The 288,358-nt window shown below is 42.3% G+C and overlaps 3 protein-coding genes and 1 long non-coding RNA gene across 12 annotated transcripts; 2 read left to right on the top strand and 2 right to left on the bottom strand.

Moving 5' to 3' along the window:
* Positions 1 to 17,845: 17,845 nt before the first annotated feature.
* On the bottom strand, positions 17,846 to 21,553 carry LOC110520955 (E3 ubiquitin-protein ligase RNF138-like). The gene is made up of 5 exons (XM_021598407.3): positions 21,304 to 21,553; positions 20,222 to 20,434; positions 18,696 to 18,804; positions 18,365 to 18,472; positions 17,846 to 18,275 (listed from the first exon to the last, which is right to left on the bottom strand). The coding sequence occupies exons 1-5, from the start codon at positions 21,405 to 21,407 to the stop codon at positions 18,195 to 18,197; spliced, it is 615 nt and encodes a 204-aa protein (XP_021454082.2). The 5' UTR covers positions 21,408 to 21,553; the 3' UTR covers positions 17,846 to 18,194.
* Positions 21,554 to 46,738: 25,185 nt separating this feature from the next.
* On the top strand, positions 46,739 to 132,455 carry LOC110521746 (trafficking protein particle complex subunit 8). 2 transcript variants are annotated; one of them, XM_036969359.2, is made up of 30 exons: positions 46,762 to 47,272; positions 61,147 to 61,359; positions 81,702 to 81,785; positions 86,326 to 86,415; positions 86,655 to 86,829; positions 87,007 to 87,160; positions 87,409 to 87,511; positions 87,837 to 88,102; positions 88,619 to 88,734; positions 89,242 to 89,392; positions 90,441 to 90,541; positions 90,757 to 90,862; positions 91,507 to 91,638; positions 92,061 to 92,285; positions 96,286 to 96,391; positions 98,207 to 98,401; positions 101,302 to 101,477; positions 101,728 to 101,802; positions 101,964 to 102,090; positions 102,471 to 102,628; positions 103,143 to 103,630; positions 111,177 to 111,327; positions 111,614 to 111,710; positions 116,500 to 116,568; positions 116,681 to 116,739; positions 116,870 to 117,073; positions 120,244 to 120,345; positions 130,553 to 130,695; positions 130,966 to 131,055; positions 131,250 to 132,455. In XM_036969359.2, the coding sequence occupies exons 1-30, from the start codon at positions 47,116 to 47,118 to the stop codon at positions 131,485 to 131,487; spliced, it is 4,551 nt and encodes a 1,516-aa protein (XP_036825254.2). In that variant the 5' UTR covers positions 46,762 to 47,115; the 3' UTR covers positions 131,488 to 132,455. The 2 variants fall into 2 exon arrangements, with proteins under 2 accessions (XP_036825255.2, XP_036825254.2); XM_036969360.2 differs by lacking the exon at positions 81,702 to 81,785 and having other exon boundaries at positions 46,739 to 47,272.
* Positions 132,456 to 147,351: 14,896 nt separating this feature from the next.
* On the top strand, positions 147,352 to 200,608 carry LOC110521745 (beta-1,4-galactosyltransferase 6). Of its 8 annotated transcripts, XM_090231919.1 has the most exons (11): positions 147,956 to 148,251; positions 155,850 to 155,992; positions 168,597 to 168,713; positions 170,873 to 171,061; positions 179,361 to 179,474; positions 182,616 to 182,740; positions 182,970 to 183,086; positions 188,036 to 188,223; positions 188,952 to 189,074; positions 189,178 to 189,279; positions 194,993 to 200,608. In XM_090231919.1, exons 5-11 carry the CDS (start codon positions 179,393 to 179,395, stop codon positions 195,138 to 195,140), a joined length of 885 nt encoding a protein of 294 aa, XP_090088045.1. In that variant the 5' UTR covers positions 147,956 to 148,251; positions 155,850 to 155,992; positions 168,597 to 168,713; positions 170,873 to 171,061; positions 179,361 to 179,392; the 3' UTR covers positions 195,141 to 200,608. The 8 variants fall into 8 exon arrangements, 7 of the variants coding, with proteins under 7 accessions (XP_021455251.1, XP_090088042.1, XP_090088044.1 ...); XM_090231916.1 differs by lacking the exon at positions 170,873 to 171,061 and having other exon boundaries at positions 147,363 to 148,251; XM_090231918.1 differs by lacking the exon at positions 155,850 to 155,992 and having other exon boundaries at positions 147,469 to 148,251.
* A 42,917-nt stretch (positions 200,609 to 243,525) lies between these two features.
* On the bottom strand, positions 243,526 to 251,602 carry LOC149984002 (uncharacterized). The gene is made up of 2 exons (XR_016495235.1): positions 251,527 to 251,602; positions 243,526 to 244,319 (listed from the first exon to the last, which is right to left on the bottom strand). It is a non-coding gene; the product is annotated as an uncharacterized LOC149984002 (long non-coding RNA).
* Positions 251,603 to 288,358: the final 36,756 nt, after the last annotated feature.

Genomic DNA, 288,358 nt, shown 5'->3' with positions numbered 1-288,358 from the left:
CTGCACGGGCAGGGTGTAGTGGTGTATATTGATGACAATTTGATATACTCCGCTACATGCGCCAAGCATGTGTCCCTGGTGCGCAAAGTGCTTGGTCGCCTGTTGGAGCATGACCTGTACGTCAAGGCTGAGAAATGCCTGTTCTTCCAACAGTCCGTCTCCTTCCTAGGGTATCGCATTTCCACATCAGGGGTGGAGATGGAGAGTGACCGCATTGCAGCCGTGCTTAATTGGCCGACTAACACCACGGTTAAGGAGGTGCAGCGATTCTTAGGGTTTGCCAACTACTACCGGAGGTTTATCCGGGGTTTTGGTCAGGTAGCGGCTCCCATTACTTCACTGCTGAAGGGGGGCTTGCAGTGGACAGCTGAGATGGACAGGGCTTTCAGTCACCTGAGGGCTTTGTTTACCTCGACTCCTGTGCTGGCCCATCCGGATCCCTCTTTGGCGTTCATAGTGGAGCTGGACGCGTCCGAGGCTGGGATAGGAGCTGTGCTCTCTCAGCGCTCGGGTACGCCACCGAAGCTCTGCCCTTGTGCCTTCTTCTCGAAGAAGGTCAGCCCGGCGGAGCGAAACTATGACGTGGGTGACCGGGAGTTGTTGGCTGTCGTCAAGGCCCGGAAGGCGTGGAGACATTGGCTTGAGGGGGCTAGAACCCCTTTTCTCATCTGGACTGACCACCGCAATCTGGAGTACATCTGGGCGGCGAGGAGACTGAACCCTCGCCAGGCAAAGGTGGGCCATGTTTTTCACCCGTTTTGTGTTAACCCTTTCTTACAGACCAGACTCACAGAACGTTAAGGCAGACGCATTGTCTCGTCTGTATGACACAGAGGAGCGGCCCATGGATCCCACTCCCATACTTCCTGCCTCTTGTTTGGTGGCGCCGGTAGTGTGGGAGCTGGACGCTGACATTGAGCGGGCAACACATAGCCTGCTCCCCCTCAGTGTCCAGCTGGGCGTCTGTACGTTCCTTCTGCTGTCCCCAACCGGCTGATCTATTGGGCCCTCATGTCACCCTCCTCTGGTCATCCTGGGATCGGTCGGACGGTGTGCTGTCTTAGTGGGAAGTACTGGTGGCCCACTTTAGCTAAGGACGTGAGGGTTTTTATGTTTCCTCCTGCTCGGTGTGCGCTCAGTGCAAGGCTCCTAGACACCTGCCCAGAGGTAAGCTACAACCCTTACCTGTTCCACAACGGCCATGGTCGCACCTGTCGGTGGATTTCCTAACCGATCTTAGCCCTTCACAGGGTAACACCATGATCCTGGTCGTTGTGGATTGTCGTCTCCTCCCTTTTCCCGGTCTCCCTACGGCTCTACAAACTGCGGAGGCCCTGTTTACACACGTCTTCCGGCACTACGGGGTGCCTGAGCATATCGTGTCTGATCGGGGTCCCCAGTTCACGTCAAGGGTCTGGAAGGCGTTCATGGAACTTCTGGGGGTCTCGGTCAGCCTTACCTCAGGTTTTCACCCCTAGGGTAACGGCAGGTGGAGAGAGTTAACCAGGATGTGGGTAGGTTTCTGAGGTCTCATTGCCAGGACCAGCGCCTGACTTCCCTGCCACCAACACGCAACCCTTATATTGAGGCCAATGGTGACTTTAAAACATTTACAGAGTTTAATGGCTGTGATAGGAGAAAACAGAGGATGGATCAATAACATTGTAGTTACTCCACAATACTAACCTAAATGACAGAGTGAAAAGGAGGAAGCCTGTACAGAACAAAAATATTCCGAAACATGCATCCTGTTTGCAACAAGGCACTAAAGTAATATTACAACACATTTCACAAAAGCAATTAACTTTGTCCTGAATACAAAGTGTTATATTTGCGGCAAATACAACACATTACTGAGTACCACTCTACATATTTTCAAGCATAGTGGTGGTTGCTTCATGTTATGGGTATGCTTGTAGGACTGGGGAGTTTCAGGATAAAAGAAAGAGCTAAAAACAGGAAAAATCCTAGAGGAAACCCTGGTTGAGTTTGCTTTCCACCAGACACTAGGAGATGAATTCACTTTTCAGCAGGTCAACAACCTAAAACACAAGGCCAAATCTACACTGGAGTTGCTGACCAAGAAGACAGTGAATGTTCCTGAGTGGGCAAGTTACAGTTCTGACTTAAATCTACATGAAAATCACAAGACCTGAAAATGGTTGTCTAGCAATGATCAACAACAAAATTGACAGAGCTTAAGGAATATTGACAAGAATAAATGGCAAATTTTGCACAATCCAGGTGTGGAATGATCTTAGAGACTAACCCAGAAATACTCACAGCTGTAATCACTGCCAAAGGTGTTTCTACAAAGTATTGACTCAGGGGTGTAAATACTTATGTAAATTAGATTGTAGATTTCTCTATTTTTTTTTCAATACATTTGCAAAAATTTCCAAAAACACGTTTTCACTTTGTCATTATAGGGTATTGTGTGTAGATGGATGAGAAAAATAATCAATTGAATCCATTTCTAATTCAGGCTGTAACAACAAAATGTGAAATAAGTCAAGGGATATGAATTCTCTCTGAAGGCACAGTGCTATGGTTGATTTACTATTGATTTGTTGATTGATTGCTACCTTCTTCGATGTTCAACCGTTGCGAGACGGTCACAGTTACAGCCAATGGACAACCTTCCACACCTGCCGGTTACCTACTGAGGAGAAGGAGAGAGAGAGAAAGAGATAACAAGAATGAGAGAAAGGGAGGGATGGACAATGGTGTGATAAGTGTTGAAGAATAAACAGAAAAAATGTATAATTGTTAGGAAATGTGTTGGCTCCTGACACTGGGATATGTGTGTGTGTGTGTGTGTGTGTGTGTGTGTGTGTGTGTGTGTGTGTGTGATCTCACCTGATGCCATGGTAGGTAGTTGATGCAGGTCTTCAGTCTGGACTGCTCTAAGGCTTTCAGAATCACGCCCTTTACAGTATGTCTACACACACACACAGGGAGACAGATACAGTGCCTTGCGAAAGTATTCGGCCCCCTTGAACTTTGCGACCTTTTGCCACATTTCAGGCTTCAAACATAAAGATATAAAACTGTATTTTTTTGTGAAGAATCAACAACAAGTGGGACACAATCATGAAGTGGAACGACATTTATTGGATATTTCAAACTTTTTTAACAAATCAAAAACTGAAAAATTGGGCGTGCAAAATTATTCAGCCCCTTTACTTTCAGTGCAGCAAACTCTCTCCAAAAGTTCAGTGAGGATCTCTGAATGATCCAATGTTGACCTAAATGACTAATGATGATAAATACAATCCACCTGTGTATAATCAAGTCTTCGTATAAATGCACCTGCACTGTGATAGTCTCAGAGGTCCGTTAAAAGCGCAGAGAGCATCATGAAGAACAAGGAACACACCAGGCAGGTCCGAGATACTGTTGTGAAGAAGTTTAAAGCCGGATTTGGATACAAAAAGATTTCCCAAGCTTTAAACATCCCAAGGAGCACTGTGCAAGCGATAATATTGAAATGGAAGGAGTATCAGACCACTGCAAATCTACCAAGACCTGGCCGTCCCTCTAAACTTTCAGCTCATACAAGGAGAAGACTGATCAGAGATGCAGCCAAGAGGCCCGTGATCACTCTGGATGAACTGCAGAGATCTACAGCTGAGGTGGGAGACTCTGTCCATAGGACAACAATCAGTCGTATATTGCACAAATCTGGCCTTTATGGAAGAGTGGCAAGAAGAAAGCCATTTCTTAAAGATATCCATAAAAAGTGTTGTTTAAAGTTTGCCACAGGCCACCTGGGAGACACACCAAACATGTGGAAGAAGGTGCTCTGGTCAGATGAAACCAAAATTGAACTTTTTGGCAACAATGCAAAACGTTATGTTTGGCGTAAAAGCAACACAGCTGAACACACCATCCCCACTGTCAAACATGGTGGTGGCAGCATCATGGTTTGGGCCTGATTTTCTTCAGCAGGGACAGGGAAGATGGTTAAAATTGATGGGAAGATGGATGGAGCCAAATACAGGACCATTCTGGAAGAAAACCTGATGGAGTCTGCAAAAGACCTGAGACTGGGACAAAGATTTGTCTTCCAACAAGACAATGATCCAAAACTTAAAGCAAAATCTACAATGGAATGGTTCAAAAATAAACATATCCAGGTGTTAGAATGGCCAAGTCAAAGTCCAGACCTGAATCCAATCGAGAATCTGTGGAAAGAACTGAAAACTGCTGTTCACAAATGCTCTCCATCCAACCTCACTGAGCTCGAGCTGTTTTGCAAGGAGGAATGGGAAAAAATGTCAGTCTCTCGATGTGCAAAACTGATAGAGACATACCCCAAGCGACTTACAGCTGTAATCGCAGCAAAAGGTGGCGCTACAAAGTATTAACTTAAGGGGGCTGAATAATTTTGCACGCCCAATTTTTCAGTTTTTGATTTGTTAAAAAAGTTTGAAATATCCAATAAATGTCGTTCCACTTCATGATTGTGTCCCACTTGTTGTTGATTCTTCACAAAAAAATACAGTTTTATATCTTTATGTTTGAAGCCTGAAATGTGGCAAAAGGTCGCAAAGTTCAAGGGGGCCGAATACTTTCGCAAGGCACTGTAAATAGTACATTTTAAAAATGTTTTGTTACAATTATTTAAATTTCTTAAAGCGCACTAATTCTCACCCAGGCTCTCCTCCAGGTAGGAGGGTACTGTCCAAGGCCAGCGATACTGCTATCCTAGAATGGTGTTTCTGCTGTCAGTCTAAACAGAGAGAACCAAACACTTTTAATCGGATAACGGCAGGCAGGCTCAGGGCAGGCAGAATGGTCAAAACCAGGAAAACAGGAACTAGACAAACACCACCACAATGGGAAACTGCTGGTAGCCTTGACAAACACAATGAACTGGCAACAGACAAACAGAGAACACAGGTATAAATACACTGGGGATAATGGGGAAGATGGGTGACACCTGGAGGGGGTGGAGAGAAGCACAAAGACAGGTAAAACAGATCAGGGTGTGACAGACACAACACCCTTCGTTATGACTGGTGACCAGATATTATTAGTGGGGCTATATGCAATCCATATCATTCTTCAAGTAAAAGTAAAGATGACCTGTCAAACTCACCCTCCAACAAGTCCAACCCTGCCTCTGCAATTGAACTCACTGCACTCTTAGAAAAAAAGTTTTCCAAAGAGGTTCTTCAGCTGTTCCCATTGGAGAACCCTTTTTCGTTTCGGATAGAACCCTTTTTTGTTCTGGGTAAAACCCTTTTAGGTTCCATGTAAAACCCTCTGTAGAAAGAGTACAAGATGGAACACAAAAGGGATCTACCTGGAACCAAACAAGTTCTACCTGGAACCATAAAGGATTCTTCAAAGCGTTCTTATATGGAGACAGCCAAAGAACCCTGTGTAGCGTTAGACAATCCGCACACAGAAAAACTGTCCATACACACAATCATGTATAAAGTTTTTACAAACCTTTATTGATGTCAAATATGTCCCTGTTGTGTCCTTCATCTACATCTGTCTCTGCAGGTGAGAAAATATTTCTAAATCACCTGCAGCACATCATTTGCTTGGCATTATTACCACAACAATGAGTCATCGATATGAATAAAAACAATAAGAGGTTTCACTCACCTGTATCCCCTGTGAGCTGGGATGTTGCTGACTACTGCAGGAAATAAACAATCAAGAAAACAGCTGAACAAAAAGAAAACCATTTTATACACTGCTTTCGGACAGTATTCAGACTCCTTGACTTTTTCAACCTTTTCTTATGTTACAGCCTTGTTCAAAAATGGATTAAATAAAAAAAATAGTACTCATCAATCTACACACAATACCACATAATGAAAAAGCGATTTATAGCAAATTTATTAAACGACAGAAATACCTTATTTACATTACTATTCAGACCCTTTGCTATGAGAATCGAAATTGAGGTCAGGTGCATTCTGTTTCCATTGATCATCCTTGAGATGTTTCTACAACTTGATTGGAGTCCAAATTAAGGTCCCACAGTTGACAGTCCATGTCAGAGCAAAAACCAAGCCATGAGGTTGAAGGAATTGTCCGTAACGCTCCGAGACAGGACTGTGTCGAGGCACAGATCTGGGAAAGGGTACCAAAAAATGTCTGCAGCATTGAAGGTCACCAAGAACACAGTGGCCTTCATCGTTCTTAAATGGAAGAAGTTTGGAACCACCAAGACTCTTCCTAGAGCTGGCCACCTGGCCAAAATGGTCAATTGGGGGAGAATAACCTTGTTCATGGAGATGACCAAGGCACAGACCAACCCGATGGTCACGCTGACAGAGCTCCAGAGGTCCTCTGTGGAGATGGGAGAACCTTCTAGAAGGACGGCCATCTCTGCAGCACTCCACCAATCAGGCCTTTATGGTAGAGTGGCCAGACGGAAGCCACTCCTCAGTAAAAGACACATGACAGCCCACTTGGGAGTTTTCCAAAAGGCACCTAATAGACTCTCAGACCATGAGGAACAAGATTCTCTGGTCTGATGAAATCAAGATCGAATGCCTGAATGCCAAGCATCACGTCTGGAGGAAACCTGGCACCATCCCTACGGTGAAGTATGGTGGTTGCAGTATCATGCTGTGGGGATATTTTTCAGCAGCAGGGACTGTGAGACTACTCAGAATGGAGGGAAAGATGAACAGAGCAAAGTACAGAGAGATCCTTGATGAAAACCTGCTCCGGAGTGCTCAGGACCTCAGACTGGGGTGAAGGTTCACTTTCCAACAGAAGAACGACCCTAAGCACACAACCAAGACAACGCAGGAGTGGCTTCGGGGACAAGTCTCTGAATGTCCTTGAGAGCCCGGACTCTGGAGAGACCTGAAAATAGCTGTGCAGTGACGCTCCCCATCCAACCTGACAGCGCTTGAGAGGATCTTCAGAGAAGAATGGGGGAAACTCCTCCAAATACAGGTATGCCAACTTTGTAGCGTTATACCCAAGAAGACTTGAGGCTGTTTTTACTGCCAAAGGTGCTTCAACAAAGTACTGAGTAAAGGGTCTGAATACTTAAGTATATGTAATATTTCCCCAAATGTTTTTTTAAATATATTTGCAAGCCTTTCTAAAAACCTGTTTTTGCTTTGTCATTATGGGGTAGGTTGCTGAGGAAACAATACAATTTAATCAATTTTAGAAAAAGGCTGTAACGTAACAAAATGTGGAAAAAAACCAAGGGGCCTGAATACTTTCCGAATGCACTCAGAGATAGAGAGAGAGAGAGAGAGAGAGAGAGAGAGAGAGAGAGAGAGAGAGAGAGAGAGAGAGAGAGAGAGAGAGAGAGAGAGAGAGAGAGAGAGAGAGAGAGAGAGAGAGAGAGAGAGAGAGAGAGAGAGATTCTCAGTCCCCTGCTGTACTTCCTTGCCAACAAAACGACGATGGTAGGCCTGATCATCGACCACGATGAGACAGCATATAGGGAGGAGGTCAGATACCTAGCAGTGTGGTGCCAGGACAACATCCTGTCCCTCAAAGTTGGCAAGACTAAGGAGCTTATTGTGGTCTACAGAAAACGGAGGGCCGAACACGCCCTCATTCACATCAACGGGGCTGTATTAGAGCGGACCAAGAGTTTCAAGGTCCTCTGTGTCCACGTCACTAAGGACCTTTCACGGTCCAAACACAGCAACACGGTCGTGAAGAGGGTACAACAATGCCTCTTCCCCCTCAGGAGGCTGAAAGGATTTGGCACGGGCCCTCAGATCCTCAAAAAAATCTACAGCTGCATCATTGAGAGCATCTTGACTGGCGGCATCACCGCTTTGTATGGCAACTTCTCTGCATCTGACCACAAGGCGCTACAGAGGGGAATGCATACGGCCCAGTACATCACTGGAGCCGAGCTCCCTGCCATCCAGAACCTACATACCAGGCAGCGTCAGAGGAAGGCACCGAAAATATTCAAAGACTCCAACCACCCAAGTCATAGAGAGTTCTCTCTGCTACCGCACGGCAAGCGGTACCGTAGCACCACGTCTGTGACCAAAAGGCACCTGGACACCTTCTACCCCCAAGCCAGAAGACTGCTGAACAGTTGACCAACTGGCTACCCGGACTAACACTTCTACATTCGTTTTTTCCAACTGCTTACACACGTTTTCAAAACGGTCTCCTTTTTTCAAAACCGGACCCACAATTCCCACATCTCCTTCAAAATGTAACACTGCATTGAAAATGCCATAAACACATGTCAGAATGAAGCGTTTGCATCAGATGGCCAACACTGCTTTCATAATAGTACATTTTTGGATATACCATGTAAACACTGTTCACTGTTCTAAATCTAAAGCTCTTTGGTCTTTCATAGTCTTATATCTACATTTCAATACAATGTTCTACAGTGAAAGTAATCTGCTGAGAGGGGTAACAAGTACACTGTAAACACCAATGCAATGTAGAAACAGAAAATATTTATTACACAATTGTGTGTGTGTGGGGTCCCAGGGGGGCAGTCCAGGAATTGGCAATGCGTCCTCCATTGCCTGGAGAAGCGGCATGCGGGCATAGGGTTGGCGATCATACACTTTCCAGCACCAGGCTGAAAATAATTCCTCTATGGGATTTAGAAAAGGTGAATATGGGGGTAGGTACAAAACTACAAATTGTGGATGGGTGGCAAACCAGTTTTGGACCAGAACAGCCCGGTGAAAACTAACATTGTCCCATAAAACCACAAATCTAGCAGTCTCCTGATCTGGATCAGGGTCAAGCATTGTGTAAATTGCATCCAGAAAAGTGAGCATATTGCCGGTGTTTTACGGACCCAGTGTGGCATTGTGATGGAGGACCCCGTTTTAAGTGATGGCAGCACACATATTACCCCCACGCTGTCCAGGGACATTGGTAATTGCCCTCTGTCCTATTACATTTCTTCCGCGGCGCCTGGTTTTGGTGAGGTTTTGGTGAGGTTGAAGCCAACCTCATCCACATAATAATAAATTAAATTAATGCCGAATTACATGGGCATCCAGCTCTCCAGACAAAAGGATATACAGATGAGTAAATATGGTATGTCTGAAGTACTGGAAGTAGTGTTGCATACATACCTCTACAAAGTCATGTCGCATATTCTTGACTCTGTCAGAGTTTCTCTCAAATGGCACCTTGTAAAGTTGTTTCATCGTCACTCGGTGCCGTTGGGGGATGCGTTGTATGGTCGACAGGCTTACAGCATTGATGTAGTTAAATATGGTGTCATTATTCAAGACATGCTCTCTTATCTCTCAAATCCTAATTGCATTGTTGGCCAAAACCATATTTATAATTGCAGTCTCTTGTAAATCTGTAAACAAGCATCCTCGTCCTCCATGATGTCTTTGCCTTTCCACTCTGTACAGAATTCAAACACAGTATGTGTTCAGCATAGGAACTGTAAACAATGTACAAAAAAATGTAGTACAGCATGATAACCAACCTCATTCATTCAATGCAGTGCAGTAAATGGATGGCTTAGAGTTACAAATGTTTATGCAATACTATGCAGTCATATGTATTTTACAGTACATTACTGTAATGCTAAAATAGTCATTAGATAGTTGCATACCTGTTCTCATTTCTGAAGGTTCTAATTATGGACGCCACTGTAAATCGACTCAAGTTGGGCTGGACTCTCAGTCCAGCCTCTCTCATGGTCAAGCCGTGGTTGATCACATGATCAACAAGTGTTGCCCTAATCTCATCAGAGATGGCTCTCCTTCCTTCTCTTCTTTGCCCTCTTCTTCCTCTTCCTCTTCCTCTCCCTCCTACTCCTCTTGCTCTCTGTCCATTGTTGGCATCCATTGTTCAAAACAGGTAATCTGACCTTTGACCTATTTATAGGCCTATACTACAGTAAATCAGTGATTGGTTAGTGATCAGTTAAGCTATTAGTGTTTTCACATGTGAGGAGTGTGTGTGTGACCAGGTGAATAAGTGTAGCATTTTGATTGGTTGTGTTTGGAAAAGGAAAGCAAGTCACTTCCTGTTAGATTTGTGTGTTTTAACTGAGTCAAAGGCTGAGTCAAAGGCTGAGAAATAGCTCATGGTTTTGAATATTTGGTGTGTCGTTTTGCACTTTGAGTGAGAGGTTTCATAAATTGTGTGACATGAAAAGATTTTGTGTGTAAGCAGTTGGAAAAAACTGTAATGTGGATGCTACAATGATTACAGATAATCCTGAATGAATCGTGAATAAAGATTACAGTGGCAAAATATCATGCCCCACAAAAATGCTAACCTCCCCTGTTATTGTTATGGTGTCTTGAAGGTATGATATTTGTGCGTCTAACTTTCTCACTCATCACTCAACGGTATAATTTCAAAATGTCTCACCCGATATGGATGAAAATTCCCTCAAATTAAAGCTGACAGTCTGTACCTTAACCTCATAGTCATTATACCATTTCAAATCCAAAGTACAGTGCCAAAATAACAAACAACGTGTCACTGTCCAAATACTTTTGGAGGTCACTGTATATTCTCTAATCCACCCTCTTGCTGTCTCTCTCTTTTCTTCTGCTCCCTTCCTCACTATCTCCTTCTTTATCATTCTCTTTGCCTCGCTTTTTCTCTTTCTCTGTACCTCCTCTTTATCCCCCCTCTTATCGCTCTCTCCCTCCCCCTTCTTTCACCCCCTCCACCCTCTCTCCCTCTCTCTTCCTCCTCTCTCTCTCTTTCTCTCTCTCTCTCCCTCTATTTTCTATCTTTCTCTTTCTCCCTCCTATCTCCCACCTCTCACTCTCTCTCCCCCTCTCCCTCCTCTCGCTCCCTCCTCTGTCCAACCTCTGTCTGTTGACTCTCTCTCTCCCCTCCCTCCTCTCTCTCCCCTCCTTCGCCATCTCATTTTCTCTCTCCCCCTCTCTCACTCTCCCCCTTCTCTATCTCTCTCACCACCCTTATTTCTACCTCCATTTGACACAATGGTCTTGCAGAGGGAGAGAGAAAGATGAGAGGAGGGGAGAGAGAATAGAGGTAACAGAGATATGCAGAGAGGGGGAATTAGAGAATAGAAACAGAGCAGGAGAGACAGAGAGAGAGACATGTCTGTCTGTCTGTCTATCTGTGAGTCTCATCTTTTCATATTTTTCCATTAACTGGAATGTATTGACATAACCATCAATTGGTTGACACTCATCTTTTCCCATTGAATGGAAATGTATAGACATAAACATCAACCCTGTGACACATTTTTTCCCATTGAATGCAATGTATTGACATAAGCATCAATTGGTTGACACATCTTTTCCTATTGAATGCAATGTATTGACATAAGCTTCAATAGGTTGACACTCAAATTTTCCCATTGATTGCAAAAGTATTGACTCATCTTTTTCCATTGACAGCAATGTATTGACATAAGTGTCAACACCGTGACACTAATCTTTTCCCATTGAATGCAAATATATTGACATAACCATCAATTGGTTGACCCTCATCTTTTCTCATTGACTGTGATGTATTCAAATCAAATCCAATTTAATTTGTCACATGCTTTGTAAACAACAGGTGTGGACTAACAGTGAAATGCTTACTTACAGGGCCTTCGCAAAAAAATGCAGAGAGAAAGAGAATAGAGAAATAATAGAAAACGTAATAAAAATGTATTAATAAATACACAATGAGTAAGATAACTTGGCTATATACAATGGGTACCAGTACTGAGTCGATGTGCAGGGTAGATATGTACATATAGCCAGGAATAAAGTGACAGATAGTAAACAGTAGCAGCAGCAGAGTCAAAGGTAATGCAAAAGTTATCAATGCAGATAGTCCAGGTAGCTATTTGGTTAACTATTTAACTAACTATTTAGCAGTCTTATGGCTTGGTGGTAGAAGCTGTTCAGAGTCCTGTTGGTTCCATACTTGATGCATCGGTACTGCTTGCCGTGCGTTATCAGAGAGTACAGACTATGACTTGGATGGCTGGAGTCTTTGACAATTTTTAGGGCCTTCCTCTGACATCACCTGCTATAGACAGCCTTGCGGTCGGATGCCAAGTAGTTGCCATTTCAAGCGATGATGCAGTTAGTAAAATACTCGGAATAGTGCAGCTGTATAACTTTTTGAGGATCTGAGAGCCCATGCCAAATATTTTCAGCCTCCTGCGGAAGAAGAGGCGTTGTCGTGGCTTCTTCATGACTGTGTTGGTCTGTTGAGACAATGATAGATCCTTAGTGATGTGGACACCAAGGAACTCTCGAAGCGCTCCACTTCAGCCTCGTCGATGTGAATGGGGGTGTAATCGTCCTTCCGTTTCCTGTCATGAACGATCAGCTCCTTTGTCTTGCTCATGTTGAGGGAGAGGTTGTTGCCTCTTACCTCCTCCCTATAGGCTGTCTCATCATTGTCAGCGATCAGGCCTACCACCGTTGTGTCATTGGCAAACTTAATGATGGTGTTGGAGTCGTACACGTCCACGCAGTTGTGGGTGAACAGGGAGTACATGAGGGGACTAAGCACGCACCCCTGAGGGGCCCTTGTGTTGAGGGTAATTGTGGCGGATGTGTTGGTGCCTACCTTCACCACCTGGGGGCGTCCCATCAGGAAGTCCAGGATCCAGTTGCAGAGTGTTCAGTCCCAGGGTCCTTAGCTTAATGATGAGCTTGGAGGAAACTATGGTGCTGAACGCTAAGCTGTAGTCAATGAACAGCATTCTCACTTGGTGTTCCTTTTGTACAATTGAGAAAGAGCAATGTGGTGTGTAATAGAGATTGCATGATCTGTGGATCTGTTCGGGCAGTATGCAAATTGGAGTGGGTCCAGGGTGTCTGGGATAATGGTGTTGATGTTAGCCATGACTAGCATATCAAAGCATTTCATAGCTACAGATGTGAGTGCTACGGGGCAATAGTCATTTAGACAGGTTACATTGGTGTTCTTGGGCACAAGGACTATGGTGGTCTGCTTGAAACATGTACATATTACAGACTGAGTCAGGGAGAGGTTGAAAATGTCAGTGAAGATACTTACCAGCTGATACATCTGGCCCTGCGGCCTTGTGAATGTTAACCTGTTTAAAGGTCTTACTCACATCAGCTATTGAGAACGTGATCATACAGTCGTCTAGAACAGCTGGTGCTCTCACTCATGGTTCAGTGTTGCTTGCCACAAAGCGAGTATAGAAGGAATTTAGCTAATCTGGTAGGCTTGCGTCACTGGGCAGCTTGCGGCTCGGTTGCCCTGTGCAATCCATGATAGTTGGCAAGCCCTGCCACATCCGACAAGCGTCAGAGCCGGGTGTAGTAGGATTCGGTTTTAGTCCTATACTGAAGCTTTGCCTGTTTGACGGTTCATAAAGTGTCACATAAGTGTCAACCTTGTGATGTTCTTCTTTTCCCATTGAATGCAATGTATTGACAAAAGCGTAAACCCCTGTGACACTCATATTTTCCTATACATTGCATTCAATTGACATACAGTACCAGTCAAAAGTTAGGACACAACTACTCATTCAAGGGTTTTCCTTTTTCCTTTTATTTTCTTTTTACTATTTTCTATTTTAGATTCTTCAAAGTAACCATCCTTTGCCTTGATGACAGCTTTGCACACTCTTGGCATTCTCTCAACCAGCATCAAGCATTTTATGCCACTCACATTAACATCTGATAACCATGTGTATGTGACCAATAAAATTTGATTTGATTTAATTTGATTGATGAGGTAGTCACCTGGAATGCATTTCAATTAACAGGTGCGCCTCGTTAAAAGTGGATTTGTGTCATTTATTTCCTTCTTAATGCGTTTGAGCCAATCAGTTGTGTTGTGAAAAGGTAGGGTAGTAAAAGACCAAGTCCATATTATGGCAAGAACTGCTCAAATAAGCAAAGAGAAATGACAGTCCATCATTACATTAAGACATGAAGGTCAATGCAGAAAACGTCTTAAAGTGCAGTCGCAAAAAATGTCATGCGGTATGATGAAACTGGCTCTCATGAGGACTGCAACAAGAAAGGAAGACCGAGAGTACCTCTGCTGCAGAGGATAAGTTCATTAGAGTTACCAGCCTCAGAAAATGCAGCCCAAATAAATGCTTCACAGGGTTCAAGTAACAGACACATCTCAACATCAACTGTTCAGTTGGGTTGAGGAGGACACTGGGTGAATCAGGCCTTCATGGTCGAACTGCTGCAAAGAAACCACTACTAAAGGACACCAATAATAAGATGAGACTGGCTTGGCCCAAGAAACACAAGCAATGGAAACTAAACCAGTGTAAATCTGTCCTTTGGTCTGATTAGTCCAAATGTGAGATTTCTGGTTCCAACCGCCGTGTCTTTGTGAGACACAGAGTACGTGAACGATTGTGTGGTTCCCACCGTGAAAGATAGAGGAGGAGGTGTGATGGTGTAGGGGTGCTGGTAATTTATTTAGAATTCAAGACACACTTGACCAGCATGGCTACCACAGCATTCTGCAGCGATACACCATCCTATCTGGTTTGCGCTTAGTGGGACTATCATTTGTGTTTCAACAGGACAATGACCCAACACACCTCCAGGCTGTGTAAGGGCTATTTGACCAAGAAGGATAGTAATGGAGTGCTGCATCAGATGACCTGGCCTCCACAATCACCCGACCTCAACCCAATTGAGATGGTTTTGGATGAGTTGGACCGCAGAGTGAAGGAAAAGCAGCCAACTCAGCATATGTGGGAAAGCCTTCAAGACTGTTAGAAAAGCATTCCAGGTGAGGCTGTTGAGAGATTGCCAAGAGTGTGCAAAGCTGTCATGAAGGCAAAGGGGGACTACTTTGAAGAATCTAAAATCTACAATATATTTTGATTTGTTTAACACTTTTCTGGTTACTACATGATTCCATATGTGTAATTTCATAGTTTTGATGTCTTCACTATTATTCTACAATTTAGAAAATAGTAAAAAATCAAGAAAAACCCTGGAATTGAGTAGATGTGTCCAAACTTTTGACTGGTACTGTACGCTTCAATTGGTTTACACATTTTCTGATTAAATGCAATGTATTGACATACAGTGTCAACCTTGTGACATTCATCTTTTACCATTGAATGCAATTTATTGACTTAAGCATCAATTGGCTGACACTCATATTTTCTCATTGACTACAAATGCATTGACATAAGCATCAGCCTTGTGACACTCTTCTTTTCCCATTGAATGAAATGTATTGACATAAGCGTCGACCCCTGTGGCACTCAACTTTTCCAATTGAATGCAATGTATTGACATAAGCTTCAATTGGTTTCAAAAGATTTTCGGATTAAATGCAATATATTGACATACAGTGTCAACCCTGTGACATTCATGTTTTACCATTGGATGCAATGTATTAATATAAGCATCAATTGGTTGACATCATCTTTTCCCACTGACTGTGATGCACTGACAAAAGCGTCAGGAGCCTGGCCAACTAACATAAGCTTCAAGTGGTTGAAACCTAACTTTTGCAAAAATGACGTTTTTCTATGATATCATGTTGGCAGCCATGGCTCAAAGACTACCTGTAATCACAAGCACAATAAATAGAGAGAGAAGGGGGCAAAGACCACTGATATACAGCAGTCCTTAAACCACCCCTACTCTGGGTGCAGTGTGTGTGTTTGCTAGGTTTTATACGGAAGCTGAACAAACTGCAACGCTTGCAGGATTGTGCAGATTACATACAATTTATGGTTCAAAGGTCACAAGCTAGACCAAAAGGAATTGTAAGCACTTTTTATCAAGCTACCGAGCTAGTTTGTCTTGTACATTTTCAGTTGAACCTTTACAGGGTGAGGACAGGGTACTTTTCATTAAATATGTATATTGATTTTCAGACAATGTACACTGTAAACCACATTTGCATTTGTTTTTAAAATACTTCTAGTAAATTGAGCTCGGTCAATGAAAAGTAATTATTGTTTCAAATGTTTATGTGGTACTGACTCAAAACGTAATGAGAAGTCACATCAACTAAGATTTTGTAAAGTTATGATAACAAATGTACTTTTTTCCCCCAGCATGCTCCAGCATGCAGACAAAACAGGCTTTTCGGGAATATTTTCAAATACAATCATGGGATAACACAGGTTGGAAAGTGGATGGCTCCTGAAAAGTGAAGACTAATCTGTTTGCTGTAGGCTACCAAAAGTGTTTGATCAACTTCCAAATATTGTTTAACAAAGTAACAAGGTTTTACAAAGCAGTGAGTGGGCTGCACATCATTGAGGGAGTCAGTGAAACTGGAAAGCATTTTTAGGACTATAATGTCCTCCTCATATTGTAGCCTAAAATACGTGTCTCCACACACCTAGGCCTAGGCTAATGATGGATTCAAGACAATGTCGTTTTTATTGATATCAGATTATCAGTTTGTCAGTGTCAAAGTAGCCTGTCATTTTATCATTTGATATTTTTTCCTCACCCGTTCAAGAACCTCAGAGCTCCTCAGATAACCCCCCTCTCGTGATCACTTTTTGTTCAACACCTCCCGATTTACAAATTAAGCATTTGCTGTCAGTCAAGGTGAGTTCATGAAAGTTAGCTCCCCACCCACTCAGCCTGTCTTTTCTTATTTCCTGGTAGCCAAGAGAGAAAAAGTAATTTTTCTCACATTTTGAGCATTTCAGTCACTCAAAAGGCTATTTTACATGGGAACCGTTAACAATTCAGAGAGGCATAAGGGAAATTCTATCTTCTCCTGTCCTAGAGCCCATCTTCCTATCCAATTCCATTGCAACCCAAAATCCTGACTCTTGTGCATGGAAATTCCTCATTTCTGTAATCCATAGGTTGCATTATCAAAGCACGTCTCTTGCCTATGCATGTGCAAAATGCCTTGCCTATGCAAAATACCTCTATAACATTTTCCCTGCATGCTTCCCATATGAGAGCTTCGATAGAGAATGTGTGATCAACAAACAGTATGAGAGTAGATATGGATATTTTTTATACTGAATTGGTCCCCGTTAAGATAACCTTGATATTGAAAAAAGGTCACTGTTCATCTCCCTGTTATTCATGAGCTGATCTACTATCTGTATAGCAAATTCGGTCATTTTACTTTTGTTAGACTGCCTTTACAAAGTTAGAATGATTGGACAACGCTAAACTCGGAGTGCTTCCTGTGCAATTTCCGTGTTGAGATAGCCTACTGCTGAAATGCGCTGGCAATCAAAGATCGTTACTCTATCATTAGTAAATATCAGTTTCATTTGCTCTGAATTATTATAATTTTTTCTCCCCAATTGCGATCTTGTCTCATCGCTGCAACTCCCCAAACTGGCTACTTAACCCCCACCGTTTGGGGAAACACCATAGAACTGAGGAGCGAGGTCAGCCTGCAGGCGCCTGGCGCGACATAAGGAGACACAATGGTTTTTAACGCTTTAAATGGGCACTTCGATTTTGGCACCAGTTAACTAGCTACCTAGCTATTTAAACCAACCCCCTCTGCAAACATGCCTTCTGCAATGTTGGTTACAAGGCGGCACTTGTTTAAATTAGGTAAGAGAATAAAACGTGATTTCACAAAAAACACTTAATAATCCCACCTCCCTCCTGCCTCCTGATCCAAGTGTTTGACATGGGGGAGGGGACCAGTAACAATATGATTCAACTTTATTAATGTAGCAGAAACAGTCATTTATCATACTTTAGTAGTCCTACTTTGATCTGGTTTCATCTAAATATCATCAAATTTCATGAAAAACATGATATTGACTGTTCGGGACCTTTAAGAAAAAAAGATAATAAATTGCTGTCAACTGTATTATTATTGAATATTTAATAGTCCCCCATTAGCTTATGTAAGAGTAAGGAACAAATCGACAGCAGAACCAGTAATACAAACATAATTGCAAACAAACACACACGAGCACATACAACCGCATACATGTTTTATTCAATTCCTTTATTATAGTCAAGTATATACAAAGACATGAAATGGAAAAGTATAGAAAAGCTAGTGTCAATATTATAGTTGGTTGATTTTATGATAGATTTATCCAAATATTTCTACAGTATGTATCATGTCATGAGTGTTTATTTATTGGCAGTTAGACTAGTTGCAGTAAATTAGATGTCATACACTCAAAAGAAAGAAAAATTTGACAACATTACAATTTTCACAAATGTTTAAGTGAGCAGCTCTGGCATCAAAATATTTAGCATATTACTTAGTACACGAATCATGATGACATTGGTATTGCTAAATTGCTAGTTAATAAATTATATCAGTCAAGATCATCTAGGATTCAGGTTGGCATCTCGGAGAGACTCAATGATGGCATATTGCACGTTCAACGTATCGGTTTGATGGATATTCTGTGGACCAAATAAATATATTTTTAGTGTGTGTGTGTGTGTGTGTGTCTGTGTGTGTGTGTGTGCGCACACGCGTGTCTGTAGCCTACCGTGTAGTCCTCGGCATAATAGCAGTGTCTTAGGTTCAAATGTCTGATGAAGTTCCTGCTGATTTGGTTTGGGTTACCGTGTGGTAGAGAGACACACACCGGACACACCTAGATGGCACCAGAGAGCAACAATCACTCAAAGCAACAAAGTTTCAGCTCAAGTGGCCAACAACCCTCTAGGACTAGAGACTAGGGACGAGGACACCCTGGAGGCAGTGACAATTGTTACTAAGTGGAATATTGTGGTTAAACAACACAAAATAAAACAAAATCATTTTTAAAACCCAGTGATTGAAAGCAACTGACGACTTATAACATATTTATTACTGACCACGGGCCTGTTGTTATAGTGATGGTTGTCATTGCAGTGACCCACCAGATCCTGCTCATTCAGACCACTCTCCTGGCAGATCGGACAGACAAACGTCCTCACTGCAGCACTGAGAGAGAAGTAGGGGAAGACAGATAGACACAGAGAGAGTGAGCGTTAGAGAAAAATATGAATAAATGTAATACTGTAGTTGTATATCTTGAAGACAAGGGTAAATATTCACTCTAAAGTAAACCAGTAGCTTTCTTACTTTGCTAACTGGCCTTGCAGGTTCATGCAAGTCATTAAGAAGTGACACACAATCATGTAAGATTTTTAATGATGAGTAAGCAGCAAAGGCGGCTGGCGGAACAAGCTATAGGAGGATGGGCTCATTGTAATGGCTGGAATGGAATTCATGGAACGGTATCAAACACAAATATATGGAAACCACATGGTTGACTCCGTTCCATTGATTCGATTCCAGCCATTACAATGAGCCCATCCTCCTATAGCTCCTCCCACCAGCCTCCTCTGCACTGCAGTAGTCTACAATGAGAAGCACATGTATAAGAATCATACTTTAATCACTATAAGACAAGCACACTAATGAAAACACACATACCACTGGTGACTTATCCATCATAAGTGAAGGAGAGGGAAGGTGGATTGCAAAAATTCAGCCTTGCAAAAATGACTGTGAATCAGCCAGTACAGGGGTAGCTAGTGTAGAGGGCATAGAGGTGGGTCTTTGAGTTGGGGAGGGTGTGTGCTGAGGAAGGGCCAATGGCTGTGGTCCTGGGGCACAGAAAGTCCTGGGGTGGGGTTAGGTGTGGTGATAGGTGCCGGTGCAGGGGCGGCAGCCACAGGGGTAAGAGAGGGGGCAGATGTTCGAGCCATAGTCATGCATGCACCATTGGTAGGGGCAGGAGGGGTGATGGTAGGTGTGGTGATTGGTGTTTGTGAAGTAGGAACAGCAAGAGGAGTAACAGATGTGTGGGTCATAGACGTATATAAATCTTTGACTGGGGCAGGGGGAGTGATGGAGGAGGAAGGTTTGGGGAAGAATCTTGGGGTGGGAAGGGGAGGGGCTGTAGTGACTCTGTAACTGAGCCTTGATTGACCATGCTCCTTCCTGTTGCATGAGCAGCTATTTTCAGTAGTCTGATTCGGCAAAACAAAACAAAAAAACGGAGGTATGCAATCAGTCAACCTTTAGGTCCTTATTGAAACTGTCAGTGCATTCATTGTAACCCTCGGTATATGACGCTTAGCTCACAGGAGGTTGGTGGCACCTTCATTGGGGAGGACGGGATTGTGGTAATGGCTGGAGCAGAATCAGTAGAATGGTGTCAAATACATCAAACACATGGTTTCCATGCGTTTGATACCATTCCATTGGTTCCGTTCCAGCAATTATTATGAGCCTTCCTCTCCTCAGCAGCCTCCTGTGGTTTAGAAACGTAATGTACTCCCAGGGTCTCTACATGGTTTTGCTGTATTTGGCTCTGTGTGTTTGACTGCGTATAGACCAGTCCCTCACTCACCTCTGGATATCACCTGTCACAGGTCTAGTTGCTGGGGTGTAAATCCTCGTCAAGCCAGAGAGAGGTTGATCCAACCTGATGACTGTGGTCCTCGTCTGGACTGTGACACCAGTGGCACCAGCAGGCATTATGTCATCAGCCTGTGCCTTAGCTCTGCACAAAGGGCAGTGGGGTAACCACTTTAAAGAGCGCGAGAGACATAGTCGGCAGAACCTGCAACACACGCACGCACACACACACAGCACACACACTTCATTCAATTAAATGCGTAAGCAACATGCATAACTGTGGTAATGGTCCACTGATAAAGTGGGCACATTCTTCAGTCATGAAGTATACACTTACAGAATCAAACCTCTAAGAACCTATTTCCCAACACTGCAGCTATGTCATAAATCCAGACAAAATCGATCATAACATTGAAAGAAAAAGGTTAAAGTACTCTCATCCACATTTAGATAGGCTACCTTCTCTCAGAAGAGGAATTACCTTAAATATAAGTATAATATTTGGGAATATCAGGGGATTTTTCTTGTGGTGTGAGGGAAAATTCCCCTCATGTAAAGACACGCTATCAAGTGTTATTGTTATTTACCAGCAGTGGACGGGGTGCAGGAAGTAAAGAACCTTTTTTATTACTTAGAGTCATTGGTAAAATCATATCATATGATCTTTGACAAGACATCCATAAACTAAACTGTAGTCCACTTCACAAACAATTTGATGTCAATCTCATCTCAGTAGTTTATCATATTACTCAAGTGATGTTGAAAGCACTGTGAATGAGAAACATCAATGTACACATATACTGTTGCCTTTGCGCTGTGCTGATGGTCTTCATTGACAGAAATAGAGAATTCATAGAACACTTATTTGAGGGAGTTCAGACACTGAGTAAATTATATTAGAGAGAATTACCTATTTGGGATTAGAGACCGTTATAGCCATCAGCTCCGGGAAGTGAACCTAATTTACATTCACTCAATTTAAATAGAAAGACCAGGCTACACGTTAAGTTACAGATTAGGCTGGAAGCTGTGGAGTAACACTAGATAATATGCCAATAAAAAGAGGTTACTCACACATGAGAGCAGGCAGCAGGGTGATGTGGGTCCATCAGGGGGCTCATACAGATGGGACACTCATCCTCAGATGGGGTCTGTAGGCCTGCTGCAGAGTGGGCCATACTTTGGCTGGGACAGATTCTCTTTCCAGGACAGAGTACACTACAGTCTCCCCTGGGGCCGGTGTGGTGTGTGTGAGGCAGCGACTGTACTGCCTTGCTAAAAAGAATACCTGGCTACCTACCTACCTACCTCAGAGCACAGCCTCTTACCTACAGACCCAGCCCATAGGAGGGAAACTCCAATCACACAGCTGACCGAGTTCTTTAGTCCCAGCCCAGGGACTTTCTGGACTGTCTTTACTGAAAGCAAACTCACTTTCCGGGAGAGGGTGTGTGTGTGTGTGTGTGTGTGTGTGTGTGTGTGTGTGTGTGTGTGTGTGTGTGTGTGTGTGTGTGTGTGCGCGTGTGTGTGACAACCAGGTTCTCAGGATAAGGCATGACAATGAAGACTTGAACTGGGTACTCGGTATCCAGGAAGGCAGACCACACAGTAGTACAAAAAATATAACAGCTTTTATTAAAAAAGGGCAATGTGCAGTTGCTACATCCATTTTGTTGACTTAGAAATGAATGATATGTACCAAAGGATTCTTCAAGAATATAACTGATAATTGCCTCATGAGCTTAATTCAACTGTAGTACCCCATCTGAAACCAAAATATAAGCTTGTTTTAAATGTAAACAGACACTGTGTAGCCTCAAAATGGTTTAAAAAAAATTATTTTCATATCATGGATGGCCAGTCATTGAATCCATAGCACTGTCTATGAATTTGAGAATGGTTACATTTCTCCCTCAGATGTTAATCAATAACAGTGGTGGGGACCACGTTTTGTTATTGTTTCAACTGCTGATTGGCAGTTGAAACAATGAATATTAAATGAATATTAAAATAGAATATTAAAATAATACACAAGCTGACAAAACACAAACAGTGCCTTGCTTGCTGTCTTTAAGGGCTCCTGAGTGTCGCAGCGGTCTAAGGCACTGCATCTCAGTGCTAGAGGCGTCACTACAGACCCTGGTTTGATTCCAGGCTGTATCACAACCGGCCGTGATTGGGACTCCCATAGGGAGGTGCACAATTGGCCCAGCATCGTCCGGGTTTGGCCGGGGTAGGCCATCATTGTAAATAAGAATTTGTTCTTAACTGACTTACCTAGTTAAATAAAGGTTCAATAAAAAATAAAAAATATAAATAAAAAAGTCCAGACAGCCAAACACAAATTGTACTCATAGCAGGATACTTACAGCTAACACATTAACAGAAACGGGTCAGAATAGGAGAATAGTGCTGTAACGGATAGCTCACGTTTTACAGGCTTCTGACCAATTCTGCAGTTTTGTGTGGTTTTTTTTGTACATAATGTTTCCGCCATTGTTTCCTATGACCAAAAAGAGCTTCTGGACATCAGAACAGCGATCACTAACCTCAAATTGGATGGACATTTCTACTTCAACGAGTCGGCGGCGCAGGACATACTGCTCACCCCGGACCAGGACCTAATCTCAGAGACTTGGAAAAGGAAGAGAAGGCGTAAGAGAGGCTGACATGTGGGCACCCAGACGAAATAACATTGGCGAATAAATAATCTGCCTTTACCCTCCATTCTATTGGTGAATATACAATCACTTGAGAACAAACTGGACAGGCGCCAGTCGAGACTAACCTATCAATGGGACCTGAAGAACAGTAATATCCTATGCTTCTCGGAGTCGTGGCTGAACAAGGACATGGCTCGTATACACTGAGTGTACAAAACATTAAAAACAAGCTCTTTCCCTGACATAGACTGACCAGGTGAACACTGATGAAAGCTTTGATCCCTTGTTGATGTCACTTGTTTACATCCACTTCAATCAGTGTAGATGAAGGAGATGAGACAGGTTAAACAAGGGTTTTTAATCCTTGAGACAATTGAGACATGGATTGTGTATGTGTGCCATTCCGAGGGCGAATGTTCAAGACAAAAGATTGAAGTGCCTTTGTAGAGGGTATGGTAGTAGGTTCCAGGCGCACCGGTTTGAGTGTGTTAAGAACTGCAATGCTGCTGGGTTTTTCATGCTCAACTGTTTCCTGTGTGTATCAACAAAGGTCCACCACCCAAAGGACATCCAGTCAACTTGACACAATTGTGGGAAGCATTGGAGTCAACATGGGCCAGCATCCCTGTAGAATGCTTTTGATACCTTGTAGAGTCCACGACTCAATGAACTGAGGCTGTTCTGAGGGGGGGGGGGTTGCAACTCAATATTAAGAAGGTGTTCCTAATGTTTTGTACACTCAGTGTACATCTAGTTTATTTTTTCTATGCATCGGCAGGATTGAACAGCAGACTTGGGTAAGCTCAATGGGGAGATGTTTGTCTCTTTCTTAACAACGACTGGTGCGCAATCTCTAATATTAAGGAAGTCTCAAGGTTCTGCTCGCCTGAGTTAGAATACCTCATGATAAGCCGCAGACCAGTGCTCCTGCTAAGCTGTGCGTAGCCCCGAGACGACCACACAGCTCCACAGGGACAGCAGCACAGAGCGCTGAAGAAATATCAGCCCACGGAGAGAAGAATGAGATTGAACTTGAAGTTTTCCCTGTTAGTAGCACTATCAACGTCTCTCTTTACTGTGGCAATTGTGATCGAGTCAACACAATATTAGCCACTTTCAATGCAACATACCAAAACAAAACAAACTATGCAAGATAGGATTCTATAGTGCACCACTCAGCTCTTACTCTACACCAGGCCTGGGCAATTCTTTTCCATGGAGGGCCACATTAGAATATATTTTTGCCACAGAATCATATTACAAGATTATACATTGTGTGTATGACTGTGTTGACAGATATATCTACTGTAAATCACATCGAGATAGGCTACTTATTTCACTTTTTTAACATGCACAGAAATAAACCACATCCATGTTCTCCTTTTGGTAGCTATTTTCATTATTAAACATCCAATGAACTACACAGAGGGAAAGGTACACTGTGCATTCAGCACCACGGACAGAACTCTTGTTAACGGGTAAGCACAAAAACACAAGAACGATAGGAGAGCTCAACATTACATTTAAACTACTCAATCAGAGTTAGGAGTGAAAGTCTCTGATGGCTATTGACTAGAGTTGTGAAGTCAGGTATAGTCAGTAAGAGACGATCTGTGCCTTGTTATATTTCACCACTGAAAATGTCTCTTCACATCCATAGGTTGACCCAAACAGTACAAACATCTTCTGAGCATGACTCCTAATCTTTGTAAAGTTTTGTTCATCGAGAGATGCATAGAACCTCGTCAATGACATTGTTCTGAATAGTTCTCCAATCACTGCATCAGACTGAAGATCGATCGATAAGCTCAAGTTGCAGGTCAGTTGGAGCGTTGTCCACATTGAATGTGAAAAGGGAGGAAAGCAACAGTATGCCATTTTCCAACACTTTGAAATCCTCAAAACGACGACAAAACTCATCGCTCAAAGCAGCAGCGATGTATACTTCTCCCCCGGTCATCTGATAGGGAACAGACTAGTAGTGTCGGAAGGTCATCTGATAGGGAACAGACTAGTAGTGTCGGAAGGTCATCTGATAGGGAACAGACTAGTAGTGTCGGAAGGTCATCTGATAGGGAACAGACTAGTAGTGTCGGAAGGTCATCTGATAGGGAACAGACTAGTAGTGTCGGAAGGTCATCTGATAGGGAACAGACTAGTAGTGTCGGAAGGTCATCTGATAGGGAACAGACTAGTAGTGTCGGAAGGTCATCTGATAGGGAACAGACTAGTAGTGTCGGAAGGTCATCTGATAGGGAACAGACTAGTAGTGTCGGAAGGTCATCTGATAGGGAACAGACTAATAGTGTCGGAAGGTGGGTGAGATTGTTAGTGAGATTGTTGGCTTCTACAGGAGGACCAATTTTCCCTTGAAGGATTTGACAAGGCTGTACATCTGATGTGCAAAAAGGCCCTTCCCTTGTAGTCTAGAATTCAGGACATTCATGAGGGCCATGATGTCCACGGTGAAAGCAAAATCAGCCAACCATTCTTTATCTTGCAGCTGAGGGTAATCAACATATTTTCCTTTCATTTGCAAAAACTCAGCAATCTCAGACTTCAGGTCCCAAACCCTTCTAAGCACCTTCCCAAAACTCAGCCATCTCACGTTTGTGTGGTAGGGGAGATCTGCATGACCCGACTCTGTCTCTTCCAACAGTGAGAAAAACTGCCTGTGATTTAAAGATTTTGCTCTTATGAAGTTTACCACTTTAGGGACTGTATCCACCACATGGCTCATTTCCAGAACACATTTCCAGAGCACCTCCTAATGAATAAATCAACGCAGGAAAATCATTTTCTGATCTGGGTTCAACTCAGCTACTTGATCTGGTATCCTTTTCAAAAGGCCAACGTTTTTTCCAGTCAAGGTTGGGCACCCATCAGTGGTCACACTGGGTAACTTTTCAAAACTCAGTCCCAGCTTTGCCACACACTAATTAACCTCCTCCAATAAATATTTCCCTGTGGTGGTGCTCTTCATTGACTGCGCTGAAGCAAGCTCCTCTGTCATTTCAAAGTCTGGGGTTATGCCTCGTAAGAATATCAACAAATGCACTGTGTCACGTGCATCACTGCTCTCATCCAGGGCCAAGGAGAAATAGGTGTTGTTCCATATTCTCTCCGATGTCTTCAACACGCCGTGTCACTGTTCATCTTGACAGATGTTGCTGTTTTTGCATCTGAGAAAGCAACTCTTTCGATGCACTTGCCCTCTGCTCAGAAGACATATTCCTATATTTCTCTGCAGGCTTCGTCTGGAAGTGTCGGTGCAAGTTGTAGTCTTTCAAGACAGCGATGCTCCCGTTGCACACTAAGCACACAGCTTTCCCTGATACCTCAATAAATACATCTTTCTATGTCCACTCTTGCTAGAACACCCTACATTCATTGTCTACTTTGCTTTTCTTTGAAATCGTTGAAAATGTCATTGTTGTGCACTCATGTAAAAGTGAAAGTGAGCCAGTAAAATACTAACTGAGTAAAAGTCTTAAAATGATTTGGTTTCAAATATACTTAAGTTTCAAAAGTAACTGGAATTGCTAAGTAAAAGTATAAATAATTTATAATTCCTTATATTAATCAAATAAAATCAAAGTGTATGTCACATGCGCCTAATAAAACAGGTGCAGACCTTACGGTGAAATGCTTACTTACAAACACTTAACCAACAATGCAGTTAAGAAAAATAGAGTTGAGAAAATGTTGACTAAATAAACTAAAGTTTAAAAAAGTAACACAATAAAATAACAATAACGAGGCTCCAGTACATACAGGGGTATAGGTATAGAGTCAATGTGCTGGGGTGCAGGTTAGTTGAGGTGATTTAGGTAATATGTACATGTAGGTAGGGGTAAAGGGGCAAAGGAGATGGTAACATTTTCTTGTTTTTAAAATGTATGGATAGCCAGGGTCACACTCCAACACTCAGACATTATTTACAAAAGATGCATGTGTGTTTAGTGAGTCCGACAGAGGTATTAGGGATGACCACGTGATTTCTTGATAAGTACATAAATTTGACCATTTTCTTGTCCTGCTAAGCATTTAAAATGTAACGAGTACTTTTGGATGTCAGGGATGTATGGAGTAAATAGTAAAATATTTTCTTTAGGAATGTAGTGAAGTAAAAGTAAAAGTTGTCGAAAATATGAATAGTAAATGCTGTAGTGGCCTGATGGAAGTCACTCCTGGAGGAAACCTGGCAGGAAGCATGGTGGTAGCAGCATCATGCAGTGGGGATGTTTTTCAGCGGCAGGGACTGGGAGGCGAGTCAGGATCGAGAGAAAGATGAACGGAGTAAAGGACAGAGAGAGATCCTTGATGAAAACCTTCTCCAGAGTGCTTAGGACCTGAGACTCAGGAAAAGGTTCACCTTCAACAGGACAACGACCCTAAGCACACAGCCTAAACAACACAGGAGTGGCTTTGGGACAAGTCTCTGAATGTCCTTGAGTGGCCCAGCCAGAGCCCGGACTTGAACCCGAACTCGAACTTCTCTGGAGAGACCGGACAATAGCTGTGCAGCTACACTCCCAATCCAGCCTGACAAAGCTTGAGAGGATCTGCAGAGAAGAATGGGAGAAACTCCCCAAATACAGGTGTCTTGAAGACTTGAGGTTGTAATCGCTGCCAAATGTGCTTCAACAAAGTACTGAGTAAAGTGTCTGAATACTTATGTAAATGTGATCGTTTTAAAAAATATATATAAATATGCAACAAATTCTAAAAACCTGTTTTTGCTTTGTCATTATGGGGTATTGTGTGTAAATGTAATCAATTCTAAATTCAGGCTATAACTTAACAAAATGTGTAAAAGTCAAGGGGACTGAATAGATTCCGAATGCGCTATACATATCTAGCCACTCTGCCACCGGGAGAATCTCAATTGCATACTCCTCACATCCTTTCTCCATGCCTCCTGAGAAAGCCAGAGGTCCCTCCCCTCTGACCTTTTCCTCCAATGGGTTTTGAGAAGGAAGGGGCGGCAGATAACCTAACATAGCAGGCATAAAATAAACACCTGAAACTAGATCTCCTACATAATGGTCTCGATGAGAAGAAACAAAACTGTTGGGGGAATTCAACCAATCCAGTAAATGTGGAGGAGGACTTAAGATGTAGTGTCTTAAGGTACAAAAGCGGAAGTTGGGTCACAAGCGCTCTTTCCATTTCCCCTGAAAACCGGAACATCTGGTTGTTGGGGACTCAGCAGAGGTTAGGCAGCAGGTAGCCTAGAGATTAGAGAGGCGAGTCAGCAACTGGAGGGTTGCCAGTTTGAATCCCAGGTCCGAGGCGACAAATCTGTCGGGAAGTGAGCTGGCAACAGGAGTGAGTTCACAAAAATTGTCTGAAAGGGACAAAGTGTGAAAACACCCAAAGAGATTAAGGGGGCTTTCACACCAAATTGGTTTGGTGTGGTTTTTACAAACTTTGTTCAATTTACAAGTTTTTCAAGTTCGTTTGGACTGGTGTGAACTACAGGTCGACCGATTAATCGGAATGGCCGATTAATTAGGGCCAATTTCAAGTTTTCATAACAATCTGAAAAATCGGTATTTTTACAACTTTATTTATCGAGGCAAGTCAGTTCACATTCTTATTTTCAATGACGGCCTAGGAACGGTGGGTTAACTGCCTTGTACAGGGGCAGAACGGCAGATTTTTACATTGTCAGCTCAGGGATTCAATCTTGCAACCTTATAGTTAACTAGTCCAACGCTCTAACCACCTGCCTCACGAGGAGCCTGCCTGTTACGTGAATACAGTAAGAAGCCAAGGTAAGTTGCTAGCTAGCATTAAACTTATCTTATAAAAAACAATCAATCAATTATAATCACTAGTTAACTACACATGGTTGATGATATTACTAGTTTATCTAGCGTGTCCTGCATTGCATATAAATGATGCGGTGTGCATTCACATAAAAGCACTGTCGTTGCTCAAACGTTTACCTAACCATAAACACCAATGCCTTTCTTAAAATCAATACACAGAAGTATATATTTTTAAACCTGCATATTTAGCTAAAAGAAAGGTTAGCAGGCAATATTATCTAGGTAAAATTGTGTCACTTCTCTTGCGTTCATTGCACGCAGAGTCAGAGTATGTGCAACAGTTTGGCTTGCCTGGCTTCTTGCGAACTAATTTGCCAGAATTGTACATAATTATTACATCATATTGAAGGTTGTGCAATGTAACAATAATATTTAGACTTAGGGATGTCATCCGTTAGATAAAATATGTAACAGTTCCGTATTTCAGTGAAATTATAGTTTTCGGATTTGACCATATTAATGACCTAAGGCTCGTGTTTCTGTGTGTTATTATGTTATAATTAAGTCTATGAATTGATAGAGCAGTCTGACTGAGCGATGGTAGGCACCAGCATTCTCGTAAGCATTCATTCAAACAGCACTTTCGTGCATTTTGCCAGCAGCTCTTCGCAATGCTTCAAGCATTGCGCTGTTTATGACTTCAAGCCTATCAACTCCCGAGATTAGGCTGGTGTAACCGATGTGAAATGGCTAGCTAGTTAGCGGGGTGCGTGCTAATAACGTTTCAAACATCACTCGCTCTGAGACTTGGAGTGGTTGTTCCCCTTGCTCTGCATGGGTAACTCTGCTACGAGGGTGGCTGTTGTCGATGTGTTGCTGGTTCGAGCCCAGGTAGGAGCGAGGAGAGGGACGGAAGCTATACACTGGCAATACTAAAGTGCCTATAAGAACATCCAATAGTCAAAGGTATATGAAATTCAAATCGTCTAGAGAGAAATAGTTCTATAATAACTACAACCTAAAACTTCTTACCTGGGAATATTAAAGACTCATGTTAAAAGGAACCACCAGCTTTCATATGTTCTCATGTTCTGAGCAAGGAACTTAAACGTTAGCTTTCTTACATGGCACATATTGCACTTTTACTTTCTTCTCCAACACTTTGTTTTTGCATTATTTAAACCAAATTGAACATGTTTCATTATTTATTTGAGGCTAAATTGATTTTATTGATGTATTATATTAAGTTAAAATAAGTGTTCATTCAGTATTGTTGTAATTGTCATTATTACAAATAAATATAAAAAATCGTCCGATTAATCGGTATCGTCTTTTTTTGGTCCTCCAATAATCGGTATCGGCGTTGAAAAATCATATTCGGTCGACCTCTAGTGTGATCTGCACTCGGGAGCGCACTAAACAACTCACTGTGATTTGCTCAAAAAGGGTGGTCTCGGGCTGATTCCATTTGTACCATGGTGCGGTTTGCTGCAGGTGAGTATGCAGTCCGAACCAAACCATAACTTGATATCTCTGAAACATTATGTGTATAGCAGTACAATTATGAACACATCTGATGTAGATTAGAGGAGACGGGGACTATTCGGGCAGGGATATATCAATGCTGTGTCATTGGGATATACATTGAGTGTACAAAACATTAGGAACACCATCATATTATTGAATTGCACCCCATTTTTCCCTCAGAACAGCCTCAATTTGTTGGGGCATGTACTCAACAAGGATGTCGAAAATGTTCCACAGTGATTCTGGCCCATGTTGACTCCAATGCTTCCCACAGTTGTGTCTTGTTGGCTGGATGTCCTTTGGGTGGTGGATCATTCTTGATACACATAGGAAACTGTTGAGCGTGAAAAAACCAGCAGTGTTGCAGTTCTTGACCTTCTCAAATCGGTACACCTGGCACCTACTACCATACCCCGTTTAAAGGCACTTAAATTGTTTGTCTTGCCCATCCACCCTCTGAATGGCACACATTCACAATCCATGTCTCAATTGTCTGAAGGCTTAAAAATCCTTCTTTAACCTGTCTCCCCCCTTCATCTATACTGATTAACGTGGATTTAACAAGCGACATCAATAAGGGATTATAGCTTTCACCTGAATTCACCTGGTCAGTCTATGTTCCTAACATTTTGTTCACTCAGTGTACACACTACAGAATAGAGAGCAATAGTAATGGCCTCTTTTTGGAGACACCAACTTCGCCATGGTTTGTTGAACAAAGTCTATGGGAAAGTGAATAGAGTTTTTGCAGGGGTTTTGGAAAAACGCTGAAAATAAAGTCTGTGGTAAACACAGGCTTAGTATATCTGATACGTTTTGTTCTCATCTTCATCAGCTTATGCCACTTTTTGTGAATTTTGAAGCATTTCTGTAATGCACATCAACCCACATGTTAACTGACTAACATTATCTCATAGAACAAAACACATAAGATCTCATAAGCCTATTGGGAGTTTATTCCAAAACCCTATTCTTTCCCATTAATTTTGCTCATAGGAATGACTGAAGGAACCAGAGGTAAATCATTTCAGTTTTTTAGGACTACAAGTTGGTGAGCTCCATATACCCTATTCACATTTGTCCATGTACTTTTTGGCCAATTAATATTTCCTATTAGATGACAAGATAAAAAAAAAAACGAGTAAAGAGTCATTCCTCTTTTATTTTCTTTGAATCTGAAATCAAACAACATAAACTGTTTCGCTTTTCGTTTTTACTGTCTAAAGGAAATATGAAATAATGAAAAACTGAGTAATAATTTGATTATTCAAACGTTGCGTTTTTAATGATCGGTTCTGGTTCACATAACATGATAAATGGGTGTTTATGATGTTTTTGATCTTACATATTATGTCATCGAATAAACATTATGTAATCGAATAAACAGCTAAATGTTATTTATTGATTTGTTTGTTTCTCGTTCCATTGATTGATGATTCACAGTTACCGTAGTTAGTCATGTGCCCAGTCCAAATTGGCCTAGGTCAGTGAGTAAGCCACTTTTACAACCTTAAGCACTTTAACCTGTAGTCTATATAATTGTGGATAGGCTCAATAACATGCAACTGATCCCCACAAGCTTCAGTGCCTAGGATCTCAGACAACATAACCACTCGATTTTTAAAGGAAGGCATGATTGTTATTCGATATTACATTATAGAGGAATTTAATCATGTGCTGGTGGAAATCGCGCGTCATGACCAATGATCTTCACAGCAGTCCCATTGAGAACTGTTTCTAGTTTTGCCTGTGTCAGGATCTGGGCACTTCTGATAAGCCTATAAACTACATCAATAATTAGGTATGATATAAAAACGGAGCTCTGTCCACGGATCTATGAGCATGATGTGTACTTTGAAACGCTCCAATGCGCTATCGAGCGTTTAAGACTTGACTCCTTCGGTCTGCTGTACTGCGTCACCTTCAGTGACAGTCCCAGAGAAAAGTGCTTCACAGTTCGACCACCAAGTTGGCTATTAGGCCATTAGCATATGGTTTACAATGTTTGTTAATCAAAATATGTAGGCTAGTACGCCGTTACAATCCGTCTCTGATTGTAAATTAGGAGGTGCATTGCATTTGCGTAGTGGCAGAGGTGGAAAAAGTACCCAATTGTCATACTTGAGTAAAAGTAAAGATACCTTAATAGAAAATGACTCAAGTAAAAGTGAAAGTCACCCAGTAAAATACTCAAGTAAAAGTATTTGGTATCAAATCTACTTAAGTATCAAAAGTAAAAGTACAAATATGTTCTTATTACTTATTTAGGCAAACCAAATGGCACAGTATTCTTTTTAATTTTTTTTTTTAAATGTAAGGATAGTCAAGGGCACCCTCCAACACATAATTTTCAAATGAACAGCAACTGTGCATGGGTAAGATCATTGGGGAAGCCCCCCCCCCCCCCCCCCCCCCCCATATTACAACATACTGTATGTATTGTGATAACTGTGTTGCTTGCTCTATAACCTGAAAATGTATATGCCTTGCGACCATGATATATAGGCCTAAAGGCCAAGACGATAAGAAGACACAGTGGCAGAATAAATTCAACCACAACTTTGTGGCAACCTCTGTCCAGTGAAGTCCACAAAGCATATTGCATGTACAGTAATCGAAAGTTACATGACCAACAGCATGGTCAAGCAAGTTAATGTTTCCGACATTTTCGGACCACTAACCAAATATTGATTTAGAACCACACAGAGTTACCACAAGTCGCAAAGAAAACAGGCGCTGCTTCCACTATTCCAGCAGCATTTCAACTTCAACATTTCAACATCATCAAATCACCTCTGCTTAGTCTAATACAGTGTCAACTAAAAGATACCAACAACAATTTAGTCCAATCAACGTAAGCTAAATATGTGGCTGTCTGTGGTTCTGATTTCTGTGTGTGTGTGTGTGTGTGTGTGTGTGTGTGTGTGTGTGTGCGTGTGCGTTTGTTCAAGTAAAAAAACATGTTGACTCCCCTTACTTGTAGAGAAACGCCAATGCCATCCTACTCTCTCTCATGTTGACGAAACAGTCTATCACTCTGTCATACAGTACACGCTTTTATTTTTTGTTGTCCTAGGCTACCTGGCTAAAATGCTTGTTCGCTAGCCTAACTTCCATTCATGAGCAACGTTAGCTAGTTAACATTAGCTTTCTACATCTAGCTACATATTGAACTTCCATCCTCTCAGGCCACAGCAACAACAATGTATGAATTAATGGTTGGATCAGAATTGCCTTGATAATCATTGGCCAGTAGGAAGAATTAAGTAAAACCACAAGTCCAAATCCCTATCTCCATCCATGGCTAATTTAGGAAAGGGAGAATTTTAGCTAGCTAGCCACCGGAGGTCAACAACACAATGAGATGCAACAATTCAAGTTTTACTGTCAATTGCGTTTGCTCTCAATGGGATTTCTTAGGAGTGATGCAAAATCCAAGTTGTCTTCCCTTATCGCCAGGACCATTCACAGTTGAGCTCGCTCAGTTTAGCTCAATGCTGAATGGCAAAATTGTTATGCTTTTTTGTCTAAGGGAGGCCAGATGCTCGCTGGCTTCCCTCGCCTTCAATGCTACGGGCGGCAACAATGTCATACTCGTTTGAACCAGACAGCATCAGATAGATGGCCTACACACAGAGAGACAGCGGGGAGCTGTTTATCTTGCTTGGATGCTTTCTCTTGTGAGATACATTGAGCCTCTTGCGAATTGAAGGAAAATTATGAAACACAGAGAGACAAAAGATACACTATTTTATGTTTTTTTTATTGGTCAATGTTTTTGGGAAGCCTGGCTTCCCTTGGCATCCATGAATACACACCACTGCAAATAAAGCATTTGTGTTTAGTGAGTCCGCCAGATCAGAGGCCGTAGGGATGACCAGGGATGTTCTCTAGATAAGTGTGTGAACTGGCCCCTTTTCCTGTAATTTTAAGCATGTAACAAGTACTTTTGGGTGTCAGGGAAAATATATGGATAAAAAGTATATTATTTTCTTTGTGAATGTAGTGGAGTAAAAGTAAAAGTTGTCAAAAATAGAAATAGTAAAGTACAGATACCAAAAAAAATTGTACTTTAAAGTATTTTTGACTTAAGTACTTTATACCACTGCGTAGTGGCATAGAGCAGAAGAGTAGAGGCACTTATAGAAGTTACACACATGGGGAACATTTTTAGTAGCCTTGTGTCTGGGTAAAATGCGGCCTTTTATAAAATGCATTTCATGCAGTTCTATGTAATTTTACATGACTGGAGACTGGCAGAATCTATTTTAATACCACACATATGACAGGCTACTTTGACACTGAAAAGATGAGAATTTGGACACTTTTCCCTCAAGAATTTCCCTGTATTTAGCACCAGCCATCTTTCCTTCAATTATGACCAGTTTCCCAGTCCCTGCCGATTAAAAACATCCCCACAGCATGATACTGCCACCACCATCCTTCACTGTGGGGATGATGTTCTCGAGGTGATGAGAGGTGTTGGGTTTGCGCCAGACATAGCGTTTTCCTTGATGGCCAAAAATATAAATTTTAGATTAATCTGACCAGAGTACCTTCTACCATATGTTTGGAGAGCCTCCCACATGCCTTCTGGTGAACACCAAACGGGTTTGCTTATTTTTTTCTTCAAGCAATGTTTTTTTTCTGACCACTCTTCCATAAAGCCCAGCTCTGTGGAGTGTTCTGCTTAAAGTGGTCCTATGAACAGATACTCCAATCTCCGCTGTGGAGCTTTGCAGCTCCTTCAGGGTTATCTTTGGTCTCTTTGTTGCCTCTCTGATTAATGCCCTCCTTGCCTGGTTCGTGAGTTTTGGTGGGCGGCCCTCTATTGGCAGGTTTGTTGTGGTGCCATATTCTTTAATTTTTTTATAATGGATTTAATGGTGCTGCGTGGGATGTTCAAAGTTTCAGATATTTTTTTATTACTTCTCCACAACTTTGTCCCTGACCGGTTTGGAGAGCTCCTTGGTATTCATAGTGCTGCTTGCTTTGTTATGCCCCTTTCTTAGTGGTGTTGCAGACTTTGGGGCCTTTCAGAACAGGTGTATACTGAGATCATGTGACAGATCATGTGACACTTAGATTGCACACAGGTGGACTTTATGTGGTTGCACCAGATCTTATTTAGGGGCTTGATAGCAAAGGGGGTGAATACATATGCATGTATCACTTTTCAGTTTTTTTTTTATATATATTTTTTGAAACAAGTAATTTTTTACATGAAATTCTACTAAAAATCAATTTAAATTGTAGGTTGTAATGCAACAAAATAGAAAAAATGCAAAGGGGGTGAATGCTTTTGCAAGGCACTGTAGGTGTGTGGAGACATGTTGTACTCTACAATATGAGGACATTTTTGTCCTAAAAATGCTTTCCAGTTTCACCGACTCACCCAATAATGCGCAGCTTACTCACTGATGATGGCTGATGCCCTTGTGCCAAAAGCCTTTCTCTCTCTTGTTTTACTTTGTAAAACCTTGTTACTTTGTAAAACCTTGTTATTTTGTAAAACCTTGTTACTTTGTAAAACCTTGTTACTTTGTAAAACCTTGTTACTTTGTAAAACAATATTTGGAATTTGATCAAATATTTTTGGTAGCCTACAGCAGACAGATTAGAGCAGGGGTACTCAAGTACTATTTGAGAAGGTCTGGTCACACAAAGGTCCGGCGTAGTAACAAACCCCCACCTCGCAACCCCAAACTGTTCACACCCCTCTTGTCGGCAGAGAGAAAATGTTACAGTTTTAAAGCTAATTTCCCACAATTCTACACATTCTTGCATGTCTTATGTGGGTTTATATGATACCAGGAGTTGTTTTTTAAAACTTTTTTACATTTTTTTTTTTTAGAGGGTGGATCAGCTTAATATTGCGGAAAGAATGTTGCTTCCAATGTAATTGTTTGCATAATTTCCAATCCCCCATATTTTTTGGGTAAATATATATATATCCATAAACGCATGCATATACATGTATATACACATATATACATACACATACCTATGTAGACATACATACTTTTTTAAAGAATATACCTTTATTATTATTCCCCGCAAACCCTACCGCCGATCCCCCAATTGAAGTAAACTAATAAACACTTCTGCTTCTACCTTCAATCCATACATCTTATACACATTCTACAGACACAGTCTACTTTACAATAGTTCTCTCTTGTTTGTTCTTAGTCCTTCCTCTATTTCTGATGTCTATCCAGTTTGATTTCTATTTGTAACTATGCTATTTCACAAAAGTTCCGAACCTATATACATTTTACAGATCCCGTATGCTTTACATTGTTTATCTTGTTATTAGTCCCACCCTTCAGCTCCACTCAACCCCTCCCATCTGTCTCTCAACATCATCCATTTCGGATTTCTACTTGCCATATATTTTTCAACTGTGCTGTGATGCTTCACAAAATAATTGAACCTTCCTATTCTCATAGCTTCTACAGATTGTAAATAAAAAATAAACATTTTTGCTAAAATAATTATTATATTATTGATTGATTTTTCAAATCACCCAGTATTGCTATCTGTAGTGTTAGTTCTAGGCAAATGTTGCAATTCTTCAGCCATTCCTGGACCTGTGACCAAAAATGAGCTACATATGGACAATACCAAAATAAATGATCTAATGACTCTGCCTCCTCACAGCAGAATCTGCAGAGCTGGGAAGATTGTATTTCCCATATATATAACATTCTATTAGTTGCAAGAATTTTGTATAGTAATTTGCATTGAAAAATTCAAAGTTTTGAATCCGGCGTTGTTTTGCGTATCAATTCATAAACCATGTGCCATGGAATGGGTACATCGAAAATCTCTTCCCAACTATTTTGCAATTTATATGGCACAGCTGCCAGTTTTTCTGTCCTTAAATGAAATTGGTATGTTTTTATTTATCACACTTTTCTTTAACCATTTATGTTCTTTAATACAGGGCCGACGGACAAGTTCCTTACTTTTTTCCCCTTCTACTCGCATCTTCCATTTTTGTGGTAATGCTGCATTTAATTGGTTGTAATATTGTGTAGAGCAGACATTTCCATACGTCTGTGTTAGCTGCATGTGTGACATACCTCCACCAGTCCTATTTATGATATCATTCACTAAAATGATATATTTTTTAAACATTTCTTGGATAAATACAGTTTTTTTAATCAATTAGTATATTTGAATTTAACCACAATATTTGTTGTACGATTTGTTCCGTCCTTTCAGGTGGATTAAACTGAAATTGCAACCAACTTTCTAAGGCTTGTTTAAAAAACAAAGATATTTTGGAGATTATTTCCTTTTCAAACAACCGAAAGTGAGCAGGTGCAATCTGAATAAAGAGGAAAAGGCCCTTCCTGAATATAGGATGAGACATTCGTACCAATTGACTAGAGAACCAGTTTGGATTTAAGTATAACTTTTGTATGACTGATGCCTTTAGTGAGAGGTCTAATGCTTTAATATTTAATCATTTCTGCCCACCGAATTCATATTCGTTATATAAATAGGCCCTTTTAATTTATATGGTTTGCCGTTCCAAATCAAATTTAAAAAGCAGGTCACTAGGTGTAGGCAAAACCATAAGCAAATAGGTAAACTGTGATATAACTAAGGAGTTAATCAGGGTGATTTTTCCACCAATAGACAGGTATTTTCCTTTCCATGGTGGCAAGATCTTATCTATTTTTGCTAACTTTCTATAAGAATTTATTGGAGTGAGATAATTTCTTTTTTGGGATTTGTATACCGAGTATGTCCACATCTCCGTCACACCAGTTAATTGGTAAACTACATGGTAATGTAAAATGTGAATTTTTTTAGTGATCCAATACGTAATATTGTACACTTATTATAATTTGGTTTTAATCCAGAGAGGATAGCAAAATTATCTAGATCCTCTATGAGGCCGTGGAAAGACTAATTGTGGTTTTAAAAGAAAACATGAATCATCAGCGTACAATGACACCTTAGTTTTTAAGCCACGGATTTCTAATCCCTTAATATTGTTTGATCTAATCTTTGCAGCTAACATTTTGATGGCAATAATAAATAGATATGCAGATAGTGGACAACCTTGTTTTACTCCTCTAGATAGTTTAAAACTTTCTGAGATGTAGTCATTATTTACTATTTTACACCTAGGGTTACTATACATAACCTTAACCCATTTTATAAGAGATTCACCAAAATTGAAATATTCTAGGCATTTATATATAAACTCCAGTCGTACTTTATCAAAAGCCTTTTCAAAATCAGCTATGAAAACCAGGCCTGGTGTCCCCGATATTTCATAGTGTTCTATTGTTTCCAGTACTTGTCTTATATTATCTCCAATGTATCGTCCATGTAAAAAACCTGTCTGATTAGGATGAATAATATCTGACAATACTTTTTTAATTCTATGTACCAAACATTTTGCATCACAACACTGAAGTGTAAGAGGTCTCCAATTTTTTAATGGACTGGATCTTTATATATACCACTTGGGTCCTGTTTCAGTAATAATGATATCAGACCTTCTTGTTGCGTGTCTGATAATCTACCATTGATATAGGAGTGGTTAAAACAAGCCAATAATGGTCCTTTGAGTATACCAAAAAAAGTTTTGTATACTTCCACTGGTATGCCATCCAGCCCTGGAGTTTTCCCATCTTTAAAGGCCCCAATTGCCTCAAGCAGTTCCTCCTCTGTAATTTGGCCTTCACATGAGTCTTTCTGTACATATATTAATTTTACATTATTATTAGGAAAAACATCCATACAATTAGTTTCAGTTAGTGGAGATGGAGGAGTCTGAAATGAAAACATATTCTTAAAGTACTTTACTTCCTCTTTCAAAATATCATTTGGTGAATCATGCGTGACTCCATCATTTGTAACAAGTTTTAATCCTTTTTTTTGGTAGCATTTCTATATTGAAGATTGAAAAATAATTTGGTGCATTTTTCCCCATATTCCATCCAGTTCGCTTTATTTTTAAAATATAATATAATATAATATTTATATTACACTAGATCTTTCTTGAATAAGTTCCTCCATTTCCTCTAACTTATTCTGTGCCTCTATAGTACCATTTTTATTGCTATGTAACTGTACTGTTAGTCCTTCAATTGCCTTTGTTAATATGGACTCTTTTGATCTAAATTGCTTTTGTTTTATAGATGAGTACTGAATTGCATTGCCTTTAAAGGCACATTTAAAAGTGTCCCATACAGTAAGGGGATCTGCTGTACCTATGTTATGTCTGATACCGGGAGTTATTTTATTTTTGGGACCTGCGGTCCATATTAACTCTGTTCTGGGTCCGGATCCAGTCTGCGGTCCGCCAGTTGAGTATGGAGGGATTAGAGTCTTCTCTTTTCAGCAGGAGCCATTTGCTCTCCAACCTGTGTTTTCCCACGATTGTATTTGAAATATTAACGAATTAACGGAGGCAACTTGAATGAACTTTGATCGCTTTTATTAAAAAATGTTCCATTACAAAAAGTAACAATTATTTTTCATGCCAAGAGAGGTACCAGATCTGGCTAGATAGGTTCCGGATCCTGTTCCGGTAGGATCCGACTCAAATTAATCACTGGTTATAATGCAGGGGCGCAGAGCAGCTCGCAATATAGCTGCATGAGGTATGTCAGATAATTCACTTCCCAGTGATTTCACAAGTTGGTATTTTTGCAGTAGCCTGGCCTTGATTGTCAGGGAAATGTTTAGTAGAAATATAGGCTACTTTGACTGGACAATTAGCCTAGGATATGAAAAAGCTACTATTGAATAGGCCAAAAGCCTATCTATTTAGTGATATTAATAATTGAGGACAGGGTTTATAGAGTATTCCATGGTGTTCAGCTCTAAACGAGTGGTGTTGGTCAATAGGTAATGCGTCCATCTGGCGTGCTTGAGGCTTGACTCAAATACAACATTGATTTAGGGCCTATGCGCACCATAGATGGGTTACATAGGCCTATAGGCTATGTCATTGTTGGATGGTCTAAATAATGTAAAGCTATTGTGTGACAATGTATTTTTGTGGTACATTTCCCACCTATAGTTACTTTAACAAAATTACATGAAACAAATTCATAGATCCAATGATTTATAGTCTGTAAACTATAGGACATGGTGCCGTTACATCGTTTGATGCGTATTCGCGGGATTCGTGGGCTTCCCCACTGATAAATGGTAATCCCTTAACTCGGAACAGCCTAAGCTCATATATTTAGGCCTATAATAAGCTCCAATATGTCCGCTCATGGTGACATTTAAGATGCTTATATGTGGAGGTGTTGCCTGAACAAAACGTGTGTGCTATACTGTAGGCTTGCTTATAAACAATTTGTTTATCATCTCAGGCACTGGCCTCTAATTGGCACTGAGCTGTTTTACCTGTATTCGGACAGGTTCAGAATCCCGGACAGCGTTGATAAAGGACGCAGGTGCTGATTAGAGACAACGGGCGAGATGAGAGGCAATGGGCGGGACTCATAGCCTCTATTATTGAGACAGGCCTTGCTTGACGCTGGGTGTGCTATTGTTTCTGAGAGCTTGTTCCCTCTGCAGGTCTCGACAAGGAAGTATTGTCAGCAGACCTCCACATGGCGTTTATACATTGGCTGGTTACCTGCATTAAAAGGCGACGTTTCGAAATGGAGGCGCGCAACTCCAGGGAGGAGATAAGCACTACTCCGAGCCCAGGACGAGATGGAAGGCTATAGGATACAAAGCACTCCAGCTCTGCTGTTGAGATATGGTCATTTCCAAACCCTTATATGTTTTTTTAACCTTTATTTAACTTGGCAAGTCAGTTAAGAACAAATTCTTATTTACAATTATTTACAAACCCTAACCCAGACGACACTGGGCCAATTGTGTGCCGCCCTATGGGGACTCCCAATCACGGCTGGTTGTGATACAGCCTGGAATCGAACCAGGGTCTGTAGTGACACCTCTAGCACTGAGATGCAGTGTCTTAGACCGCTCGGGAGCCCACTAACACAGCGTGAGGTATTTAGGCAATGTCATCCTGTTTACATTTATACCCAACTTTTCGCTGTTCCTCCAGCCTCTGCATTGTCGACTAGCCTACTGTTGAGGATGCCTCTTCAACACCCAGACACAGCTCTTTACCTCGAATCTCAGAATGCCACTACTACCCGCGACAGCAGCCTTTCAGATAACACACTCTAGCCCTGCTAAAAGGGACGATTTTCCAATTAGGCCTGCCTCAAACTCTGGCGTGAGTGAACTTAAGTGGCCTTTAAGTCCAGCAGGACAGATGCACAGTGTCAATAGGCCTATGGATGCAATTGGGCCTACAGCTTGACCGACACTACTGGTAGGATATAGAGACGGACACCATGGAATACTGCAGAAATAAATCCTCAATTATAGGCTATATGCTACCATAGGTCTATTAATTTGTAGCTTAATGTAATCGTAGGCTATTGTCCAGATAGAAATATAGGCTATGATACATTTTCCCCACAATACTGCAAAAATACCCTAAGAAGTCATTTATCCAATCGCTGGAGATTTAGGAAGCGTGGAATTCTAGAAAACAGCTGCTGGTTGTCAGCGAAAGAGCAGCACAGAGAGATGTAGAGGAAAGTCTGTTTAAGTTGAAATTATCCACTTGTAGGCGTAGGATACTTTTTTATCTGTTACTCAATACTTTGCTGAAGCACCTTTGGCAGCGATTACAGCCTCGAGTCGTCTTTGGTATGACGCTATAAGCTTGGCACACCTGTATTTGGGGAGTTTCTGCCATTTTTATCTGCAGATCCTCTCAAACTCTGTCAGGTTCGATGGGGAGCATTGCTGCACAACTTTGTTCAGGTCTCTCCAGAGATGTTTGATTGTGTTCGAGTCCGGGCTCTGGCTGGGAAACTCAAGGATATTCAGAGACTTGTCCTGAAACAATTCCTGCATTGTCTTGGCTGTGTGCTTAGGGTCATTGTCCTATTGGAATATGAACCTTCACCCCAGTCTGAGGTCCTGAGCTCTCTGGATCATACTGTATATTCAATAAGGATCGCTCTGTACTTTGCTCCGTTCATCTTTCCCTCGATCCTGACTAGTCTCCCAGTCCCTGCTGCTGAAAAACATCCCCACAGCATGATGCTGCTACCCCCATGCTTCACTGTGGTGATGCTGCCAGGTTTCATATAGATGTGACAATTGGCATTCAGCCCAAAGAGTTCAATCTTGGTTTCACCAGACCAGAGAATCTTGTTTCTCATGGTCAGAGTTTTTAGGTACCTTATGGCAAACTCCAAGCGGGTTGTCATATGCCTTTTACTGAGGAGTGGATTCCGTCTGGCCACTCTACCATAAAGGCCTGATTGGTGGAGTGCTGCAGAGATGGGTTGTACTTTTGGAAGGTTCTCCCATATCCACAGAGGAACTCTGGAGCTCTTTCAGAGTGACCATCGGGTTCTTGGTCACCTCCCTGACCAACGCCCTTCTCCCCCGATTGCTCAGTTTGGCCGGGCAGCCAGCTCTAGGAAGAGTCTTGGGAGTTCTAAACTTTTTCCATTTAAGAATGATGGTTGGCCATTGTGTTCTTGGGGAGCTTCAAAGCTGCTGAAATGTTTTAGTACCCATCCCCAGATCTGTGCCTCGACACAATCCTGTCTTGGAGCTCTATGGACAATTTCTTCAACCTCATGGCTTGGTTTTTGCTCTGACATGCACTGTCAACTGTGGGACCTTATATAGACAGGTGTGTGCCTTTCCAAATAATTTCCAATCAACTGAATTTACCACAGGTGGACTCCAAATCAAGTTGTAGAAACATCTCAAGGATGATCCATGGAAACAAGATGCACCTGAGCTCAATTTCAAGTGTAATAGCAAAGGGTCTGAATACTTATGTAAATAAGGTATCCGTGTTTTATTTTTAATATATTTGCAAAAATGTCTAAAAACCTGTTTTCACTTTGTAATTATGGGGTATTGTGTGTAGATTGATGAGGATTTTCTTTTTTTTTAATCCATTTTAGAGTAAGGCTGCAAGATTACAAAATGTGGAAAATGTCAAGTGGTCTGAATACTTCCTGAATGCACTGTAATTTGAAAAATAAACATTGTAAACCATAGTCTAGCATACCTCATTCGCAATTTGGTTTTTGATGTGTGAGGCACTTTTCCCCGGGACTGTCTGGAGGTAACAGTCCAGGAGAGACTGGCGGATCAGGTCCTAGTTTCCCAGTTGAGATGTACAGTACCAGTCAAAAGTTTGGACACACCTTCTCATTCAAGGGTTTTTCTTTATTTTTACTATTTTCTACATTGTAGAATAATAGTGAAGACAATCAAAACTATGAAATAACACATATGGAATTATGGAGTAACCAAAAAAGTGTTAAACAAATCTAAATATATATTACATTTGAGATTCTTCAAAGTAGCCACCCTTTACCTTGAAGACAGCTTGAAGGCAAAAACCCTTGAATGAGTAGGTGTGTCCAAACTTTTGACTGGTAATGTAATTTAAAGGGGAAATCGGCAGTTACTACATCCATTTTTGGACTGATAAATGAATGAAATGTACTCATTATTTCTTGACGAATATAACTTATAAAGGCATCATGAGCTTAGTTCAACTGTCAAGCCCCATCAGAACCCAAAATGTTTGAGCTTTGAGAATTTCCTTGTAGATAATGCTCTCCAATCAGGGGGCTTTGGCTTTGTAGCAGGCAGGCTCACAATCTTGAGTGGGCGGTGCTGCTTTAGTAGGTCTCTGACCTCATTCATCTTTCTGATTTGGCTGCGTATAGACTACTTACAGTAGGCCCATAAAAGTGTATGGGTCGCTCAGGTGGGTGTCTAGGGTATAGGGTTGTTGACCATTCCATCAGGATAGGACAGTTGATAAATAAACATGAATAATTTCATTTAAAACGTATATCTCTTATCTGCACAAAATTGAAAGCTCTCTCTCACAATCCCTGCTCACAAACACACACGGGCTCTGGGATTTGCAACCCCTATTCTTTTTCACTCACTTAACTCCACACTTTTCCAAATACAAAAACACACACCCCACCTTCCATGACAATACATCCGCACATTCCCACATAGTGTGCCTTCTATGTCTTCTGTGTTTTATCTGTACCATGTTGATTGAGTACTTTTTTTGTTCCTTTTCCTTATATTTGAAGCTGTACTATTTCACTAATTATCCTTTCTTCTGATGCTGTCTTGTCAATTTATGAAATACTATAAATGGAAAGTAAAACTATTTATTTTCCAACATTCCCTATCTAGAATGGTATAGTGTAGTTTATTTCTTTAACAATTGTTGCATTTAATTGTTTTCTATATATTGTTTAATAACAATCCCTACCATGGCTAGTATTGGGTGTAACATTATTCGACTCCTCTATGGGAACTTTGTAATATTTAGAATAGCCATGGAGTAGTCTTTGTGTCTCTGAACATTTGGTTATCAATATACAGTTTATCGACTACGAGAGCTACACGTTTAACTTTGAATCTATTTTCCTTGAAGATTGGGTACCGAACTTTGCTTTGTTCTGCAATTTCCCTTCGGGAACTGAACATTCATGCCCAATTTCGTGCCAGCGAGTCTTTTACCCAGCACATTTGGCAAAGATTAGGCAGTCATATCTCTGTCCTCTGTTGGATTTTGTTTGACAGCTTCGCATGGGATCTGAAGCACTGTAAGGAGGAACTCCCCAACTACACCCTCAGGAACATCTCCTTCATTCTCCTGGAAACCAGTAAGTACCAGATTCTCTCTCATGGATCTAGTCTGTATGTCAAGTAAGGCTTCTCTCCTTTTTGAGTTCATTAACATCGGTTTCAATCTTATTGACTGTCCCTTTTAGGTTGTTTGTTTCTTTCTCCAATGTTGCAGTTTTTTCGACACTCATCTCGAGGCTTGCCTTCAACTCCTTTATATCCTTACTGACTAATTCAAGTATGCCCAGTTTGTCATTTAGCGATTTTAACAGATCGGTTTCCACCGTTACCATTCCCAGTAGTGAAAAGATTAAATTGTTTGTGTCTGTCGAAGAGTCGCGTTTTCTTTTCGGGATCACTCTCCGTCATGTTTGGGTGTTGCTTGTTTTCGTAATATTTGTTGATACATGTCTCTTGTCTTAAGATTTGTTTTGTGTTGTTATCCAGATTGAAGGTTATTACCCACCAGTTTGTGAAGTGCTAATAACTTACCGATATTGAATATTACGTTTTTATCTTGAGGTGATCTACACTGCTGTGTTCAGTCCGCCATCTTACTTGGGACAAGTTCTTAAGTACCTGTAGAGCCATATCTCTTTCCTGCACCACCTTTGAGCTCTCGTCTGTCCACCACGGCACCAACCACAGTCTTCCTCCCTCCGAACACACTGCAACAGTCACATCTGCAGCTGATATAATTACAGACGTTACTGCCTCAGTGCACTCATCCACAGACCCCTCCATTGATAACATTTGTCCCGCCCGCTCACTTCCAGTTAGCTTTCTCAAAGCACAACCGCATGTACTTTGTCCTAATTCACTTCCATTTATCCTCCTGTCTTCAGCTCACTTCGCTTACACTTTCTACCATTCGTCTTTAACAAACCATCTCCCTTTTTTCTGCAATTTTTAACTGACTCAAGCTTGTATGTTCCTTCCGCTCTCTCTTAGACCTCCTCTGCCTTCCTTTCCCCCCCATTCCTCCTCCATATTCCAAGTATACATCTCCTTATCATAATACTGCACTTCTCCTGACATATCTTGTTCTTGCTTTCTCAAGGGATGCCATTTAACTGGCTGTCACAATCTCCATACAATCAGCACAAACCCTTCTGGATGTAGTGCTCAAAAGTGCATCCCACTTATAATGCAGCTGCTTTGTATTGATGTGACACTTTTCAATTTCAAACAAGCGTGCCCCCCAGGGGCTCTCTCCCTTCCCATGCAGTGTCGACCCCTAATCACACTCGCTTTCTTATGTAAAAATATTATTACCAAGGAAGTGAGTTTGTGTTTATACAGGACCTCCCACCCCGACCGACCGTCAACCAATCATGTCAATGCGGAACGATATATGTACCCCTCCGCATTGTTACAACATTTCGGAGGCGCACAGCGAGGCTACGCTAGTGGGTCACTCCCTCCATATGTCTCGGATCTCATTTTCAGATCAAGTTTAAATTGGCTTAGTCGTTAAGGTTGTAAACCTTGTGGAAGTGACATTCTTAAAAACATAATATTTGAATGATCAAATAATTATCTAGTTTATCGTTATTTCCTTTAGAAAATAAAAACAGCCCGTTTATGCGTTGTTTGATTTCAGATTCAAATCAAATAAACGAGGAACGACTCTTTACTCGTTTTGTATCTTGTCATCTAATATGACATATTAATTGGGCAAAAAGTACACGGACCTGTAACAAATAATCAAACTTTATTTTGATTCGAACTTTGGCTCAAACTGTGTGAAAACCGACCAACAGCTGGAGGCGTAGCAAGCCACACTATTGAGCTGCCACTGTCTGGTCTCCCTACATATGCTGCATTTAAAACAACTGGGTACTCGGGAAAAAAATACCATGTCAAATCATGACGTCAGTGATCTTCTGGTCGGAGCTCTAGACAGAGGCCCGAGCTCCCGAGTTTGATGACTGTTCAAATCGATATTTCCCAGTCGGAGCTATTCTTTTCCCCCGAGTTCCCAGTTATTTTGAACGCTCCGAAGTCGGAGATTTCCTAGTTCCCCGTTGTTTTGAACGCGGCATTAACATGACCACCACTGTGCACAGCAAGCAACTGTAGAATTCAACATGGCTGCCTTTCACGGTCAGTAAGGGAGTTATTTTCAAGTCAGAAGCGGATAGTTAGCGTTTCACTATCTAAATCCAGAGAGAAATACATTTTCGTAGCCCGGGCCTCTCAAGCAGACCGCGATGGCTCAGTGCGTACAGTCGGTGCAGGAATTCATCCAGGACTCGTTTGTCCCGATGGTGGCGGTCCTGTGCAGCGAAGATGCGGAGAAAGTGACTCGTAAAAACAACCTGAATTTCTCGGAGCTGCTAAGGCCCTTCTGCCGGTTAACATCCGAAGGTAAGGGCTTTGACACACAACAACTAAACGTTTTTATGCTCAAGACCGACCCATTACACAGAGACATCTTAAACAAAGCTATGTTTGCGGCATTGTGTGTACAATTGTTAACTAGTTAGCTTTAGCATGATGTTGTCCTCCTAGCCACCTAAGCTAACGTTAGCCAATTGCATTTACCGCCGTCACTTAGCTGTGTCAAGTCAAGTGACAGGAAGGACTAACCACCAGTAGCAGACGTGGTGTTGGAACAGGGGCCTTGTCTTGTTTCTTTAATGTGTCACACGATAGGGCCCACTGACACCCAAGATGTCTGCCAGTGTGTGGCTGCAACCGCCTTGAGTGCCTTTGTAACGTTTGTTAGTTCGAATTGCTTTCGTTTCAACGCAGCGGGGAAGAGGCCCACTTCCATTAGGGCCGGGGATGAGAGGGACGACTTGGGAGTTAACTAAGCTTCGCTTGTCATGCTAATTTAGCTAGCTAAATTGCTTAGACACCCTTCCTTGAAGTTGCAGCTATCTGCTTGCTAGCTATATTAGCTGAGCAACGCCCAACAACATTTCACTTAACGTAGCTACTCGCTAACTGGCTAAGCAAGATGGATTCTGAGACAGAAATAGACATTCAGTTGAACTTGGATTAAGCAGCCACTCGCCAGAGTGTCTTTGGCTAGAGTAGATGACGGTTGTATTCGTAATTCGGTTTAATGCTGGTTTACCACTGGCATTTAAAACGCTAGATTACTCATGGTCAGACTGACAATCCAATGGCTTGGTTCCACACTCATTATGTAATCTAGCTAGCTAGCTACCAACCCATATCCATCCCATAGGTACCATTATAATATCTTTGCAAAGGGCAAGGCCTACCAATCACATCTAGTGTTTATTTTTGCTATGGCTCAAGTGAAATTGGAAAACCGCCGTGTTTTAAAAACAAGAAGGCTCTAGGTTTTGATTATCAGGCTGTGATAAACTCATAGCCATAAGTGTCATTGCCCTATCATAACCCTAGTTGTCTAGTAATGAGTCATCTCATAGACACAAGGCCCCAAGAGAAGAAGAGGAGCAGGAAACAAGGAGTGGCAATCTCACAAAACTCCAGAGAATAAGCGCTTGGTGTGTGTTTAACTTCCAGCACATTTAATCCAATTTCTGGAGGAATGTGTCCAGATTGTTGACGGGGCTGACTTGGAGGACATCACTGTGAAGAAGTGCCAGAGTGTTTTCCTTAGAGCCTCAAAGTGGAGGCCGGTATGGATATCCTTGTCTCATCGTGCACTAGCGACTCCTGTGGCGGGCCTGGCGCAGTGCACGCTGACCAGGTCGCTAGGGGCACGGTGTTTCCTCCGACACATTGGTGCGGCTGGCTTCCGGGTTGGATGCGCGCTGTGTTAAGAAGCAGTGCGGCTTGGTTGGGTTGTGTTTTGGAGGATGCATGGCTTTCGACCTTCGTCTCTCCCGAGCCCGTACGGGAGTTGTAGCGATGAGACAAGATAGTTACTACTAACAATTGGATACCACAAAAAAGAGGGCAAAAAATGTATAAAAAATAATATGCAAATTAGCATCAACATAATGCCAAACTACAAATCCCAGCGTGCTGTGTGTCATATCTAGCTGACACCTTGGCTAACGGCTATTTTGTCAAACAGTGGCAGGTGGGGCAGAACCCCACTTGTTTTGAGCCCCACCTTTCTAGCCCCCCAAAAATGTCATATTTTTTGCCATTAAGGGTCACATCAGTTTGCAAACAATGTAAAACATATTTTTTTTTGTGCAAAAATTGAGTTAATAAAGACATATACAAACTTGGTCTCTTTTTCTGCTTAAGGCAGCTCCAAAATGCAGGTGTTTCAGCCTAGCCCAGTGCTTTCTGTAGTGGTGGGGCAGCCAGCGGAAGATACGGAGCCTAGGGGTTGGTACTTTCTCTAGTTGCGCCGTGATTTGCTCAGGCTTCTGTCACTCATGGGGATACTATGTCACTGCCAAATCTAAGAGTAGTGCCCGAATATTCAAGCCCCTTGGGTGCTGCCATGGAGTTACATTAGAAGTGCCTTCAAGAAGGTGCACGGTCATTTGCCACATATAACGTGATTTGACGTAATTTTATATCTGTCATACTTTCAAAATCTTAGCTAGCCAGCTAGCAGTCATCATGAATCAAGTCAACAATCTACTGGCAAATATTTTTAAATCCTTTTCATATGAAGATAAATAATAAATAAAACGTCTGTGCTCATTGGCCATTGGACATAAAAATGACACAAGTTGGAAAATCAAATCAAAGTTGTTTTGTCACGTGCGTCGAATACAACAGGTGTAGTCCTTACAGTGAAATGCTTACTTACAGGTCCTTAACCAACAGTGCAATTTTTAAGTAAAAAATAGGTATTAGGTTAACAATACATAAGTAAAGAAATAAAAACAACAGTGAAAAATAACAGTAGCGAGGCTATATACAGGCACTGGTTAGTCAGGCTAGTTGAGGTAGTATGTACATGTAGGTATAGTTAAAGTGACTGCATATATGATAAATCGAGAGTAGCAGTAGAGTAAAAGAGGGGTTGGTGGGTGGTGGGACACAATGCAGATAGTCCGGGTAGCCAAAGTGTGGGGGCACCGCTTAGTCGGGCTAATTGAGGTAGTATATACATGAATGTATGGTTAAAATGACTATGCATATATGATAAACAGAGAGCAGCAGCTTAAAAGAGGGGTTGGGGGGGGGGGCAGTGCAAATCGTCCGGTAGCCGTTTGATTACTTGTTAAGGAGTCTTACGGCTTGGGGGTAAAAGCAGTTGAGAAGCCTTTTGGTCCTAGACTTGGTGTTCCGGTACCGCTTGCCATGCGGTAGTAGAGAGAACAGGCTATGACTGGGGTGGCTGGGTTCTTTGACCATTTTTAGGGCCTTCCTCTGACACCGCCTGGTGTAGAGGTCCTGGATGGCAGGCAGTTTAGCCCCAGTGATGTCCTGGGCCGTACGCACTACCCTCTGTAGTGCCTTGCAGTCGGAGGCCGAGCAGTTGCCATACCAGGCGGTGATGCAACCAGGACGCTCTCTATGTTGCAGCTGTAGAACCTTTTGAGGATCTGAGGACCCATGCCAAATCTTTTCAGTCTCCTGAGATGGAGTAGTCTTTGTCGTGCCCTCTTCTCGACTGTCTTGGTGTGTTTGGACCATTCTAGTTTGTTGATGTGGACACCAAGGAACTTGGAGCTCTCAACCTGCTCCACTACAGCCCCGTCGATGAGAATGGGGGCATGCTCGGTCCTCCTTTTCCTGTAGTCCACATTCATCTCCAATGTCTTGATTATGTTGAGGGATAGGTTGTTATTCTGGCACCACCCGGCCAGGTCGCTGACCTCCTCCCGATCTCATCGTTGTTGGTGATCATGCCTACCACTGTTGTCGTCTGCAAACTTAAGGATGGTTTTGGAGTTGTGCCTGGCCACACAGTCGTGGATGAACAGGGAGTACAGGAGGGGACTGAGCACGCACCCTTGAGGGGCTTCAGTGTTGAGGATCAGTGTGGTGGAGGGTGTTGAATGCTGAGCTGTAGTCATTGAATAGCATTCTCTCTTAGGTGTTCCTTTTGTCCAGGTGGGAAAGGGCAGCGTGGAGTGCAATAGAGTGGATCATCTGTGGGTCTGTTTGGGCGGTATGCAAATTGTAGTGGGTCTAAAGTTTCTGGGGTCATGTTGTTGATGTGAGCCATGACCATCCTTTCAAAGCACTTCATGGCTACAGCTGTGAGTGCTACGGGGTCTGTAGTCTTTTAGGCCTGCATGAGAGCTGATACTCTCATGCATGCCTCAGTGTTGCCTGCCTCAAAGTGAACATAGAAGTAATTTAGCTCGTCTGGTAGGCTCGTGTCACTGGGCAGCTCGCAGCTGTGTTTCCCTCTTGTTGTCAGTAATAGGTTGCCACATAAGACAAGCGTCGGAGCTGGTGTAGTACAATTCACTCCTAGCCCTGTTTTGGCGCTTTGCCTGTTTGATGTTTTGTATGAGGGCTTAGTAGGATTTCCTATAAACCTCTGGGTTTGAGTCCCGCACCTTGAAAGTGGCAGCTCTACCCTTTAGCTCAGTGTGAATGTTGCCTGTAATCCATTGCTTCTGGTTGGGGTATGTACATAGTCACTGTGGGGAACGACGTTCTTGATGCACTTATTGATAAAGCCAGTGACTGATGTGGTGTACTTCTCAATGCCATCGGAAGTATCCCAGAACATGTTCCAGTCTGTGGTAGCAAAACAGTCATGTAGTTTAGCATCTGCTTCATCTGACCACTATAGACCCAGTCACGGGTGCTTTCTGCTTTAATGTTTGCTTGTAAGCAAGAATCAGGAGGATGGAATTGTGGTCAGATTTACCAAATGCAGTGTGAGTGAGAGCTTTGTATGTGTGTGTGGAGTACAGGTGATCTAGAATTATTTTCCCTCTGGTTGCGCATTTAACATGTTGATAGAAATGAGGTAAAACTGATTTAAGTTTCCCTGCATGAAAATCCCCGGCCACTAGGAGCGCCACGTCTGGGTGTGCGGTTTCCTGTTTGCTTATTTCCTTATACAGCTGACTGAGTGAATTCTTAGTGCTAGCATCTCTGTGGTGGTAAATAAACAGCCACAAAAAGTATGGATAAACTCTCTTGACAAATAGTGTGGTCTACAGTTTATTCTAAGATACTCTTCTTCAGGTGAGCAATATCTAGAGACTTCCTTAGATTTCGTGCAGACCACCCCCCCCCCCCCTCATCTTACTGGAGTTGAGTGTGCTGTTCTATCCTACTGGTGCAGCGAATATCCCGCTATCTGAATATCCATGTCATCGATCAGCCACTATTCAGTGAAACATAAGATGTTACAGTTTCTGATGTCCCGTTGGTAGGATATTTGCGATCGTACCTCGTCTAATTTATTGCCCAGTGATTGCATGTTGGCAAGTAATATTGACGGTAACGGCAGCTTTGCCGCTTGCTGTCTGTGGTTCCTTACGAGGCACCCCGCTCTGTGTTCTCTGTACCTGTTTGTCTTTATCTTGGAAATGACGGGCATGTTGGCCTTGTCGGGTGTTCAAAGTAAATCCTGTGGGTCCTGCTTGTTGGAAAAAATATCTAATAATAATAATCTTAGTCTAATCTGAGGTGAGTGATATCCAGAAGCTCTTTTTTTTTGCCGTAAAATACGGTTTCAGAAACATTATGTATAAAACAAGTTACAAATAACGCAAAAAACCCACATAGTAGCACAATTGGTTAGGTGCCCGTAAAACTGCTGCCATTTCTTCAGGCGCCATTCTACTACTAAAAATGAGTGGTTTGGAAGGAATCAGTGGCTAACTGCAAGCAATTGCAAAGCAAACACTAGCCTTCTATTCATTAGAGTGGATGTGTGGTCCAAGTCTGGATTTAAGGGTCTCTCTCTTCTAAGCTTAAAAGGATTAACATTCAACATTGGCCATGGTGTCAATCAATTCTGCCGCGCTCAAAACAAATGAGAACTGATTTGAAGACAACTGGAAACTTGGGGGGACTAATGTTTTGAACCGTCATCCAACTTGGAATTGCAAGTCGGGAACTCGGGCCTCTATCTAGAGTTCGCTTACTGACGTCATTATGATTTTACTTTTCCGAGTTCCCAGTTGTCTTGAAAGCACCATAAATTCAGAGTATGCCAGAATTTGATGACAACGTTTGCCTCGAAGGACCGTAGTGCCACATTCCACAATGTGAGTCCAAAAATGTCTTGTATGCTTCTGCATAAAATATGTATAATGCGAGGGAGATATGTATACTGTAGCTAAGAAAGTAATACTAAGTGTATGTTGTGTAGTAAGTTGTTAGTAGCCCATTTGCCTCACCCTAATAATTTGGTCCCGATTCCCTTCCTAATTTCACCTACAGTTGTGGCCAAAAGTTTTGAGAATGACACAAATATTAAGTTTCACAGTCTGCTGCCTCAGTTTGTATGATGGCAGTTTGCATATACTCCAGAATGTTATGAAGAGTGGTCAGATGAATTGCAATTATTTCCAAAGTCCCTCTTTGCCATGCAAATTAACTGAATTCCAAAAAAACATTTCCATTGCATTTCAGCCCTGCCACAAAAGGACCAGCTGACATCATGTCAGTCATTCTCTCATTAACACAGCTGTGAGTGTTGACAAGGACAAGCCTGGAGAGGACTCTGACATGCTGATTGAGTTTGAATAACAGACTGGAAGTTTCAAATGGAGGGCGGTGCTTGGAATCATTGTTCTTCCTCTGTCAAACATGGTTACCTGCAAGGAAACACGTGCCATCATCATTGCTTTGCACAAAAAGGGCTTCACAGGCAAGGATATTGCTGCCATTAAGATTGCACCTAAATCAACCATTTATCGGCTCTTCAAGAACTTCAAGGAGAGCGGTTCAATTGTTGTGAAGAAGGCTTCAGGACACCGAAGAAAGTCCAGCAAGGGCCAGGACCGTCTCCTAAAGTTGATTCAGCTGCGGGATCGGGGCACCACCAGTACAGAGCTTGCTCAGGAATGGCAGCAGGCAGGTGTGAGTGCATCTCCACGCACAGTGAGGCGAATACTTTTGGAGGATGGCCTGGTGTCAAGAAGGGCAGCAAAGAAGCTACTTCTCTCCAGGAAAAACATCAGGGACAGACTGTTAAACTGCAAAAGGTACAGGGATTGGACTGCTGAGGACTGGGGCAAAGTCATTTTCTCTGATGAACCTTTCCGATTGTTTGTAGCATCCCGAAAAAAGCTTGTCCGGAGAAGACAAGGTGAGCGCTACCATCAGTCCTGTGTCATGCCAACAATAAAGCATCCTGAGACCATTCATGTGTGGGGATGCTTCTTAGCCAAGACCGTGGGCTCACTCACAATTTTGCCTAAGAACACAGCCATGAATAAAGAATGGTACCAACACATCTTCCGAGAGCAACTTCTCCCAACCATCCAGGAACAGTTTGTTGACGAACAATGCCTTTTCTAGCATGATGGAGCACCTTGCCATAAGGCAAAAGTGATAACTAAGTGGCTCGGGGAACAAAACATCGGTATTTTGGGTCCATGGCCAGGAAACTCCCCAGACTTGAATCCCATTGAGAACTTGTGGTCAATCCTCTAGAGGTGGGTGGACAAACAAAAACCCACAAATTCTGACAAACTCCAAGCATTGATTATGCAACAATGGGCTGCCATCAGTGTGGCCCAGAAGTTAATTGACAGCATGCCAGGGCGGATTGCAGAGGTCTTGAAAAAGAAGGGTCAACACTGCAAATATTGACTCTTTGCATCAACTTCATGTAATTGTCAATAAAAGCCTTTGACACTTATGACATGCTTGTAAGTATACTTCAGTATTCCATAGTAACATCTGACAAAAATATCTGAAGACACTGAGGCAACAAACTTTGTGGAAATTAATATTTGTCATTCTCAACTTTTGGCCGTGACTGTACTGTTCTGACTTGGTGGTGCACATGTAGCCTGTTTTAGAGAAATGTCATCGAATATTGTAAGAGCTTTCGTTGTCTGCTTATATGCCCCCTTTATTTATCCTATGGTTCTGACTTAATGTACAGGGAGGATACTGTAAGAATGGCACATGTTTGTAATTCTGTCACTGTACATTTCAAAAGTGCTGAACAAATAGTTATATTCACTACGTCCATCCTAGCTCGCCCATTAATGTCTTAAGATGAAATTTCGGATTGACTCTTATCCGCTCGTCATCCTCTTCTGCCGTAGTTTATACATCTCAAATGCCAGTAGAAAATAGAGGTCGCCCGATTAATCGGAATGGCGGAGTAATTAGGGACGATTTCAAGTTTTCATAACAATCGGTAACCAGCGTTTTTGGGCGCCAATTATGGCCGACTTATATTGCAATCCACGAGGAGACTGTGGCAGGCTGACCACCTGTTACGCGAGTGCAGGCAGCAAGAAGCCGTGCTAAGTTGCTAGCTAGCATTAAACTTATCTTTAAAAAAACAAACAATTGATCTTAACATAATCACTAGTTAACTACACATGGTTGATGATATTACTAGTTTAACTAGCTTGTCTTGCGTTGCATATAATCAATGCGGTGCCTGAAAAAGAGTCAGGGTATGTGCAGCAGTTTGGGTCGCCTGGCTCGTTGCGAACTGTGTGAAGACCATTTCTTCCTAACAAAGACCGTAATTAATTTGCCAGAATTGTACATAATTATGACATAACATTGAAAGTGTAACAGCAATATTTAGACTTAGGGTTGCCACCTGTTTCATTATTTATTTGAGACTAAATTAGTTGTATGTATTATATTAAGGTAAAATAAGTGTTCATTCAGTATTGTTGTAATTGTCTTTATTACATGTTTTTTTATCGGTATCTGCTTTTTTTTGGTCTTCCAATAATCGTTATTGGCGTTGAAAAATCATAATCTGACCTCTAGTAGAAACCACATTTGTTTAAGCAAGTCAGCAATATCAGCAATGTATTTTTTTTTAAAGCCATTAAATGAGGCTGAATGAACTTTTTCACTTCCAGAAAGGCTCTGCTGATAGCCAGGTGTACCAGTGGTAAGGTGTTGGAACTCTACTGTTGGGACAGCTTTATGTAGGCCCTAACAGTGTGGGTGCTGTTTGTCACCGTTATAGTGCAATTAATGTGTTGGTTCGTGTTGTGGTATGGGTTTACTGGCATGCATCTAAAACATTTTTTATTTAGTTTGCCCCACCAAGATTTACATGATAAAATCACCACTGGTGTCAACTTAAAACACAGCCCTTATTTAAAGTGTTTCTGAAATCCCCTGTGCAGTATAACAATTAGAACCATTTCCGTGTTTGACCCCTAGGTTTTATGGGTATTATGACTCATACTGTGGTACTCTATTTGCGCCGGCTGTCGGTTAAACTCCTTTTCGGCTACATTTTCCACTAAGCTACTTTTCAGTTTAGTTTCAATTCGCTAGTCCCTTGTGCCCTCTCCTGCTAGAATGAATTATATGCATCTTCTAGCAATCTATTGATTGGATAGGTGCCTGTCAGTCACAAAGCGACCGATGACAGGGAAACACAGCAGAGAGGAAGAGTGAGGTTACTCTTCTGCCAACAATCTGTCCAAAAATAAGCCCAATGCGTTTCTATGGGCTTATTTTAGTCTGTGTGTTCACAAATCCACCAATTTGTGTAGGCGTTTGTAGTGATGATAAATGAAAGGCTTTCCTAAAAACCTTCTCAATGAAATGTTAACTACAAAGTAGCCCATGCTTACCTGGCAGAATGCTATGATTATTTTCATCAATCTAGTGGGTATTTGCTTTGCAAACTCTACAATCACATGTGAGCTACAAAAATACTGCTTAACAGCTTCTTGCTAAGTGCACACTTGAATTAAAGGGTAACTACACGTAATAGATCTACATTTACCAGATTTTTCCCCCAGACCTCAAAAGTGGTTTGATGATGTGATTTAAGCATTGTTTTGGACTTAGAACATCCATTTCTTTTTTTTTATTTAATTTTCTATTAAAAAGTGTGATTTTGAGAGGGAAAACCTTTAAAAAAAACGAAACCTTTCATTTATTTTTCAAGACAATGTCTTGAATGTCTAAGTCCAGGCTATTTACTTCCTTTTTCTGTTTTAATAAAAGGCATCATTTGAAACATAAACGTTGTAGCAATTCATATTTTGCAGTAAATAAGACTAACTAATGAAAGAGGGGGGAAAAACAACTGATATTTTGGTGTTCAAGTGTGGGTGGGGTTAAATGTGGAATGCCTGGTCAAGTGCACAGCCAACACTTCATGTCCTTTCAAATAGGTCACCCTTCTAACTCCATTCTATGAATCTATTAATTAATGTATTAATTGCTGCCCAAACCTTGCCACAGTGCCAAAGGTAAGATTTCTCAATTTCTGTATAATATTTAGTGTGTATAGACTAATGAATTAACTCCTTTTACTGTAAATGTTTAGCTCACTGATAAATCTTAGCTAACAATTGTTAATCTTGTTAAATTATGCTATACAGTGAAAACAACCGTATCTATTGCTAGACTAGAGATATGCCCTAGCTATAGTTAGTCATTGGTTGCATATCTAACTAGCTGGAATGAAGCAAGGGTATGAATAGTAGACATACAAGTGTATCCGTTCACTGTTTACAACAGGTTTTCAGCTACCCAGACCTGTCTGAGCAGCCTGATGGGGTGCCGTCGGTTTGTCCAGTTTACACCTGTGCTAATCTGTGCGTGTATAGCAATGGAATTAAACATCCAACCAATGCATCAAGTGTTGTGCTGTAGGTCCACCACACACCCGAAGGGTTGTGGGGTCCTGTCCAGAAACAACCCCTAGACCTAGACACTTGTTGAGATCTGAGACAATTGGACAAGTGTAAACAAAATTCCACCAAGCCTGTCAGAGGGTAAGGTGGCGCTCAGTGTCACCACCCATCAATCCCTCTCAGATCTTACAAGTTTCTCGACACTGGGCAGTAGGGGTTGTTTCTGGACAGGCCAAGGGTATTATGGTAGCTCAGTCAATCTGGCACTGTCAAAAAACATGAATAGTTGTCATACTTGCTTCGTCTGTCCTTGGGAGAATCTCAATTGCAATTCCTTGTTTCATTGCATCCTCTCTCCTCGTCTCCTCCTCAAAACCCTTTGAATGAGAAGTTCCCTCCCCTCTCACCTTCTTATCCAATGGGTTTTGAGAAGGAGAGAGGATGTGAGGAATGAAGGAAATGCAATTGAGATTCTCTCCCCTTGTTTCACCATTCATCACCTCCTTCTCATAGCACATGGGAGAGGGAAGGTTCCTCCCCTTAGGCTCCAATGCACTTTCAAGTAGAGGCAAGTTGTGGAGGGACATGGACAAATAAAGCAAGAATGTGATGTCTAGTTTTCTCACACACATGCGCTGCTTGAAGAGTTTACTGATTATTTGGATTTATTTAACTAGGCAAGTCAGTTAAGATCACATTCTTATTTACAATGATGGCCAAACCCGGACGACACTGGGCCAATTTTGTGCCGCCCTATGGGACTCCCAATCACGGCCGGATGTGATACAGCCTGGATTCGAACCAGGCACTGTAGTGATGCCTCTTGTACTGAGATGCAGTGCCTTAGGCTGCTGCGCCAAATTATAATTTAATTATTGGTTATTGTCAATGATTTTTTTTGGACAGAACCCATTGTATCATATGAACTATAGAAATGCTGTTTTTCTTTTGGATTCTTCTGGGAGGTTTAGCATGGCTGTAAATGATGGAGAAGTTGACTATTTGAAGCACAACTAGACTTGGCAACTAGGCATGACAAAAACAGTGTCCATGGGACATTTTGGAGTTTTGGCCTCATTGTGCCTATCGAGACTCTTATTCCGGTAACTACACATGTAAAGCTGTAAGAAAATCCTATTTAAATGTATGTCATACCTTTTTGAAATGTTTACTGTGATGTTACATGTTTTCCTATTGATGGATAGAAATACCTATTACAGATAGAATAAAGGCATTAGAATGAACCAGAGGCTGCCACAAGTAGAGCTCCTTCTGCAATAAACATCACACCGGTTGCAAGCATCCCTGGACCACGCTGGGCTGGGGGCACTGGCTGGCTACTCTTTCTATTTTCTGGCTGCTCTGTTCTTGTGGAAAACACTACTACCATAAGTTACATGGCCATTTACTACTACAACCTCGCATGAACAAAGCTTTATTTAGCCAAATATCATATATGCGAATGCCAATAAGTGTTTTTTTGGGGTGGGGGCATATGTGAGACTCGGTGCATGCTCAGTTGTCCGGTTGTACTCACCCATGATAATGTTAGCGGTAGTCAAAAGTATTTAGCCATAGGCCCTAGGTCTTGTTTAACACTTAATTTGATCTCTGTCCATAGGTTAGTTTATGTAAGGGACTCTTATGTTTCATATATAGGCCTAAACATCTTCACTGACATTAACCAAACTAACCACATCCCCTTCCTTTTTTTTGTCCAGTGTTTCCAGATGTCTGAAATATATGTAATTACTTACAATATGAGTGAAATTGTTTTCCTTCCAAAAATTGGTAATTATGTTAAAAGGCAGCTTTTGTGTTGGAAAGGGTGTACCCCAACAACCAAATGGTGGGGTGTATACTGGTCATTAACAATATTCATGCATTTAGACCGTTGATTGGCCATGTCGTCCTTCTCAGGAGTATGATGTCATACTTTGAGGAAATGTTTTAGGTGGGGCACTTTAAGTGTTTTTCTTTGGGGGGGGGGGGGGGGGGGGTTCTCCAAATTATGCATTGGCCACATACGACTAGTCAATAACTCAATAACTTAACAGAATATGAACTTTTTTTAAAGTGAGATTTAAACTGGACAGTTACTTTAAAATCTGACTGACTATATACAGTGGCAAGAGGAATTATGTGAACCTCTTGGAATTACAGTGAGGGGAAAAAGTATTTGATCCCCTGCTGATTTTGTATGTTTGCCCACTGACAAAGAAATTCAGTCTATAATTTTAATGGTAGGTATATTTGAACAGTGAGAGACAGAATAACAACAAAAAAGTCCAGAAAAACGCATGTCAAAAATGTTATAAATTAATTTGCATTTTAATGAGGGAAATAACTATTGCCTGATTCCTCGAACAAAAGATATCTCAGAAGACCGAATATAAAGAATTGTTTACTTGCATAAAGATTGGTACGTGTTACAAAATTATCTCAGAAAAGCCTTGATGTTCATCAGTCCACGGTAAGACAAAATTGTCAAAAATTGAGAAAGTGCTCAATGCTCAATGAGGATAAGAAGAATCCTAGAGTGTCAGCTAAAGACACAGAAATCTCTGGAACACGCACACCTCTGTTGACGAGTCTACGATACGTAAAACACTAAACAAGAATGGTGTTCATGGGAGGACACCACGGAAGAAGCCACTGCTCTCCAAAAAAAAAACATTGCTACACGTCTGAAGTTTGCAAAAGTGCACCTGAATGTTTCACAGTGCTACTGGCAAAATATTCTGTGGACCGATGATACTACAGTTGTGTTGATGGGAAGGAACACACAACAATGTGGAGGGAAAAAGGCACAGCACACCAACATCAAAACCTCATCCTAACTCTGAAGCATGGCGGAGGGAGCATCATGGTTTGGGGCTGCTTTACTGCCTCGGGGCCTGGACCGCTTGCTATCAGCAACAGAAAAATGAATTCCCAAGTTTATCAAGACAGCCTTACATTCTCCTGCAAATATCTGTCCGCCAATTGAAGCTCAACAGAAGTTGGGTGATGCAAGAGGACAACGACCCAAAACACAGAAGTTAATCAACAACCGAATGACTCCAAAATAAGAAAATACGCCTTCTGGTGTGGCCCAGTCAGATTCTTGTCCTCAACCCGATTGAGATGCTGTGATCAAGAGAGCAGTTCACACCAGACATACTAAGAATATTGCTGAACTGAAAGTTTTGTAATAGTCCAAAATTCCTCCTGACCATTGTGCAGGTCTGGTCCAAAACTACAGAAAACATTTGGTTGAGGCTATTGCTGCCAAAGGAAGGTCAACCAGTTTTAAGGGTGCACATACTTTTTCCACCCTGCACTGTGAATGTTTACATGGTGTGTTCAATAAAGACATGAAAACTTATAATTGTTTATTAGTTTTTGCAGACTTTGTCTATTGTTTTGACCTAGATGAAGATCGGATCAAATTTATGCAGAAATGTGGGTATTTCCAAAGGGTTCACATGCTTTCTCTTGCCACTGTATGTGTTTCAGCATGTTCGATGGGATCAGTTTTAAACAATACGTTATTTTGAGATGCAAGATCACTGATTCTATACAGTCAATATAGTCTATCTCAAACACACACTTTCTGTCTCTTAGGTCACATGAGGGACCCCAGCAACCAGGTGCAGGTGGTGAAGAACCTTCGCATCAGTGTCAACAACGTGGTGACACGCCCTTCTGTCCCTTCCTCCGGCGTCCCTGGCCATGCCCACCGACGGCTGCTCAGCGAGGTGGTGTTGACATGCCAACCGGCTGAGGGTGGTGTTGCCAATGTCATTACTGCTGGTGACTATGATCTCAATATTAGTGGTGAGTATATCGAGAAGCGGGTACAAGGGTGGGTTTAGAAGCAGGAGAGAGGGCAAGAGATGGACTGAGCAACATGGAATGGCAAAAAAAGAGGTGATGGAGAGAGTGAAAGGGAGAGAAGACATGGGGTACATTTGATTAGTTGCAGTGGTTTCAGAAAGTATTCACAGCCCTTGACTTTTTCCACTTTTTGTTACAAGTTGGGATTTAATTGCCTTTTTTTGGTCAACGATCTGATCTACACAAAATACTCATGTCAAGGTGGAAGAAAAATTATAACATTTGTAAAAAATAAAATCTTCGTTACATAACTATTCAACACCCCTGAGTACATGTTAGAATCTCCTTTGGCAATGATAACAACCAAGTCTTTCTGGGTCTCTAAGAGCTTTTCACACCTGGATTGTGCAACATTTGCCTATTTATTATTTTCTAAATTCATCAAGCTCTGTCAAATTGGTTGTTGATCATTGCTGGACAATAATTTTCACGTTTTGCCATAGATTTTCAAGTAGATTCAAGTCAACTGTAACTCGGAAACTAAGGAACACTCACGGTCTTCTTGGTCAGCAACTCCAGTGTAGATTTGGCCTTGTGTTTTAGGTTATTGTCCTGCTGAAAAGTGAATTCATCTCAGTTTCTGGTTGACAGCAGACTGAACCAGGTTTTCCTCTAGAATATATGCATGTGCTTAGCTTATTCCGTCTTTTTTTTAATCCTGAAAAACGACCTAGTCCTTAACGATTACAAGCATACCTGTAACATGATGCAGCCACCACTATGCTTGAAAATATGGAGAGTGGTACTCTGTATTATGTTGTATTGGATTTGCCCCAAACATAACACTTTGTATTCGGGTACAGGCTTCCTCCGTTTCACTGTTAATTTATTTAGTGTTGTGGCGTAACTACAATGTTATTGATCCATTTCTCCTTTCACATCCATTAAACTCTGTAAATGTTTTAAAGTCACTATTGCCCTCATGGTGAAATCGCTGAGTGGTTGTTTTCCTTCCGCTCCAGCAACTGAGTTAGGAAGGACGCCTGAGTCTTTGTCGTGACTGGGTATATATATATTTTTTAAAATAAATAAATAAATAAATTAGGGGGTGGATCAGCTTTAATGTTGTGGACAGAAGATTGCTTCTGTCAATGTAATTGTTTGCATTACCAATCCCCCATATGAAATGCTTACTTATAAGCCCTTAACCAGCAGTGCAGTTCAAGAAGAGTTAAGAAAATATTTACCAAGTAGACTGAAATATAAAAAGTAACACAATAAGAATAACAATGAGGTTATATCCAGGGGGCACCGGTACCGAGTCAGTGTGCGGGGGGGTACAGGTTAGTTGAGGTAATTTGTACATGTAGGTGGGGGTGAAGTGACTATGCATAGATGATAAACAGAGAGTAGCAGCATTGTACAAAAGAGGTAGGAGTCAATGTAAGTTGTCCGGTGGCGATTTTTATAAATTGTTCAGCAGTTTTATGGCTTGGGGGTAGAAGCTTTTGAGGAGCCTCTTGGTCCTAGACCTAGCGCTCTGGTACCACTTGCCGTGTGGTATCAGAGAAAACAGTGTATAACTTGTGTGTCTGGAGTCTCTGACAATTTTATGGGCTTTCCTCTGACACCCCCTATTATATAGGTCCTGGATGGCAGGAAGCTGGGCCCCAGTAATATACCCGGCCGTTCGCACTACCCTCTAGTGCCTTATGGTCAGATGCCGAGCAGCTGCCATACCAGGCTGTGATGTAACCGGTCACGATGCTGTCGATGGTGCAGCTGTAGAAACTTTTGTGGATCTGAGGACCCATGCCAATTCTTTTCAGTCTCCTGAGGGGGAAAACGTTTTGTCGTGCCCTCTTCATGACTGTCTTGGTATGTTTGGACTAGAGGTCGACTGATTTATGATTTTTCAATACCGATACCGATTTATTGGAGGACCAAAAAAGCAGATACCGATTAATTGGCCAATTTAATAAAATAAAACATGTATTTGTAATAATGACAATTACAACAATACTGAATTAACACTTATTTTAACTTAATATAATACATCAATAAAATCAATTTAGCCTCAAGTAGATAATGAAACATGTTCAATTTGGATTAAATAATGCAAAAACAAAGTGTTGGAGAAGAACGTAAAAGTGCAATATGTGCTATGTAAGAAAGCTAACGTTTCAGTTCCTTGCTCAGAACATGAGAACATATGAAAGCTGGTGGTTCCTTTTAACATGAGTCTTCAATATTCCCAGTTAAGAAGTTTTAGGTTGTAGTTATTATAGGACTAATTCCCTCTATACCATTTGTATTTCATTAACCTTTGACTATTGTATGTTCTTATAGGCACTTTAGTATTGCCAGTGTAACAGTATAGCTTCAGTCCCTCTCCTCGCTCCTCCCTGGGCTCGAACCAGCAACACAACGACAACAGCCACCACATCGAAGCGTTAACCATGCAGAGCAAGGGAAACAACCACCCCACAAGGCTCAGAGAGAGTGAAGTTTGAAATGCTGTTAGCGCATGCTAACTAGCCAGCCATTTCACTTCGGTCACACCAGCCTCATCTCGGGAGTTGATAGGTTTGAAGTCATAAACAGCGCAATGCTTGATGCACAATGAAGAGCTGCTGGCAAAATGCACGAAAGTGCTGTTTGAATTAATGTTTAAGCGCCTGCTTCTGCCTACCACCGCTCAGTCAGATACGTAGATACTTGTATGCTTGTATGCTCAGTCAGATTATATGCAACACAGGAAAAGCTACATAATATCTAGTAATATCATCAACCGTGTGTAGTTAACTAGTGATTATGATTGTTTTTTATAAGATAAGTTTAATGCTAGCTAGCAACTTTCTTTTTTTTTTTTTACCCCTTTTTCTCCCCAATTTCGTGGTATCCAATTGTTGTAGTAGCTACTATCTTGTCTCATCGCTACAACTCCCGTACGGGCTCGGGAGACGAAGGCTGAATGTCATGCGTCCTCCGATACACAACCCAACCAGTACTGCTTCTTAACACAGCGCGCATCCAACCCGGAAGCCAGCCGCACCAATGTGTCGGAGGCTACACCGTGCACCTGGCAACCTTGGCTAGCGCGCACTGCGCCCGGCCCGCCACAGGAGTCGCTGGTGCGCGATGAGACAAGGAGATCCCTACCAACCAATCCCTCCCTAACCCGGACGATGCTAGGCCAATTGTGCCCCACGGACCTTCCGGTCGGGGCCGGTTACGACAGAGCCTGGGCGCGAACCCAGGGACTCTGATGGCACAGCTGGCGCTGCAGTACGGCGCCCTTAACCACTGCGCCACCCGGGAGGCCGCTAGCTAGCAACTTACCTTGGCTTACTGCATTTGCGTAACAGGCAGTCTCCTTGTGGAGTGCAATGAGAGAGAGGCAGGTCGTTATTGCGTTGGACTAGTTAACTGTAAGGTTGCAAGGATGGATCCCCCGAGCTGACAAAATCTGTCTTTCTGCCCCTGAACAAGGCAGTTAACCCCCTAGGCCGTCATTGTTCTTAACTGACTTGCCTAGTTAAATAAAGATTAAATAAAGGTGTAAAAAAATATATATATATATATATATATATTAATCGGTCGACTTCTAGTTTGGACCATGATAGTTTGTTGGTGATGTGGACACCAAGGAACTTGAAACTCTCGACCCGCTCCACTACAGCCCCGTCGATGAGATTAGGGGCCTGTTCGGCCCGACTTTTCCTATAGTCCGCGATCAGCTCCTTCGTCTTGCTCACATTGAGGGAGAGGTTGTTGTCCTGGCACCACACTGCCAGTTCTCTGACCACCTCCATGTAGGCCGTCTAATCGTTGTCGGTGATCCGGCCTACCACAGTTGTCGTCAGCAATCTTAATGATGATGTTGGAGTTGTTTGGCCACTCAGTCATGGGTGAACAGGGAATACACGAGGACACTAAGTACACACCCCTGAGGGGCCCCAGTGTTAAGGATCAGCGTGGCAGACAGGATCCAGTTGCAGAGGGACGTGTTTAGTCCCAGGTTCCTTAGCTTAGTGATGCGCTTTGTGGACACTGGTGTTGAACGCTGAGCTGTAGTCAATGAACAGCATTCTCACATAGGTGTTCCTTTTGTCCAGGTGAGAAAGGGCAGTGTGGAGTGCAATAGAGATTGCATCATCTGTGGATCTGTTGGTGTGGTATGTGAATTGGAGTGGGTCTAGGGTGTCCGGGAGGATGCTGTTGATGTGAGCCATGACCAGCCTTTCAAAGCACTTTATGGCTACCGTTGTGGTAATCATTTAGGGAGGTTACCTTCGCTTCCTTGTGCACAGGAAACTATGGTGGTCTGCTTGAAACATGTTGGTATTACAGACTCGGCCAGGGAGAGGTTGAAAATGTCAGTGAAGACACTTGCCAGTTGGTCCGCGCATGCTTTTGAGTACACGTCCTGGTAATCCGTCTGGCCCAGCGGCTTTGAATGTTGACCTGTTGAAAGGTTTTGTTCACATTGGCTGCCGAGAGGGTTATCACACAGTCATCCAGAACAGCTGGTGCTCTCGTGCATACTTAATTGTTGCTTGCCTCGAAGCAAGCATAAAAGGCATTTAGCTCGTCTGGTAGGCTAACGTCACTGGGCAGCTCGCGTCTGGGTTTGCCTTTGTAGTCCGTAATAGTTTTCAAGCACTGCCACATCCGACGAGCGTCAGAGCATGTGTCTAAATCCTGTATTGACCTTTGCTTGTTTGATGGTTCTTCTGAGTGCATAGCGGGATTTCTTATAAGTGCCTGGATTAGTCTCCCCCTCCTTGAAAGCGGAATCTCTAGCCTTTAGCTCGATGCAGATGTTGCCTGTAATCCATGGCTTTCCGGTTGGGATATGTATGTACAGTCACTGGAGACAATGTCATCGATGCACTTATTGATGAAGCCGATGACTGAGGTGGTGTATTCCTCAATGCCTTTGGATGAATCTCAAACATATTCCAGTCTGTGCTAGCAAAACAGTCCTGTAGTGTAGCAGCTGTGTCATCTGACCACTTCCTTATTGAGTGAGTCATTGGTACTTCCTGCTTTAGTTTTTGCTTGTAAGCAGGAATCAGGAGGATTTTATTGTGGTCAGATTTTCCAAATGGAGGGCAGGGGAGAGCTTTGTATGCATTTCTGTGTGTGGAGTAAAGGTGGTCTAGGATTTTTTTTTCTCTGGTTGCACATGTGACATGCTGGTAAAAATTAGCTAAAACTGATTTAAGTTTGCCTGCATGAAAGTCCCCGGCTGCTAGGAGCGCCACTTCTGGGTGAGCGTTTTCTTCTTTGCTTATGGCCTTATAGAGTTGGTTGAGAGTGTTCTTAGTGCCAGCATCCGTTCTGCGGTGTTAAATAGACTGCTATGAATAATATAGATGAGACCTCTCTTGGTAGATAGTGTGGTCTACAGCTTATCATTAGGTACTCTACCTCAGGCGAGCAATACCTTGAGACTTCTTTAATATTAGACATCGCGCACCAGCTGTTATTGACAAATAGACACACCACCCCTCGTCTTACCAGAGGTAGCGTCTCTGTTCTGCTGGTGCATGGAAAATCCCACTAGCTCTGTATTGTCCATATCGTCGTTCAGCCACGTCTCGGTGAAATATAAGATGTTATCGTTTTTTATTTCCCATTGGTAATGTAATCTTAATCGTAGGTTATACATTTTATCATACAATGATTGCACGTTAGCAAGAAGATCGATCTGCGGCCCCTTTTCCTGCGTCTTTTCTTCACACAATAGGCGGGGATCTGGGCCTGTTCAGGATATCCACCTATGAAGGCTATTCCATGTGAGAAATTGCCAAGAACCTGAAGATCTCGTACAACGCTGTGTACTACTCCCTTCACAGAACAGAGCGTACTGGCTCTAACCAGAATAGAAAGAGTGGGAGGCACCGGTGCACAACTGAGAAAGAGGACAAGTATATTAGAGTGTCTAGTTTGAGAATCAGACACCTCACAAGTCCTCAACTGGCAGCTTCATTAAATAGTACCTGCAAAACACCAGTCTCAACGTTAACAGTGAAGAGGCGACTCCAGGATGCTGGCACTCCTCTTTCTATTCTGGTTGCGCTGTTCTGTGAAGGGAGTAGTACACACCGTTGTACGATATCTTCAGTTTCTTGGCAATTTCTCTCATTGAATAGTTTCAACTGTTCTGCTGACCTGAGCCCTAGGACCATGCCCCAGGAATACCTGACATGACTCCTTGCTGTCCCCAGTCCACCTGACTGTGCTGCTGCTCCAGTTTCAACTGTTCTGCCTTATTATTATTCGACCATGCTGGTCATTTATGAACATTTGAACATCTTGGCCATGTTCTGTTAAAATTTCCACCCGGCACAGCCAGAAGAGGACTGGCCACCCCACATAGCCTGGTTCCTCTCTAGGTTTCTTCCTAGGGTTTGGCCTTTCTAGGGAGTTTTTCCTAGCCACCGTGCTTCTACACCTGCATTGCTTGCTGTTTGGGGTTTTAGGCTGGGTTTCTGTACAGCACTTTGAGATATCAGCTGATGTACGAAGGGCTATATAAATAAATTTGATTTGAATAGCCTTCATTTCTCAAAAGAAGAATAGACTGACCAGTTTCAAAAGAAACATATTTTTTTCTGGCAATTTTGAGCCTGTAATCAAATCCACAAATGCTGATGCTCCAGATACTCAACTAGTCTGAAGAAGGCCAGTTTCATTGCTTCTTTAATCAGAACTACAGTTTTCAGCTGTGCTAACATAATTGCAAAAGGGTTTTCTAATTAGCCTTTTAAAATGATAAACTTGGATTAGCTAACAACGTGCCATTGGAACACAGGAGTGACGGTTGCTGATAATGGGCCTCTGTACGCCTATGTAGATATTCCATCAAAAATCAGCCGACATTAACAATGTCTACACTGTATTTCTGATCAATTTTATGTTATTTTAATGGACAAAAATTGCTTTTCAAAAACAAGGACATTTCAAAGTGACCTCAAACTTTAACGGTGTTTGTATACACAACACTTTTTTCCCCCATTTTTATTTTTCATATACCTTTATTATTCCCTTAAACACTACCACCCCTCCCCAAATTGGAATAAACAAATAAACAATAACACTTAGCTTCTACTTCCAGCTTATACATACTATACACTTACAGACACAATCTATTTTACAATAGTTATATTTTGTTTTTAGTCCTGGCCTTCCTCTATTTCTGATGTCCATGCAGTTTGATTTCTATTTGCCATGTATTTGTAACTGTGCTATTTCACAAAAGTTCTGAACCTATATACATTTTACCTACTCCGTATGTTTTACGTTTTATCTTGTTATTATTAGTCCAACCACACTCCATTCAACCCCTCCAATCTATCTCGTCTCTTAACTTCTCGTAATTTTTCAACTGTGCTGTTATGCGTCACGGATGTACTGAACCTTTTTATTCTCATAGTTTCTACAGATTGCAATTTTCTTTTTTTTTTTGCTGAAACAATTAGTATTTTATTTATCTATGACTTTTTAATCACCCAGTATTGCTATCTGCAGCGTTAGCTCTAGGTACATGTTGCAATTCTTCAGCCATTCCTTGAACTATGACCAAAAATGAGCTACTTATGGACAGTACCATAAATTATGTTATGACTATGCCTCCGCGCAGCAAAATCTGCAGAGCTGGGAAGATTATATCCCATATGTGTGTGTGTCATTTTGCGTGTCAATTCATAAACCATGTGCCATGGAATCGGTACATCAAAAATCTCTTTCCGACTATTTTGCAACTTATATGGCACAGCTGTCAATTTATTTTTGGTCCTTAAATGAAACTGGTATATATTTTTATTTATGATAATTTCTTTAACCAATTTTGGTATTTTTCCCCCTTCCACTTGCCTTTTCCATTTTTGTGGCAATGGTGCAATTAGTTCATCCTCTGAGGCTGTGGAGGAATTCTAATTGTGGATTTAAAATAATTATCCAAAGTGTAATTCATAACTTACCATGCTCAAAGGGATATTAAATGTCTCCTTTTATTTTACCCATATACCAATAGGTGTCCTTCTTTGAGAGGCATTGGAAAACTGCCCTGGTTTTTGGTTGAATTTGTTTTTTTATTTACCTTTTTATTTAACTAGGCAAGTTCGTTTAGAACAAATTCTTATTTTCAATGACTCATTCTGCCCCTGAATACGGCAGTTAACTCACTGTTCCACGGTAGGCCGTCATTGTAAATAAGAATTTGTTCTTAACTGACTTGCCTAGTTAAATAAAGGTGTAAAAAAAAAAACAATAACATTTGAGGTACAGAGATGCGGTAGTCCTTCAAAAATCATGTTGAACACTATTGCAACAAAGCAATTTTTTTTTACTCCTGAACTTATTTAGGCTTGCCATAACAAAGGGGTTGAATACTTATTGATTTGACATTTCAGCTTTTTAATGAATTTGTAAACATTTTGAAAAACACAATTCCACTATGACATTATGGGGTATTTTGTGTAGGCCAGAGACACAAAAATCCAACATTTTAAGCCATTTTAAATTGAGGTTGTAACACAACAAAATGTGAAAAAAAGCCAAGGGGTGTGAATACTTTCTGAAGGCACTGTATGTCTATTTTGTTTTTGTAACCCTGGTTGTCCTGAAATGAAAATGGTTAAATATAAGGGCTGTACATGCAGATAAATGAAAGTCCGATAAATGAAAAGACGATTTTTGGGACTGATAGGGTTAAGTTTTTATAAAATATTTTCCTCAACATTTTGATGGTTGTGTTTTGGCTAGGCTACTTTGAAACAAGGTAAGACGTGCTTCAAAAGCAAAGAGTTTTTAAAGAACTAAGTTTGTTTAAATAAATAGTTTCATTTTGCTTGACTGCCTTCGCTCAGATTCAAGGTGGGTGATGTGCGGTGTGCAACATGCATGGTCCTTCACTCTGGTCTTGTGACCATTCTAAACGAACCATGGCCCGAGTATGTCGACAGAATCAAATTTATAGACGTTAATGTTAATTATCCTTCATTATAAACTGGGTGGTTCGAGCCCTGAATGCTGATTTTTGACAGCCGTGGCATATCAGACCATTTACCACGGGTATGACCAGACATTTTATCTTTTATGCTCTAATTATGTTGGTAACCAATTTAGTAGCAGTAAGGCACCTCGGGGGGGGTTGTGGTATATTGCCAATATATCATGGCTAAGGGCTCTGTCCAGGCTTTCCGCGATGCACCGTGCCTAAGAACAGCCTTCGCCATGCTATATTGGCCATATACATCACCCCCTCGTGCCTTCATTAGATTTTGTCAAGCATGACTGGCATTCAGCTATATTTGAGTGATTTAAGGCTCATTGAAGTTTGGCTACATTTTCTGGCACCTCCGTTATGTCAGCATCTTTTTCGACACGAGGCTGTAGCTAATTTGCATGTCACCTACACTTTGACATGTAGACAATTTTATTTATGTAGGCCTACATGGAAAATTTACTTGAATATTATTCAAATATTGACCTCTGCTCCAATTCTGATTGGAGTATTGGTTTGATATATTTTTATTTTATTTTCCCGGGCAAAAGGAGAGGTGTTAACTTCTTATGGGCAGGTGGGATGGTAGCGTCCCACCTGGCCAACATCCGGTGAAATTGCACAGCGCGAAATTCAAAAATACCAAATTAAAATATTTAACATTCTTGAAAATGTGTTATACATCAAAATAAAGCTCAACTTCTTGTTAATCCAGCCGCTGTGTCAGATTTCAAAAAGGCTTTACGGCGAAAGCAAACCATGCGATTATCTGAGGACAGCGCCCTGCACACAAACACATGAAAATCATATTTCAACCAGGCAGGTGCGCCACAAAAGTCAGAAATAGCGCTATAATTCATGCCTTATCTTTGAAGATCTTCTGTTGGCACTCCAATGTCCCAGAAACATCACAAATGGTCCTTTTGTTCAATAATGTCCTTCTTTATGGCCCAAAAATATTTTTGGGACATTTTTATTTGGCACGTTTGATTCAGAAATACTTTTTAGGCATGTTGGGCGAGTTGAAACCGGTGTATCTAATAAGTTACCTGTAAACTTGGTCCAAACATTTCAAACAACGTTCCTAATCGAACCTCAGGTACCCTAAAGCGTAAATAATGGATAAAATTAAAGACTGAATAAACTGTTTCTAATCCCGGATGAAAACAACGAAGCGCGCTCCAGTTCACGCGAATCAAAACAGTTGTGACACTTACAATGAATAGGACTACTTAATTTCTCAAAAGAAAAACATCAAACAATTTCTTAAGACTGTTGACATCTCGTGGTGGCCATAGGAACTGCATCCAGGTTCCTAATAATAAGGGTATCCCATAGAAAACAATTGGAAAATCCTATGACCTCAATTTTTTTACCCCCCTGGATGGTTTGTCCTCGGGGTTTCGCCTGCCATATTAGTTCTGTAATACTCACAGACATTATTTTAACAGTTTTAGAAACTTTAGAGTTTTCTATTCTGTATGCATATCCTAGCTTCTGGGCCTGAGTAGTAGGCAGTTTACTTTGGGCACACTTTTCATCCGGAGATGAAAATACTCCCCCCTATCCAAGAGAGGTTAATGTTGAGCCCTGAGCTTGTGTGTTCTATGCAAGGCAAGTATTCCTCTCGAGGCGCATTCAAGTTGTGTGCCATAAGGAGTAAAACATGCATTCATGCTCATGCATTCCCTTTTTTGTTTTAGTTTTAGTTTGTACCCCTTTTTCTTCACAATTTCTTGGTATCCAGTTGGTAGTTAGTCTTGTCTTATCGCTGAATTTCCCGTACGGACTCGGGAGAGGCGATGGCCGAGAGTGGTGCGTCCTCCGAAACACAACCCAACCAAGCCGCACTGCTTCTTGACACAATGCTCTCTTAACCCGGAAGCCAGCCACACCAATGTGTCGGATGAAACACTGCACCTGGCGACCGTGTCAGCGATGGGACAGGGACATCCCTGCCGGCCAAACCCTCCCCTAATCCTTCACGACGCTGGGCAAATTGTGCGCCGCCCCATGGGTCTCCCGGTCGCGGCCGGCTGTAACAGAGCCTGGACTCGAACCCAGAATCTCTAGTGTCACAGCTAACACTGCGATGCAGCGGGAAGCCCTTGTAAACATGCATTCTGACAAGCGGTCAATGCACAACAATTCTTGCAATCATGGGGAAAACAGCAGTTTTTATGGCCTTTGTTAAAAAAATATCATTTTTCTGTAAAATGTGTATTTAGACTCCGTATAGGCCTTTAAAATAATTTTGTTTTACATTATTTAAACTCTACTCTACAGAGTTTCCCAAAATATGCACCTGATGCCAGCCATTTCATGTGACGGAGATTAACATTAGAAACTTAGAGGGAACATTTTTATATGTAACAACTAGGATGGGTTGTTAATGTGACTAGGATTGTGCCTTTGGCTTCTGGACAACCAAAGAAAGTTGATATGAAAACCAGTAGGACAGAAATGCTGTAAAACGTTTATTTTTATTAGCTTAGCTGTTCGCTGCTTCGTGCTGCTCCACTCTCTCCCACTGCTTCCTGCAGCCTCCGTCTGTGAGTTGCCTAGCAGCAAGTCTCCACTCTGGCTTGCTCACTCTGAGTAGAGACAGGCATTAGTTGATGTAAGTAAGCTACTTTCTAGCTCTATAAAATCACTGTACTTTATTTTAGGCAAAATAATGATTCTGGTCCATCAAGACACTGTTCCTGTTTTATGACTGACACAATTTCTTAAATTCTGACACCAATTTAATTCCGCAAAACTTTGCAAATGAACATAGACTAAGCATGACCAGTCAAATTTATTTTCAGATGCTAACTGGAGTCGAGCATGGTTTCTGTCTGCCAAATTAGTACGACAGTCAGGCAACCTCCTTAGTGCAGTCAAAGTAAAACTGAGAAGTTGGGCTTGGGCAGCCACAAGCCATAGCTGACTCCATTGAGTTCACAGTACCACCAAAGCTGTTATCTGTGGTACAACCTCAGTCCCTTCTAAATTCCTATTGTGTCAAATCAGCCTCAAGTCCATTATGTGTGAGATGGCACTGTCGAACCTGATTAAACATCATTGAGCAAGCAAACGCTGAGACGAGGACACAGAGGGATGAGAGCCGTGAGCACACAGGCCAGTCAAGAGTGAAGAAATGGTCTCGAGAGAGCAGAGGATGTCCCGCGATCCAACAGGCCAGATGTGAGAGCTTGCAAGTGTAATTTTGGGCAAGCAGAACCTCATTGCTGCAGATCACCTTTGGGTTTCAACAAATTATTATTTTTTAATCGATTGAAATCCAATCTAGTGGGGGTGGGCTTAGAGGCGGGTGCGTGTCTAGAAACCTTCGATTGGTCACTTACACTGGAGTGATGGACAAACAAACATGCTTACCCTTGGCCAGTCCAGTGTTGTGTGATTGCATGACATCAAACAGATACATGTGCTTCAGAGCCGGCTGTTTAGCTTGCTAGCCAGCTTGAACAGTAAGCACAGAACGACTTGGAAACCGCTTCAACTTGAAACATGAGCACAGTTATTGGGAAATAAATACATAGCTATACTATACCTTGAGTTGAGTGGAATCTACTTGCTAAAGTTAGCCAGTTTGTTTGTAAGACAAAGCAGACTGTCTTTTCTAACTAAGTAACACCATAGTCCACCACTAGCTAATGTTTTTTCTTCACCTTTCCAGGAAGTGTCTGGTGTGTGTTTACTTGATATGAGGGCGTTAACCCCAATGTATCAAATCATAGGTGGAGGATGGACATAATGTGGCTGTGCTCTAACAAGTTCACTCATCATACACTAGGTCCTGGCCATAATTAAATATAGCTAAATCTAAAGACTCCATTGTTGGGAATAACATGTAATCCGTTAGTTACCTGTCCAAAATTGTAATCGGTAACATAACTTTAGGATTACCCAAACTCTGTAACAATCTGATTACATTCAGTTACTTTTAAATTACTTTCCCCTTATGAGGCATTGGAAGAAGACAAAAATGAATGTCCCAATTGAACGACATCTATTGCAGGATAAATCAATGTTAAAGTTTACATGGCTGTCCATATGTAGATGTTAATCAAGGCAGAGGGTGGCTACTTTGAAAAATCTCAAATGTATTTTAATTTAACACATTTTTTGGTTACTACATGATTCCATATGTGTTATTTCATAGTTTTGATGTCTTCACTATTATACTACAATGTAGAAAATAGTAATAATAAAGAATAACCCTTCAATGAGTGGGTGTGTCAACTTTTGACTGGTACTTACAGTTGAAGTCGAAGTTTACATACACTTAGGTTGGAGTCTTTAAAGCTTGTTTTTCAGCCACTCCACAAATTTCTTGTTAACAAACTATAGTTTTGGCAAGTCGGTTAGGACATCTACTTTGTGCATGACACAAGTCATTTTTACAACAATTATTTGCACAGATTATTTAACTTAATTCACTGTATCACAATTCCAGTGGTTCAGAAGTTTACATAAACTAAGTTGACTGTGCCTTTAAACAGCTTGGAAAATTCCAGAAAATTATGTCATGGCTTTAGAAGCTTCTGATAGGCTAATTTACATAATTTTTGTCAATTGATGGTGTACCTGTGAATGTATTTCAAGGCCTACCTTCAAACTCAGTGCCTCTTTGCTTGACATCATGGGAAAATCAAAATAAATCTGCCAAGACCTCAGGAACTAAAAATTGTGGACCTCCACAAGTCTGGTTCATCCTTGGGAGAAACTTCCAAATGCCTGAAGGTACCACGTTCATCTATACAAACAATAGCAGCAAGTATAAACACCATGGGACCACGCAGCTGTCATACCTGGGACGGCAGGTAGCTTAGTGGCTAGAGCGCTGGAAGGTTGCAAGATCAAATCCCTGAGCTGACGAGGTAAAAATCTGTCGTTCTGCCCCTGAACACGGCAGTTAACCCACTGTCCCTAGGCCGTCAATGAAAATACGAATTTGTTCTTAACTGACTTGCGTAGTTGGATAAATAAGATACTGCTCAGGAAGGACACGCATTCTGTATCCTAGAGATGAACATGCTTTGGTGCGAAACGTGCAAATCAATCCCAGAACAGCAGCAAAGGACATTGTGAAGATGCTGGAGGAAACAGGTACAAAGTATCTATATCCACAGTAAAACGAGTCCTATACTGACATAACCTGAAAGGCCGCTCAGCAAGGAAGAAGCCACTGCTCCAAAACCACCATAAAAAAAATCTAGACTACGGTTTGCAACTGCACATCTGGACGAAGACAGGACATTTTTCCCAAAAAGTACAATGTTCTGATGAAACAAAAATAGAACTGTTCAGCCATTATGACCATCGCTATGTTTGGAGGAAAAAGGGGGAGGCTTGCACACACCATCCCAACCGTGAAGCACGAGGGTGGCAGCGAGGGTGGCAGCATCATGTTGTGGGGGTTCTTTGCTGCAGGAGGGACTGGTGCACTTCACAAAATAGATGGCTCCATGAGGAAGGAAAATTATGTGGATATATTGAAGCAACATCTCAAGACATCAGTCAGGAAGTTAAAGCTTGGTCGCAAATGGGTCTTCCAAATGGACAATGACCCCAAGCATACTTCCAAAGGTGTGGCAAAATGGCTTAAGGACAGCAAAGTCAAGGTATTGGAGGGGCCATCACAAAGCCCTAACCTCAATCCTATAGAACATTTTTGGGCAGAACTGAAAAGCGTGTGCGAGCAAGGAGGCCTACAAACCGGACTCAGTTACACCAGCTCTGTCAGGAGGAATGGGCCAAAATTCACCCAACTTATTGTGGGAAGCTTGTGGAAGGCTACCCAAAACGTTTGACCCAAGGTAAACAATTTAAAGGCAATGCTACCGAATCTTAATTGAGTGCATGTGAACTTCTGACCCACTGGGAATGTGATGAACGAAATTAAAGCAGAAATAAATAATTCTCAACTGTTATTCTGACATTTCACATTCTTAAAATAAAGTGGTGACCCTACCTGACCTAAGACAGGGAATTTATACTTGGATTAAATGTCAGGAATTGTGAGTTTAAATGTATTTGGCTAAGGTGTATGTAAACTTCCGACTTCAAGTGTGTATATATATATATGTGTGTGTGTGTGTATACGGACGGACGGGAGTACAAGTATTTGATACACTTCCGATTTTGCAGGTTTTCCTACTTACAAAGCATGTAAAAGTGACATTTTTATCATAGGTACACTTCAACTGTGAGAGACGGAATCTAAAACAAAAATCCAGAAAATCACATTGTATGATTTTTTTTTTATTAATTAATTAGCATTTTATTGCATGACACAAGTATTTGATCACCTACCAACCAGTAAGATTTCCTGGCTCTCACAGACCTGTTTGTTTTGCTTTAAGAAGCCCTCCTGTTCTCAACTCATTACCTCTATTAATGCACCTGTATAAAAGACACCTGTCCACACACTCAATCAAACAGACTCCAACCTTTCCACAATGGCCAAGACCAGAGAGCTGTGTGAGGACATCACACAGCTATCTGGGATGGGCTACAGGACAATAGGCAAGCAGCTTGGTGAGAAGGCAACAACTATTGGCGCAATTATTAGAAAATGGAAGAAGTTCAAGATGACGGTCAATCACTCTCGTTCTGGGGCTCCATGCAAGATCTCACCTCGTGGGGCATCAATGATCATGAGGAAGGTGAGGGATCAGCCCAGAACTACACGGCAGCACCACAGTCTCAAAGAAAACCATTTGTAACACACTACGCCGTCATGGATTAAAATCCTGCAGCGCACGCAAGGTCCCCCTGCTCAAGCTAGCGCATGTCCAGGCACGTCTGAAATTTGCCAATGACCATCTGGATGATACAGAGGAGGAATGGGAGATGGTCATGTGGTCTGATGAGACAAAAATAGAGCTTTTTGGTCTAAACTCCACTCGCTGTGTTTGGAGGAAGAAGAAGGATGAGTACAACCCCAAGAACACCATCCCAACCGTGAATCATGGAGGTGGAAACATCATTCTTTGGGGATGCTGTTCTGCAAAGGGGACAGGATGACTGCACTGTATTGAGGGGAGGATGGATGGGGCCATGTATCGCGAGATCTTGGCCAACAACCTTCCCTCAGTAAGAGCATTGAAGATGGGTCGTGGCTGGGTCTACCAGCATGACGACCCGAAACACACAGCCAGGGCAACTAAGGAGTGGCTCCGTAAGAAGCATCTCAAGGTCCTGGAGTGGCCTAGCCAGTCTCCAGACCTGAACCCAATAGAACAGCTTTGGAGAGAGCTGAAAGTCCGTATTGCCCAGCGACAGCACCGAAACCTGAAGGATCTGGAGAAGGTCTGTATGGAGGAGTGGGCCAAAATCCCTGCTGCTGTGTGTGCAAACCTGGTCATGAACTACAGGAAACGTATGAACTCTGTAATTGCAAGTAAAGATTTCTGTACCAAATATTAAGTTCTGCTTTTCTGATGTATGAAATACTTATGTCATGTAATAAAATGCAAATTAATTACTTAAAAATCATACAATGTGATTTTCTTGATTTTTGTTTTAGATTCTGTCTTTCACAGTTGAAGTGTACCTATGATAAAAATTAGACCTCTACATGCTTTGTAAGTAGGAAATACTACTGATTTTGCAGGTTATCAAATACTTGTTCTCCCCACTGTATAAAAACACACAAACAAGTCAAAAAATGTATGTAGTGGAAGTAGCAACTACATTCACTACAGATCGACCCTTTTAAGTATTTCAAAACTGTGCTAGTTTCAGCATGTGTCATTAGACTAATGGATTTAAAAGAAAATGTATCCGCAATAATTTGTTTGAGCAATAAGACCTACTTATTCCCACGGCTGGGGTCCTCACTATGCAGCCGTTATGTGCTCATTTTTCACTGGCTGTCCACAGGTTTAAAAAAATAGGCATCTTAAACTTCTTGAAGTCAACCATTTTTGGGTTCAAATTCACGTTTTAGATTTGTTAACAGCCATCCGCAACAACCACAATCCGTAAGTCGCAAATAGCTAAATGAGAGAGCAGCAGTGTGATTCACATCAATGCGCTATGTAGATATCAATAATGTGATATCTGTATCGCCGTAGACTACACACCACTGTCATCCTTACCGCCAAGTGTTTATTAAAGTTGGATTGTCTTTGGATCTTGACAGCAGTTGCACCATTGGAAGATATACCTTGAACTATAGCCAAAAAATGCCTGTTCCTGCACCTTTCCTGCGATCGATCAGAAACATTTGGTGTCGCCGCAGTGGTCTCTGACTTGTGGTCAGACTCGCTCAGGTGGAACAAATTTAAACTTATGCCTTTTTTCAATTTTGATTTGAATGTCATTGAGAAAACAACAGAAGTGTCAAAGATTTTTTTCTAACAAAAATAATTTCTGAATAATCATCTTAGTATTTCAAAAGTATCTAATCTGATTACTATATTTTTCCTGTTAATGTATTTGTTACTTTTTTTTTTGTAATCCCTTACATGTAAATCTCCCCAACCCTGCATGTGGGTACACAAATAATAATGGAATGATGGTAACATTGAAACATCGATAGAACGGTAGGATTTAATATTTAGGGTATTTATTAAGCCCAAGTGGTGCGCACACAAAGCATATGTTTAAAAAAAATGTTTTATAATTATGGAGACACGAAGGGGAGACCCTTCTACATTAACAGTACATAACCAGTTACAAATAATAGAATGTAAACTGAAATGAATGATTAGCCAGCTAAACTCAGGTTAACGTAATGATTGGCCACACATTCAAAGGAGGACTGAGGACAAGCACCGCCATGCATTCTCCAAACATTTAATTGAGGAAAACCGATTTGTTTTATAGTAATTGTCTGATTTGGGAACTACCATTGTCTCTGAAATTAGTGTAAATTTATTTCAATTTGGCATTTATTTTAGTGGTATTGATTACAGGCAGTAATACAGAAGTTAAATCGAAGGTAGTCTCATCAGCTGTTATCAGCAATCTAGAGCCATCTGTGGAAAGAGCACAAAGTAGATCAAAGATTTACTGAACAAAAATCTAAATGAAACATGCAACACATTTTTCTGAGCTACAGTTCATATAAGGAAATTATCAATTTCCTTATGTCTATTATAGTCTATTTAAATAAATTAGGCCCCAATCTGGATTTCGAATTATTGGGCAGGGGCGCAGACATGGGTGGGCCTGAAGGCATAGGCCCACACACTTGGGAGACTGGCCCACCCACTGGGGAGCAAGACCCAACCAATCGGAATTAGTTTTTTTCCCACAAAGTGCTTTGTTACAGACATAAATACTCCTCAATTTCATCAGCAGTCCGGGTGACTGGTCTCAGACGATCCCGCGGGTGAAGAACCTGGATGTGAAGGTCCTGGGCTGGCCTGGTTACACATGGTCTGCGGTTGTGAGGCTGGTTGGACATACTGCCTAAATCTGTGGTACACAACTGCACCTTTTAGTGGCCTTTTATTGTCCCCAGCACAAGGTGCACCTGTGTAATTATCATGTTGTTTAATCAGCTTCTTGATATACCACACCTGTCAGGTGGATGGATTATCTTGGCCAAGGAGAAATGCTCACTAACAGGGATGTATACAAATTTGTACACAAAATGCGATGAATAGGCTTTTTGTGCATATGGAACATTAATGGTATATTTATTTAAGCTTATGAAACATGTGACCAACACTTTACATGTTGCATTCATATTTTTGTTCAGTGTGTGTGTATATATATTGACATGCAAAACAAAAATCCCTCTCAAAAATCTCTCTCGACCCCGCTGTCTGTGCGCTCGCGAGACCCATCCTCTGCTTGCTGGACCACATTCTGTGCTCTTGACTGGTCTGTGGCACTCATTTTCTGCTCGCAGGAGCCCGCTCTCCACTCAGTGTTTGCTTGCTCAATGATGGACTTTAGAGGCTGATTTGACGCCATAAGTTCCTGGGCGAAGACCGATATGAGAAGAATGAACTCTGGCCACAGGTTTAGTAATAGTAAAACTAAGACAGAACAGAGGCCTGGAATCATGAGCTGTAGGAATGTAGTGTTGGTTGATGAGGAGGAATGAGAAGTCCTGTAGTTCCGCAGACTGTCCTGTAGAGGACAACAAACACTAAGGAGAGAACATGGGGGAGTGGGATGACGAGTTATTTAGTACATTTTTATTTTAGACAATAACAGCAAATGTGTATATATTTTTTTAACCTTTAATTAACTAGGCAAGTCAGTTAAGAACAAATTCTTATTTTCAATGATGGCCTAGGAACAGTAGATTAACTGCCTTGTTCAGGGGCAGAAGGACAGATTTTTGCCTTGTGATTTCGGGGATTCCATTTTGCAACTTTTCGGTTACTAGTCCAATGCTCTAACCACTAGGCTACTTGCCGCCCCAAGTATAGTGCGGCATGGGAGGTGATTTCCATGTTGATTTATTTTGTTCATTTCCTCATTGCTGACCTTCTTCCCTCATTTTATTTTCTCTTTTACTCACCTGGATGACCCTTGGGTAAGAGCCTTCCTACAATCTCTGCCCTCTAACCTATGACTTTACAGGTCACACCTTTTGACAATGGAATATAAATATCCATAAAAGCTTTTATTTACCTGAAATTCAGCTCTGTGAAATGCTCTTTGCAGGACATTCTTTCTCACTGGATCTGATATGAATGTAGCCTACAGAAATAACATATTTTGTGTTAAATCTCAGGAATGTATAAAACAAAAAAAACAGGCTCATGGAGATTCCGGTTCCATTTGTCAAAGAATGAGCTTTGGGCAATGTTGTTGCAACGTTGTTGTGGTGACGTTACCACAGAGCGTGTCCCTCTTTTGGTCCACTTCCTCAAACCTCTCCAATCCCCTCTATTGCTCCCATACTATTAGTGGACCTTGCTTGGGTCAAACAGCCTCCTCTAACCCTAACCTAAAGTTAAGTCAATCCAACCATGGCCCTCCTATGTCTCCCTTTGACCTATGAATGCAGCAAACACATTACATGTTCTGTCGTGAATGTTTTGTTGAATGCTAAACTGAAAGCTAAGCTTGTGATTTGGGCTAACCTTTTCTCCACGCTATCTATAGGGGCCCCTTTGTAAGGTTTAAAGTGTGAGCCATGGTGGTAAGATTGACCCTAGTCTCAGTCTCCTATAATGCTGCTCTTCCCTGGTTTTACCCACATTGGTCATAACTACAATCTACTATGTGAGATAGTGTATGTCTATGATGTTGGTACTGTAGATCTATGAGTGGTGAACATCAGTGGGTTCCTGTACAGGTAATGGGATGTTGCTAACGCTAGTCCCTGACTCTCTCCCCTTGTCAGATCGCTCTCTTAAAGCTAGCGTCCCCTGGTACAGTGACTGGAGGGACACACTAACGGAACTCAGCACCTCCAAGCACTACACAGGTACCTGTACTCTCACCTCACCTCACCTGGCCCACAGGTGTATGGGGGGAGGGCCCTCCCTCTTTTCTCCGTTTACAGCTATCCCTCCCTCCGTTCCTCCCTCCCTCCTAACTGTGTAGCAGACTGTCCTTTTCTCCTCTCTAGTCTCTCCGTAGCAGACCCGTGTAGTGAACTCTACCATCTCTCCTTATTCTCTCTGCTCTCTCAAGGTAGTAGCTTCAGATGTCCATATCAGGGATGTGATTTTTTTTACATTTTCTTCTTCTGATCAATCAGCAATTCCTGCCTTTCTTACATTTTCTTCCATGTATAAGCAAAAATCAAACATTTCCTGATTTTACTACGTTGCCCTGATCACATCCCTGCATATGTTTGTGTACTTTTCCATATAAGGATGTGTACTCTATACTGGTTGTCTCAGAAATGGTCTTGTTATGCGGGTTCAGGAAGTTCGAGCTCATTAGAGCTCATTCAGGAAGTTAGAGCTCATTTTGATATAATCTTGGTAATGGAACCATCTTTCCCTGCATCCTACACCAAAAGGAAGAACATTGGACACATAAAATAGTCTCTTCATATACACTGCTCAAAAAAATAAAGGGAACACTAAAATACACATCCTAGATCTGAATGAATGAAATATTCTTATTAAATACTTTTTTCTTTAAAATAATTGTTGTGATTTTGTTGTCAACACATTCCACTATCAATGGAAATCAAATTTATCAACCCATGGAGGTCTGGATTTGGAGTCACACTCAACATTAAAGTGGAAAACCACACTACAGGCTGATCCAACTTTGATGTAATGTCCTTTAAAACAAGTCAAAATGAGGCTCAGTAGTGTGTGTGGCCTCCACGTGCCTTTATGACCTCCCTACAATGCCTGGGCATGCTCCTGATGAGGTGGCGGATGGTCTCCTGAGGGATCTCCTCCCAGACCTGGACTAAAGAATCCGCCTGGACAGTCTGTGGTGCAACGTGGCGTTGGTGGATGGAGCGAGACATGATGTCCCAGATGTGCTCAATTGGATTCAGGTCTGGGGAACGGGTGGGCCAGTCCATAGCATCAATGCCTTCCTCTTGCAGGAACTGCTGACACACTCCAGCCACATGAGGTCTAGCATTGTCTTGCATTAGGAGGAACCCAGGGCCAACCGCACCAGCATATGCTCTCACAAGGGGTCTGAGGATCTCATCTCGGTACCTAATGGCAGTCAGGCTACCTCTGGCGAGCACATGGAGGGCTGTGCGGACAAAGAAATGCCACCCCACACCATGACTGACCCACCGCCAAACCGGTCATGCTGGAGGATGTTGCAGGCAGCAGAACGTTCTCCACGTCGTCTCCAGACTCTGTCACGTCTGTCACATGTGCTCAGTGTGAACCTGCTTTCATCTGTGAAGAGCACAGGGCGCCAGTGGTGTTCTCTGGCAAATGCCAAACGTCCTGCACGGTGTTGGACTGTAAGCACAACCCCCACCTGTGGACGTCGGGCCCTCATACCACCCTCATGGAGCCCTCACGGGCCCTCACGGGCCCTCATACCACCCTCATGGAGTCTGTTTCTGACTAACCATGTGTATGTGACAAATAAAATTTGATTTGATTTTGACTGTTTGAGCAGACACATGCACATTTGTGGCCTGCTGGAGGTCATTTTGCAGGGCTCTGGCAGTGCTCCTCCTTGCACAAAGGCGGACGTAGCGGTCCTGCTGCTGGGTTGTTGCCCTCCTACGGCCTCCTCCACGTCTCCTGATGTACTGGCCTGTCTCCTGGTAGCGCCTCCATGCTCTGGACACTACGCTGACAGACACAGCAAACCTTCTTGCCACATCTCGCAGTGATGTGCCATCCTGGATGAGCTGCACTACCTGAGCCACTTGTGTGGGTTGTAGACTCCGTCTCATGCTACCACTAGAGTAGCCAGCATTCAAAAGTGACCAAAACATCAGCCAGGAAGCATAGGAACTAAGAAGTGGTCTGTGGTCACCACCTGCAGAACCACTCCTTTATTGGGGGTGTCTTGCTAATTGCCTATAATTTCCACCTGTTGTCTATTCCATTTGCACAACAGCATGTGACATTTATTGTCAATCAGTGTTGCTTCCTAAGTGGACAGTTTGATTTCACAGAAGTGTGATTGACTTGGAGTTGCATTGTGTTGTTTAAGTGTTCCCTTTATTTTTTTGAGCAGTGTATAAAGGATGGGTGTAAAGTGGGATGATTTAGTCAGTGTTCTTCTGTCTCCCATTTATACATAATTGGCCTAGGCCTATATCTAAATCCCAGGATATTAGATAGGGTGTCTTGTAAGATATCTGCATTCCAGAGTCCTGAGACTTGAGGAGCCAGTGGAAATGGAAACTATGCTTTCTATCTTAGGCTGTTTGAAGTCAGGGTGGGGAATTGTTTATGTCCTGAACACTTCCTGTACTCTCACTTCTGTGGTCTCAGTCAATTAAATTTTATTTATACAGGTCCCAAAGTGCCTTACAGTCATACATACGCCCCCTAATTGGCTATGGCCTATTGCTTTCTGAGCCGCATCTCTGGGCACTCGGACTTCCCCCCGGCATTAACTCTTACTCCAAGTTAAAGGGGTTTCTCTCAAACAGTGAATTAAAAGTTGATAACAGGGAATTGGAATTGATTCAAAACAGAAAGCTTTAAACTGAGATGAATCTTGACTGCTGTGTGCTTCTCAGTTACTGAGATCACTCACTGAACTAACTGAAGTGAGCTCTCTGTTGCTCACTCCTGACTCACTCACGCAAGGTTTCCCTTGTAGCCCATGGCTTTATTTAGGAGCAAACAGACCTGTGTTCAAATACTATTTGAAGTCATTTCAAATACTTTGTTGCCTGGAGTGCCAGGTAGGCAGTGTTTGCACTTTTGGGACTTTTCTATTGGTCCTGTTGTGCCAGGCAAGTGCAATCAAGCACAGATCTGTTTGGTTTTCTCTCAATCAGTAGGTTACTAACTGGTGGTCCTCGTGATGGAAGACACATACCATGCCTGTTTGTACACAAGCATAGCACAAGGGTTAAAAAACAGACAATTTGTTTGATGAAATACAATGTTCGTGTATTTGGTCGCTCTGGGTACACTTGTCACCAAATTTGTGGATAGTGACACTAACATTGTTTTGACTTGATGTCATCTTTTGTCTTTACATTTTTCAAAGGCCGAGCACTGGTTGCTTTAGAGATTCTTTTGAATGATTTCCCTGACATAAAATTACCACTGTAAATGTATTACCGCCTAATCATCTGTAAAATGGACCAGAGGGTCGCATGTTGATCCTCATAATGCTGTTGTGCCTGTGTCCAAACACACAGCCTGCTGTCTTTGTGTTGTGATGAATGTGGAAAGAGGGAGTACTAGTCTGATGTGTCATGAAGCTGTTCAGAGAACTCACACCAGATATGGCAGAATTACCCGGGTTGTGTTCATTAGGGCCACCATTTTTAAAGCTCATGAGAGCTTCTTATTGGACAGGTTCAGACAGTACCCGAGTCAGTATGCAGACTACACTTCGCACTCATTCTTTGTTCACACACACACAGGTGTTACTTTACGTAGTTGATGTCTACATTTGGCCATGGTAACATTATATACTCCTGCTGATTTTTGTTATTCGGACAATAATTGGTGAATCTCTTGATGAAAAATGTAGTCTACAACGAGCAGCATGATGCTCTCTGCATCTCAATGGGTTTAGGAGAAAAGAAGAATCCGGTAGTGGTACAAACCCTACTCCCATCTGACTAATCAGTAATTCATCAAATTTTTCTCAGAGTATCATTTGTTGCAGCTCCGCGATCAGACCCTTCAGCTGTGTGTGTGTGAGGGTTGGGCGACGTCGACCTTTGTCCTATCGTGATTATGTACCCATCAAACATTTCTTTACATAGTATTTCCTCCTATTGGCCAGCCGATAGAAGCAGTGTACCGCATTCAGAACTGGATAATTACTATTCTATGAGGCAAGTAAAGAATATTCTAGATCTCATAAAGCTGCGATTGAGAATAGCCTATGCTTTAGGCTATAGATTGTCAGTCTTGTTAAAGCTGCAACTTTAGGACAACGCCTTAAGCTAGAATATTTGGGAAATAAGCTACTGTTCGTAACTAACTTTTAAGATAGGCCTAGTAGGATGATAAGTTATTAGTCATTTTTCAGTCCTGCATGGATCATTTCTTTCTTAAGCTTAAACTTGTGCAAGACTCCGTTTCTTTACTCTGTGGTGCCAGTGAAGGTAAAGTAGGCTAAGCCATCGTCTGTCGCGTCCCCATCGACGATGGCTGTCAATCATTGATAGACTATGCTATCGTAATATCGCTCAACCCTAGTGTGTGTCACCTGTGATGGCCTCCTGGCTGGTTGACCCTGGTGTGTGTAGACCTCTCCCCCCCTCCCCCCGGGTGTCGCCTGCAGGTGCTCTATGCAGCTCCACTCTCAGGGTGGTGTTGTGTGGAGGTGAGACCTGGTTAGAGTAATGTTCTCTCTCTCATCTTGTTGTCCTATCTCTCCAGCCACGACTCCCTGGTTTGAGGCGTACAGAGAGAGCTTCCTCCAGTCCATGCCTGCCTCCGACCATGAGTTCCTCAACCACTACCTCGCCTGTATCCTTCTCACTGCTTCAACGTAGTAGAATGAACACTATGATGATGAGACAAGTTCTCTCTCTTCACTCACTCACTCACTCACTCACTCACTCACTCCTCCTTTTTCTCACGGTATTCTTTACCTCTCTGTTTTCACCATCCTCTCCCTACCCTCCCTCGTTCTCCGTCTGCGTGGTTGCCTCCCCCTTTCCTTCTCGCTCTTTTTGGTTGTGGTTCTTTGACGGCCGTCCCTGCAGGTCTGTTGGTGGTGTCGTCCAGTGAGGCTGTACCAGTGGAGAAGTTCCTCAAGCTGTCTCAGGAGCAGCACAGGATCCAGCACAGCGGCGAGTACACCAACCCCAAGTGGTTCATCCCCAACACACTCAAGTACTATGTCCTACTTCACGACATGAGCCAGGGAGACGAACAGAGGTGAGTAGTAGTGACGCAAACACCGCAGACATGCAAGTGCGCACACGCACACAACATCTTTAATCCATTGACCTCGGCTAACCCTGTGTGCGCGTGCAGTAATCAGGAAGGTGTTGACGCCGCTCCTCATCAGCAGTTATGGATTCCCTTAATTCTCTCTCTCTCCCCCTCTCACAGGGCTGACTCTGTGTATGAGGATATGAAGCAGAGGTATGGTGCTCAGGGTTGTTACCTGTTGAAGGTCAACTCTCGTACGGCGGCAGCGGGAGCAGACGAACAGATCCCAGACCCATGGAGCCAGTACCTTCACAAGAGTAGCCTGCAAAGCCAGGTACAGTTGGGGCCCAGACTAAGTGTTCCAAGTATCTACTTGCTAATGTACAGTAGCATACAACCGACAGTACCATTGTCGAGTTCATTAGGACACATTGTTTTACGACGGAAAAAGAAAATGAACGTTGGTTATTGGACAAGTTCAGCTTAGCGCCTTCCTGTTTTACTCTGTTTCTGAATATTTTCTTCCATTGCGTGCCTATTGAACATGACTCATCTTTTTGTGTTTGCTCATGGCTGTTCCAGGATCAGTATGAGGATCCAGCCCCTGTAGTGGTGAACAACACGGCTGTAGAGAACAACGTAGGAGGAACATCCGAGGTGGATGGACATGACTCGGAAGAGAAAGGTGAGCGTAGCCACTTAGCAGTACTCGGGAGCTGAAGATTTCCATGTCGTCGGCCACTCCTCAATCCGACTGCGTCTACGCGTACTCGTGGCTCAGCTGAAAAGAGCTCGGCGCTCAGCAACTCCAAGGTGGTTGGGAAAAATATATTTCAAACGTGTAAAATACACATTTGTATAGTTGAAGCCTCTTTTACACCGCACATCCATCATGTGCTTAATGTACTTTGTTTTGTTGTTGTTTTGTTGTTGTTTACCCCGACGGAATCACCAACAGTCTGGCCACACGCCTTCACATTGTTGATATGACATTGTGTGTCGTTCATCAGATGGAGTCTTGGTCAACAGTCTGGACAACACCCATCCCCTCCAGCTGGATACACCCAGTGACACGCCCGGTAGCCTCGACGCTCTCAGGGCCGTCGCCGTGGAAACCAAGCCACCGCCCCTCGCCACGGGAGTGGCAGCGGCCACCAGCCATGGGGCGTGCCTCACACTGAACGACCACGACCGCATCAGACTGTTCATCCAGGAGTTTACCTTCAGGGGACTACTGCCTCACATAGAGAAGAACATCAGACAGCTCAATGACCAGGTAGAGAGACGCATGCACAATGACCATGACGGCTCAGTGACCGCGTAAATGTGTGATCCGGTAATATAATATTGCCACTGTGTTGTTCTTATATTGACACGTTTATTGCTAATTGTCCTGTGACTGCTGCCACATCAACTTCCTGTCAGATATTGATTCATCAGTCCTTCCGCTATTGCATTATTTATTTTATTTTGCAAAATTGCCAATTCCCTGCATGTTATGCAAGGAATTTCAAATTTGATCAATAACCGCATAAAACACTTCAATATTACAGCATAAAACTGTCAAGTTACTGCACTACAAAAAAGGAAAAATTGGACAAAACCATCGCAGATTGCTATGCAAAAATGAAGCTATTTTTCCTGCAAATATCACTCCCAAAAAAAGCTGTGAAATCTTGGAGGGAGGGATTGATGGACATGATCAATGATATGACCGTTGGCCTCCTAATGATCTGAACTCATTCCTTTTCTCACCCTCCACCTCTCCCGCTCTTCATCCCTCCCTCTGTAGCTGGTCTCCAGGAAAGGCTTGAGTCGCTCTCTTTTCTCTGCCACTAAGAAGTGGTTTGGAGGAGGGAAAGTTCCAGAGAAGAGTATCGCTGAACTGAAGAACACTTCTGGCCTCCTGTAAGTACATCTCCTTCATCACCATCATATCACCATTAGCAAGGAGATTGTCCAGTTAGCTTTGGTCTTAGCACTTACTATCACACTGCTTACTGAATAGTGTTTGTAAAGGAAGGCAGAGTTCTCTCATTATTAACAGATCACGCCTTAGATCACACTGTCTGGTACATACGGTATGCACACAATCACACATTTACTGTGTTCAACCATCCACGTGTCTGATCAGAGGTGCCGAAGGACAGGATGGAGAGAGTTCGAAGTCATCAGAAATTAGCTCTAGGCTTTCACCCAAAGCAGTGTACAGTTTGCATATTGAATTGTTCTGGATGGGGGTTTGCCATCAGCCTATGGGCCCTGGTCAAAAGTAGCACACTAAATAGAGAACACTAGGCTGCCATTTGGTGAGGCAACTTCAGAATGGTTCTGGATGGCAGTTTGCTAACGCCTCCGCCTCGGTATCTCCTGAGCTGTCTGACCTTTGCTCTCTTTCCTGTGTGATGTCATTAGCTATCCCCCAGAAGCCCCTGAGCTGCAGATCAGGAAGATGGCTGACCTTTGTTTCCTGGTTCAGCTCTATGACCTGGCGTACAGCTGCTACCACACGGCCAAGAAGGATTTCCTCTCTGACCAGGCCATGCTCTATGCCGCTGGGGCACTGGTGAGAACACGCACGTACACTGATGGAAAGAGAACACACACACTCTCAAAGCAAAGGCACATATCGCGTGAACACACGCATGCATACACGTGCTCATACACACACGTCGCATGCGCACACACACAAAATACATGGTCTTGAAGGTTTGTGAACTGTCTCGCGGAAAGGACACAGCAGAAGGTAAGGTTGAGATGCCAGAAGGTTAAGTAAGTGCTTGGCGGCAGCAGCAGCACATCAGCAGTACTGAGACTGAGCACACGCACATCAATCCACCCTACACCTCTGAATGACGTCAGCAAAACATGTTTTTGTTGTACTCTTGGAGACCTGAGCAGTACGTATCTACCACAGCAGACTAGAAAGAATATAAATGTGGAGTTTTTCCTGTAGAATGTTCAGAGGAGTCATGGAACATATAGAACAAAGTCTGTCATTTGCATAATTGAAGGCACAGAGACGGACCTAGAGGTGGCGTCACCGGTGCACATCTGAAGAAAGCATCGTGGCAACATCGTAATCTTACTTTCCCTAGACAGATATACAACACTGAAGGATATTGGAAAATGGCCACACACACACACACCGTATTGATCTCCCTGCCCTCTGCTGCCCATCCTAGCATCCTGCGGTTTTAAGGATGCTGCCACGCCTCATGGCTTTTTGGGTCACCGGAATATTAATGGCAGACAGGTGTGTGTTTGTGTAGCCAGAATATTAATGGCAGGCCGATGGTCTTGAACCGTGACCACCCTTCACGTGTCTGATACCTAGCCTCAACACACCCACCATTTATAACACTCAACACTGATGGTTGTATGGATATATTTGAAATGATTATCTTTCTCTTCTTTTGCTGCCCCTCTCTCACACTCTGCTCTCTTTCTCCTCTCTCTCATTCATCTCTTTCCCTTGATCTCCCCCCTCTCTCACACTCTGCTCTCTTTCACCTCTCTCTCATTCATATCTTTCCCCTGATCTCCCCCCTCTCTCTCTCTCTCTCTCTCTCTCTCTCTCTGCATCCATCCCTCACTCATCTCTCTGTCTGTAGGAGATGGCAGCAGTGTCTGCGTTTCTTCAAGTTGGAGCTCCAAGGCCGTATCCAGCACACTACATGGACACGGCAATACAGACCTACAGAGATGTGTCCAAGTACGACATTAACACACACACACACACACACACACACACACACACACTTTCATGTGTTGTCACAAAATTGCACATTGTCTAACAATGCCCACTAAGCTAAAATAACCAACCTCGTAGCTGGAAAGCCGCCACCAAGCCACAAAACTACAATAGGCTCTCTCACCCCTGTGGTGGTGTGTGTAAGAATGTTTTATGAAAGTCTTTCCCCCATACAGGAACATGGTTCTAGCTGAACGTTGTGCTCTGCTCAGTGCTGAGGTACTGAAGAGTCAGGCCAAGTACTCTGATGCTGCTACCCTCCTCATCAAGATGACCAGTGAGGTGAGAGGAAGACTCCACTAGAGCAAGACCGATATATCAGGTCACCGATATTATCGGCTGATATTGGCCTTCTAACGCTATATCGTTATTCGCCGATAATTCCACCGATAATCAGTAAATGGGATGGGAAAAAGTCTCATGCTTATCTGAACACTTGCGGCCATTCTCCTGTCATTATTGTCACAATGTAAGAATGCAACATTTGAAGCATTTTTCTTAGACAATTGCTCAGTTGGATGGCAATTTATGACAATTCATTGTGGAATAATGATTTAATTTCCTTGCTGTAAAACAGTATCGATAAGTGTTTGTCCCCCCCCCAAAGAATCGGTATTGGACCCAAATAAACATTGATCAGGCTCTAGACGCTACTTCTGATTTATCATTGTATCAGGTTCTTTGTTTTTACACTGTCGATTAACCTCTGGATCTGTGTAATTCTGTAGCAGTCAAATCACGGTTACATGTAGCTTCTATTTATGTGTGAAACTTTTGTAATGTTACTGCTGTCTTGAACAGGTTTCTCTTGCAAACCAGATTTTATCTAAGTTAGACTAACCTGTAATTAAAAGTTAAATTAAAATGTTGTGTGGCATGTCCAAGGTATTTGCTAACTTGTATAACCCGGTCTATCTCCCTCCCAGGACTCTGACCTGCGTTCTGCCCTCCTATTGGAGCAGGCAGCCCACTGTTTCATTAACATGCGGAACCCCATGGTCAGGAAGTTTGCCTTCCACATGATCCTGGCAGGACACCGCTTCAGCAAGGCAGGGCAGGTGAGTGGGACTGAAACAGGCTAAAGTTAGGCTTTGTTCTGTAGACATGCAACTGAAGAGGGTGAAACATGGAGGTACCATGTACTTGGGTATATAAAGAGGAATTGTGGGTGTGTAAACACCAATCAGGCCATTTTAAAAGCAGAATGTGACCAATGAGGCCTTTTAAAAACAGAATGTGGTGAGGTGAGACAGGAGTGATTCTACTGGTGGGTCAGTCCCGTTTGAGCGGGAGGCCTGCCATCTTCAAAGTTCTAGAATTGTTAGAGCATTCCATTTCAGAACTCTTGATGGAGCGTGTTGATTGTTTTCTCTCTCGCTCTGTCATTATCTTCCCCTCCGCTTTCTTCGGTCTTCCTCTTGCCTTCTGCTGTTTCTCTATACCATTGTGTGTCTTCCCCTCTCTCTCTCCCTCCCTGTAGAAGCGCCATGCGTTGCGGTGTTACTGCCAGGCCATGCAGGTGTATAAGGGTAAAGGCTGGTCCCTGGCTGAGGACCATATCAACTTCACTATTGGCCGCCAGTCCTTCACCCTGCGCCAACCAGAGAACGCTGTCACAGCTTTCAGACACATCCTCACCAATGACAGCCAGCAGACCTCCACACAGCAGGGAGCCTTCCTCCGGGAATACCTCTACGTCTACAAGGTAACACACAATGTTAATAAAATCCTTTCACAACCTTAAAACAACCTTTCCACAACGTTAGCACATTATTACAACCCCACAGCAGGGAGTCAAGAAAACAAGATTACAACACAACCTATACATAGCCTCAATATTACCTTAATACAGCCTACCACAGGGAGGCTCAGGAAGCCTTCCTTAGAGTATCTCTATACCCCTGAACAAGGCCATGTGTGATAGACTCTGGAATGACACAGGCTGTCCTAGTGTTGCATCGTGTACAGGTACAATATTCATACACTGTGTACAAAACATTAAGGACACCTATTTCCATGACATAGACTGACCAGGTGAATCCATGATCGATTATTGATGTCACTTCATTCAATGTAGATGAAGGGGAGGAGACAGGTTAAAGAAGGATTTTTAAACCTTGTGACAATTGAGACATGGGTTGTGGGTGTGTGCCATTCAGAGGGTGAATGGGCAAGACACACAACATTTACGTGCCTTTGAATTGGGTATGGTAGTAGGTGCCAAGTGTGCCGGTTTGTGTAAAGAACTGCAATGCTGCTGGGTTTTTCCCATATGTATCAAGCATGGTTCACCACCCAAAGGACATCCAGCCAACTTGACACAACTGTGGGCAGCATTGGAGTCAACATGGGCCAGCATCCCTGTGGAACGCTTTCAACAGCTTGTAGAGTCCATGCCCTGATGAATTCAGGCTGTTCTGAGGGCAAAAGGGGCGGGTGCAACTCAATATTAGGAAGGTGTCCTTAATGTTTTGTACACTCTGTTTATTAAGTATATTTAACATGGGCTCTCACTCAAAAATGTACTAAAGTAAGAAATTCATACAGAAAAATTATCATGTTGATCACACAGGATTTTCAGGTGGCCTATACTCCCAATTCCACCCAGCCCAACTGGTCTGTGTCCAACCACCTGCACCCCATCCATATCTTTACCCCCCCTCGACCCTTTACTCAGTACATTGTTGAAGGACCTTTTGGTAGCGATTATAGCCTCGAGTCTTCTTGCATATGATGATACAAGCTTGGCTGTGTGCTTAGGGTCATCGTTATGTTGGACGGTGAACCTTCACCCCAGTCTGAGGTCCTGAGTGCTCTGGAGAATTTTTATCAAGGATCTCGCTGTACTTTGCTCCGTTCATCTTTCCCTCGATCCTGACTAGTCTCCCAGTCCCTGCCGCTGAAAAACATCCCCACAGCATGATGCTGCCACCACCATGCTTCACCGTAGGGATTGGGCCAGGTTTCTTCCAGACGTGACACTTGGCATTCAGGCCAAAGAGTTCAATCTTGGTTTCATCAGACCAGAGAATCTTGTTTCTCATGGTCTGAGTCCTTTGGAGCCTTTTGGCAAACTCTAAGTGGGCTGTCATGTGCCTTTTACTGAGTGGCTTCCGTCTGACCAGTCTACCATAAAGGCCTGATTTGTGGATTGCTGCAGAGATTGTTGTCCTTCTCTAAGGTTCTCCCATATCCACAGAGGAACTCTGGAGCCCTGTCAAGAGTGACCATCGGGTTCTTGGTCACCTCCCTGACCCAAGCCCTTTTCCTCCGATTGCTCAGTTTGGCTGGGCGGTCAGCTATAGGAAGAGTCTTGGTAGTTCCAAACTTCTTCCATTTAAGAATGACGGAGGGCACTGTGTTTTTGAGGACCTTCAATGCTGCAGAAATGTTTTGGTACCATTCTCCAGATCTGTGCCTTGACACAACCTTGTCTCGGAGCTCTACAGACAATTCCTTCAACCTCGTGGCTTGGTTTTTGCTCAACTGTTGGGACCTAATATAGACAGGTATGTGCCTTTCCAAATCATGTGCAATCAATTGATTTGACTACAGGTGAACTCCAATCAAGTTGTAGAAACATCTCAAGGATGATCAATGGAAACAGGATGCACCTGAGCTCAATTTCGAGTCTCATAGCAAAGGGTCTGAATACTTATGTAAAGGTTTTTCTGGGGTTTTTTTACTACCTGTTTTCACTGTCATAATGTGGTATTGTGTGTAGATAGATGAGGACAAACATTTTTTTTAGAATAAGGCTGTAACGTAATAACATTTGGAGTGCTGTGTGTGTGTGCAGTGTATCTGTTGGACTTCATAGATTGTTTATTTGTTGGTGTTGGCCTTTAGCTGAGATTATTCTTTATAGAGCCAAGTATACCGTAGTTGACTAGCACCATTCATTCTCGCTGTAGATGATTAAAATGTTAGAACTTCTAACAGTAACTGTAACCACTGGCGAGTTGGGAAGCGTGAGTTGATTGCCGTCTAAGAGCCAGCATATTTTTTGCAACAGTGCTGCCTGCCAGCAGTCAGATTCAAGGAGCTCAAATCACATTGTATTAGTCACACGCGCCGAATACAACAGTTATTCCTTACAGTGAAATGCTTACGTACGAGCCCCTAACCAACAATGTAGATCGCAATGCTATCATTAAGCAACATAGCAGACTTAATGTTTACATTCATGCACTTCTAAATTAATTTTGTAACTTTGTCCCAGAAGCATTTAACTGCAGGGCACTCCAACATAATTACCAAGGAATGTGTCTGCCTGATTTTATGGTACACAGGGAACAGTTGGGAGTTGGGGCCAATTTCATTGTTAAACGTTTCCTTGGTGTTTAATGCAGCCTGTGAACAAATATTCAATGTTTACGTTGTTATGCCAAGGTCACATTTTTCCATATTCTGTTCCATTTAAGGGTTGTTCAAATTCACTTAGGTCGAGGCTTGGGTGATACCCCGGTATACGTATATTTTGAAATACCGACTGTATGATATCAATACCGTAAGTACCCCGCGGGGGTGTGCGCTACGCCACTGCTTATAATTATACTGAACAAAAATATAAATGTGACATGTAACAGTTTCATTGATTTGACTGAGTTACAGTTCATATGAGGAAATCATTGAATTAAATTAATTTGTTTGGCCGAATCTTTGGATTTCACATGACTGGGAACGCAGATATGCATCTGGTCACAGATACCTTAACAAAAAATGGGCCTAATCATAGAATTGGATACAGTATAGAATCCCTATTAATTCAATAGGTTCTCTGTGGGCCTAGTCGTAAAGATTTGTCATTTAACTTTTTGAATGCGTTACCTTTTATTGTGGAATTAACACAACCAGTCATGTTTTCATCGCATTGTCAAACAATCACTTCAACGTTTTTCTTTACGAGGCTACCTGCACACGTTCAATTCACTTGCAACATATTTCCAGCCTCCAAACAGTGGTGAATGGAAAGAGACATCTGTTACACAAAACACCAAAAACTGTCACGACAATTGGCAATTGTCATTATTAATGCATCCATTGCTGTCTGCACGTGTTTTGGTTTTGGCAAAATGTCAATGTTCTCATCAAATCATATTTTGGAGAGTAAGCTATACAAACTTTCTTCTACTCCGTTCGCAAATTTTTCATGCATCTGAAATGCAGAAGTGATGAAGTGGTGTAATAGCCTAGATTTTACTTGACATTTTGCTTTAATTATTGTGATGGGCTCATGTTTTACCGGTACGGCATACCCCCAATATTACCGGATTGTACCGCCTTACTTTCACCCCTAATATTAGAGCTGTTTTCCTAAAGAAGTCACATCCACTTCGTATTTTGTTTCCTTGCCGCAATACTGTTGTCGTCCTGGTACTGTGTGTGTGTGTACACTAAGTGTGTTGCATTAGTGAAATTGCACGTTTCTTTTGAGCCTGATAGCCGTGTTAAGTTGTGTCAATACGAAAATGTGAATCCTCTTAATCTGGCATTTCTTGATTTGTATACTAGACTAATATTTAGAAGTAACATTAACTTGAATAATAATAATGAAATGCCACACAATAGTGTAGTTGTGGAGAAAAGCCACGTGTTTCTTTTGTCGTCGTTCCCTCCTACCGTGTACTTTGGCCTGGCCAATTTCTGTAACCTCATTCCAAGACCGTGTTAAGTGTCTCCTTGCTCTCTACCTTTTCCTCCAGAATGTTACGGGGGCATGTGAGGTGGCGCTACCCCAGCTGCCCCTACCCTGCATCAACAGCTCTGCCACCAGGGTCTACTTCGGCCATGAACGCCGCCTGGCAGAGGGTAAGACTGAGACAAACACAAGCACTGCTCTGCTCACCAATCATACATTTCATGCTTCAAAAAAATTGCAGTGAGACCGAGTTCATTGTGTGTGAACTTCAATATGCGTTTTGAGACTGTGAAACGAGACGTGTTTGCGCACTGCTGCTGAGCGACTATCTTCGTCATTAGAGTGAAACTTTGAATGAATATCAGAGGAGTCAAAGATTGAGTCCCAAATGGCTCCCTATATAGTGCACATATTTTGACCAAGTAGGGAATAGGGTGCCATTTCAGACATTGCAAAGTGTGGCTGCCTGGGCTGAAGAAAGTTCCTCCCTGCCGTCCACTGATTACAGCTGCTTTATTTAAACAGGCCCTCCAAACAAAACATAATCATTTAATTTCCTACCATACTTTCTGTCCTTAGATTTTAAATTTAGGATTACTATGGCCTGAAGATATTTCAAATCAAAAACACATTTTCAGTACAAAAGGAGGTATTGTCCTGTGCGATTTGAGACGTGGCATACAGTTACATACGTGTGTGTGTGTGTCATAAGTGGGGAGTGTTGGTGTTGAGGACTGAAGGTCACATAAACATGAAGTTAGATGAGTCATTTATCCCCTGACACTGTCTGTGACAACAGAGCCACCAGAGATGGTGTGACATTTATGGAAGGTTTGTAGGAGTGTGTATGTTTGTATCCCTTTTGCACCAACCAACTCATATAGACATTTTTATTTTATTATTTTGCCCAAAATGTCCTTGTTCAGTTGTATTATTTCACTATGCATTATATGTGCTACTGCACAGTGCTGGTTTGATCCATAATGACCTGATTGAGATCAATTAATTGGTTGTGATCGATTGATCGTAGGGATGTGAGTCTTTCACTTTCAAGACGATTTGATACGCATCTAGATAAATGGGCTCCAATATGATACAGGAACGATATGTTTTAGTTTGAAATGATTTGGTGCGATTCTGAGCTGAGCCATGGGGGAAACTGGGCATCTACCACACTACTATCAGTTAGGGGGGTGGGGCAATGTTTGCTCTTTGTCCCCTCCCCTTCTTTTGATCTGAAATCACAATCAGCCATGATTGAGTCATTTTTGTAGATTTAAAAGTGTAATTTATCAATATTTATATTTTTAAATTAGCTATGACATATCCGAAGTTCTGCTATATATTTATCAAATATATGTACTTTCACCGTCTCATAATCTTAATAGTTTTGACGGACTCTGAGCTCTTCTGCTGTCCATGTTGTGAAATTATTAACTTTATACTGTAAATCTAAAAATAAAAATAAATCTATATATATATTTTTTTTTTTTGCATAAAACAATTGCTGATGGTGAACCTGAACAATCAGAATAAAATTGAATGTGAGCCCGGAGTTTTTTGTTGTTGAATGTGAGCCTACCTATAGCCAGATAAGTTTTCTCTGGCAGTAGCATAGGCTACTTTCATTCCGGTAAAACACAATTTTCAACGGCGCAGTTGATAAATGTAACCTAGTAAATTTACATTGGTTGTCTCTCAACTTATAAAGCAGCTTTGCGGAAGCCAATTTACAAACGTATCAGATCAGTAATAGGCCGACCTCATTGGTCAGCACGCAAATCAGAAATTTGAGCCAAACATTTTTGTGATTTGGCAATTTTGGAACGTTTTAATCTATTTCCTGACCAATGCATGCTACATTTGGATCGGTTTGTGGTCCAACTGACCAATGCACTCATATCTTAAACATTTGAACCAGGGACTGATGCATATCGGCGAATTATTACTTTCCTAATTGATTGTGTAATTGATTTATTAATCAGGTGAGAAGCAGGCAGCCACCCACGTGTCCTTGGACCAGGAGTTTGACCGGGACCTAGCTGCCATGTGGCAGGACCTCGAGGAACAGGTGGTTGCCGCCGCAAAACGTGGGGTCGTTCCAGCAACGTTTCAATCCACCCAGTGCTGCCTGAACAGTCAGACGGACAACCTCCGCTTCCCGCTTGCTGTTGTGGAGGGTAACTACACTAGCACTCCTGTCTCTCATCCCTTCTCTTTAGCACAGCTTTCTTTTCTTATCCCACTCCCTCATCTCTCTTTCTTCTATTTAACTATGTCTGATAGCTTGATAGTTAGCCCACTCACACAACCCTTCACCTACAACCACATGCACGTTATAAATAGTATTGAATTCACTATCCTCACACAGTGTCTTTCGGAAAGTAATCAGACACATTGACTTCTAACACATTTTTTCCCTCATCAATCTACTACACACAATACCCCATAATGACAAAGCAAAAACAGTTTTCTGTAATTTTTTGCAAATGTACACTATCGTTCAAAAGTTTGGTTATCATTTAGAAATGTTCTTGTTTTTTGAAAGAAAAGCACATTTTTGGTCCATTAAATTTATCAGAAATACAGTGTAGACAATGTTGTAAATGACTTGTAGCTGGAAACGGCTGATTTATAATGGAATATCTACAGAGGCCCATTATCAGCAACCATCACTCCTGTGTTCCAATGGCATGTTGTGTTAGCTAATCCAAGTTTATCATTTTAAAAGGCTAATTGATCGTTAGAAAACCCTTTTGCAATTATGTTAGCACAGCTGAAAACTGTTGTTCTGTTTAAAGGAGCAATAGAACTGGCCTTCTTTAGACTAGTTGAGTATCTGGAGCATCAGCATTTGTGGGTTCGATTACAGGCTCAAGATGGCCAGAAACAAAGACCTTTCTTCTGAAACTCGCCAGTCTATTCTTGTTCTGAGAAATGAACGGAGGCCTGGTACACATCTGAGCAAGAAGACAAGTATATTGGATGTCTAGTTTGAGAAACAAATGCCTCAAGTCCTCAACTGGCAGCTTCATTAAATAGTACCCGCAAAACACAAGTCTCAAAGTCAGCTGTGAAGATGCAACTCCAGCACTCCGGTCTCAAACCTCAAAAAATTACAAAAAACCTGAGTTCCCTTTGTCACGATGGGGTATATTGTGTAGTTTGACAATTTTTAGTAATTTAATGCATTTTATAAGTTGTGTTTGTCTCTGTTCTCATCCTGCTCCCTTCCTCTCGTCTCTTCCTTTCGCCGCGACCTCCCTCTCTCTGCCTCTCGTCGCTCGCTCGGCATCACTCGCTCGGCCCGGCGTCGCCCTGTCCCTCGTCGCTCGCCGCCCTGCCCCTTGTCGCTCGCCGCCCTGCCCTTTGTCGCTCGCCGCCCTGCCCCTCGTCGCTCGCCGCCCTGCCCCTCGTCGCTCGCCGCCCTGCCCCTCGTCGCTCGCCGCCCTGCCCCTCGTCGCTCGCCGCCCTGCCCCTCGTCGCTCGCCGCCCTGCCCCTCGTCGCTCGCCGCCCTGCCCCTCGTCGCTCGCCGCCCTGCCCCTCGTCGCTCGCCGCCCTGCCCCTCGTCGCTCGCCGCCCTGCCCCTCGTCGCTCGCCGCCCTGCCCCTCGTCGCTCGCCGCCCTGCCCCTCGTCGCTCGCCGCCCTGCCCCTCGTCGCTCGCCGCCCTGCCCCTCGTCGCTCGCCGCCCTGCCCCTCGTCGCTCGCCGCCCTGCCCCTCGTCGCTCGCCGCCCTGCCCCTCGTCGCTCGCCGCCCTGCCCCTCGTCGCTCGCCGCCCTGCCCCTCGTCGCTCGCCGCCCTGCCCCTCGTCGCTCGCCGCCCTGCCCCTCGTCGCTCGCCGCCCTGCCCCTCGTCGCTCGCCGCCCTGCCCCTCGTCGCTCGCCGCCCTGCCCCTCGTCGCTCGCCGCCCTGCCCCTCGTCGCTCGCCGCCCTGCCCCTCGTCGCTCGCCGCCCTGCCCCTCGTCGCTCGCCGCCCTGCCCCTCGTCGCTCGCCGCCCTGCCCCTCGCCGCTCGCCGCCCTGCCCCTCGCCGCTCGCCGCCCTGCCCCTCGCCGCTCGCCGCCCTGCCCCTCGCCGCTCGCCGCCCTGCCCCTCGCCGCTCGCCGCCCTGCCCCTCGCCGCCCTGCCCCTCGCCGCCCTGCCCCTCGTCGCTCGCCGCCCTGCCCCTCGTCGCTCGCCGCCCTGCCCCTCGTCGCTCGCCGCCCTGCCCCTCGTCGCTCGCCGCCCTGCCCCTCGTCGCTCGCCGCCCTGCCCCTCGTCGCTCGCCGCCCTGCCCCTCGTCGCTCGCCGCCCTGCCCCTCGTCGCTCGCCGCCCTGCCCCTCGTCGCTCGCCGCCCTGCCCCTCGTCGCTCGCCGCCCTGCCCCTCGTCGCTCGCCGCCCTGCCCCTCGTCGCTCGCCGCCCTGCCCCTCGCCGCCCTGCCCCTCGTCGCTCGCCGCCCTGCCCCTCGTCGCTCGCCGCCCTGCCCCTCGCCGCCCTGCCCCTCGCCGCCCTGCCCCTCGCCGCCCTGCCCCTCGCCGCCCTGCCCCTCGCCGCCCTGCCCCTCGCCGCCCTGCCCCTCGCCGCCCTGCCCCTCGTCGCTCGCCGCCCTGCCCCTCGCCGCCCTGCCCCTCGCCGCCCTGCCCCTCGTCGCTCGCCGCATTGCCCCTCGTCGCTCGCCGCCCTGCCCCTCGTCGCTCGCCGCCCTGCCCCTCGTCGCTCGCCGCCCTGCCCCTCGTCGCTCGCCGCCCTGCCCCTCGTCGCTCGCCGCCCTGCCCCTCGTCGCTCGCCGCCCTGCCCCTCGCCGCCCTGCCCCTCGTCGCTCGCCGCCCTGCCCCTCGCCGCCCTGCCCCTCGTTGTTCGCCCGCCCTGCCCGCCGCTCGCCTTACCCGCCCGGCGTCGCTCGCCTTACCCGCCCGGCGTGGCTCGCCTTACTACCCGCCCCTCGTGGCTCGCCCTACACGCCCCTCGTGGCTCGCCCTACCGGTCGCTCGCCCTACCCTCCGCTCGCCCTACCCTCCGCTCGCCCTAACCTCCCCTCGCCGCTCGCTCTACCCACTCCTCGTCGCTCGCTCTCTCTCTCTGTCTCTCTCCCTCTAGAACCCATCATAGTTGAGGTGGTGTTCCGGAACCCTCTAAAGGTTCCACTGGTTCTCTCTGACCTCTCGCTGCTCTGGAAGTTTACACTCAAAGACTTCAATCGACCGCAACCGCAGGAAGACTCGGTCGGAGATGCTGTGCCCATCAGCAACGAGAAGGAGGCCAGCGTTCCGAGGGTAAGAGTGTGTGTTACCTTTGGTCTTTGAGGCTACAGTGCTGTAAGAGCAGAGTCGTATTCATAAGTACACATTGTAGCAAAAACAAAAATACCTTTTTCTTATTGAATAAGTCCATCACAATTTGTTTGTTTTCTTTCGTTTGGTGCCTGTTGAATATGACCCAACTATTCTTCAATCAGCTCGTCATATCTGCAAATGTCATCAGCCGGCTCATTTAACCTACTTTTTACAATCCCTCTTGCTGCAGACTTCACAGAAAGATGATGTCATTGCCACAGAAGTCATCCCAGAGTTCTACCTGAGCCCTGAGGAGACTAAATTGGTAAGCTGCCTTTTTATGATTCTCTAGTTCTCTCTTGTTGCTGTGTTTCCTCTCGCCCTAATTTTCGGACTTTTCTCGATGTCCGACCCACAGTCTCTTCTTTTTCTTCTTAATTCTCTATCAATTTCTTCTGTCTAATTCCTCTCTGTCTCCTCCCTCAGGCTCGTCTGAAGCTGCTGCCCCACCAGACAGGTCAGCTCAACATCCTGGGTCTAGTCTATAATCTGGCCTCCACCTCCTCTACTGGAGACACTACTATCAACAGCACCGCAGCCTCACAGACCGAAGGTAACATACACATGGTCATGCAGTCACACACGCACAGTGAAACCAGTACTATAATTAAGCAATAAGGCCCGAGGGTGTGTGGTATATTGCCAATATACCATGGCTAAGAGCTGTACTTAGCACAGCTTACACGGAGTGACTGGATACAGACCTTAGCTGTGGTATATTGGCCGTATACCAGAAACCCCCGAGGTGCCTTATTGCTATTATAAACTGGTTACAAACATAACTAGACCAGTAAATAGTAATTTTCTGTCATTCGCGAGGAATAGGATCCTATATACCACGGCTTTCAACCAATCAGCATTCAGGGCTTGAACCACCTGGTTTATAATCCTGTTTTGGTCCCTCTCACCTGACGGTTGCGATCCTCTCAACAGGTCCCTCAGCGGCAGAGGGGACATCAGTTCGTGGTCGACAGGACCTAGAGATCCAGGGACCGCGGTTGAACCAGACCAAAGAGGAGAAGACCTCAGTCAGCCACGGTCCTGACCGACGTCTTGACCCCACCATCACCCCTCCCATGCCCCTGCTAGAGGTATTCACTCAATTCCAAATCAACCCTTAGCCCCTTGATCTCTAGGTCCCTACTCACTGGACACTTCTGTAGATCTGAGAGGATTGGATTGGTGGAAGTAATTCTTAGATTCACGGGAATGGCTAGGGGGTAAATGTTTGATTCAGGGCTCGTCCTTTATCCTCTGCCGTCTGCCCTCCTCTTTCTCTGTATGACTGATGGTTTCATACCAGCGATGTGAATTGGTCTGGTAGATTTCATCTACCATTTCTCCCATCTACTTTTTCAATTTCTGTGATGTATTACCATTTAGATTGAACTGGGCAGTATATGAGTAATTATGGGATGGATTCAGACTAGTCTATATTCAAATGACTGGCAGCCAAGTCCCTCCCTATCACTGCTTTATATATCTGCCAATCTCCTGAGAAGGGCTGTTACACTGTAACTGGTCACACACTAACTAACCTCTCTCTGTCCCCATTTCTCTATCACTATCCCACCCCTCTTCCTCGCTCTCCCATTCCCCCCCCAGGTATTCTTCCTCCAGTTCCCTACTGCCCTGCTATGTGGTGAGATCAGAAAGGCTTACGTGGAGTTCTGTAACATGAGTCGCGTTACCCTGTGTGGCCTGCGGGTGGCGTCCACGCACCCAGACTTTTTTACCTTTGGAAGCTCCTCCTTAGCCACACCTCTCACCCCCCTCAGCCCCACCTCTTTTGAAAACTGCTCCGCCTACAAGACCCTGGCCACACCCCCTGGCGCCACGCCCGGGTCTGTTGCTGCGGTGACACTGGTTTCAGAGGGGGACTTTGGGTCTGGGACAGGGTTGAGGGGAGGAGGAGTGTCCGGTGCGGGTACGGGGGGTAAAGGGATAACGGAGATCCCTCTAGGAGAGGGGACACTAAAGCCTGGAGAATCTACCCAGCTGCCCATGTGGCTGAGAGGACCGGACCAGGAAGGAGTCCACGAGATCCACTTCCTGTTCTACTACGAGAGCGCCGAGAAGGGAGGCAAGATCAGGTAGGATATTCACTACACAAGCCAAGATCAGGTATGGGAGAGTTATTCAAGAACAAAGTATGAGCCTCCCGGGTGGCGCAGTGGTTAAGGGCGCTGCAGCGCCAGCTGTGCCACCAGAGACTCTGGGTTCGCGCCCAGGCTCTGTCGTAACGACTGGGGGGTTCGTGGGGCGACGCACCATTGGCCTAGCGTCGCCCGGGTTAGGGAGGGTTTGGCCGGTAGGGAAATCCTTGTCTCATCGCGCACCAGCGACTCCTGTGGCGGGCCGAGCGCAGTGCACGCTAACCAAGGTTGCCAGGTGCACGGTGTTTCCTCCGACAAATTGGTGCGGCTGGCTTCCGGGTTGGATGCGCGCTGTGTTAAGAAGCAGTGCGGCTTTGTTGGGTTGTGTATCGGAGTACGCATGACTTTCAACCTTCGTCTCTCCCGAGCCCGTACGGGAGTTGTAGCGATGAGACAAGAAGCTACTAAACAATTGGATACCTCGAAAATTGGGGAGAAAAAGGGGTAAAATAAATAAAACATTTAAAAAGATGATACGCACTGCGTACTGAAAGCCACATTAGACCAGCCATTGAAGCAGGGGAGTGAATCCAAGAGCGAAAGAGCAACCTTTCATAATCTGATAGGGCAGAGTGATTGCACATCCAGCCATCCAGAAATGGGAGAATCAGGTAGAAGAGAGAGCAGGTAGGACCTTGGGGAAGCTTCCTGATGCAAGACATGAAACTAGAAACTATCTCATTATAAAAAAAAATGTATAAAAGATTGAATGGAGCTGATAGAATCCTCAAAAAAAAGTTGCCTACATTTGAAGTCTTCACACAAGACTACACAAGTTAAGACCAGGTGGAGGAAGAGAAGACTGGTATTCACTCATTAGTCAATACACATCGCACAAGCCAAATAGTGTAACACGAAAGCCCTAAGGGGAGAAAGTAGCTTTTTATATTCAGGTAGGGGAGAGGCATAGGGAGAGTTGAAGATTGTTCACTAATACACAAACCAAGGAGTGGAACATGAAAGAGATTTCTCTTTCTCGTGTCTCTTCTCCAATTGTATTACATTATAAAATATGATTTAAGTTAAAACATTTTTTTTTTTTTTTGTCTATTTCAGTGGTAATTTTGAGTCTCTTTTATTAAGCATGACTACAGCCTAGTGCTTCAAGTTGAATGAAATGTTTTAATTTCACATTTTAGAGCAAATATTCTGTTAGAGTGGTGGGTGTAATTAAGCAGTAGAGTCCTGGCCAAACTTAAACACTGCCTGAAGCATATTAGGTATCATTTCAATACCGGTGTGTATTTCACTGCTTGTTGTCAGACGTCCTTGTCTTGTTGTGACCCATGTATATATCTTTTTTCTTTGTACATATTTTGTATATTTTAAACCTCAATTACAACATTTCAACAACCCGGTTTTTCTATGCTTTAGAACCGGAACCCCCAACAGAAGCTAGCCAGCTAACTAGCTAGTAGTCAGTTAGCCACTGCTAGCGGTCATCAGCTAACCTTAGCCTGCCAGTCTGCACAGCGAGATTCAACCCAGAGCATACCGGACTGCTTTTTCTACACCAAATCTCCATGTCTCTGGATTCCTACCGCAAGCTCTGAACCTTTTCACCTGGATCATCGTAGCTAGCTATCTGAGTGGCTACTCCTGGCTAACGTCTCTGTCCCGATGCAAGCACCAGTTAGCCTGGAACTAGCCTCGTACTAAAACCATCTCCCGGCTAGCTGAAGAGGTCCATCAGCCACTACTTGGGCTACCATACCTATTTTGCTAATTGGCCTGGACCCCCTTTACTGCCGACACAGAGCCCCGCTGATCCATCACGACTGGTCTACCGACGAAATCCGCCCGAGTGGGTTTCAACAGGTTCCTCTGTTGCAACGTCCCCTGAAGGGCCCATCCGCTAGCCTGCTAGCCGCGTCCCACTAGCTGTCTAGAGCATATAGGACTGTTAGCTGAAGAGATCCATCAGCCGATTTCTTGGGCTACAATACCTATTTTGCCAATTGGGCTACAATACCTATTTTGCCAATTGGCCTGGACCCTTTTACTGCCTATCCATCACGACTGGTCTGCCGACGTAACCATCCGCGGGGGCTACAACTGACTCTTCAGTCGCGACGTCCCCCTAAGGCTCTTCTGCTTGCCCCGGCCCGCTAGCTGTCTGAATCGCCGTGTCTCCAGCTCGCCTAGCTACTCACTGGTCCCTATGATAACTCGGCTACGCATGCCTCGCCCTAATGTCAATATGCCTTGTCCATTGCTGTTTTGTTTAGTGATTGACTTATTTCACTGTAGAGCCTCCAGCCCTGGTCAATATGCCTTAGCTAGCCCTTTTGTTCCACCTCCCACACATTCGGTTACCCCTCCTGGTTTAAATGGTGTCTCTAGAGACAACTTCTCTCATCGTCACTCAATACCTACGTTTACCTCCACTGTATTCACATCCTACCATACCATTGTCTGTACATTATGCCTTGAATCTATTCTTCCGCACCCAGAAACCGGCTCCTTTTACTCTCTGTTCCGAACGCGCTAGACGACCAGTTCTTATAGCCTTTAGTCGTACCCTTATCCTACTCCTCCTCTGTTCTTCTGTTGATGTAGAGATTTATCCAGGCCCTGCAGCGCCTAGCTCCACTCCCATTCCCCAGGCGCTCTCATTTGTTGACTTCAGTAACCGTATAAGCATTGGTTTCATGCATGTTAACATTAGAAGCCTCCTCCCTAAGTTTTTTTTCCCACTGCTTTAGCACACTCTGCCAACCTGGATGCCCTAGCAGTGTCTGAAGCCTGGCTTAGGAAGGCCACCAAAATTCTAGAAATTTCCATCCCTAACTACAACATTTTCCGACAAAATAGAACTGCCAAAGGGGGCGGAGTTGCAATCTACTGCAGAAAGAGCCTGCAGAGTTCTAACTATCCAGGTCTGTGCCCAAACAATTCAAGCTTCTACTTTTAATAATCCACCTTTCCAGAAACAAGTCTCTCACAATTGCCGCTTGTTATAGACCACCTTCAGCCCCCAGCTGTGCCCTGGACACCATATGTGAATTGATTGCCCCCCCATCTATCTTCAGAGCTCGTATTGTTAGGTGACCTAATCTGGGACATGCTTAACACCCTGGCTGTTCTACAATCTAAGCTAGATGCCCTCAATCTCACACAAATGATCAACCCCAAATCCGTAAACACGGGCACCCTCATAGATATCATCCTAAGCAACCTGCCCTCTAAATACACCTCTGTTGTCTTCAACCAGGGTCTCAGCGATCACTGCCTCATTGCCTGCGTCCGTAATGGGTCTGCGGTCAAACGACCACCCCTCATCACTCTCCAACGCTCCCTAAAACACTTCAGCGAGCAGGCCTTTCTCATTGACCTGGCCCGGGTATCCTGGAAGGATATTGTCCTCATTCCGTCAGTAGAGAATGCCTGGTGATTCTTTAAAAGTGCTTTTCTCACCATCTTAAATAAGCATGCCCCTTTCAAAAAATGTAGAACCATGAACAGATATAGCCCTTGGTTCACTCATGACCTGACTGCCCTTGACCAGCACAAAAACATCCTGTGGCGTACCGCATTAGCATCAAATATCCCGCGCGATATGCAACTTTTCAGGGAAGTTAGGAACCAATATACACAGGCAGTTAGGAAAGCTAAGGCTAGCATTTTTAAACAAATTTGCATCCTGTAGCACAAACTCCAAAAAGTTCTGGGACACTAAAGTCCATGGAGAACAAGAGCAGCTCCTCCCAGCTGCCCACTGCACTGATGCTAGGAAACACTGTCACTACCGATAAATACACGATAATTGAGAATTTCAGTAAGCATTTTTCTACAGCTGGCCATGCTTTCCACCTGGCTACCCCTACCCCGGTCAACAGCCCTGCACCCCCTACAGCAACTTGCCCAAGCCTCTCCATTTCTCCTTCCCCCAAATCCAGATAGCTGATGTTCTGAAAGAGTTGCAAAATCTGGACCCCTACAAATCAGCTGGGCTAGACAATATGGACCCTCTCTTTCTAAAATTATCCAACACAATTGTTGCAACCCTTATTACTAGCCTGTTCAACCTCTTTCGTATTGTCTGAGATCCCCAAAGATTGGAAAGCTGCCGTGATCATCCCCCTCTTCAAAGGTGGTGACACTCCAGCCCCAAACTGTTACATAACTATATATATTCTACCCTGCCTTTCTAAGGTCTTTGAAATCCAAGTTAAACAGATCACCGACCATTTCCAATCTCCCACCGTACCTATGCATTCTGGTTTCCGAGCTGGTCATGGGTGCACCTCAGCCACGCTCAGGGTCCTAAACGATATCATAACAGCCGTTTCTATCGACCTGGCCAAGGCTTTCGACTCTGTCAATAACCGCATTCTTATTGGCAGACTCAACAGCCTTGGTTTTTCAAATGACTGCCTCACCTGGTTCATCAACTACTTCTCAGATAGAGTTCCGTGTGTCAAATCGGAGGGCCTATTGTCCGGACCTCTAGCAGTCACTATGGGGGTGCCACAGGTTCTTGAGCCGACTATTTTCTCTGTATACATCAATGATGCCGCTCTTGCTCCTGGTGATTCTCTGATCCACCTCTATGCTGTCGACACCATTCTGTGTACTTCTGGCCCTTCTTGGACATTGTGTTAATTAACCTCCAGACAAGCTACAATGCAATACAACACTCCTTCCGTGGCCTCCAACTGCTCTTAAATGGAGGTAAAACTAAATGCCTGCTCTTCAACTGATCGCTGCCCGCACCTGCCCGCCAGTCCAGCTTCACCTACTCTGGACGGCTCAGACTTAGAATATGTGGACAACTACAAATACCTGGGTGTCTGGTTAGACTGTAAACTCTCCTTCCAGACTCGCATTAAGCATCTCCAATCCAAAATTAAATCTAGAATCAGCTTCCTATTTCGCACCACAGCATCCTTCACTCATGCTGCCAAACATACCCTCGTACAACTGACTATCCTACCGATCCTTGACTTCGTCGACGTAATTGACAAAATAGCCTCCAACACTCTACTCAGCAAATTGGATGCAGTCTATCACAGTGCCATCGGTTTGGTCTCCAAATCCCCATATACAACCCACCACTGCGACCTGTATGCTCGTTGGTTGGCCCTCGCTTCATATTCATCGCCGAACCCACTGGTTCCAAGTCATCGATTAAGTGCGGCCTTATCTCAGCTCACTGGTCAGCATAGCAGCACCCACCCTTAGCACGCGTTCCAGCAGGTTTATTTCACTGGTTACCCTCAAAGCCAATTCCTCCTTTGTCCGTCTTTCCTTCCAGTTCTCTGCTGCCAATGACGCACAAATTGCAAAAATCACTGAATCTGGGGACCCTTATCTCCCTCACTAGCTTTAAGCATCAGCTGTCAGAGCAGCTCACAGATCACTGCACCTGTACACCTGTACAGCCCACCTGTACTGTACATAGCGCATCTGTAATTAGTCCATCCAACTCACACATCCCCATAATGTTTTTTTTTGTTGCTCCTTTGCATCCCAGTATCTCTACTTGCACATTCATCTTCTGCACATCTATCACTCCAGTGTTTAATTGCTAAATTGTAATTACTTCACCACTACAGCCTGTTCATTGCCTTACCTCCCTAATCTTACCTAATTTTCACACACTGTACAGTGGGGAGAACAAGTATTTGATACACTGCCAATTTTGCAGGTTTTCCTACTTACAAAGCATGTAGAGGTCAGTAATCTTTATCCTAGGTACACTTCAACTGTGAGAGACGGAATCTAAAACAAAAATCCAGAAAATCACATTGTATGATTTTGAAGTAATTAATTTGCATTTTATTGCATGACAAGTATTTGATCACCTACCAACTAGTAAGAATTCCGGCTCTCACAGACCTGTTAGTTTTTCTTTAAGAAGCCCTCCTGTTCTCCACTCATTACCTGTGTTAACTGCACCTGTTTGAACTTGTGACCTGTCTAAAAGACACCTGTCCACACACCAACCTATCCACATGCAAGATTTCACCTCGTGAGGCATCAATGATTATGAGGAAGGTGAGGGATCAGCCCAGAACTACAAGGCAGGACCTGGTCAATGGCCTGAAGAGAGCTGGGACCACAGTCTCAAAGAAAACCATTAGTAACACACTACGCCGTCATGGATTAAAATCCTGCAGCGCACGCAAGGTCCCCCTGCTCAAGCCAGCTCATGTCCAGGGCCGTCTGAAGTTTGCCAATGACCAGCTGGATGATCCAGAGGAGGAATGGGAGAAGATCATGTGGTCTGATGAGACAAAAATAGAGCTTTTTGGTCTAAACTCCACTCGCCGTGTTTGGAGGAAGAAGAAGGATGAGTACAACCCCAAGAACACCATCCCAACCGTGAAGCATGGAGGTGGAAACATCATTATTTGGGGATGCTTTTCTGCAAAGGGGACAGGATGGATGGGGCCATGTATCGCGAGATCTTGGCCAACAACCTCCTTCCCTCAGTAAGAGCATTGAAGATGGGTCGTGGCTGGGTCTACCAGCATGACGACCCGAAACACACAGCCAGGGCAACTAAGGAGTGGCTCCGTAAGAAGCATCTCAAGGTCCTGGAGTGGCATAGCCAGTCTCCAGACCTGAACCCAATAGAGGGATCTTTGGAGGGAGCTGAAAGTCCGTATTGCCCAGCGACAGTACCGAAACCTGAAGGATCTGGAGAAGGTCTGTATGGAGGAGTGGGCCAAAATCCCTACTGCAGTGTGTGCAAACCTGGTCAAGAACTACAGGAAACATATGATCTCTGTAATTGCAAACAAATATTTCTGTACCAAATATTAAGGTCTGCTTTTCTGATGTATACTTATGTCATGCAATAAAATGCTAATTACTTAAAAATCATACAACGTGATTTTCTGGATTTTTGTTTTAGATTCCGTCTCACAGTTGAAGTGTACCTATGATAAAAAAATTACAGACCTCTACATGCTTTGTAAGTAGGAAACACTGCCGATTTTGCAGGTTATCAAATACTTGTTCTCCCCACTGTATATAATGTTTTCTATTGTGTTATTGACTGTACGTTTGTTTATTCCACGTGTATATCTGTGTCGCACGGCTTTGCTTTATCTTGGCCATGTTTCAGTTGTAAACTTGTTCTCAACTGGTTCAATAAAGGTGAAATAAAATAAAACATTTGCTCATTGGAGATCGAATGAGATCAAATTGGGGCACTTTTGAAAAGCCATATCATTCTACTTTAGAAAGTAATATATTTTTCTCTTAAAGGACCTTTCAGATCTTACAGAATGTGCCTGATCATCTGTTTAAATTAAATGGTTTACTTTTAACGTGGTTTCTGTAGTTTCAATTATGACGATTATGAGTTGGAAATGCATTACATGAACTCAATCTCTTTCCTCGTCTCTCGTTCCCTCCATCTAATTTCTGCTCTCCTTCTGTCACTCTACTCACGTTCTCTGCTTTCATCTCAAACCCCTTCCCCCCTCTCTCCCCCTCCTTACCTCCCTCCCCCTCTCTCTCCTCCCCCCAGTCACAGGGTGTTGCGTCACACTGTATTTATTTGTGCGAGTCGTTCGCTGTCTGTTCGGGCCACAGCTTGTCGTAGTAACACACTACCTGAGGAGGAGGAGGAGAGGAACGGCAGCATGCTGGTCTTTGTTGACGTGGAGAACATCAATTCGGTGAGCTCCACAAGCGTGTGCACACAAGCATGCTATATATATATATATATATATATATATATATATATATATATATATATATATATATATATATACACACACACACACATACTATTTCAGTCACACAATCGCAGTTAAGCTGATGTTTGATGGAACATTGTTATTCAAAGTTCTGTACAAGTATGCTGATGTGAAGATTTGAATGTTATGACAGACATTGCTGTTCATTGTGTTGACTTTAAATGCTGGTCGTTATGATACTTATTTGTACTCTCTCTCTCTACAGAGCGAGGCTGGGGTGCGTGAGTTTCACATTGCACAGGTCTCTAGCAGCAGTAAACAGTGGAGACTACACAAGTGTATAAACCCAGCAGAAGACAAAGGTTTGTCCCTCTGCAGCCTCTCAGAAGGGACTACAAATAGTCTAACTAATTTACTGGATGACTAACATTTCGGTCTCAGATTTTGTTTTGTGCATTTCCATTCAAAGATGGTTGACTTAAGAAGTTTCAGTTTGTGGCGTTTCACTCTTTTCTCTCAATTCTTTCTGTGTCTTTCCGTCATTTCATTTGGAAGGATTTGATTTAGGTTTTTGTGTTGCTGAGGAATCTATCACTAGTTAGCCATGTGGCAGCAGCCAGACTGGCTTAGGAACGTTTCACTTCATCCACTGGATTGGTTTGATGTGTTGTGTTGTCTTGCATAGCTGTTAAGTTCATTAGATGCCTTTTGGTGGTTTGATCAGTGAGGTTTACTTGTTTGGAGGGGCTACCTTGATTTGGCTATCTAGTTTTACGGATTGACTGACCTTCATAATATGGTCTTTCACCAAATAGGGCTATCTTCTGTATACCACTCCTACCTTGTCACAACTGATTGGCTCAAACGCATTAAGGGGGAAGGAAATTCCACAAAATAGAGGGGCATTCTTCTTACCAAACCACATTAACCTTGTTCTGAATACCTCCAAAACAAAGGTAAGGGCAGAGAAAGCTTGTTGGACACTAAGAAAGCTTTGTTGTAGAGCATTTAACAAAACATCCGGGGAGGGGCCAGCTGAGTATAAGACTGTATCATCTGCATATAAATGGATGAGAGAGCTTCCTACTGCCTGAGCTATGTTGTTGATGTAAATTGAGAAGAGCGTGGGGCCTAGGATTGAGCCTTGGGGTACACCCTTGGTGACAGGCAGTGGCTGAGACAGCAGCTATTCTGACTTCATACACTGCACTCTTTGAGAGCGGTAGTTAGCAAACCAGGCCAAAGATCCCTCGGAGACACCAATACTCCTTAACCGGCCCACAAGAATGGAATGGTCTACCGTATCAAAAGCTTTGGTCAAGTCAATAAAAATAGCAGCACAACATTGCTTAGAATCAAGGGCAATGGTGACATTGAGGACTTTTGAGGTTGCAGTGACACATGCATAACCTGAGTGGAAACCCGATTGCATACCAGAGAGAATAGTATAGACATCAAGAAAGCAAGTCAATTGATTATTGACAAGTTTTTCCAACACCTTTGGTAAACAGGGCAAAATAAAAATAGGCCTGTAACAGTTAGGATCAGCTTGATCTCCCCCTTTAAATAAAGGATGAACTGTGGCTGCCTTCCAAGAGATGAGGAAATGTTGGACAGGCAAGAAGGCATGGCTGAGTCAAATAGGAATCCTTACTTAATGAAGTGATTTAAATAGCTCAGCCATGTGCTTCTTGTCAGTAACAACCACATCATCAACATTAAGGGACATGGGCAGCTGTGAGGACGAGGGTTTATTCTCCAGGTCTTTAATCGTTTTCCAGAACTTCTTGGGGTTAGACCCACAGAGAGAGAGCTGCTCCTTAAAGTAACTAACTTTGGCCTTCCTGATAGTCTAAGTGCACTTATTTATCTTTTGCCTGAACGAGAGCCAGTCAGCCTGAGTGTATGCGTGTGCCGAGGCTTTCGCCAAATGCAATTCTTGAAGTGGAGTAACTGCCAGATCATTGTCGAGCCAGGGACTGAACCAGTTTTTAATTCTCATTTTCTTATTGGAGACGTGTTTGTAAACAATATCACTGAATATATCAAAAAGAAGGTTCTTCAACAGAAGGGATCAAGCTGATTGATTCCATACATGTTTACAGAGGCCAGGTCATAAAGGAAGGCTTACTCATTAAAGTTTTTAGCAAGCGTCTATGACAAACAAGACAGGTAGTTTCACTGAGCAGCCATTACGAACACAGGCTGTAAATCAGTGATCACTAAGGTCATTACAGAAAACACCAGACTGATACCTCTCAGGATTATTTGTGAGGATAACATCGAGGAGAGTAGCCTTTTCGAGGAGAGTGTTTTGAGTCATACCTTGTGGGATTGGTAATCTGAGGAAGATTTACGGAGTCCCATTGCTTTAGCACTTGGTCAAGTGGTTTAGGCATGTCCCGGGTTAGATCACCTAGCAGGAAAAATTCAGACTTAGTGTAAGGGGCCAAGAGAGGGCTTAGGGCATTTAGGGTACAGGCCGGTGCTGATAGAGGACAATAACACCCAGCAACAGTCAACAAAGAGCTATTTGAAATTTTAATGCTTAAAACCAGCAAATCAAATTGTTTGGGGACAGACTTGGTGGAGACAACCGAGCACTGAAGGTGATCCTTGGTAAAGATTGCCACACCTTTGGAAGATGTGTCTTGCCAAAAAAGTTTATAACCAGAAAGGTTAACATCAGTATTCAAAACTCTTTTTTTAACCACGTCTCAGTATATCCAAAAAACTGTTTTGTTCGCGTTTTCTTCAGTAATCCACAGGCTCAAACGCAGTCAAAACAGGCATACAAAAAATCCAAATTGCATCCGTAAAGTTCATAGAAACATGTCAAACAATGTTTATATTCAATCCTCAGGTTGTTTTTAGCCTAAATGATCTATAATATTTCAACCGGACAATAACGTTGTCAATATAAAAGGTAAACAAGAAATGCACTCTCTCGGGATTGCGCATGAAAAAGCTCTGTGACACTCATTCAGACTGGTCTTACTCCCTCATTTATCAGAATACAAGCCTGAAACAATTTCTAGACTGACATCTAGTGGAAGGTATAGGAACTGCAATGTGAGTCATAAGTCAATGGATACTGTAATGGCATTGAATAGAACTACAAAACCAACAAAACAAACTACTTCTTGAATGGATTTTTCTCAGGTTTTCGCCTGCCAAATCAGTTCTGTTATACTCACAGACACTATTTTAACAGTTTTGGAAACTTTAGTGTTTTCTATCCAAATCTACCAGTTATATGCATATCATATCTTCTGGGCCCGAGTAGCAGGCCGTTTAATTTGGGCATGCTTTTCATCCAAAATTCCGAATGCTGACCCCTACCCGAGAGAATGCCGCAACTGGATTTGACTTTTTTGAAGAAAAAAAAACGTTGGTGTAACGATCATCAAACAGACGCTGTATGATTTATCGTTAATTATGATAGATAAATGGCTGGTTCTATTTTTCCTTACACTGTAGGTTTATGTACTATGATGTGAAGCAGTCAAATTAGCGTGGTATAACCGTTTTCAATCTTTAATCCCAGAATTTTATTTTTATTTTATTTTACCTTTATTTAACTAGGCAAGTCAGTTAAGAACAAATTCTTATTTTCAATGACGGCCTAGGAACAGTGGGTTAACTGCCTGTTCAGGGGCAGAACGACAGATTTGTACCTTGTCAGCTCGGGGGTTTGAACTTGCAACCTTCCAGTTACTAGTCCAACGCTCTAACCACTAGGCTACCCTGCCGCCCCTTTAATCCCAGAAAATGGGCATTAACTCAAAAAGCGTTGAGGCCTCGACGCCATCTTGTTTCTGGGGTAAAAGTACATTTGGCCAAACGTCCTCACCGGGTTTTGTCTTAGTCTTTTCCGTTTACGAGAAATGTCCATTTGGGGACGTTTTGTCCATTTGCCATAAGTTAGCCAGATTTCCAGTACAGCAGAACATTTTTCAAAAATGTCATCTTTTATAACATGGAAACCAAATGTCCGAGACTTCCCGGAAGACTGGTCCCTGGGGGATGACCTGGGTCCGTCGGCCTATTTTAATAACACCTGCGGATGTTTAAGGGACCGTACATTTGCAATATGGAGATCCTCATCTATCATATGGGAAATGCCACTCGCGTCCCTTATGTTGGTAATAAGCTTCTAGTGTTAACGTGCAGAAAACCCAGGCTTTTACGAGAGCAGAAATCAGTGAAGCAGACGTGCACATTTCTAGATATCATCAATAGTAATACAATCAAGGCATGGCAGAGGACAGGGAGAGCTCTACGGTGTTGATTTATGACATTTGAATGTGCATTAGATGGCAACAAGATCATATTATACAGCAATTTCATCAGTTAACATGAATACAATGCCGGCGAGAGGTGGTTAGAATAGGATGGGAGGCCAAAAGTCTGTATAACCAATAGAGAGTCAGAGTCCCGAGTGTGGGAACAAACATGGTTGGGTAAAGAAAGTTCGTAGTCAACAAAGCATGCAGGAGGCAAAATGCACAAGAAAACAAATATAACGATTCGGGGCTAGCCATTGTAAGTTCAGAGTTACTCGCCCTGACAGTGCCTGTGTGCTGGAGGTGAGCAAAAGCTCGGGAGAGAGGGGGGAGTGTGGTGGGGGTACCTGTAACAGACGGGGCAACAACCAGGGCAGACTTTGAAAAGATCACCAGGTGGAATCCAAGCAGCAGTGCAGCAGGCAACTGGAGTAGGTGCCACACCCACTTAGGAAAAGCTTTAATTTCTGGAGGTAGATTTCTTGTATTAAAAAAAATGCCAGCAGATGGTCTCTGAACAGCAGGAGGGGGCTTCCATGCCCCTGGATTTGGATGGGGTAGCCTGCCATTTGTTGGGCTCATGCTTCGACACCTCTCACTTCACACCTCAGTGCTAATTGAAGTTGTATCTGGTCTGTCTCAGTTCCAGGTTGGATGGTGTCCTTGGTAGTATTAATCCTTCCAGGTACTTTTGTCCAAAATTAGGTTGTAGGTTTGGAGTTTTGATCTGGAGGGAAGGTTTTGCTGTGGGGGAGGTGCTTTGATAGTTGTTCTTAGAGGCTTTCTGAGCTACTGTAAGAATGCTGTTCAAGAGTGTTTGTTATAGTTCAGAGGGAGAAGAGACACCCTCTTGTTGTCATTCCAGACTGCAAACTCACCAGCAGAGAGAGAGGAAAGCTGTGCTTCAGAGCAACACGATGCAAACCCCTGCAAGGTAACATGATACGCATGCATGCACGCATCACACACACACATTACCAGCAATATCAGTCAATATGGAGAATCTCTTTTCTCTCTCATTCCTGTTTTTAACGTATGTTTTTCAGTTACCTTGAAGGCAGCAGAGAAATACACATTTGCAGACCTGAGCCTTGGGAATGAACTGGTATGTAGAGGAAACACATTGTTATCTGTGACTGTCAAGGCTGTCGTGTTAATGCTGTGAATGCATTATAAAAGAGGGAAAAAAACGATCAGCCTTTCCCTTCTCTAAGTCTGGTGTCTCCTCTCTTCAGATCATCACCTCCACCACTCCATGTGCAGATTTCTTCTTCCGGAGGTGTCAGCCCTTGGAGTCTCTGAGACCTCCCGTTGCCATGGAGACACAGGGGAGACATTCCAGGAGTCAGGGGGTGGGGCATGGGGGCGGGGACAAGGATATAGCGGGCGTGGTCAGGAAGTGTAATGAGGTGGACCTCGACATCATCATCCTCTGGAAGGTAAAACCACAGAATTAAAGGGACTCTTACCATTAATAAACTCAGCAAAAAAATACATGTCCCTTTTTCAGGACCCTGTCTTTCAAAGATAATTTGTAAAAATCCAAATAACTTCACAGATCTTCATTGTAAAGGGTTTAAACACTGTTTCCCATGCTTGTTCAATGAACCATAAACAATTAATGAACATGCACCTGTGGAACATTGTTAAGACACTAACAGCTTACAGACTGCAGGCAATTAAGGTCACAGTTATGAGAACGTAGGACACAAAAGAGGCCTTTGTACTGACTCTGAAAAACACCAAAAGAAAGATGCCCAGGGTCCCTGCTCGTCTGCGTGATCGCGCCTTAGGCATGCTGCAATCCCTCCGTCAGTGCTCAGACTGTCCACAATAGGCTGAGAGAGGCTGGACTGAGTGCTTGTAGGCCTGTTGTAAGGCAGGTCCTCACCAGACATCACCGGCAACAGTGTCGCCTATGGGCACAAACTGCAGTGTCCAATGGAGGCGAGTTTTAGACCACTCCAGCCGACTCTTGGCATTGCGCATGGCGATCTTAGTCTTGTGTGCGGCTGCTCAGACATGAAAACCCATTTCATGAAGCTCCCGACGAACAGTTATTGTGCTGATGTTGCTTCCAGAGGAAGTTTGGAACTCTGTAGTGAGTGTTGCAACCGCGCTTCATCACTCGCCGCTCCTGTTCTGTGAGCTTGTTTGGCCTTCGACTTTGTGGCTGAGCCGTTGTTTCTCCTAGACATTTCAACTTCACAATAACAGCACTTACAGTTGACCAGGGAAGCTCTAGCAGGGCAGAAATTTGACGAACTGACTTGTTGGAAAGGTGGCGTCTTATGATTGTGCCACTTTGAAAGTCACTGAGTTCTTAAGTAAGGCCATTCTACTGCCAATGTTTGTCTATGGAGATTGCTGAAATATGGAGAGGCTGAAATAGCTGAATCCACTCATTTGAAGGGGTGTACATATGTTTTTGTATTTAGACTCTGCCCGGCAAGAATAAGGCAGACGTGTCCATATAGAGTTTAATTGGCTCATGGTCAGCACCACACATTAGAACACACAGGCTAGAAGTGAGCTTCATGTTACAATTAGGAATTGACTTGTGGTTCTGAAAGGTAAGAACCAGTATATATTGTTGTAAGCTATGCAGTAGGAACATCTACTCAGGAAAGAATCGCATAGCATTAGGGATGCCCTGATATGAAAGTATTGGCCGATACCGATATCCAGTATTTTCCTTGCGACCCCAAAAAATAACGATTCTGATACCAGCCTTTTAAGCATTCTGGTACTGTTAAATAGTTAACACACGGTAAAGGGTAAAGAGGCTCAGAGAGAATTCCACCGAGTACCTTTAAGTTTTAACCCCGCGGTTTATGTCGAGCAGGCGTTTCAATGCCTTGACCGAGGGTATCACGTCTGCTGCAGACGCAGTTGATTATCTTATGTCTCGAGTCAGTTGTTTGAATGGCGCTAGGAGTGTGTTCATGTTTCCAAGTTTCAATGGTATGTTCTCAAATGCCATTGAAATGGAAGCAGGAGTATGAGAACCAGCACATTCTTGAGCATGTAATACGGCTTTCCTCAGTACGAAATCCTCGTCAACCCACTGTGCTGTCAGACTTAGCATGCTCATGGGGCTGACATCGCTGGTCCAAATGTCAGTCGTTAAGCCAACATCATCCACGACAGAGAACGGTTGATTGTCAATGGCAATGCATTCAATTATCTAGGTGTTAATGGGTTTTGCCTTCGAGTTGTCTTGCTGAAATGTTCTTACTCTTTCAAATGACTGCTCAACTTGAACTTGTTTAGCTGTTTGAAGTGTGTTGTATTTTTAGTGCCGTCATTGTCATCTACTTACGTTATACGTATGCACATCAGCTTTGACATTGGTTTTGCACATCGCCTTTAAACTAGACATCAGGCCGATGTTGGCATTTTTAGTTAATATTGTCCAATTCCGATATGCTCACCGATTATATTGTGCAGGGATATACTGGTAGCCTAGTGGTTAGGGGGCGGCAGGTAGCCTAGTGGTTAGAGCATTGGACTAGTAACCGAAAGGTTGCAAGATGGAATCCCTGAGCTGACAAGGTACAAATCTGTCGTTCTGCCTCTGAACAAGGCAGTAAACCCACTGTTCCTAGGCCGTCATTGAAAATACGTATTTGTTCTTAACTGACTTGCCTAGTTAAATAAAGGTAAAAAATAAAATTTAAAAAAACCATTCAAATAACAGTATAAACATCTCACAGGAGAGAGAACTTACTTTGACATGATTTATGGCCCTTGCTCTCAGGACTGGTGGTGCTCATATCTGTTATTTTTCTGGTGCCATAGAGTCAAATCTCACTGCGCATGCAGGGCCGAGGACAGACTGAAACTTCTAGAATCTCGCACCATGGCTTAAAGATGCACTACTATGCAGGAGTCACGCCGCCATTTCCTGGTTGCTATAATTGTTCGCCTAATTCCAGTTTGTTTCAAAACAAGCAGGTATAGTGTAGAGAGTCATTGTACCATCGAAACCGCTGTGAAATATATTTTCCATAAACAAAAATATTTTATTTTCAGCTTTTTGAAACTGGTGTACAAAACAGAAGGTAAAATGCAAAAACTAAACTTAAGAACGGGAAGCATAAAAATATCGCGCATTGAACTTATCCTCCACTTTTTTAGACTTGCTTTGAATGAGAATGACATATCTATAACTAATTTCTATGTGAAATTGGTCAGGTTGCCCAAAAACTCAAGTATTGCAGCTTTAACAGTTGAGCAAACTATGAAAGCGCAGAGGTAAATAGCGCATTACAGGCTAAAGGTATTAACCATCTCTAAACAAGAACATCTGTTGCACAACACTCATGCATTCAATTCAATACAGGCCCTTATAAACAACATGCACATTGAGTATCTGAAATGTACATAAGCTCCAGCGGTACTATACAGCTTCAGTCACATGTGCAGACGTAGCCTTTTTTACCTGCTCCATTGTTTAATTATGCATTAGTAAAATGTACTCTTTATGTTAGCTTTTTATTGAGGTATTTGCTGCTGTTTTGTTTTTGGCATCAGGCCAATGATGTTGCTAATGTTTGTTGTTGTAGAAAGGCCTATGATAGTTGTTAATTTATTTGTTTGTTTACAGGCATTTGTTGTTGAGGACAACAAGCAGGTAATCCTAGAGGGACAGCTTCATGTGGCCCTACAGACCATCGACAAAGAGGCCTGCTCTTTGACACAGAAAGAGGTAAACGCATGTAACAATTGTAAACATTCAAATCACCATTTTGTTCTAACTGTGTAGTGTACACACAAGCTGAATAACTATACACACTCCTGGACTCCTTTGCATTGCGACTAAAGCACAAGCAAAACAAAGCGATCCGACTTCTTGGAGAACGCTACCTCTCTCTCATTCACTACCTAAAAGCCCCTATATCTCCCTGCCAAGGTCCAACAGGGCGTCGAGTGTTTACTTGGCCACCTCCCAAACACCCTGTAAGCTGTGGGGCCAGGGTGACACTGGAAAGCTTGGTATGTCGGACTCAGGCCTGGTAGAGGTTTTTACAGGGTTAGTGTCTACTCTGACCTATGCTCCTCATGGGTTTATAGGCCAACATGAGTAAGGAAGGGTCTACTCTACACAGATGAGTGCTTAAGAGGCAGGCCCATGATTTGCTATCTCAAGGCTGAGTGGAGGATTTTCTTTGAATTGAACAAACTTTATTGATCCTCAGAGGTAAAATTCAATTGGTCACCACTAAACAGCATAGGAGACATACAGTAAGGGAGGCAATATACTGTACACAGATGCATCAACACATATACAATGCATTCGAAAGTACAGACCCCTTGACTTTTTCCACATTTTGTCCCGTTACAGCCTTATTCTAAAATGGATTAAATAGTTGTTCCCTCTCATTAATCTACACAAAATGCACCGTAAAGACAAAGCAAAAACAGGTTTTTAGATATTTTTGCAAAAACTGAAATATTACATAATTATTCAGAACCTTTACTCAGGACTTTGTTGAAGCACCTTTGGTACTGATTTACAGCCTCAAGTCTTCTTGGGTATGACTCTACAAGCTTGGCACACCTGCATTTTGAGAGTTTGTTCCATTATTCTCTGCAGATCCTCTCAAGCAATGTCAGGTTGGAAGGGGAGCGTCACTGCATAGCTAATATCAGGTCTCTCCAGAGATGTTCGATCGGGTTCAAGTCTGGGCTCTGGCTGGGCCACTCAAGGACATTCAGAGATTTGTCCCGAAGCCACTTGTGCGTTGTCTTTGCTGTGTGCTTAGGGTTGTTGTCCTGTTGGAAGAGGTCCTGAACCTTCACCCCAGTCAGGTCCTGAGTGCTCTGGAACAGGTTTTCATCAAGGATCTCCCTGTACTTTGCTCTGCTTGTCTTTCTCTCAATCCTGACTAGTCTCTCAGTCCCTGTTGCTTAAAAACATCCCCACAGCATGATGCTGCCACTACCATGCTTCACCGTAGGGATGGTGCCAGGTTTCCTCCGGACGTGATGCTTGGAATTCAGGGCACCAATATTTCTCATGGTCTGAGAGTCCTTTAGGTGCTTTATGCCAAACTCCAAGCGAGCTGTCATTTGCCTTTTGCCTAGGAATGGCTTCCTTCTGGCCGCTCTAGCATAAAGGCCTGATTGCTGGAGTGCTTCAGAGATGGTTGTCCTTCTGGAAGGTTCTCCCATCTCCACAGAGGAACTCTGTCAGCTTGACCATCGGGTTCTTGGTCACCTCCCTGACCAAGGCCCTTCTCCGATTTCTCAGTTTGGCCGGGTGGCCAGCTCTAGGTAGAGTCCTGGTGGTTCCAAACTTCTTCCATTTAAGAATGGAGGCCACAGTGTTCTTGGATCTTCAATGCTGCAGAAATGTTTTGGTACCCTTCCCCAGATCTGAGCCTCGTCACTACCCTGTCTCGGAGCTCTATCGACAATTCCTTCAACCTCCATGGCTTGGTTTTTGCTCTGACATGCACTGTCAACTGTGTGACCTTATATAGACAGGTGTGTGCCTTTCCAAATCATGTCCAATCAATTGAATTTACCACAGGTGGACTCTAATCAAGTTGGAGAAACATCTCAAGGATGATCAATGGAAACGGGATGCACCGGAGCTCAATTTCAAATCTCATAGCAGTATATGAATACTTATGTAAATAAGGTATTTTGTAAAAAAAAAATGGTTTTATACATTTGCAAACATTTCTCGACCTGTTTTCACTTTGTCATTATGGGGTATTGTGTGTCAATTGATGAGAACAATTAATATAATACATTTTAGAATAAGGCTGTAACATAACAAAATGTGAAGAAATTCAAGGGTTCTGAGTACTTTCTGAATGCACTGTACTTGCGCATGGATGGCTAGTCAAAGTACAGTATATGACGTCTATAGAAATGTATTCAATAGGTTTGTATTGACGTCATATCATTCTGATGTATACCTTTTTATATTGTTCTTGCTGTATATGTCCTATGTTGGTGACTGTATTTAGTCTCTAAGGATCAATAAGGTTGATGTTTCATACCACCTTGGTACTCAGCTGGAATGATATAGCTTTAAGATTGTTGAATGTTTTATTAGTGACGCTCTCAATGCTGACAGTGAACCAACCAACGCTTGCGCTCTTCAAAATGTTTCTCTCTCCAGCAGTAGTCAAGGATGAGCTTAGCAATGTCAAGTATATCCAACTAACTGCCACACATGTTCATGAACATACTCACTTACCATCTCACACACACATCTTGCATTTTGCCAGGGTGTTTAAGGAGTGTGTGTGTGTATGTTGATGATGTCATGCTGTCTAACAGTGATTACGGAGAGAGGAATGCCCTTCAGGAGTGATTGGTGCAGAGATGGACAGTGGCTCCCTCCATCTCTGCTTAAACGACTAAGGAAGGTCAGATGACTTGTTTAGTAGGTGGAGAGAGGGATGGCTGATGGTTTGCTTTACTGAGAGTGAGAGCTGTCTCCAGAGAGTGGCCAGTGGAGGGCATTGAGGGACATAGAAGTCTTAGACTACATACAGACTAAGTAAAGTACCTCAGCTCCATACTCTACTGATGTGCTGTTATAGGCCTACTATACAGATGGATGTTTATATACAGTCCCAGTCAAAAGTTTGGACACACCTACTCATTCAAGGGTTGTTCTTTATTTTTAACATAAAAATTATGAAATAACACACATGGAATCATGTAGTAACCAAAAAAAGTGTTAAACAAATCAAAGTATATTTTCTATTTGAGATTCTTCAAAGAAGCCACCCTTTGCCTCTGACAGCTTTTCACACTCTTGGCATTCTCTCAACCAGCTTCATAAGGTAATCACGTGGAATCCATTTCAATTAACAGGTGTGCCTTGTTAAGTTCATTTGTGGAATTTCTTTCCTTGAACATATCAGTGGTGTTGTGACAAGGTAGGGGTGGTATACAGAAGATGGCCCTATTTGGTAAAAGACCAAGTCCATTTTATGGCAAGAACAGCTCAAATAAGTAAAGAGAAGCGACAGTCCATTATTACTTTAAGACATGAAGGTCAGTCAATCCAGAACATTTCAAGAACTTTGAAAGTTTCTTCAAGTGCAGTCGCAAAAACCATCAAGCGCTATGATGAAACTGGCACTCATGAGGACCGCCACAGGAAAGGAAGACCCAGAGATTACCTCTGCTGCAGAGGATAAGCTTATTTCAGTTACCAGTCTCAGAAATTGTAGCCCAAATAAATTTGTCACAGAGTTCAAGTAACAGACACATCTCAACATCCAACCGTTCAGAGGAGACTGTGTGAATTGCTGCAAAGAAACTACTAAAGGACACCAATAAGAATAGACTTGCTTGGGCAAAGACGCACAGGCAATGGACGTTAGGTCTGATGAGTGAGTCCAAATTTGAGATTTTTGTTTCCAAGCGCCGTGTCTGTGAGACGCAGAGTAGGTGAACGGATGATCTCCGTATGTCTGGTTCCCACCGTGAAGCATGGAGGTGGTGTGGGGGTGCTTTGCTGGTGACACTGTCAGTGATTTATTTAGAATTTGTCTTCACTATTTTTCTACAATGCAGAAATAGTAAAAATAAAGAACAATTTAGCAGGTGTGTCCAAACTTTTGACTGGTTCTGTAGGTGATATTTGGCTCCGGATCCAGATTTTTGTCATTGAAATATTCTCTCTCTCATATACATTCATACATACATACATCACAGGCCCAAAGTCACATTCAGCAAAGATTAAAGCTGGTGTCTTTTTTTTCTTCTTGTTCTTCATGAAGACATATCGGAGGGTGATGAAACAAGCCATTCATTGTGTGTGAGAGAAAGTGACACCTTATCACACTTTACAAAATACATCAGTGAAGTTTTTTTCTTTTCACTTTTACCATACACGATCACATGCACATCACAGCGGTTCACTTCCCTCCCACACACAGTAGTGGGTTTAAGTGTACATCTGTAAGGAACAGACTAAAACTGTACCCACTGCCCGATGCAAGCAGTCTCCATCTCTTGTCTGTCTTCCTCCTGTGGAAGTGGTGCTTGATTTGGTTTTAGCATGAGATCCTCACGCCTGTCTAAAAATAACTTTCCCCTTGCTCCCTCTTCCACCCACTCACCCGGCCTGACCACATCCACATTGCCAGACTTTAAAAAAAAAATGTATTATTGTTCTTTAACTCTCCCCTCACACACACCTTCCTCCAAGACAAGCCGTTGCAAAGCAACAGTGTCCACGACTCTGGTGGTGTGTGCCACCAGATCTCAACCCAATTGAACAATTATGGAAGATTCTGTAGCGGTGCCTGAGATTAGTTTTTTCCACCACCACCATCATCAACAACACCAATTGATCGAATTTATTGTGGAAGAATGGTGTCACGTCCCTCCAATAGAGTTCCAGACTTGTAGAATCTATGTCAAGGTGCACTGAAGCTGTTCTGGTGACACTGCTTGTTTATAAAGGTAACTATGTTTGACATAATGGTCTCTGACTTTATTAAGAAAGTTTGTGAACCCTTTAGGGTTTTCTGTATTTCTGCAAACGTTTGACCTAAAAAAAAAAATCAGATCTTCATCTAAGTACTAATAATAGATCAAGTGCACCTGATGTTAAACAAAATAACAAACAATTCTACTTTTCATTATTGATTAAATTGATCCAACATTCTATTTGTTGGAAAAGGTACGTGAACCTCTAGATTAATCTGCTCAAAGTGTATTAAAGTAGTCAAAAGTTAAGTATTTGGCCCCATATTCCCAGCACACAATGACTACATCAAGCTTGTGACTCTTCAAACTTGTTTGATGCATTTGCAGTTTGTTTTGGTCATGTCATGAGTTGTTTTGCCCAATAGTAACTGAATGGTGAGTAAAATATTTTAAAGTGAGTAGATAAGATGTTTTTGAACACTTCTAAATGAATCCTGATAAATGGCACGATTTAAGAAAAACCATGAATGAATATTTGAGAGAGAAAGTTAGAGGCTACAACAAAACGTTCTCGGTGTCGCCTCCTTTTTATCCGGTAAAATGCAAGATTAACTTCACGCAAACATCTAGAATTGTTTTAAAATGGTCATACCATGTATCATTTAGCTATTTGATTTCGACTTTAGGTATACATTTGAATGTTTTTATTATTTGATAGAATGTTGAATTTGGCCTTTCTACTCTAGCCAATAGAAAAACAATTTGAATAACACATAAATGGCAAAGACAGTCTAAAATTAAATAAAAAGGAATAAGAAAGCTCAGGATGTATTTTTTTTGACACCTTTTAACCCCTTTATTTTGTTGTCACAAAACTACCTCCATACATCCATTCAATTGTATGGGTTACCTTCAGACGAGTCCCGTGACACTTGTAGGGGTCACATAGCAAAACGGAGACCACCATCGTGCACGGCAATAGCTGGATGAGAGTTGTGTAGCTAAATATTAGGCCACTCATTAGCTAAATATTAGCTCTATAAATATTTACCTGTCAAAGTGCAAGGATTTTATTTTTCACAGATTATGAAATGGCAGATCTGTGCGTTCTTCCAGGCTATGCTCTGCAGTAGTTGGGCAGCAAAGCTCCACTATTGATTAGGCCTAGATTTTTAGACTAATATTATTCTACCTAGGCTACAACACAGTGCAATTAGGAATGTATTGTTGTTATAAAGTGAGTGCACACTTATTAGCTAGGGCTGCAGTGATGTAGGTACATTTTTAAATTATACTTTTTTAAATCACATTTATTAGGATCCTCAGCTACTCTTCCTGGGTTCCACACAAAACATGACATAAGACAGAACATTTAATAGACAACAACCGCCTAAGGATAAAAAAAAGTCACATAGCTTATGGAGTACGTGTGTGTCAGTGCTGTGTGGTAAGTTGACAATGTAAACAATTTGGAATTGAACACATTAATGCTTCTGAAAATAAAAATACTAGCATGTATAGTATTGATATTAACCCTCTGATTACAGTAAAGACAAGAACCGCTTAAACGTCACATGCGCCGAATACAACTGGTGTGGACTTTACCGTGAAATGCTTGCTTGCAAGACCTTCCAATTTTTAAAAATTATAATAATAGTAACACGAGGAATAAAATACACAAGAATGGCGCTATATAAGGGAGTACCATAAAGCCTCTGCCTGATTATGCAACCATTTGGTTCCATTATGGGTCTATTCTCAATCATTTACAACATCCAGAAAAGTACATTAGTGTACTCATGGTGTATTTTGATCACACCATCTTGCTCTCACACTGACTGACCAAAATCTGTTTCTATTGGACAAATTCAGGTAGGTCCCGCTTCATAAAAAAAACAACATTTTGCAACAGAATCTGCGTAATGAATACGCTCTTGTTCTTTTGGTTTCTCTATTTTACATTCAGCAAGCAAGCTGTAGTAGTAAATACAATGACCCAAATAAGTGTACAACAAGCTATTGTAGGCCTAGTCTACCTTTTTTCCTGGGACTCCAAGAGCTAAAGAGGAATTATTATGAATAATATGAAATGACAAGCAGCCTAGGATGAACGTATCGCTCGAAAAAGGAGAACAGCTTTACACCTACAGATAGTCCAGAAATGGACTGTTGTCCTCCCCATCCGGTAGCAATAACTCCAACACCCAATTTTAATGCTTTCGCTTTTTTCCGCATTGAGGAACTATCTCCTTTCAACTCCAAAATTCCATTAAATTCTTCTGGACTCTTCATCAGACAGAGACTGCAAAGAAAGCTAGCTCCCCATGTCATCTCTACAAGCCATATTTGATTTGCCAGATACTCTACACGTTCTGGATACACCAAGCACAAAGGGGACTGATCGAACAACCAATGCAAGGTAAAAGCGAAATGCCCACCCAGCCGGGCATACCAGGAGAATGAGAGTTCAATATGTAAATTCCAAATTTACCTCTGGGTAATAATTGGCTAAATTTCAACTGGAAAAACACACACTTTCAATACAAAACGCAGGTGAAATGGTTTATAACATGGCTTTTCTTGATGGTTTGCGTTTTGAAAATGCAGATTTAGGAACTCTAACGCGACTGCCTATACTGGCGCTTAGGCCAGGTAGTCTGTGTGTGTTCACACAATTTACACTAACTGATAAATATAATTAAATAAACCACAACTTCATTATCACTGTGCCGTTTGCGAGCTCTCCAAACGTGTACGCTACGAGAATGAGAACGGTATGCAGTATTAATACATTGAATAAACAGAAATGACCACAACCAAACATTCTAGATTAATGGGGAAATGGCAATGATTAATGGTAGCCTACATTTACTACTGGTGATAATGTTGATATATAGTGGGAAATTCTTAAACATCAACAAACAAAACCATGAATGAGCACTTTAGTGGGAGAGTGCAGTATCTGTACTTTTATATTTTTGCCAACTTTTACTTCACTACATTCCTAAAGAAAATTGTGTACTTTTTATTCCATTTTCCCTGACACCCAAAATAACTCTTTACATTTGGAATGTTTAGCAGGACCAGAAAATTGTTACGTGATTATCAAGAGAACCTCCTTGGTCATCCCTACTGCCTCTGATCTGGTGGACTCACTAAACACATGTGCTTCATTTAAGCAATAAGGCCCGAGGAGGTGTGGTATATTGCAAATATACCACGGCTAAGGGCTGTTCTTATGCACAATGCGGAGTGCCTGGACACATCACAAACCCCAGAGGTGCCTTGTTGCTATTTTAAACCGTTTATCAATGTAATTAGAGCAGTACAAATAAGTATTTTGTTTTAGCACGGCTGTCAGCCAATACGCATTCAGGGCTTGAACCACCCAGTTTATAATTGTAAATAATGTTGAGTGTGTCCCTGGCTTTCTGTAAATAAATAAAAAAGCATAATGGCGCTATCTGGTTTGCTTATTATAAGTCATTTGAAATTATTTATACTTTCTTTTACTTTTGATACTTAAGTATTTTTCAAACCAAATACTTTTAGAGTTTTACTCAAGTAGTATTTTACTGGGTGACTTTCACTTATACTTGAGTCATTTTCTATTAAGGGATCTTTACTTTAACTAAAGTATGACAATTGGGTACTTTTTCTACCACTGGTTGCCACACCGTACTCTATATATATTAATATTAGATGGTTATGGATAATTTTTTATCAGTTTGAGTACTCGATTACTCATGCCAATTCCTACAATTGTTTTTATTTGTTTAATAAGTTTTGCTTAATCTGTTAGGACTAAGATGAAGATCTGATCACTTTAGGTCAAATTTATACAGAAAATCCTAAAGGGTACACAAACTTTCTCTTGCCACTAATGGTGTGTAAGTATATTCCTCTGTTCTGTAGTAAGACTTCCGAGATGTACAGTGCATTCGGAAAGTATTCAGACCTCTGGACCGTCTACACATTTTTATTACATTACAGCCTTATTCTAAAATGGATTAAATAGATTTTTCCCTCATGAATCTACACACAATACCCCATAATGACAAAGCAAAAAACAGGTTTTTGGACATTTTTGCATACATTTACCTAAGTATTCAGACCCTTTACTCAGTACTTTGCTGAAGGACCTTTGGCAGCGATTACAGCCTCGAGGCTTCTTGGGTATGATAATACAAGCTTGGCACACATGTATTTGAGGAGTTTCTCCCATTCTTCTCTGCAGATCCTCTAAAGCTCTGTCAAGTTGGAAGGGGAGTGTCGCTGCACAGCTATTTTCAGGTCTCTCCAGGATGGGCCACTCAAGGACATTCAGAAACTTGTCCTGAAGCCACTCCTGCGTTGTCTTGCCTGTGTGCTTAGGGTTGTTGTCCTGTTGGAAGGAGAACCTTCGCCCCAGTCTGCGGTCCTGAGCACTCTGGAGCAGGTTTTCAATAAGGATCTCTGAACTTTGCTCTGTTCATCTTTCCCTCGATCCTGACTAGTCTCCCAGTCCCTGCCACTGAAAAACATCCCCACCGCATGATGTTGCCACCACCATGCTTCACCGTAGAAATGGTGCCAGGTTTCCTCCAGACCTTGGTTTCATCAGACGAGAGAATCTTGTTTCTCATGGGGAGAATTTTTTTTAGGTGCCTTTTGGCAACTCCAAGCTGGCTGTTGTGCGTTTTACTTAGTAGTGGCTTCTGTGTGGCCACTCTAGCATAAAGGCCTGATTGGTGGAGTGCTGCAGAGATGGTTATCCTTCTGTAAGGTTTTTCAATCTCTGCAGAGGAACTCTGGCTCTCTGTCAGTGTCCATCAGGTTCTTGGTCACCTCCCTGACTTAGGCCCTTCTCCCCCGATTGCTCAGTTTGGCTGGGCGGCCAGCTCTAGGAAGAGCCTTGGTGGTTCCAGACTTCTTCCATTTAAGAATGGAGGCCAGTGTTCTTGGCGACCTTCAATGCTGCATACATTTTTTGGTACCCTTCCCCGGATCTGTGCCTCAACACAACCCTGTCTCGACTCTCTACAGACAATTCCTTCGACCTCATGGCTTGGTTTTTGCTCTAACATTCACTGTCAACTGTGGGACCTTATATTGACAGGTGTGTGCCTTTCCAAATCATGTCCAATCAATTGAATTTACCACTGGTGGACTCCAATCAAGTTGTAGAAACATCAAGGATGATCAATGGAAACAGGATGCAGCGTAGATAATTTGAGTCTCATAATAAAGGGTCTGAATACTTATGTAAATAATGTATTTTTGTTTTAACACTTGCACACATTTCTAACCTGTTTTCGCTTTGTCACAATGGGGTATTGTGTGTAGATTGAGGACAATATTTTAATCAATTTTAGAATAAGGCTGTAACGTAACAAAATGTGGAAAAAGTAAAGTGGTCTGAATACTTTCCGAATACACTTTGTATCGGCAGTATGTTTGAGGTAATGGTGTTGATGTTTACTCTTCCTGCGTCCTGATCTGATTTGTGTTCCTCTGTCCTGTTGTAGGAGGCTCAGGAGATGGTGCTGCTGAAGTTTAAACCGGAGCTGCCGCCTCCAATGACACGGCCCTCTATGGAACAACTCTCCCACCTCATCAAGACCAACCTGCAGTACCCAGAGAGCTACAGCCATCCCTTCAATCAGAAGAGGTAGCACACACACACGTAACATGACCAGCTAGCTAAACAATATAATTATCAAACCAAAAAATAGCATCTTGAGAGTAATTTAAAATAGCCAGCGACATGTGCTCACAGTCTTCAGCTTTGTAATGGTACAAGCATTGACTGCAGCAGTGCTCCGTGTTGTTATGCGACTGAAAGGTTCTATGGGGTGAAGAAAAGGAGACATGATTAATGGTGTAAAAATATATATATATTTATGGCTCTTTTGGCTCTCTCTCTCTTCCCCCCCCGTAGTCTGTGTATGGTTCCAGTCACTTTGACTCTGTCTAACTGCTCCCTGGCTCAAGTTGATGTCATCATTGACCTACGCCACAAAGCTACAAGGTAAACATAACACAAACTCACTGTGTGCTGTTAAATCTGCCATCTGTTCCTCATGTCCCTGACCAAATGTTTAACTGATACACTGTATTCTATTTATCCTCCTGGTTTGAATGCGCTTTCTATTTTCTTCTCCCTCTGCCGTAAATCCCTCTTTCTCTCTCACTTTTCTCCCATCCCTCTCCTCCCTCCATCAGCCCTGAGTCTCTCGAGGTGCATGGTTCGTTTACATGGCTGGGCCAGACACAATTCAAAATGCAGTTGGGGGCACAAGAAGTGATGCGAGTGCAGCTGCGAGCCTGCTTCCTGCATGCGGGCGTCTATAATCTGGGAACGCCACGGGTCTTTGCCAAACTGGCGGACCAGGGAGCCATGTGTGAGACCAGCCAGCAGACGGCCACGCCAGCACTCATCATCATCATCAACAGCACCTGAACATTGTCCCGCCCCATCATCAATAGCCAATTAACCATCTGTCAATCATCACTAGCAAGGCTCCAGAATCCCCCACTGGTTGGCAACAACAGGGTTGAGAGAAGCACCCAGCAAGAAATATCTTCCACATCCCATCTTTCCACCCAGTTTCAATTCACCCACTCTACTCCCCGCCCTAAAAAGTTGACACAGTTTTCCAATTATGTAAAAACAAAATAGAATGTTCTAGTTAAATTGTGCATCAGTTCAGCTTGTAACCACTTTGATGGTCTGACTTAACTATTTTATGTCCCAGCAACAAAGCAAAACATCATGGATTTACATGTGGAAGAAGGAACTATTTTCTCTCTCTGCATATGAGTCTATCATCTCAGTGGAGGCGCGTGAAAGGGAAGGACACAGAACAGACAAAGACATTCTAAGCAAAGACAATGACCTGTCTCCTATGGTAACGGTGGCATCTGTCTGCCGCCAGAGATTTTTATTTTATTTTTACTGTTGAAAAAAGAATCACAGGTTGTTGTTGAGATATCACAGTAGTGATTGCATTGTTTACTTCCTGGATTAACCTGGATGAGGAAGTAGAAAGAACTGCCCCACATGGACCAGACTGTCGGCACATCACAAACCCTTCAGAATATGAACCAGAGGTTGACCACTATACTATACTATGATGAACGAATCCTTTGACTGACAGGCCCTGATGCTGCCTGCCCCACCTGTCTGTAGTCCATCTGGATTTACTGTGCTGTCAGTCCCCACGAGCACACACGTAATTTTCTACAAAACAAACTAATGAATCAATCAAATCAAAATGTTCCCTGTACTTCTCCCTCATTGGAGCTCCTCCACCTTGTGATCAAGCTGTTATTTAAATGTATGTATTTACTCAACTGCTTTTCAGATGAAAATGATGTATTATATTTATAACAAATTTACTGTAAATAGAAATAAAATGTAACCAATGATATGGGCTGTGAGATACAGTAACTGTCTCTGTATGGTGAAATGTGTGGATGATGTCTGGATTTGTAATACTTTTCAGGGCAAGTTTTATTTTGCATTCCAAATGGCACCCTGTTCCATATATATTACACTACTTTTGACCAGATCCCAATGTGTACTATAAAAGGAGTAGCGTGCCATTTGGGGAAAAATACTTAATGACTCTCTTTGATGCAGTGAATATAGTCCGATCCTCAATTAGCCTATCTCTGTAGATCTGCTCCGTCTCTCAATGCCAACTCTGTTTTAAGTGCATTAGTAGCGACGTCTTTGTCAAGCTGTCCTCTGTCGGTATAGCTCCCTGATAGACGCACATCAGTGTAAGTGTGTGTATCTCAGTATCAGTTTCTCAGTCAAATGGATTCTCTAATCGCCGAATACTAATTATTTAGATTGCGTCTGACAGATGCAATTTGAAAACTTTTTGTAAAGTATTACAAATGATATTGTAAAATGGTGTTTAAAATGTATGCCTAGCCAGGAGCTTTCACATTCAAGGATACACAGAGAAACTCAACCTAGTAGATCTGCTGACACATGCATATCTGGGCAAAGCTTAAAACATGAGATATTCAATTCAGATGTTTTAGTCGTGAAGTTGCCATTCTTTAATAAAGCATTAATAATCTTGTTGGTACCTAATAAATTAACTTAAGTTAAGTTGTAAAGTCCCCTGTGGTTCTCTACATTCTTAGGGAAAGAAGGGGTTCTACGGGCTTAACCTTGTAGTAGAATAACCCTTTATGGTTGTAGGAAGAACCCCGTAAAGGCAATTCGTAATCCAATTCCAACCTTGCCTTGAGGCCACAGGTATGTGATGCTGCTGTCAGACACATTTCCAAAGCTCAGATCATGTAAAAAGAGACATTTATTTTCCAAAGGTAATTTCAAAGGCTGTATTCCATCAATGAGCAAAGTGCCCAGGAAAGGCTCCATAATGCTTTTAAATACCTGTGATAAACATAATAGAAAACCAAAAAAACATTAGTTAATCAACCATACTCCATAATTCATGAAGCAATATTTATTCTTATAGTCTATATTTATCTAAATGGAGCAAAATAATAAATATAGAATGAATAAAGTGGGAATTTGGCTCCAACAAACTCTTTCACCTGCAAGGAAAATGAAAGTGAGTCAGTCGGGTCTATAATTTCTATCTTAACCCCATCTGTCCTGGACTAAACTTCTGTGGCCTTTGTCACAGGATCAGGGTGTTGTCCACTCAGACAAATTATACAGTTATGGCTAATGACTGGCTGTAGGAGTTGGCGAGAGCGCACAAACAGATCTGGGACCAGGCTAAGTAATGGTTCCTAACCCCCTCATTCTCCCTGTCCACTCTGACTTCCTACCTTTCTATAGTGACCAGATAGAGTAGCAACACCCCTGGCTCCTACTCCTCTCTCTCTGCCTCCCACCCCCTCTCAGGTGATTCTCATTCAGACAGGGAGGTCAGAGCGTCACCCTTCAGTTTCAGAGCTCAACTGGCTTGGCGCAGAGCTCTCTCCCTCTCACATATTAACTAATATAGGGGTAGATGGAGCAGGAGATGAGGGATGACTATACAGGCAAATGTACCATGAAAGAGAGAAAGCAGTCACAACCCTCTGAAAGCAGACAAAAATGACCATGAAGACAAGACTCATGCTGTCAGATGTCCTTACTCAACCCCGCTCTCACTGTCATGCATACACAGACAGGTAAAAATGCTTCCTCTGGCACCCCTCCCCTGCCCCCCACATACACGCTCCCAATTCAATAGACTTTATTGACATGGCAAGTTAAATCACTTACATTGTCAAAGTACACATGGTCGGACTAACAGTAATAATAGTAGTGGTGATAATGATATTTACAATAATCATAAATACAAGCTCTGTCTCACTGTAGAATTAGATATTTATCCACGTTTCTCCAAACATAACATTTCAAAGTCTTTTTGACACCCTGCTCAGTATCGTACCATTTCTACAAATTTAGAAGGTTAACGTTTTGGATAGGGTTAAAATATTCATTTTAGGGACCCATTCTGAATGGTTAGAGTAAGGGTAAAGGTTTGGGATAGGGTTAGAAACCCACCAATGGGATTGAACACGCAACCACAGAGTTTGTAAACCCAAAAGACGCAACATCGCAAGACTTCCGGGAACGTTGGCGAAGCAGACCAGACCGAGGTCTAAAGGCACAACCTAGATTCGAGCCAATGTCTTAAATCGTTGAACATGCTGTTATTCCAACCTCGTGAAAGGAGTGCTTTTTGATTTGATGGCCTGCACGTGCAGTTCGGTGCGAGTTGACCGTTTGACCTGTTTCTGCGCATGAGCTTAGCTAGCCAAAGTCACCATGACATCGACTACACGCATGATTTGAGTATTTCTATCTTCACACTGTACGATCTTTGACGCAACTTTCTGAACCAGATTCATCGAATTACGCCCATCTGCCACCCCTGTCCACAACACCCTAGCAAAATGTACACATACATGATGGTAACAGTGATCACCTAGTGGCCAATTTTGAAGGTGTTTCTAGATGTCCTCAAGACCTCTATAGACAACCAATTCCGAAGTCACTCTTGAGCGATCTGCCTGAATAAATAACAGTGATAGTGATAGGCTAGTTTTAACATGATTGAAAAGCTGCATGATATGAAAGCCAAAACAGAATACTGTTGTTACATTGTACTTCTCACACTCTCATTCATTAGATGAAGAACCTGTCTTATGTTAATTTACACGTGTCAAATGGTGTCAACTTAATTGTATTGGATGCTCCTCTCCATGTTGGATTGCTTTGGTAGCACTCTCAGGTTTATAAGGGTGAGGGTCACGAAGCATACTGTGAATTCAGAACCCAAGAGAATTGAGGTAAAGAGAAGCTGTGTGTGCTACAGTAGATCTCGCTTTGTCGCTGTCTATGGTTCTGAAGCCACACTGCTGTGGTTGGTGGCAGGCACATTTGAAGTTGGATGTTTACATGCACCTTAGCCAAATACATTTAAACTCAGTTTTTCACAATTCTTGAAATGTAATCCTAGTAACAAATTCCCTGTCTTAGGTCAGTTAGGATCACCACTTTATTTTAAGAATGTGAAATGTCACAATAATAGTAGAGTGATTTATTTCAGGTTTATATTTCTTTCATCACATTCCCAGTGGGTCAGAAGTTTATATACTCAATTAGTATTTAGTAGCATTGCCTTTAAATTGTTAAACTTGGGTCAAATGTTTCGGGTAGCCTTCCACAAGCTTCCCACAATAAGTTGGGTGAATTTTGACCCATTCCTCCTGACAGAGCTGGTGTAACTGAGTCCGGTTTGTAGGCCTCCTTGATTGCACACGCTTTTTCAGTGCTGCCCACAAATGTTCTATAGGGTTGAGGTCAGGGCTTTGTGATGGCCACTCCAATACCTTGACTTTGCTGTCCTTAAGCCATTTTGCCACAACTTTGGAAGTATGCTTGGGATCATTGTCCATTTGGAAGACCCATATGTGACCAAGCTTTAACTTCCTGACTGATGTCTTGAGATGTTGCTGCAATATATCCACATAATTTTCCTTCCTCATGAAGCCATCTATATGGTGAAGTGCACCAGTTCCTCCTGCAGCAAAGCACCCCCACAAACATGATGCTGCCACCCCGTGCTTCATGGTTGGGATGGTGTTCTTCGGTTTGCAAGCCTCCCCCTTTTTCCTTCAAACATAACGGTGGTCATTATGGCCAAATAGTTCCATTTTTGTTTCATCAGACCAGAGGATATTTCTCCAGAAAGTACGATCTTTGTCCCCATGTGCAGTTGCAAACCGTAGTATGCCTTTTTTATGCCGGATTTGGAGCAGTGGCTTCTTCCTTGCTGAGCGGCCTTTCAGGTTGTCGATATCGGACTCGTTTAACTGTTTCCTCCAGCATCTTCACAAGGTCCTTGGCTATTGTTCTGGGTTTGATTTGCACCTTTTGCACCAAAGTACGTACATCTCTAGGAGACAGAACACGTCTCCTTCCTGAGCAGTATGATGGCTGTGTGGTCCCATGGTGTTTATACTTGCGTACTATCGTTTGTACAGATGAACGTGGTACCTTCAGGCATTTGGAAATTGCTCCCAAGGATGAACCAGACTTGTGGAGGACTACCATTTTTTTCTGGGGTCTTGGCAGATTTATTTTGATTTTCCCATGATGTCAAGCAAAGAGTCACTGAGTTTGAAGGTAGGCCTTGAAATACATCCAGAGGTACACCTCCAATTGACTCAAATTATGTTAATTTGCTTATCAGAAGCTTCTAAAGCCATGACATCATTTTCTGGAATTTTCCAAGCTGTTTAAAGGCACAGTCAACTTAGTGTATGTAAACTTCTGACCCAATGGAATTGTGATAGTGAATTATACATTAAATAATCTGTCTGTAAACAATTGTTGGAAAAATGACTTGTGTCATGCACAAAGTAGATGTCCTAATCGACTTGCCAAAACTATAGTTTGTTAACAAGAATTTTGTTGAGTGGTAGAAAAACGAGTTTTAATGACTCCAACCTAAGTGTATGTAAACTTCCAACTTCAACTGTATCTTGTAACCTCACATGGTGCTATAGGCTGGCTGAATGTATTTCTCAGAAACAGTAGGCTATTTGGTTATTATAGTCCCTTAAATATAACAGACAGGCACCACATTTTCAGGTTGGTTTATTATCCTTGTGGAACCTGGAATTGACTGCTCTGTTCTACCCTGCGTGGAATCTAGACAACTGACTTGTTCCTGACAAAGATGTTATAATATACTCGGACAGAAGTAGTTCCTGCTTCCGAGCCGGCATGTCACAGAGTAGAGACTGGGCGTGGTTTAAACTCACCCAGCCTATAATTGATTGTTGGCGCACGAGCTGGTCCCAGCCCCCTAGGCGCTTCAGCGATCTGCCGTTGTAGTTGTGTAGAATATCTATGCGCTCATACACTCGATACAGTTACAGTGCATGCTGTAGTGTTCACTACTATACCCTCAGGCCACTCCAATTAACTGGAATTGGGAACACACATTGCTCCAGGATAAATCAACAATCAGTTTGTCAATTAAAATATATCTCCTCAGGGGCTAAATAACGCAATGCGCTGTTTTCTCTGTGGGTTCATGATGGGAGAGTGTCTATGCAAGTGTCTGTACAAATGTGCTGTTGTTTATTGATCTTGTTTGTGTGGTCATTCATAGTTACAAGTGGTGTGTTATTGTCAGAAGGCAAAGGGGACAGAGCGGGGATCTCCATCTCTCTTAATCTTGTCAGTCACTGTTACACTGTCACTCACAGGTGGGTTGTCTCACACGGTTCAAAAGATTGCTACTGTGGGGGAACCTTTTCAGGAATCTCTCTGTAAAGGTCCCAACAGGAACCTTTTTGTGATAGGATGGGTTCAATTATGAAACTTAAAAAATATATATATATATTGTAGCGGCGTCAGCCTATCAGAAGATTGGAGGCTTAACTTTCAGAAGTTGTGTTTGGCCACCAGTGACAGTGCATGTCATTCCTGTTCATTATGTTATGTTTTGTACACTGCAAATAAAAATTGTCATTGAATATTTATGCGTATTACATATTATAATAACATTGCTGATTACATACAGTGCCTTGCGAAAGTATTCGGCCCCCTTGAACTTTGCGACCTTTTGCCACATTTCAGGCTTCAAACATGAAGATATAAAACTGTATTTTTTTGTGAAGAATCAACAACAAGTGGGACACAATCATGAAGTGGAATGACATTTATTGGATATTTCAAACTTTTTTAACAAATCAAAAACTGAAAAATTGGGCGTGCAAAATTATTCAGCCCCTTTACTTTCAGTGCAGCAAACTCTCTCCAGAAGTTCAGTGAGGAGCTCTGAATGATCCAATGTTGACCTAAATGACTAATGATGATGATAAATACAATCCACCTGTGTGTAATCAAGTCTCCGTATAAATGCACCTGCACTGTGATAGTCTCAGAGGTCCGTTAAAAGCGCAGAGAGCATCATGAAGAACAAGGAACACACCAGGCAGGTCCGAGATACTGTTGTGAAGAAGTTTAAAGCCGGATTTGGATACAAAAAGATTTCCCAAGCTTTAAACATCCCAAGGAGCACTGTGCAAGCGATAATATTGAAATGGAAGGAGTATCAGACCACTGCAAATCTACCAAGACCTGGCCGTCCCTCTAAACTTTCAGCTCATACAAGGAGAAGACTGATCAGAGATGCAGCCAAGAGGCCCATGATCACTCTGGATGAACTGCAGAGATCTACAGCTGAGGTGGGAGACTCTGTCCATCAGTCGTATATTGCACAAATCTGGCCTTTATGGAAGAGTGGCAAGAAGAAAGCCATTTCTTAAAGATATCCATAAAAAGTGTCGTTTAAAGTGCCACAAGCCACCTGGGAGACACACCAAACATGTGGAAGAAGGTGCTCTGGTCAGATGAAACCAAAATTGAACTTTTTGGCAACAATAAAAAACATTATGTTTGGCGTAAAAGCAACACAGCTCATCACCCTGAACACACCATACCCACTGTCAAACATGGTGGCGGCAGCATCATGATTTGGGCCTGCTTTTCTTTAGCAGGGACAGGGAAGATGGTTAAAATTGATGGGAAGATGGATGGAGCCAAATACAGGACCATTCTGGAAGAGAACCTGATGGAGTCTGCAAAAGACCTGAGACTGGGATGGAGATTTGTCTTCCAACAAGACAATGATCCAAAACATAAAGCAAAATCTACAATGGAATGGTTCAAAAATAAACATATCCAGGTGTTAGAATGGCCAAGTCAAAGTCCAGACCTGAATCCAATCGAGAATCTGTGGAAAGAACTGAAAACTGCTGTTCACAAATGCTCTCCATCCAACCTCACTGAGCTCGAGCTGTTTTGCAAGGAGGAATGGGAAAAAATGTCAGTCTCTCTGTGCAAAACTGATAGAGACATACCCCAAGTGACTTACAGCTGTAATCGCAGCAAAAGGTGGCGCTACAAAGTATTAACTTAAGGGGGCTGAATAATTTTGCACGCCCAATTTTTCTGTTTTTGATTTGTTAAAAAAGTTTGAAATATCCAATAAATGTCGTTCCACTTCATGATTGTGTCCCACTTGTTGTTGATTCTTCACAAAAAAATACAGTTTTATATCTTTATGTTTGAAGCCTGAAATGTGGCAAAATGTCGCAAAGTTCAAGGGGGCCGAATACTTTCGCAAGGCACTGTATATAATCAGCTCCAATGTAAATAACATGAGTAAGTCTACCTCTGATAAGCTTCCCAGTAAAGCATTAAAAACAATCAAGCAACCCAGAAAGGTGCTAAAAGAAACCAGGTCCATGATGTCAATAACTTGCTTGTGACAGAAGACATTCCTATTCTGACTATCTCTGAAACTCAGATAATACCTTTTGATAATACAGTGGTAGCAATACATGGTTATAACATCTACCGAAAAGATGCAAATGCCAATGGATGTGTTGTTGCGGTCTATATTGAGAACCACATTCCTGTAACGCTTAGAGACGATCTAATGTTAAATACTGTTGAAGAAATATGGCTACAGGTTCATCTGCCTCACCTAAAGCCCATTCTTGTGGAAAGCTGCTATAGACCACTAATTGCAAACATTCAGTATCTGGATAATATGTGTGAAATACAGACAGTGTGGTGAAGAAGGCGCAGCAGCACCTCTTCAACCTCAGGAGGCTGAAGAAATTTGGCTTGTCACCAAAAGCACTCACAAACTTTTACAGATGCACAATCGAGAGCATCCTGTCGGGCTGTATCACCGCCTGGTATGGCAACTGCTCCGCCCACAACCGTAAGGCTCTCCAGAGGGTAGTGAGGTCTGCACAACGCATCACCGGGGGCAAACTACCTGCCCCCCAGGACACCTACACCACCCGATGTCACAGGAAGGCCATAAAGATCATCAAGGACAACAACCACCCGAGCCACTGCCTGTTCACCCCGCTATCATCTAGAAGGCGAGGTCAGTACAGGTGCATCAAAGCAGGGACTGAGAGACTGAAAAACAGCTTCTATCTCAAGGCCATCAGACTGTAGCCACTTCTCTAGCCACTTTAAACAATGCCACTTAATATAATGTTTACATACCCTACATTACTCATCTCATATGTATATACTGTACTCTATACCACATACTGCATCTTGCCTATGCTGTTCTGTACCATCACTCATTCATATATTTTTATGTACACATTCTTCATCCCTTTACACTTGTGTGTGTATAAGGTAGTTGTTGTGGAATTGTTAGGTTAGATTACTCGGTTATTACTGCATTGTCGGAACTAGAAGCACAACCATTTAGCTACACTCGCATTAACATCTGCTAACCATGTGTATGTGACAAATAAAATTTGATTTGACCTTGACTACTGTTCAGTCATGTGCCACAAAAAAGGACTTAGGAAAATTGCAATTGGCTCAAGAAAAGGGCTGCACGGCTGGCCCTTGGATGTACACAGAGAGCTAATATTAATAATATGCATGTCAATCTCTCGTGGCTGAAAGTGGAGATTTACTTCATCACTACTTTTATTTATGAGGGGTATTGATTGACCTGTTGAATGCACCGAGCTGTCTGTCTAAACTACTGGCACACAGCTCGGACACCCATGCATACACCACAAGACATGCCACGAGGTCTCTTCATAGTCCCCAAGTCCAAAACAGACTATGGGGGCACACAGTACCACATAGAGCCATGACTACATGGAACTCTATTCCACATCAAGTAACGGACGCAATCAGCAAAATTTGATTTAAAAAACAGATTAAAAAACACCTTATGGAACAGTGGGGACTGTGAAGCAACATAAACATTGGCACAGACACATACATACACACACACACACACACACACACGCAATGACATACGCACTATACATACACGTTGATTTAGTACTGTAGATACAGTGGGGAGAACAAGTATTTGATACTTTGATACACTCCTGTTCTCCACTCATTACCTGTATTAACTGCACCTGTTTGAACTCGTTACCTGTATAAAAGACACCTGTCCACACACTCAATCAAACAGACTCCAACTTCTCCACAATGGCCAAGACCAGAGAGCTGTGTAAGGACATCAGGGATAAAATTGTAGACCTGCACAAGGCTGGGATGGGCTACAGGACAATAGGCAAGCAGCTCGGTGAGAAGGAGGAGGAAAAAGGGGAAAGCTTGTAAGCTGAAGAACACCATCCCAACCGTGAAGCACGGGGGTGGCAACATCATGTTGTGGCGATGCTTTGCTGCAGGAGGGACTGGTGCACTTCACAAAATAGATGGCATCATGAGGATGGAAAATTATGTGGATATATTGCAGCAACATCTCAAGACATCAGTCAGGAAGTTAAAGCTTGGTCACAAATGGGTCTTCCAAATGGACAATGACCCCAAGCATACTTCCAAAGTTGTGGCAAAATGGCTTAAGTACAGCAAAGTCAAGGTATTGGAGTGGTCATCACAAAGCCCTGACCTCAACCCTATAGAACATTTGTGAGCAGAACTGAGAAGTGTGTGTGAGCAAGAAGGCCTACAAACCGGACTCAGTTACAACAGCTCTGTCAGGAGGAATGGGCCAAAATTCACCCAACTTATTGGGGGAAGCTTGTGGAAGGCTACCTGAAACGTTTGACCCATGTTAAACAATTTAAAGGCAATGATACCAAATACTAATTGAGTGTATGTAAACTTCTGATCCACTGGGAATGTGATGAAAGAAATAAAATCTGAAATAAATCATTCGCTGTCCTATTGTTCTGACATTTCACATTCTTAAAATAAAGTGATGATCCTAACTGACCTTAGACAGGGAATTTTTACTAGGTTTAAATGTCAAGAATTGTGAAAAACTGAGTTTAAATGTATTTGGCTAAGGTGTATGTAAACTTAAGACTTCAACTGTATATCTCAGGATATTTAAGCCTCCATATATCCACTAGTTCCAATTTATCCATGATATTTGTGATTTCCTTAAGTGCTTGAAGGTGATAGTTTGTAATGTGATTTCCTTTACGATCCATTTGGGTATTTAAAACTGTATTATACAATGGGTGGGTCTAATCCTGAATGTTTAAAACCGCATTCCAGCCGATGTCTATTCCACATGCTGCCACTGGCTAAATCTGATGCTAAAATGCCTATTTACTCTGTTCCATCTGACTGCGCAATCCACTGTTTCATCAGCCCAGTCAAGCAATTTATAAACTATAGACATTATCTTACATTTCTTTAAGACTAAAATTTCTTTTTTAACGGCAGAGATTTGTTTAAACCTTGCTGCCAGGACACTTCCCGAAAATCGGTCTTCTCATGGAAACGTCTGTAGCGTCCGAACGGTTTCGGCTAGACACAATGGTGTTCTCTGTTTTGCTCTACAACCCCCACAAGTGTCACGGGACTTATCTGAAGGTAACCCAAGTTAAACCATTTAAAGGCAATGCTACCAAATACTAATTGAGGGCATGTAAACTTTTGACACACTGGGATTGTGATGAAAGAAATAAAAAGCTGAAATAAATCACTCTCTCTACTATTATTTTGACATTTCACATTCTTAAAATAAAGTGGTAATCCTAACTGACCTAAAACAGGGAATTTGTACTAGGATTAAATATCAGGAATTGTGAAAAACTGAGTTTAAATGTATTTGGCTAAGGTGTATGTAAACTTCTGACTTCAACTGTACGTATGCTGTTAGAACCAGTAAAGGCAGCTTTATCATTCTTGGCTAGCGGAGTTACTTTTGCTTCCCTCCAGGCCTGAGGACAAAGACTTTCCTCTCGGCTCAGATGAAAGATATGACAGATAGAAGTGGCTATAGAGTCAGCTACCAACCTCAGTAGTTTTCCATCTAAGTTGTCAATGCCAGGAGGTTTGTCATTATTATTACTACAATAATTGTTCCACCTCTCCCACACTAACTTTACAGAATTTGAACTTGCAATGCTTTTCTTTCATTTTTGTATTTATTTTTATGCATGAATACGATGGCTCTCTGTTGGCATTTCTTGCCTACGTTTGCCCACTTTGCCAATGAAGTAAACATTAAAATAATTGGAAACTTGAAATGGTTTTGTGATTAATAAGCCATCTGATTTGATGAAAGATGGAGTAGAATTTGTCTTTCTGCCCATAATTTCATTTAAAGTACTGAAGTTCCCATCATTCTTTATATCATTGATCTTGGCTTCATAATACAGTTTCTTCACAATTTCTCAATTTGCTTTAAGTCAGCCAGTCAGATGTGCAGCCATACTAATTAGCCACTCCTTTTGCCCCATCTCTTTCAACCATACTGTTTTTCAATTCCTTATCAATCCGTGGAGCCTTAACAGTTCTAACAGTCAGTTTCTTAACAGGTGCATGTTCATTAATACATCAAGTGCAGCGTCTGGATGCTCCTCATTAATCATTTATACAGGCAGACAAATTCTGATATTTTTCCACTAATTGGTATTTTGACCAATCACACCAGAGCATTTTCAGAGCTGATCTGTTGGTTAAAAAAATATGAATGAAAAAAAATATCAGAATTGGGCTGCCTGTCTAAATCAAATCAAATCAAATTTTATTTGTCACATACACATGGTTAGCAGATGTTAATGCGAGTGTAGCGAAATGCTTGTGCTTCTAGTTCCGACAATGCAGTAATAACCAACAAATAATCTAGCTAACAATTCCAAAACTACTACCTTATAGACACAAGTGTAAGGGGATAAAGAATATGTACATAAAGATATATGAATGAGTGATGGTACAGAGCGGCATAGGCAAGATACAGTAGATGGTATTTAGTGCAGTATATACATATGAGATGAGTATGTAAACAAAGTGGCATAGTTAAAGTGGCTAGTGATACATGTATTACATAAAGATGCAGTAGATGATATAGAGTACAGTATATACATATACATATGAGATGAATAATGTAGGGTATGTGAACATTATATTAGGTAGCATTGTTTAAAGTGGCTAGTGATATATTTTACATCATTTCCCATCAATTCCCATTATTAAAGTGGCTGGAGTTGAGTCAGTGTGTTGGCAGCAGCCACTCAATGTTAGTGGTGGCTGTTTAACAGTCTGATGGCCTTGAGATAGAAGCTGTTTTTCAGTCTCTCGGACCCAGCTTTGATGCACCTGTACTGACCTCGCCTTCTGGATGATAGCGGGGTGAACAGGCAGTGGCTCGGGTGGTTGATGTCCTTGATGATCTTTATGGCCTTCCTGTGACATCGGGTGGTGTAGGTGTCCTGGAGGGCAGGTAGTTTGCCACCGGTTATGCGTTGTGCAGACCTCACTACCCTCTGGAGAGCCTTACGGTTGTGGGCGGAGCAGTTGCCGTACCAGGCGGTGATACAGCCCGACAGGATGCTCTCGATTGTGCATCTGTAGAAGTTTGTGAGTGCTTTTGGTGACAAGCCAAATTTCTTCAGCCTCCTGAGGTTGAAGAGGCGCTGCTGCGCCTTCTTCACGATGCTGTCTGTGTGGGTGGACCAATTCAGTTTGTCTGTGATGTGTACGCCGAGGAACTTAAAACTTACTACCCTCTCCACTACTGTTCCATCGATGTGGATAGGGGGGTGTTCCCTCTGCTGTTTCCTGAAGTCCACAATCATCTCCTTAGTTTTGTTGACGTTGAGTGTGAGGTTATTTTCTTGACACCACACTCCGAGGGCCCTCACCTCCTCCCTGTAGGCCGTCTCGTCGTTGTTGGTAATCAAGCCTACCACTGTTGTGTCGTCCGCAAACTTGATGATTGAGTTGGAGGCGTGCGTGGCCACGCAGTCGTGGGTGAACAGGGAGTACATTAGAGGGCTCAGAACGCACCCTTGTGGGGCCCCAGTGTTGAGGATCAGCGGGGTGGAAATGTTGTTGCCTACCCTCACCACCTGGGGGCGGCCCGTCAGGAAGTCCAGTACCCAGTTGCACAGGGCGGGGTCGAGACCCAGGATCTCGAGCTTGGAGGGCACTATGGTGTTAAATGCCGAGCTGTAGTCGATGAACAGCATTCTCACATAGGTATTCCTCTTGTCCAGATGGGTTAGGGCAGTGTGGTTGAGATTGCATCGTCTGTGGACCTATTTGGGCGGTAAGCAAATTGGAGTGGGTCTAGGGTGTCAGGTAGGGTGAGGGTGATATGGTTCTTGACTAGTCTCTCAAAGCACTTCATGATGACGGAAGTGAGTGCTACGGGGCGGTATGATGCTTATGATGTGCAAAAAGCCTGTAAGATGTATGATTTCACAATTTTTTAAATGTATTTATTTAATTTCACCTTTATTTAACCAGGTAGGCAAGTTGAGAACAAGTTCTCATTTACAATTGCGACCTGGCCAAGATAAAGCAAAGCAGTTCGACACATACAACAACAGATTTACACATGGAGTAAAACAAACATACAGTCAATAATACAGTATAAACAAGTCTATATACGATGTGAGCAAATGAGGTGAGAAGGGAGGTAAAGGCAAAAAAAGGCCATGGTGGCAAAGTAAATATAATATAGCAAGTAAAACACTGGAATGGTAGATTTGCAGTGGAAGAATGTGCAAAGTAGGAATAAAAATAATAATAATATAATAATAAATCAATTGCAGCAAATGCAATATGCATAATTCTCATTTTGAAATGTTCTGAGTAGGCTCTTATCTTCATGCATTTGATGTCTCATCTCCAACTGCCACCATGGAGACTTTACATTGAGTCATGGGTAACTACATACTTGGAGTGTGTCTGGAAGAGGGTATGTCAACAGAAGTGAGTGTATGGAAAGCGAATCAGCTAATTGGGCAGATTTGTTTCCACTCAATAATGTTTTGGGTGGTTGCTGTGTTTTCAAGCTTCTTTCAAACTTCTAGTTGCTGTGTTTTCAAAGTTCTTCGTAGATGTATACTAGATTTTTATTGCTGTCTAAATTGTATGTGGCTATAATCTACCACGCTAACGTTAGCCAACTGTTAAAGTACGTTAGCTATCGTCAGAGAGTCCTGTTTGTGGTGAGAAACTGTTAGCTAGCTAGATTAGTTGATAATATTAGCAAACTTACAAAACTATTTGTCCTTTATATTTGTGTTTGACAGCATATCATATGAATAATGATGTTACAGATAGGTCTAAGGCACTGCATCTCAGTGCAGGAGGTGTTGTATGGTGCCTGGCGTTGAAGTCCCATAGGGTGGTGCACAATTGGCCCAGCATCGTTTGGCTGGAGTAGACTGTCACTGTAAATAAGAATTTGTTAACTGACTTGCCTAGTTCAAAAAATACAACAAAATCTCTTGCATACTAGGTCTTGCATAGTTTGTTTTTTATGTATGTTGCATTTAAAGTGCCGTTGATTTGATCACAACTCTCACAATAAATTTAAACATTGATAGTGTTAACTAATGGGGAAAACTCTAGATAGTTGAGTGAAGTTCAATTTCGTGCTTGTCTGCACACTATTTCTTCTGTGCAGCAGTCCTGGGAGGGCATGCACCCTGGAGCTTAGTGTTAACATTGGTTATAGGCCTAATAATTATGATTTATTGGTAATAAAAAAAATGTGGTAGACTATTAGGTAGGTTGAAATTACTTTACTTTCATATTTAAGCTATAAGTGAGTTGTTTGTGTGTTTTGTTAACATTCAAATGGCACAGTGTGATTCTCTATCAAGACCTGAGCTTGTGCTTTTAGCACTCTGTCTTATTTCACACAGTAGGGAATTTAACAACAAAAACGTGATAAGAAATGAAAAACAACAAGCTCAATCAAAACCGTCTAACCAATTACAGAGCGCTGGTGTAACACCTATCGCTGTTGATCCTCCCACACACACACGTAAGAAATTATTTGAGAGAAGCAGCGACCCCATGAACCCAAAGACCCTTACTGCAGCCCCACGGTGTCCATGGCGACAAAATATAAGGGGGTTGGGCGGACGGAAAGAGACTACTTACACCCACCGGAAACCATGTCTGCAGCACCAGCAGAAATGAAATTGAACGAATCCAAATTTATTTATGTGATCACTCTAAAATCCCCGCACAAATGTATATTTGGTGCAATGAGAATCGCCCGATATACCTGCTAAACCGCTCGCCGTTATTGGATTCCGTGAAGTAGGTAGCCAAGTGTGAGTGTGTTAGAAACATCGTTGAGGTTTGTATGAGAGGAGGCAGCGGTGCAGACCCGTTCCCATGGTCTTTTTTAAAACCTTCGTCGCCGGGCGAGAAAATACATATCTAACTAGCAAGCTAAACATGGATCAGTATCACGAGTATTCTTAAGAAATTAGCCAGTATTATTTGTCTACTCATGTCAGTAACTACAGTAGTTAACGGTTTCAGTATGCCCGATCGATGGTTTCGTTGAAGCTTGACAGTGCCTGATTGCAGGCCTGCTTTTTTCTATCTGGAAATTTCTTGACTGGGGAAAGCCGCCCATACGGGATTTCATGACTTCCTAGCACTAGCCTTTTTCGCTGCATCCCCGACTCAAATGATGCGTGTTGTGTCGTTGCATTGATTTTGGATGATCACATCATCTACTTTTAGCATATCATTTTATTTTTATCCAAACGGTATATTTTTATGGGATTATCGGTAAATTCGAAGCAAATATGGTGAATTGGAAGCGGCTGCTGCGGGTGTCGAACCGCTCATTTTTGGCCTTCATTTTTTTCTTCTCCATGTCTACGACTGGTCTCTACTTCATATATGTGGCTCCTGGTATAGGTGAGTTTATTATCTTAACATGAACACCTAATTTTGTGTTGTTATCCAAGCTTGTGCCAAGCAAGCTACATTGACATCAACAGGGATGCCATAGACAGTACAGTGTGAAACTGTGGGGATGCTTTCTGCCAGTTAATACTACTGTAGCTTCCTGCTAGCCTAGTTAGTTAAATAGCTAACGTTAAATGGCTAACCCAACGTTAGTTAGCTGGATAGCTAGCCATCAGATCTGCATGCCTACAGCAGTATTCCTGTGTATATTAAGACACAGCGGAGCCGGCGGGGTATATGGCTCGGAAAACGTACCTCAATCCAGGGATGAGAAATGCCTTGTACTCCGAACTGTCCCATTACATCAACTGTCACACCGATTAGATTGAACGACTAATTTAACTAGAAGACTTTCAGTCTTCGTGGTATAACATTTGTGAAAATGGGACAATTCGGAGTACAACGTATTTCTCATCCCTGGGTTGAGGTAGGTTTGTTCTACAAGCCATATCTCGCGTCGTGTCCACGTGTCTTAATATACACCGGAATGTTGTCCGACCCTAGTTAAGCTGTAAGGAAGCCGGTTGGATCTGCTGGCTAGCTAGATAAGCTAGCTAATCGTCCAGGGATCAGTTTACAATTGATTAGGCTTAACTAGTGAACCGATTATTTATCATCTCGATATATAGCTAGATAATCATTTGGATGATTGCATGATAAATTACCTACTTTGGCCGCCTTTCCTTCCAGTTCTCCGCTGCCAATGACTGGAACGAATTGCAAAAATCGCTGGAGACTTGTATTTCCCTCACTAACTTTAAACATATGCTACCCGAGCATCTAACCGATCGCTGCAGCTGTACATAGCCTATCTGTAAATAGCCCATCCAATATTACTTCCTCATCCCAATATTGCTACTTTTCTGCTCTTTTGCACACCAGTATTTCTACTTGCACATCATCTGCACATCTATCACTCCAGTGTTAATTTGCTAAATTGTAAGTACTTGCTACTATGGCCTATTTATTGCCTCTTCATGCCATTTGCACACAATGTGTATATACTTTTATTTTCTCTTGTGTTATTGACTACCCTTATTTATTCCATGTGTAACTCTGTGTTGTTTGTCGCACTGCTTTGCTTTATCTTGGCCAGGTTGCAGTTGTAAATGAGAACTTGTTCTCAACTAGCCTACATGGTTAAATAAAGGTGATATCATGTTTTTTTTATTTTAAAAAACGTGACGTTATATTGAGCTGCCATCTGGTTGCTGTAACGTTAGTCAACATTGAAGAATCATGCGCTGTCTCTTCTACAAAGTGTGTCCTTGCTCAGAAACAAGCCATCTACTAATAATGTAGTAAACAAGCTAGTTTAACTAATTTAGATATTCATTTTCTTACACGGATTTCAGAAAGGAAAGGATTTAACTGATTATTCACTAGGTCTAACTTAGTAACTTTACACATAGTAGCAATCTCGTATGAATATCTGCCATGTTGTTGAACCATGCCATGGTGGGAAGGGATATGGAGTTACTGACAGAGCCAGCAAGTAGAGCCACATAATCAACACTGATAACCATCTAGTTGTGTGGTTTAGTAGCTAGGTAGTGTACATCTGAGAGGCCTATATGTATATTCACATGAACCGAGTGAGCAAGGTAACCTAGAATAAGATCCATGTTTATGCCATTAATCCAATCAGTTTAGTAAGATGGCAAATATGCCAGCTTTTCCCAAGTAAGTCGTGTCTTGAAACAGTTTGTTTCTTTGCTGAGCATATTAGTAGTCCCAGGGGTAAAATCCCTACAGCATATCAGCAGCTAAAATTAATTGGGCCTTTGTCTGAAGCAACACAGGAAATGGGTGTTAGCTTTTATTTACACATGGTTAATCAGCTGTTAGGTTTATATCTGTAGTTACAACGCTGTCACTGCGAATGGTACAGTGTTTTGGCTACTGCTAGACCATAATGATCATGCTATGGACATAGTGCTGTTCAAAGGAGGCTGGTGGGGGGAGTTATAGGAGGATGGGCTCATTGTAATGGCTGCAATAGAATCAGTGGAACTGTATCAAACGCATCAAAAACATGCAAACCACATGTTTGACTCGGTTCCATTAATTTTTGTCCAGCCATTACAATGAGGAAGTCCTCCGATAGCTCCTCCCACCAGCTGCCACTAGTGCTGATATAATATACAATATTCTGCAGCACTATTTTGAACAGGACAAGACAGCCAGGCGACTATCCTGGTCCCAGATTTGTTTGTGCTGTTCAGCCAACTCATATGTTCTACAATAATAACGGTAAGACTGTAATTAATAATGCATTCAATAAATTATTAACCGAAATTACTGTTACCGAACAGACATTGTATATTAGAAATCATGTTTACCAACAGTAAATGTACTGCTGGTAATACTGGTGTTAACATCCCCACGGCCTCTGCAATGGATTAGTCCACTCAGACAGGTGTGAATCAGACAAGTGTCTCGTGTGCCATAAATAATTTTTATATATTTTCCACTGCTCCAAAAAAAACTAGGTTGACCAAAAGCCTAACGACCAAACAATCGACTACTGTATATACAATAGTATGTGGACACCCCTGGAAATTAGTGGATTCGGCTATTTGAGCCACTTCCATTGCTGACAGGTGTATAAAATCGAACACACCGCCATGCAATCTCCATCGACAAAGATTTGCAGTAGAGAGGCCTTACTGAAGAGCTCAGTGACTTTCAACGTGGCACCGTCATAGGATGCCTCCTTTCCAACAAGTCAGTTCGTCACATTTCTGCCTGTTAATTGGGATCTTCATGAAATGGGTTTCGATGGCCGAGTAGCTGCACACAAGCCTAAGATCACCATACACAATGCCAAGCGTTGGCTGGAGTGGTGTAAAGCTCGCTGCCATTGGACTCTGGCTCATTGGAAACAATTTCTCTAGAGTGATGAGTCACGCTTCACATTTTGGCAGTCCGACGGACGAATCTGGGTTTGGAGGATGCCAGGAGAATGCTACCTGTCTGAATGCATCGTGTCAACTGTGAAGTTTAGTGGAGGAATAAAAGTCTGGAGCTGTTTTTCATGGTTCGGGCTAGACCCTTAGTTCCAGTGTAGGGAAATCTTAACGCTACAGCATACAATGTCATTTTAAACGATTCTGTGCTTCCAACTTTTTGCAGAAAGCCCTTTCCTGTTTCTGCATGACGATACCCCTGTGTGAGGTCCATACAGAAATGGTTTGTCTAGATCGGTGTGGAAGAACTTGCCTGGCCTGCACAAAGCCCTGACCTCAACCCAATCGAACACCTTTGGGATGAATTGGAAAGCCGACTGCGAGCCAGGACTAATTGCTCGACCACACTAATGCTATTGTGGCTGAATGGAAAGAAGTCCCTGCAGCAATGTTCCAACATCCAGTGGAAAGCCTCCCAAAAGAGTAGTCGCTGTTATAGTACCAAAGTGGGGACCAACTCCATATTAATGCCCATTAGTAATTTTTTTATGAGATGTTCGGCAAACACGTGTCCACATACCTTTGGTCTTGTAGTGTATTTATGTAGTTGGTGCTGTGTATTAACTAATATACACTGCTCAAAAAAATAAAGGGAACACTTAAACAACACAATGTAACTCCAAGTCAATCACACTTCTGTGAAATCAAACTGTCCACTTAGGAAGCAACACTGATTGACAATACATTTCACATGCTGTTGTGCAAATGGAATAGACAACAGATGGAAATTATAGGCAATTAGCAAGACACCCCCAATCAAGGAGTGGTTCTGCAGGTGGTGACCACAGACCACTTCTTAGTTTCTATGCTTCCTGGCTGATGTTTTGGTCACTTTTGAATACTGGCGGTGCTTTCACTCTAGTGGTAGCATGAGATGGAGTCTACAACCCACACAAGTGGCTCAGGTAGTGCAGCTCATCCAGGATGGCACATCAATGCGAGCTGTGGCAAGAAGGTTTGCTGTGTCTGTCAGCGTAGTGTCCAGAGCATGGAGGCGCTACCAGGAGACAAGCCAGTACATCAGGAGATGTGGAGGAGGCCGTAGGAGGGCAACAACCCAGCAGCAGGACCGCTACCTCCGCCTTTGTGCAAGGAGGAGCAGGAGGAGCACTGCCCGAGCCCTGCAAAATGACCTCCAGCAGGCCACAAATGTGCATGTGTCTGCTCAAACGGTCAGAAACAGACTCCATGAGGGTGGTATGAGGGCCTGATGTCCACAGGTGGGAGTTGTGCTTACAGCCCGACACCGTGCCTTACGTTTGGCATTTGCCAGAGAACACCAAGATTGGCAAATTCGCCACTGGCGCCCTGTGCTCTTCACAGATGAAAGCAGGTTCACACTGAGCACATGTGACAGACGTGACAGAGTCTGGAGACGCCGTGGAGAACGTTCTGCTGCCTGCAACATCCTCCAGCATGACCGGTTTGGTGGTGGGTCAGTCGTGGGGTGGTATGTCTTTGGGGGGGCCGCACAGCCCTCTGTGCTCGCCAGAGGTAGCCTGACTGCCATTAGGTACCGAGATGAGATCCTCAGACCCATTGTGAGACCATACGCTGGTGCGGTTGGCCCTGGGTTCCTCTTCATGCAAGACAATGCTAGACCTCATGTGGCTGGAGTTTGTCAGCAGTTCCTGCATGAGGAAGGCATTGATGCTATGGACTGGCCCACCCGTTCCCCAGACCTGAATCCAATTGAGCACATCTGGGACATCATGTCTCGCTCCATCCACCAATGCCACGTTGCACCACAGACTGTCCAGGAGTTGGCGAATGCTTTAGTCCAGGTCTGGGAGGAGATCCCTCAGGAGACCATCCGCCACCTCAACAGGAGCATGCCCAGGCGTTGTAGGGAGGTCATACAGGCACGTGGAGATCACACACCGAGCCTCATTTTGACTTGTTTTAAGGACATTACATCAAAGTTGGATCAGCCTGTAGTGTGGTTTTCCACTTTAATTTTGAGTGTGACTCCAAATCCAGACCTCCATGGGTTGATAAATTTGATTTCCATTGATAATTTGTGTGATTTTGTTGTCAGCACATTCAACTATGTAAAGAAAAAAGTTTTTAATAAGAATATTTCATTCATTCAGATCTAGGATGTGTTATTTTAGTGTTCCCTTTATTTTATTTGAGCAGTGTATATGGGTTTTAACTAAGGATGCAAGATATATCGGTGAGCATTTTTAGGAATCGGACGATTTTCGCTAAAAATGCCAACATCGCATCGGCCCGATGTCTGTCTAGTTTAACGCTGATTAGCAAAACCGATGTCAAAGCTGACTTGCATTAGTACAGTGGGGCAAAAAAGTATTTAGTCAGCCACCAATTGTGCAAGTTCTCCCACTTAAAAATATGAGAGGCCTGTAATTTATCATAGGTACACTTCAACTATGACAGACAAAATGAGAGAAAAAATCCTGAAAATCACATTGTAGGATTTTTTTAATGAATTTATTTGCAAATTATGGTGGAAAACTTTTGTTATTGACCAAATAGTTATATCTCAGTACTTTGTTATATACCGTTCGTTGGCAATGACAGAGGTCAAACGTTTTCTGTAAGTCTTCACAAGGTTTTCACACACTGTTGCTAGTATTTTGGCCCATTCCTCCATGCAGATCTCCTCTAGAGCAGTGATGTTTTGGGGCTGTTGCTGGGCAACACGGACTTTCAACTCCCTCTAAATAATTTCTATGGGGTTGATCTGGAGACTGGCTAGGCCACTCCAGGACCTTGAAATGCTTCGTACGAAGCCACTCCTTCATTGCCTGGAAGGAGGTTTTCACTCAAAATCTCACGATACATGGCCCCATTCATTCTTTCCGTGTAAAGGAAAGAATGAATGGGGCCATGTATCGTGAGATTTTGAGTGAAAACCTCCTTCCATCAGCAAGGGCATTGAAGATGAAACGTGGTTGGGTCTTTCAGCATGACAATGATCCCAAACACACCGCCCAGGCAATGAAGGAGTGGCTTCGTACGAAGCATTTCAAGGTCCTGGAGTGGCCTAGCCAGTTGTCCACGGATCAGTCGTCCTGGTCCCTTTGCAGAAAACAGCCCCAAAGCATGATGTTTCCACCCCCATGCTTCACAGTAGGTATGGTGTTCATTGGGTGCAACTCAGCATTCTTTGTCCTCCAAACATGACGAGTTGAGTTTTTACCAAAAAGTTCTATTTTGGTTTCATCTGACCATATGACATTCTCCCAATCTTCTTCTGGATCATCCAAATGCTCTCTAGCAAACTTCAGACGGGCCTGGACATGTACTGGCTTAAGCAGGGGGACACGTCTGGCACTGCAGGATTTGAGTCCCTGGCGGCGTAGTGTGTTACTGATGGTAGGCTTTGTTACTTTGGTCCCAGCTCTCTGCAGGTCATTCACTAGGTTCCCCCCGTATGGTTCTGGGATTTTTGCTCACCATTCTTGTGATCATTTTGACCCCACGGGGTGAGATCTTGCGTGGAGCCCCAGATCGAGGGAGATTATCAGTGGTCTTGTATGTTTTCCATTTCCTAATAATTGCTCCCACAGTTGATTTCTTCAAACCAAGCTGCTTACCTATTGCAGATTCAGTCTTCCCAGCCTGGTGCAGGTCTACAATTTTGTTTCTGGTGTCCTTTGACAGCTCTTTGGTCTTGGCCATCGTGGAGTTTGGAGTGTGACTGTTTGAGGTTATGGACAGGTGTCTTTTTATACTGATAAGTTCAAACAGGTGCCATTAATACAGGTAACGAGTGGAGGTTCTTCTCTTAAAGAAGAAGTTACAGGTCTGTGAGAGCCAAAAATCTTGCTTGTTTGTAGGTGACCAAATACTTATTTTCCACCATAATTTGCAAATAAATTCATAAAAAATCCTACAATGTGATTTTTTAAATATTTTTTTTCCCTCATTTTGTCTGCCATAGTTGAAGTGTACCTATGATGAAAATTACAGGCCTTTCATCTTTTTAAGTGGGAGAACTTGCACAATTGGTGGCTGACTAAATACTTTTTTGCCCCACTGTATATAACATAAGTGATGACGTAATGACACCACTAAAGATACAGCACTACACATAACAAAAGCAGAAAAATACTAAGTGCACTCTTCCAACAACTAAACAAGTTGAGCAGTCATTTGAAAGAGTAAGAACATTTCAGCAAGACAACTCAAATGCGAAACCCATTAACGCCAAGATAATGGAATTCATTATGCTATGGGCGTCACAACTGACATTTGGACCAGCGATGTCAGCTCTGAGCATGCTGAGTATGATGGCACAGTGGGTGACGAGTATTACGTACTGAGGAAAGCCGTATTGCATGCTCAAGAATGTGCTGGTTCTCATACCGCTGCTGCCATTTGAATGGCATTTGAGAGCATGTTTGAAACTTGGAGACATGAACACACTCCTAGTGCCATTCGAACAACTGACTTGATAAATAAGCTAATCAACTGCATCTGCAGCAGGCTTAATTCCGTTTGTCATGGCATTGAAAGCCTGCTCAAAAAAACTGCAGAAATGTACTCGATGCTGTGAACAAGCGATTCGGTGGTGTTCTCTCTGAGCCTCTTTACTGTGCTCGATGCTAGGTACAAGGACCGCTACTTCGATGCAGACAAGAAACGGGGTTTACGTGAAATGTTACATACATACACAGCTGGACAAGATGGAAACAGACACAGTGCTCACCGAGGAAGAGAGGCCACTGACAGACAACTTCACTGCTTGACAGGTATGATGAAATCCTGGTTGAGAATGAAACGACGGAACAAATTAACGAAACAGCAAGTAAGTGAAATAAATAGGTTTGGATTGTTTTGCTGGTATTTTATTAGGATCCCCATTAGCTGTTGGTAAAGCAGCAGTTACTCTTCCTGGAGTCCACACAAAACATGAAAAATAATACAGAATGACATTAATACAGAATATCATTAGACAAGAACAGCACTACATTCATTTTTAAAAAGGCACACGTAGCCTACATACCAACGCATACACACAAACTATCTAGGTCAAATAAGGGAGAGGCGTTGTGCCGCGAGGTGTTGCTTTCTGTTTTTTTTTTTTTTATCCAGGTTTTCTGTTTATTTGAGCAATATGAGATGGAAGGAAGTTCCATGCAATAAGGGCTCTATATAACGCTGTACATTTTTCTTGAATTTGTTCTGGACTTGGGGACTATGAAAAGACCCCTGGTGGCATGTCTGGTGGGTTAAGTGTCTGTCAGAGCTGTGTGTAAGTTGACTATGCAAACGATTTGGGATTTTCAACATATTAATGTTTATTGCAGTCAGTCTCTCCTCAACTCTTAGCCAAGAGAGACTGGTATGCATCGTATTAATATCAGCCCTCTGATTACAATGAAAAGCAAAACGTGCTACTCTGTTCTGGGCCCGCTGCAGCTTAACTAGGTCGTTCCTTGCAGCACTGGACCACACGAATGGACAATAATCATGCTTTGTTTAATGCCAGTGGCAGGTCGTTGGTAAAAATAGAAAAGAGGGCTGCCCTCCAGTACACCACACTTTACATGTTTGACATTAGAGACGCTTCCATTAACCTCTAGGGAGCAATCCCGTATCCGGGAGCGTAATCATAGCCTCAAGCTCATTACCATAACGCAACGTTTCCTATTCATGAAAATCGCAAATGAAATGAAATATATTCAAACACAAGCTTAGCCTTTTGTTAACAACACTGTCATCTCAAATTTTCAAAATATGCTTTTCAACCAAAGCTACACAAGCATTTGTGTAAGAGTATTGATAGCATAGCATTAAGCCTAGCATTCAGCAGGCAACATTTTCACAAAAGCATTCAAATAAAATAATTTACCTTTGAAGAACTTCGGATGTTTTCAATGACGAGACTCTTAGTTAGATAGCAAATATTCATTTTTTCCCAAAATATTATTTGTGTAGACGAAATAGCTCCATTTTGTTCATCACGTTTGACTAAGAAAAAGACCGGAAAATGCAGTCACTTACAACGCCAAACTTTTTTCCAAATTAGCTCCATAATATCGACAGAAACATGGCAAACATTGTTTAGAATCAATCCTCAAGGTGTTTTTCACATCTATTCATATCTATTCGATAGTCTCAGTGCTGGCAGTTGGCTTGTCATCAGAAGCAAACGGAAAAATACTGCAGCTGGAGATTACGCAATAATTGCGACGGAGGACACCAAGCGACCACCTGGTAGATGTAGTCTCTTATGGTCAATCTTCCAATGATATGCCTACAAATACGTCACAATGCTGCAGACACCTTGTGGAAAACGTAAGCTGACTCCTAGCTCCTTCACAGCCATATGAGGAGTCATTGCCATGAGGTGGTTTCAGAAAATGCGGCACTTCCTGATTGAATTTTTATCTGGGTTTTTTCTATAACATCAGTTCTGTGGCACTCACAGACAATATCTTTGCAGTTTTGGAAACGTCAGAGTTTTCTTTCCAAAGCTGTCAATTATATGCATAGTCGAGCATCTTTTCGTGACAAAATATCTTGTCTAAAACGGGAATGTTTTTCATCCAAAAATTAAAATAGCGCCCCCTATATCCAAGAAGTTAAAGAACTGAGTTCTATTAGATGGATAGCTCTGAATCCACGATATGGTAGAGGTTGAAAAGCCATAACATTTTTGTTTTTTTCAACAACAGTTTATGGTCAATAATATCAAAGGCTGCACTGAAATCCAACAGTACAGCTCCCACAATCTTCTTACTATCAATTTATTGCAACCAATCATTAGTCATTTGTGTCTGTGCAGTACATGTTGAGTGCCCTTCTCGAAAAGCATGCTGAAAGTATGTTGTTAATTTGGTTACGGAGAAATAACATTTTATTTGGTCAAACACATTTTTCCCCAATAGTTTGCTAAGAGTTGGCTGCAAGCTTAAAGGTCTGCTGTTAGAACCAGTAAAGGCAGCTTTACCATTCTTGGGTAGCATCATTACTTTGGCTTCCCTCCAGGCCTGAGGACAAAGACTTTTCTCTAGGCTCAGATGAAAAATATGACAGACAGGAGTGGCTGTAGAGTCAGCCACCATCCTCAGTAGCTTTCCTTCTAAGGTGTCAATGCCAGGAGGTTTGTCATTATTGATTGTTAACAATAATTGTTCCACCTCTCCCACACTAACTTTACAAAATTCAAACTTGCACTGCTTCCAATATTAGTTTTTTTTAATGCATGATATAAATGCTCACTGTTTGTCATGGGCATTTCCTGCCTACGTTTGCCCACTTTGCCACTGAAATAATCATTAAAATAATTGGCAACATCATGGATTTGTGATGAATAATCCATCTGATTCGATGAAAGATGGAATTGAATTTGTCTTTCTGCCCATAATTTAATTTAAACTACTGAATTTTTTTTCATTATTCTTCATATCATTGATCTTGGCTTCATAATAAAGTTTCTTCTTTTTGTGGAGTTTAGTCATATAATTTCTCAATTTGCATTAAGTAAGCCAGTCAGACGTACAGCCAGGCAGGCTTATTAGCCAATCATTTTGCCCCATCTCTTTCAACCATACTGTTTCAGTTCCTCATAAATCCATGGAGCCTTAACAGTTCTAACAGTCAGTTTCTTAACAGGTGCATGTTTATTAATAATTGGAAGAAGCAATTTCATAAATTCAACATGTGCAGCTTCTGGATGCTCCTCATTAATCACATCAGACCAACAAATATTTTTAACATCATCCACATAAGAGTCACAGCTAAATCTTTTGTATGATCTCTTATACACTATTTTAGGCCCAGCTGTTGGAACTTTGGCTTTCCTGGATATAGCCACTATATTGTGATCACTGCATCCAACAGGTACGGATATACAGTTGAAGTCGGAAGTTTACATACATACACTTATGTTAGTCATTAATACTCATTTTTCAACCACTCCACAAATTTCTTGTTATCAAACTACCGTTTTGGCAAGTCGGTTAGGACATCTACTTTGCATGACACAATTTTTCCAACAATTGTTTACAGATTATTTTACTTCTAAATCATTGTATCACAATTCGTGTGGGTCAGAAGTTTACATACACTAAGTTGACTGTGCCTTTAAACAGCTTGGAAATTTCCAGAAAATGATGTCATGGCTTTAGAAGCTTCTGATAGGCTAATTGACATAATTTGTGTCAATTGGAGGTGTACCTGTGGGATGTATTTCAAGGCCTACCTTCCAACTCAGCCACTCCAGTTTTTTCCATTTATTCTTTTCAACATTCTTCAAGCTCTGTCAAGTTGGTTGTTGATCATTGCTAGACAGCCATTTTCAAGTCTTGCCATAGATTTTCAAGTAGATTTAAGTCTAAATTTACTAGACCACTCAGGAATATTCAATGTCATCTTGGTTAGCAACTCCAGTGTATATTTGGCCATATGTTTTAGGTTATTGTCCTGCTGAAAAGTGAATTGGTCTCATTGTCTGTCGGAAAGCAGACTGGACCAGGTTTTCCTCTAGAATTTTGTCTGTGCTTAGCCCCATTCCATTTATTTATATATATATATATATTTTACAAAAAAACTCCGTAGTCCTTGCCTATGACCAGCATAACCATAACATGATTCAGCCATCACCATGCTTGAAAATATGAAGTGGTACTCAGTGATGTGTGGTTGGAGTAGCCCCAAACATAATGCTTTGAGTTCAGGACATGACGCCATTTTTTTATTTTTGTCACATTTTTAGCAGTTTCACTTTAGCGCCTCATTGCAAACAGGATGAATGTGTTCTGGTCAGGCTTGCTTCTTTTCATTTAGGTATTCATACACCATCCACGTGTAATGAATAACTTCTCCACCCTCAAAGACTTCATGTTTTACCGCTCTACCAATAGATTCCCTTCTTTGCGAGGCAATTGAAAACTTCCCTGGTTTTTGTGGTCGAATCTGTGTTTTTAAATTCAGTGCTTGACTAAAAGGGCCTTACAATTTTCTGTATGTGTACGGTACAGAAATGAGGTAGTCATTCAAAATCATGTTAAAGACTATTGTTGTACACAGTGAGTCCATGCAACTTATGTGACTTGGTAAACACATTTTTACTCCTGAACTTATTTAGGCTTGCAATACCGAAGGGGTTGAATACTTACACATTCAAGATAATTCAGCTTTTTAATTGATTAGTCAAATTCAAAATACCACTTTGACATTGACATGGGGCGGCAGGGTAGCCTAGTGGTTAGAGAGTTGGACTAGTAACCGAAAGGTTGCAAGTTCAAATCCCCGAGCTGACAAGGTACAAATCTGTCGTTCTGTCCCTGAACAGGCAGTTAACCCACTGTTCCTAGGCCATCATTGAAAATAAGAATATGTTCTTAACTGACCTGCCTAGTTAAATAAAGGTTAAATTATTATTATTTTTTAAATTTAATGCATTTTAAAATGCAAGCTGTAACACAACGCAATGTGGAATAGTGTGAATACTTTCTGAAGGTACTGTATGCTATCGACATACACAAACAAAATCAATCTAGTTTACTTACTTTGCTAGCTAGAAAGAAATTGCCACATTCATTCAGAAAGGAAGAGGGATAGCTAACTATATAGCAAGCTAAGGTTAGCAGCTGCATCATCAACAAGAAGCAACTGTGACAACATTGATCCTAAGATCACAGAATCAACTTTCCAATTGAGCAAAATCCACAATCCACCCCTCCAAAGAAAACATGGCTCTGGGGCTTCTCCGAAATGTCCCCAGCCTGGCCGCAAAGCGCAGCCCCTTGAACTTGCTCTCTACAGTGACCTCTGTTGCAGCCAGGCCTGGAATTTCGTGATTTGAGGGCATGGCCATTGGGCAGTTCTTAAAGGCCAAATCTGCCAGGGCACCAAGGCCATCTTGCTTGTGCACTAAGTCCATTAACCAAAATAGGCCATTTTTAAATGGATTTGAAAACCGAAAACAAGCAATTCTCTTAAGGGAAAACATAAGTATATGTGAATGCACGTAAATAATTGGCCTACATGTCGAGGTGTAGGTTATAGCCGATGCTGACATGAAGAATGTGCCTGAAAATCCACACTTTAATGAGACTTAATTACACGTACGTGTGTGTGTGTGTGTGTGTGTGTGTGTGTGTGTGTGTGTGTGTGTATACAGTTGAAGGCGGAAGTTTACATATACCTTAGCTAAATACCTTTAAACTCAGTTTCAAGATTCCTGACATTTAATCCTAGTAAAAAATTCCCTGTCTTAGGTCAGTTTGGATCGCCACTTTATTTTAAGAATGTGAAATATCAGAATAATAGTGGGTCAGAAGTTTACATACACTCAATTAGTATTTGATAGCGTTGCCTTTAATAACTTGGGTGAATTTTGGCCCATTCCTCCTGATAGAGCTGGTGTAACTGAGTCAGGATTGTAGACCTCCTTGCTCGCACATGCTTTTTCAGTTCTGCCCACACATTTTCTATGGGATTGAGGTAAGGGCTTTGTGATGGCCACTCCAATACCTTGGCTTTGCTGTCCTTAACTTCACTAGGGTAGGGGGCAGCATTCAGATTTTTGGATGAAAAGCGTGCCCAAATTAAACTGCCTGCTACTCAGTCCCAGAAGATATAATATGTATATAATTAGTAGATTTGGATAGAGAACACTCTAAAGTTCCCAAAACTGTTAAAATAATGTCTGTGAGTATAACAGAACTGATATGGCAGGTGAAAATCCAACCAGGAAGTACTATTATTTTGAAAGGCTGTTTTTCCATTGAAAGCCTATCCACCATACAAAGACTTAGGACCCAGTTCACGAGCTCTGTGCCTTCCTCTACATGTGGCCAGTCTTTTCCTCTACATGTGGCCAGTCTTTAGGCATTGTTTCAGGCTTTTACTCTGAAAAATGAGGGAGATGCACCGCTTTCAATCAGTGGCCAGTGGAAATTTCCATGCGCCCTGATGGTGAACGCACTTTTCTTGTTTCTCCTTTCCTATTGACGAAGCTTTTGTCCGGTTGAAATATTATTGATTATTTATGACAAAAACAACCGGAGGATTGATTTTAACTTAAGGTATAGGGGGCAGTATTTTCACTTTTGTATAAATAGCGTGCCCAATTTCAACTTCCTGCTACTCATGCCAATAATATAAGATATGCATATTATTAGTAGATTTGGATAGAAACACTCTGAAGTTTCTAAAACTGTTTGAATCATGTCTGTGAGATTAACAAGAAATGTGTTGTGGTTGAAAAATGAGTTTTACTGACTCCAACCTATGTAAACTTCCGACTTCAACTGTATATGTATCTCTATCTCAGCAAAAAAAAGAAACGTGGCCAGAAACAAAGCACTTTCTTCTGAAACTCGTCAGTCTATTCTTGTTTTGAGAAATGAAGGCTATACCATGCATGGAATTGCCAAGAAACTGAAGATCTCGTACAACACTGTGTACTACTTCCTTTACAGAACAGCGTGTACTGGCTCTAACCAGAATAGAAAGATTGGGAGGCCCCGGTACACACCTGAGCAAGAGGACAAGTACATTAGTGTCTATTTTGAGTCCTCAACTGGCAGCTTCCTTAAATAGTACCCGTAAAACACCAGTCTCAACGTCAACAGTGAAAAGGCGACTCCGGGATGCTGGCCTTCTAGGTGGAGTTTCAAAGAAAAGATGGGCAAAAGAACACAGACACTGGACAGAGGATCTCTGCCTAGAAGGCCAGCATCCTGGAGTTGCCTCTTCACTGTTGACTTTGAGACTGTTTTTTTTTGTGTTCATATTTTCAGTTTGGAACCTATCTGTTTAGGGGGGTGATAGCCTAGTCTAACCACTTTTAAACGGCACTAGCAGTTCGCAAAGTAGCTTAGGCGAATAGTAGACTGGAGGCAATTATTCCAAAACTGCAGCTCATTGTTGGAACATGTATTTTCCTACTTCAATCAGTCCATTTTGAATTTGTGATAAAACTCGTCATTTTGCAAGGAATGTAAATTCTGTATCCCACCGTTTTTTCTAGTCTGTTATTTCTGTAGGTCTAACAGGAGCTTGTGTGTGCACTCCGCACGGGTGTGTAGAGGGAGCGGTCAGAACACGTATTAGTGAGTGTGGCATTGAGGAGGAAGGGAATTTAGGAAAAGTGATGCTTGGTTTCTTTTTTGAAAAGCACATGTAATGGAACAAATCTTTATTTTTTTATTTTTCGGAACAAGCCACAAAACACATCTACCAAGTAGTTTTACTGTATTTTATTTATTTTTTTATCTCTGGTTAAATATGTTGTTTTGAGTACTGGAACAGACATTCATTTGCGTTCTAAGTGTAAATAACATTGCCTTGTAATTCCGTTACCAAAAGACCACGTATCTTTATGATATTTTCTCATTTCTCTTCGTTGTGAGTGACGATACTGAAAGTTCACAGAAGTAGCAAGTAAAGGTAGACCTACCAATTTAGTGTTTTTACTGATATCAAGTTTGTTTTTAAGTGATTTAAAACCTGTAATTCTGTTACCATAATTGAATTATGGAAAATGTGTAGTGTAATGTAATGTAATTACTACAATTAAGCTACAATGGGAAATCCTAGTACTGTCAAAACACAGTTGGGTCAACTGCTACTGTCCTGCCTTCCACTAGCATACTTATATTCAGCTCATAATGTTTTTGTTTTTCTTCTCTTTTTGTGGTCAAAGCAAGACTGTGAAATAGTCTGGACAACCTCTCACGCTTCCTATCGCTCTGACGCTCTCTCTCGAATGTCTCCTGGCTCTTACTGACACCTACCATGACGCGTACCACCTATCCTCTTTCCGTTTACTGTAACAAGCATCCTCACCCACTGAGCACTGACCAACATCAAATCAAAATGATATTAGTCACATGCGCTGAATACAACCGGTGTAGACCTTACAGTGAAATGCTTACTTACGAGCCCCTAACCAACAATGCAGTTAATAAAAAAACAACAACATAGGAATAAGAAAAATAAGTAACGGGTAATTAAAGAGCCGCAGTAAAATAACAATAGTGAGACTATATACAGGGGGGTACCGGTACAGAGTCAATGTGTGGGGGCACCGGTTAGTTGAGGTAATATGTACATGTAGGTAGAGTTATTAAAGTGACTATGCATAGATGATAACAACAGAGTAGCAGTGGTGTAAAAGAGGGGGCGTGGGCAACAGTCTGGGTAGCCATTCGATTAGGTGTTCAGGAGTCTTATGGCTTGGGGGAAGAAGCTGTTTATAAGCCTCTTGGACCTAAACTTGGTGCTCCGGTACCGCTTGCCGTGCGGTAGCAGAGTGAAACAGTCTATAACTAGGGTAGCTGGAGTCTTTTACCATTTCTAAAGCCTTCCTCTGACACCGCCTGGTGTAGAGGTCCTGTGTGGCAGGAAGCTTGGCCCCAGTAATGTACTGGGCCGTTCGCACTACCCTTTGTAGTGCCTTGCGGTCGGAGGCCGAGCAGTTGCCATACCAAGCAGTGATGCAACCAGTACTCTACGTCCATGGGTGTTGAAATTTGGTCAGTCCGCCCTGGCAGGACCAAGTCTGAACCAATCATAGATGTCTGTTTCGCAAGTTTGGAAAGTACAATACAGTAGAGTACAGAACAGTAGAGTAAAGCACACGAGTGCAGTATAATGCACTGTACTGTACTGTGCTGTACTCTGTGTTCAAACTTGTGAAACATAGATGTCTGTGATTGGTTTCAGATTTGGTCTGGTCCAGACTAACCAAATGTGGTCTCTTGTATATTTCTGCCTTTGTAACTATTCAGGATACATCACAATGAAGAACATTTTAATTCCTATCCATAATAATGATTTTCTATAGTACTGATCAGGGATCCATGATGTTATTCCGTAACCATAATTACGTTACTGTAACTAAGTCCACTTCATACACTGTAGTTCAATAACCAGAATATCTCTATATATTTTCTTTAACTCAAGGTGTCACGTCATAGCTGACACCACATTCTTTCTGCAGATATCGTTGAATCTTAATTCGGAGCTGATATTTTTTGGAAAATGTGATTATTTGACCATAATTCTGTTACCAGACTTTGCATCTGCACAGTTCTTCCAGTAAAGATGTTTGTTTGTTGAAGTTGTTCAAAGCAGTCCTCATGCATAGAGTTATGCAACAACTACTTTATAAAAGGTTTATTTATTAGTAAACATTTGTAGGCTTTTCATTTCACTTTGACATTATGGAGCATTTTGTGTAGACCAACGACAAAATGACAATCTATCTTATTTCAATCCGACTTTGTAATACAACAAAATGTGGAAAAAATCCAGGGGGTGAATACTTATGATACCCACTGTACAAATAAACACATTTCAAAGTACTTGAAAAGTAAAACAAACATCAATTAAAGTATGAACGACATGAGTATAGGTTTGAACTTAAGAAGTTTTGAGTAGTGCGTTCCTCCAACAGATGGCGAGACGGTCAAGCACAAGGCTTGAGCAGAGGGAGGTTCAGGTGGTCAACAGGGGGAGCTGAGCAGCCAGAGCAGGTCTTCTCGGCGCGGGCAGGTACAGAACTACCAAAATAAAGGAAACACCAACGTTATGTCTGAATAGGGTATCGGGCCACCACGGGCGAGAACCGCTTCAATGCACCATGGCATAGATTCTACATGTCTGGATCTCTATTGGAGGGATCCGACACCATTCTTCCACAAGAAATTCCATCATTTGGTGTTTTTGTTGACGGCTCCAGATTCTCCCATAAGTTTAATTGGGTTGATATCTGGGGACTGAGACGGCCATTGCATATGGTTTACATCGTTTTTATGCTCATCAAACCGTTCATTGCCCACTTGTGCCCTGTGGATGGGGGGATTGTCATCCTATGGGGGTTATAGCCACTATAACCAAAATAATGGCCCGCCGAGCATTTTATACATGACCCTAAGCATGATGGGATGTTAATTTACTCAGGAACCACACCTGTGTGAAGCACCTGCTTTCAATATACTTTGTATCCCTCATTTACTCAAGTGTTTCCCTTATTTTGGCAGTTACCTGTCGCTCAAGGCATCTCGCCCTCCACATCTCCACAGCGTAGCTATGTGACACAACTGTCTGAGAACAAAAACACATTTCAAATGTATGTCCTTCAACCAGTACTAGGAAGATTAGGACTAGATTGTTTTGTTTTTGATAACATCAAAAAGGTAAACCACTGCCAGCTATATGTGTAGTATAGTAGACAGACATGGGAAAATACTATTAATATAGGCCTAGTAATATCTGAGAAGGTCAGGTCTGGAGAATGTGTTTTCATCCTCTGAGCCGTCGAACACCAGCTTTCTTTTTCATATCCTGTGGAAGTCCCATAGGTTATCCTCTGTTTAATATCCCATATTATTCCTGAGTATCTGTTTTTTAATATCAGATGTGTATGTCCAGTATCTGAGACCGTGTCACTATGTAGGCTAACAAGATGATAATGCTGGATTATATGGTCAATTGGTCAGTCATTATTAGTCAGATATTGTCAGCACAGCAAGCGTGGTGTATGATGACACACACACACACCTTCTCATCGGGAGTGTGTGTCTGTGTGACAGTGGACTGTGCTTTTGCATTGCTTTGCATAAGTGTGGTACCACCCAAGTTGTGGTGAAAGGGCACAGCACTGACCCTGATATGCAAATGTTAGGTGATTCAGACTCTGAGATTGGCCTACCTGTCCAATCTAATGATTTAATTTATTGTAATACTCTCTTCTTAAATCTGATTCAGTCTCTAATAACAGTAACAAGGGGATATTTGCTTTATGCTGTTGCTGGGATACAGGTTAGTCAGATATGTTGGTTGAAATCTGGTTATTTAGCCTCAGAAGGCTTCTCAAAACTAGGCTTCTGTGAATGTATTAGTTGGTAGAGCTGGACAATGTGGACAAAATATCATATTACAATTATTTTTTTTTTTACACATTTTTGACAGTATGACACTATTGTTAAATAATACAATTTCTAAATATGCTTTGAGTAGTTCATGACCCAAGGGTGGCAACACACAAATTATGTGATTTCAATGGGGGCTTTCTCCATTTATACTCCCAACAAAAATAATTTTTTGTTGGCTCCCTAGCTAGACAACATAATTATGCTTCGCCAATTCCTCTCTGATGAGCATGTTTGTGCAACGGTATCTTATCTGGGCAATGGTACCAGGCAGTATTACCTAGCTTGTTATGGCTACTCTGACTCCTAGCTGGCTAGCTAGCTTGCTAAATGTACTAACTAGCGATTAGCATTAGCGGGCTAAGTTATTTTAGCAACACATTGCTAAGAAAAAAACAAAACTAGCAGACAGTAGTTATACAAACGAATAGTGTAATTATATAAGACTTGTGGAAGCAGCATGTCACCAACATTGTTGCATCCATCTGACCATTCAGAGTGAACGGCAAGTGGTCGAGCAACTACTATCTCCTTGAGTGTCAGGGCTTGGTATGGTTAGCAGCATGCAGGAGGATCGGGAGAGATATGACTCAGTAGAAAATGGGGTAAAAAATGGTATTATACACGCCGGGAGTTGCACATCACATTTAACAAAGCAAACATTGAAATACCTTATAGAAGGTCAAGTAAAAACTCATACCGGTCCGTGCACCAGTACTGGTATATTGGAAAATACGGTATACCGCCCAGACCTATTAGTTGGTGTTTCAGTGTAATGGACTCTTAGTGCTTGACCGGTCCTCTGTAATGGTTGATAGATCAGATGGTGTGCGGGGCTGGGAGTGTGTGGTGTGTGTTTGTGTAATTGGTGCCTGTGTTCGTCATTGATGAGATGGGTGTGTGAGTTGATGAGATGCGTGAGTGTGTAAACGGATGAGGTGTGTAACCTTAGCTGATGAAGTGTGTGTGTGTGCCCTGGCTGTTTTGCTGCAGTAGTGGTAAATGTTAAATTAATCAGAGCCCCTAGCATCCTCTAGGCTGGGAGTGAGACTGAGACTGCGTCCTGAATAGACACACTACTTTTGACTGGGGCCTATAGGGTGAGGTGGAATAGGTCTCTATTTAGGACGTAGCCAGAGACCGGGATTTCCTGCCGCTTATCTCGCCGCCCTGTGTCTCATCACTGTTAGCTGCTGGGACGGAGTTAAACCGTTGCATTGGGTGTCAGCTGAGGTTGTTCCTTTATGGCCAAGAGACTGGGGGAGGGAAAGCTTTTACGCTGACGACATGAGCAGTCAGCAAATTTACTGTTGTGGACTGGTACGTGAGGGGGGTGTAATTGAACCAGTCAGACTAAAGTGATTGCACTCTCTTTCCTTTTGTCCCTCTCTTTCCTATGTCTCTCTCCCTCCTTTTCCTCACCCTCCCCTCCCGCTCTCCCTGTCTCAATCCCTCTCTCCAGCCAACACCTACTTCTTCATGGTGCAGGCCCAGGGCATCATGTTGAGGGATAATGTGAGGACCATTGGTCAGATGATCAGACTCTACACCAATAAGAACAGTACTCTCAACGGCACAGGTGAGTTTGGTAGGAGGTGAGCCAGACGGGGTCTCCAATCTTAGGAGGGTAGTAGACAAGACAGCACTTTAACCAACATGACACGATGGGCAGCCAAAAATCACAAGATTGACCCTTGCTCAAATTCTGAAAATCAAATAAAATGTTATTGTTCACATGCGCACATGGTTAGCAGATGTTAATGAGTGTAGCAAAATGCTTGTGCTTCTAGTTCCGACAGTGCATTAATATCTAACAAGTCATCTTAACAATTCCACAACAACTACCTAATACACACATCTAAAGGGATGAAATAAGAATATGTACATATAAATATATGGATGAGTGATGGCTGAGCGCCGTAGGCAAGATGTAATAGATGGTATAAGATACTGTATATACTCATATACAGATGAGCAATGTAAGATGCATTGTTAAAGTGGCATTATTTAAAATGACTAGTGATCAATTTATTAAAGTGGCCGATGATTTGAGTCTGTATGTAGGCAGCAGCCTCTGAGTTAGTGATGGCTGTTTAACAGTCTGATGCCCTTGAGATGGAAGCTGTTTTTCAGACTCTCGGTCCCAGCTTTGATGCACCTGTACTGACCTCGCCTTCTGGATGGTAGCGGGGTGAACAGGGAGTGGCTCGGGTGGCTGTTGTCCTTGATGATCTTTTTGGCCTTCCTATGACATCGGGTGCTGTAGGTGTCCTGGAAGGCAGGTAGTTTGCCCCTCCTGATGCGTTGTGCTGACCGCACCACCCTCTGGAGAGCCTTGCAGTTGAGGGAGGTGCAGTTGCCGTACCAGGCTGTGCTACAGCCCGACAGGATGTTCTCAATTGTGCGTCTGTCAAAGTTTTGTGTTTTTAGATGACAAGCCAAATTTCTGTTGCACCTTCTTCAACACACAGTTTGTGAGTGGACCATTTGTTTGTCTGTAATGTGTACGCTGAGGAACTGTGGATAGTGAGGTGCTTCCTCTGCCATCTCCTTTGTTTTGTTGCCGTTGAGTGAGAGGATGTTTTCCTCACCTCCTCCCTATAGGCTGTCTCGTTGTTGATGGTAGTCAAGCCCACTACTGTAGTGTCGTCTGCAAACTTGATGATTGAGTTGAAGGCGTGCATGGCCACGCAGTATTTGGTGAACAGGGAGTACACTTGGGCCTGAGCACGCACCCTTGTGGGGTTCCGGTGTTGAGGATCAGCAAAGTGGAGATATTGTTTCCTACCTTAACCACCTGGGGGCTGCCCATCAGAAAGTCAAGGACCCAATTGCACAGGGCGGGGTTGAGACCCAGGGCCTCAAGCTTAATGATGAGCTTGGAGGGTATTATGGTGTTAAATGCTGAGTTGTAGTCAATTAACAGCATTCTAACATGAGTATTCCTCTTATCCAAATGGGATAGGGCTGTGGTATGGCGATTGCATCGTCTGTGGACCTATTGGGGCAGTAAGCAAATTGAAGTGGGTCTAGGGTGGCCGGTAAATTGAAGGTGATATGATCCTTGACTAGCCTCTCAAAGCGATAGTCATTTAGTTCAGTTACCTTTGCCTTCTTGGGTACAGGAACAATGGTGGCCATCTTGAAGCATGTGGGGACAGCAGACTTGGATAAGGAGGGATTGAATATGTCCATAAACACACCAGCCAGCTGGTCTGTGCATACTCTGAGGACGTGGCTAGGGATGCCGTATGGGCCGGCAGCCTTGTCAGGGTTAACACGTTTAAATGTTTTACTCACATCGGCCACGGAGAAGGAGAGGGGAGGCCCGCAGTCCTTGGTAGCCGGCTGTGTCGGTGGCACTTGTTTGATTTGTAAGGAATTATAGGTGTGGTGGACAGGGATTCTTTAGTTCCTGTATGTTATTTGTATTTACTATGGATCCCCATTAGCTTCTGCCAAAGCAGCAGCTACTCTTCCTGGGTTCCAGCAAAATTAAGGCAGTTTATGATTACACCATGAGTCGTTAATCATGAAGCACACACCCCCGCCCTTCTTCTTACCAGAGAGATGTTTATTTCTGTTGGCGTGACGCGTGGAAGAAACCCGGTGGCTGTACTGACTCCAACAACATTCAAAGAGAGCCATGTTTCCATGAAACGGAGAATGCTACAATCTCTGTCTCTCTGGAAGGCAACCCTTGTCCTAATTTCATCCACCTTGTTGCCTGGAGTCTAGACATTGGCGAGTAATATGCGGAAGCGTTGGGTGGTGTGCACGCTTTCGAAGTCTGACCAGGAGGCTGCTCCGTCTACTTCTGCGGCGATGTTGTTTTGGGTCGCCCTCTGGGATTAGATCCAATTTCCAGAGTGGAGGTCCGAACAAAGGATCCGCTCCCGGGAAGTCGTATTCCTGGGCGTAATGTTGGTAAGTTGACGTCGCTCTTATATCCAATAGTTCATCCTGGCTGTATGTAATAACACGTAAGATTTTCTGTGCTAAAAATGTAGGAAATAATACATAAACACTACTGCATAATTTCCTAAGGACTCGAAGCTAGGTGACCATCTCTGTCGGCGCCATCTTGCCAAGTACTAAAGGGACTGCAGTTGCTACTATTTTCCTTCTGAGGTTCTTGTGATTTTTGGCTGGACTTTGTCACGTTGGTCTAACTGCTGTCCACTCCCCTCCACCTCCTGTCTTAACCAGCATTCCTCTCTTACCAAAAAAAGGAAAGTCAATGTCCATTAAATACCCTACAAATTTTTTCGGACAGTGAAGTTAACTTTTAATTTGGCTCTATACTCCAGCATTTTGGATTTCAGATTGAATGTTCCATATGAGGCAACAGTACATAATGTCACCTTTTTATTTGATTGTATTTTCATACATATCTGTTTTACCGTTTTAGAAATGAAAGCACTATCTACCCCCCCCCCCCCCAAAAAAAAAAAGTCAATCAATTGAAATAAATTAATTTGGCCCTAATCTATGGATTTCACATGACTGGGTAGGGGTGCAGCCATGGGTGACCCCTATAGGGGAGCCAGGCCCAGCCACAAAAGGGCTTTATTACAGAAAAATACTCCTCTGTAGGCACATCAAGCTTGTTGGATGCAAATATTTTTATTTAACTAGGCAAATCAGTTAAGAGCAAATTATTTTTATCTGGGCCTAACCCAGATTAACCTGGGCCAATTGTGCGCCGCCCTGTGGGACTTTCAATCACGGCCAGATGTGATACACCCTGGATTCGAACCAGGTACTGCAGTGAAGCCTCTTGCACTGAGATGCAGTGTCTTAGACCACTGCACCACTTGGGAGCAATATAAATGAATGGTAAATAATATATTGTCATTTTGGAGACACTGTTATTGTAAATAAGTATAGAATATGTTTCTGAGCACTTCCTACAGTGGGGAGAACAAGTATTTGACACACAGCCGATTTTGTAGGTTTCCCTACTTACAAAGCATGTAGAGGTCTAATTTTTATCACAGGTACACTTCAACTGTGAGACCGAATCTAAAACAAAAATCCAGAAAATCACATTGTATGATTTTTAAGTAAATAATTAGCATATTATTGCATGACATAAGTATTTGATCACCTACCAACCAGTAAGAATTCCGGCTCTCACAGACCTGTTAGTTTTTCTTTAAGAAGCCCTCCTGTTCTCCACTCATTACCTGTATTAACTGTACCTGTTTGAACTCGTTACCTGTCTAAAAGACACCTGTCCACACACTCAATCAAACAGACTCCAACCTCTTCACAATGGCCAAGACCAGAGAGCTGTGTAAGGACATCAGGGATAAAATTGTAGACCTGCAAAAGGCTGGGATGGGATACAGGACAATAGGGAAGCAGCTTGGTGAGAAAGCAACATCTGTTGGCGCAATTATTAGAAAATGGAAGAAGTTCAAGATGAAGGTCAATCACCCTCGGTCTAGGGCTCCATGCAAGATCTCACCTCGTGGGGCATCAATGATCATGAGGAAGGTGAGGGATCAGCCCAGAACTACACAGCAGGACCTGGTCAATAACCTGAAGAGAACTGGGACCACAGTATCAAAGAAAACCATTAGTAACACACTACGCCATCATGGAATAAAATCCTGCAGCACACGTAAGGTCCCCCTGCTCAAGCCAGCGCATGTCCAGGCCCGTCTGAAGTTTGCCAATGACCATCTGGATGATCCAGAGGACGAATGGGAGAAGGTCATGTGGTCTGATGAGACAAAAATAGAGCTTTTTGGTCTAAACTCCACTCGCTGTGTTTGGAGGAAGAAGGATGAGTACAACCCCAAGAACACCATCCCAACCGTGAAGCATGGAGGTGGAAACATCATTCTTTGGGGAAACTTTTCTGCAAAGGGAACAGGACGACTGCACCTTATTGAGGGGAGGATGGATGGGGCCATGTATCGCAGGATCTTGGCCAACAACCTCCTTCCCTCAGTAAGAGCATTGAAGATGGGTCATGGCTGGGTCTTCCAGCATGACAGCGACCCGAAACACACAGCCAGGGCAACTAAGGAGTGGCTCTGTAAGAGAGCATCTCAAGGTCCTGGAGTGGCCTAGCCAGTCTCCAGACCTGAACCCAATAGAGAATCTTTGGAGGGAGCTGAAAGTCCGTATTGCCCAGCGACCGCACCGAAACCTGAAGGATCTGGAGAAGCTCTGTATGGAGGAGTGGGCAAAAAATCCCTGCTGCAGTGTGTGCAAACCTTGTCAAGAACTACAGGGAACGTATAATCTCTGTAATTGCGAACTTAGCTTTCTATACCAAATATTAAGTTCTGCTTTTCTGATGTATCAAATACTTATGTCCTGCAATAAAATGCTAATTAATTACTTACAAATCATACAATGTGATTTTCTGGATTTTTAGTTTGTCTCTCACAGTTGAAGTGTACCTATGATAAAAAAAATACAGACCTCTACATGCTTTGTAAGTAGGAACCCGCAAAATCAGCAGTGTTTATCAAATACTTGTTCTCCCAACTGTATATTGTGGATGCTCGCATGATAATCATGAATGAATTGTGAATAATGAGGAGTGAGAAAGTCAGAGCCATAAATATAATACACTCCCATGTTATTGGTAATCATGAGATGTTAAGATGTCTTGGGGCAGTATGATCTTTGTGCCTCTAACTTTCTCACTCATCATTCAAGATTATATGTAATCATGATAGCATCCACATTTTAATGTAGAAATGTTCAGAAACATATTCTTATTTACAATATAAATGACTCCAAAATTACAAAATACACGATTTAACAGTCATTTCTATTGGCCACAACATAATCTGAAATACAATCTGTAAATGCATCCCACAAGATTGTAGAGTCACCAGCTTGATGTAATCATTGTGCTAGTTATTTGGGATCAAATACAAAACTTTTGACTTCTTAAAACACACAAACAGTGCCTTCGGAAAGTATTCAGACTCCTTGACTTTTTCAACTTGTTACGTTCTAGCCCTGTTCTAAAATGGGTTAAATTAACATGTTTCCTCATCAATCTACACACTATACCCCATAATGACAAAGCTTCAACAGGTTTTTAGACATTTTTGCAAATGTATTAACGATAAAAAAATTATACTTTATTTACAAAAGTATTCAGACCCTTTCCTATGAGACTCGAAATTTAGTTCAGGATGCATCTTGTTTATATTAATCATTCTTGATGTTTTTACAAATTGTAGTCCACCATTAAAATATATTAGTTGGACATGATTTGGAAAGGCACACACCTGTCTATATAAGGTCCCACAGTTGACTGTGCATATCAGAGCAAAAAACAAAGCCTCGAAGTCGAAGGAATTGTCTGTAGAGCTCCGAGACAAGACTGTGTCGAGGCACTGATCTGGGCAAGGGTACCAAAACATTTCTGTAGCATTGATGGTCCCCAAGAACACAGTGGCCTCCATCATTCTTAAATGGAAGACGTTTGGAACCACCAAGAGTCTTCCTTGAGCTGGCTGGCAGGCCAAACTGAGCAATCGGGGGAGAAGGGCCTTGGTCAGGGAGGTGACCAAGAACCCAATGGTCACTCTGACAGGGCTCCAGAGTTCCTCTGTAGAGATGGGAGTTTTCCATCTTGAAGGTTCTATCTCTGCAGCACTCTACCAACTAGACCTTTATGTTAGAGTGGCCAGACGGATGCCAGTCCGCAGTAAGTTACATGACAGCCTGCTTGGTGATTGCCATAAGGCACCTAAAGAAACAAGATTCTCTGGTCTGATGAAACCAAGATTGACCTCTAGTTTGAATGCCAAGCGTCACTTCTAGAGGAAACCTGTCACCATCCCTACGATGAAGCATGGTGCTGGCAGCATCATGCTGTGGGGGTGTTTTTCAGCGGCAGGGACTGGAAGACTGGTCAGGATCGAGGCAAAGATGAACGGCGCAAATTACAGGGAGATCCTTGCGGAAAACATGCTCCAGAGCGCTCAGGACCTCAGTCTGGGGTGAAGGTTCACCTTCCAACAGGATAATGACACCTAAGCACACAGCCAAGACAATGCAGGAGTGGCTTCGGGACAAGTCTGAATATCTTTGAGTGGCCCAGCTAGAACCCGGACTTGATCCCGATCGAACATCTCTGGAGAACCATGAAAATAGCTGTGCAGCAACGCTCCTCATCCAACCTGACAGAGATTGAGAGGATCTGCAGAGAAGAATGGGAGGAACTCCCCAAATACAGTTGTGCCAAGCTTGTAGTGTCATACCCAAGAAGTCTCGAGGCTATAATCGCTGCCAAAGGTTTTTTTATTTTGTTTTATTTTTTATAAATTAGTAACTTTCTACAAACAGGGTTTTTGCATTGTCATTATGGGGTATTGTTTGTCGATTGATTAAATCAATTTTAGAATAAGGCTGTAATCTAACAAAATGTGGAAGAAGTCAAGAGGTCTGAATACCTTCCATAGGCAATGAATAGTTTTATTTGTCCAAATACTTAGCGTCCTCCTGAATTATTGGCGCCATAGGTAAATATGAAAAATAAGGCTGTGAAAAAATTGATTTATCAGCTTGATCTTGTACTCAAAATATCATATGAATCTCACCTTTGAGTTAAAATGGTTAAAAAATATACAGTGCCTTGCGAAAGTATTCGGCCCCCTTGAACTTTGCGACCTTTTGCCACATTTCAGGCTTCAAACAAACATATACAACTGTGTTTTTTTGTGAAGAATCAACAAGTGGGACACAATCATGAAGTGGAACGACATTTATTGGATATTTCAAACTTTTTTAACAAATCAAAAACTGAAAAATTGGGCGTGCAAAATTATTCAGCCCCTTTACTTTCAGTGCAGCAAACTCTCTCCATAAGTTCAGTGAGGATCTCTGAATGATCCAATGTTGACCTAAATGACTAATGATGATAAATACAATCCACCTGTGTGTAATCAAGTCTCCGTATAAATGCACCTGCACTGTGATAGTCTCAGAGGTCCGTTAAAAGCGCAGAGAGCATCATGAAGAACAAGGAACACACCAGGCAGGTCCGAGATACTGTTGTGAAGAAGTTTAAAGCCGGATTTGGATACAAAAAGATTTCCCAAGCTTTAAACATCCCAAGGAGCACTGTGCAAGCGATAATATTGAAATGGAAGGAGTATCAGACCACTGCAAATCTACCAAGACCTGGCCGTCCCTCTAAACTTTCAGCTCATACAAGGAGAAGACTGATCAGAGATGCAGCCAAGAGGCCCATGATCACTCTGGATGAACTGCAGAGATCTTCACCTGAGGTGGGAGACTCTGTCCATAGGACAACAATCAGTCATATATTGCACAAATCTGGCCTTTATGGAAGAGTGGCAAGAAGAAAGCCATTTCTTAAAGATATCCATAAAAAGTGTTGTTTAAAGTTTGCCACAAGCCACCTGGGAGACACACCAAACATGTGGAAGAAGGTGCTCTGGTCAGATGAAACCAAAATTGAACTTTTTGGCAACAATGCAAAATGTTTTGTTTGGCGTAAAAGCAACACAGCTGAAAACACCATCCCCACTGTCAAACATGGTGGTGGCAGCATCATGATTTGGGCCTGCTTTTCTTCAGCAGGGACAGGGAAGATGGTTAAAATTGATGGGAAGATGGATGGAGCCAAATACAGGACCATTCTGGAAGAAAACCTGATGGAGTCTGCAAAAGACCTGAGACTGGGACGGAGATTTGTCTTCCAACAAGACAATGATCCAAAACATAAAGCAAAATCTACAATGGAATGGTTCAAAAATAAACATATCCAGGTGTTAGAATGGCCAAGTCAAAGTCCAGACCTGAATCCAATCGAGAATCTGTGGAAAGAACTGAAAACTGCTGTTCACAAATGCTCTCCATCCAACCTCACTGAGCTCGAGCTGTTTTGCAAGGAGGAATGGGAAAAAATGTCAGTCTCTCGATGTGCAAAACTGATAGAGACATACCCCAAGCGACTTACAGCTGTAATCGCAGCAAAAGGTGGCGCTACAAAGTATTAACTTAAGGGGGCTGAATATTTTTGCACGCCCAATTTTTCAGTTTTTGATTTGTTAAAGTTTGAAATATCCAATAAATGTCGTTCCACTTCATGATTGTGTCCCACTTGTTGATTCTTCACAAAAAAACACAGTTGTATATGTTTGTTTGAAGCCTGAAATGTGGCAAAAGGTCGCAAAGTTCAAGGGGGCCGAATACTTTCGCAAGGCACTGCATATATTTTATTCAAAAACATGCGTGTCACTTGTTGGCACCCCTAGAAATTCTGATGAACAAAATCAAATTGATGTATATACCAATTGATTTTACCTTTTTTTAAATTCTTTGGGAGCTCTTAAGTGTTCAACCATGACTTCCTGTTTCACTCGGGTATAAATATGAGTTGACACACAGGCTAAACTCCCTTAGTCATCCATCAACATGGGAAAGGCCAGAGAACAAACGCATGAAATTAGACAATAGTTTGTTGACCTTCACAAGTCAGGCAATGGCTATAAAAAGATAGCTTCATGCCTGAAACTACCCATCTCCACTATTAGGGCAATAATTAAGAAATGTAAAAACAACTGGAGCTGTGATGAACTTGCCTGGAAGAGAACGCAAGTGTATTTTTCCTCCACACACAGTGAGAAGGATGGTTCAAGTGGCAGAAAAATCTCTGATTACAGTTGGAGAATTGCAGAAGTTGGTTACATCTTGGGGTCACAAAGTCTCCAAAATTACAATTAGATGCCACCTCCATGCCAGCAAGTTATTTGGATGGGTTGCCAGAAAGACTCTGCTGTCACCAAACCACAAATGTAAGTGCCTGGAGTTTGCTAAAGGGCATTGGAACTTGAATTGGAACAAGGTTCTATTGTCTGATGAGACTGAAATAGAGCTTTTTGGCAACAAACACCTTAGGTGGGATTGGCGTAAAAAGAGCCATAGTCATGCAGAACATGACCTAATCCCCACTGAATTATGGTGGTGGATCTGTGATGTTGTGGGGCTGTTTTACTTCCAAAGGCCCTGGGAACCTTGTTAGGATACATAGGATCATGGACTCCATCAAATACCAGGAGATTTTAGGCCAAACCCCATCAGCCTCTGCCAGCAGGCTAAAACTGGGCCGTTGTTGGATCTTCCAGCAGGACAACGATCCGAAGCATACCTCCAAATCCACACACACATGGTTCACTGACCATAGAATCAAGCTTTTGCAATGGCCATCCCGGTGAACTGAAGAGGAGAGTCTACAAGTGAGGACCAATGACTCTGAAGGACCTGTAGAGTTTCTGTATCGAGGAATGGTCTGAAATATCTTCCTATGTGTTCTCCCACCTCATCAAACATTATAGGAGACGACTCAGAGCTGTTATTTTGGCAAAGGGAGGGTGCACAAAGTACTAAATGCTAGGGTGCCAATAAGTCTTATTTACATTTTTTAAAATTGTTATTTATCTGACGCTTTTATCTAGAGCGATGTTACAGTAGTGAGCATACATGTTCATATTTGTTTTCTTTTCATACTGGGTCCCCGTGGGAATAGAACCCACAAACGTGGTGTTGCAAGCACCATGCTCTACCAACTGAGCCACACGGACAATGCATGTTTTTTTAACAAAATATTTTTTTCCTACTGACTGTTTTGGAACAATTTTAAATAAAAGGTAAGATTCATATGACATTTTTTCCAGCCTTTTTTTGTTCATATTTACCTAGGGTGCAAAAATTCCGTAGTGCACTGTTTGACAAGGGGGGACTAGATACATAAATCGCTCAATTTCTAAACTTTAAAACATATCTATGAAAATGTTGCATGATATACTGTCGCCTTATGAAACATTTTGTATAGCCAAATTTAAAAGTTGTAGCTTCATTGTCCAAATATTTATGTAGGGGAGTGTATAAATGACATCTCAATCATCTCCCTTTTAGGTTGTTAAGAGAGAGTGGGATCTTGCTGATTTTAATAGGTGATGGAGGGAGTAGGCAGTGCTTCAACCAATATGAGATGAGATGGGCAGCCAAACATCCCAAGAATGACCCTCACTCTAGCTGCTAGAGTCGGTCAGCCTATTTTTCTTCCAATATGTTTTTCTGATTTACTCCCGTCTACTCCCCTCCACTACCTATTAATCGGCATGATCCATCTCTAAGCTCCCTACAAGGGGAATATAGAAAAGTAATTTATACAATCAATCAAAAAAATAAATGAATGTCTTGTGTGTTCCTGTAGATTACCCAGATGGCAGTAACTCCAGTGAATACATGTCCCAGCCAACCGCATACCTCCCTGAGAACTTCACATACGCCCAGAACCTCCCCTGCCCAGAACGCTTACCTTCTATGAGTAAGTAACCAGAACGCTTGTCTTCAGACCATCAGTTTGCCTACTGAGAGAATTTTACCACTGGGTTTTCAAACGCATGATACTTACGGGAATGCATTGCGAAGCAGACTCGACAGACCAGGCTGGGGTTTGGCAAGTCGCTGGGAGGAGTGAAAAATGTGTCCCTAGTAGTATTTTTTTTTTTTTCCCCCCCAAACTAAAAACAACACAGATTTGAGCGAATGTCTTAAGTAGCTGAAACTGTCATTACTACAACCTTCTGAAAGTGACAAAATGGACATGTTAAAATGGTCAAAAACAACTTTTATATCGAGCAGGTGCCTTTTTGATTTGACAGGCCTGCACATGCTCAGTTCTGCTCGACACGACCATTAGACCCAATGACGTGTTTCTGCGCATGAGCTTTGCTAGCTAACATCGTGAGAAGCAGTTCCTGCCGATCTTGAATTTTTCTATGATCAGGTCATGTTATTATGTAACTCATGAGATAAGCTACTCTTTGCTGTCTCTGTGCGTCCTCTTTCTCTTACTATTTCTCTCGCTCCTCATTCTGTCACACTGTCTCTCCCTGTAGGATGTGTGTGGCTTATCATGCCAGTTATATCTACATAGGCACTTTAGCTACAGTTAAACGTATTGCATTACCCATTTTCCCCTCTGTTATCATTGAAATCTGAAGATAAACGGTAGGAGTTCCAGTGTATTCGGAAACCATTCAGATCCCCACATTCTAAAAATGATTTAAATTGTTTTTTTCCCTCATCAATCTACACACAATACCCTATAATGACGAAGCAAAAACAGGTTTTTAGGAATGTTTGCAAATGTATGAAAAACAAAACTGATATCACATTCATATAAGTATTCAGACCCTTTACTCAGTACTTTGTTGAAACACCTTTGGCAGCGATTACAGCCTCGAGTCTTCTTGCGTATGACACTACAAGCTTGGCACACCTATATTTGGGGAGTTTCTCCTATTCTTCTTTGCAGATCCTCTCAAGCTCTGTCAGGTTGAATGGGGATTGTTGCTGCACAGCTATTTTCAGTTCTCTCCAGAGATGTTTGATCGGGTTCACGTCCGGGCTCTGGCCACTTGGACATTCAGAGACTTGTCCCGAAGCCACTTCTGCTTTGTATTGGCTGTGTGCTTAGGGTCATTGTCTTAATGGAAGGTGAACCTTCTTCCCAGTCTGAGGACCTGAGAGCTCTGGAGCAGGTTTTCCTCAAGGATCTCTCTGTACTTTCCTCCGTTCATATTTTCCTCGATCCTGACTAATTTCACAGTCCCTGCTGCTGAAAAACACCCCCACAGCATGATGCTGCCACCACCATGCTTCACCGTAGGGATGGTGACAGGTTTCCTCCAGATGTGACGCTTGGCATTCAGGCAAAATTGTTCAATCTTGGTTTCATCAGACCAGAGGATCTTGTTGCTCATGGTCTGAGTCCTTTAGGTGCCTTTTGGCAAATTCCAAGCGGGCTGTTATGTATCTTTTTATTGAGGAGTGGCTGTCATCTGGCCACTCTACCATAAAGGCTTGATTGTTGGAGTGCTGCAGAGATGGCTGTCCTTTTGGAACATTCTCCCATCTCCACAGAGGAACTTTGGAGCTCTGTCAAGAGTGACCATCCAGTTCTTGGTCACCTCCCTGACCTAGGCCCTTCTCCCCTGATTGTTCAGTTTGGCTGGCCGGCCAGCTCTAGGAAGAGTCTTGGTGGTTCCAAACTTCTTCCATTTAAGAATGATGGAAGCCACTGTTCTTGAAATAAAACCGGTAAAAGTTGCTTTAATATACTTGCAGTCAACCCCTAGTGGTGTAACTGCCTACGTCAACACCTTCTACTCATGAGACCAAGCCCATGCACATCCACATATACAAACTTGCAGGAGAACAATGGTCCAGTGTTTTCTAAGGGCTCAGCAGTAATTTTCCATTCACGTGTGGCTTACATTGATTGGTATGTCTGACTTTTCTCTTATCTATTTACTCCCCTGCAGGTGTCTCTCTTTTAGCCTTGAGGCGCTTTCTCACACACAACCTGTTTTGACCGCAATTGCTCACACTTCTGCTCAGACCGTTTCTATAAGAGGCAGAGACTAGAAAAGAACTGTGGAACTGTATTAAACCTTTATAATGCATATATTGCTAATCTGTGGTCCAGGACCCTATACGTGTAGTGGGGAGTGTCTTATAGCCCGTCCCCTTCTATTAATACAACATAAGCATAATCAATTATAATACATCAATCATTTGGTGCAGCCCCTATCATGACCCCAAGGTGACCCCAACCAGGGACCTTCAATGCTGCAGACATTTTTGGGGGGTATCCTTCACCAGATCTCCCTCAACACAATCCTGTCCCTGTGCTCTATTGACAATTCCTTCGTCCTCATGGCTTGGTTTTTGCTTTGACATGCACTGTCAACCTGTGGGACCTTATAGACAGGTGTGTGCCTTTCCAAATCATGTCCGATCAATTGAATTTACCACAGGTGGACTCCAAACAAGTTGTAGAAACATCTCAAAGATGATCAATGGAAACAGGATGCACCGGCGCTCAATTTCGAGTCTCATAGCAAATGGTCTGAATACCTATGTAAATATGGTATTTCTGTTTTTATTGTTAATACATTTGCTTATATTTCTAAAAACCTGGTTTTAGCTTTGTCGTTATGGGGTATTGTGTGTTGATTGATGTGGATTTTTTTTTTTTTTTTTTGGACTCTATGCTCAACTTTTTGGGGGCAAAATCAACAATTCCCCCATATTACTCAAAATTACCATCACTGCACTTGTTTCTATATAAAACAGTTAAATCAAAGATATATTTCCGCATTAAACTGTCAAATCACTGCAATAGAAAAAGAGCTCATAATGAACTATTCATCACACTTTTACCGCATAAAATGGTTCAATCAAGCCACATGTCAAAAATCTTTTTCTACTGAAGTGCATTTTTGTGGCAAATTGGACAAAAAAACCATTGAAAAACAGGCCATGCAAAATGTCAGAAATGCTGCAGAAAAATCCAGCATTTTTGCCTGCAACTATTTTCTTTTTAAAGCAATGCATCCTGGATGGACTGACTAAAATCCCACAGTGTGTGTTTACTGAAGGTTTATGTGTACGTTCTCAGAGGGTCCTATGGATGTCAACATGACTCAGATCCCTATGGAGGAGATTGATCTGAAGTTCTCGAAGTATCTGGATGTTCACTTTGGAGGACACTGGAGACCCAAGGACTGTAAACCACGCTGGAAGGTATGACTGTTGACATGTATGACTGAGGAAATATGTGTGCGGTTCAGTTATTTTACTACTTTTATTCTCCTCTCTATTAGAAAATGAAATTGAACTGTAAGCCATATTTGTATACACCAGTGTCTTTCCTCTATTAGAAGCATTTTAGTTTCTACTTCTGGTCTGTCTGCCCTGCTCCCTAAATGCTGTGTGTCTGACTGTCCACTTCTCTGTCCTGCTCGCTGTGTAGGTGGCCATCCTGATCCCGTTCCGTAACCGCTACGAGCACCTTCCCATCCTGTTCCAGCACCTCACCCCCATGCTGCAAAGACAGAGGCTGCAGTTTGCATATTACGTCATCGAGCAGGTAACACCGCTTTTAAACAAGTTCTGTTATTATTGCACACGTTTAGTCTCCCTTCATCCTATTCGGCCTCACTACTTTGTCAACTCTGCCACCCACTGGTGAGAAATGTCGAATATATAATGAAGATGAGCTGTAGACAGATTAGCTCACAACATTGCGCTTTCTTCGACCTCCACCCCCCCCCCCCCCCCCCCTATCAGTTTGGCACCCAGCCAGTGTTAATTTTGTTACTATTTTGTTTTTTGTCTAGTCTTAGTCACATTTTTGTTATTTGAATAATGATTTAGTCTAGTTATTGTCAAAATGACATTTAAGTAAACTAAATGTCTTATTATTAGTCACATTTTTTGTCATCACATTTTTATTGCCTCATTCCAGTGGTTCAGAAGTTTACAGTGCCTTGCGAAAGTATTCGGCCCCCTTGAACTTTGCGACCTTTTGCCACATTTCAGGCTTCAAACATAAAGATATAAAACTGTATTTTTTTGAAGAATCAACAACAAGTGGGACACAATCATGAAGTGGAACGACATTTATTGGATATTTCAAACTTTTTTAACAAATCAAAAACTGAAAAATTGGGCGTGCAAAATTATTCAGCCCCTTTACTTTCAGTGCAGCAAACTCTCTCCAGAAGTTCAGTGAGGATCTCTGAATGATCCAATGTTGACCTAAATGACTAATGATGATAAATACAATCCACCTGTGTGTAATCAAGTCTCCGTATAAATGCACCTGCACTGTGATAGTCTCAGAGGTCCGTTAAAAGCGCAGAGAGCATCATGAAGAACAAGGAACACACCAGGCAGGTCCGAGATACTGTTGTGAAGAAGTTTAAAGCCGGATTTGGATACAAAAAGATTTCCCAAGCTTTAAACATCCCAAGGAGCACTGTGCAAGCGATAATATTGAAATGGAAGGAGTATCAGACCACTGCAAATCTACCAAGACCTGGCCGTCCCTCTAAACTTTCAGCTCATACAAGGAGAAGACTGATCAGAGATGCAGCCAAGAGGCCCATGATCACTCTGGATGAACTGCAGAGATCTACAGCTGAGGTGGGAGACTCTGTCCATAGGACAACAATCAGTCGTATATTGCACAAATCTGGTCTTTATGGAAGAGTGGCAAGAAGAAAGCCATTTCTTAAAGATATCCATAAAAAGTGTTGTTTAAAGTTTGCCACAAGCCACCTGGGAGACACACCAAACATGTGGAAGAAGGTGCTCTGGTCAGATGAAACCAAAATTGAACTTTTTGGCAACAATGCAAAACGTTATGTTTGGCGTAAAAGCAACACAGCTGAACACACCATCCCCACTGTCAAACATGGTGGTGGCAGCATCATGGTTTGGGCCTGCTTTTCTTCAGCAGGGACAGGGAAGATGGTTAAAATTGATGGGAAGATGGATGGAACAAAATACAGGACCATTCTGGAAGAAAACCTGATGGAGTCTGCAAAAGACCTGAGACTGGGACGGAGATTTGTCTTCCAACAAGACAATGATCCAAAACATAAAGCAAAATCTACAATGGAATGGTTCAAAAATAAACATATCCAGGTGTTAGAATGGCCAAGTCAAAGTCCAGACCTGAATCCAATCGAGAATCTGTGGAAAGAACTGAAAACTGCTGTTCACAAATGCTCTCTATCCAACCTCGCTGAGCTCGAGCTGTTTTGCAAGGAGGAATGGGAAAAAATTTAAGTCTCTCGATGTGCAAAACTGATAGAGACAAACCCCAAGCGACTTACAGCTGTAATCGCAGCAAAAGGTGGCGCTACAAAGTATTAACTTAAGGGGGCTGAATATTTTTGCACGCCCAATTTTTCAGTTTTTGATTTGTTAAAAAAGTTTGAAATATCCAATAAATGTCGTTCCACTTCATGATTGTGTCCCACTTGTTGTTGATTCTTCACAAAAAAATACAGTTTTATATCTTTGTTTGAAGCCTGAAATGTGGCAAAAGGTCGCAAAGTTCAAGGGGGCCGAATACTTTCGCAAGGCACTGTATATATCACTGACTTCGATGTGCACAAACATACATAGCCTTGTCCTACCAACATACATTTTTCGGCATAACATCCTATCGCATGATTCTCTTCCCAAATGCCAAATTGGCAGAAGAACACATTACTCCGCAGCAGCTTTATAATCACACCCCTTGACAATTCTCCAGATTTTCCCCGTGTCACTGGTTCCACTACCTTTTTCGGTTGGTGGCACCAGCCCATGATTTGGTTGCATAAATGTTTTTCCCCATTGTGTCACACACTATATATACAGTACCAGTCAAAAGTCTGGACACACCTACTCATTCCAGAGTTTTTCTTTATTTTTTACCATTTCCTACATCGCAGAATAATAGTGAAGACATCAAAACTATGAAATAACACATATGGAATCATGTAGTAACCAAAAAAGTGTTAAACAAATCAAAATATATTTTATATTTGAGATTCTTCAAATAGCCACCATTTGCCATGACAGATTTGCACACTCTTGGCATTCTCTCAACCATCTTAGCGGGGTAGTCAACTGGAATGTATTTAAATTACAGGTGTGCCTTGTTAAAGGTTCCTTTGTAGGGGTGGTATACAAAAGCTAGCTCTATTTGGTAAAATACCAAGTCCATATCATGGCAAGAACAGCTGCATCGTTACTTTAAGACATGAAGGTCAGTCAATGCGGAAAATTTCAAGAACTTTGAACGTTTCTTCAAGTGCAGTCGCAAAAAACATCAAGCGCTATGATGAAAATGGCTCTCATGACTTATCTCTGCTGCAGAGGATAAGTTCATTAGAGTTAACTGCACCTCAGATTGCAGCCCAAATAAATACTTCACGGAATTGAAGTAACACACACATCTCAACATCAACTGTTCAAAGAAGGCTGTGTGAATCAGGCCTTCATGGTCAAATTGCTACAAAGAAACCACTACTAAAGGACACCGATAAGAAAATGCTTGGGCCAAGAAACACGAACAATAGACATTAAACCAGTGGAAATCTGTCCTTTGGTCTGATGAGTCCAAATGTGTCATTTTTGGTTCCAAACGCCCTGTCATTGTGAAACGCAGAGTAGGTGAACAGATGATCTCCGCATGTGTGGTTCCCACCGTGAAGCATGGAGGAGGTGTGATGGTGTGGGTGTGCTTTGCTGGTGACACTCAGTGATTTATTTAGAATTCAAGGCACACTTAACCAGCATGGCTAACACAGCATTCTGCAGCGATACGCCATCCCATCTGGTTTGTGCTTAGCTGCACTTTCATTTGTTTTTCAACAGGACAATGACCCAACACACCGCCAGACTGTGTCAGGGCTATTTTGACCAAGAGAGTGATGAAGTGCTGTATCAGATGAATTGGCCTCCACAATCACCTGACATCAACCCAATTGAGATTGTTTGGGAGGAGTTGGACTGCAGAGTGAAGGAAAAGCAGCCAACAAGTGCTCAGCATATGTGGGAACACCTTCAAGACTGTTGGAAAAGCATTCCTCATGAAGCTGACAAAGCTGTTAAGGCAAAGGGTGGAATCTCAAGAATCTAAAATATATTTTGATATGTTTAACACTTTTTGATTACTACATGATTCTGTATGTGTTATTCACAGAAAAAAAGTTTTGAAGAAGCACCCCCAGGAAAATATATATTTTAATTATGTCCACAGTTTCAGCCCCCTCAGGTTCTCTGGCAGGCTGTTCCAGAGGCTGTGGGCATAATAACTAAAGGCTGCCTCTCCATGCCTCTTGGTCCTAGGCTTTGGAATAGTTAAAAGGCCACTGCCAGAGGACCTGGGGGACCTGCTGGGTACATAAATTAAAAGCATGTCAGACATGCATTTGGGTGCACAATCATGGATTGATTTAAAACCAATAGAAAAATCTTAAACTTAATTCTAAAACTCACAGGCAGCCAGTGTAGAGACCTTAAAACCGGTGTAATGTGTGCTGCTCTCTGTCTGGTCTAGGTCAGTACCCATGCTGCAGCATTCTGCAGGTTCTGCGGTTGACCAATGGCTTTCTTGGTACACCAGACAGGAGACATTATTTTTTAGTGAGATGACCATGTAATGAATTTTCAGCTCGCACTGAAGCGATCAATAAAAGATGTAACTCGCACAGCTAAGTCAAAGGGTCGCAAAAATGTGAAAATGGTTGCGGTTTGGAGCCCTGCCCCTTGACATACTGTAGCTATATTCTAATTAAAGTTCTGTCATAAGTAGTGGTCTGATAGGTTGCAGCAAGATAATTAGCTAGGATTATCGATCTCTTATTTCCTGAGCGTATATGTTGGAATAATGTGCTTTCAGATGTCTAGTGAGGTTGGTAGTATTTTTTTTTCTCCGGCATCTTGTAGGTGCAAACGCTGTCTTTTCTCCCATGGAAACATTGCATTAGGTCTTGTTTGAATCGACATAAGTCAAGTGACTCGCAAACATTGACCCTTTTTCTACCGGGAGCTTATACCATCGGGAGAGTAGCCATGGCGTGTGCCTTATTTGCATCAATGATTTGTTGCCGCCAGATTGGAGAACGGTTGCTGGGCAGAGAGGTGACTCATGAATGACCTGGGCATGGTATTTATTTTCTACCGCATTGCGATAAGAAAGCCTTACAATTCTGCTTATGTCATGCATGCTTTTGATTGGACCAAACAAAGGACACTGAACAGCTCTCCAAAGATTCTCACTTACTAGTCAGATTTTAGTCACAGACATACTTCAGTCTTGTCTCATTATCCGCAAGCAAAGTGAAAAATAATTTGTTTAGTCTTTTTTTTCTGGGTCTCTTTAGTCTGTTTTATCGTCTTGTCAATTGCCACTGATAAATAGGTGTTTGACACTATTTTTGTTGACGAAATGCAACACTGGACCAGCCCTTCAATAGGGCCATGTTGTTTAACTTGGGTTAGGGTTAGTCTAACTCTTCTTTCTCCCTCCATCAGTCTGGTACCCAGCCGTTCAACAGAGCAATGTTGTTTAACGTGGGTTTCCTGGAAGCCATGAAGGATCTGGACTGGGACTGTCTGGTGTTCCACGATGTCGACCACATCCCAGAGAATGACCGTAACTACTACGGCTGTGGTCAGATGCCTCGCCACTTCGCAGCCAAACTGGACAAGTACATGTACCTGTAAGTCACGGCTTAAATCAGTCCGGAATTGGCGGAAAATGGCAAAATGCTGTTTTCCAGCTAATTTCCTATAATTCTATATATTTCTCAATGTAGCTTAGAATTCTTTTTTTTGTTGTCATGGTTGGTTTGTTCTTACGCTCAATTTTGTTATTTTTTATAAATTGGGACCTCTGGACATGTACCCTGCACGCACCATCAGTAATCCTCGATTATATAATAAAAAAAATTAATAGGTTAATTATTTTCTACATACTTTAGTAATTTAAGTTTACACTTAAAGCGGTTTTACAATCCCGAAAATGTATTTCTAAAAATTATAATAATTTTTCATTTTTTGGTCTGGCGGTGCGCTGCTGCTAAATGAATACAGGGGAAACACTGGTCCCGGACTAAGGCTTAATTTATGAACAGAGTTTCCAGTCTGGCTATGTGTGTCTCTTCTAAATTTGCTGACTGAATGGTAAATTGTCTGAAAACATAATTGTGTGTCTGTGTGTTGTATCACAGCCAAACTCATTCTTTGTTACCTGTTTGCTTTCCTGTGATACTGACTGGTAAGGTCTCTCCTTTTTTCTTTTTTTCCTTTGTTGTTTTGTTGAAAACTCAGTCTTTCCCCAGGCAAAGCTAGGCTATGTTGTCTGTGTCTGTCCCTCTGTCCGTGTTGAAAGTGTGTTGCGGGTGTTACAGGTGTGTGTTGTGTGTAACGCTGTGTGTGTTGTCCACAGACTACCATATAGTGAGTTCTTTGGGGGCGTGAGTGGACTCACAGTGGAACAGTTCCGCAAGATTAATGGCTTTCCCAATGCGTTCTGGGGCTGGGGAGGAGAGGACGACGACCTCTGGAACAGGTCAGTTAGTGTGCGTCTGTGTGTGTGTTTGAGAGCGACAAATCTGTTATCTGATTGGGTAACTTAATGAAAGGCTTTGTTTGTCCCTCTCTCTCTCTCATAGAGTACATTATGCTGGTCTGAACATCACAAGGCCGGAGGGAGAAATGGGTAAATACAAGTCCATCCCACACCACCACCGGGGAGAGGTGCAGTTCCTGGGCAGGTCAGTACATGCATGCTAGCAGTCCATAGCAGGCGCCGTAACCATGTCAAAGGATGTTTACCTAACTTAACCTCAAACATCACATTAGCTTAGCTCTCAATACAGCGTTGCTCCAGGAAGTCCTCGTTATGTGGTATTCATGAAAATACACTACATGACCAACATACCGGACACCTTGCAGGGGTGGGAAACTCCAGTTCTCAGGGGCCTGATTGGTGTCAGACTTTTTCTCCATCCCTAGCACACAGCTGATTTAATCAAATGACATTCTAAACTGAAGATCATGATTAGGTGATTATTGGAGTCAGGTTTGTTAGTTGGGGCTAGGGCAAAACTGTGGCCCCAATCAGGCTCCCGAGGACTGGAATTTCCCACCCCTAATTGAACATCTTATTCCAAAATCATGGGCATTAATATGGCCAACTCCATATAAATGCCCATGTTTTTGGAATGAGATGTTCAATTAGGGGTGGGAAATTCCAGTCCTCAGGAGCCTGATTGGGGCCACAGTTTTGCCCCCCTTTGCTGCTATAACAGCCTCCACTCTTCTGGGAAGGCTTTCCGCTAGATGTTGGAACATTGCTGCCGGGACTTTCTTCCATTCAGCCAGGAGCATTAGTGAGGTCGGTCGGGACAGACTATTTTTACGCGCTTCAACACTCGGCGGTCCCGTTCTGTGAGCTTGAGGGCCTACCGCTTCGCGGCTGAGCCGTTGTTGCTCCTAGACGTTTCCACTGTACAATGACAGCACTTACAGTTGACCGGAGCAGTTCTAGCAGGGCAGAAATTTGAATAACTGACTTGTTGGAAAGGTGGCATCCTATGACGATGCCGCGTTGAAAGTCACTGAGCTCTTCAGTAAGGCCATTCTATTGCCAATGTTTGTCTATTCTATTTTTTATTTCACCTTTAACCAGGTAGGCAAGTTGAGAACAAGTTCTCATTTACAATTGCGACCTGGCCAAGATAAAGCAAAGCAGTTCGACACATACAACAACAGAGTTACACATGGAGTAAAACAAACATACAGTCGAAAAATAAGTCTATATACAATGTGAGCAAATGAGGTGAGATAAGGGAGGTAAAGGCACTGTCTATGGAGCTTGCATGGCTGTGTGCTTGATTTTATACTCCTGTGAGCAACAGGTGTGGCTGAAATAGCCAAATCCACAAATTTGAAGGGGTGTCCACATACTTTTGTATATATAGTGTACCTAAAACAGTCCCTCTCTGTAGAAATCAAGGTAGAGATTGCTGTTAATCCTACTACTTAAGTGCAGCTGTTCCTCATCTCTGTCGCCCTTTTAATTTATTTTATTTAACCAGGTAGGCCAGTTGAGAACAAGTTCTCATTTGCATCTGCGACCTGGCCAAGATCAACATCGTAGCAATTCGACACATACAACAACAGAGTTACACATGGAATAAACAAAACATACAGTCAATAATACAGTAGAACAAAATAAAACAAAAAGTATATACAGTGCCTTGCGAAAGTATTCGGCCCCCTTGAACTTTACGACCTTTTGCCACAATTCAGGCTTCAAACATAAAGATACAAAACTGTATTTTTTTGTGAAGAATCAACAACAAGTGGGACACAATCATGAAGTGGAACGACATTTATTGGATATTTCAAACTTTTTTAACAAATCAAAAACTGAAAAATTGGGCGTGCAAAATTATTCAGCCCCCTTAAGTTAATACTTTGCAGCGCCACCTTTTGCTGCGATTACAGCTGTAAGTCGCTTGGGGTATGTCTCTATCAGTTTTGCACATCGAGAGACTGACATTTTTTCCCATTCCTCCTTGCAAAACAGCTCGAGCTCAGTGAGGTTGGATGGAGAGCATTTGTGAACAGCAGTTTTCAGTTCTTTCCACAGATTCCCGATTAGAATAGGTCTGGACTTTGACTTGGCCATTCTAACACATGGATATGTTTATTTTTGAACCATTCCATTGTAGATTTTGCTTTATGTTTTGGATCATTGTCTTGTTGGAAGACAAATCTCCGTCCCAGTCTCAGGTCTTTTGCAGACTCCATCAGGTTTTCTTCCAGAATGGTCCTGTATTTGGCTCCATCCATCTTCCCATCAATTTTAACCATCTTCCCTGTCCCTGCTGAAGAAAAGCAGGCCCAAACCATGATGCTGCCACCACCATGTTTGACAGTGGGGATGGTGTGTTCAGCTGTGTTGCTTTTACGCCAAACATAACATTTTGCATTGTTGCCAAAAAGTTCAATTTTGGTTTCATCTGACCAGAGCACCTTCTTCCACATGTTTGGTGTGTCTCCCAGGTGGCTTGTGGCAAACTTTAAACAGCACTTTTTATGGATATCTTTAAGAAATGGCTTTCTTCTTGCCACTCTTCCATAAAGGCCAGATTTGTGCAATATACGACTGATTGTTGTCCTATGGACAGAGTCTCCCACCTCAGCTGTAGATCTCTGCAGTTCATCCAGAGTGATCATGGGCCTCTTGGCTGCATCTCTGATCAGTCTTCTCCTTGTATGAGCTGAAAGTTTAGAGGGACGGCCAGGTCTTGGTAGATTTGCAGTGGTCTGATACTCCTTCCATTTCAATATTATCGCTTGCACAGTGCTCCTTGGGATGTTTAAAGCTTGGGAAATCTTTTTGTATCCAAATCCGGCTTTAAACTTCTTCACAACAGTATCTCGGACCTGCCTGGTGTGTTCCTTGTTCTTCATGATGCTCTCTGCGCTTTTAACGGACCTCTGAGACTATCACAGTGCAGGTGCATTTATACGGAGACTTGATTACACACAGGTGGATTGTATTTATCATCATTAGTCATTTAGGTCAACATTGGATCATTCAGAGCTCCTCACTGAACTTCTGGAGAGAGTTTGCTGCACTGAAAGTAATGGTGCTGAATAATTTTGCACGCCCAATTTTTCCGTTTTTGATTTGTTAAAAAAGTTTGAAATATCCAATAAATGTCATTCCACTTCATGATTGTGTCCCACTTGTTGTTGATTCTTCACAAAAAATACAGTTTTATATCTTTATGTTTGAAGCCTGAAATGTGGCAAAAGGTCGCAAAGTTCAAGGGGGCCGAATACTTTCGCAGGGCACTGTATACAGGGAGTGCAAATAAGGTAAGTTAAGGAAATAAATAGGCCATGGTGGCGAAGTAATTACAATATAGCAAATAAACACTGGAATGGTAGATCGGCAGAATATGAATTTGCAGGTAGAGATACTGGGGTGCAAAGGAGCTAAATAAATAAATACCAGTTTGGGGATGAGTTAGGTAGATAGATGGGCTGTTTACAGATGGGCTATGTACAGGGTCAGTGATCTGTAAGCTGCTCTGACAGCTGGTGCTTAAAGCTAGTGAGGGACCTGTGAGTCTCCAGCTTCAGAGATTTTTGCAATTCGTTCCAGTCATGGGCAGCAGAGAACTGGAAGGAAAGACGACCAAAGGAGGCTTTGGGGGTGACCAATGAGATATACCTACTGGAGCGCGTGCTACGAGTGGGTGCTGCTATGGTGACCAGTGAGCTGAGATAAGGCGGGGCTTTACCGAGCAGAGACTTGTAGATAACCTGTAGCCAGTGGGTTTGGCGACAAGTATGAAGAGCGGGCCAACCAACGAGAGCGTACAGGTCGCAATGGTGAGTAGTGTATGGGGCTTTGGTGACAGAACGGATGGCACTGTGATAGACTGCATCCAGTTTGTTGAGTAGAGTGTTGGAGGCTATTTTATAGATGACATCACCGAAGTCGAGGATCGGTAGGATGGTCAGTTTTACGAGGGTATGTTTGGTAGCATGAGGGAAAGATGCTTTGTTGCGATATAGGAAGCCAATTCTAGATTTAATTTTGGATTGGAGATGCTTAACGTGAGTCTGGAAGGAGAGTTTACAGTCTAACCAGACACCCAGGTATTTGTAGTTGTCCACGTATTCTAAGTCCGAGCCGTCGAGAGTAGTGATGCTGGACGAGCGAGCAGGTGCGGGCAGTGATCGATTGAATAGCATGCACCTTTGCGGGCAGGAGTAAGTAACTTCATTTCTATTTTATTTCAGTACCTTTTAACCTTTCGCTGTATCCAGCCATCTGCACTCATGTTTTACTTCACATGTTATCAAATCAAATGTTTTTATATATCTGATATCTGAAAGTGCTGTAAAGAAACCCAGCCTAAAACCCCAAACAGCAAGCAATGCCGCTGTAGAAGCACGGTGGCTAGGAAAAACTACATAGAAAGGCCAGAACCTAGGAAGAAACCTAGAGAGGAACCAGGCTATGAGGGGTGGCCAGTCCTCTTCTGGCTGTGCCGGGTAGAGATTATAACAGAACATGGCCAAGATGTTCAAATGTTCATAAATGACCAGCATGGTCAAATAATAATAATCACAGTAGTTGTCGAGGGTGTAGCAAGTCAGCACCTCAGGAGTAAATGTCAGTTGGCTTTTCATAGCCGATCATTAGGAGTATCTCTACCGCTCCTGCTGTCTCTAGAGAGTTGAAAACAGCAGGTCTGGGGCAGGTAGCACATCCGGTGAACAGGTCAGGGTTCCATAGCCGCAGGCAGAACAGTTGAAACTGGAGCAGCAGCACGGCCAGGTGGGGACAGCAGGGAGTCATCATGCCATGTAGTCCTGGGGCTCAGGTCCTCCGAGAGAGAGAGAGAGAGAGAGAATTAGAGAGAGCATACTTAAATTCACACAGGACACCGGATAAGACAGGAGAAGTACTCCAGATATAACAAACTGACCCTAGCCCCCCGACACAAACTACTGCGGCATAAATACTGGAGGCTGAGACAGGAGGGGTCAGGAGACACTGTGGCCCCTTCCAATGATAGGGCCAAACAGGAAGGAACATTTTAAGTACATTTTATGTACTTAAAGCAGTGGTCTATATACGTCATGAATGTCATTTGGGACGTATCCCAGGTACTGGAATACATTTTATTTTTTTAAATATTAATTTAAACACAATTCTGTGTGCACTCTAGCGTTGGTGCAACCACAGAGCTATGATTAATAGAATAAGAGTTGCTTACCTTCCAGGCCAAGTGTCAGTGGTTTGTGCTACTGTATGTGCGTGGGTGTTTTCTGTGCCAGCATTGAGTTGTTAACTCCCCATTCGTTGGCCAAGTCCCTTTTGCCGTGTTGACAGTTGTCAGTCCCTTTTTTAACACAAGTCAACCAGGTCTCATCCGCATTACAGTCCTCATCGTAACTCTGCACTAGAGGGCTATGTTCAGAGATCAGATGCAGGGAGGGACAGAGGAGGGGAGGGGGCAGAAGAGTTTCTCTCTTTGGGTAAAGGTTTTCCATCTGCAACTAGAGCACAAGCTCCTCCAGGCAGCTTTTAACGCTAATGAATCAGCTTACACTAACTAAAGGATCCTCCTGCTTTCATTATGCAAATGCTAACTATGGATCTCCCGAATGTCATTAGCGCTAACTAAGGATCCCTGTGGTGGTGTGTGTATAATTGGATTCATTACTGTCAATGCTAACCGCTAACTAGGCTAATCCCCTTTCATCTCCTCTCACTGTGACTCCAGGTATAAATGCCAACTGCTAGCTTATCCTCCTCTCCCTGTGACTGCACCTGAAATTGCACCCTATTTCCTACACAGTGACCTACTTTTGATCAGGACATTTTGAGCTGTGACTGCTGGTATGAATGCTAACTGCTAGCTAATCCTCCTTCCTTTCCTCTCTCTGCAGGTACAAGCTGCTGAGGTACTCCAAAGAAAGGCAGCACCTGGATGGCCTGAACAACCTTAACTACACCCCTGAGATCTCCCTGAGCTCCCTGTATAAGAACATCACCGTGGACCTGCACCCTGATCTGGCACCCATTGCAGACTACTGAACTCTGACTCCCACCTGACCCCTTAAACCCTTCACACTCCCTCAAGCATCAAACAGTACCCCAAAGCTGGGCAAAGAGGGGCTGGGGGTGGGAGTCGGAGGCACACCATGTAACGCTGCCAAGAAACTTTACTCAAAAAAACAAAAAAAAATATGAGAGGAACGGGCATATAGGGTCTGTTTAATCGAACAATTGATTGTGTATGTTTCTGTGATTGTGTGTGTGCTTGCAAGGATGTGTGTCTGATATTTTGTGTTTGTGTGTCACTGCATGTCAGTGTGTTCATGCCGGCTTTAGCTACTGAGCTACTTCACGATACAGTATGAGGAGGGAAGGACAGCATTCGTTTTTTTCTCCCACATCTGATGTTTACTGCAACGCCTTAGTGTCAGGCTCAGCCTCAGAACCACGGCTCTCTGGCTGCCTCCCAAATGGTACCCTATTCCCTATAGGGCTGGAATTGCCGAGGTCCCCAAAATATGATATTGTCACGATACTTAGGTGCCAATATGTATTGCTATTCGGTACTGCAATTTTTTTCAATTTTTTATTTTTTTATTTGATTTTTTTTATTGCCGTTTGATATTCAAAATATATTGCTCACTATATACTGAGTGTACAAAACATTAGGACCACCTTCCTAATATTGAGTTGCACCCCCTTTTTGTCATCAGAAAAGCCTCAATTCGTTGGGGGCACGGACTCTTACAAGGTGTCTCAAGCTGTCCACAGCGATGCCACCCCATGTTGACTCAATGCTGCCCACAGTTGTCAAGTTGGCTGGATATTTTTTAGGTGGTGGACCATTCTTGATACACATGGGTAACTGTTGAGTGGAAAAACCCAGCAGCGTTGCAGTGTCATACTCAAACCGGTGCGCCTGGCACCTACTACCACACCCCGTTCAAAGGCACTTAAATATTTTGTCTTGCCCATTCACCCTCTGAATGGCCCGCACAATACATGTCTCAGTTGTCTTAAGATCTAAAATATCCTTCTTTAATGTCTCCTCCCTTCATCTACACTGATTTTGAAGTGGATTTAACAAGTGAAATCAATAAGGGATCGTAGCTTTCACCTGGTCATTCTGTCATGGAATGAGCAGGTGTTCCTAATGATTTGTACACTCAGTCTATGTCTGCTGCAGAGAGACGAGAGAGCGTGAGAAGACAAGTTTTGATCAGTCAGGGAAATGAAAGTGCTAAAGACCTTTTGGATCCCTATTTAAAAAGATGGAGAACAAGCGATGGTATTTTTCATCCAATAGGTTTGGCGCAGGTACAGCCGACTAGCGCTAGCTACAGTTACGAGAGGGGGAAATCGATTCGTAGAATCAGGTATTGATATCTTCCAAAAATAATACTGCTATATGTAACTCGATTAAAGCCTCAGGGCTCTGGTCAAAAGTAGGGCACCATATAGGGAATAGGGTGCCATTTGGGACTCTGACCTTATCTCTCAGCACAGCTTTAACTTCTAACGTCTCAGTATCACCTTACGAGCCAACAGACATTTTTGTCTTCATGTTCTATCATTTTTTTTTTTTTTTTTACACATCGTCATTTTTTAAAGATGAAACATGTATTCAAACATATTCCTTAAAGAGGAGGAAATAGGAGAGGAGCTAAGCGAGGGGCGACGTGTGTTTATTGTGATGTACATTTTCTGATATGATCTATTTTCTTAGTATTTATTTTTTCCTTTTTTTAACGGATGTTTTAGATCACTCGATCCTACTTCTCTGTGTTTTCACATGATGAGCGTTTTGCTGTTTCTTTGCTGCACTGCCGACACGCATGATGCACAGAACACGTGTAAATACTGGCCACTTAAAAGCTTGAGCACAGAACACGTATGTACATATTTGGCCTTTTTAAACGCTCAGAGCCTGTTAAGTTATTCCAGTGGATTTGAATTTTGTTTTGGCAGCTACCTTCTTCCTGAGGACTTAAAGGACTTAACAGAGTGAGTGGTTCTTCCATTTCACTGGGAAGATGTAACAATAGATGGACATTTGGCTTTAAAATGAAAAAATCTCTTAGTCAACCTATCTTTTGCATGCCTTGATTTATTTTGTTACTAGATGTTTTTTTTAAGCATAATTTATTTGATAATTTCAAGATGTTTACTTTTTCAGTTTGCCTTTTTAGTGGGTTTTTTTTTTCTCGAGGCGCACAGTGTGAAAATAGACTAACTGACGTTATGGAGTGTGTTCCTGTACAGAAAGACAGATGGAGGCCAGGGTTCAAAGGACTGTCGTAGCTCTGGTCCAGGGTGTTATGTGTAGTTTTCTGATGCTGAGCCTTCAACAGCAAGCCACATGTAACGCCCTGGACCAGAGCTAAGGACTGTTGCTGCTAAATGGTAAGCTGAGATGTCATTCTGTCTTCCTCTGGTGTGTGTAGTTTGCTATTATGGAGGAGGAGTGTATACCGTGCGAATAGCGTGTTTGGCACAGGATTATGTTTCAGACGTGTCTGTGGCTCATGTGCGTCTCGTGTGTTAGGTAAGTGGACCATGCGCATGAGCTTGTCGTTTGGGCTGGTGTGTTTGTGTGAACTGTGATATGGTCCTAATAGGCTTGTGAGATATTTAGGGGCCAGAATGAAAGAACAGCAGCTAAAGCTAACAGTTAACCCTGTTCTTGAATGGCACAGACTGAAATTTGGGCCATGAATACTTTAAATTGGTAAAGTTTTGAGCACTGCAAAGATTAGCAGTTAATTTCTTTGTACCTATTAGCGTTTTTTCTCTTCTACATATATTTTGCCTATACAGTTCATATTTAAATTGTCTGGGTGTTTTGCTAGTGATGTTGATTTATCAAATGTATGTCTCAAGTAGAACTGCTCTATTCAAACTACCCATGTTTTCTCCATCACAGTATTGCAGTACTGGGAACCTCCTGTCCTGCTCCAAACATGGGGTTTGTCCAAAATGGCACCCTGAGTCCTATATAGTGCAACTACTTTTGACTGGAGTCCTATGCGTCCTGGTCGAAGTAGTACACTATATTGGGAGTAGGGTCATTTGGAACGTAGCCTAGCTCTCTCTGTCCCGTCACTCTTGTAGTGCTGTGGAGGAGCGGCCTGAAGATGTTTACAGTCACTTTCGCTCCAAAGCTAAAGTGGCTAACAAAGTGCCAGGCTCAAGTCTGTTTTGGTTAAGACATTTGCTACGGTTACATAAGACGTCAATGGTGTATTTCTGACCAATCGGGTGAGGTGAGACGGAATCAAAGAAAACACGCTAGTGATAAGACATTCTGTTGGAGGTGGTCAACTGTGCCAAAGTTCCACTTCTGATACCTACCCATCCAAATTCTTCCACCTGCCTCTTCTTCTACACTTCTTATCTCTGCTTGTCTTTCCTTCCTTCCCTTTTTAAATTAATTCTCCTCCCATGAGCTCCACTATGGTGTCTCAGCATCCAGATAGACTAGTGTTGATAGTAGGCATCTGGGTGTAAGTGTTAAAAGAGCCATATACAAAACATACAGGTAACGACTAAAATAAAGGAAACACCAACATAGTGTCTTAATAGGGCGTTGGGCCGCCAGAACAGCTTCAATGCGCCTTGGCATAGATTCTACAAGTGTCTGATAATGGGCAACTGGGCATTTTTCTACATGACCCTAACATTGATGGGATGTTAATTGCTTAATTAACTCAGGAACCACACCTGCATGGAAGCATCTGCTTTCTATACTTTTTAGCCCTCATTTAGTCAAGTGTTTATTTTATTTTGGTAGTTACCTATATATCTCTGTATATGTCTCTGGGTTTTGCGTATAGGTCAGTGTTAGGGACTGGGTTGGGGGTTTCTCTTTTGCTATGCCTTTTGCCCAGTAACAGATTTTTGCATAAGAGGATAACCGCTGTCATTGTTTTTATATACACTGTAGAAGTTATGGGCAGCCAAGCTGTCCCCCCACTTGAGGGCACTATGAGTTACTGTAGCAGAGAGATGCACTCTGAGTCAGTAGCTTCTTTTTCTGGATCCCGTCATCTCACTCGCTGGAAGGGATTCCGCTTCTTTATATTCTCGCTCCCTGTCATAGTGTCTGTCTTTCAATCTGTTCAGGGAACAGTGTGACGAGTATTAAAGAGATGAATTAGAGAAAGCACCCATCACTAAAGATTATCTAGGGTCATTATTCTCTGTGTCCCAAATGGAACCCTATTCCCTATATAATGCACTGCTGGCTCTGGTCAGAAGTAGTACACTATATAGAGAATAGGGTGCCATTTGGGACATAACTCAGAGTTGTACATATTGTTATTGCCTCTGAGAGGAGTAGGGGGCGAGGTATGGAAGGAAGGGTAGTTTAGGGGGCGGCTGGGCAGTGTGCTGGCTACACCCGGTCGCAAGTGGTTTGGTTTACACCCCCAGCCCAATTGGGAGGGGGCAAGGGACCCCCCCTACTCTCCCCTCCTACTGCCTCTGTTGGTTGTATGAATATCCAAAAATAGATATACAATTTTTCTAATGAGTATATTCACCATTACATAATTTGTAATGTATAGTATGACATTTTTGCAGTATTCATATTTGTGCCTTGAGTTATTATTTTTATTTTTTCCAAACTGTTTTCACTTTGGATTCTTGGTTGAAAGATACAGTAAAGGTTTGGATTGTTTTTAAACTGAAGTTAGTGTATTTGCTTTTTTATTTTCCAACTAGAATGGAGCTCTGGCACAAAGTTTCCATGACAACAGGCTGTGTAGGTTTCCAGAAGGATTCCTACTCAAGTGTCTTGTCTATTGTATCAATGATTGGCTGTATCCAATTTTTCCTGCTGTCCAATCAGAGGCCTGTTCTACTCTGGCTGCTTGGACCATGACATGTACAATCCTCTTGGATCCTCAGCTCTCCGGTTCTCACTATTTTCTGCTCTGTCTGAACAAAGAGTCATAACTGGAGCCTGAGTGCAGACTCTTGCATTACTACCATCCATCAGGAAGTGGAGGATGACAGAGAGGAAGTAGTGACTTTTTAATGGAAATCTATGGGAATGAAGTGTCAAATCTGGTATACAAATAATATATTTGCTCGTTCAATGTCAGGCATATTCATTCGACTTTATGGGTTTGTACTAGATTGTTCGGAAGATGCACTTATAGAAATATGAACTGTAAACACTGTCGATTTGGCCCCAAAAAACTAGCTTAATTCGATGTAGCGCCTCTTGTGTCTAGTTTAGCAATTTCATTTTGCTAAACTAAAAATTTCATTTTGCTAGAGTTCCTGCCCCCCCCCCCCCCCCCCCCCCCCCTGACAACGCAGACAACTTTCTACATGGTGAAGCCAAACGGGTAGCCATCTTGTCAATCTTCCACAATCTTTGGTATAACAGCCAGTAAAAGACTAGACTAGAGTTGAACTGTTGGACTTTGTAAAGTGTTTTTTTTTTTTTTTTTTGTCAACAAAATATTAATAAAACACATTCATTGCCATGTTCTGGGAAACACCTCTGAAACCTCGCGTCTTTTTTCTGCATCTCTCGCCAATGCTTTTTATAGCAACTTTTTTTTTTGTCAGTAGGACACTGAAAAAGTAATACATAGTCCTACACAAATGAAACACATAGACATCTTACAGGCTAATACATGCATATAACATGTTACATTATACAGTACCTGTAGGCTTCAGGTATATGCTACCCATGGATTCACCTTCCCTACAATGAACCACTTTTATCACTAGTAAACCTACACAGGGAGCTGAGCTAAATCATTCATGTGCGTTCTCTTCCCAGGAGTTGGTGTTACTCCGAGATGCTCATCCCTTAACTGACCAGTGCAGACAATCGTCCCACTTTTACGTAGTAATGTGTGTGGCAGTGTTTGTTAAACAAAGGAAGGCTCACTCAGTCGTTTACCTGCTCTTTATTTGTTAAGCTTGGTCAGGTGTGTGTGCGTTTATCACGACAGCCGTGGTAGTGTAGGAGAAGGGACTCCAACAGGGCCAGGGTGTTGTGACGATGTCCCTCCGTGCGGACCTTGAACACCACCTGTACACACACACACACACACGGCACATCAGTGTGTACTGCTTTTTCACCTCACTCCCACAGACCAATATTCAGGAAGGCAGATAACCTTTGGCCAACTAGATCTGTGACCTCTTCACCGAGGACAAACAAATTTGTAGAGTAGCAAAGAAAAAGCTATTGAATCAAAGCCAGTGTGCGGTCATAAGCAATTCAGTCACTTTTCATGCGATTTATACTGTCACATTTTATTTTCCCTCTACCCAACTAATAATTTTTCTATTTTTTTAGTTCCAAACGTTTACATGGTTTGTCTACTCCATGGTGAGTCATTTCTGTTATTTTCTGGTCTGGGGACAAAACTAGTGTAGTACTAAAGGTTATCTAGTCTCTAGCCACATTCCTCTATTACAAATGTCCACTCTTGCTTATTACACACTCCAGTGGTACTGATGTACAAGATTTTACATTTCTCTGCACAAAATGTTCACACAACCATTCAGTTGTACAACCTTTGTTAATAAGGAAAGGGGACACCATAGTAAAACAAAAACCGGTTATAGTTAGAGCATTACATCATGCTACATAACCTAAATTTGTGTACTAGGTCTCTGTGAGCGGGTTAGGGATTGTACTCAATTCGGCAGTGTTGTGAAAATGCGTGGTTCCCTGAGACTTCCAGTAGGCTTCAGAGTCAAACGCAACACGGCGAAGTCCTGCTCTGAGATCAAATTATTTACTTGTCACGTCTGTCATTCTGAAAGAGAGAGAGTGCTGCTAGATTAGTAGAATCCCATTTAATAATGCAATTGGTTTACAAATGTCCACATAGTAGAATGTACATTTTTATATTAGTAATGAACAACATTTCACATGTACACACCAAACAGTAGTGCATCCTCATACGTACCTACTAGCAACCTGTGCCCGGATCATTCCATTGGTGTCTTGTCGGGAGACACTTCGTGCCATGGAGCCTGCTGGTACACCCTTCACCGCATGTAAAATCTTCACCATCAACGGGCATTGAGCGTCTGACTCACCGTGCCTGTTCTGGACCACAAACCACAGCCATTGATATAACTAAAATACCAATCCATGAACAGTCACACACAGTAACACAGTCATAACCAACCATACACATAACACAGGGCCTGGTATACAAAGACCAACACTACAAACTGACCACCAATATAGACAAATAGTAACACTTTTCACCATCAGTTGGCGCCAAGTATTGGCACATCTATGTTGCTATGCCAGCCACAACGCAGCCATCAAGGTCAGAAATACAGACATGGCAACACGCCAACCATGGTCCTAGAGAATGAAAGTAACCTGTATGCATTCTCTCACAACTGTGCCGTTTTGTAATGTCTGAGCTTTGGATTTCGAGGATAGAAAATTGTAGGTAAGCCTAGGCAAGGAATAACATGAAATTTGCCTGTGCCTGTGCTCCCAAGTAAAATGGAGTGGAAAGACAATTCCCCCCCTGATTTGAGTGCAATTTCTAGTGTAGTTAGGACAAAAAAGGTCAAAGTGCGGATGTTCACCAGCATGAACAGGTGGTGATGTTACACTGATGGTCAACTCCTGGACATGTAGCATTCCATCCCACACTGATGGACAACTCCTGACCGTAATACATGCACACACATACTAAGATGAAGATAGCTTCTGATATCTCAACTTCAAACAAAAAAAACTGTGCAAATGTTTAATATTCTAAGTATGTTTTTCCTTATCTAGTACTGTACGTTTAAACGGCTAATAAACCTTAGCAGTTCACATAGCTTTCATATATTGCATTTTTGTTATCTATGATATGCATTGCAAAAGTTATTACAGGTTAACTATCCTAATTAAGGCCACAGAAGTTATGTTAGCCTATTCTACTGTATGTACAGAACATTGCTCAGAACTCATATGCCGTTCCAGTATGATGAGGTCCGATCAGTGTATTACCATAAGTTAGTCAGCCACCAGGCGGCAGATATCCTAGTGGTTGGACCAGTAACCAAAAGGTCGCTGTTTCGAATCCCGAGCTGAAAAATCTGTCAATTAACCCTAGTTGCTCTGGATAGTGTCTGCTAAGTGACGTAAATATAAAATGTCAGCAAAAGTATCTGCTGTATATCACTATATATGCCACTTCCCTCATACCAATCTCAAATAGGACACAAAACTCTAGGTAATTTAGTGTCATACACCCTTTTGCTCTAATACCCATAGGCACCTTGGCCTGCATGCTCTTTATACACACATCATGTTAGATACTGTGTTCTGGAGGATGCACAGTACAAGTACAGTGTCCACCACCTGTATAGGATCAGTGAAGTGCAACCTTTACATCTGTCTGTACACACCTCTTTGGTTTAATATGCCCTGACAACATACCATGACAAGCCCACACAGAATAATTCCTCTCCTCTTGGCTATTGATAGAGGCTTACTGCATTTTAGTATGCCAACCTACTGTAATACGATATGCGAGATACAGGTTTGGTTATCTTACATTTAGCCTGAAGATGGAGCCAAAGCATGTACAGTATAGCTCATGTTGGTTAGTCATAAACCACCGAGGTTAGACTTATATTCAGACACTGATCTCTATTCCCCATTTGCCAAGTTCTGAATGTTGGCTCATAAAGCAGTAATTTTGACTGTCCACTACTCTGCGGAACATTGAAAATGTACTGAACAAAAATATGAACGCATCATGTAAAGGAGTGGTACCATTTTTCAAGAGCTGAAATAAAAGGTCACTGAAATGTTCCATAAGCACAAAAAGCTTATTTCTCTCAAATGTTGTGCACAAATTTGTTTAAATCGCTGTTAGTGAGCATTTCTCCTTTGCCAAGGTAATCCATCCACCGGACTGGTGTGCATGTCAAGAAGCTGATTAAGCGGTATTGTCATTACATAGGTGTGCTGGGGACAATAAAAGGCCACTAAAATGTGCAGTTCTGTCACACAACACAATGCCACAGATGTCTCAAGTTTTGAGGGAGTGTTCAATTGGCATGCTGACTGCAGAAACAGAGATGTTGCCAGAGAATTGAATGTTAATTTGGCAGTACGTCCAACCGGCCTCACAACAGCAGACCACGTGTGACAACCCCAGCCCAGGACCTCCACATCTAGCTTCTTCACCTGCGGGATCATCTGAGGTGGGTGGGGGTGGGTGCTGAGGAGTATTTCTGTCTGTAATAAAGCTTGTTTGTGGGGAAAACAACACATTCCGATTGGCTGGACCTGGCTCCGCAGTGGGTGGTTGGGCCTATGCCCTCCCAGGGCTGTGCCCTGGCCGAGTCACATGAAATCCATAGATCAGGGCCTAATTAATTTATTTAAAATTGACTGATTTCCTTCTATGAACTGTAACTCAGTCAAATCTTTGAAATGATTGCTTATTGCTAATTTTGTTCAGTATAGATACATTTGGCCTCTTCAACGTGTCATGACATGTCTTAACCACTAGATGAGCTGTAATAGTAGGAAATGCTGGAGGACAAATTCAAGAACAAACTGGAAAAGAGGGTGTGAAGTAATGAATCAGAGTATTTGCAAATAAAACAGGACATTATTTGGCAACAGGTGCATGTTGTAACGGTTTTGACTTGAGGTTGTTATTTATAGGGGTGCCAGGTAGGTTGTGCCTACCAGAGAAAACATTGGTTTCTCCTTTTGGTTTGGGAGGGACTGAGTCCCATCTGGTCCATGAAGTCTACACCAATACAAAGAACTTATGTAAACGTCAGGATGGAAATAAACTTTTCATAAACCCTTAAAACATTGGAAAGAACTTCAAAAACAACTATTATTTTGCGTGGGTTGTATTACCAACATAATTGATTACACACACATATAATATAACACAATGAGTTACGATTCCTACAGGCCTAAAAAAGAGTCCAGCCCGGTAAAGGAGTTCGGGGAACTCCAGTGAACTTTGTCACGCAATGTTTGTCCGTTCATTCAAGTGTAGCGTAAACCCAATATTAATCATACAATCAATATAACAATTATTTTACCACAGAACTTAAAAGCGTATCAACTCTTACTAAGTCCTCAACTACAACTAACTACATAAATCATCACAGTATACATCAAAACAAATTATACAAAAAGGTTGTGGTCAGTCAGACAATCCAATCCGCCAACAAATCTCCAGCGGAGAAAGGCCACGGAGAAGAGAGAGGTGTAGTCCACGGACGCAAAGAGTGGATCCGATCCTGGGTAAACTCTATTAGGCTACAAAACAACCGGAATAGAGAAGCTTCGGAACTGAGTGTTGAACACATCCTCATTCACGTCTCCATCACAACCCCCACTTTTGCGCAGCTGATGCTGGCTATTTAATTGGGAATTAAAGGGAAAGCGCCCTATTGGAAGGAGAAACACTGAGACGGTTCAGAAAAATTCAGGGCCGTCACAATGTGCTATTGTCTTGACTCATGACATGTTTTGTGGTGAGTGTGTGAAGTTACTGCAGGTCTCTGTGTGTTTCTTTTACTGCTTCTCTTTTGACAGCCATGACCTTTTATGACACCTCTGCGCCTCCCTATTTTTAGGGAGATAGTCATTTAGCAGACGCTTTTATCCAGAGCGACTTTATGAGCAATCAGGGTCTTGCTGAAGGGCACATTGACACATTTTTCACCAAGTCGGATTGAGGATTTGAGAGCATTTGGATGATCCAGAAGAAGATTGGGAGAATGTCATATGCTCAGATGAAACCAAAATATAACTTTTTTGTAAAAACTCAACTTTGGAGGACAAAGAATGCTGAGTTGCATCCAAAGAACACCATACCTACTGTGAAGCATGGGGGTGGAAACATCATGCTTTGGGGCTGTTTTTCTGCAAAGGGACCAGGACGACTGATCCGTGTAAAAGAAAGAATGAATGGGGCCATGTATCGTGAGATTTTGAGTGAAAACCTCCTTCCATCAGCAAGGGCATGGCGATGAAACGTGGTTGGGTCTTTCAGCATGACAATGATCCCAAACACACCGCCCGGGCAACGAAGGAGTGGCTTCGTAAGAAGCATTTCAAGGTCCTGGAGTGGCCTAGCCAGTCGCCAGATCTCAACGCCATAGAAAATCTTTGCAGGGAGTTGAAAGTCCGTGTTGCCCAGCAACAGCCCCAAAACATCACTACTCTAGAGGAGATCTGCATGGAGGAATGGGCCAAAATACCAGCAACAGTGTGTGAAAACCGTGTGAAGACTTACAGAAAACATTTGACCTCTGTCATTGCCAACAAAGGGTATATAACAAAGTATTGAGATAAACTTTTGTTATTGACCAAATACTTATTTTCCACCATAATTTGCAAATACATTTATTAAAAATCCTACAATGTGATTTTCTGGATTTTTTTTTCTCATTTTGTCTGTTATTGTTGAAGTGTGCCGATGATAAAAAATTACAGGCCTCTCTCATCTTTTCAAGTGGGAGAACTTGCACAATTGGTGGCTGACTAAATACTTTTTTGCCCCACTGTATGTATCTTTGTGCTGCATATTATAAATAACAATTAATGTACATCCAAAACGACAGAAACAAAAATTTAGAAAAAAGGACCAGCAAAACAACATGCTGGGAAATATGTTATCAGCCCCCTGACACCATTTAAAATGTATTTTTCAAGTCTAAACGTAGGGATGGGTACCGAAACCCAGTATTAAACGGTCCCCGGGGCTAAATTATGAAAGACTGTAGTATTGATAAGCTCCGACGTTATCGGTTCTGCTTTCAGTACTGGAAAAATTAAGAAAATGCATTTCATATTTATTATTGCTACATAAACATTATCTTGCACACTTTCTCACCAACTGTTTCTAATTTGCAATAAGATTAAGACATTCGCCTATGATGCATTTTCGCTATTCCCAATCCAGAAGAGAGATCTCTCTCGGGCAGAGCCTGTGTCTCTCACACGCTACACAACACTCTTAATTAGTGACAATGGCGGAGACAGCTAAATGTTCAAAAGTGTGGTTACACTTCACCAGAGTCGATGCTGACAATGCTCATTGCCACGAGTGCAACAAGACTTTTGCTTTTAAGGGCGGTAACACGAGCAATCTGTCCAAACATCTTTCGATAGTGCATTGTGTACAGGCAGAGAAATGCACAGTTTTCGACTGCCTAGCTCGTAGTTCATCTCTCGTTGCCCGATCTACGTTAGGTATGTATGTTAGCAGCCTAGAGCCCACACACAGAGTTAACAAAGTACCCATTAGCCAGTTCATTAATTCAATCACTCATTTAAAGATTTTCCTACTCTTTTGTTAAAGTTGCAGCTACAATGAACCAATCCACTCCTCCCTCTAATACCGCTGGTCCAAACCAAAGACAAGCCCAAAGCCCCTTCTTGCTGGCAGCTAGTGGGAGGATGACTGAGGAGAGGATGAATGAGTGCCACATGGCCATGACTGAGTTCATAGTGAAAGGCCTACACCCCTTTGCAACAGTGGAGTCCAAGGGCTTTAGGTAACAGTCTGTCAGTATACATTGAGTTGTATTAATTTTTTGGATATAGTAGTATAAAAGGGTTGTATGTTAGTCCCATCACTCCACAATACAATACACAACAACACAATAATTCAATAATGATTATTCAACACGTTAACTATTTTTTTTACCATAGGGAGATGAGCAAGACACTCACCCCAAATATACCCTTCCCTCCAGGAGTTACCTCAGTGACACATTCATTCCTACCTGGTATAGTGTAGAAAAGGCCAATGTGATCACTGAGCTTAAGGACGTTCCAAAGCTGGCCATCACATCAGACGGGTGGACCAGCCTCTGTCAGGACCACTATCTCACTGTTACATTGCACTACACAAGCCAGGGCAGTGTATAACCGAAGGTCCTCCACACCAGGGCTGTGTACAAAGTGAGTGACGCAACCTGGGACAGGCTGAGGAAGGCAACTGTTGAGGCCAATGTGACAGGAGCAACACCAGGGCTGTCAGAGGAGCCGGAGCAGACAGACACAGATCGAGCTCTACAAAGGCCTGCCTCCCATCCCCATGGCTGTGATGTGGTGGTGGGAGAAGAGAGCTACTCTGCCCCTCCTCACAAACATTGCAACAAGCTACCTCTGTGCTCCAGCCGCTTCCACCCCTAGCGAGAGGTTATTTTTGACTGCAGGGAACACAGTAAGCCAGGAGAGATCCCGACTTCTGCCAGAAGTCAAATATGTTGATCTTTCTCCAGAAGAACTGCTAAGAACTATTAGACCTTTTGCAGCTACCTGCATGCGCCAACCCGTGTTGTTCTATACCACTGTATTTTTGAATTGAATTTGTTTTACATTTCCATCATCACAACGTTAGTCTATAATAGTGATTTGTTCAAAACATTGCTGTTTCTTTTCCTGTAAATAATTGTTTATTTGACATTTCAGAAAATGAAGCAATGTTAATTCTGTTCGGAATTTGTTTAATAATAAAAAAAAATATGAACAAAAATAACAGATAAGAATACCGTTAAAGTACCGGAGAGAGAGAGTAATAATACTGTTAAAATCTTAACCGATTCCCATTTAAAAGTATGCAATACCGGTATGGCGAGCGTGAGGTAGTCAGCTGAAGGGATATCCGTTTGGCACAACCTTTCTTCACTAAAAAATATGCCTCTTAAATAGAAAATAATGGAAATGATATGAAGCAAATGAGTGTTATGGAAAATACTAGATCTAGAAATAGAGACTAAAGTGAGTTTAGAGACACTACTAACAGAAATTCGCACTGGCAATGAGAAACTGTCTAAGCAGATGAAGAAAATATAATGTCAAAAAAAATATAAACTGATATGACTGAACTGGCAAATGAGTGGAAATGGCGAAAATCAGCTTAACCTGGTGGAGATCGCATGAGAAAAGCTCCAGAAAACCGTGGATGAACAAAAAGACATTACGGGGCTTAATGAAAGATTTAACAGGATGGAGGACTTCAATCGCCTTTCCCCAAAAGCTGTGGAACAACCGAAATGGAAGAATTCCTGGAAAAGTTAATACCACTACTATTGGGCCAAGAGAACTTCACACAGTCTCCCACAGTTGAATGAGCTTAACTGTGTGCAGGATGCAACTTTAGACAAGTCATCAACTAAATTATATCCTTTTCCTAACACGTGTAAGGTATCACACCACAATATCAAAGAGTCTATGTGAACGGTGGAGATGAACGATCATTTACTGATTTATTGTAAACTTTTCTTTAATTGACTGTGCTTCTGAATGTAAATACCTTCCTAGAATAATTATGGAACATTGCCCATTGTCCTTCATATTTAAGCTTAAACATCCTATGCTAATAACAAAGAAAATGTCGATCCAACACAATGCTACTTGGACATAAGGAGTTTACCTCATATCTCAACACAATTTTACAGACACTTTCTTCCCACATTACTAAAGTCTACATACAATATGCTACTTATGTTCAGAGCAGCTCTACAGAAAGATGCACTTCCCAAATAACTATGTTTGGACACAATCACCCTACTTAAAAAGAAAGATAAGGATCCATTGTCATGCGGATAATATCACTTTTGAATGTGGATAATAAAATCATTGCCAAGGTATTTGTTTTTTGCATAGAAATAGTAAATGCAAAAGTTTATTCACTTAGATCATACAGGGTTCATACGGAATAGGATGTCTTCATACAATCTCTGACAATTTTTCAATATCATCCATCATACTAGAAAATTGAACATTCCAAAAGTGCCAGTATCATTGGATGCTGTAAAAGTGTTCGATAGGGTGGAATATTTGGCGAATGTCTTAAAAACGTTCGGTTTTTGTCTGGTATTTATTTCCTGGATTGAGCAATTGTATAAATCCCCCAAAGCAGCTATAAGAACAAATGGACAAATCTATGATCCATTTAAGTTATCAAGAGGGATACCCTCTGTCCAGTTATTTATTTGCTTTAGACATGGAACCCCTAGCATCAATAATCAGAACCCATGGCTCAATCTGGGAAAAGAGATTGGTGGAGAACAACATGTGATACAGATATGTGCAGATGGCATTTTAATGTATTTATTTGAACCAGAACATTCTCTGTTATTTATGTTGCAACTATTGGACACATGGTGCTGTATCAGGAATCCGAGTGATTTGGGAGCACACTGAGATAATGTAAATGTCTAATTATGACTTTTTAGCTTGGAAAGCACAGTGTTTGTTTTTTTGTTTGTTTATCTGCGTTCTTTGTATTTTATTTTTTTTAACTATTTTTGTACATAATGTTTTCACTACCGTCTCTTATGTCCGAAAATAACTTCTAGACATCAGGACCGCAAATACTCACCACAGACTAGCAGAATCCTTTTTTGTCTTTCACAACTCTGACAAGCCCGAGGCGGAGGATATATGGCTCCATTGGGAACAGGCCCCGACCCCATTGATCTGCGTGAAGAGGAGGTGGAGAAAGAGAGGTCGGAGGGCGGGCTGCCTTCTGTGGAACAGGTGGCGATTGAATAAACCCCCACTCCCCTCAATTCTGCTCGCAAATAAGCAATCTTTGGACAATAAAATGGATGAGTTATTGGGAAGATTAAACTACCAAAAGGACATTAAAAACTGTAACATCTTATGCTTCACAGAGTCGTGGCTGAATGACAACAATATCAACATACAGCTGGCTGGTCATACAATGTACTGGCAGGATAGCATTTGGTAAGGCAAGGGGCGGCTGTCTATGTATTTTTGTAAACAACAGCCAGTACACGATATCTAAGAAAGTCTCGAGCCATTGCTCGCCTGAGGTAGAGTTTGTCATGATAAGCTGCAGACCACATAACCTACCGAAAGAGTTCTCATCTATATTCTTTGTAGCTGTTTACATACCACCACAGTCAGAGACTGGCACCAAGATAGCATTGAATGAGCTGTATTCCACCAGAAGCAAACAAGAAAACGCTCACCCAGAGGCGAAGCTCCTAGTAGCCGGGGACTTCAATGCAGGGAAACTTAAATCACCTCTTTGGGATAGGGGGCAGTATTTTCCCATCTGGATGAAAAGCGTGCCCAAAGTAAACTGCCTGCTACTCAGGCACAGAAGCTAGGATATACATAATTGGTAGATTTGGATAGCAAACACTCTAAAGTTTCTAAAACTGTTAAAATAATGTCTGTGAGTATAACAAAACTTATTTGGCAGGCGAAACCTCGAGGACAAACCATCCAGGATTTTTTTTTGGGGGGGGGGGACACTGTGTTTTCTATTTATTTTCTATGGGAGACTAGATTTATGAGGCACCTGGTTGCAGTTCCTATGGCTTCCACTAGATGTCAACAGTCTTCAGAAATTGGTTGATGTTTTTCCTTTGAGAAATTAAGAAGTACAACGGTACTTTCTAAGTGTCAAGCCAAGTGGACTCTTTTGTTTGGTGCGCGCTATTGAACACAGTATATTCCGTCTTAAATTTTATTGATTATTTACAATTTAGGATACCTAAAGTTGGATTAGGAAAGTTGTTTGAAATGTTGAAATGTAATTCTGAATCAAACACGCCAAATAAAATGATATTTTGGGGATATAAACAAAGAAATTAATTGAACAAAATGACCATTTGTGATGTTTCTGGGACATATTGGAGTGCCAGCAGAAGAAGATCTTCAAAGGTAAGGCACGAATTATTGTCACGAATCTCGCCGAAGATGGGGCCTCTTCCTGTTCGGGCCGCGCTCGGCGGTCGTCGTCGCCGGCCTATTAGCTGCCATCGATTCCCTTTCCGTTTGTTTCTGTTTATTGGGTAATTGGGTACACCTGTTTTGAGTGAGTGTTTGTTTGTAGGCTATTTAAGGGCACTAGGCCCGCTGGGTATTTGTGCGGGCATGTTTTCTGTTATCTGGTGTATGAGTGTAAAGAGTATTTTTTCCGGACAGTTTAGTCCGTTGTATTTTGGGACGGGTTGTTTCATGCGCCCTGGTGTTTTGCATGTCGTGGCTCCACAGTCTATGGAATAAAATCCACGAACTGAATTACCTGCTCTCTGCGCTTGACTCCTCCACTCACCATTGTAGAAGTTGTAACAATTATATCGTTATTTCTGACTTTTGTGTCGCACTTGCTTGGTTGAAATATGATTTGTGTTTGTATGATGGGGTGCTGTCCTCCAGATAATTGCATGGTTTGCTTTCGCCGTAAAGCCTTTTTAAAATCTGACATGGTGGCTGGATTAACAAGAAGTTAAGCTTTATTTTGATGTATTGCACTTGTGATTTTATAAAAATTCAATATTTCTAATAATTGAATTTGAATTTCACGCTAGCGGAACGTCTAGACGTAGCAGGTTAAATCAGTTTTACCTAATTTCTATCAACATGTTAAACGTGCATGGGAAAATAACTCTTCACCACCTATACTCCACACACAGAGAGGCATATAAAGTTCTCCCTCGCCCTACATTTGGCAAATCTGACCACAATTCTATCCTCCTGATTCCTGCTTACAAGCAAAAAATTTAAGCAGGAAGCACCAAGGTGGTCAGATGAAGCAGATGCTAAACTACAGGACTGTTTTGCTAGCACAGACTGGAATTTGTTCCTTGATTCCTCCAATGGCATTGAGGAGTACACCACATCAGTCATTGGCTTCATCAATAAGTGCATCAATGACGTCGTTCCCACAGTGACCGTACGTACATACCCTAACCAGAAACCATGGATTACAGGCAGCATCCGCACTGAGCTAAAGGGTAGAGCTGCCGATTTCAAGGAGTGGGACTCTAACCCAGAAGCTTATAAGAAATCCCGCTATGCCCTCCAATGAACCATCAGACAGATAAAGCATCAATACAGGACTAAGATCAAATCGTACTACACCGGCTATGACGCTCGTCGGATGTGGCAGGGCCTTCAAACCAATACAGATTACAAAGGGAAGCACAGCCGAGAGCTGCCCAGTGACATGAGCCTACCAGACAAGCTAAATAACTTCTAAGCTCGCTTCGAGGCAAGCAACACTGAGGCATGCATGAGAGCATCAGCTGTTCCGGACGACTGTGTGATAACGCTCTCCGCAGCCGATGTAAGTAAGACCTTTAGACAGGTCAACATTCACAAGGCAGGGCCAGACAGATTACCAGGACGCGTACTGCGAGCATGCACTGACCAACTAGCAAGTGTCTTCACTGACATTTTCAACCTCTCCCTGTCCGAGTCTGCAATACCAACATGTTTTAAGCAGACCACCATAGTGCCTGTGTCCAAGAACACTAAGGTAACCTGCCTAAATGACTACCAACCCGTACCACTCACATCTGTAGCCATGAAGTGCTTTGAATGGCTGGTCACTCCACACTGCCCTTTCCCACCTGGACAGAAGGAACACCTATGTGAGAATGCTATTCATTAACTACAGCTCAGCGTTCGACGCCATAGTGACCTCAAAGCTCACCAATAAGCTAAGGACCCTGGGACTAAACACCTCCCTCTCCAACTGGATCCTGGACTTCCTGACAGCCGCCCCCAGGTGGTAAGGGCAGGTAAGAACACAGCAGCCACGCTGATCCTCAACACAGGGGCTCCTCAGGGGTGCGTGCTCAGCCCCCTCCTGTACTCCCTGTTCACTCATGATTGCACGGCCAGGCACAACTCCAACAACATCATTAAATTTGCTGATGACACAACAGTGGTTGGCATGATCACTGACAACGAGACAGCCTATAGTGAGGAGGTCAGAGACCTGGCCATGTGGTGCCAGGGCAACAACCTCTCCCTCAATGTGATCAAGACAAAAGAGATGATTGACTACAGGAAAAAGAGGACAGAGCACGCCCCCAATTTCATCGATGGGGCTGCAGTGGAGCAGGTTGAGAGCTTCAAGTTCCTTGGTGTCCACATCACCAACAAACTAACATGGTCCAAGCACACCATGACAGTCGTGAAGCAGGCACAACAAAACCTATTCCCCCTCTGGACACTGAAAAGATTTGGCATGGGTTCTACAGTTCTACAACTGCACAATTGAGAGCATCCTGACTGGTTGCATCACTGCCTGGTATGGCAACTGCTCGGCCTGGCACACCCCTGTATATATTGTTAATTTTTTACTGCTTCTCTTTAATTTCTTGTTACTTTTATCTCTTATTCTTATCCGCATTTAACAAAAAACTGAACTGTCTGTTAGGTGCTCGTAATTAAGCATTTCACAGTAAGGTTGTATTCAGCGCATGTAACTAATATAATTTGATTCGATTTGATATGAAATACTTGGGTGCATTGATAACATGCAATTGCAGGAGGCCTATAAAAGGAATCTCCTTTACTAGATAAAATTGAACCCGATGTTCAAAGATGAAGAACTCTCCCTATTTCTATTTTATTTAGAGTCAATATAATCAAAATGAATATACACTGCCTTCAGAAAGTATTCACACCCCTTGATTCTTTGCACATTGTGCTGTTACTGCCTGAGATTTTGTGTCAGTGACCTATACAAATGTATAAAAAAAACAGAATATCACATTTACATAAATATTCAGGATCTTTACTCAGTACCTTGTTGAAGCACCTTTGAAAGAGATTACAGCCTCAAGTCTTCTTGGGTGTGACACTACAAGCTTGGCATACCTGTATTTGGGGAGTTTCTCCCATTTATTCCAACTCACCTACTGCAATTCTCCATAGATCTGCTGTGGATTACCCAGAATCCCATACCTTTATCACTGAGTGTATTAGACAATGTAAACACACTAATCCACCAGGAGGTGGCATAATACCCATTTAACAACTGAATTACACCGTTACAATTGCAAAGGGTCTGAATAATTATGTAAATAAGGTATTTCTGTTTATTATTTTTAATACATTTACAAACATTTCTAAACTGTTTTCGCTTTGCCATTATGGGGTATTGTGTGTAGATTATTAGTTTAATCTGTTGTAGAATAAGGCTGTAACGTAACAAAATGTGGAAAAAGGGAAGGGGTCTGAATGCTTTCCGAATGTACTGTATACAAATGTACAGTGGGTATATGGTTTATATATGCTGGATGTACACATTTACACTATCAGTATGAATATATCTAAATGCAGAGAGATTGTCAGAGTGCAATGCAGTATAGTGCAGTTATTTTGTTTACAGTTCAAAGATGGCTTGTGCAGCATAGAGTGCATAGTCCTTTAGTCTCTAAATTCTGGTGGAGGGAGGATTTGTTCATGAGTGAACTGAACCGCCTGCCAGAGGGGAGTTTTTGGAACAGGGGGTAACTGTGGTGGGAGGGGTCGGTGATGTTCTTTGCTGCATGCTTCCTTGCCCTGGAGTCGTGCAGGACCTCGATGGATGGCATGTGGCAGCCGATGACCTTCTCTGCAGACTGGGCAATGCGTTGCAGTAAGCTCTTGCAGCGGGCAGACACAGACCCAACCAGACGTTGATGGAGGAGGTGGGGATGGACTCAACAATTGATGCATAAAACCAGATTGTAATTGACTGGGAGATTGTGTTTTTTCAGCTGCCGTGAGTAGTACATCCGCTGGTGTGCCTTCTTGATGACCACTGTGATGTTGTCCCCCCACTTGAGGGAGATGATGGTACCTAGTCATTTATATTTCAGCCATGCTAACAGCTTAGCTATCAAGCTTGAGGGGGAGAGATGGTGGGAGGGGCGTTCTCTGAAGTCAACTACCATTTCCACAGCTTTGTATGTGTTGGGTTTCAGGTTTTTGCGACTGCACAAGGCCACTAGCCGGTCATCTTCTCCAATGTACGTAGATTCATCGCCATCGATGATGATGCCGACCAGAGTTGTGTCATTTGAAACTTTAGTAGTTTGACAGATGCATTGTTGGAGGTGCAGTCATTGGTGTAGAGTGAGTAGAGGTGAGAGCACGCATCCTTGCGGTGCTCCAGTCTACAAACAATATCCTTCCAAATGGCTTCGAGTTATCGAGGTGTTTGAGAATGTAGTGTAGGCCCATGTTGACAACGTAGTCCACAGACCTGTTTCTTAAAGTGTCTGTTGACCTGCTCTGTGAGGGGGGTGGAGGAAGGGGGAGCGCAGCATGGGACAGGATGTGGGGAAGGAGGAGGCCAGGGGGGTCCCTGGAATGGCAGAAGAGTGGAGGAGTGGCAAGGAGGGGAAGGTGGAGGGGGTTATTGCTCTGGTGATTGAGGGGCGTTTGTGAGCCAAATCTGCAGTAGAACTGGTTTAGTTTATTCGGCAGTGAGGGATTGTCTGCCGTCGGGGGAGCTTTAGGTTTGACGGTGGTAATTTGTTTCAGTCCTTTCCAGACAGATGAGAAGTTGTTGCTGGAGAGCTGTTGCTCTGGCCTGTCTTTGTACTAATATTTGCTGTACCTTAATTCCTGAGTGTAGCTTTTTCTTGGCCTCTCTATAGAGGATCTTGGTCTTGCTTCTGTAGGCTTCCTCTTTGGCACTGCGGAGAGCCCTGAGCTCACCAGTGAACCATTGCTTGTCATTGCTGTGTGATAGAATATCCGATGGTATGCAGTTCTCCTCACATACACTGATGTAGGACGTAACCCGGTCTGTGTATTTGTGTATGTTGTCATTGAATATGTTCCAATCTGTGGTGTCTAGGCAGTCCTTTAACTCCAATGGTCTCACCAGTCAATTTCAACACCGTATGTTTGACAGAATTGGTGGTTTTTAGTTTCTGTCTGTAAGAGGGGATGAGATGTAGATAGTGTTGTACATTTTGAGGAATATTCAGAGGTGGAAACTTTCCGTGGGAATTAACGGGCATATATGGGAATTAAGGGGAATATTTGGGAATTAACGGAAATATATGCAAATGAATATTAATACTATTTAAATGTAGATGTTTTTTGAATTGGATATACAGTGGAGCAAAAAAGTATTTAGTCAGCCACCAATTGTGCAAATTCTCCCACTTAAAAAGATGAGAGAGGCCTGTAATTTTCATCATAGGTACACTTCAACTATGACAGACAAAATGAGAAAGAAATCCAGAAAATCACATCGTAGGATTTTTTATGAATTTATTTTCAAATTATGGTGGAAAATAAGTATTTGGTCACCTACAAACAAGCAAGATTTCTGGCTCTCACAGACCTGTAACTTCTTATTTAAGAGGTTCCTCTGTCCTCCACTCGTTACCTGTATTAATGGCACCTGTTTGAACTTGTTATCAGTATAAAAGACACCCGTCCACAACCTCAAACAGTCACACTCCAAACTCCACTATGGCCAAGACCAAAGAGCTGTCAAAGGACACCAGAAACAAAATTGTAGACCTGCACCAGGCTGGGAAGACTGAATCTGCAATAGGTAAGCAGCTTGGTTTGAAGAAATCAACTGTGGGAGCAATTATTAGGAAATGGAAAACATACAAGACCACTGATAATCTCCCTCGATCTGGGGCTCCACGCAAGATCTCACCCCGTGGGGTCAAAATGATCACAAGAATGGTGAGCAAAAATCCCAGAACCATACGGGGGGAACCTAGTGAATGACCTGCAGAGAGCTGGGACCAAAGTAACAAAGCCTACCATCAGTAACACACTACGCCGCCAGGGACTCAAATCCTGCAGTGCCAGACGTGTCCCCCTGCTTAAGCCAGTACATGTCCAGGCCCGTCTGAAGTTTGCTAGAGAGCATTTGGATGATCCAGAAGAAGATTGGGAGAATGTCATATGGTCAGATGAAACCAAAATATAACTTTTTGGTAAAAACTCAACTCGTCGTGTTTGGAGGACAAAAAATGCTGAGTTACATCCAAAGAACACCATACCTACTGTGAAGCATCGGGGTGGAAACATCATGCTTTGGGGCTGTTTTTCTGCAAAGGGACCAGGGCGACTGTTCCGTGTAAAGGAAAGAATGAATGGGGCCATGTATCGTGAGATTTTGAGTGAAAACCTCCTTCCATCAGCAAGGGCATTGAAGAGGGTCTTTCAGCATGACAATGATCCCAAACACACCGCCCGGACAACGAAGGAGTGGCTTCGTAAGAAGCATTTCAAGGTCCTGGAGTGGCCTAGCCAGTCGCCAGATCTCAACCCCATAGAAAATCTTTGGAGGGAGTTGAAAGTCCGTGTTGCCCAGCAACAGCCCCAAAACATCACTGCTCTAGAGAAGACCTGCATGGAGGAATGGGCCAAAATACCAGCAACAGTGTGTGAAAACCTTGTGAAGACTTTGACCTCTGTCATTGCCAACAAAGGGTATATAACAAAGTATTGAGATAAACTTTTGTTATTGACCAAATACTTATTTTCCACCATAATTTGAAAATAAATTCATAAAAAATCCTACAATGTGATTTTCTGGATTTTTTCTCTCATTTTGTCTGTCATAGTTGAAGTGTACCTATGATGAAAATTACAGGCCTCTCTCATCTTTTTAAGTGGGAGAACTTGCACAATTGGTGGCTGACTAAATACTTTTTAGCCCCACTGTATTTACCATATATGGAGACAGAAACACAAACCTTTTACCTTATCATAAGTAGACATAATTGCAAATAATTAAATCCTTCCAAAGTAAATGTACAAAACGATTTAGTTACAAATTAAAATTTGATTAAATGAGTTGACTCTTCACATGGGATGATTTCACTAAACAAATAAAAGAAAGGGAATACTGAATGATCCCCAATGATCCATCGCATCTCCCAAAAACGTTTTCAACATACATCTGTAAAATGATAGTCTAGAAACTAAAGCTTTGGCTGTCTTCCTCTCAGGCTTCCATGTCTTCTCCCTGGACCTCCTCAATGTCACATTCTTGAACATCAGACTCTGAGGCCTCATCTTCACTGTCACTTTCCAACCTTGTTGAGGATGGCTCGTTGTCTGGTTCAAAAAGCCTCAAATTTGCCCGCATGGCCAACAATTACACACCTGAATGAAGGGTCAAAAGGTTAAAAGAGGTTGCAAGTTCTTCAATGCTTGTCGAAACAATAAAAGACGATCTCCGTGCCCCCAAGGAAATCAAATTAGCATAATAATAAAATCACCATAAAAATCTGTCAGTTTAACCTCTCTGGTACAAATGTGACGCTAGCGTCCCACCTCGACAACAGCCAGTGAAATTGCAGGGTGCCAAATTCAAAACAACAGAAATCCCATAATTACAATTCCTCAAACACACAAGTATTATCCACCATTTTAAAGATAAAGTTCTTGTAAATCCAACCACAGTGTCCGATTTCAAAAATGCTTTACTGCGAAAGCACACCATGCGATTATGCTAGGTTAGCACCTAGTCACAGAAAACCATGCAGCCATTTTTCCAGCCAAAGAGAGGAGTCACAAAAAGCAGAAATAGAGATACAACTAATCACTAACCTTTGATGATCTTCATCAGATGGCACTCATAGGACTTCATGTTACACAATACATGTATGTTTTGTTCGATAAAGTTCATATTTATATCCAAAAATCTCAGATTACATTGGCATAAACATACGAATAAAGATAAACTTCTCCTTAATGCAACCGCTGTGTCAGATTTCAAAAAGGCTTTACGGCGAAAGCACACTTTGCGATTATGTTAGGTCAGCACCTAGTCACAGGAACCCATCTATCCATTTTCCAGCCAAGGAGAGTGTCACAAAAGTCAGAAATAGCATTAAAATTAATCACTTACCTTTGATGATCTTCATCTGGTGGCACTCCCAGGTCTCCATGTTAGACAATACATGTTTGTTTTGTTCGATAATGTCCCTCTTTATGACCAAATACCTCCTTTTTGTTTGCACGTTTTGTCCAGTAATCCGAATGCTTAATGCACTATGGCCAGACAAAACGTTTTTTTTTTAACCTGTTGAGGATATGGCAGACAAACGCCCCCTTTGGAGAGATTGGGTACCCCTAGTAAACTGGAAAAAAAATCTTTCAAAAATTGTTAATATATGCAAATAAAAATTATTATTGGATAGAAAACACTCTAAAGATTCTAAAACCGTTGGAATTATGTCTGTAAGTATAGCAGAACTCACAGGGCAGGCATTCTTCCAAACTAGTTTCTGTGGCCATGAAAGTTGGAGCAACTTTGACGTCATGCCCCCACCCCTCCCAACCAGCTATGATTCTGGGGACACTTTCTATCTCTTCCGCTAGATGTCCTCTTTCATTAGAGCTTCAAACCGTTCAAATCGCGCGAGAATTGACCCTATGGGAGTGAAATTAGTGCGTGCCACGAGAGAATAGGCTGTGCGTATGGGCGCGAATTGGTCACAGTCATTCCTTTGTTTCCAGCACTGAAGAGAAGGGCAGACGATGGGCGATTGAATTGAAGTTTGTTTTGCACGTCTAAAACATCATAAAGCTTGCTTCTGCACTTAGTTTGACCTGTTTAGTCGACATATAATGTGTAATTTTGAAGTTTTGATGCGCAACTTATCCGGACCAGAGGACGTTTTGGGTGCATTTCAGCTGATGTTATTAGCAGTAGCTAATACAAAGACGCAAGACTTGAAACCAAACGATGTATTGGGTAAGTATGAAGCCTTCCAGAACATTCTGAACGAAGACCATCGAAGGTAAGGGAATATTTATGCTTAAATCTGTGTTTCTGTTGACTCCAACATTACGTGGAAATGTAGCTTGGAACTGAGCGCTGTCTCACAATATGGAATAGTGTGCGATTTCTGTAACGTTAAAAATAAATCTAACACAGCGGTTGCATAAAGAAGCAGTGTATCTTTCTAACTATATGCAGAACATGTATATTTAGTCAAAGTTTATGATGTCTATTTTACGTTATCTTGCCGCGCTACATAGATTTCCTGCGGGCGTTTTTGAGTAATTTCTGAAGGTGAACTCACTGTAAATGGACATTTATGGATATAAATGGCATATTATTGAAAAAAAAAAATATGTACTGTGTAATATGTCATATTACTGTCATCTGATGAAGATTTTCAAAAGGTTAGTGAGCGATTTATTTTTTAATCCTGCGTTTGTTGATTGCATGTTTTGGCTATTGAAATGAGCTGTGTCTGGTGGTGGTTTTACATATATATGTGCTATGTTTTCGCCGTAAAACATTTTAGAAATCTGACTTGCTGGCTAAATGAACAAGATGTTTATCTTTCATTTGAGCTATTGGACTTGTTAATGTGTGGAGGTTAAATATTTCTAAGAATATTTTTGCGTTCCATGCGCCACCGTTCCAGCTGCACGTGGGAGGGTTGATCCCCAATTGGGAACCAGTATCGTAGACAGGTTAAGTACAATAAAAGTTAGAAGAAACATGCCAAACAATGTTTAAAATCAATCCTCCTGTTGTTTTTGTCATAAATAATCAATAATATTTCAACCGGAAAAAAGCTTAACCAATAGGAAAGGAGAAACGCGCGTTCCCGATCAGGTGCATGGCTGATGAATAGAGATCTCCACTGGCCACTGACTGAAAGTGCTGTATCTCCCTCATTTTTCAGAGTAAAAGCCTTAAACAATGCCTAAAGACTGGCCACATGTAGCGGAAGCCATAGAGAACGTGAACTGGGTCTTTGTATGGTGGATAGGCTTTCAATGGAAAAACAGACATTCAAAATTATAGTACTTCCTAGTTGGATTTTCCTCGGGTTTTCTCCTGCCATATCAGTTCTGTTATACTCACAGACATTATTTTAACCGTTTTGGAAACTTTAGTGTTTTCTATCCAAATCTACTAATCATATGCATATCCTATCTTCTGGGCCTGAGTAGCAATTTTCATCCAAAATTCCGAATTCTGCCCCCTACCCTAGTGAAATTATGCTAGAGATATGTTTTTTTTGCATTTGTTGCGTCTCAATCCACCACATCCTCTGATGTCGCACTTTCACATCTGCGGTGAAAGGTGATAGAGAGCGCAAGAGATGTTTGTCAGACCATGAAACATCCCAAAAAATTGGTCTTCTCACAAAATTGTCTGTAGCATCCAAATGGTTTGCCTATTAACGACCTCTCTGTGGAAAGATGAGACTCTCACAAACACAATGGTGTTCTCCATTTTGCTCTACAACCCCAACAAGTGTCTTGGGACTCTAAAATCATCCGATCTGCCAACATCTGTCTGTAGCGTCTGAACAGTTTGGGATTCACACTAATGTGACCCCTCTGTGGAAAGGTGAGACTCTAACAAAACATACATGTCGGTTGTTTTGCTCTATTAATGTAAGTATATATGGAGATTGTTAATGGCCCAAAAATAAGGGGTTAACCCTTGTGTAGTCTTAAAATTCTGTATGCTCCCCATGTCCTAAGGGTAAAACTATTTTTCACGAAGAAACAACCTGTCATTCATACAAGTGCATTTCCCAGCTGCTCCAGGAACACCCTCCTCTTGTTCCAATTATCAGGTATCCAGGTAGGGTTGATCTTGTTCCATATCACAAAGGCATTGTATGAGTACACATCAAGGATGTTATGGAACATGACTAGCGGGCTTTCATCCTCCTGCAGCTGTAAGTTCCAATCATCTCGTCCAGGTTGTCCATGCCTCCTTATTTGTGGTTGTAGTTCAGGATGATAACTGGCTTCCTGTCCTCACGATCACTGATCTCAGCCATTTTGTGCAGTGTGCTCAGGAGGACCACATTCTTGAGTTCTGTCATGCTATCCAGGTCTGTGTCCAAACAGTTCGAGCTTCTACTTTTAAAAATCCACCTTTCCAGAAATAAGTCTCTAACTGTTGCCCTCAGTCCCCAGCTGTGCCCTGGACACCATACGTGAAATAATTGCCCTCAATTTATCTTCAGAGTTTGCACTGTTAGGTGACCTAACTGGGATATGCGTAACACCCCGGCCGCCCTACCATCTAAGCTAGATGCCCTCAATCACACACAAATTATCATGGAACCTACCAGGTACAACCCTAAATCCGTAAACACGGGCACCCTCATAGATATCATCCTGACCAGCCTGCCCTCTAAATACACTTCTGGTGTCTTCAACCAGGATCTCAGCGATCACTGCCTCATTGCCTGCGTCCGTAATGGGTCCGCGGTCAAACAACCACCCCTCATCACTCTCAAACGCTCCCTAAAACACTTCAGCGAGCAGGTCTTTCTAAATGACCTGGCCCGGGTATCCTAGAAGGATATTGACCTCATTCCGTCAGTAGAGGATGCCTGGTTATTTTTTTAAAGTGCTTTTCTCACCATCTTAAATAAGCATGCCCCAATCAAAAAATGTAGAACTAAGAAAAGATATAGCCCTTGGTTCACTCCAGACCTGACTACCCTTGACCAGCACAAAAACATCTTGTGGCGTACTGAATTAGCATCGAATAGCCCCCGCGATATGCAACTTTTCAGGGAAGTTAGGAACCAATATACACAGGCAGTTAGGAAAGCAAAGGCTAGCTTTTTCAAACAGAAATTTGCATCCTGTCGCACAAACTCCAAAAAGTTCTGGGACACTGTAAATTCCATGGAGAATAAGAGCACCTCCTCCCAGCTGCTCACTGCACTGAGACTAGGAAACACTGTCACCACTGATAAATCTACGATAATCGAGAATTTCAATAAGCATTTTTCTACGGCTGGCCATGCTTTCCACCTGGCTACCCCTACCCCGGCCAACAGCTCTGCACCCCCTACAGCAACTTGCCCAAGCATCCCCATTTCTGCTTCCCCCAAATCCAGATAGCTGATGTTCTGAAAGAGCTGCAAAAACTGGAACCTTACAAATCAGCTGGGCTAGACAATCTGGAACCTCTCTTTCTAAAATTATCCCCCGCAATTGTTGCAACCCCTATTGCTAGCCTGTTCAACCTCTCTTTCGTATCGTGTATATCCCTAAAGATTGGAAAGAAGCCGTGGTCATCCCCCTCTTCAAAGGGGGTGATACACCAGACCCAAACTGTTGCAGACCTATATCTATCCTACCCTGCCTTTCTAATGTATTCTAAAGCCAAGTTAAACAAACAGATCACCGACCATTTCGAATTCCACCGTACCTTCTCCGCTATGCTATCTGGGTTCCAAGCTGGTCATGGGTGCACCTCAGCCACGCTCAAGGTCCTAAATGATATCATAACCACCATCGATAAGAGACAATATTATGCAGCCGTATTCATTGACATGGCCAAGGCTTTCGACTCTGTCAATCACCTCATTCTTATTGACAGACTCAACAGCATTGGTTTTTCAAAAGACTGCCTCACCTGGTTCATCAACTACTTCTCAGATAGAGTTCAGTGTGTCAAATCGGAGGGCCTATTGACCGGACCTCTGGCAGTCTCTATGGGGGTTCCTCAGGGTTCAGTTCTCGGGCCGATCTCTCTTCTCTGTATACATCAATGATGTCGCTCTTGCTGTTGGTGATTTTCTGATCCACCTCTACGCAGACGACACCATTCTGTATACGTCTGGCCTTTGGACACTGTGTTAACAAACCTTCAGACGAGCTTCAATGCCATACAACACTCCTTCCGTGGCCTCCAACTGCTTTTAAATGCAAGCAAAACTAAATGCATGCTCTTCAACCGATTGCTGCCCGCACCCGCCCGCCCTTCTAGCATCACTACTCTGGACGGATCTGACTTAGAATATGTGGACAATTACAAATACCAAGGTATCTGGTTCGACTGTAAACTCTCCTTCCAGACTCATGTTAAGCATCTCCAATCCAAAATTAAATCTAGAATTGGCTTCCTATTTCGCAAACAGAGCATCCTTTACTCATGCTGCCAAACATACCCTCGTAAAACTGACTATCCTATCGATCCTTGACTTTGGCGATGTCTTTTACAAAATAGCCTCCAACACTATACTCAGCAAATTGGATGTAGTCTATCACAGTGCCATCCGTTTTGTCATCAAAGCCCCATATACTACCCACCACTGCAACCTGTATGCTCTTGTTGGCTGGCCCTCCCTTCATATTTGTCGCCAAACCCTTCAGGTCATCTATAATTGTTTGCTAGGTAAAGCCCCGCCTTATCTCAGCTCACTTGTCACCATAGCAACACCCACCCATAGCATGCGCTCCAGCAGGTATATTTCACTGGTCACCCCCCAAAGCCAACTCCTGCTTTGGCCACCTTTCCTTCCAGTTCTCTGCTGCCAATAATTGGAACGAATTGCAAAAATCACTGAAGCTGGAGACTTATATCTCCTTCACTAACTTTAAGCATCAGCTGTCAGAGCAGCTTACCGATCATTACATCTGGACATAGCCCATCTCTAGCCAACCCAACTACCTCATCCCCATATTGTTATTTTATTTTTTTGCTCCTTTGCACCCCAGTATCTCTACTTGCACATTCATCTTCTGCACATCTATCACTCCAGTGTTTAGTTGCTAAATTGTAGTTATTTCGCCACTATGGCCTATTTATTGCCTTACCTCCCTAATCTTACTACATTTGCACACTCTGTATATCGTTTTTTCTGTTGTGTTATTGACTGCACATTTGTTTATTCCATGTGTAACTCTGTGTTGTTTGTGTCGCACTGCTTTGCTCTATCTTGGCCAGGTCGCAGATGTACAGTGCCTTGTGAAAGTATTCGGCCCCCTTGAACTTTGCGACCTTTTGCCACTTTTCAGGCTTCAAACATAAAGATATAAAACTGTATTTTTTTGTGAAGAATCAACAACAAGTGGGACACAATCATGAAGTGGAACGACATTTATTGGATATTTCAAACTTTTTTAACAAATCAAAAACTGAAAAATTGGGCGTGCAAAATTATTCAGCCCCCTTAAGTTAATACTTTGTAGCGCCACCTTTTGCTGCGATTACAGCTGTAAGTCGCTTGGGGTATGTCTCTATCAGTTTTGCACATCGAGAGACTGACATTTTTTCCCATTCCTCCTTGCAAAATTAGCACGAGCTCAGTGAGGTTGGATGGAGAGCATTTGTGAACAGCAGTTTTCAGTTCTTTCCATAGATTCTCGATTGGATTCAGGTCTGGACTTTGACTTGGCCATTCTAACACCTGGATATGTTTATTTTTGAACCATTCCATTGTAGATTTTGCTTTATGTTTTGGATCTTTGTCTTGTTGGAAGACAAATCTCCGTCCCAGTCTCAGGTCTTTTGCAGACTCCATCAGGTTCTTCCAGAATGGTCCTGTATTTGGCTCCATCCATCTTCCCATCAATTTTAACCATCTTCCCTGTCCCTGCTGAAGAAAAGCAGGCCCAAACCATGATGCTGCCACCACCATGTTTGACAGTAAGGATGGTGTGTTCAGGGTGATGAGCTGTGTTGCTTTTACGCCAAACATAACATTTTGCATTGTTGCCAAAAAGTTTGGTTTCATCTGACCAGAGCACCTTCTTCCACATGTTTGGTGTGTATCCCAGGTGGCTTGTGGCAAACTTTAAACAACACTTTTTATGGATATCTTTAAGAAATGGCTTTCTTCTTGCCACGCTTCCATAAAGGCCAAATTTGTGCAATATACGACTGATTGTTGTTCTATGGACAGAGTCTCCCACCTCAGCTGTAGATCTCTGCAGTTCATCCAGAGTGATCATGGGCCTCTTGGCTGCATCTCTGATCACTCTTCTCCTTGTATGAGCTGAAAGTTTAGAGGGACGGCCAGGTCTTGGTAGATTTGCAGTGGTCTGATACTCCTTCCATTTCAATATTATCGCTTGCACAGTGCTCCTTGGGATGTTTAAAGCTTGGGAAATCTTTTTGTATCCAAATCCGGCTTTAAACTTCTTCACAACAGTATCTCGGACCTGCCTGGTGTGTTCCTTGTTCTTCATGATGCTCTCTGCGCTTTTAACGGACCTCTGAGACTATCACAGTGCAGGTGCATTTATACGGAGACTTGATTACACACAGGTGGATTGTATTTATCATCATTAGTCATTTAGGTCAACATTGGATCATTCAGAGATCCTCACTGAACTTCTGGAGAGAGTTTGCTGCACTGAAAGTAAAGGGGCTGAATAATTTTGCACGCCCAATTTTTCCGTTTTTGATTTGTTAAAAAAGTTTGAAATATCCCATAAATACAGTTTTATATCTTTATGTTTGAAGCCTGAAAAAAACAACACAACCACCACACCTGACACACACCACAACATGCCTCCACTTGTCCATGAACACACAAAAACACACTGTTGCCTCTCTTCTCAATACACATGTACACTGACTGTACAAAACATTAGGACCACCTTCCTAATATTGAGTTGCACCCCCCCTTTTCCCTCAGAACAGCTTCAATTCACCGGGGTGTGGACTCTACAAGGTGTCGAAAGCGTTCCACGGTGATGCTCGTCCATGTTGACTCCAATGCTTCCCACAATTGTTTCAAGTTGGCTGGATGTCCTTTGGGTGGTGGACCATTCTTGATACACACACAATACTATTGTGGCTGGCACCTACTACCATACTCTGTTCAATGGTACGCATACACAATCCTACTTCTTTAACCAATCTCCTCCTCTTCATCTACACTGATTGAAGTGGATTTAACAGGTGACATCAATAAGTCATCAGAGCTTTCACCTGGTCAGTCTATGTCATGGAAAGAGCAGGTGTTCCTAATGTTTTGTACACACAGTGTACAAATCAAATTCAAACCTGATTACTGATCTGTTGGGAAAATGTCACACTCCTCAAGATGGTCAATGTAAGGTTTCCAGATGATATCAAACATAATTTGTTTTGCTTAATTTTAAAAAACACAGAATGTATTGGAACGTAACTACGTATGTAGTTCAGCCCTCCAGTTTGTTATTGACGGTGAGTACAATGCTTTCCAATTGATAGCTATACATTATTTTGCAGCAATTAGACATAAGTTACAAAACGTTGATATTGGTCACCAGTAGTTACAATTTCATAACAGACATAATCGTGGAGATGGATGGATACAAATTTCTACACACCATATGGTGCCATATGAAAATGGTGTCAGTTTGTCACAGGACCACAGCATATGTAATAGAGTTCCTTTTATATTTTTTTGCATCTCCAACAGAGATGTGACATTTCTGGGTGCACTGCATGCATTCTGGCAGGATTATCTTGAATTGCAATAATTTATCTCTAAGGTTTTACAATCAAATATGAAAATGTTCACATATCTGTGACCAATAGGTCTCTGTGGCTGAGCCGTTGTTGCTCCTAGACATTTCCACTTCACAATAACAGCACTTACAGTTGACCGGGGCAGCTCTAGCAGGGCAGAAATTTGACAAACTGACGTGTTGGAATGGTGGCTAGGACGGTGCCACGTTTGAACGTCACTGAGCTCTTCAGTAAGGCGATTCTACTGCCAATGCTTGTCTATGGAGATTACATGGCTGTGTGCTCGATTTTATACACCTGTCAGCAACGGGTGTGACTGACGCAGCCAAATCCACTACTTTTGTGTTTATAGTGTATGTTCCCAATTATTTAATGGGTATGCTATTACTCCGTTAGTCAACACTTTTTTGGGTGTCAATTCTTGTCTTTTACTCGACTGACACAAACAAAAATACTGCTACAGTGAGAGAGCACTACAGACTGAGATACTGGCTGAGACACTGACAGAAAGATTAATGATGCCAATATAATATGCTCACACTGTTATAATTCACAGGCAGCTCTTTGGAAAGCTGAGTGTGTAATTTGTCTTGGCAGACTTGTCTCTCTCTCTCTCTCGTGTGTGTGTGTGTGTGCCTGCGTGTGCATGTCTGTCTAAGTTACAGCAGTGATAAGTGAGCTTGGTAGTTATCATTAGCTGGTCATAGTGTGTCTCTGCTCTCTAGTAGGTGGGTGTTAAATGACAACACAGACCACGTGTAACAATGCCAACCCAGGATCTCCATATCCCGCTTCTTCACCTGCGGGATCATCTGAGACCAGCCACCTGGACAACTGATTAAACTGTGGGTTTGCACAACTGAAGAATTTCTGCATTAACTGTCAGAAACCGTCTCAGGGAAACTCATATGCGTGCTCGTCGTCTTCACCAGGGTCTTAACCTAAATGCAGTTCTGTATGCAGTTCTGTATCGTACCGATTTCAGTGGGCAAATGCTCACCTTTGATGGCCATTGGCACACTGGAGTGAATCCCGGTTTCAACTGTACCAGGCAGATGGCAGGAATTATGGCGTCAAGTGGGCGAGCGGTTTGCTGATATCAACGTTGTGAATAGAGTGCCAAATATGGCCATGGGTTTATGGTAAGGGTAGGCATAAGCTACGGACAATGAACACAATTGCATTTTATTGATGGCAATTTGAATGCACAGAGATACGTGACGAGATACTGAGGCCCATTTTTTGCCATTCATCCGCCGCCATCACCTCATGTTTCAGCATGATAATGCACGGCCCCATGTCGCAAGGATCAGTACACAATTCCTGGAAGCTGAAGCTGTCCCAGTTCTGCATGTCTCAGTTCTGGCCTGCATACTCTCCAGACATGTCACCCATTGAGCACGTTTGTGATGCTCTGGATCGACGTGCACGACAGGGTCTTCCAGTTTCAGCCAATATCCAGTAACTTTGCACAGCCATTGAAGAGGAGTGGGACATCATTCCACAGGCCACAATCCACATCCTGATCAAGTCAATGCGAAGGAGATCCACATCCTGATCAACTCTATGCGAAGGAGATGTGTCGCGCTGCATGAGGCAAAAGGTGGTCACACCAGATCCTGACTCATATTCTGATCCATGCCCCTACCTTTTTTAAGGTATCTGTTTCAATTGACTGATGTCCTTATATTAACTGTAACTCAGTAAAGTTTTTTGCATGTTGCGTTTATATTTTCGTTCAATCCATATAGAGAATAGGGTGGCTTTTGAGACGTAGCCAGAGCCAGACCTCTGTGTGTGTGTGTGTATCAACCCTAGCCAGACCTCTGCAGCCTCAAAGAAGTGAAATGTCAAACTAAATGTCAGGCAGCACACAGAAAATGTCAACCTCCATTTAGTGGCAGAGTGTGTTTGTGTGTGTCACCCTCCATTTAGTGGCAGAGTTAATAAATACACAGCAATTGGCCAGTGTTACCTAGTGTTGATTTTTCAATGTAACATTTATAGTGTTGTTTCATGTGTTAAATTAACTCTCATTGGTGTAAAATAATCCCCATTGTTGGTGTTAGTAACCAGTGTTAAACCAAAACCAAGCCCATCGTTAGCATATTTCCAAGCATGCTCTATTGCAGGTAGATTTTATAATTGTTTGTTTAATATACATTTTTTGCATGTACATTGCTTGATTAATCAAGCAATCTTATGCTACGCAAATATAAATAGCATACATTTTTCTAAACTAATCCAATTTGTTACTTGCAAAATAGTTGTTCCAGTTTACATGGTTTAGGTTTTCTCATATCTTAGTCTTCCTAACCTGAATACAGGTTGTGGATGAATAAAAATGAAAATGTTGGATATCCCCACACTGGCTGGATTCCAATAGGAATTACACATCACTGTTTGCCAACCAGTATAATGTGACTGTCAGGCCTGATGTGGCCTGTAAACCATGAGTGTCAGGCCACTGTATTAGGGTAAAAATAGTCCCTCAAAATAAAGTCAAATAATTTTATTTGAATTTAGTTATGATCTCACTTGGGGAAAGTCACAGGACTAGATATTGATAAATGCAACAACCATGCCTCTGTCACTAGCAAATGCCGTCATGGGTGGTAACTCCACAAGGAACTATTGGAAATATGGAAATAAGGCTTTACACTGAGCAGTGTTCATTTATCACTGAAAAGTGTGGACCCATATAGACACTGGACCAGTGTTAACTATTTTACTCTCAGTGTAGATATAACACTGAAAGATTTGCTGAGTATGTGGATTATTCCCTAAACAACCACATACCTTAAAATGCTAACAATGCTGTAAACACACACACACACACACACACACACACACACACACACACACACACACACACACACACACACACACACACACACACACACACACACACACACACACACACACACACACACACACACACACAGTAGAACAAACATACCGCAGGGCATACACACTTCGGTAAACACACACTGCAGGAAACACACACTGCAGAACACACATATACATTACACACACAGACTCCAGGGCACATATCCACATGCTGCAAAGCACATACTGTACACTGTCAGGCACACAAATACTCTGCAGGGCACACACACACACACTGAGAATGGTTACATGCACACAATAATGCAATTATTGTGGATAGATTAATATAATAGTTTGATTAAATAATCCTGTTTACATGTACAAATCTGAAATCAGGCTAACTGATGATAAATGCAGAAAATCGGCAATCAATATAAACGTTCTACCACAGCGACCGTGTTATTTTGGGGAAGCATATTTGATTCTGGACATATTTGAGTTTGGACATATAAAGTTTGTACGTGAAAACCACTTCTAAGACGCATACATTCAGTTGCTCCGAACTCACTTCACTCATGCTAAAGAGGGAGGCTTTGAACTACAGTGAATTACACTGCAGTGAATTACACTGCTGGAATGCCGATTAAGGTGTTACCTTTTGGGGCGGCAGGTAGCCTAGTGGTTAGAGCGTTGGGCCAGTAACCGAAAGGTTGCTGGATCCAATCCCTGAGCTGACAAGGTAAAAATCTGTCGTACTGTCCCTGAACAAGGCAGTTAACCCACTGTACTCCGGTAGGCAGTCATTGTAATTAAGAATTTGTTCTGAACTGACTTACTGTGCATGTAAACACAGGAGAATACCAAACATGGAGGGAAACCGTCTGAACACAGAACATTCAAAAGATGATCTCCTTATGGTGCATTTATCCTCTGGATACCACTGCAATCCTTCTGCTTTCTCTCTCCCTCTCTCTCACACACTCTGCCCTCTCTCACTTTATTCCCCCCTCTCTCTCTCTACCTAACTTTCTAAATCCCCTTTCTCTATAATTCCATCCCTCTTCATACTGTCAGTCACCTTTAAACTCCCTTCCATCCCTCCCACTATCCCTCTACCCCCGCATGTGTATTCATTCCATATCATCACTTAGTCACATCTGATACTTTGTCCTTTTATTACTACATAAAATACTTCACTACGCAGACTGCACATACCATATGGATATTAATATGACTTATCCTACAGGATACTACCATTTTTGTCAACTCTATTTCATATGCAGGTCCATTATTTTTGTTTTACTGCACCACTGAGGGAGTGAAGATCTACATGGATGTCTCTAGTGATGGCAAATGTAAAATGTAAATGTTGCTGAAGTCTAAAACAGAGGCTCTCCGAGAGGAAGGGGCGAGATCAGTTTTCCTCTGGCCTAGCTCATCTATCATTGATGAGTTTGTGTGTGTGTGTACTTGTGTGTTTGCTGATATGTGTGTTTGTGGACATCCATTATTATTGTCCTTACCCTCTGATATCTCTGGTCAGAAATCTGCTGCCCTGCTGATTGCACCTTCCACTGGTGTTGCAGTGGACACAGACGGCTCCCTGAAAGGGGTGGGGCTAGTTGGGCTTCTGGACCAGAAAGGGAAGAGGTCTTCGGCTCCAGGTCCTCCTCTGATTGGTCAGCGGACAATCAATCTGAATCGGGAGATCATGTATCAGATGACAGATAAGGGACAGAGTAGCTTTTTCTCCTCCGGACAGTACGGGGGATAATTACCTCACATAATTACCTCACAGACACAACCTTCCTCAAACAGTCCCAGGCTTCCTCCACTCTATCTGCCCTGCACACTTGGAAGACCAACAGACTCTACCTGGACAAGGCAAACCATTAGAAACACCCGTGTTGATTTGGCTATGGTTTTTGTGATGGTAGTGAAACGGGTTCACCTAGGGGTCATGATAGGGGCTGTACCAAATGTTTGATGTATTATAATAATTGATTATGCTTATGTTGTATTAATAGAATAATTATAAAACCCCTCCCTCCTTACATTTGTAGGGTCCTAGACTACAGATTAACAATACATGTGCATTATGAGGTTTAATATTGTTCCACAGTACTTTTCTAGGCTCTCTGCCTCTTATGAAGAAACTGTCTGAGAAAGAGATACGTGTAAGAGATAAGAAATTAGTCAGACATTCCACTATAAATCAACTTGAACATTTACTGCTAAGCTTTTAGATAGCTATTTAAACAAGAGCTTTAGTGTTGAGTAGGCATGGTTTTGGTCTCATAAGTAAAAGATAATGACGCAGGCAGTGACATTACTAGGGCTGAACTTCGGGTTGGGGCTTGGGGCCTTTTCTTGGATGCAGAACTTACTCTGAAACATGCGTTATGTTCCTGTTGTCAACTTCTGTCTGCAATTGCATTAATTAAGGTTTTTGAATGATTTAATTAAATGTATTGTCATAATGCTAATTTCACCAATGAGCCAATGATTGACAAGGAACAAGGAAACGAACCCCAACATTAGTCAGAGTAATGGATTGCATTAGCAGATTTAGTCTAAAAGGCTGTTTCAAAGAATGCCATTTCAGCACTCAATTTGTTAATGCTATCAAGTGTTTTTGCAATAACTATATGGGTTGGTGTGAGAACAGTTAGGATCTGGTTGTATTCCTGGTAACACTTTCTTTAGATGGTACATCTGTAGTTGCTCTATAGACTATCTACAGACTATTATTAACTTTTCAAATAAGTATCTACAAACCCTAACCCTAACCTTAACCCTTATTCTAACCCTAAACTTAACACTTATCCTAACCCTAACCTTAACCCTTATTCTAACCCTAAATTTAACCCTTATCCTAACCCTAGCCCTAACCTTAACCCTTATTCTAACCCTAAACTTAACACGTATCCTAACCCTAGCCCTAACCCTCATTCTAACCCTAAACTTAACCCATATCCTAACCCTAGCCCTGACCCTGACCGTAACCTTAGCAAACAGCTGATAATCAACAGATAGTTTGTTGATAGTATGACCATTTGTAGAGCATCTACAGATGGAAAATCTGGCCTATCCAAATAAAGTGTGATCGTATTCCTAAAACCTTCTGTAACCTGTGTTCACACCTTTGTTTTCTCTGTCCTGTTTTCTCTGTCCTGCTGGTGTATTTTGGAGATGAGTCAAAGGAGCGTTATGAGGACGACCTTGTCCGGGCGTATGAGTACGAGGGTGAAGGGTCACCAGCCAGGTCAGTGGGATGCTACAGTGACTTTGGTGACCAGGAAAACCTGGACTTCCTATGGGGTATTCCAGAAAGATGGTTTAACAAATTCAGGATTTTCTGAACATATCCAGTTTGTCTTAACCAGATGAGGGAGTCCTGGATTTTTTGGTTCCAGAACGGCTGCTTCTCCTTTAAGTCATTAGGCTAAGTGAATCGCAAGTTGGTTGATCCAAAAACTGTGCAACATTCAAAAAAGGTCCCCATGTTAATGACAGAAACAACAATAGACATCATGGAGTCAAAAGACAGAGCGCAACATTTTACACCTCAAGAACAAGAAAGGATAGTAACTGTCTACAAGGATTATCTTGAAATCTTTACCAAAAAAAGTAACACAACTGCAGCGGCAAATGCCAGAGAGGGAGCATGGCAGAACATGACTGACAGAGTAAGTGAAGTGACAGAATTTCAATATGTAATACCTATACACATATGTGTTTAGTAATAATGCTTTCACTTTACAGAGCACTTTTATTGATGCTGGGGATATTATGTGTCAAGGTTGTAGCCTGTAAGTTGTATAGCAGCCTGTGTCACAATGCAAATGTCGCTAGGATTAATAATGTATTGAATGTATAGTGCTTTTCAGGATAATGCCTCTATTCTGTGTTTAGTTGTAAACCCCGGGGTGCCAAAATAACCTGGAAACAGATAACCCCAACTTGATCTTTTTTTGTTTTTATTTCATATTAATCAGATGGCTCCTTCCCCGGAAAGTAGTTTCTGGGCCTGCAGAAACTGTAGCCTAACCCATGGTTTCTCCTAGCCCACAGGCTACTGCTAAGAAAATCTCTGAGTTAAAATCATGTAACTTGCTGTAACTTAAAGTCATCACATTTCTTTGATTTATCTAAATGCCAGTTTTGATGATTATATTATTTGTTGCACTGTATTCCTTCAGCCACCAAAATAGAGGTTGAACAGAGGAAGACAGGAGGGGGGGCTCCACCTCCAGGGTTCACCCCAGCTGAGGAGTTGGTCCTGGACCACAGTAGAGGCTCAAAAATGGCTCCCAAGTGGCGAAGCGGTCTAAGGCACTGCATCTCAGTGCTAGAGGTGTCACTACAGGCCCTGGTTCAATTCCAGGCTGTATTACAACCGGCCGTGATTGAGAGTCCTACTCGGCGCACAATTTGCCCAGTGTCATTAGGGTTTGACCGGGGTAGGCCGTCATTGTAAATAAGAATTGGTTCCTAACTGACTTGCCTAGTTAAATAAAGAGGGAGGGCCACTCATGGAAGATATCGCTGGGGGTTCCTTATCATACATGACTGCCCCCTGGACAGGAGCCCGTTTATAAAGGGTAGCCTTATCACATTTGAATGTTAAGATAAATCCATATGAAGGCTTCTCCTTCTCTTTATTTCTGAGATTAACTAATCTCTTCATTTCAGTCACTAGCCGCTCAATAACTATTCTGGAGGGGTCATCAACTGAATACATTGCGGTACAACAGCAGAACCTTTTTATGTTAAAGGATGAGCATTATGATGAGGAGACGATCTCGGTATCTTCCGAGAGGCCTTGAGGTAAGAATATGTAGTTTAGGCTGACTCGATAAAGTACTTAAGTTATAATTAATATAATGAAGACCCTGTCTTTAATGTATTTGCCACCTGGGAGACACACCAAACATGTGGAAGAAGGTGCTCTGGTCAGATGAAACCATAAGTGAACTTTTTGGCAACAATGCAAAACGTTATGTTTGGCGTAAAAGCAACACAGCTCATCACCCTGAACACACCATCCCCACTGTCAAACATGGTGGTGGCAGCATCATGGTTTGGGCCTGCTTTTCTTCAGCAGGGACAGGGAAGATGGTTAAAATTGATGGGAAGATGGATGGAGCCAAATACAGGACCATTCTGGAAGAAAACCTGATGGAGTCTGCAAAAGACCTGAGACCGGGACGGAGATTTGTCTTCCAACAAGACAATGATCCAAAACATAAAGCAAAATCTACAATGGAATGGTTCAAAAATAAACATATCCAGGTGTTAGAATGGCCAAGTCAAAGTCCAGACCTGAATCCAATCGAGAATCTGTGGAAAGAACTGAAAACTGCTGTTCACAAATGCTCTCCATCCAACCTCACTGAGCTCGAGCTGTTTTGCAAGGAGGAATTGGAAAAAATGTCAGTCTCTCGATGTGCAAAACTGATAGAGACATACCCCAAGCGACTTACAGCTGTAATCGCAGCAAAAGGTGGCGCTACAAAGTATTAACTTAAGGGGGCTGAATAATTTTGCACGCCCAATTTTTCAGTTTTTGATTTGGTTAAGGGCAGAGAAAGCTTGTTGGACACTAAGAAAGCTATGTTGTAGAACTTTTTTTTATATTCGGGGAGGGGCCAGTTGAGTATAAGACTGTATCATCTCCATATAAATGGATGAGAGAGCTTCCTACTGCCTGAGCTATGTTGTTGATGTAAATTGAGAAGAGCGTGTGGCCTAGGATCGAGCATTGGGGTACACCCTTGGTGACAGGCAGTGGCTGAGACAGCAGCTGTTCTGACTTCATACACTGCACTTCTTGAGAGTGATAGTTAGCAAATCAGGCCAAAGACCCCTCGGAGACACCAATACTCCTTACCCAGCACACAAGAATGGAATGGTCTACCGTATCAAAAGCTTTGGCCAAGTCAATAAAAATAGCAGCACAACATTGCTTATAATCAAGGGCAATGGTGACATCATTGAGGACCTTTGAGGTTGCAGTGACACATCCATAACCTGAGCGGAAACCAGATTGCTTACCAGAGAGAATACTATAGACATCAAGAAAGCCAGTCAGTTGATTATTGAAAAGTGTTTCCAACACTTTTGATAAACAGGGCATATTAGAAATAAGACTATAACAGTTAGGATCAGCTTCAGCTCCCCTTTAAAATAAAGGATGAACTGTGGCTGCCTTCCAAGCAATGGGAACCTCACCAGAGAGGAGAGACAGGTTAAAAAGGTCAGAGAGAGACTTGGTGATTGTAGGGGCAGCAACCTTAAAGAAAAAGGGTCTAAAACATCTGACCCAGATGTTTTTTTTGGGTCAAGTATAAGGAGCTCCTTTAGCACCTCAAACTCAGTGACCACCTGCAGAGAGAAATTTTGTAGCGGGGCAGGGGAAAAAGAGGGAGGAGCAACAGGGCTAGTCACATTAGAAGGGGTGGGAGATGAGGAAATGTTGGACGGGCAAGGAGGCATGGCTGAGTCAAATAGGAATCCTGACTTATTGAAGTGGTGATTAAAAAGCTCAGCCATGTGCTTCTTGTCAGTAACAACCACATCATCAACTTTAAGGGACATGGGCAGCTGTGAGGAGGAGGGTTTATTCTCCAGGTCTTTAAAGTTTTCCAGAACTTCTTGGGGTTAGACCCACAGAGAGCGAACTGCTCCTTAAAGTTATCTAACTTTGGCCTCCCGGATAGCCTGAGTGCACTTATTTATCTTTTGCCTGAACGAGAGCCAGTCAGCCTGAGTTTGATTGTGCCGAACCTTTCGCCAAATGCAGTTCTTGAGGTTGAGTAACTCTGCAAGATCACAGTCAAACCAGGAGCTGCACCTGTTTTTAATTCTCATTTTCTTTATTGGAGCATGTTTGTTAACATTATCAAAAAAGAAGGACCAAGCGTCTTCGACAGAAGGGATCAACCAGATTCTATGCCAATTTACAGAGGCCAGGTCATGAAGGAAGGCTTGCTCATTGCTCAAGTTTTTTAGCAAGCGTCTATGACAAATCAGGACAGGTCGTTTCACTTAGCAGCCATTATGAACACAGGCTGAACAACAGTGATCACTAAGGTCATTACATAAAACACCAGACTGATACCTATCAGGATTATTTGTGAGGATAACATGGAGGAGAGTAGCCTTTTCTGGGTGTTTGGAGTCATACCTTGTGGGATTGGTAATAATCTGAGGATGATTTAGAGAGTCCTGTTGCTTTAGGATTTGGTCAGGTGGTTTAAGCATGTCCCAGTTTAGGTCATCTAGCAGGACAAATACAGACTCAGTGTAAGGGGGCAGGAGAGAGTTTAGGGCAGGTAGGGTACAGGCCGGTGCTGATAGAGGACGATAACACCGAGCAACAGTCAATGAAGAGCTATTTGAAAGTTTAATGCTTAAAACCAGCAAATCAAATTGTTTGGGCACAGACTTGGTGGAGACAACCGATCACTGAAGGTGATCCTTGATAAAGATTGCCACTCCCCCACCTTTGGAAGATCTGTCTTGACGAAAAATGTTATAACCAGAAAGGTTAACATCAGTGTTCAAAACACTCTTCCTTAACCACGTCTCAGTAATGACCAACACATCTGGATTGGAGCTGTGAACCCACACCTCCAATTGATCCATTTTAGGTAATACACTTCTAGTGTTAACATGCAGAAAACCCAGGCTTTTACAACTGCTAGTCTTTTACGAGAGCAGAAATCAGTGAAACAGATATCAAAGCAAATGTCAGAATTGGGGCTTGCAACAATAGATGGGCCCGGGTGTACATGCACATTTCCAGATATCACCAACAGTAATACAAATAAGGCACGGCAGAGGACATGGAGAGTTCTGCAGTGTTGATTTATTGATTTATGACATCTGAATGTGCATTAGATGGCAACAAGATCATATTATACAGCAATTTCATCAGGTAACATGAATACAAAGTGGTGGTTAGAATAGGATGGGAGGCCAAAGAGGAGATCTGCATGGAGGAATGGGCCAAAATACCAGCAACAGTGTGTGAAAACCTTGTGAAGACTTACAGAAAACTTTGACCTCTGTTACCCAACAAAGGGTATATAACAAAGTATTGAGATAAACTTTTGTTATTGACCAAATACTTATTTTCCACCATAATTTGCAAATAAATTCATTAAAAATCCTACAATGTGATTTTCTGGATTTTTTTTCTCGTTTTGTCTGTCATAGTTGAAGTGTACCTATGATGAGAATTACTGGCCTCTCTCATCTTTTTAAGTGGGAGAACTTGCACAATTGGTGGCTGACTAAATACTTTTTTTGCCCCACTGTATGTCAACTTTGACATTGATTTATCCTGCGATAGATGTCATTCATTTGGTAACATACATTTTTGTTTACTGATTAATCATTGCTGATTACAATGTTGGACAGGTAACTAGTAACAGTTAACGGATTACATTTAGAAAGTAACCTACCCAACCCTGATGATTCCACATGTGTTATTTCATAGTTTTGATGTCTTCACTATTATTCTACAATATGGAAAACAGTCAAATTAAAGAACAAACCTTGAATGAGTAGGTGTGTCCACACTTTTGACTGGTACTGTACGTGAAAATGAACAACTGCAAAACACACTGGGTACTGTCATTGGCCTTGTTTTGGGGCGGAGCTCATTAGAGTTATACTCAGCATGCTTTACAATTGTTCATTTTTACTATACATTTTTTACATTACATACAGAGCAGACGCTCTTATCACACCATAGTGCCATTAGACTTTTGATACCAATGTAGGGTAAACGGGGGCCACAAAATTGTGAACCAGCTATAAAGAAATAGTATTGAAAAAGTATTTTGTATTTTGAAAATACAAATTACAGCTTTCGAAAGAATCTCGTTACATAATACATTGGAGTGTAGTTCAGTCTAGTGTAATACAACATACAAAATACTTTGAATGAATTAAAATAATTTTAGCTGTGTTGTCTGGACAGAGAACACAGCTAAAGAACACAACTAACAGGAACACAAACCAGCTCATGAGATCGGGACTTTAGAGAGATCGACAGGCACTGAGATCGATGGGAGGTGAATTCCAGGAGAGTGTCAGTGAGTGAGACCGGTGAGAGGTCTGTTGTTTTGGATGGGAGACAAAAATATGGCAGCTACTCTCTCTCTCCTCAGCCTACTGCATTGCCTCGTACACTGCAAAAACTGAAGAAGAGTGAAGAAGGGAGACATCACCCAAAGACTATTCTCACACTGAGGTACACATGGTACTGACTCTGTTGTGCACTGATCTGTTGTCTGTGATGCTCTACTTTGACACCAGGGGGTGTATGTCCCTGTGTTTTACTGTAAAACAATACCGGTTAGGACCTGTGTGTGTATGTATGTTTGTGTGTGTGTGTGTGATAGAGATGATATTGCCGGAGTTCTCATTGCTGAATGTATAACACAATCTCAGTGTAAATTGGTTACTGTAGGAGACAAGATCAGGTTGCATAATGGCTGCTGTTTGTCAAGGGTTTACACTACGTTGTAATTTTCGAACAAGAAAGTAAATGGCAAATTTAAGAAGAAAAGAAGAGAGCTTTGTTTTGTACATTTGTGCTTGGACCACCGAATAATTCTCTACTGTACGGCATGCATTCAAATGGTCTGCGTTTGATTGTTTGTTTGTCATAAACTAGACCCAAATGTAATTTGGAAGAGGGAATAGAGGTAAGAATGTGTGTGCTGCGAACTGAGGGGAAAAAAAAAACAATAATAACGATGGTTGCTCTCTCTAACACAGTCAGGAATTGTAATGAGGTTTAAAGAGTGACTAGATCTTAAAGGTCCTGAACAGTCCTTCTGAAAAGTATAATTTTTTTCTCTCATGGCTAACTACCATGATGTTTGAAAAGGCAGGCTGAGAGGGCGGGGGGAGATTATATTCATAAGCTTACCTTGACTGACACCTCTGTAAAGCAACTTGGACACAGTGAGCAGTGTTACAGTAGAATCTTCTCAAGCAAATTTGATGATCGACAAAGCAACTCAAACAACATTGAAATTGCATCAATGATATCAGATTTTAACATGTACAGTACCAGTCAACTAACCAGTCTACTAATTCCAGGGTTTTTGTACTATTTTCTGCATTGTAGAATAATAGTGAAGACATCAAAACTATGAAATAACACATATGGAGTCATCTGGTAACAAAAAAATATGTTTCTATGTGAGATTCTTCAAAGTAGCCAACATTTAATTTGATGACAGCTTTGCACTCTTGGCATTCTCCCAACCAGCTTCATGAGGTTGTCACCGGGAATACATTTCAATTAACAGCTGTGCCTTGTTAAAAGTACATTTCTGGAATTTCTTTCCTTAATGCGTTTGAGCCAATCAGTTGTGTTGTGACAAGGTAGGGTTGGTATACAGAAGATAGCCCTATTTGGTAAAAGACCAAGTCCATATTATGGCAAGAACAGCTCAAATAAGCATAGCGAAACGACAGTCCATAATTACTTTAAGACACTAAGGTCAGTCAATGTGGAATATTTCAAGAACTTTGAAAGTTTCTTCAAGTGCAGTCGCAAAAACCATCGAGCACTATGATGAAACTGGCTCTCATGTGGACCACCACAGGAATGGAAGACCCAGAGTTACCTCTGCCGCAGAGGATAAGTTCATTAGTTACCAGCCTCAGAAATTGCAGCCCAAATAAATGCTTCACAGAGTTCAAGTGAGAGACACATCTCAACATCAACTGTTCTGAGGAGAATGCGTGAAACAGGCTTTCATGGTCGAATTGCTGCAAAGAACCACTACTAAAGGACACCAATAAGAAGAAAAGACTTCCTTGGGCCAAGAAACACAAGCAATGGACATTAGACCGGTAGAAATGAATCCAAATTTTAGATTTTTGGGTCCAACTGCTGCTTCTTTCTGAGACGCAGAGTAAGTGAACGGATGATCTGCGCATGTGTGGTTCCCACCATGAAGCATGGAGGATGAATGGGTGGGGTTGAGGGGAAACGTTGATGGTGACACTGTCTGTAACTTGCATAGAATTCAAGACACACAACTAGCATGGCTACCACAGCATTCTGCAGCTATACGCCATCTCATCTGGTTTGCTCTTAATGGGACTATCATTTGTTTTTCAACAGGACAATGATCCAAAACACCCCCAGGCTGTGTAAGGGCTGTTTGACCAAGAAGGAGAGTGATGGAGTGCTGGACCAGATGACCTGGCATCCACAATCACCCAACCTCAACCCAATTGAGATGATTTGGAATTAGTTGGATCGCAGAGTGAAGGAAAAAAAAAGCAGCCAACAAGTGCTCAACATATATGGAAAGTCCTTCAAGACTGTTGGAAAAGCATTCCATGTGAAGCTGGTTGAGAGAATACCATGAGTGTCCAAAGCTGTCATCAAGGAAAAGGGTGGCTACTTTGAAGAATCTAAAATGTAAAATATATTTTTTGGTTACTATATGATTCCATATGTGTTATTTCATAGTTTTGATGTATTCACTATTATTCTACAAATGTAGAAAATAGTAGAAATAAATAAAAAACCTTCAATGAGTAGGTGTGTCCAAACTTTTGACTGGTACTGTATATATACAGTATATTCACTATATATACAAAAGTATGTGGACACCCCTTCAAATTAGTGGATTTGGCTATTTCAGCCATACCCGTTGCTGAAAGGTGTATAACATCGAGCACACAGCCATGTAATCTCCATAAACAAACATTGGCAGTAGAATGGCCTTCTGAAGAGCTCAGTTTCTTTCAAAGTGGCACCGTCATGGGATGCCACCTTTCCAACAAGTCAGTTTGTAAAATTTCTGCCCTGCTACAGCTGCCCTGGTCAACTGTAAGTGCTGTTATTGTGAAATGGAAATGTCTAGTAGCAACAACGGCTCAGCCACCATGAGGTAAGCCACACAAGCTCACATAATGGGACTAACGAATGCTGAAGCGCATAGCATGTAAAAATCGTCTGTTCTCGGTTGCAACTTTCTGTTTTTCATAGTTTGGGCTAGGCTGCTTACTTCAAGTGAAGGGAAATATTAACACTACAGCACACAAGGACTTTCTAGACAATTCTGTGCTTCCAACTTTATGGAAACAGTTTTGAGAAGGCCCTTTCCTGTTTCAGCATGACAATGCCCCTGTGCACAAAGCGAGGTCCATACAAAAGTGATTTGTCGAGATCGGTATGAAAGAACTTGGCTGGCATGCACAGTGCCCTGACCTTTATCTTTTCTGTTGCATAGTTATAACATGTTAAAAGTCATGTACAGTACAGTCAAAATACAATCATAATATTTGATGATATTTGAAGGAAACCAGATCAAAATATAAGGGCCAAAGTATGAAAAATGACTAATATTAATACCAGGCGTGTCTAAGCCCTGTTTGTTCCCTCTGTCCGACAGCCTTGAGCGTCCAGCCTTTTTTTACTTGAATTCCATTTCAATCATGTTTGACATGCATAACTAAATAAAATTACCTTCCAGAAGAGTTCCCTAAATCCTCAAGTAAATCCATTGGTGGGAAACAATAGGGAGTTATTATAAAATATAATAAATCATCTTAATATTATAGGTCAATTTATTTGGTTATTCCAATTTTTTTATTCAAAATAATTAACAATTCAAACAATAAGTCATCAATTCAATTTAGGAAAAACAAACGGTCATTCAATCAAACGAAACAACAAAAAAGCAATCAATCAATCAAAAAATTATCCCAAAAATCTCAGTCCATTTAGTCAGTCTATTATTCATTAAGGAATTGGCAATTGTGGTTGGTCTGTGCTGTGTCCAGGGTTGGTGCTGGTGTTGTGGCTTGGACCAGGAAAACCTGGGTTGGTACCTGTGTTGGGGCCAGGACTGGAGGGAAAGAGATGGTGCTGGAGATCGTGAAAAAAAATCAGGAACCAGGAACCGGGAACTGGGGCGGATGCAGGTGCTGGGTTGGGACCTGAGTCTGTACATGGGATGAAGAACAACTTGAGGAGCAAGCAGACACACAAGGGAGCCTTGGACCCAGAGGTCAATGGTGGTACTTCCCTGTGGCCTGCACGCTCCGGGTGAAAGTGTGATCTTTGGTCCCCCCTCCGCCCTCTTGTGGTGGATGGTTTCAGGTTCTAGGCTGGTGCTGGTTCTCTGAGAGTGATAGTGGGAGGTAAGGGTAGAGAGAAATGGAAAGAGAGAGGGGGGGTAGAGAATGTGTCCATCGGCCTTGGCTGGTGCTGGAGGCGTGGTTGGTGGTGTGGGGCGTGGAAGAGGGGCAACTGTTCTGGGATTTAACTTCTTATGGCTGCAGGGGCAGTATTGAGTAGCTTGGATGAAAGGTGCCCAGAGGTGTCCAGAGTAAATGGCCTGCTCCTCAGTCCCAGTTGCTAATATAGGCATAATATTATTAGTATTGGATAGAAAACACTCTGAAGTTTCTAAAACTGTTTGAATGATGTCTGTGAGTATAACAGAACACAGCGGTTGTTAAGGAAAAGTATATCTCTAATTCTGTGAATAACACTTGTATCTTATATTAAAGTTTATGATGACTATTTTTGTAAATTGATGTGGCTCTCTGCAAAATCACTGGATATTTTGGAAGCAAAACATTACTGAACGTAACGTGCCAATGTAAACTGAGATTTTTTGATATAAATATGCACTTTATCGAACAAAACATACATGTATTGTGTAACATGATGTCCTAGGAGTGTCATCTGATGAAGATCATCAAAGGTTAGTGATTAATTTTTTCTCTATTTTTGCTTTTTGTGACTCCTCTTTGGCTGGAAAATGGCTGTGTGGGTTTTTGTGACTAGGCTCTGACCTAACATAATCATATGTTGTGCTTTCGCTGTAAAGCCTTTTTGAAATCGGACACGATGGGTAGATTAACTTCTTATGGTATAGGGGACGCTCGTTTGATCCAGACAAAAACAGCTTCCAAAATGCGCAACGTCACTACAAAATATTTCAAAAGTTGCCTATAAACTTTGCCAAAATATTTCAAACTACTTTTGTATTACAACTTTAGGTATTTTTAAACGTAAATAATCAATTAAATTAAAGATGGGTCTATCTGTTTTGAATAGAGGATGAGAGGAAACTAACGTTACTTTTCAAGTCTTGACCAACTCTCAACAGCGTTACCCTTTTCCAGGATGGCCCTACTTCTTCATTGCACAAATGAATAACCTCAACTAAATTCCAAAGACTGGTGACATCCATTGGAAGCGGTAGGAACTGAAAACAAGTTCCTAAGAAATAAAGTTTGCCAATGAGACCTCAGTGAACAGAGACCTAAAAAAACAACAATTCTGAACGGTTAGTCCTCAGGGTTTTGCCTGCTACATAAGTTCTGTTATACTCACAGACATGATTCAAACAGTTTTAGAAACTTCAGAGTGTTTCCTATCCAAAACTACTAATAATATGCATATCCTATATTCTTGGCATGAGTAGCAGGAAGTTGAAATTGGGCACGCTATTTATCAAAAAGAAGTGTATCTTTCATTTGGTGTATTGCACTTGTTAATGTATGAAAGTTACATATTTCTAAAAAATATTTTAGAATTTTGCATGCTGCCTTTTCAGCGGAATGTTGTCGAGAGAAGTTATAACAATTGTGTTTTTGCGTCAATACAGTACATACAAACCATCATTTGAATAAGCACACAAAGCACCAACTACGCACTGATAGTACAAATGAAAAACACTTGTGGCTTTTGCTTTTTATGTGTGCAGTATGGGTGTTTTATATCACTTTCACTTGTAGAGGCCTTAACAAAGACTTCGAAGTAGCAGGGACTATAGGGAACAAAACACTCAACCATTAAGAGTTAAGACTTGCTGCCACTCATCTATGAATTTAATTGTTAATTATTTTTTTCTGCTTGTGATGGTGCTCTTTAGTAGGGAACGACTACCACGTCACTTCAATTGGTGCAGCACTCTCACTAATTGGTGCAAGAAGCCTCAAAATGAGTTAATGAGCCACAGCAATACCATGCACCCACTAAAGGTTTTTGGTGCTCCAAAATTAATTGTACTGTATTCAGCAGGAGTGATACTGAATTACAGTAAATTACTGTCGTTTTTCAGGAAAAGGTTTTTACATTGCAAAAATACAGTATGGTACTGTATTCTGTTGGGTGGTACTGAATTACAGTAAATTACTGGCAACAGCATAACACAATCATCTGAACCATAAAATGTAGGCTACATTCGTCCTAGCGCTAACTGAGGAAAGATTGATGTAACACAAGCGGTCATATTTAGCTCTCTCTCGGCTGACAGAGACCATAATATCAATTAGCTAATAGCAATTATTATTTACAATTTATCACATCACGGGTAAGCTCACCATTGATTGAAAATAATTTAGTAAAATACTTTCTAAAAATGTAGCTCTGTGAGCCTCCAAGGTTTGTTTTTTGAGTCAACCAAAGATAAGAAGAGGAGACAAGATGAGTTTGGTCTGTTTGCAATATGCATGTTGAATGGGGTTTGTTGTCTACCATCATTCACTTTGTTTCGTTCACGTCCGGAAATGTACTCGAAAGATGTGTGAACTATCCCTTCACCTCATTTTTCTGTAACATCTTTGGTCTGACAGATGTTTACGTGACACCGAGAATACATTGTATGATGTCAACAAACATGGCGCCACACACAACTGGCACATAGCTTAGCATTAGCTCATCATAATCAGTACATCCTTCAAAAAGTATTTTACAAACATCATATATGTCCATTACAATCTATGCAAGAATCAGAATGTATGATTTGTCACCAGTACTTGAAAACATGTGAATAAAACTGAAAATACATTTAAACTCCATAAATACATACATACATACATACATACATACATACGGTAGGCTACAGTAGAAATGACAACACGATACACATAAAATAAGGCACTTACTTTGATAGGAACGCACAAATGTCCAAAGTTACTATTTATAAGGAAAAGAACAATGAAACACTGTGGAAACACTGTGGAAGTGCTTGGGCTAATGTTAAAGAAAGAAGTTTGTTCAGCTCAGTCAAGCCTCAAACTTAAATTGGACTACTTATATGTGAATTAATGAGGAGTTGGAACACCCCTCAATTGAAACTGTTGTTAGCAAATAAAACTTGTAAAAAATAGCTTACAGATAATTAGCAGGTAGCGTGTCTTGGTTTGAGGGCAGGGTTAACTGTCCTGTTGCGTAACAATCACATTTTGGAACAGTAAGAGCGTTTTGAAAACAGGCTCATAAATAAACTCACGCTGGGGGCGACCGTTAGAGATATTTGGAACTAACACGCAAATAGTTTAACCACAGTCTCTCTATGCAGACCTGTGCTTGTCTTCTAAGCTAACATATGGAATTGATTTAACCTCTTGTTCATACCAAGATGGTCATATCAAGGATAATTTAGCTATTTGGTTTTGAATTTTAGGATCCTTTAAGGTAGCATATACAAACAATTGATTAAACATTGAATTTGGCCTTACTACTATTAGCCCATAAAAACACATTGAATAACAGCTTCATACATGGATAAACAGATAGTCCCACCAAAATGTTTTTTTAAATTAAGTTTGTTCAGAAGTGTCTGTCCTATATCTGAGAGATATAACAAATATCAGGAAACAACAATGCCTTCGGAAAGTATTCAGACTCCTTCACCTTTTCCACGTTTTGTTATGTTACAGCCCTTATTCTAAAATGGTTTAAATTAGAGAGAAAAAATCTCAGAAATCTACACACAACACCCCATAATGACAAACCCGAAAACAGATTTTAAAAAAGTGAGAACATTTGTTACAATAAAAAAATGAAATACCTTATTTACATAAGTATTCAGACCCTTCGCTATGAGACTCGAAATTGAGCTCAGACGCTACAAGTTTGGCACACCTGCATTTGGGGAGTTTCTCCAATTCTTCTCTGCAAAACCTCTCAAGCTCTGTCAGGTTGGATCAGGAGCTTTGCTGCACAGCTATTTTCTGGTCTCTCCAAAGATGTTAGATCGGGTTCAAGTCTGGGCTCTGGCTAGGCCACTCACTCAGAGACTTGTCCCGAAGCCACTCTTGCGTTGTTTTAGCTGTGTGCTTAGGTTCATTGTCCTGTTGGAATGGGAACCTTCGCCACAGTCTGAGGTCCTGAGAGCTCTGGCGCAGGTTTTCATCAAGGATCTCTGTACTTTGCTCAGTTCATATTTCCCTCTTCTCTCAGTCCCTGCCGCTGAAAAACATCCCCACAGCATGATGCTGCTACCCCTATGCTTCACCATAGGGATGGTGTCAGGTTTCTTCCAGACTTGACACTTGGCATTCAGGCCAAAGAGTTCAATATTGGTTTCATCAGACCAGATAAACTTGTTTCTCATGGTTTTAGAGTCTTTAGTTTTTATTCATTACTTATAATTTTTTATTTAACCTTTATTTAACCAGGAAAGTAATTTAAGAGCAAATTCTTATTTACAATGACGGACTACCCCGGCCATTACTGTACAACACTTGGCCAATTGTGCACCGCCCTATGTGACTCCCAATCACAGCTGGTTGTGATACAGCCTGGAATTGAACCTGGGTCTATGGTGACGCCTCTAGCACTGAAGTGCAGTGCCTTAGACTGCTGCGCCACTCTGTTTGCCTTTTAGCAAACTCCAAGCAGGTTGTCATGTGCCTTTTACTGAAGAGTGGCTTCCGTCTGGCCACTCTACCATAAAGGCCTGATTGGTGGAGTGCTGCAGAGATGGCTGTCCTTCTGGAAAGTTCTTCCATCTCAATAGAGGAACTCTAGAGCTCTGTCAGAGTGACCATCGAGTTCTTGGTCACCTCCCTGACCGAGGCCCTTCTACCCCAATTGTTCAGTTTGGCCAGGTCTAGGAAGAGTTTTGTTGGTTCCAAACTTCTTCCATTTAAAAATGATGGAGGCCACTGTGTTCTTGGGGACCTTCAATGCTGAATAAAATGTTTTGGTACCCTTCCCCAGATCTTTGCCTTGACACAATCATGTATCGGAGCAATTCCTTTGACCTCATGGCTTGGTTTTTGCTCTGACATGCACTGTCAACTGTGAGACCTCATATAGACAGTTCTGCCTTTCCAAATCATGTCCGATCAACTGAATTTACTAGAGGTGGACTTCAATCAAGTTGTATAAACAATTGATCAATGGAAATAGGATGCACCTGAGCTCAATTTCGAGTCTCATAGCAAAGGGTTTGAGTAAATAAGGTAATGTTTTGTATACGTTTGCTAAACCTTCTACAAACCTGTTTTTGCTTTGCCATTATGGGGTATTGTGTGTAGATTGTGTGTAGATTGAGATTTCTTTTATACATTTAATCCATTTTATAATAATGCTGTAAAGTAACAAAATGTGGAAAAAGTCAAGGGGTCTGAATACTTTCCGAAGGCACTGTATATGGAACCATTTTGGTTCAGTGAAGAAGAACCTCTAGGGTTCTGAAAAAATAACCCAATAAGAGGGTTCTATATAGAACTTTTAGGGGTTTCATATATAAAGCAAGAGGTAAAATACTTTTTGGTTGTATAAAGAACGTTTTTTTTGTTAAATTTAGAAACGAAGGGGGAAGGAAGAATGGAGGGAGGGAATAAACATTAATCATAAACTAATCATAAACTTGCAATGCTCTCAGTTGTTGGGTAGAGCCTGATTCGTTTGGGGACTATGCTCTGCTTCTCAGCATATTTCTCCATAGACTTAATTTATTCATTAATTTCAAATGTAAATGGAGAAAATAGACATGTTGGCTGTTCTAAAGTGTGCCGCTTAGTTGATTCAACAATTCTAAAAATGTGTCTGTACACAATGTAAGATCACCGATATTATTGCTGCTGCAGCAATCATTAGTACTGCTGCACTTCTAATAACATGACTAGACATAGTCACAGGCACATTTATTAGGTCCTCAGGATTCAATAGGGATTTTATAGGAGGTGAAATTGTGGTGGGAACATAAATCTGTTCCAATTCCCCAATTGTCTGTAGTTTTCAGATATTGTTGTTTGTATGTGGTGATCATCTTTTCAACCTCCATACAACTAAATGTAATCTCATCGTGGCTGTGTGTTTGCAACTGGAGGAGAATGCAGGCAGGAATACAGTCACTCGAATATCTTCCCTGCTTTATGCTTTTTTCTCTCATGAGTGTATAACCCAGCATAACCACTAGGTGCCACTGTATCCTCTTCTGACTGCTCTCACCTCAGAGAATTCAAGGTCCCCAACAGACATTCTGATTCCTATGTAAAAGAGCCTTTTGAGAGACTAAAATATCACCCAGAATATTTTTTGCAGATAGGAATATTAAAAAAAAAATCTTATGGCTAACTACCAGGAAGTTTGAAAAGACAGGCTGAGTGGGCAGGGAGCTTATATTCATGAGCTTGCCTTGTCTGACAGGTCTTTGGGACACCTATGTCAAAAAAACATGGATGCAGTGAGCAGTAAAATCATCTCATCAAAATCTGGTGACACATAAAGCAACTCAAACAGCATTGAAATTGCATCAACGCTGTCAATTGTTTCATACATCTCCCATTTGGCATGTCTCTTGTGATGCAATTCACAGCAGCAGTGATTAATGTTTTCACATGACAACTGCGCCAGTTTTGAACAAACCTTCTCCCCCCCTTTTGTTCTGTGCTGGCTGAAGACCGAGCGAGCCAGTAACTAGCTAAAACCAAACACAGATGAAAGGGGTGACAAAGTATCTTTGCCATCGATGAATAGTGTAAACTTTTAATTACATATATTTATTGACACCCTACAGTCAAATGTTGGCACCAGTAGAGTAGCTATCTAGCTATATATGCCACTCCCCTGGGCAAACACACCTTCTCTGATGTTGGTTACAAGGTGATACTTATTTAAATTAGGTAAGAGAGTATCATGCAATGGTGTATTAACTTTCTGATTATATTACCCCCCTATGTATGACTTGTTTTAAGCCATAGAGCTATATGACATAATGGAACTATCCCTTTGTACACTCTAAAATATGCATGTTTTAAAAACAACCCAATTTGGGTTATTTGGTATGCCAGCACTGGTTAAATATTGGACAAAACACACAATGGGTTGTTTTGACCCAGTCAGTTTAGTGTGAATAACCAAACATGAGGTTGTTAGGGTTACCCAAACATGGGTTAATTTAACCATCAGTTGGGTATTTTTTAATGTCATGCTGGGTTGACTTACCAGCTGGGTATTTAAACTAGAAAGGTTGAAATGAAATTCATATACAGTACATCTGTAAAAAATTGCAACGCTCAACCTTAACACATGTTAACTTTACAATACAACAGATGAACAGGAATGACATTTGCTCTCATTGGTGGTTAAACATAACTGCCTGAAAGCCACGCCCCTACTAAACTACACCTCCAGTCTTCTGATCTGACTGCTTTTTTACTGCTCAATAACCCAGCACCAATAACCATCACCAACTACCCAGCAGTTTTTAAAGAAAACAACCATACTAAGTGACCCAACGCCTGCAACCCAGTATTTGGGTCAACCAAACAACACAGCATTTTTAGAGTGTAGTAATAGAGACCTATCATACCTGAGAGAGTGGTCTCTCATATGTCTTGTCGTTGAGAATGTCTGCAAGTTTGTTTTCCAGATCGCAGGTCATTCCTACGTCTGATATTTGTCACGGCTCCTCCTCTGCATTGCAGGGGCGGTTCCTCCTGCAGGCAGAGGAGGAGCCGTGATAAATATCAGACAAATATTGTTTTTAAGGCTCTCACTGCACACTTAAGCTCTACACACAGAGACTGACCCCAGGTAGAGATGAGAGTGATGAGCTAGACACATTATATACATTTAACAGCTTTATATGACACTAATCTGAATTCTGATTTATGCTTAATGACGCATAATATATCATTTATTGCCTTCCAAGCGGGAGACAGGAATAATAAAATACATAAAAAATCAATCTGACACTTTGCAGTGCATGCTGTGCAGTGTCTCTGACACATGCTAACTATTTTATCACTGTTGATGTGCTTTGTGGATACCCCCCCTCCTCCTCTTTCTTCCTATATTTTCAGAACTGTGCTGATTTGCTCTTTGCTGGCTCTCTCATCATAACAGGCATCTATGGTACAGGGCATTTATCACTGACTGAAAAAATAGAGACTCAGAGCAAGAGAGTGCATTACGTAGTGCAAGAGAGAGAAAACGAGAGTGAGAGTGAGAGCAAACAACAGAGAGAGTTAAAGAGAGACCCCCGCAACAGACTCAACGATGAAACATTTAACTCTAACTTGTCTGTGCCTGTCAGTCTGGCCTGTTCTTTCTAACAGTATTAAAATGGGACAAGCAAGTGTTCAGAACCCTTGACATTTTCCACATTTTGTTACATTACAGCCTTATTCTAAAATGGATTGAATATAAAATAAATCTTATCAATCTACACATAATACCCATTAATGACAAAGCAAAAACAGGTGTTTAGGAAGTTTTGCACATTTATTACATATAAGAAACTGAAATAGCTTATTTACATAAGTACACAGATTTTGCTATGAGACAAAAAACTGAGCTCAGGTGCCTCCTGTTTTCATTGATCATCCTTGAGATGTTTCTACAACTTAATTGGAGTTCAGCTGTGGTAGATTCAATTGATTGGACATGATTTGGAAAGGCACAAGCCTGTCTATATAAGGTCCCACAGTTGACAGTGCATGTCAGGGCAAAAACCAAGCCATGAGGTCGAAACAATTTTCCATAGAGTGCCAAAACAGGTTTGTGTCGAGAAACAGATCTGGGGAAGGGCACCAAAACATTTCTGAAGCATTGAAGGTCCCCAAGAACACAGTGGCCTCTACCATTCTTAAAGGGAAGAAATGTGGAACCACCAAGACTCTTCCTAGAGCTGACTGCCCCGGCCAAACTGAGCAACTGGGGGAGAAGGGCCTCGGTCAGGGAGGTGACCAAGAAACTGATGGTCATTCTGACAGCGCTCTAGAGTTCCTCTGTGGAGATGGGAGATACTTCCAGGACAACCATCTCTGCAGAACTCCACCAATCAGGCCTTTATGGTAGAGTGGCCAGAAGGAAGCCACTCCTCAGTAAAAGGCACATGACAGCCCGCTTGAAGTTTACCAAAAGGCACCTAAAGACTCAGACCATGAGAAACAAGATTCTCTGGTCTGGTGAAACCAAGATTGAACTCTTTGGCCTGAATGCCAAGTGTAGCGTATGGACAAAACCTCGCACCATCCATACAGTGAAGCATGGTGATGGTGGCAGCATCATGCTGTGGGGATGTTTTTCAGCAGCAGGTACTGAGAAACTAGTCAGGATGGAGGGAAAGATGAACGGAGGAAAGTACAGAAAGATACTTGACGAAATCCTGCTTCAGAGCTGTCAGGACCTCAGACTAGGGAAAAGGTTCACCTTCCAACAGGACAACGATCGTACGCAAACAGCAAAGAAAATGCAGGAGTGGCTTTGGAACAAGTCTATGAATGTCCTTGAGTGGCCCAGTCAGAGCCTGGACTTGAACCCGATCGAACATCTCAGGAGAGCCCTGAAAATAGCTGTGCAGCGACGCTCCCCATCCAACCTGACAGAGATTGAGAAAATCTGCAAAGAAGAATGGGAGAAACTCCCCAAATTAGGTGTGCCAAACTTGTAGCGTCATACCCAGGAAGACTCGAGGCTGTAATCGCTACTAAAGGTGCTTCAACAAAGTACTGAGCAAAGGGTCTGAATACTTACGTAAATATGATATTTCTGGGGGGTTTTGTTTGTTAATTAAGCAAACATTTCGGGGGAACCTGTTTTTGTTTTGTCAATATGGAGTATTGTGTGTTGGTTGATGAGATAAAAAACAATCAAAGATGTAATAGTGCTGTAACGTTACACAATGTTGAAAAAGAAAATGGGTCTGAATACTTCTGAATATACTGTACATGAACCATCTCTTTATGGCTGAAATGAGCTCTATCAAACCAACCTCCCTGCAGCCTCTAACTGGGTTGGTTCTCCATCAGTCAATGGGCAAGTTAATGGTATGTGTTCCCAAAGGTGTTCGATGGGGTTGAGGTCAGAGCTCTGTGCAGGCTAGTCATGTTCTTCCACATCAATCTCGACTAAAATGTTTTGTATGGACCTCGCTTTCTGCACAGGGGTATTGTCATGCTGAAACAGAAAAGGGCCTTCCCCAAACTGAATGTCATTGTATGCTCTAGCATTAAGATTTCTCTTCACTGGAACTAAGGGGCCTAGCCCGAACCATTATTCCTCCTTCACCCAACTTTAAAGTTGGCATTTTGTATTCTATGTATTGCTGCAGGTCAAATCAAATCAAATCAAATCAAATTTATTTATATAGCCCTTTGTACATCAGCTGATATCTCAAAGTGCTGTACAGAAACCCAGCCTAAAACCCCAAACAGCAAGCAATGCAGGTGTAGAAGCACGGTGGCTAGAAAAACTCCCTAGAAAGGCCAAAACCTAGGAAGAAGCCTAGAGAGGATCCAGGCTATGTGGGGTGGCCAGTCCTCTTCTGGCTGTGCCAGGTGGAGATTATAACAGAACATGGCCAAGATGTTCAAATGTTCATAAATGACCAGCATGGTCCAATAATAATAAGGCAGAACAGTTGAAACTGGAGCAGCAGCACGGCCAGGTGGACTGGGGACAGCAAGGAGTCATCATGTCAGGTAGTCCTGAGGCATGGTCCTAGTGCTCAGGTCCCCCGAGAGAAAGAGAGAATTAGAGAGAGCACACTTAAATTCACACAAGACACCGAATAGGACAGAAGTACTATAATAGAAGTACTCCAGATATAACAAACTGACCCTAGCCCCCCGACACATAAACTACTGCAGCATAAATACTGGAGGCTGAGACAGGAGGGGTCAGGAGACACTGTGGCCCCATCCGAGGACACCCCCGGACAAGTCCAAACAGGAAGGATATAACCCCACCCACTTTGCCAAAGCACAGCCCCCACACCACTAGAGGGATAGAATGACTACATCAGTGACTCAACCCACTCAGGTGACGCACCCCTCCCAGGGACGGTATGAGAGAGCCCCAGTAAGCCAGTGACTCAGCCCCTGTAATAGGGTTAGAGGCAGAGAATCCCAGTGGAAAGAGGGGAACCGGCCAGGCAGAGACAGCAAGGGCGGTTCGTTGCTCCAGAGCCTTTCCGTTCATCTTCCCACTCCTGACTACTACTACGCCAGACTACACTCAATCATATGACCCACTGAAGAGATGAGTCTTCAGTAAAGACTTAAAGGTTGAGACTGAGTTTGCGTCTCTGACATGGGTAGGCAGACCGTTCCATAAAAATGGAGCTCTATAGGAGAAAGGCAGGTAGCGTTCTCCTGCCATCCGCCAAACCAAGATTTGTCCGTCAGACTGCCAGATGGTGAAGCGTGATTCATTACTCCAGAGAATGCGTTTCCTCTGCTCCGGAGACCAATGGCGGTAAGCTTTACACAACTCCAGCCGACGCTTGGCATTGTGCATGGTGATCCTAGGCTTGTGTGCGGCTGCTCGGCCATGAAAACCCATTTCAGGAAGCTCCCGACTAACAGTTCTTGTGCTGACGTTGCTTCCAGAGGCAGTTTGGAACTTGGTAGTGAGTGTTGCAACCGAGGACAGACAGTTTTTACGCCCTACGCGTTTCAGTCCCGTTCTGTGAGCTTGAGGGCCTACCAGTTTGCGGCTGATCTGTTGTTGCTCCTAAACGTTTCCACGTCACAATAACAACACTTAGGGTTGACGGACAGCTCTAGCAGGGCAGAAATTTGATGAACTGACTTGTTGGACATCCTGTGACGGTGCCATGTTGAAAGTCACTGAGCTCTTCAGTAAGGCCATTTTATTGACAATGTTTGTCTATGGAGATTGCATGGCTGAGTGCTTGATTTTGTACACCTGTCAGCTACGGGTGTGGCTGAAATAGCCGAATCCACTAATTTGAAGGAGTCTCCACATACTTTTGTATATATAGTGTATCTCTCTCTCACCCAGCCCTGTACAGTTCCTGAGGAGTGACTTGAGGCCAAACACAAGGATTATCAACATTATCTTAGTGACAAAGGCCATCTTCTTTACAGACAACTCTCACTCACCCACGTTTGTAGTTTCTGAGCCGAGCCCTGTACTGTGAGAGACTCTGCCTGTCTTTCTGTGTGGCTGCCTCCTTCTCTTGCATATCATTGGTGTCTCGGATGGAATGCGTTGTAAACAAGTGAACTTAATGAAATCTGTTATTGCAAGAGCTGCACTAGCCGCTGGGGACGTGCAGAGCCTAATACTGCAATTAATTCTGCAAATGAGTTGTGAGTGAGTTATGCAAGGCAATATTCCCAATTACAGCAGAGATGATTGTATTATGACTGGGAGATAATAGATAGATGCAGTGTTCTCGTAACATACCCTCTTGTACAGGCCTCTGTGAGTCTTTGCAGGCCCACCAATGCTTAACTACCCTATTTTAAAGGGAGTAATCTGGGAATCAACTCACAGATTCCCAATTATGCAGGGAATCATCTATGAATCCACTTACTTATTCCCCTATTATAGAGAGAATCATCTGAGAATCAACTCATTGATTCCCCATTGGGAGTCATCTGGGCATCTGGGAATCAATTCACTGAATGAACTCATACTTTGTATGAACCAATTTATATTAACAAGTCTGGACAAACTGAAATCCCATTGAGAAAACTGACTCACAATTTGTTTCCAGGAAAATTGCTTCAATTCAACTAAACACCAAATGTGGGCCTTATTAGTATAAGATCAATATGTTTGCTATAAATCTGTCTGCTAAACAGAGATGCAACATATTGGTTTTCTTCTAATAATTGGACCAACTGAGATGCAGTGTTCTTTTGTAGAGTACTGTAGTCTAATATGTTGGGAATTGATCTAGTATTCAGGGAACTCTTATTATGTAGCCTATGTTTAGAACCGCTGTATTTGCACTTAAGAATTTTTGTTAGTGGTTAGTTTGTGTCGTTTGAGAGTTGGGTTGCTTCCAGGTTAATATTGAGTTGAGAAGACAATGCTGGTTGTTAGCTGAGTTGGTTTTGCCAGTTGAGGAAATGAAGGAGAGTTGAGGAGTTCAGCCCCAGAGCCCTGAGTGTATCAGTTCCACCCACACACCACCAGCATTCTTGAACAATCCACACAAGCTGATTTGCATGCTAGGTCAAGGGGTCAGGCTGCCTACAGCTAAAATGTCACAGAGATCCTGGTGCCCCGCCTCTTCCCTGGCAGACATCCAACTAAAGCGCAACAACCCTCGCCGAGAGGATGAGTCACTGCTTAGCGACAGAGGTGACATGCAGAAACGTACTTCTCCAATGGAAGAAAGAATAAACACTTTTAATATACTCTCTATGTCCCACCCACTCTTTACAGCTCTGGTTTATCTTCATTGCGCAGAAGGATTTTATGGTGTTTTGTCCTTCCACTTTCTCTCTCTCATATTTTATTTTCCATCGACGGCATATGGGACAGTACTAGTAACAGTGGCTTGATCGTGGCTAGTGCTGTTTCCCTATTTCACGGACCACCCGACACCGGAAGGACTAGAGAAAAATGGAAGGTTACTGTGGCTTGACAGCGACTGACCTTACTCCCCAGCTCATGGACCACCCAACACTTGAAGGACTGGGGATGAAGGAAACAGTGGCATAACCGTGGCCTGACTCCCCAGTCCACGGACCCTGCCAGCATCCAGAAGCAGTACTGGACCAACAGCCTGAGTAAGAAATGACCAGACAACAGCCCGTTGAACAAACTCAGAGCATACCCCCTTTCCAACATAGAATCCAAGGTAGTTACAGTACAGTTTCACAATGAATGCATCCAGGACTACAACATACAAGTTTGGTTAAGCAGGTTCGCCACCCTCAAGTCAGTGGCTCGGAGGGTCCTGCTGGTCCTGTTGAGACCAGACCTAACCACAGTGGGCGGAGTCCAACACCTCCCCAGCAGAGGCTTCGTCCACTAATACAGCATGCCTAAACTGTGCAGGAACTGTGTTCAACTGGGCCACCTGGCTGCAGCCATCATTTGCAAGTTCTATATAGACAACCATCCCACCTCAGACTGTACCTCCACACGCCCCTGCAACCTGTGCGGGAAAGGGGGCCACATCTTCAGAACCTGTCCCAGTTCCAACGCACTAACCCAAATCCCAAACCCACCAATGCCCCACCGCCTTCAATTACGGAGTACCGTAATTGACCTCCGGGTCTTGGGCTACCAGGTGCGTATGCTCGCTCTGCCGGTTGCCTTCCTCTCCTCTGCAGATCCAACACCAGTTCGAGTTCCAATACCAGAACACTGGAAGAGGCGCAGACGAGGGACCAAACATCAGACCTTCACCCGGAGAGAGTGGACCACACGGGAGTGACACAATTGACCTCTGGGTCAGGGATCCCTTGCTTGTCTACTTGCTCCACAGGTTGTCCTTTCTCTCCTCTGCTGATTCAGCAACAGCCCTAGCACTAATCCAGATCCCGGTTTCCAGCACCAGTCGCAGCACCAGACCACAAGACGAGGCGCAGAGGAGGGACTAAAGATCACACCTTAACCTAGAGCGAGCAGGCCACAGGGAAGTACCACCATTGACCTCTGGGTTTAGAGCTCCATTGTGTCTGCTTGCTTCACAGTTTGTCCTTCCTGCCCTCTCCATCCAGCAACTGTCAGACTCCACCCCTTCCCTAACACAAAGACACTGTCAACCACTCCACCAGATCATGCAAGTAACTGACTCACTGACTGACAGACTGATGGACTGATGATTGTTACCAGTTTTTTGTTTGATTGCATTTATTTTGTCTTTTTTGATTTTGTTTTTAATTTGATTAACTTAAGTTGGATTGATTGTTTAAATAATTTATTGTTTTGTATTTTAAATCAATTTGATTCAAAATTTTTGCTTGTAAAGGATTTAGGAAAAAACAAATAAATGTACCTTTAATATATTGCAGAGGTGGCAGCATATCAGAAGATTTGAGGCTTGGATTATTGGAGGTGTGGCTTCCAGATAGTTATTTTTGGCCACCCTTTAGAGTAAATGCAATTCAAATCAGGTGGGAAAGAGCAGTGTGGAGTGCAATCTTGATAGCATCATCTGTTGGGTCTGTATGCAAATTTGAGTGGGTCCAGGGTGTCTGATGTGAATGCTACGGGTGATAGCCATTCAGGCAAGTTGTCTTGGTGTTCTTGGGCACGAAGACTGTGGTGGTCTGCTGGAAATATGTAGGTTTATAGACTAGGTCAGGGAGAGGTTGAAGATGTCAGAGAAGACATTTGCCAGCTGGTCATCACATTCTCTGAGTATGCGTCCTGTTAACCTGTTTAAAGGTCTTACATTGGCTATGGAGAGCTTGATCTCACTGGTGACCAAAGAACTGGTGAACAAAAAAATATGTGTTGTTCTCTATGTTTCATTATCTGAAATAAAAAATCCCAGGAATTTTCCATATGCACAACAAACGTATTTCTCTCAAATTCTGTGCAGAAATTTCTTTACATCCCTGTTAGTGAGCATTTCTCCTTTCTCCTAATCCATCCACTTGACAGGTGTGACATATCAAAAAACTGATTTAACAGTTTGATCATTACACAGGTACACCTTGTGTTGGATACAATAAAAGGCCGTGTGCAGTTTGTGCAGTTTTTTCAAGCAACATAATGCCACAGATATCACAGGTTTTGAGGGAGTTGGCATGCAATTGGCATGCTGACTGCAGGAATGTCCACCAGAGCTGTTGCCAGAGAATTGATTGTTCATTTTTCTTCCATAAGCTGCCAACATCATTTTAGAGAATTTGGCAGTACGTTCAACCAGCCTCACAACTGCAGACCACGTGTAACCACGCCAGCCCAGGACCTCCACATCCACCTTCTTCGCCTTCGGGATTGTCTGACAGGGGGTGTTGAAGAGTATTTCTGTCTGTAATAAAGCCAATTTGTGAGGAAAAACAACTGATTGGCTTGGCCTGGCTCCCCAGTGGGTGGGCCTGGCTGCCAAGTGGGTGGGCCTATGCCCTCCACGGCCCACCCATGGCTGCACGCCTGCCCAGTCAGGTGAAATACATAGATTATGGCGTAATGAATGTATTTAATTGACTGATTTCCTTATATGAACTGTACCTCAGTAAAATCTTTGAAGTTTGCTTTTTTGTTGTTGTTCAGTATAGCTCATCTGATAGTCTCGCGTCACTGGATAGCGCTCATATGGGTTTCCTTTTGTAATCCGTGATAGTTTGCAAGCCCTTCCACATCCTACAAACGTCTGAGCCGGTGTAGTAGGATTTGAACTTGGTCCTGTAGTGACGCATTGCCGAAGGGCATAGCTGGATTTCTTATAACAGGGTCACTACACCGCTCGCGTTGTAAAATAAATGTAGAAATCTATGTTATTCTATTATTGCACCCACACTGCTCAGGCGCCAACTAGCGTCTGCGTTGCCAAGGGCTAAAATAGAAGTCAGTTCTATTTCTGACGCAGATCACGCTGCAAGTCCTGCGTCTCCCATCTACTCATTGGCTTATAGAAACAGGTACCCACGTGACAACTCCACATTGGTTATACCCACATGGGTGACTGAAAGACGAAATAGGTCGTTGCCGATAATACATGTAATTTATGAAAGTTGCCAATCGCAATATAAAGTCAAGAGAAGAAAAAGCCTGGAAGGAGGAGAGATGACTATAAACGATTCGGTTGACCGTTTTATGTGTGGATTAATTGGTGGAGTACAGAACTTGTGCATTTCAGGTAAAATAACAACTCAATGTTTATATCCCAGGACAAATTAGCTAACAACAGCTAGCTAGCTAAATTGTCAGAAATGTTTAATACTTTTTGACCTGTCCCCAACTTAATATAATTGGTTTCAGAGTGTGTTTTGATATTTTAACCTGTGTGTTGTGATCGCATTTGGTGTGGGGGGACAAAATACATTTATGCACGAAATCGCATTCGCGCAGCCTGTTTGGGTTCCGTGTAAGCGTCCGGATTTGTATCCCACTCCTTGAAAGTGTCAGCTCTAGCCTTTAGCTCAGTGAGGATGTTGCCTGTAATCCATGGCTTCGTGTTGGGATATGTTTATACGGTCATTGTGGAGACAATGTTGTCGATGCACTTATTAATGAAAGGGGGGGTGACTGATGTGGTAAACTCCTTAATGCCATCGGTAGAATCTCTGAACATATTCCTATCTGTGCTAGCGAAACAGTCCTGTAGCTTAGCATCCGCTTTATATGACCACTTCAGTATTGAAAGTGTCACTGCTACTTCCAGTTAGAGATTTTGCTTAATCAGGAGGCTAGAGTCCCCCAAATGGGACTCATCTCCTCAATTTGGTCTTATGTAGCAAGATTTGATTGTGTTTTTTGCATTGGATAAAAGTATAGACTCAGAGCTAGAAAATGGTATATCATAATCTGCAGTTGAGGAACAATGTTAAGGAACAAAAGGAAAGAATGCTATGAAACAAAGATAAATTATATAAAGAATAATAGTAAAAAGCTTTGGAGTGCAATAAATTACATTTTGAGCAAAAAGCCAAACTCAGCTCCATCATTTATTGAATCAGATGGCTCATTCATCACAACACCCACTGATATTGCCAAGAACTTAAATTATTATTTTATTTTTTTGGCAAGATTAGACAATTTAGGTATGACATGCCAGCAACAAACATTGACAAGTATAACTGATAAAATTATGAAAGACAAGCATTTTAATTTTTTTATTCTGTAAAGTGAGTGTGGAAGAGGTGAAATAATTATTGATGTACAGTATATCACAAAAGTGAGTACACCCCTCACATTTTTGTAAATATTTGAGTATATCTTTTCATGTGACAACACTGAAGAAATTACACTTTGCTACAATGTAAAGTAGTGAGTGTACAGCTTGCATAACAGTGTAAATTTGCTGTCCCCTCAAAATAACTCAACACACAGCCATTAATGTCTAAACCGCTGGCAACAAAAGTGAGTACACCCCTAAGTGAAAATGTCCAAATTGGGCCCAATTAGCTATTTTCCCTCCCCGGTGTCATGTGACTCGTTAGCTTTACAAGGTCTCAGGTGTGAATGGGGAGCAGGTGTGTTAAATTTGGTGTCATCGCTCTCACACTCCCTCATACTGACTGGTCACTTGAAGTTCAACATGGCACCTCATGGCAAAGAACTCTCTGAGGATCAGAAAAAATGAATTGTTACTCTACATAAAGATGGCCTGGGCTATAAGAAGATTGCCAAGACCCTGAAACTGAGCTGCAGCACGGTGGCCAAGACCATACAGCGGTTTAACTGGACAAGTTCCACTCAGAACAGGCCTCGCCATGGTCGACCAAAGAAGTTGAGCGCACGTGGTCAGCGTCATATCCAGAGGTTGTCTTTGGGAAATAGACGTATGATTGCGGCCAGCATTGCTGCAGAGGTTGAAGGGGTGAGGGGGTCAGCCTGTCAGTGCTCAGACCATACGCCGTACTCTGCATCAAATTGGTCTGCATGGCTGTCGTCCCAGAAGGAAGCCTTTTCTAAAGATGATGCACAAGAAAGCCCGCAAACAGTTTGCTGAAGACAAGCAGACTAAGGATATGTGTTACTGGAACCATGTCCTGTGGTCTGATGAGACCAAGATAAACTTATTTGGTTCAGATGGTGTCAGGCGTGTGTGGCGGCAACCAGGTGAGGAGTACAAAGACAAGTGTGTCTTGCCTACAGTCAAGCATGGTGGTGGGATTGTCATGATCTGGGGCTGCATGAGTGCTGCCGGCACTGGGCAGCTACAGTTCATTGAGGGAACCATGAATGCCAACATGTACTGTGACATACTGAAGCAGAGCATGATCCCCTCCCTTCGGAGACTGGGCCGCATGGCAGTATTCCAACATGATAAAGACCCCAAACACACCTCCAGACGACCACTGCCTTGCTAAAGAAGCTGAGGGTAAAGGTGATGGACTGGCCAAGCATGTCTCCAGACCTACACCCTATTCAGCATCTGTGGGGCGTCCTCAAATGGAAAGTGGAGGAGTGCAAGGTCTCTAACATCCACCAGCTCTGTGATGTCGTTATGGAGGAGTGGAAGAGGACTCCAGTGGCAACTTGTGACGCTCTGGTGAACTCCATGCCCAAGAGGGTTAAGGCAGTGCTGGAAAATGATGGTGGCCACACAAAATATTGACACTTTGGGCCCAATTTGGACATTTTCCCTTAGGGGTGTACTCACTTTTGTTGCCAGCGGTTTAGACATTAATGGCTGTGTGTTGAGTTATTTTGAGGGGACAGCAAATCTACACTGTTATAAAAGCTTTACATTCACTACTTTACATTGTAGCAAAGTGTCATTTATTCAGTGTTGTCACATGAAAAGATATACTCAAATATTTACAAAAATGTGAGGGGTGCACTCACTTTTGTGATATACTGTATATCAATAATGACAAGCCACCGGGGTCTGACAACTTGAATGGAAAATTACTGAGTGACAATAGCGGACGATATTGCCACTCCTATTTTACTTTTCTTCAATTTAAGCCTACTAGAAAGTGTATGCCCTGAGGCCTTTTACTGGCTCAAATAGCCAACCAATCAGCCTGTTACCAATGCTTAGTAAACTCTTGGATTTTTTTTTGTTGACCAGATACAATGCGTTTTACTGTAAACAAATTGACAGCAGACTTTCAGCATGCTTATAGAGAAGGACATTCAACAATCAGGCCGCTAACACAAATTACTGATGATTGGCTGAGAGAAATTGATAACAAGATTGTGGGAGTTGTTTTGTTAGCCTTCAGTGCGGCTTTTGACGTTATTGATCATAGTCTGCTGCTGGAAAAACATATGCGTTATGGCTTTACACCCTCTGCTACATTGTGGATAAAGAGTTACCTGTCTAACAGAACACAGAGGGTGTTCTCTAATGGAAGCCTCTCTGACATGATCCAGGTAAAATCAGGAACTCACCAGGGCAGCTGTATGGGCCCCTTACATTTTTCAATCTTTACTAATGACATGCCACTCGCTTTGAGTAAATCCAGTGTGTAAATGTATGCGGATGACTCAACACTATAAATGTCAGCTTCTACAGTGAGTGAAATCCCTGCAACACTTAACAAAGAGCTGCAGTTAGTTTCAAAACTAAAAGCATTGTATTTGGGACAAATCATTCACTAAACCCTAAATCTCAACTAATTCTTGAAATAAATTATGTGGAACTTGAGCAAGTTGAGCTGAATAAACTTCTTGGAATAACCCTGGATTGTAAACTGTCATGGTCAAAACATGTTGATACCACAGTAGCTAAAATGGGGAGAAGTCTGTCCATAATAATGTGCTACTCTGCCTTCTTAACGAAACTATCAACAAGGCATGTCCTACAGGCCCTAGTGTTGTCGCACCTGGACTACTGTCCAGCCGTGTGGTCAGGTGCCACAAAGAGGGACCTCAGAAAATTCCAATAGGCTCAGAACAGGGCAGCACGGCTGGCCCTTAAATGGACACGGAGAGCTAACATTAATAATATGCATGTAACTCTCTCATGGCTCAAAGTGGAGGAGAGATTGACTTCATCACTTCTCATTTTTGTAAGAAGTGCTGAATGCACAGAGGTGTCTTCTTTAAACTACTTGCACAAACCTGGGACACCCATGCATACCCCACAAGACATGCCACCGGAGGTCTCTTCACAATCCCCAAGTCCAGAACAGACTATGGGAGGCACACAGTACTACATAGAGCGATGGCTACATGGAACTATATACACATCAGGTAATTGATGCAAGCAGTAGAATCAGATAATTTTTTGGAATATATAAAAATATATATATTTTTTTAAAGGCAGACTACGGTTTGCAACTGCACATAGGGACAAAAATCGTACTTTTTGGAGACATGTCCTCTGGTCTGATAAAACATAAATGGAACTGTTTGGCCATAATGACCATCGTTATGTTGGGAGGAAAAAGGGGGAGGCTTGCAAGCCGAAGAACACCATCCCAAACGTGAAGAACGGGGTGGCAGCATCGTGTTGTGGGGGTGCTTTGCTGCAGGAGGGACTGGTGCACTTCACAAAATAGATGTCATCACGAAGAGGGAAAATTGTGTGGATATATTGAAGTCAGGAAGTTAAAGCTTGGTCGCAAATGGGTCTTCCAAATGGACAATGACCCCAATCATACTTCCATAGATGTGGCAAAATGGCTTAAGGACAACAAAGTCAAGGTATTGGAGTGGCCATCACAAAGCCCTGACCTCAATCCAATAGAAAATGTGTGGGCAGAACTGAAAAAGTGTGTGTGAGCAAGGCCAACAAACCTGACTCAAACCAGCTCTGTCAGGAGAAATGGGCCAAAATTCACCCAATTTATTGTGGGAAGCTTGTGGAAAGCTCCCCGAAACGTTTGACCCAAGTTAAAGGCAATGCTATCAAATACTAATTGAGTGTATGTAAACTCCCGACCCACTGGGAATGTGATGAAAGAAAAAAAACTGAAATAAATAATTCTCTCTACTATTATTCTGACATTTCAGATTCTTAAAACAAAGTGGTGATCCTATCTGACCTTATTTATACACTTTTGTCATATTTATGAAATGCATATTGTTATATTTGGTAGCACTTATTTGTTTTTCCTTTGCCTCCAACCCCCTTCGATGTGTGGAACGGATGTGGGTGGGGCTAGGTCTACATAAGGATGCAAATTTTAAAGTGGTGATCCTAACTGACCTAAAACAGGGAATTTTTACTAGGATTAATTGCTAGGAATTGTGAAAAACTGAGTTTAAATGTATTTGGCTAAGGTGTATGTAAACTTCCGACTTCAACTGTATATGCATACAATAAGGTATAAAGTGGCTGAGCAGCCGGATCATTTTTTTTTGTAGCAGCAACGTATGTTGTGTTTGTGTGTTATGAGAGAGTCATGTGAATTTACATAGAGGCATTGCAGATTGTCCGTACTGGTCCGTCCACGCATGAACAAGTGAATATACACTACTGTTCAAAAGTTTGGGAATATTTTTTTAGGAATATCTACATAGGCTTACAGAGGCCCATTATCAGCAACCATCACTCCTGTGTTCCAATGGCATATTATGTCAGCTAATCCAAGTTTATAATTTTAAATGGCTATTGATCATTAGAAAACCCTTTGGCAATTATGTTAGCACAGCTGAAAACTGTTGTTCTGATTAAAGAAGCAATAAAACTGGCCTTTTGACTAGTTGAGTATCTGGAGCATCAGCATTTGTGGGTTCGATTACAGGCTCAAAATGGCCAGAAACAAAGACCTTTCTTCTGAAACTCGTCAGTCTATTCTTGTTCTGAGAAATGAAGGCTATTCAATGTGAAAAGTTGCCAAGAAGTTGAAGATCTTGTACAACCCTATGTACTACTTCATTTACAGAACAGCACAAAACAGGCTCTAACCAGAATAGACAGAGGAGTGGGAGGCCCCAGTGCACAACTGAGCAAGAGGACAAGTCCATTAGAGTGTCTAGTTTGTGAAACAGATGCCTCACAAGTCCTCAACTGGCAGCTTCATTAAATAGTACCCGCAAAACATCCGTCTCGAGGTCAACAGTGAAGAGGCGACTCCAGGATGCTGGCCTTCTAGGCAGAGTTGCAAAGAAAAAGCCATCTCTCAGACTGGCCAATAAAAATTGTTGGGCAAAAGAACACAGACACTGGACAGAGGAGATCTGCCCAGAAGGCCATAACACCACACAGGAAGGTATGACAGCTGACATGTTTGGCAAGATAGTCCCAGCACCACCAGACAAATTGTTGATAGGTACATAATCTTTAACGGCTGGGAATGACAATAAAAGATGGAAGACAATAGTAATATTTACACATGATTTACACATGGTTTATTAGCAGAACACTGATTCTACAATATTATGTGAGTCTGGTTTATTCTACATGGAACTGTTACACTTGAAAGTTATTCAAAACACTTTGTTTAGAATATCTACATAACTTCAGCAATTGCATTCTCTCATATTAATCTGTAGGCTTCACTCAGTATGAGAAGAGTGCCATCCTCCTGCATCTCACATCTGCCTGTAGTTGTTGAACTGCTGGACCTATGAGGCAAACTCTGTCATATCCAGGATGGAGTGTCATGCACTCCACCCCTCCTGCCACCTGACTGCACCTGTACATAGCTTGTAATAAATCGTATAGATGGAAGGGACTTCATTGCCCACTAAAGACTTGAAGACAGACCCTCACCCAAAGAGCTCTGCATGTCAGTATGTTAGACATCCAAATCCTTAGATTTTGGCAAATAGACTATGGAAATCGAAATGCTATTCTAGTTCTGGTTAGACAGTTGAATTTGTAATCTACACACAACTCATTTTGATTTGTTAGGTAAAGTTTCGACATACTGTATTTATAAGCACATCAATCGGATATTTACAGCATACAATGTTTTGTCTTCGTAATACAAACACATCTATCGATTTTTAGTAGATGTGTCTACACTCAAACTGGACGATGTTTGTGCCATGTTCAAATGTAGCCAAATGTAGCAATGTCCAAATGTACACCTTTAGGGATATTAGTTCTGGGACTTGTCTCCCAGGAAAGATCTAACAGAGGACATAAAGAGAGAGGAGGCAAGACTAAAATAGCTAGTTATAGAGAATTGTGTTGTAGAAAAGCTGAGCTGACTGAAGACCGCGGGCATTGCTAGCTCAGCCAGGTCTTTCAAGATGTATGTCAAAATTGTCCTGAGGATGTAGGGATATGCCTTCAAAACCGACTACTAGGGGAAACAGTGAGCGTTTTTACCATCTAGTAGGCTTGTTTTTTTTTAGGGTGTTGTGGATGGGCGTAATGCCATTACTCTGAGTCCCATATTCATTCCCAGTTGTGGACAATGTTTTCCAAAATGTACTTTTGGAGCAACTTCGAAATGTGCAGTTTGGAGAAATTGGATGAACGTCTAATTCTGCAGTGAGACTGTGTTGGCTAACTAGCTGATGTCAGCTTGGCTAAACACAAGGTCCGCACAGGCTTTCGCCTACATATAGAACTGAATTAGCTGACCACCATCCACTTCAAAATATTGTTCTCTCCATAGCAAAGCTAGCTCAGCTTCCCACGCTGTACTCACTACTTCACTTATTTGTTGTGATTGAATGGCAAAGACACACCCAAGAAACACCCACATCAAACCACATCCCCAAGACAACTCTCTTTTGCCCTCTGTCATGGCCACTAGCATTTCTTAATGAGCATTGTGAAAAACTAGGCCAAATCAGGAAGTATCCCTGAAGGCGTGGCGCTGCAGCGTGGGGACCTCCCGCAGGCGATCCATGAGAGATCTGGGCTGGCCTAAGAACCTGCGGTTGTAATCATTGAGATTCTGGAAGATGAATATGGGCTCAGCCTGCCCATCCTGAACTTGCTGCAATGAGGCATGGTCATGGAAGAGCAGGTTAAGTAAAATGGGACATAGTTTATAGCACCAAGCCAGGACCCTCATCTCCAATACGTAATTATACAGGAACCCCGCAGAACTACCACAGTCAGGACTGGGTTGCTGACCCCTTCTTTGAATTAAACTTAACCTTATCATAAATAGTCCACATCCCCACACTGGTTTTCATCCATTACAACCACTCATATCCTGCACTGGATATCCAATGGAATTATAATTATGAGAGAGAGAGAGAGAGAGAGAGAGAGAGAGAGAGAGAGAGAGAGAGAGAGAGAGAGAGAGAGAGAGAGAGAGAGAGAGAGAGAGAGAGAGAGAGAGAGAGAGAGAGAGAGAGAGAGAGAGAGAGAGAGAGAGAGAGAGAGAGAGAGAGAGAGAGAGAGAGAGAGAGAGAGAGAGAGAGAGAGAGAGAGAGAGAGAGAGAGAGAGAGAGAGAGAGAGAGAGAGAGAGAGAGAGAGAGAGAGTCAAAGAAGCCTGGGCAGAACTGAAAAAGCGTGTGTGAGCAAGGCCAACAAACCTGACTCAAACCAGCTCTGTCAGGAGAAATGGGCCAAAATTCACCCAATTTATTGTGGGAAGCTTGTGGAAAGCTCCCCGAAACGTTTGACCCAAGTTAAAGGCAATGCTATCAAATACTAATTGAGTGTATGTAAACTCCCGACCCACTGGGAATGTGATGAAAGAAAAAAAACTGAAATAAATAATTCTCTCTACTATTATTCTGACATTTCAGATTCTTAAAACAAAGTGGTGATCCTATCTGACCTTATTTATACACTTTTGTCATATTTATGAAATGCATATTGTTATATTTGGTAGCACTTATTTGTTTTTCCTTTGCCTCCAACCCCCTTCGATGTGTGGAACGGATGTGGGTGGGGCTAGGTCTACATAAGGATGCAAATTTTAAAGTGGTGATCCTAACTGACCTAAAACAGGGAATTTTTACTAGGATTAATTGCTAGGAGTCAAAGAAGCCTTCCACAGTCATGCAAAATGGGGTGCAGAATCCCCGATGGTGCTTGTTCTCCCAGTCCCCCCCCGTAACCTGGGGGAGACAAAAGAAGCACCAGTTTAGTGAATGTCAGTCTTTCCACTTTAGTTTAATAACATTGAAACTAATAGAGATTTATTTAATACCAATTGAATATAAACGGTTTTGAATTGTGTAATATTATTGTCCTGGTTAGATGAGCACAGCTTCCCCCAATAATTCGTTTCTGGGATGATGGGGAAAGCAAACTAATGAACAGCATTACCTTTAATGGCAGTCAATTATTACAATTTTAATGTTAGTATTACTGCTCCCAATGTACATACTCTGATGCATTTGAAAAGGAGGCGAGGATATATGATGCAAAGGAATCGAGGAAAGATGAATTGAGATTGTCTGTCCTTTCTCTCCCTCTGTTCTAATCACCTCTCCCTTTCCCTTCCTTAGCTGGTGTTGAGGTAATGCAAGGTTCTGCATTCTCCTCCCAAGCTCACTGTGAATAAAATGACAATGAAAATGTGGGGACATGGATGATTATGCACGTAGTAACAACATATAGCTAGTTCTTTCGGCCAGCTAAACACAACCAATGCATGGATCACACCCAAACAAACTGAAGTAGCTACTGTATTTGATTGATTTTTTGTTGTTGCAACGGGTGAGTTGAGGTTCAACTGTATTGCACAAACAGCTTGTTTCGTAACCTCTTTCTCAATGACATACTTCATATACAGTAGCTCTCATTTATTCATTTAATTATTAATCATTCAAATATGGTGGGGTGGTGTCCAAAACCACTCAAATAATACACTTGTATCACATAGGCTACAATAGTACACCAGTGTTTTCTCTTTAAACTGGCTACTAGGAAATTCAATTATAGAAGAGGAATGCATACATATTCAATGTAACAAAACACCATAGACTGTCAGGCTAGTGCTAAGCTAGTTAGCCGTTAGCTTTTGACATTCAACTACACATTTAATCATGTATAACTGGTTAAAATACATATAGTTGGCGTGTCTCATATGTACACATGAAAATACTAATAATATGAGCCTTAGTTTGCCCCTGTTGTTCTCCAGCATGATGGTACTTGGGAGGTGCTGGTCTCCAACCACTCCGGGTGAAATCTTTTTAAATAATAAAATGTTTGTGCCCCAGTCCAGATGTTGCCTTCGTCCAGGTCCCTCCTAGCAGTTGACTCGAGGGTGGCGAACCTGCTTAACCATAGTCCTGAATGCATTCATTGTGAAGCTGTTCTGTAACTACCTTAGATTCTGTGTCGGAAAGGGGGTATGCTTTGAATATGTTAAACAGGGCTAAATCTTAGCAATTTCTGTATTTTAACCAAAACTGTTCTAGTTTCTGGGGTGTCTTGAAACTGGCTTCAATTGATTTCTGTAGCCCTGGGGGTTTCACCAGGCAATTGAGGTCAGACAGCACACAGGCCATACTTCTCTGGAGAACTGCTTTGCTGAATCCCAGCCGGATCATGCTTTGTGGTCTGGCGGTTGTTGTTGCTGTTCTTGCTGCTCCATGTCGATTGGTGGCTCCATCCTCAGCAGCCTCCTCTGGGAGTCAGGTCGGGCCACGGTCAAGACATGGTACTAGCCTAGTCCGCTGGACTAGGGGAACAGCGCCAGCCAGGGTCAAGCCACTGTTACTAGCACTGTTCTCTAATCGGTCCGAAGAAAAGAGATAGAGGGGGACACAATTCTGGGGAGTCATATCATTAAGTCATATTATTGAGTCATATCATTAAGTCATATCATTAAGTCTTATCATTAAGTCATATTATTAATATAATATTAGAATATGTAATATGCGTAAATATTCAAGAAAATTCTACATTTGCAGTATACAAACTTAACATGATGAATAGGAATGACATTTACTCTAACATTACTCTAGCAGGTGGCCAAGAAGAAATATTTGAAAGCCCCACCTCCAATAAGCCATGCCACCGAGACAGCTTCTTTCATTTTCCATCCCTCTCGCTCGCTTCCTCTGACGCTCAGATTAAATTTATTCTAGTTCCTGAAAGTTCTTTAATTACAAAGGGAGATGATGGTTTTACAATCCCCCCCCCCCCACCCACCCCCACCCGCTAACACTGAGCTAGGTAGAGGAGATCAAGGAACAGGAGCAGCAGCTGTAGGAGCAGGGAACAACCACTTATCTCAGTAATGGTGCCCCAGGAGAACACAGAGATCAGTAAAGATACAGAGAGGAACAGAAGAGAGACTGGTTTCCTACTTATTTACCTATGCTACAAAGACACGCTCGCACACTCGCGCACATACACGTATGCACAGAAGCACACACACACTGAGTTTTAAATCTGAACTCAAAATGTATGCTCTCTGCCCATTTTTAAATTCCCCCCCTCTCTCTTTTTTCTTTTTTTATTTTCTTCAGACTGAGCTCAGCAAGAGACATTAAGTCTACACTGGTGTTGTGGAAATTCTTACATAGGACACTTAAAGTCAATATTAAATGAATCACTCTTTATTGTCAGCAAGCTGGAGAGGTCACAGTCAAACTTAGATGCATAAGTACCGGTCTGAAGTGAGCTCCCCAAGGGTGTACTTTACATAGAGCCTTATGTACTGCTATCTAAACCGACTGGCTCCGTCTCCTACTTAAATAACATATTCTGGGCGTTCTGACAGATTTTCCTCCGGAAGGCCCCCCCAATCGCTTGACCAGACACAGACAGGAACCAAGGATTGTTATGACACCAAAGATAAGATGCACAATGTAAAATGTCCTTTATACTGGTTTCAAGATAATGTATATTTTCTTTGTTTCTGTTGAGACAAGGACCTATCAGTCTAACGTCACTTACTTAAAGTCCCCACTGCCACCAAAACCAATTTGTGCTGCGACCAGTTAACTCAGCTACTCCTTCCCACACATACATAGCTCTATTCCTAACACTCCCTCCTCCTCCCATACACACACACAACTCTATTCCTAACACTCTCTCCTCCTCCCATGCACACACACACAACTCTGTTCCTAACAATCCCTCCTCCTCCCATGCACACACACACAACTCTATTCCAGACCTGTCAACATGCACCCATTTTGCATACCAACTACGTCTCTGTCCATGTACGCAGGTACGAGATTCGAGTTAAAAGTATGCATAAATGAATAGGGCCTGATTTATCTATTTAAAAAAAAATTGTCAAACATTTTAATCAAAAATATATCCACTGAGTAAATCCAACATCCTGATTCTCAAGCTACAGTCGTGGCCAAAAGTTTGGAGAGTGACACAAATATTGATTTTCACAAAGTCTGCTGCCTCAGTGTCTTTAGATATTTTTGTCAGATGTTACTATGGAATACTGAAGTATAATTACAAGCATTTCATAAGTGTCAAAGGCTTTTATTGACAATTACATGAAGTTGATGCAAAGAGTCCATATTTGCAGTGTTGACCCTTCTTTTTCAAGACCTCTGCAATCCGCCCTGCCATGCTGTCAATTAACTTCTGGGCCACATCCTGATGGCAGCCTATTCTTGCATAATCAATGCTTGGAGTTTGTCAGAATATGTGTGTTTTTGTTTGTCCACCCGCCTCTAGAGGATTGACCACAAGTTCTCAATGGGATTTAAGGTCTGGGGAGTTTCCTGGCCATATCTATGTTTTGTTCCCCGAGCCACTTAGTTATCACTCTTGCCTTATGGCAAGGTGCTCCATCATGCTGGAAAAGGCATTGTTAGTCACCAACCTGTTCCTGGATGGTTGGGAGACGTTGCTCTCGGAGGATGTGTTGGTACCATTCTTTATTCATGGCTGTGTTCTTAGGCAAAATTGTGAGTGAGCCCACTCCCTTGGCTGAGAAGCAACCACATACACAAATGGTCTCAGGATGCTTTACTGTTGGCATGACACAGGACTGATGGTAGAGCTCACCAATGTTTTTGGTGTGATTCAGTTCATTTGCATGGCAAAGAGGGACTTTGCAATGCATTGCAATTCATCTGATCATTCTTCATAACATTCTGAAGTACATGCAAATTGCCATCATTCAAACTGACGAAACAGACTTTGTGAAACTGTATATTTGTGTCATTCTCAAAACGTTTGGCCACGACTGTACAGCACATAGACATACATGGAGTTTGTGTCAATGGACATGGAGATTAATACATCATTATTCGATGTAGCTACCCCATGTCTGCCCCTCCCCCTGTTTGTTGCGATGCTGAGTTTGCCGACTGCCAGCTCTACGTAAACATTTAGACAAATCCCTTTTCGACTCTGTGTGTTGTGGAAAGGTAAACACTAATTGTTTCAAGCTAACGTTTAGCGAACATGAGATAGACATTCAGTGGGCTCTAAAGTGCCAGCAGTTCACTCGCATTTGCTAGTGAAAGAAATGACATACAAATATGAAAAATAACTGGCATTTGTGAGAGGGTGATATACAATTCTGCGTCTCATTAGTTGTATTTTACACGTAACATTACGAGGATCACGCAACCTGATCACACAAGACTGTAACTGTAATTATGATCCACGTCACAAAAAAGCAATATAAAAGTATGATTCAAAATAAATATAAACTTCTTGGCAATAAATGGAGTCGGGAGTTTAGAAGACTGATTTAAGAATGATTGCGTGTCCAGTATTAGCTATAGAGGTAATGCTTCTAAAATGTCTTTGCAATACATTTGAGATTTTTTTCAATTTCCGAAAATCTGAAATGATGTATGAGCTGCAAAGAAATACAATAGGCACCTTTTATTTTATTTTATTTTTATTTCACCTTTATTTAACCAGGTAGGCAAGTTGAGAACAAGTTCTCATTTACAATTGCGACCTGGCCAAGATAAAGCAAAGCAGTTCGACACATACAACGACACAGAGTTACACATGGAGTAAAACAAACATACAGTAAATAATACAGTATAAACAAGTCTATATACGATGTGAGCAAATGAGGTGAGATAAGGGAGGTAAAGGCAAAAAGGCCATGGTGGCAAAGTAAATACAATATAGCAAGTAAAACACTGGAATGGTAGATTTGCAATGGGAGAATGTGCAAAGTAGAAATACAAATAATGGGGTGCAAAGGAGCAAAATAAATAAATAAATAAAATACAGTAGGGAAAGAGGTAGTTGTTTGGGCTAAATTATAGGTGGGCTATGTACAGGTGCAGTAATCTGTGAGCTGCTCTGACAGTTGGTGCTTAAAGCTAGTGAGGGAGATAAGTGTTTCCAGTTTCAGAGATTTTTGTAGTTCGTTCCAGTCATTGGCAGCAGAGAACTGGAAGGAGAGGCGGCCAAAGAAAGAATTGGTTTTGGGGGTGACTAGAGAGATATACCTGCTGGAGCGTGTGCTACAGGTGGGAGATGCAATGGTGACCAGCAAGCTGAGATAAGGGGGGACTTTACCTAGCAGGGTCTTGTAGATGACATGGAGCCAGTGGGTTTGGCGACGAGTATGAAACGAGGGCCAGCCAACGAGAGCGTACAGGTCGCAATGGTGGGTAGTATATGGGGCTTTGGTGACAAAACGGATTGCACTGTGATAGACTGCATCCAATTTGTTGAGTATGGTATTGGAGGCTATTTTGTAAATGACATCGCCAAAGTCGAGGATTGGTAGGATGGTCAGTTTTACAAGGGTATGTTTGGCAGCATGAGTGAAGGATGCTTTGTTGCGAAATAGGAAGCCAATTCTAGATTTAACTTTGGATTGGAGATGTTTGATATGGGTCTGGAAGGAGAGTTTACAGTCTAACCAGACACCTAAGTATTTGTAGTTGTCCACGTATTCTAAGTCAGAGCCGTCCAGAGTAGTAATGTTGGACAGGCGGGTAGGTACAGGTAGCGATCGGTTGAAGAGCATGCATTTAGTTTTACTTGTATTTAAGAGCAATTGGAGGCCACGGAAGGAGAGTTGTATGGCATTGAAGCTTGCCTGGAGGGTTGTTAACACAGTGTCCAAAGAAGGGCCAGAAGTATACAGAATGGTGTCGTCTGCGTAGAGGTGGATCAGAGACTCACCAGCAGCAAGAGCGACCTCATTGATGTATACAGAGAAGAGAGTCGGTCCAAGAATTGAACCCTGTGGCACCCCCATAGAGACTGCCAGAGGCTGAAGCTCCGGACTCTTCTAGTGAACAGCTTTCAGATTCCCTTCGTGCTAGCCTACTTAAGTTTTAAGTCTTGTGTAGCCAGTTTGCGGTCTGTGTCGATGCATCATTTGTTTTTGTTTTTATGTTTTCAAAATGATTTTGCTGTTAGTGTTGATTATGAACCGTGTCTAAATAGCCAATATTTGTGAGCTGGCCCTAGAGATTGGTCCTGTTTGAGAGGTGACAAGTTCTTCTACATTAGAGACTAAACTTGGGGACATGTGTGAAGAAAAACGTTATAGATAAGTATCACCATTCTACACTGTACATGTAATGGGATACACATACGGATAATCTGTGCTAATTCCACAAAACATATATTTATTTATATGTTCTGTACTTATTAGTATTAATATTTTATTTATGTTTTGTAATACCTTATCAGAGGACCGAACTGAACCAGGTGTGATCCAATTTGCGCATGTCTCGTACAGGGTTGGCAGGTCTGCTATTCCTCACACTCCTTCCATGAACACACAACTCTATTCCTAACACTCCTTCTTCCTCCCATGCACACACAATACTATATTCCCAACACATACACACAGGTTAATGTTGGAAATACAGACAACTGCCTTCAACAAACCAAACAATTACACAGATCGCTTTTAATATCTCAAATGTTCCCAATGTAACTTCATTACGGTAATTAAAACTAACAAAGGGAGAGAAAAAAAAGCATTGTTAAGATTCAAGTGCATCCCAGATGGAACCCTCTTTCCAATATAGTGCACTACTTTTGACCACATCACACAGCGGGATCTGGTTAGAAGTAGTGCACACAGAAAACATGCCGACATTAAAATCTGTTAAGGTAAAATGTGTTGTGAATGTTATATTGGAATGTTGATTCTGTTGAGGTTAACACCAGCGGAATTGAAAGTGACACCACATGCAGTGAATAAATGAAGTGTTATTTAATCACAGCGTAATCAACAACGTGTGGTGTTGTTGTTAGTCGACTGTGTTGAGTTAATTTCCGTTAACTCTCTCAGCGTGAAAAATGCATGGGGGTAGGGCTGTGGCGGTCTTGAAATGTTGTCAGCCGTAACTGTCATGCAAATAACTGCCGGTCCCAAGGTAATTGACCGTTAATTAACATGAAGACATTTAGCATCTCCGGGCACCCATGCATACACAGAAAATTCACACACAGCTATGAAAAGTGTTGAGTATGTGGACCCATATAGACACTGGATCAGTGTTAAAAATAACACACCGCTTAGTATAGAGGCTTATTCAAATATTTCCCAGAGTGCTTGTCTTTTAATACAATTGTAGAGTTTCCACCAATGACTATATTTGATAGTGACAAAGACATGGTTGTTGCATTTATCCGTGTTCAGTCGACAGATGTCACCAAGTGAGATCATCTTACAAATACAGTTGCAGTCCGAAGTTTACATACACTTAAGTTGGAGTCATTAGCACTCATGTTTCAACCACTCCACAAATTTCTTGTTAACAAGCTATAGTTTTGGCTTGACACAAGTAATTTTTCCAACAATTGTTTACAGACAGATTATTTCACTTACAGTGCCTTGCGAAAGTATTCGGCCCCCTTGAACTTTGCGACCTTTTGCCACATTTCAGGCTTCAAACATAAAGATATAAAACTGTATTTTTTTGTGAAGAATCAACAACAAGTGGGACACAATCATGAAGTGGAACGACATTTATTGGATATTTCAAACTTTTTTAACAAATCAAAAACTGAAAAATTGGGCGTGCAAAATTATTCAGCCCCCTTAAGTTAATACTTTGTAGCGCCACCTTTTACTGCGATTACAGCTGTAAGTCGCTTGGGGTATGTCTCTATCAGTTTTGCACATCGAGAGACTGACATTTTTTCCCATTCCTCCTTGCAAAACAGCTCGAGCTCAGTGAGGTTGGATGGAGAGCATTTGTGAACAGCAGTTTTCAGTTCTTTCCACAGATTCTCGATTGGATTCAGGTCTGGACTTTGACTTGGCCATTCTAACACCTGGATATGTTTATTTTTGAACCATTCCATTGTAGATTTTGCTTTATGTTTTGGATCATTGTCTTGTTGGAAGACAAATCTCTGTCCCAGTCTCAGGTCTTTTGCAGACTCCATCAGGTTTTCTTCCAGAATGGTCCTGTATTTGGCTCCATCCATCTTCCCATCAATTTTAACCATCTTCCCTGTCCCTGCTGAAGAAAAGCAGGCCCAAACCATGATGCTGCCACCACCATGTTTGACAGTGGGGATGGTGTGTTCAGCTGTGTTGCTTTTACGCCAAACATAACGTTTTGCATTGTTGCCAAAAAGTTCAATTTTGGTTTCATCTGACCAGAGCACCTTCTTCCACATGTTTGGTGTGTCTCCCAGGTGGCTTGTGGCAAACTTTAAACAACACTTTTTATGGATATCTTTAAGAAATGGCTTTCTTCTTGCCGCTCTTCCATAAAGGCCAGATTTGTGCAATATACGACTGATTGTTGTCCTATGGACAGAGTCTCCCACCTCAGCTGTAGATCTCTGCAGTTCATCCAGAGTGATCATGAGCCTCTTGGCTGCATCTCTGATCAGTCTTCTCCTTGTATGAGCTGAAAGTTTAGAGGGACGGCCAGGTCTTGGTAGATTTGCAGTGGTCTGAAACTCCTTCCATTTCAATATTATCGTTTGCACAGTGCTCCTTGGGATGTTTAAAGCTTGGGAAAACTTTTTGTATCCAAATCCGGCTTTAAACTTCTTCACAACAGTATCTCGGACCTGCCTGGTGTGTTCCTTGTTCTTCATGATGCTCTCTGCGCTTTTGACGGACCTCTGAGACTATCACAGTGCAGGTGCATTTATACGGAGACTTGATTACACACAGGTGGATTGTATTTATCATCATTAGTCATTTAGGTCAACATTGGATCATTCAGAGATCCTCACTGAACTTCTGGAGAGAGTTTGCTGCACTGAAAGTAAAGGGGCTGAATAATTTTGCACGCCCAATTTTTCAGTTTTTGATTTGTTAAAAAAGTTTGAAATATCCAATAAATGTCGTTTCACTTCATGATTGTGTCCCACTTGTTGTTGATTCTTCACAAAAAAATACAGTTTTATATCTTTATGTTTGAAGCCTGAAATGTGGCAAAAGGTCGCAAAGTTCAAGGGGGCCAAATACTTTCGCAAGGCACTGTATAATTCACTGTATTACAATTATAGTTGGTCAGAAGTTTACATACACTAAGTTAAATGTGCCTTTACACAGCTCGGAAAATTCCAGAAAATGACGTCATGGCTTTAGAAGCTTCTGATAGGCTAATTTACATAATTTGAGTCAATTGGAGGTGTACCTGTGGATGTATATCAAGGCATACCTTCAAACCCAGTGCCTCTTCGCTTGACTTGAATTCTGGTTCGTCCCTGGGAGCAATTTCCAAACTCCTGAAGGTACCACGTTCGTTTGTACAAACAATTGCAAGTATAAACACCATGGGACCATGCAGCCATTACACATGCTCAGGAAGGAGATGCGTTCTGTCTCCTAGAGATGAACGTACTTCAGTGCGAAAAGTGAAAATCAATCCCAGAACAACAGCAAAGGACCTTGTGAAGATGCTGTAGGAAACAGGTACAAAAGTATATATATCCACAGTAAAATGAGTCCTATTTCGACATAACCTGAAATTCCGCTCAACAAGGAAGAAGCTACTGTCCAAAACCGCCATAAGAAAGCCAGACTACGGTTTGCAACTGCACATGGGGAAAAATATCATACTTTTTGGAGAAATATCCTCTGGTCTGATGAAACAGAAATAGAACTGTTTGGCCATAATGCCATCATGTTTGGAGGAAAAAGGGGGAGGCTTGCAAGCTGAAGAACACCATCCCAAATGTGAAGCACGGAGGTGGCAGCATCATGTTGTGGGGGTGCTTTGCTGCAGGAGGGACTGGTGCACTTCACAAAAAGAAGGCATCATGAGGGAGTAAAATTATGTGGATATATTGAAGCAACATCTCATGACTGGCTCATCTCATCACAAAGCTCTGAACTCAATCCCATAGAACATTTGTGGACAGAACTGAAAAAGCATGTGCGAGCAAGGAGGCCTACAAACTTGACTCAGTTACACCAGCTCTGTCAGTAGGAATGGGCCAAAATTAATCCAACTTATTGTGGGAAGCTTGTGGAAGGCTACCCGAAACATTTGACACAAGTTAATGATTTGAAAGGCAATGCTACCAAATACTAATTGAGTGTATGTAAACTTCTGACCCACTGGGAATGTGATGAAAGAAATAAATCCTGAAATAAATCATTCTCTCTACTATTATTCTGACATTTCACATTCTTAAAATAAAATGGTGATCCTATCTGACCTTATTTATACACTTTTGTAATATTTATGAAATGCATATACAGTGGGGCAAAAAAGTATTTAGTCAGCCACAAATTGTGCAAGTTCTCCCACTTAAAAAGATGAGAGAGGCCTGTAATTTTCATCATAGGTACACTTCAACTATGACTTTAACTGTATACATATACATATTATATATAGTATACATATTTAGTGTAATACCTTAAGTATTTCAAAAAGGCCTTATTTTGAGTGCCTAACTTTACCATAATCAGGGGCATGAAGCTCATACCCATCACTCTGAACCAAAACTACACCCATCATGATCATATTTACCAGCATGCTCTATCGTAGGTTGATTGTTTGAATTGTTTGTTTCAATATTTGTTTGTGAATTGATTGATTGATTAATCTTATGCTGCACAACAATAAATAACATACATTTTTCTAAACTAATACAATCAGGTAGCTCGATTTTTTTTTGCACACGTCACTGAAATGTTTGTTCCAGTTTAAATTCTTTATCTAGTCTCCACACAACATTTGTATGCTGTGGCAGACAACAAATCAAATCAAATTTTATTTGTCACTTGCGCCGAATACACCATTCCTTACAGTGAAATGCTTACTTACAAGCCTTTAACCAACAATGCTGTTTACATTTGAAAAAGTCTTAAGAAAGTATTTACTAAAACAAACTGAAGTAAAAAATATAAAAATATGAATATAAAATGTAATAAAAAATTTAACAACAGTATCAGGCTGTATACAGTAGCTACTGGTACAGAGTCAATGTGCTGTATATTTATGTAGATAGAGTTAAAAGTGACTATGCTTGGATAATAAGCAGAGTAGCAGCAGCATAAAAATGGGGGGTGGGATGGGGACAATGCAAATAGTTTGGGTAGCCATTTGATTAGCTGTTCAGGAGTCTTATGGTTTGGGGATATAAACTGTCAAGAAGTCTTTTGGACCTAGACTTGGCACTATGGTACCGCTTGCTGTGTGGTAACAAAAGAACAGTCTATGACTAGGGTGGCTGGAGTCTTTGGCAATTTTTTGGACCTTCCTCTGACACCACCTGCTCTCGATGGTGCAGCTGTAGAACTTTTGAGGATCTGAAGACCCATGGCAAATATTTTCAGTCTCCTGAGGCGGAATAGGAGTTGTCGTGCTCTCGTCACGACTGTCTTGGTGTGTTTGGACCATGATAGTTTGTTGGTGATGTGGAAACCAAGGAACTTGGTGTCGAGCCTGCTCCACTACAGCCCCGTTGATGAGAATGGGGTCGAGCTCAATCCTTTTTATGTAGTCCACAATCATCTACTTTGTCTTGTTCACGTTGAGGGAGAGGTTGTTATCCTGGCACCACACTGCCAGGTCTCTGACCTCCTCCCTATAGGTTGTCTAATTTTTGTCGGTGATCAGGCCTACAACTGCTGTGTCATCAGCTAACTTTATGATGGTGATGGAGTCGTGCTTGGCCATGCAGTCATGGGTGAACAGGGAGTACAGGAGGGGATTGAGCACGCACCCCTGAAGGATCCTTGTGTTGAGGATCAGTGTGGCAGATGTTTGATACGTACCCTTACCACCTGGGGGCGGTCCGTCAGGAAGTCCAGGATCCAGTTGCAGAGGGAGGTGTTTTTTTCCCAGGGTATTTAGCTTAGTGATGAGTTTTGTGGGCATTATGGTGTTGAACGCTGCGCTGTAGTCGATGAATAGCATTCTCACGTAGGTGTTCCTTTTGTCCAGGTGGGAAAGGGCAGTGTAGAGCACAGTAGGTCTGGGATAATGGTGTTGATGTGAGCCATGACCAGCCTTTCAAAGCACTTCATGGCTACAGATGTGAGTGCCACAGGTCGATAGTCATTTAGGCAGGTCACCTTTGTGTTCGTGACCACAGGGACTATGGTGGTCTGCTTGAAACATGTTGGTATTACAGACTAGGTCAGGGACAGGTTGAAAAAGTCAGTGAAGACACTTGCCATTTGGTCACCATATGCTCGGAGTACACGTCCTGGTAATCACTTGGCCCTGTGGCCTTGTGAATGTTGACCTGTTTAAAGGTCTTACTCACATCTGCGACGGACAGCGTAGTCACACAGTCATCCAGAACAGCTGATGCTCTCATGCATGCTTTAGTGTCGTTTGCCTCGAAGCGAGCATAAAAGGCATTTAGCTCGTCTTGGTAGGCTCGTGTCACTGGGCAGCTAGCGGCTGTGCTTCCCTTTGTAATCCATAATGGTTTGCAAGCCCTGCAACATCCGACAAGTGTACGATTCAATCTTTGTCCTGTATTGACGCTTTGCCTGTTTGATGGTTCGTTGGAGGGCATAGCGGAATTTCTTGTAAGCTTCTGGGTTAGAGTTCCGCTCCTTGAAAGCGGCAGCTCTACCCTTTAGCTCAGTGCGGATGTTGCCTGTATGGCTTCTGGTTGGGGTATGTACTATGGGGACAATGTCATCTATGCACTTTTTCGTGAAGCCGATGACTGATGTGGTGTACTCCTCAATGCCACCGGAAGAATCCCCAAACATATTCCAGTCAGTGCTAGCAAAACAGTCCTGTAGCTTAGCATCTGCGTCATCTGACCACTTCCTTATTGAGTGAGTCACTGGTACTTCCTGCTTTAGTTTTTGCTTGTAAGCAGGAATCAGGAGGATATAGTTATGGTCAGATTTGCCAAATGGAGGGTGAGGGAGAGCTTTGTACGCATCTCTGTGTGTGGAGTAAAGGTGGTCTAGAGTTTTTTTCTTCTTGTTGCACATTTTAACATGCTGGAAGAAATGAGGTCAAACGGATTTAAGTTTTCCTACATTAATGTCTGGATGAGCATTTTCTTGTTTGCTTATGGCCTTATACAGCTTGTTGAGTGCCGTCTTAGTGCCAGCATCAGTTTGTGGTGGTAAATAGACCACTACATAAAATATAGATGAAAACTCTCTTGGTAAACAGTGTGGTCTTCAGCTCATCATGAGATACTCTACCTCAGGCAGGCAAAACCTCAAGATTTCCTTAATATTAGATTTCGTGCACCAGCTGTTATTTACAAATAGACACGGACTGCTAACCCTTGTCTTACCGGAGGCATCTGTTTTATCTTGCCGATGGCCTGAAAACCCCGCCAGCTGTAGGTTATCCATTCTGTTTTTCAGCCACAACGTTACAGTTTTACAGTTTTTAATGTCCTGTTGGTAGGATAGTCCTGATCAGATCTCATCCATTTTGTTATCCAATGATTACACTTTGGCTAATAGGACTGATGGTAGAGGGGGATACCTCACTCTCCGTTGGATCCTTACAAAGCACCCCGACCTGTGTCCCCGATATCTCCGCCTCTTCTTCATGCGAATGACGGGGATTTGGCCCTTGTCGGGTGTCTGAAATAAATTATTTCCCATCCGATTCGTTAAAGGAAACATCTTCGACCAGTACGAGGTGAGTAGTCGCTGTCATGATATCCAGAAGCTTTTTTCGGTCATAAGAGACGGTAGCAGAAACATTATGTACAAAATCAGTTACAAATAACACAAAAAAACACGCACAATAGCACAATTAGTTAGGAGCCCATAAAACAGATGGGTCAAGGGGGAGGGATCCTAAGAGGAGTGGTGTGAGTTGTAGATCTGAACCAGTACAGAGGGATAGGCCGACAAGTGATATATGCTTCAGTAAGATTAGATTTTTTGGCATTTATAGCAATGGTTAACAACTGTACTGCAGGGATGGAACGTAAGTCACAGAAAATGTAGGTTGTGGTGGCAGCTGCAGACAGGTATTTGGGTGTATGAGACATGACAGCAGAATATTTACAGGATGTGTTGAGTGGTGGTGCCCCGTCCGTAGGACTAGATAGATTTAAATATTGGAGTAGGGTGATGGGTTTTTAGTGAGTGTAGGGTTAGATGGTTGGGTATTTGTTGATTTATTTGTATTTTCAAGCAATGTATAAGGGAATAATACTCCGTTCTGGTAAGTGGCGGTAATGCAACATTTATTGAATGCCAGGCGCCATTAAACTTCATTGAAGAAGAAGACTACTTTCCTAAATATAGCACTCATACTGAATGCTGGTTGCAGGTGAATAAATATTCCCACGGTTGAATATCTGTCTGGTTTCCAATAGGAATTACACATCACTTTGCAAGCCGCCGTAATGTGATTTGCAGGTAGGGTTGCAATTTTCCAGAAATTTGTTTCCTTAACACGGAAGCAGGAAAACCAATTTTGGGAAAGTCACCTGAAATTGTTCAACCTACTTGCAGGCCTGATGTGGCCTGAGGTATGAACTGGGGTACAATGGAAAACCTTACAGGGTACCCATACAGTGATAAGTGTTTGTATCCCTTCAGGAACAAATCTTAACCTTTTTTCTGAGAGTGCAATACAATTATGGCCTGAAACGTGTGGTTTACAGGCCACATCAGGCTTGAAAGTAACATTATGCTGGCTTGCAAAGCGATGTGTAGTTCCTATTGGAATCCAGCCAGTGTGGGGATATCCAACTTTTGGAATGTTTTTTCATTTGCAACCTGTATTCAGAATGACTGCCAGGGTTAGGAAGACTAAACTATGAGACATATTCACTTATGATCTTACTTTGTGAAGTCAATAGGAATAAAAATGGATGTATGCAACAACCATGTCTTTGTCACTAACAAATAGATCGGTACCTTTACAATTTTCTTGAAAGACAAGGCACTCTGGGAAATATTTGAATAAAGCTTTACAGTTAGCAGTGTGTTAATTTAACACTGTTCTGGTGTCTATATGGTTCCACAGGCTCACCACTTTCAGTATTTATTTAACACTCAGTGTTAATTTGTTATTTTTTTAACACTGAAGAATTTGCTCTGTACACAGCAAATTGACCAGTGTTCACTCTGTAATAGTGAAATTAACATTTAGTGGGTAAAATAACCCCCAGTGTTAGTGTTAATAAACAAAGGTATTGTTTTACACTGTGGAGAGTAAAACAGTCCCATCAAAACCACACCCCATTACAATCATATTTCCCAGCATGCTCTGCTGCGGATAGATCTTTTAAAGATTGTTTTTAATATCAGTGTTTTTGCATGTACATTGATTGATTCATCTTATGCTACACAAAGATAAATAGCATAAATGTCTCTAAACTACTGCATTCAGTTAGATACATTTATTGCACCCGTTACTGAAATGGTTGTTCCGGTTTAAATGGTTTAGGTTGTGTTTTAATTATATGAAGTCACTTAATCCTGTAAGTCATTTGGAGTGCAGGTTGTGTGTGAATGAAAATGTCTATTGCATTCTAATTGGCTGGATTTGAATAGGAATTACACATCCCTTTGCAACTCAACATAATGTGATTTGCATGACTAATGTGGCCTGTACACCAGGAGTTTACTAACACCACTGTGTTAATGTAAAACTAGGCTATTAAGGCTTTGATATGTGTAATATATTGTCATAGTTAAATTTTCATAATAACGTTTACCCTAAAACTCACTTGGGTGAAAGACCCAGGGCTTTAAAAGTAAAGAATTTAACTACCATGAAAAGGCAACCTATGAAAAATGTGAATAGACTTTACGCCCTAGTGCTAAAACAGCCCAAAATGATTTGCTGTAAATCTGCAGGTGTTAATTTCTTACAATGAGAAAGTGTAACCAAGTCCAATCAAATCAAATCAAATGTATTTATATAGCCCTTCGTACATCAGCTGATTTCTCAAAGTGCTGTACAGAAACCCAGCCTCAAACCCCAAACAGCAAGCAATGCAGGTGTAGAAGCACGGTGGCAAGGAAAAACTCCCTAGAAAGGCCAAAACCCAGGAAGAAACCTAGAGCGGAACCAGGCTATGTGGGGTGGCCAGTCCTCTTCTGGCTGTGCCGGGTGGAGATTATAACAGAACATGGCCAAGATGTTCAAATGTTCATAAATGACCAGCATGGTCAAATAATAATAATCACAGGCAGAACAGTTGAAGCTAGAGCAGCAGCACGGCCAGGTGGACTGGGGACAGCAAGGAGTCATCATGCCAGGTAGTCCTGAGGCATGGTCCTAGGGCTCAGGTCCTCCGAGAGAGAGAAAGAAAGAGAGAAAGAGAGAATTAGAGAGAGCATACTTAAATTCACACAGGACACCGAATAGGACAGGATACATACTCCAGATATAATAAACTGATCCTAGCCCCCCGACACATAAACTACTGCAGCATAAATACTGGAGGCTGAGACAGGAGGGGTCAGGAGACACTGTGGCCCCATCCGATGATACGGGGCCAAACAGGAAGGATATAACCCCACCCCACTCCACCCCACCCATTTTGCCAAAGCACAGCCCCCACACCACCAGAGGGATATCTTCAACCACCAACTTACCATCCAGAGACAAGGCCCAGTATAGCCCACAAAGATCTCCGCCACGGCACAACCCAAGGGGGGGCGACACACACTAAGCAAAGTGTGTCCAGTTTACTCTATATCAAGTGTTATGTTTTACACTGTAGGTGTTGCATATTAGAGTAGAGCTATGCAAACACCACATTCGAGCTCCTTTGAACATTTTGAGAGTCAAATGGGGAACACTGCAACATAGTTAAATCTTTAACACTTTCAAAAGTGTTATTTTAACATCAGTACAGTGGGACTCATGTTTACTGACAATAGTGTACATTTGACACTTTCAGCGTTAGGGAATAGGGTGCCATTTGTGATGCAGATCATCTCTGGCTAACAAGCTAATTACTGACTCTCATCCACTCTTGTCCCATTGGTATTTAATGAGAGAGAGGCATGCGTGTGTGTGTGTGTTGAATAAGAGGCGGGTGTTCCATTTAAGGACTCATCTCCAGCAACATCAGCTAATTAAACAACAACAGCCAGGAGAAATCAACGATCGAGAATGTTTCAGTTAATTAATATCTCCAACTATAGTCTCTCTCTAACTCTGCTTGTACCAAACTCTAGTTTTGCTCTCTGTCTTTGTTTATCTGCCTGTAACTCTGTCTGGCTATCGATCTAATTTAACTAAGGGATAACTATTTCCCAACAGATTGAGAAGCCATCTTTCCATAAAAGTTTGTGGTTTTTGAGAAATAAGTTGTTCTCGATGTCCACGGAGCAATTGTATTCGGAAACAAAATACATCACCATTAGAAATCCCCTCAGAACCACTGGGTTTATCCAAACAACCTCATCTTTGTTCTACCACTGAAATACCAATACTTCTCTGAAGCTCAGAAGGTGAATATGGCAAGTTTATTGGTGTGTGAGATGCGTGTTTGTTCACACGCACTCAGGCATGCACCCACACACACACAAAATGGCTGGCAAGTTTATTGGTGTTTGACATGGCGGTGGTTTATAATGCGTGTTTGTTCTCCTCAGGCCCCTCAGTGAGCCTCCCAATTTATTATCTCAGCTGTGGAGAAAACAGCACATATCACTCTCGCACACTGCTCCCTCATGACAGGGGAGGTATTATTACAGACACACACTAACACCTGCATGCACAAACACTCTCACACATACAGTGCACCTCAAATCCAGAGGTTGTTAGTTCAAATCCCAGGTGGTGTCATACTTTAGCTGAACAGCAATAACATGTTTTCACATGTGAAATGTCACATGTAATGTATTCCAAAAAACATGTCTTTACATGTCAAATATAACGTGAAGTGTTCCAAAAATATGTTTTTACATTGTTTCCAAATGTGTGAAATCGTGATTTTTCACATGAAAACGTGGTTCAACATATGTGACTGACCGTCTCGATTCGGTCTTATGTAGCAAAATTTGAAATTATGTTTTTTACATTGAATAAAAGTAGAGGCTAAAAAATGATATATCATGCACTGCAGTAGTAAATATTTTATCATTATTAGATGACACTTACCCAACACACTAAATTGATGGGTCATGTGAAGGAAACGCTATAATCACCCCCCAGCCACATCTAACTAAGTGGATGGATCACTATTGTCTAGACATGTACACATGTTCATGAAATACAATAGATGGCTGTAATCACCCCCAGACACACCTGGCCAATTTGATGGGTCATATAATAATCCGGCCCGAAGTGGAGTCTTTTGTTTAGACATGTAGCTAGCTAGGTAGCTGGCTAAACAATGAACCGGCATAATCCCAACTCATACTATTACCAATACAAACATTGTCATAGGTTGGGGGGCAGGGTAGCCTAGTGCTTAGAGCGTTGGACTAGTAACTGGAAGGTTGCAAGTTCAAACCCCTGAGCTGACAAGGTACTAAATCTGTCGCTCTGCCCCTGAACAGGCAGTTAAACCACTGTTCCTAGGCCGTCAGTGACTTGCCTAGTTAAATAAAGGTAAAATAGTTGCATGAATCAGCAGGTATCTAAATGTTAGCTAACTAACATTAGGCTATAACTAGCAATGGAAATGGATTTCTGACAAAATGTGAGACTTATATCTGAAAATGAACTAGAG

The sequence above is a fragment of the Oncorhynchus mykiss genome, chromosome 4 (genome assembly GCF_057628025.1).
Source record: "Oncorhynchus mykiss isolate SJ-2025 chromosome 4, ASM5762802v1, whole genome shotgun sequence".
Taxonomy (NCBI): Eukaryota; Metazoa; Chordata; class Actinopteri; order Salmoniformes; family Salmonidae; genus Oncorhynchus; species Oncorhynchus mykiss.
This window is presented reverse-complemented; position numbering and strand designations above follow the sequence as displayed.

Excerpts from the sequence above, each read along its gene's own strand:
- LOC110520955 (XM_021598407.3), bottom strand. The coding sequence starts at position 21,407 with ATGGCCCACTCTGCAGCAGGCCTACAGACCCCATCTGAGGATGAGTGT. Across the intron at positions 20,435-21,303 it reads CCTGCTGCCTGCTCTCATGT|GTTCTGCCGACTATGTCTCT; the intron begins GTGAGTAACCTC and ends CGTGTGTTGCAG. Across the intron at positions 18,805-20,221 it reads GTGACAGGTGATATCCAGAG|TGCTGCAGTGAGGACGTTTG; the intron begins GTGAGTGAGGGA and ends CTTCTCTCTCAG.
- LOC110521746 (XM_036969359.2), top strand. The coding sequence starts at position 47,116 with ATGGCTCAGTGCGTACAGTCGGTGCAGGAATTCATCCAGGACTCGTTT. Across the intron at positions 88,735-89,241 it reads AAGAACACTTCTGGCCTCCT|CTATCCCCCAGAAGCCCCTG; the intron begins GTAAGTACATCT and ends TGATGTCATTAG. Across the intron at positions 120,346-130,552 it reads GCTCTTTGACACAGAAAGAG|GAGGCTCAGGAGATGGTGCT; the intron begins GTAAACGCATGT and ends GTCCTGTTGTAG.
- LOC110521745 (XM_021599576.3), top strand. The coding sequence starts at position 148,137 with ATGGTGAATTGGAAGCGGCTGCTGCGGGTGTCGAACCGCTCATTTTTG. Across the intron at positions 182,741-182,969 it reads ACTGTAAACCACGCTGGAAG|GTGGCCATCCTGATCCCGTT; the intron begins GTATGACTGTTG and ends CTCGCTGTGTAG. Across the intron at positions 189,075-189,177 it reads GACGACGACCTCTGGAACAG|AGTACATTATGCTGGTCTGA; the intron begins GTCAGTTAGTGT and ends TCTCTCTCATAG.